This window comes from Accipiter gentilis, chromosome 22 (assembly GCF_929443795.1).
Source record: "Accipiter gentilis chromosome 22, bAccGen1.1, whole genome shotgun sequence".
NCBI classification, from domain to species: domain Eukaryota; kingdom Metazoa; phylum Chordata; class Aves; order Accipitriformes; family Accipitridae; genus Astur; species Astur gentilis.
This window is the reverse complement of record NC_064901.1, coordinates 22,722,870-22,992,458: the sequence shown is the minus strand read 5'-3', so window position 1 is coordinate 22,992,458 and position 269,589 is coordinate 22,722,870. Positions and strand designations below refer to the sequence as shown.

General features: G+C 46.3%; 2 protein-coding genes across 8 annotated transcripts; one reads left to right on the top strand and one right to left on the bottom strand.

Annotated features, from left to right (window-relative positions):
* The first annotated feature begins 76,863 nt into the window (after positions 1-76,863).
* TSPAN18 (tetraspanin 18) lies at positions 76,864-197,115 on the top strand. 2 transcript variants are annotated; one of them, XM_049825670.1, is made up of 10 exons: positions 76,864-76,962; positions 137,069-137,199; positions 170,576-170,665; positions 176,299-176,390; positions 177,168-177,362; positions 182,945-183,019; positions 188,686-188,784; positions 190,077-190,256; positions 192,767-192,850; positions 193,790-197,115. In XM_049825670.1, exons 4-10 carry the CDS (start codon positions 176,328-176,330, stop codon positions 193,835-193,837), a joined length of 744 nt encoding a protein of 247 aa, XP_049681627.1. In that variant the 5' UTR covers positions 76,864-76,962; positions 137,069-137,199; positions 170,576-170,665; positions 176,299-176,327; the 3' UTR covers positions 193,838-197,115. The 2 variants fall into 2 exon arrangements, with proteins under 2 accessions (XP_049681627.1, XP_049681628.1); XM_049825671.1 differs by lacking the exon at positions 76,864-76,962 and adding an exon at positions 78,495-78,584.
* Positions 197,116-201,173: 4,058 nt separating this feature from the next.
* Positions 201,174-226,335, bottom strand: TP53I11 (tumor protein p53 inducible protein 11). 6 transcript variants are annotated; one of them, XM_049825672.1, is made up of 8 exons: positions 226,192-226,335; positions 224,157-224,372; positions 205,921-206,293; positions 204,701-204,759; positions 204,088-204,136; positions 203,564-203,660; positions 202,531-202,632; positions 201,174-201,322 (listed from the first exon to the last, which is right to left on the bottom strand). In XM_049825672.1, exons 3-8 carry the CDS (start codon positions 206,047-206,049, stop codon positions 201,189-201,191), a joined length of 570 nt encoding a protein of 189 aa, XP_049681629.1. In that variant the 5' UTR covers positions 206,050-206,293; positions 224,157-224,372; positions 226,192-226,335; the 3' UTR covers positions 201,174-201,188. The 6 variants fall into 6 exon arrangements, with proteins under 6 accessions (XP_049681629.1, XP_049681631.1, XP_049681630.1 ...); XM_049825674.1 differs by lacking the exon at positions 226,192-226,335 and adding an exon at positions 225,025-225,326; XM_049825673.1 differs by lacking the exons at positions 224,157-224,372; positions 226,192-226,335 and adding an exon at positions 223,243-223,353.
* Between the last annotated feature and the right edge of the window lie 43,254 nt (positions 226,336-269,589).

Genomic DNA, 269,589 nt, shown 5'->3' with positions numbered 1-269,589 from the left:
TTCTAAAGTAAACTTTGCCTTGTTTTATAAAGTATGTCTGTCCTAGGGTTAGCTGACTGAGTGGCAGTTCCTTTGAATTACCTGCTATCTCCTAAGCTAAGTGATCTCTGTATTTGAAGATGTTGTTCCAAGTCTGTACAGTCTGCACTGTATGAAGTCATAAGCCTTGGGGACTAACTGACAAAATATAAGCTTGCTGCTATGCCCACAGTGCGTGCAGCTCTTGCTAGCTTAGCTTTATCATTTTTTCCTCTTCCTACTCACCTTCAGTAGGCTCCTGCTCCTAGGCTGCTACTTTAAAAAAAGACTTCTCAGCCCCTGCCCTGCCACTGTGAGGAGGAAGAAAGCCGAGGCAGCCATTTTTGTAAGTTACGCCACCACACACTGGGCTTGACTGCTTGAAAAGCTCCTGAGAAGTAGATAGAGCAACTGTATGAATCTTCTTGCTTCCCTCAGGTAAGCAGTTGAGAAGTGGATACGAGCTGGATCTCCAAATTCCTTCAGATCCTGCTCCGTGGTGGTGTTTCTGGCCATTTAGAATGGCTGTCCTTAGAAGGACCTACGCTAGTGTGCTAATGGAGTCTGGAGCTGTTGCTTTAGGAAGTAATAAGCATGACCTAAGCCCTCATACATGTTTGAAGAAATGGAGTGAAGTGCGTAGAGAAGAAGGTGCTGGGGTGCTACCAGAAAACACTGGTGGCAACTGGTCTAAAGTCAAGACTTTAGTCAAGACCAGTGGAGCAAGAGGTGCTTAAATGGATCCTGGACCCACAGTAGCGTGCAATGGTCTGTCCGATCTGTGAGTACAGTTTGTTCCTTTAGGCTGTCCTGGGCTGTGCTTGAGGAGAGCTTGGTTCTTGGTCATACGTGATCTCCCCACTTTCTGGTTGGTTTCCCAGAGCACCCTGGTTTAATCGGGTGCTAGGGCCTCTCGATTTAGAGAGCTATACTTCATGGCAGACCTGACCAGATGTCTGCTAGGTGGGGAAGGGTGCTGCTGGTTCTCCTTCAGCCTGATGTGGAGCTGGAAGGAGAAAAGAGGGAAGGTGAGGACTGCTGCTTGTCCCCCACTTGGGTGTCCCCCGCAGCTGCCCGAGCTCTGTGGAAACCACTTGCCTTTGGCCACTGGAGGGAGTTGTTCCACCAAGAAAAGTCAGGCCGGGTGCTGCAGCATCAGCAGCATGGGCTGGTCCCTGGGGGACGAGATGATGACACTGATCGCTTCCTTCTGCTCCTAGTTACTGCTGGCAGCAGGGTTGCTAAAATAACTTGTAATTACAAATGTATTCTCCTCGTAAACGATTTGTGCTGCATGCTTGGCATTTTTAGGGATGATTTTCCGTTCCATTTGTTGGAGCAGCACACAGTTGGATATTTTGTTGCATGTCTTCCACTACTGTATATGGGTTGTGCTTGCTTCTTGAGTTTCTGCCCTATGTAGCTCTGGAAGTTGAAGGTATCATGAAAAGCTTCTCCTGCTGCTTCTTTCCCTGTCCCCATCTTTTTCCCATTTCCCTCTATCCTCAGTTCCTTTGCGTGGTCGGTCGGGGCTGGGGGGGGGGGGCGGGGAGGAGGGGGCATTTGATGCTTATAAACCTGGCTTAAAAAAGGATTCCAAGAAGAAAGTCGTCAGACCTTCAGAGAGCAAGAAACCTGCTGTTGCTCCTTGGGCCAGGCTCCCAGCTTGTCTCCAGAGGTAAAGGTTTGCTTCTGGAACTGGAAATCAGAATAGCAGACTTCTTGGGAGCTGCAGTGTTTGTCTAGCAAAACCCGCAGCTCCAGCCACTGCAGTAGCTCAGCACATGGAAGCATTTTGCGCATAACCAATAAGCTGCTATATTGCTGTTCCAAGCCAATAATTAATATTGCAAGAGTATAGTTGTGACCTCCCTGTGGCCTTAAGCAAGGCCCCTAGTAATGAACTGGTGACGTTCCTCATTCTGTGTGATCATGAGGAACTCAGAAGCTCCTATAATTCTTCCCATGAGGCGTTTTTTTTGTTCTGGAAAGGGAAGAGGGATTGCATTAGTTAGAGTGGGTATGGGTAAGCCTATACGTTGCAAAGCATCTTGTTTTCTGTGATGGTTTTTGCATGGCGTGTACTTGAATGCAATGTGTGGCAGTTGTTCTTTCCTCTATAACTCTCCCATGTGTGGTGGTGTGGCTGGTCCCTGCTGGCTTTTCTCAGGAATTGAGGCTGAATTGGGTAGGCTTCAGAAAAGGTCTGATTTCTGGCTGCTGAAGGACAGGCTGCAAGTGGTGGTGTCAGACTCCGACTTGGTTGCGGAAGGTGAGAAACAGCAGCCACAGGGGCTCATTGCTGAAAAGCCTGAGGACCCTGGGATTCCCACAAATGCATTTTCACAGCCAGTTGCTGCCACTCAATGCCATAAATGGAGAACATACCCTCAATTATTCATGGTCTGGCTCTAACCCATTAGTCTCTGAGACTCTTGGCTCTAGCCTTGGCCTTTTATTACAAAGAATAAACCTCAGTTAGCAGCCAGGATTTCTGAATCTTAAGCCAGGTTGATACTAAAAATGTGTCAGTGTAAAATCTACTAACATGGAAATCTTCAAATACTTGTAGGACAGCAAAAGGTTCTTAACAGAAACTATGCTATTAGTGAACCAAAGCTATTAGTAAAATATTGCTAGTAAAGCTACTAAGTGTGCTTCAGCCATTACAAACAGTTTCTAGCAGGCGAGTGCTTGTAGAGTGCATGCAATTTCTTGCCTCGTGGCATGAATCTCTTCTGCCAAACATGGGGAACTGCCTTCTCCTAAGTAGATTGTGTAACCCTAGCCATACATTCTTACTTCTCATAGGTATGAATTTTCTGGTTTTTCCCTTCTAAGCTCCTAATAATATAATTGGCTGGGGGCTGTGTGTGCTCTTTGGCTTTTGTGGGGAGGAATTAGGGGAGTATTGGATGCTCTGTGTCTGGAGAAAAGGTATGCTCTGTTTTCCAGGCAAAAACATTACCCCCATTTAAAATAGGGGTTTAAGAGAAAGATAAAGCTCCAAGTAATATGTGGATGCTCTAAGAGGTGTGGAATCTGAGAGGGAAAATCCTGCTTTAGTCCCTAAGGATGGTATTTGCACATACTTGAATTTAAATTTCTCTCTGGTGTCTTCTTTCCTATACTTCTTTCACTAATGAATGGCATCATGAGGTGACTTGTCTGTCCGCAACAATCCAGAGTTATGCAGAAAATACAGAAATCTGCTTTTGTAACCACAACAGGCCCCACCTCTAAGAAACTAGAGAGCATTTCCCTTCCCTCCTATAGGGTCCAGATGTTAGTAACTCCCATTCCTTCACAATGTTGCTTTGAGCAATGGTAGCAGCTCAGGGGTTATCTTGATATTGCTCTTTGTTCTGTGAGCCTTCACCAGGTTAGGAACTATTGGGTTACGCCTATGTGAGGCCATCATGCTGCTGCTCCAGACCTGTTTCAGATCTAGACTTCCCTCATGACCCCAGATTCTCATCATGCCACCGTAGTGGCAGACCTTGTCCATCGTGTGACTCTTGCCAGCACTACCTGCTGTTCGTAACCTTAAGCCTTCTCCATGTTCTCTCTTCTTGTCCAAGCAATTTCCCCAGAAGTTCTCGGCCTGCAGTTCTTTCCAGATCTGGTTGCCCTGGCATCAGGTAACTAACTCCAAAACAACAGTTGTGACAGTGCTGGAGATCAGAGGAATGTACATCAGACTAAATTTTTCATCTTTTTGCCCTGCTTAGAGTTACAGACTGGACATATGGAAGTTCTTCAGAGACAGCAAGAATCCCAGAGCATGTGAATCATCTGAATTGCTTACCCAGCATGCTTCCTGGGTATTTTCTACATAGTGCTTCTGGAAACTATTTAGGATTTACTAGGGTGGAAATGTGAGGTCCTGTCAAGACCATGTTATAGTACAGGCATGTGCTTTGGGCATTGAACTTGCAAAATGATGTCAGAATAGTATAACTCATGCAGTGATGTCTGCAGACAGCCTGGAACAATAACCCAGCAGAGAGTAGACCTTTAATTTTGGCAGAAGTTGTTTCATGATGCTCTTAAGTATTTGAAAATAAGTTGTCCTTTTAATACCATGTTGTAATTAACTCTGGTTAGCACTGGTTGGGAATTCTTTTGGCAAAAGTTTTTCCCTAGAGGGTGTAGGTTCCTATAAAACAAAGTGTGTTTTGTTTATGGGCTTTTTCTTCTGTTTAAACAGGACTGAAAATAGTTGGATAACTTCTGATGGAGGGGTTTCTTCTGCTTTCTTATTGGTTGCCTCATAGTAAACATTATGTAAAAGACCTGGAATTGGACAAAATAGGATTATAAAACCATTTGCTAAATGTGTGACCTAGAGACAGGGTGTGTTGGTCTTTTAAGGTAGATAGACTAGGGAGCTGGGTACTTTTTCTTTTTCTTTTTTTTTTTTTTTTTCTTTTTTTTTTTTTTTTTTTCCATGTGAGTATTCAAGAGCATTGGCTGCATCTGAGAAAAAAAAAAAAAAAAAGTAATTTTTTTGCCTTTAAATCTGCATTTCGTAAGATCTGGGCCTTGAAGAAAAAAAAAAAAAGGGGGGTGTCCAAAACCAACCAAAAAGAATAAACTATCCAAGATAACACTGTTGCTTCTAGGCTGGGTGGAATTAGACTAGGGGCTGCCTGCTACTTCCCCTTAAGCAAAGATGTCTGTAACAAATGTGCAAACCAGGTCCACTTTGACAAACCATTGGAATCGTAGAATCCTTTAGGTTGGAGAATACCTTTAAGATCATGGAGTCCAACCATAAACTTAACACTGCCAAGTCCACCACTGAATCATGTCATCATAGAATCATAGAACGGTTTGGATTAGAAGGGACCTTAAAGATTACCTAGTTCTAAGCCCCTGCCATGGGCAGGGACACCTTCCACTAGACCAGGGTGCTCAAAGCCCCATCCAACCTGGAACTGAACACCACCAGGGATGGGGCAGCCACAACTTCTCTGGATGACCTGTTGCAGTGTCTCACCACCCCCACATTGAAGAACTTCTTCCTTACATCTAATCTAAATCTACCCTCTTTCAGTTTAACGCCATTACCCCTTATCCTATCACTACATACCCTTGTAAAAAGCTTTTTTGTAGGCCTCCTTTAGGTACTGGAAGGCTGCTATAAGGTCTCCCCAGAGCCTTCTCTCCTCCAGGCTGAACAACCCCAACTCTCTCAGCCTGTCTTCATAGGACAGGGGCTCCAGCCCCCTGATCATCTTCCTGGCCCTCCTCTGGACTTGATTCAACAGGTCCATCTCCTTCTTAGGTTCGGGGCCCCAGAGCTGAACACAGTTCTCCAGGTGGGGTCTCACGAGAGCAGAGTAGAGGGGGAGAATTCCCTCCCTTGACCTGCTGGTCACGCTTCTTTTGATGCAGCCCAGGATACGGTTGGCTTTCTGGGCTGCAAGCACACATTGCTGGGCCATGTTGAGCTTCTCGTCAACCGACACCCCCAAGTCTTTCTCCTCAGGGCTGCTCTCAATCCATTCTCCACCCAGCCTGTATTTGTGCTTGAGATTGCCCTGACCCACGTGCAGGACCTCGCACTTGGCCTTGTTGAACTTCATGAGGTTTGCACGGGGCCACCTCTCGAGCCTGTCCAGGTCCCTCTGGATGCATCCCTTCCCTCCAGCGTGTCGACCGCACCACACAGCTTGGTGTCGTCGGCAAACTTGCTGAGAGTGCACTCAATCCCGCTGTCCATGTCACCGACAAAGATGTTAAACAGCGTCGGTCCCAGTACCGACCCCTGAGGAACACCACCCGTCACTGCTCTCCACTTGGACATCCACCCATTGACTGCAGCTCTTTGAGTGTGACCATCCAGCCAATTACTTATCCACCGAGTGGTCCATCCATCAAATCCATGTCTCTCCAATTTAGAGACAAGGATGTCACGTGGGACAGTGTCAAATGCTTTGCAGAAGTCTAGTTAGGTATCCTGAAATGCCACATCTACGCATCTTTTAAATACCTCTAGTGATGGTGACTCAACCACTTCCCTGGGCAGCCTGTTCCAGTGCTTGATAACCCTTTCAGTGAAGAAATGTTTCCTAACATCGAATCTAAACATCCTGTGGCGCAACTTGAGGCTGTTTCCTCTTGTCCTGTTACTTGCGAAAAGAGACCGACACCTGAGCAGTTTGTATTTTGGAGCAGCTCCTCTAGACCCCGGCGGGCAATTCTTCAGAGCTGCAGAACTCAGCCAGGCTTGCTTGAGCAGGGCAGAGCAGCAGTGAGGTGGGTTCCACATTTCTCCAGATGCTGCCTGGAGAAATCAGTGGGCACCCTTTTCCTCAAAACTAATACAGTCGACGTAGTCACTCAGGAGCAGAGTCCAGTTTTTCAGGACTTTCATCTTCAGTGCCTGCATGTTAGCAGGTCCGTCACCCATTTCTTCTTGCTGCCCAGTGGAAAGCTAATGTGCCTCTGCGTGCTGTGAGGCTGGGGAGAAGAGACTGGTGGAGATGCTGTGGAATGCTGCTGCGACTGCTAACGTTGTGTATGTTCAAAGAAGGATCGGACAAGATCATGGGGGAAAAAAGTCCATCGAAGGCTATTAAATAGAGGCAGATGCAACTTCTGCTTGGGGGAGTTATTTTTAAAACTGTATGCTGTGTAGCTGGTGCGTGGAGTTTGGAAGAAAGCAGGGTTAAGGTTTTAAAACCTTGGAAATAGCTGGGAAGTCCCAGCCTGAAGTGAAATCCCACCTCAGGGAATCCCAGCTGCCTGTGGCACTGTTTATCGCAGTGCCACACGTTATTCCCACTGCAAATGTTTAACTGGATGTTTGCTTGGCTGGGGAGGGGGAGTGGAAAGGGAATTCTGCGGTGAAATCAAACCTAAAAGAGGTGATGCTTCAATATTATGGTGGAAATTTAAATGCACAAAAATCATGGCCTGCTGCTGGTTTTGGTTTGTTGGTTTTTTTTAACTCCCCTAGAAGTAACCTCTCCAAGCAGTGTGTAAGATTAGTAAACAGTACGACTGTATTGTAAGCCAACAACGCAACTGTACTTCAGTGATTCTGGAAAGCAACATCCCAGCAACTTGTATGTCTGACATGCTGATGACTATTTCATCGATCGATATAGCTTCATAGGGTTTGGTTTTTTGTTGTTTGGGAGGGTTTTGGTTTTGTTTTTAAGTGGAAACACACCAGTGCCAGGTCTGTGTGAGCCTGTGGAAGCCTCCAGAAGGTTCTGGAAGGTGGGGGCAGCCCTTGGCACAGGGCTAGCAGCAGCCATTTGCCCTAGCAAATCTTTCTAACTATTTAGAAAGGGGCTTAGCTGTAACTTGTATTCTTATTGGAAACCTAGTTTATGCCCCGGGGTGGTGCATAAAGCAACCGTCTCCCGCTGTAAGCCAAGCAGGAATCGTCTGGCGGTGGAGCCAGCGGGTCTGGGAGACGCTCGCCTCCTCCAGGCAGCGAAGGATGACGTGGCAGCTCCGAAGCCTCGCTTCCCTCTCCTGCAACGTGCTGTGGACTGGGCTGTGAGGAAGATGTGCCCGGAGGACCCCCAGGAATGGACCCCCGTGGGGCAGCCACTGCCCTGAGGAGCCAGCCGGCACGGCCGGGTAGGTTGGTTTGCTGAAGAAATGTCAAACTGCGGGCTGGCCGGCAAGAGCAGCGGGATGAGCCGCAGTCAGCCCTGGAGGGGACATAGGAGGTGGATTTTTCTGGAAGAGTTGCTCTCGGGGAAGTTGGGGCTACGAGACAGGCAGGGCGGCAGGCGGCTGTATTTTAGCTGTCAAGGTTTGCCACGTCAGTTCTCACTGGCAGCGTGAGAGGAGAGGACGTGACTACGCTCTGGTGTAGGGCTGCTGCTGTGTGAGTAGTCAGCAGGGAATACAGAAACCACAGCACCTTTATCCTTAAGCAACTCTGCTGCCTTTCCCATTAATTTCAGGATCAGTTTGAAAGCCGTTGTTTATAAAACAACCCACTAGGTTGCCAGAGTTGCCTTTTGAGTACTTCCAAGTATTGGTAGTCTGTCTGTTGCTTTATACAGTCTCACCACAGATGTTATGAAAACAATCTTCTGCCTCCTGTAACACCTCGGGTTGAATGTTCTTTCTCATGCTTGCTGGGTCTTCCCGAAGTCCCCAACAACTCCTGCTTTGGCTGGTAAAGTATGAAAACTTCATGAGAAAGTTTGGCTGCACAATGCTGTGGGTTGCAGGCTTTTGGGTGGAAAGAATCACCCCACATTGGTGAGCTGTGAGCAGAAGTAGGAAGATGTCCTAACAGGGACCAAGGCTTCAGAGCAGAGGTGTGTCTGGGATTTGGGAACCTCGGTATCCCAGTGGTCATTAGTGAGGAGCTTGCACTTTGTTAGAGTAGCGAAGAAGCTGGTTACACCAGCTTTTATGTGAGAAGATGCAGAAAGCACATTGCTGATCAGATGGCTATCATAAAGTTGGCAATTTCATGCCTAGCTGTAGTGGAAGCTAATTAGCTCAAGGCCGTCTTTCATCTGAGCAAGGCAACAGCAGGGTTACATTGTCTTCCTATTAGGCAATAGTCTTCCCTGACAAAATGAGATGTCTGGCGATTCTCATAATTGCATACAGCTATTTATTTTTCACCACAGCTAGATCGTCTCACTCTTTAATAGGCAGCAGAATGGTAATGAGATCTTCTTTTCTCTTGAATTCATCACAAGCCATGCTGAGGACTCCTATGCTGCAAAAGCAAAGAGGAGGGCAAAGCAGAAGTAGAGGAGGAAGCAGCTTCTTTGTCTCTACCCTGAAATCAGCTTAGTAGGAAAGAGTAGTCCGCTATAGCTCCTGCCTTAATGGTGAAATCTCTAGCATAACTGCTTCCCGCTCAACCCTTTATTCTCCCAAACTAAGAGAACTTCTGTTCACGCTCTCCTGTTAGTGCCATCAGGACCTTGTAAGAACTTCTCAGTACTGCACCATGTAAACGTAATCCCAGCTCTGTCCTTAATGCACCAACCTCTACCTGTCGGTCCTCCTGTGTGTGAGGTTGTGCTAGAATTCAGCATTGAAACTAGCTAACCGTTGTTTGCAGGGAGAGGACTACAGTTGAGGATATAATTGGTTTATAATATGCAGAGATGTTTCACATAAGAATAAGAGCCCAGGACCAGAAGGGTTGAGAGTATGGCTCAGTAAAGTGAAAGCCTGCCTCGCTGGAGATAAAAGATTACGGTTAGGATCCATGCAAGGACAAATAAAAGCTTGTTAAAACTGTGAAGATCACCTGTTTATAATGGACTAACTGGTGACAGAAGCAGAGAATGTCTTGATAATCTGGTTAGGGAGTGATAGAAGAATCATAGAATAGTTTGGGTGGGAAGGGACCTTTAAGGGTGATCTAGTCCAACCCCCCTGCAATATGCAGGGACATCTTCAACTAGACCGGGTTGCTCAGAGCCCCGTCCGACCTGACCTTGAGTGTTTCCAGGGATGGGGCATCCACCGCCTCCCTGGTCAACCTGTGCCAGTGTTTCACCACTCTCATTGCAAACAATTTCTTCCTTGTATCTAGTCTGAATCAACCCTCTTTTAGTTTAAAGCTATTACACCTTGTCCTATTGCAAGAGGCCCTACTGAAAAGTCTGTCCCCATCTTTCTTATAAGCCCCCTTGTTTGTGTCATTGAGTCTAAGCCTGCCCAGATAACACTGCTGCTGTGAGACTTGCTGAGGGGAGCAGCCTGGCATGCTCTGTCAAGTTTAGGGTTATCCAGAACTTAGGCAGGGAGTGTTTGAAGAGCACAGTGTACAGTAATGAATGAAAAGTGTGGATGCAAAGTCTAACAGCCTTTTTTTTTCCTTCCCCCCCCCCCCCCCTTTTTCCCCTTTTTTTCTTTTTTTCCCCATAGAGTTACAAGTACAGTGAGAGTTGGGGCAAGAAACACTGACGCTGGAGTTTGCCCAGTCCTCAGGAATGCATGAAGACTGGTATCGGTAGGATCCTTTGGCTTCAGTAAATCTTGTTCATTAGAATGAAAAGACATGAGTTAAGAATGAAGGATAAGTAGCTGTGCGAGGAGGTTCTAGTTTAGGAATACTGGCTCTGGAAATTCTTATTAATATATGGCTAAACTTAGGGTTAGCTTTGGGATGGGGTAGATTTAAGAACACCTCTTACTGCTGAATTCTAAAAAACTGTAACAATGGAAAAAGATACAATATTTTAATTTGGGGTGAAATGGGTTGAGAAGGTCAAGCTATTGATTGGCTCGGGTTTAGACAGTAAATATAAAACATTCTGGTGCCAGCTGGGTACAAGATCCTGGAACAGCCTTTGACGGTTGCCTCAGCACCCATGGTATAGCAACGCTTCAGGACTGTGCCCAGAATAACCAACAGCACTGGTCAACCCACTACCAGTGCTTTGTTACTTGGTCGGGGGAGACAAAAGCTCAGTCTGATTCCTTCCTAGGCCTAGGCTTTGTCACAGCACGGTGTCCATGAAGTAACTGCAAGCTATAAGATCCTACTGAGCGTAGTTCTTTATCCACAGAAGTCTTTTAGTATGTAAAACCAACTCATGTTCTCCTCATTTTTCTTGCAAACCCTGACACTACATCATAACTGCTGAGGTCCTGTCTTCTAAATAACACTGTCGAATGCTGCTGTTTTCTTGTTCTACTTCTGCAGGCCTTGAGGGCATAATAAGAACTGGTCATGGCCCATACTTCTCTTCCAAAAGCAAAGCCTAACTCCAGCTATACCTCCAGCATTCAAGGTAGGTAATTTGATGTTATAGGCTCAGCCACAAATAAAGCACAAGCCCAGGAGCCCTAGGTGTGACAGTTCTTGCCCACTTGTGCAAACTTCTGGGATTCATCAACGGAAGGATCTCCCAGTTATTTCCTATCCATCATCCTAACTTTAATCGAAGGCTGCTGAGGCACCGTGTCCCTGAAAGTAATCGTGGCTTGGAGGAGCCTTCTGACGTGCAGTCACAGCTTACTTTTGGAAACCTACATGTAGGAGACAGACTGAAACTCTTTGATGCTTGTATTTTGGAAAAAGAAGTATAAATCCAATCTGAACCCTGGAGTTCACTTAGCACTGAAATAGGCCTCCCTGCAAGCTCAGCAGGAGCCACTGGGTGTTTGCCACAACAGCCTCATTATGTCTGTAAGCCTTCTGCTATTGCAGTAAAAGTTGTTTATTGCTACCTCCTAATGCTAGTCTAAACTGTGGTCTGCTAAAGCCCAATGGTCTCAAAGCAGTGGTAGTTCCTAGGATGTTACTGATGTCTACGCTTTGGGATTTGTCTGTGAATGCAACTTAGTGTTGAGTAATTTTATTCCAAGCTCTATCTTTTAGTGAGAGCCCAGTTATAAGGCTGTTTTGAAGTTTGGCACAGGTGATGGGACCCTAAACAGGACTGCTTGGTGTCTTGCCACCAGAGCCAAGGCCAGGATTTGGGCTGGGATTAAGATTTGTTGTTCTGTTCTGCCTTGCCTTGCCTACAGGACAAGAATAAGGGCTGGTTCCAAGAAGGGCCATGGATATTGAAGTTCCAGTCAGGACAGCTTGAAGTGAAGCTAGGGTTGGGCAGCAATCAGGAGACCTGGAGACTATAAGGGGTTTTGGTGATCTATTCGGCGTTTGTAGTATTAAGAGAAAGGCTGGTGAATGTTTTGGCAAATGCATGAGGCTTAATGTGGGAAGTGGTTGCTGGACTAGGTTTAAAACCAAGATCCAGAAAGAATTATTAGGGATGGACTTATCAGTGAGCTCTGTAGGATATGCAGTGTTCAAACAAAGACCTGGACCAGTAGCTACCCTTGAAAGAAGAGACAGCAAGCAATCTAGACTCCTCATGAGACCTTCAGTATACTCTTTGTGTCGGCATGAGTTTGAATGTCTGGAAAATTCTCTTTCAATAAACTTCACAGTATTCAATTCCAGAAGGACCAAGATCTCAACTGAGTACTGCACTCTTAGCACCTTGTCCTAGAATCCCACACATTTCTCATCTTATGTTTAACCACTAAAGAGCCCTTCCTGCCTGCTCCTACATGATTCCCATGAAATACTCACCAGAGCAAAGCTTGTCGTGATCTAAGGTTTCACCTCCGCCACAAGCTGATCTGATCTTTGTGTGGAAATTGCACCAGAACAGCTTAGATGAGATGCTGCAGAGTCATCAGCTGCTGATCTTGCTGTCACCATTCTCCTACAGTTGGGACCTGAAACTGTTCTTTTATGAGTCACAAAACATATCAAAGCATTGATTCTACTCCTTGGAAAGCAAGAGTCATGCTACGTAATAACTCACAGATATATTTGATCTTGCCTCATTCCAATGACACAATGATATTTGGGGATAAATCAGTTTTCTGGTTTTTAAAATGTCATTGCATTGTCTTTTAGCAGTTTTTCTCCCTTCAGAATTTTTTCTCCCTTCCTCACCTCCCCCTGCCCTAACCCTTCTCAAACTAAGGACTTGAAGAAAAAGGAGTGTGAAGGCAATGTTGTTGTATGGGATAAAACATCCCATTTTATCCCATATTTAGTGGCAGAACTAGCAGCTTGAAATGTTCTAATCTCTTAAAAATCCAGGGAGTGGGGTGCTTTGACAGGAATCTATCTTTTCTCACCCCTTGAAGGTCTCTGACTTTATTAGGCCTTGGAAAGGAGAATGAATTTTGAAGGCCTTTGAGGAAGTTGCTTTGACACGAAAAGGTGCTCAAGTTCCTGTGATCTGTGTGTATGAGGATTTCTTTCTTGGAACTGGTTCCTCAGACCCATGTGGCAGACCGCCTTGTCATCTTAGTGCACTAATACTCCTTTCCAAAATACTCTAAGGGGGATTGTTTTGGTTTAAGGGAAAGAGGAGGAGGAGGGATTTTCTCTTATCCTTGCCAAGGGAAGAGGCAAGCCTCTTCTGAAGCTACTGCCAGCCCCTACTACCCTTGAGAGCTTCTTGTCGTCACCTGCTATTACCAGAGAGTTTATGAACTTTCTCAATGGCTCATTTCAAACTAAAGTGTCCATGTTCCTTCTAGAGCCTGCTGCTTACCGGCTCCATCCCAAATGCAAGGGCATGGGAGAGATTCTTGGAGCTTCAAACTTTAGCCATAAACTCTCCACATACTACGTTAAATGCTGCCACCAGCTTCAATCAGGGAATGCAGGATGCCTCTAAGCAAGAGACGATGAGGAGCTGGTTTAATTGGGAAATCCAAAGACATGGACTTAATTAGGCAATTTCGTTCATCTCACCCAGGAATAGGAGGAATCACTGCAAATAGCCAACAGAAAGTTTTATGAGAACAGTTAATATCTGCTGACACTTCTTGTGCTTTCCCACGCAGGTTGGAGCTCTTCAGTTTACTTTCAACTGATGCCAGGCTTTTTTATCGTTTACAGGTGCTGCTCCCATCACCCCTTCAGTAGCCTTGTGGCACGTACTATTCTACTTGGCTGTTTCCCCGTGGGGACTGTGCATTTCCCACGTGTGATCCATAGTGGAGAGTGGCAAACAACTGTTTGGGTCAGATACCTCATCTAAAGGTGAGGTGATTCCCAAAGCCTTCTCATCCCAGAAAAGCTCAATGGTTATATCATCTTCCAAAGAGATAAACAGGGTTGCTTTCTTTTGTCACCTTTTTTTTTCTGGCAATAATCTGCAATCACTTTTTTTGTTTAAAAGAAACAATGTTTTTGTTTCTCGTTGAAATGCCTACAACTTTTTTGTGAAAATGAATGAACTCTGGAATTAAAAGAGTGAAGGGGATGTGCCCTGCAGATTTTTTCTATTTTTCAGTAACTGAAAATCTTCAAAAGAAATCTGTCACATGTTGCCATTTGTCTCTAAAAAACCCAATTTCTTGTCTAGCCCCTGTGTGTATGTAAAACACCTTACCCTTTCCTCTCTCTAATGTTAAGATTTATAAGCTTACTTCCTGACTGCTAGCCTTTCCTCCATTGAAGAAAAATAAAACCAGCAATAAATAGATTTACAGTACTAAGGCTATAAATTTCTAAATTCAGTTGCCAAATCTAATTCATCATTTGAACATAGGCACAAACTAAGTTAAGATATGGATCTGCAACATTCAGCCCATTCCACACATTTTTATTTAGTTAATGCACTTACTCCATTGGGAAAAAATTCTACTTAAGCCAAAAATTGGTGGGTCATTTCCCAACCAGCATTTCCATAGTGATATCAGAGGTGTTACCTACCAGGCCCCCATGTGCCAAAGCTGTGGCTGTTTGGGAGCATTGTTCTGTTGCTCTGTATTTAGTTTGAGTCTCAGTGCTGGGTATATAAATTTGAATTGTATTTCTCCTATCTTTCTGCTCCCTTTTCATTTACAGCACTATAAAAATCCTCAGCCTATATCCCAGGTCCCCAGTAAATGTTTAGCTGTCTTTTAAATCTAGTACACAAACATTTGTGATAAATAAAACAACATATTTATATAAACTATCTCATTCTTGTAATAGGTGTTCCCTAAATGAACTTAAATTACTAGAGTAATGTGTTAGTACATGTATTTGTATTCCTGCTTTTCTATAATATCTTTTCAGGAATTTTAAAGAAATTATAAATCTTGAAGTCTATCAAACTTAAACAATTATTTTTCAAAAATCTCTCCATTAAACAAATACATACAAGTTCAATTATTAGAAGAATTGTATGAGATACAGTATGAACTCTCTGTGGCCCACAGTAAGCCTCTTGCTGTATTTAATTTCTTTTTTGCTAATAACATTTAGCTTCATTACTTCTGATCTGACCTAACCTGTGATATTCACTCTTCAGCAACCATTTATCCTGGCATACTTTGGATTTAGCTAAATGAGGAGGCGTTTTCTTTTATGCTCAGGGAGTTTCTGTGAGAATTGGTAAACCAAAGTGGCTTCCTTGGGGTCTGACTTCAGTGGTGGTGGGGAGAGAGGTGGAGGTAGGGGCAGGAAAGGAAGGAGCCATAAAATTCGAAGAACCATTTAAGAACCTTCTTTCAAAAGCCAAGAGTTCCCCAAAGTAAGCTTCATTTCTCTAACTTTGGGAACATCCCTGAGGTGCCTAAATTGATAGCCTAGTCACAGTTGAAAACCTGATGTAAACTGGGAGCTGAGCCCTTCAGCAGCTGCTGAAGAGAGACTCAGATTGTAGATTAGAGGCACTGCTACAGGGCCATTCGTATCTCTCCATCCATTGCCTGTGGAATCTGAACGCTGGCAACTCCGTTGCACTTAGCACGCACGGTTACCCTGCCCTTTGATTAATCTCAAACTTAGCTGATTCTTTCAAGTTTCAACTCTTGAGTAAGATCTGGAACGTGTCTTGGGCTACACTCATTGCAAACATATGTTGGGGTGTAGACCACATCTGTGGTGGTGATGGGGGAGAGAAAATGGTATGTGGAAACTTCTCTCTCTGCTCCACCCTCTTTGTCACCAATCCATCTCCATGGTTTAACATTTGTGATCTGAAGAATCTGTTCCCCAGGCCCTATTTCTGGCTCGCTCTGCAAGTTATTCCATTTAACAGGCCTTGCCAAAAGTGGTTGATGCTAGCATGAGGGAAAAGCCTAATGGCTTTCAGCTACAGCATTCACGTTCAACCCCTGCTATAGAGCTGACATTAAGTGAAATGACTGCTGAACTGGAATGTTCTCATCTCATTCAGTAGAACCTGCTTTTACTGAGGTGTTACATCCTCCCCACAGTGGCAATGCATGCCATGAAACTGTTGAAGATCTGCAGATCTTCCCTATTTACGGGATTATCTGGCAAATGTTTTTGCTTTGCTGTCTATACTAGATAGGTGCTGGTTCCAATTCACTGAAACTAACAGATCACAGACTACTAATTTTATTTTTTTGTCATTTTATTTTGTATTATAGTTGGCTTGGATCTAGGAACCTTAGGTAAATATCAATCATGTTGTCCGTGATGCCTGACACCGGGCAGGAAAGGTTATTTCAAGCACTAACAAGTAACGATTGTGAGGAGACTCCAGAATTCCTTGCTGAAACCAGGCTGTTGGCCGTGTTGCCTAAAACTGGAGAAATCTGTTAGAAAGCCATGAGAATTTGTTAGTGGGAAGCAGAAGGATAGGGGTGGGGACAAGGTCCCGTAAGCACTGCTAATGTCTCAGTTCCATAACTCCTGAAAGCTTAGGCGCTCATAGTGGAAATCCAAGGGGCAGTTTCAGTGATATTGGGTAAGGTGGGACTGGTGGGTGGCTCTGCCGTGCCGCTGCTCTCCCCATCACTAAGGTGAGCACAGGGTCAGCATGTGATGGTGAAAGGGGGATGAATGTTACAGCTTTTGTAGGTTCTATAAATGTAACTAGTTCACCAGGACTTCATAAACACATGGTTAGTTCCCACCTAAATCAACAACTAATCACATTTGCTCAGCTCCTTCCCCACTGTGCGTTACAGCAGCTTTCTGAGCATCTGAGTTCTGGAAACGGCACTTTTCCTGGTAACCTCATGACCAAGAAGAACAATTCTGCTGCTCTGGTAGGGTCTACATCTATTCTCTTAGCTGCTGGCCCATGAAAGAGCAGAAAAGTCAAGCTTTCCTTCTGAGATCCCCAGCAGACCACAATTCTGATTAGCTGTGGCTGGACAAGGATGCCAGACTTCATTAGAAATGTCATCCTTTCAAAATTCCCCGGGAGCCGAGCAAGGATAAAAAGAGCATCTACCAAACAGGGACAATAATCAACGTGTAGGCTGCTGGCAACAACATGCAGAATGAGGTACATCCTGGTGCTGCTCCCTAATATTCTCCATTAGCAGCCCACAGGCATCCTGGGGAAGGAAATACAGCAGACCAAAGGCCAGGGAACAGACAAAACAGGAAAGGGACAAGCACTCAAGACCCCTTGCGAATGAATCTGATTTATTAAAACGCATCCCACCTTCAGTCAGAAGCTTTATCAAGTGCCCTCCTGACCCTTTGTCCCTCTACCTCTGTGCTTTAAGCCCGTTTGCCCCGTACATTGCCTAGCTGTGAGTGCTGCCTCAGCATTTGTAACCGTCCCGTTTTATCGAAATTGCTTGTTCTTTGACCAAGTCTTTTTCTCATGCCCCTTCAATTCAGCCAGCTGAATTTTGCTCGGTCTCCTGTAACTGTTTCTTTTTTCTGCTCTCAGGGAGTTCGGGAATGGAGGAGTTTGCCGCCTTTTTGTCATTTCTCTAACTCCTTCCAAGCAGCTGGAATTTATTTTAATAAAGTTCATTTCAATAGAGCCTGGAGCCATAATACATGAGGCTGTGATCTCAGAAGAGCTCATAAATTACGTAGGGTCAGCTCTGGTCGATGCATGCATAGGAGACCTCCAAGGGCAGACACCCTGTGTGCTGATCAGCCCGTGCCAAGGACAGAGCAAATGCCAGACTGTGCCTGCCCAGTAGGCTGTCTCTTTTGGTATGCTATCTGTAGCCACTGCCAAATGCTTCAGAGGAAGATACATGATCCCTGCGGTGGGCAAGTTATTCTTAACTGATCCGAATGTCCCTCTAGACCTTCGTGGCACGAAGCTGTTTGTCTGCTGGCTCACGTGCGCAAGGGTAGTTGGGGGGCGCTGGACCCTGGCTGCTTACACGATGCCTGGATCACTCTCCGAGACTCCTACCAACACCGCTCTTCTAGGCTGCTCTGCGACCAGACCCGTTTCAATCTTCACTGCCCGTCCTGAAGGATGAACACACCACAGAGCTATCTTGACTTCACGAGGGAAGTAGCCAGCTTGAACATACCCGTTGCAATTTTTCCCCTAAAGCTAGATGGTAAGTGTGTTTTTAAAAGATATACGGTCTTGTCATAAAGACTCCAAAAGGCGGTGACCTTCACAGCTATGCTGTTGTAGTTCTAGCCACCCAGAAATTACATCTTATTTAAATAAGACAGAATTTGTCTTGTGGAACTTCCAACTATCGGCTCACATTACATCTTTGTCAGAAAGACTGAAAAGCCTGCCTGCTTGCCTCCTCCTCCTATTAAATGTTTTTCTATGCGCAAATCCCTATATTCAGCAATTATGTCACCTCTAAAATTTCCTTTCTGTAAGCCGAAATAATTAAATCGAGTAAGCCTTACATTCGAAGTCTTGTTTTCTAGTTCCTGTGGTCCTTACTTCAGATAGCCCCACTCAGCGATAAAGCCTGTGTGCTTTGAAATCCAGCAGTGTGGTTTTAATTCAGATTACAATAAAATCCACTGATTAACAGTAAAATAATCCTTTAGGCTATGTTTGACAGTAGTTTTTCTTCATCATCGAACCTACTAATTTAACCTTTCCCCTCCCAAGTCAAGGAGGCTTCTGAAAATACTAAGCATTTTTTTTCTAGTAAACGTTAACTGCTTTCCTACTACCTTGACCTTGACTTGGTGGTTGAAGTCAACTAGGAGAGATGGTCTCTGTTTTCTGGAATAACATGATGTGGAAAGAGTGACCCTCAAAGAGCAGGAAGGCCTCCAGGTCAGCAACTTTCAAAAGCTGTCCTGTGACCTTCCCACTGTAGAGGGATGTACCAAGCTCAGGAGAACCCTCTTCCCTTCTTTTATAGTCTCTGTTGGTGTTGAGTGAGATAAGACTATTTGTTTTCCTTCTCTTGTTTTTCTAGTCCCTTTTCCTCTTGCCATAATATGTTACTTCACCAGCCATGGAATCGGAGCCTTCACAGAGCTATTATTCACCAAAAAGATTAAATTCTTAGCACTGCTCTGCTTCCCACTTCTCTTTCTTGATGATGCCTTTTTTTTTTTTTTTTTTTTTCAGGATTATCTCAACACTTCTAAAGCAGAAGCAGCAAGATAGAGCCAAACACTGTTAGAGCAGGCATTAGGTGGGCTTTTTCCACTGACCAAACTGCTAACATTTCCCGTTTCTGACCAGGGGTTCTTTTTGTGACTCCCTTAGGGGTCTTTTTTTCAGTCTAGGGTGAAAAATCTGCTATCTGGCCACACTGCTAAGCATTTCAGTTTTTATTGTTTTGAACGTGAAACACATCAACAACAGCTTCTAGATAACAGACAGGCAGGTACTAATCTCCAAGTCTCACTTGACTTTGAGTTTGTTGGGTAGCTGAATCTGAGTCTCTAAAGGGGCTGTGACAAAACACAGCGTTAATTGGTGTCGCCAGTTAGCTTCATCGTCTTCTGAGTGTCTGTGCCATCACCTGAGTAATGTTGCTTGTATGGCAGAATGGGAGTGGCAAATATTCTGGGTCTGGATACCAGTGCTGGTGCATGTCCTGAAGTTTCGGCTGAGCAATGACAAGGATTCAGCCAGGTGGTTTTGCTTGTAGCCGACTGGATTTACTCTGTAAGGGCTGTGTCTTATTTTCTTCCTGCAGCAAGGAAGATACTCTTCACCACATAGCCTGTGTTTCAGTTACAATTCTTCCCAGGTTCAGTTTCCAGGACCTAAGGCACATATATCTAGTCTCTGTGTATCCAATATCTCTTGGTTCTTTGTGCTGTTGGGAACAGGAGGCTGTCCCTTAGGTTTCCAAGGCAGCCTTATCCAATTTCAGGTATGCTACAGGAGCCTTCTTAGTAGCTATTAGGTGCCATGGATGACATATTAGGTGCCATTAGGTGACATGGTAGACTGGGCAGAGGCTGTTATGCTACTTAAATGGTTGATGTAGGAGAAAGGTATACTTAGTCAAGTCAAACTGAATGGAGAGTGGGAGGAAATTGAATCAGAGTTCTAAACATGCAGTGAGAAGGAAACTTCAGACATCTTTTCTTTCTCTTTTTCAGAAACAAATATAATTCTATAATAACCTGTGATGTGTTGTGTGAACGGGTGTGGACGTGGGTGCCTCTGTTTCAGAGCGTGTCTCCATAACATGCTACAGACCTTTTTCTGTTTGCTCCGGACATTTCATTCAGTTCTCCTGTTGAGCCAGTAAATAGTGATCTGTGTACTATTTTTCCAGACCATGATAAAATAGCTTATCCTCGATCACTGGGCACTGCTTGATGGAGGTGTAGCACCCACTGATTTGAGATTTACTACCTCCTGAGATTAGGGAGAGCTGGAAAAGAAAGAGAGACTGTGGTATCAATGCTAATACATGCATGATAGCTTTGGGGTGATCCAGAAGATCTAGGGACCTCCTCTATGCCAGAACCAGAGTGCACCAATAATCCCTGCAACCTTTCCTCACCTCCCTGGCAAGGGCTTTGGCTGCCTGTGCCCTTGGCCAGCTCTGATATGTGCAGCTGTAACCTGGGGTTAGGCTGCTGTGAAACAAGCTGTGTGAGATCTGTGTGGAGCCTTGTCAGGGGTCTCCCCCCAAGAGAGACCTGGAAGAGTGCTTGGGAGCCACTTTTAATCTCAGACCCTTTGTCCTTACTTGAGCTACGTTGCAGATATGCCTGTGCCTGACCACGTACCGCACGGTTCCTGACCCTGTGGCTTGACTTTGTAGCTTGACTTCAGACCTGACTTGCCTTTGTGGACTTGTCTGGCAACTGCTGGAGTGAGGTCGACCCTGGTTAGACCACCGGACCTGCTCCATCTCCTTGCTCACGTACACTCTTGTGGGCGAGAGCACTGCCCTGCCTGCCCTGCTGTCACCCTCAGCCCCTTGCAGAGCAGCCCTCTCCTGCTGACCTGACACCCTGCATCTGGCAAAGCTACGAGTGAGGTATGCAGGGCATCCCTAGCTCGTACTAATAAAACCTTTACAATGTCACATGCCACAATGCATTTTTTGAATGCATCAGAGAGGTTAGATGCTTGATTTGGAATACTAATCACCTCCTTTCTATAAAGCCAAGATCTTTTGGTACTATCAGTTTAGCTGTTCAAGGGGAAGGAAAAGCCTACATAATGGATGTGAGGAGACTTTCAGAAGACAAGATAGGGTATTCACATGTAATATCACAACTTCAAAGTTCACTAGCTAGCACTAGTAGCACATGATTTATTCCAAAGTAGTTCCATGTGCTAATATATTTTGAGAGGTCATCTGTGCCTTTTGTGGGGTTGTTTAAATATATTAGCTTTATGGAAAGGTAGTTAACCACAGTCTCAGCCTCTGCGGACTAATGAACTATAGAGTGCATTTATACAGATCCAAACCATACAATCTGAGCGAGTGTCTCGCATCGCTTTGGACATGTATCACGGGGTTCTGCACCGCACAGAATGTTTTCAAATAGGACATCTTTATAGTTTTTATTTCCAGTCTAATCAACGACACTGACGCTTCAGAGATCTTGCAGTTCATCTGAAAGAAGCCTTTACCACACTTCCAGCAAGCAATAGGAATTACTCTGGTCATCTTCCATGTGTGCTGGGCTGAGCTTATTTTACCACAGCCTTTAGGAGAGTGTTTTCCAGCTGCTCCTTTATCATCTGACCATAGAGACTGAAAAAGGAAGCCAGAATAAAAGCCTCTTACAGGCCACTGGAGGAGATACAGGGAGGCTGTGTGAGGAGGGATTTTCTGGCTGTGATTCCCTTTCTTGCTTCCAAAGCCCTTGCCCCATTCTGCATTCCACCTAATCCCCCAGATTCGGATGCTAGCACCACTGGGGCAATCTGTGGATCCTTTTCCAATCAGCAAATGGAGCAGCTTGCTGGCTGGGGATGACTGACAACTCATTGCCCAGAGATTCTCTTGACTGCAGAGTTCCCACCACACTGGCTGAATGGACTTTGCTTACAGTAACAGGTCCTGACTTCTAAGATGAAACCAGTAAGGAAGGAAGAGTACACCAACCAAACTGACCACAGACTTCCCAACATGTAAGTATCCTAAACTGTGCTTTTAGGCATAGATGGAATCTGCTGCGTATGACATCCATATCATAGATATTAGAAATAAAGGGGGGAAAAGGGTCTCCTGTTTCTGTACACACTCTCATCCATTCCCCTTTGGTCATTGGGGGATTGTCCTCTACAGTCAAAACAGGACTGGGGAAAAGTAGTGATGGGATCTCAAAGGCACGCCCTAATAAATCTTGCTAAAATAACTACTTGGGGAAAGGCACAGGATTTCCTCTGCCTCTGTAGCACCTCTGGGCAGCAGAAACTGGGTGAGTTGTTCCAGGTGAGTGCAACTAGAAGATCCATGCTTCTGTCTACAAGGAAGGTCTAAATACCAGGAACATGAGCTTGGAAGCTGTAGGACTAGCAACTCAGCAAGCAGTTAGAAGTGCATCACTGAAGAAGAAAATCTATTATGTAGCAAGCGTGCACTTGTGTCACACTGCCAACAGAGCCATAACAAGACATTCAGGCACTTGAGATACCTCCCAGTTTACCAAAGCCACTTGTCTTACTGCATCTGCACTGCTACAGACCCTGAGCTGTTCCCTTGGGCAGCAGTAGAAGTCAGCAGAGCATGAACATTTATGTTCCCTCCTTGCCCTGACCTTGTAATACAGGCTTGCACATCAAAAGCCTTTGGGATTTCCTTGCTTTTTCCCTGTTCCTCTTGGAAAGATGGCACCCACTGAACTTTGCCCAATGCCTGGAGTAAGTACACAGCTATATTCTAACTTGTTTTCTGATGATCTCCCTCCTAGCCGTTGGGACCACACAAGAGTGGGCCACTATTCTACATATCTTAAGAGTGAGCTTGTATCATTAAAATAATTCTACCATGCCGCATTCTGGTCCCCATCTGCAGGACAATCACACCAGGCTTTGTCATCTTCAAGTCTAGTGATCTGGGATCAAAGCAGCTCAGATCCATCCTGCTCCTATAAATTAGCTCCACTCGGTCAATGCTCATCAGAGTCTAGTTAATTCAGTCAAACTGCATTTGGACATGGAGGGTAGCACAGCAGCTCCTGACTGAAATGTAACTGTACTCCAATGTGGTCTACATATTCACTTATTACTATCAGCAATGGCTAATCCTACAACATGGTGTAAATTGCTCCACCACTTTTCTTATCTAGTTCCTTTGTTCCTAGCCACATTTCAAAAAGATGTTTTCTTAAAGTCGGATCCCACTTCTCAACTACTGTCATTTCTGTTTCAGAGAGTAACCTGCATTGTCATAAGGAGTTGTCAAAAACTCAAGGGGAAGCCTAATACAAACTTTCGTTTAGAAACCAGTAAAATATGAGTGATAATTTTGCTTCCCCTGGGGATGAGGAAGAGTTGACAATTTCAAGACAGTAGAACATCAATTCTAAATGGGGCTGCAGCCCTTTCAGATTGAATGTTCTTTCTTGATAGGTATTTGGATGTGGGAGGACTTAAAGAGGCTTCTAAGTACCAGTTTGGAAGGTAAGTATTAACCACTGGTTAATACTTTATTACAGTGCTAGAGGGCACTGTACTGTTGAAGGTACTGTTTATGGATCAAATATAATAGCTAGCAGCTAGACAGTTTAATGGCTTGAGATTCCTTTGCACTTTTTGTTAGAAAGACATGTTAATCCTGACAGTGTTGTAACTCATAATAATTGCACTCTTCCTGCCTCAGACATGCTGTGTTTAATTCTTTGTTGTCCTGACCCCGTGGACTCCTTTCTTCTGAAGATGTGCGAGAAAATGTAAACTGCTGCCATTCTGGATTGAAAAACATTCCACATGCAGTTTGCAATAGTACAAATGCCTACGTGTTGTTCAGGCAACATAAAGTCTGTAATGTCTGGAAGACCATTAGCATTTACTTGTGTAAGTATAACTATGGGCAGCAGCACTACATAAAAATGGTCTCCTATCCAGTTAGATCAGCTTTACACTTGATAGATAAGGATGAAATGTATTTCTAACTGCTGTCAGTTCAGATAAACAGAACTTAAAACCTTTTTACAGAATGCCACCAGTTGTCTTCTAACACTATCACAAAGCTGGTGTCCATCTCTATGACTTTAAACAGTTCTCACCTTGTGCACTTCATTCAGTGTTACATGTTTCTCAGAGGAAAATTGCTTGTTTCATCTCTGCTGCTGGACTTTGAAATTGAAAATAAGAAATAGTGTCACTATCTGAAAAACTCATACCTTGTCTACAAAGTTCTTAGTTTTTGCATGTTTTGTTCATACTGGTTTTTCATTAAAATGTTGTTTTGTAAACAAAACTTTCACATGGTTGTCTAAAACATTACGATAGTTTTGGTTTTTTATCAGAATTCAATTTCAAAGTTAAACATGAATTTTCACTTTTGAAAATTTGTTTTGATTTTTTTTGTTCTCGCTTCCACTTTTTCTTACTAGAAAGGAAAAAAAGGAAGCTGGGAATTGTACCTGCTTTTTGAAAATATTTGTAATTACTAGATTTCCTACAAGTATTTCTTTTCTTCTTAAAGTTTTGAAACCCCATGTTTTCACTTAGAAATATCTCTTAAAGTAACTCGAATAGTTCTCTTTTTGAACTTCAGTCAGTGTTTATAATGTAAGTTCTTCCTGTATATACAAAACGTGAGGAAAACCAAGTTATTGCTGTTTCTGGCTGATTCCATTACCCGAAATATCAGTCCCAGACTGTGATATCATGACAGCAAGCAAGTCTCGAATGATGAATAGTGTGTGTTTTTACATGGCCCCAATTAGAAATCCACGTGGTTAGCAGATCCATGAAATCTAACGTCCAGAAGATCTGTTGCAATGGGAGAAAGTGCCCTGGGAAAGTGCTTTCTGGCAGCAAGTAGGCTGTGGGTGTCGTCGTGGGTCACTACCCAAGTGCAGAGAAGGGACAGCATGCAACCGATGGTCGGGGAGGCTCAAACTGGGAGGATAGGCACCGATGGAGTAGATGCTGCTATAATAACAGCAGTTAATTTTATTGCAATTTTTTTTTTTTTCCTCCAAACTGTGGGAATTAACTCTGAAGAAAGGAGATCACGCTGGACACCTGAGCTCTCTTCAGTGGCCTTTCCTGCCCTACAGAATATGGCTTCTTTCTCCACCTTGCATAGCTGTGCCTGCAAATCCCATCTTGCGTGTTCCCAGGCGCCTATTTCCAGTGCAATTTCTGCTTGGCAGTGAACGGCTATTTTTCCTGCTTGCCCTCCCATCCCCCAGCTCATGTTCTGAGCAGCTGTGAGGTGGGCTGATCCTTCTCGGAAAAAAAATCTAGCTGTTGGCCTGTCCTAGGAAGAGAATTAGCTATCCGTGCTGCTCTGCATCCCATGCTTCTTTCTTCTTCCTTCCCTTTCCTTTCTCATCTCAGCTTCCCTTTTTACTCCCCTGCTGCTACCTTATAAACTATAGTTCTCTCTCATTTTAATCTCTTCCCCCCCCTGCCAGCTTAATGGCTTGAAGATGCCAGAATCATGTAGCAAATTATTCCAAGTCCTAAGAATTTTTTTGAGAAGTGGCTCGGAATTTTTGACATATTGGGGTTTTCTGGGGAGATATTTTATGAGTGTGCCGAGTTTGATTAAAATGGCAGCTCACATCAGAAAAGTGAGAAAGACACCAGCACTGTCTGACAGTCACCTGGAAGAGGTAGAAAAGGAACTTGAAGCTGGATTTATAACATTTCAGGAAGTTTCTTCCAGGTTGTATGCATCTCCCTCTCCAAAAGATGAGAAATTTCAAAGATGTCCACATACTAGAAAATGTTTTCCTTACTAGCTGTTGCACATCTGTGATTAGTTTATATGGGTTTAATTCTGACCTTAGCTCCTTATCCTACAGTACACTGAATTATTTGAGTTGGGGTTTTTTTGTTTTGTTTTGTGACACTGCCAGTGGCTAAAATCTTTATGCACAAAATATTTCTTGTAGGAGATCTCATCGTTCTGTATTGCAGTGGATGGCACAGTCTTGGGTGCTACAAGATCTTGCAAAGCTGCAGAACTACTGGACTAAGATAACGAAGTTTGCTGCTCATAAGAACACCTCAGGTAATAGCGACTGCAAATGCTCCTCATTAATGGATACGTGCTCCTGCTTTTCTGGCTTATTCAGTCCCTTTATAGCACACTTGCATGCTCCTGGGTGCCATTTCTGGTCCACGCTTTTACCCTTTTTTCGAAATGTAGATTAAGCACGGGATGGTGGCCAGCACACAGGGAAGCAGCGTAATGGCTGAAAGCGGGAAATAGCCAATTAAAGGATCAAAGTCAGGGAAATTAAGCCTTGAGAGGAAAGGGCACAAATAAGGTGGGGTTGGGAAGAGCAGGATAATAACGGCCCTCAGGGGAGACACCAGAGTAGGAAATGGGACTAGAATCAAAGAAGCGGAGGGCAAAACGCAACTGCTATCTCTTGCCGGGGTTGTCTCAGAAGGGAGAGAAGCCGCATAGGAAGAGAGAAACAGAAAAAACTGTGCACTATATACCCTGGTTTTGAAAGTTGTTCAGCTACTGCACTCTCTGGGGGGCTTACCTGTAAGTAGGGCTGGGCAAGCAGACCTTCCAGTTGGGTTCGGTAGCTGAATTTGCTGCTGGTGATAATTCTGATTTTGCTTTTCAGCGGTCTCCTGGCACCGCTGCACCGCCGCTCTCCCTTCCTCCCTCCTCGCTGCCAGCGCCTCCGTCCCTCCTTCCCCTGGTTCTTCAACAGCCCCTATCGTCTGCCCTGTACTTTTGAAGTAATGCTTACTGATATCCTTACTAATATGCCCCTGCTCTTGGCAAGCTAGATCCTTGTTTTTAATGCCTTGACTATATGTGGTTTGTGACCCTGTTTAAACCAGGTATTTTTAACTTGGTGCAGCATGGCAGTAAGAATATTCATACTTAGGAGCAGCGGGGGAGCTTACGCTTACTCTGCTTAAGTCAACATGAGATGACTTGAACAGCACTGAAATAGGACATTCCAAAGATAAAATAAGAGTGTTCTTCCTGCTTGGCCTTTACTGAGCCTTTTTTTTTTTTTTTAGGAATGAGCTCATATTGTGCCTAGACTAAAGTTGCCCAAGAGACACTTTTGTTGTAAAAGGTTTTTAATGGAAAATGAGGTGTTTACAAAACAGGGAAAATACTGAAATGTTTGTTTGGGTTGATTTCCCCCCCTGAATCATTTTAAATGGCAATATGCAAAGCAAAGTAATTTTTCTTGTATGTCACACTGTTTCATTAAGGCACTAACAGAAGACACTTGATCTAGAAATTAAGATAAGTTGCTTCAATCAGTACTAAGTAGCAGGTGCCCTTAGTGATTAAATGTAATAGAGTATTGCCATTATTCTATTAAGCTTTATGTCAGCAGTTGTCATAGTTCCTCTCATATCCTTAAATACTGTGAAAACATGTTCAGAACAACATTTCAGAATCTTGGAATGAATGCTTTCTGAAAGTGAGGACTATAAGGATCTTCACAGAAAATTTATAAAATTTGCGTTTGGTCTATAGCAGATTAAAAAAATATTTTCTTTTCCTTCAAAGGATAAAGTATTAGGTTTGATAGTAAAACGTATTGCTGACACAGCATAGGTGCTATTCTGCTTCTTTATTTACTATATTATTCGTGAAGAGCACAAAAGCACCTTTCTGCTGAGTAGTGTGCTCTTTCCCTGCCCTTTGGTGCTTCTCACATGTATTGAGGGTGTTGGGGAAAAAGAGTAACACCCTAAATCCATTACAGAGCAAGCTAATTTATTATAGCAGCAGATACAGAAGAGGAAAAGCAATGGAAAAAATACTTGAATGACGATTAGGTCAGTACCCTTGGCTTTTAGCTGCCATTTAAATTTAAATATGCACTGCAACATGAGGTAAATAAGCCAAAAGAGCCTTGGTAAGATGCAGTCTGAGACACTCACAGCAACATACCTTTGCAAATGACTGTGGCCTGGCTTCTTGTGGTCAGCTACTGGGAGTGACTAGCCTGTATCACACACTCCTGCATAAAGCACTTGTGTGGAACAGAATAAAACTGTAAAAACTGATAAAACTGTAAACAATGCCATGAGGTAGGTTATTGAGGCAACAGCAAAGGGGCCTATGCTTGGTGCATTGAGCTCTCTCAGTCCTCTCATTCACATCACGTCTACGTTTAGGTTTGACAATATCTTTTCTGGGTGTATATTACATTACAGAATTTGACAACTGTAGAATTCCAAGTCTGACAATCTTGTAAGTTAATAATGGACTTTTTTCTCAAAGTAACCAGGAGGGAGGCATAGACAATGACTTACCTACTTAATTGAAATCTGAGGAGTTAAGTTCTGTTTTTATTTCTGTCAGCACAATCCCAGGGAAGTCAATCATATGGAACCAAGTGTGCAATTTAATTCTAAATTGTTTGTTATATTCAAGATGCCTGTTTCCACACAGGGTAGGATCCTACCAATCCAAACTGAAATAATTTAAATTCTTTCTCAGCCAAGCTTTCTCTGGTTTTAAAAAAACCCACATCTTTTTCCTGACAACTGGTACAAGACGGCCGAGGTAGCAATTGTGTAGGAGACAGGGATGGAGTATGTACCCTGTCCCACAGCCTAGCCTCTTGCAAAGTGGGAGAGAAGTGGGGAAGGCTTGTGATAAGACATGGAACTCCTTTGGATTCATCTGCTGCCAAAATAGTAATGCGATTCTGTTAATATTTAGATCAATATCTAAGGGCCTGGTTCTACTTTGGCTTACATCGACTTTGTGACACTAATGTGTAATATGTATGTTGCCAATTCTGAGATAACAGCTCTAGTTCAGTGTCCATTCTGGCTGCGTTACTGTTTTGAGAGGCATGCTATTTGCCCAGCAACGTTAGTGAAAGAAACCCACTGGCTGTGGTCAAGAAAAATGGCATTCTTTGAAAAGGTTTCTCAAATCTCCTGCTAGGCCCATGCTGACTGAGAACAGACAGATATACGGGTGGGATCCTGGCTGCTGTTCCACATATTCAAAACAAAAAGGCAAATTCAGTGGTCATCTGATGGCAGGAATAATCTCCAGCTCCTTCCATACTGCCTGGCCCCATCTGAGGATGCCGGCCCACACGTAGACTTGCCTGCAGTACTGAGAAGTCCTCGGGATACGTTCTGACCGCATCAAGTGTCACCATTCATCTGCAGCACTGATTTTTGATTTTTGCAGCTTGTGGCGGAAAAAAACTCCGTAAGCAAACCAAAGGTATACCTGTCCTTCCTGAGTTTGATAAAAGCTTCATGGATGAGTGAGCCTCTCGGTCCACAAAGCAGGGAAAGAAACTTAAGCCAGGTTTCCCATATTCTCAGGAGGTGGTTTTCCTGGTGGACCATTAGGAGGAAGATAGTACTGTAGGAAGTCTAGTCTCAAAACACAGGTATGCTTCTGGCCTGAAGGCAGAATGATGAAGACTGTGTTTTTTGGAAAAAGTCATAGACCAGCTGAGGTCAAAAGGGACCTCTGGAGGTCATCCAGTCCAGCCCCCTCCACTCGAAGCAGGGTCAACTTCAATTAGGTTACTCGGGGCTTTGTATCGACTCAAGTTTTGAATATCTCTGAGAATGGAGATTCCTCCATTTCCTGGGAAACCTATTCCAGTGTCTAACTACCCCCTCTATGAATTTTTCTCCCCTGATATCTAGCTGGAATTTCTCATGTTGCAACTTGTGTCCATTGTCTCTCAGACTAATCACTGTGTAGCTCAGGGAAGTCTAGCTCTAGATCTAGTTTCCTCTATAGATTCCCAATATATAATCGAAGATAGTAGTTATCTCCCCCTATCCTTCTTCTGTTATGGTGAAGAAACCCAGCTCTCTCAGCCCTTTCTTGGTTGTCAAGGGCTCTGGCTCTCCTCTTAATTCACGTGGCCTCTGTTGGACTTGCTGCAGTATGTCAGTGTCCCTCCTGTGCCGGGGTCCCAAAACTGACACAGTATTCCAAATATAGTCTCGCCAGTGCCAAACAGAGGAGAAAAATCACACCTAACTAGCTGGCTCCACTCTTGCTAGTACAGCTCAGTATGCCGTTGGATGCCTTTGACGCAAAGGTACGTTGCTGGCTCATGTTAGATTTGTCTTCCATTAGTATCCCCAGGCTCTTTTTGCAAAGTTGCTTTCTATCTAGCTGCTGCCCACTGGGTGGACGAATTCCCTGGCTGTGGTCAGGACAAATGGCATTGACCGAAATATAGATTCTTAAACAGCTTCTCTCACGTGGGATTATCCTGTACCAGCTGCAGGACTTTGAATTTGTCTTTCTTGAACCCCCATCAGGTTCCTCTCAATGCATTTTTCCAGCCTGTCAGTGTCCCTTTGAATAACAGCCCTGTCCTGTAGCATCCAAATTCGGTACCACCCATGCACTTGCTGAGGTGCACTCTGTCCTGTAGTCCAGTTTATTAACATACACAACACTTGACATTAAAAAGTATTGTCCCCAATATTGATCCCTAGGGACCACTGGTCACCAGGCACAACCCTCTGAGCCCGGAGGTTCCTCCTGTTTTCCACTTACTTCATAGTCTGCCTATTCAAACCAAATCTCACCAGTTTGACTACGGGGATACTATGGGAGACTGTGTCAAAGACATTTCTGTACTCAAGGTAAAACAATATTCACTACTGTCCTCTCATCCACAACTAGAGCATACAATTTGCTGAAAAATGGTCACTTCGTGATGAAACACAGAGACCAGTCCTCAGGGAGAGGCAGTGCTGAGCATGTTCTTAGTTTTCCCTGGCTTCTGCCTTCCCTCCAGAGGTCTTCCATGTATGAGATCAGTTCCAGCACATAACTTCATTCTTCCAGGCCCCAAAGCTATACACTAGTTTCCCATGCAAAGCTCAGCTTCCACATGCTTTCCTTCTCATGTTAATAAGAAAGGAAAGATGCCAAGTACTTGGGAAAGTGTGTCCCAAACCACAGTCGCACGTAGGAATTCTCCTTTTGGAGATACACTTGATAGTGTTTTGTTTCTGTCCAGTCTCTGCACATAATGTGAAGATGATAATGTCCTTCAGTGGGGAAAGCATAAATGCTCTGTGTCAACCTGGTAATCCCAGTTTATCTTGCACACGCTACTAGAGGTGTTTCTCTCTCTCTTTCTCTCCCCCCTAGCATCCTGGTAAGTCTCTCTCCCATTTGTCTCTAATGTACTAATCAGTGTGATCTTTAGAAAACACATTCAATTATCATTATTACCAAGGTGCGTGGTGGTGCTGATGAAGTTCATGATGCTGCTATAGCAGGTGGTATCCAAACATACTTTACCCAGACATTTTTTAGCTAAATAAGACAAAGTAAAGGCAAGATGAAAACAGAATAGTGAAGCAACTTGCATAATATTGTTCAAATCGGGAGCAGAACTAGGATCCAGGGATTTAAAAATCTATTTGATCCCCTGTTAGACCACAGTTTCTGTAAATAAAACTGTGGTGGTTATCCACATGCCTGGGTTGCTAGTCCAGGCCATAGAATACCTTTTGTATTCCTTTAATCCCTTGTCAGTGCCCCAAAGTTACCCAGCTCTTCCTAACAGCTACCAAACCTAAGGTCACATAATTGACCTCACAGGAACACAGGAGTTGTATAAATGAATCTTAATCCTTGCTCTTGCAGGCATTTCTAGAACGCAGGTCCTATGCATACCAAGCTTTATCTCCAAGTCCTTTTGTTTGCCTCTAATGACTTCTGCATTAGGATTCAATGCCATGTGTCTCCATGCCATATACACCATAATTGTCCACTGGTTTCAGGAGAAGGTGTTTCTGAAAATATATGGAGTCTCTGGCCTTTGGCAGGCCAAATCTTCCTCCATTACCTGCAGAAGAATGACTTCTCTTGCTGGTCCTGCAAGTACATTTTTCTTCCCTTCCAAAATTCAAACTACCATACTCTGCCGAAATTTCCCTCAAGAAAGCAAAAAAAAATACTCCTGGCATAGTGTGATTAATCCCAGGAGGTTTTGCTAAGGTGTGCCCTCCAGATACCTTTCTGTTCCCCTGCAAAATCACCCTGGACGTGGCAATAAACCGGGGGTAAGGGAAGCTGGAGTGCGGGTGCTCTATGTTTACTATGAGTTGTAGGTTTGGATTCTGCAGGACCTGGAGGTGGACACTGATGGGAGAAAAAAAAAAACCAACCAAACCAAGAACACGCTTCTGCTGCTGCCACAACCTTAACGGACAGGAAAACAAAAGCAAGGAGCCCATGGCTGGCCTTGAAATGCTGAGTGGGCCTTTCGGAAGGAAAGGAGAGGATGAGGTGATGGGGTTGTTTAAACAGCTGCAATGAATCAGCAGCTCTCTTCCCCTGCCCTCCCCTTGCTGCACGGCAGCCCCCTCTGTGCCAAGTAAAACAAAGTAATCCCAATTAGTGTAATCTACCACAGTGCAGCCGAATCACACTGCAGGACAGGACCAGCCCACAAACTAGAAAGAAAGGAAAGAGGTGTTTTCACATGAGATACGAAGCTGATGTGATAGTGGATTCCTTAACAGGAACCGCAATGAAGATGTGTACCAGCAGCAAAGGAGAAAAAATAGAGAGGGAAACGCAGAAAAGAGAAAGGGCCAAACGTAGCTTTGATCTCTAACTTGTGGTTCCTACTTGAGCTGGTTTGCCCGACCAGCTAATAAGGCACTACCAGCTAATGTGGCAGCTTCTTTACCCTGAGCCGGTAGAGCTTGCTGGGAGCTTACAGCCTCCGGAGCCATACTCAAGCCACAGCCAAAAAATTTGGAAGCTTGTAAGAATCCCATAGATCAAAGAGGGAGCTTGGGGGCTGCTGTCCCATGTAGATCAAAGCAGTGTTTTGAGGAGAACCCCAAATATGAGGATCCGTAGGAAATCCGTACAAGAAACAGGTGAGTGAACGTTGCTAATACTCAATGTACAGTAGCACTCGGCTAATTTCTACAAGGCATCTTGTCTTCACCCTGCCCCCATTCCCAGCCGCTCAGCTCAGCTTTTTGTCTGGCTGCTGCACAATCTGTTAGGCCAGTGCCCACTTAAAAATAGTTATTGCAGGGAGTGCAGTTAGAGTCTTTGTAATTGCTCAGCTGATGGTGTAATGGTCTCTCTGAGGATTCAGCCCAGCAACACTAACGATACAGCTGGCCTGTCTTGCCTGATGGGATCATTTCCACTTTATTATAACTGTGATTTTCAGCTCAATAATTCCAGAGTATTTTTAGACCCTTTGAGATGAAAAAAAAATGTGCCGAATTTGCAATGTTGGCTTTCTTTTTTTGTTTTTGTTCCCTCTTAACTGGTGACCAGAAGAAAAATAAATTTCCAAGCAAAGTCAGGCAGGGATCCCCCACTTCACCTTTCTTCCTCTTCTTTCTGGAAGAGAAGGGAACTCTCAGCAAGCTGCTGAAAGAGGTCAGTATGTTTCTGGGGATGAACTGGGAGTCCAGGCATAAAATAAAGTGAAGAGGAATTTCAGCTGAGACCACCTTCCATTTTGTCATCTTATGGAAAAAATCTCCCACAGAGAGGTGAGGGGTGAACTTCACTTCTTCATTTAAAACCAGACCGTAAGAATCTCTGACCAGAAAACTGTAGGAAACAAGATAGTCCTAATCGTCACCAGCAGCAGCCATTCTTTTCAGCCTCCAATTGCTAGAATCGCTTCAATAGCCCTGTCCTTCCTCCAGGTCATTTGTTTCCCATGAGTCCCCAAAAGAAAAAGCAGGCGGTTGCCCCTTGGCAGCTCCCAGAAGACACTTTCTCCTTCTTCTGGCACGTGATACAGCTCTACCTTGTTTCTCTTGCACCTGTTTGACATGGGATAAACCCATGCCCTGCTACATCCAGCGGGGAGGAATTACAGCCGTGAAAGCTACTTCTCCTTTGTCATGTAGAGATCAGCAAGGGATACCCTGTCAATTGTCATTTCTGTGTATGTCTCCTTCATGTTCTGGTATTAAAGCCCAGAGCCTCAGGCATCTATTGGATTTTGTTTAAATGCTTTATTGGATTTTATGAACCTCATATACACCAGACAGGCCATAGGAGACATGTCCTGGTGATATCCACAATAACCAATTAAAATCCCAGCCATGTTTTAACTCCATTTTCAATGAACTATGGAGACACAACCCTCTTCTCTATAGGGTGAACAGAGATCTCATTAACTACATTTAATTGAGAGTGGCAGCTAGTGGATTTTATACATTAGGGAGCACTTCTGTAGACATCGCATCTTTCAAATGCATACACTGAAAAATTATAATGAATCCCATGATCGATACAGAATCATCTTTCTTGTTTCCAGTGTTGCTTCAGTTCCAAGGTTACTTGAATAGATGAGCTCCAGTTAATAGAATTCACATTTTCTTCTCCCTACAATATTTTTTCCAAACTGACTCTTATTCTTTTCTTTTCTCTTTCTTTCAGCCTATCTTTATCAATTGGCCCTTCAAAATAACCTAAAAAAAGTCTTTGTTTCCCCTGCTTCAGTTTGAGGATTTCAAAAGCTCTCAGGAGCTGCAGACAATACTCTTTTTAAGTGTGAGATATTGTTTCTATTTTAGAGAAGGAAATTAAGGGAAAGCGCAGTTAGGTGTTTCTCACACCGTGTGGCACACAAGGAAGGCAGTAGTCCTGAAGCCTCAGGACACAGAGCATAGCACTAATAATAAAACGTCTTTCCTCCATAATTCCTTAGGGACCCCAGAGAAGGTGTGTGACCTCCTTCACGTTATTGAGTGAGAGAACCCACCAAGAATGTCATTTGAGGTCAATAATCCACTGAATGCAATGAAAAAGTAGTGGGAAGAGCAGCCATATGGCATGCACGCTCATATGCGTACACGTACGCGCACCCACATACGCACACAGCTTTCCCATACCTTACGGTGACCGAGTTACAGTAATTCCGTACATCGCCTTCCCTTGAAAACTGTATGAATGGGAAAGTATATGAGAAGACAGTATATTAGAGACTATTTAAGATGGTGACAGCCTTTCTTCAATGAATTGTGCTAACCCAGTTAATTCTACCAGAGTCAATCATTGTTGCAGTCATTTGGTACATAGTCTTTAGGGAATCATATTCATCGTTGTAGGTCAGCTTCACCCTGTGGATTATCTCTCATGGATGTTAATTCCCTTTTGAGCGTGATAGCTTTGTAAAGGTAGTTACATACTTCCTTCAGGACTTTCTAAGCCCCAGTTTGATATATGTTCAGAGCTTTGAAAACATCTGCTTTCTGACTGAAATGCTTCAGGCTTGGTCTCTGTTTGAAGTTTAATTGTTTTGGAAAGTTTGAACAAATTCTTTTCTTCTGTTCTTATTTTTGGGTCAGGAGAAAATGAATGTCTGCTTGAGAGCCTAGCAATAGTAATAACAGTATCCCGCTGGGGATGTGCAGGTAGCAGATTCCCCCTAACAGGATCGGGAGCAGGAGGGCCAAGTTGCCCCTTCTGCCTCTCGTCCTGGTCCTCCGTGTCCTCGCTGTCGTGCCACCTTGGAGAGTTGACAGGAGGTGCAGCTTATGGAGGCAGGGTGACTCCCTGGCAGGGGAGAGGTGTGAGGGAGCTGGCAGCCTTTCATGCCAACAGCTCAGCGCCTTAATTGTTTGCACAGCTTTGCCTTTCCCGGTGATCTTCCCCCGTGTCCTGTGTTCCTCATGTGGTTTCCATTAAGGTCAGGGTGGAGGAAGGGAAGCATGTGAATTACCGCGGTATTTACTCTCGCTTATCATGCCAAAGCTTGGAGTCCTCTGCGGTGCAGAGGCTGCAGGGAGTTGCAAGCAATGCACAAAGGCGCTGTTTGAGTGTTAACGGCACTGATTGAAAGGCAGAAATCTCCCTCTGCCCTCCCTTCACGAGACCCTGACCATCTCCTTTACTTACTGCATGCTGCATGATAAGGAACACAAAGTTGATCTCTTCCTGAGAGACTTCTCTGGCAATTGCCGACCCTCTCAGAGTATCTCAGTTGTCATTTGGCCCCTTCTTTTCCATAAAATTGACAAGGTCTTTCAACCCTTCACATGTAAAATTACTTTCAGGTAGTCCAAGTAGGTTTTATTTCCCCTCCTTTTCCTTTTCTCCTTTCTGTGGGTAGGCATTCCTTGCCTTTAACGCCAGTGGTATGGGTAAGTGGCAAAGCAAGTTGAAGTCTGGCACTACCTGCCTGCTGATCGATCACTGCCTTGTACTGGAGATGCTGGAGTCGGGAGGACAGTCCTCTCTTAGGATGGGGTTTGATGATCCTTTTCTTATACGTGGCTCCAAAGTGTGCACCTCTCCTGGTGTTTTGAATACCCTCGTGCTAAGCAAATTCCAAATTAGAAAAGGTACTGGATATACGGCAGAGACCCAGAGCAGCTTGATACTGATAGATGTTAAGAACAGAAAAGCTTGAAAGGGAGATGGCTACAGCCTGACTGCTCCTGGCTGGGTTTCCCTAGACAAACTCCCCACCCTCCTCATGCTTAGCCTTTCCTTTGATGGATGAAAGGGCAACATTACATGGATGGAGTAATTTTCTTTTTGTCACATGGATAAGTTTCTGTTGGGGGTTCAACAACTTGCACAAAATAAAAAGCTGCCCAGAATAAAGATGATAACAAGAAGGAAAAAGCAGATCAAGTGAAAGCTCACCCCTTTGATAGAGCCACCTGAAAAAGTGGTCCTACACGGTCTTTTTGTATATTACAAACCTCTGCAATGCAGGGGTTGCCCCTAAAGAGGAGGTTTTGTGTCTCCCTCCGGCTTCCTCGGGGGTTGGTTTACAATGGGGCAGTTCATAAACTGGCCTATCTCTGCATGGGCCAAGAAGAAGAGAGAAGGCAAATCAAGGAGTGGAAGGCAGCAAAGTTCAGCTTCTAGTATCTCTGCACAGACTAGAAATGGAGTCCAAACTGTTATGCAAGTCTTCACGCTCTAAAGCTAGAGCGATGCAGTGCTCTTTGTACCAAGATTAACCTAGAAGCTATTCACAAAAATGGCAGCAAGCCCAGAGCGAATTGGTGCTATGGGTCTGGAGTACATCGGGGACTGGGCACAGCAGTGCTTGTACATTGTGCGACAAGTTTTGTGGCCGGGTACGAGTCCAGGTGTGGTCACAAGCAGGTCCATTGGTGGGACTAGCTTGTACCTGTAGGTGTCAAAGCCAGCTGGAAGCTGAAACCACGTATCAGCATTTTCAGCCTCTTCATGGTGTTGGTTTCCAACTGGACTGATTTCATGTTCTTAACTTTTTCAGCAGAACTATGATCCTCAGTACAATAGCACCCACGTGCCCTGTTATGCTCGATGAAAATAAGTATGTGTGTAAAAAGCAACCTGCTGTAAACAGCTTTAGCTGTGAAGGAGAGCAGGTGGGTCTCCAACAGGCAGAAGGGATAGTGAATAGTACTGGAGGGGTAGAAGCCAGGATGCCTAGGTCCCAGTCTCAGTTCCGATTGTGTGAAACTGCTTGGGTTTTGCAAATGAAGATGCCTACGTGCTTCCCTAATAGCCGAAGAACATCAGTCATACAACATTAAAAAAATTGCTAAAAATATATAGGTTTGTGAAAATCTGGTTTTGGTTAACATTACAGCTCTCTCTGAAAAGCAATGCAATGAAAAAAACTAATAGCCACATTGGACTAGTGACGCCTGGCTTTCTGCCGTTCTCTCAAGATTGACAGGGTTCTCTGATGTGTGATAAGATGTCAATAGCTTTCAAAGATTTTCTCACAGTGGGAGCATTTATAACAATATTCTCTCCCATGGAGTCTCTGGTATCTGCTAAGTCTCAAGCTCACGCTGCAGTTTTACTTCAGCACAGGATGGGTTCACTTAGCAGGGTTTTTCTCCTATACCCAGCCACCGATTTTTTCCAAACTTGTACAAGCAGCATAGCTTGGGGCCAAAACCCCTCTTCAATTTGGTTTAAACTGGCCAGCTGAATCAAAGTTTTGCTGGGATGGTAAAGGGACAAAAGGAGAACTGGTTTTCTTATGCCTTGTTTCCTTAGTAAACCAGGCTAAAAACAACTTTGAATGAAAAATTCCAGCCAGCTCCAGTCACTACTTGGCGTACCATCAAAACCTGCTCCCTTGCTGTAGAGGAACAGGGCTTCATGGCTTCATGAAGCTTAAAGAATGGGCTGCAGCCTGTACTATGACATAGACTATATTGTCTCAGATTTCTATTTGTCAGGGTCACCAACAGTAGGATAAAAAGACAATAGCTGGTTAGAGGATTTTCTGGGAATATTTCTGAGTCTGTATTAGTGTGCTGGGGTGGAAGTGGGAGGGGATGAAAGGGGCAATTTTATGGATTTTAATCTTACATAGAAAAACACCTGCAATTTGTTAGCAAGTCAGTAAAGGTGGACTAGCGGTTCTGACATTTCCAGGAAGATTAGGAATGCAACCCATAACTAATCACAGTTTGTGGGGAGGACCTGGTGATGGTTTGTCATGGACTGGGCCTGTGCCTTTCAGGATGAGATTCTGCAGCAACCTCAAATTCCAGCAGCAAAGCCTTGCATCTGTCTCACACATGATGCATTTTCCTCCCACATCTCCTGATGAAGATTTGCTTGGTAAAGGAGAATCTGAGAGATGAGACTTTTGCTTGCAGGTCCAAGCTTTCGTAGGAAAGAACTCTCTGCACATTATTAGTTTGCGGTGAGCTGAGTGAGCTAACCCTAATGGTATCCCAGTCCTTTTCCAGTAACCACTTGATACATAGTTGGGATCATTTTGCCATTCACAGAAGTTTCTTGTATATCTTCTTGCAAGTAGAAGCAGACTCAGTGCATTTTAAGGGACAGTCTAGCATTATCCCAAGACCAGGCTCCCTGACTAAATACGGTTTCTGCCAGGAGGGGCCCTGGTGCAGAGGCAGCTGGTCCAGACAGCACGTTGCAGCTTCTTCCCAGTACCCTCAAACAGCACCCGACAGGCAGACTGCAGGCTGCTGGGGGGCTCTAATAGGGATGGAAGATCACTGACTTGCTGCAAATCAATTACGTGCAGATACAGCAACCGTATCTAGATGCTACGCATGCTTGAAGAGATCCTACAACAGGCTCTTAAGAAGAATAAAAAAGTTTTATACTTTAGGTGAGGAGATTTGATTGAGTGATAGACCATTCATTTCTGAGGGAAACACTCCAGTTGTTCCTCACCAAATCTTTTGCCTTTCACGGGTGCTGGAATTTTCAAGGATAGTGAACCTTCCAATGAATTTAGAGATCATCATTATAAGATGATACAGCATATTTTGCCCAAGCAGACGTAAGGCAAATTTCTCACATCCCAACCTTCACCACTACATGTTACATAGGATTTTAAGTGACTCTTGCTGGATGTTGAAAGTTGGATCAACTTCTCTGGGTCACTCAAAGTTTGTGAGATTGTCAGTATGGCAGTAAGTTTCAGTGGTAGTTTTTTAAACTGTTCTTTCTGTTTTCTAGAATTAGGAAATCTATCCACGTTTTTTGTTAAGGGGACTCCTCCCTGTGTTTTTTAGCCAGTGGGACTCAAACTCACATTATCCTCAGGAAAGGCTAACCATTCTATTCCTTCCTTTTGGAGCAATGCACTCTCACTGGAATTCAGTCTATATGCAATTTCTGGGAATTATAATTTGGGATTTTTCTTGAGCAAGGTTCCTGTTTTACAAGTTTGCTTCAAAAGGAAATGTTGCGGGTTAAAGCAAAAATAACTTAAGAATGTATATCCAAGGAGAATTAAAAGAGTTTGGACAGAGAAAAATATGATTTTTCTGTGAATCTCTAAAGCTTTCCTGAAAGCATTTCAAGCCATTCAAATGCCACTTTAATCTGTCAGTCCTGGAGGAATACAGTACTTTGGTGCAACAAGCTGCCTTATGAGTTGTTCAAAGCAAGGGAGACTGTGTCTTTCTCGGTGCTTCAAAGACACTCGGGTCGGCTCTCTCCCCTCTTCTTGTTACAACTGCGTATGGGCTGAAGCAGGGTCTGTGTACTCACCAGCCATCAGAAACAGAAGTTTTAAGCCTCCTGTTGCCAAAGCCGAGATGTCGTGAAACATTCAGCAGCCAGGGAGGCAGTGGAAGTGTGAAACAGCATTTCACCTGTGGGGCTTTGGGATTAGGTTTTGACAAGGTCATGTCAAGAGAGTGTGTTTATCTGATCCTCTCAAAATGTCCTGCTGGTGCAGACTCCTCCACAGACTTACTCACACTATTTTGCTACAGTCATTAGCTTTTGCTCCACTGAGGTTTTGGACTGGAACAGCAAAACGAGAGTTCAGGACTGAAGCTCAAACAAGACGAGACAGGACTGGAATAGCGGGAGGGTCAGTCCCACAACAGGGTCGGTCTGTGCGCGTTGGCTGAGCTGAGGTGCTGGGCACAGGGGGTCGTGGGGCTCTGAACTAGAGTAACGAAAGTTGTAAGGACCTGAAATACCTAAGCAGAGCTGCAGGATGGAACCAGGAGTCATCAGTCCCTGATGCAGCTAGGCACCACGTTGAAACCATCCTTCACTTTCATTCATTTGCAATAATGCAAGGTTTTAAATGAGAGTCCAGGGTGTCCCAGCTCCTGGATGGACTTGCAGCAGATGCTGGCTCAACTCCGCATGCAATTTACAGTATTCTGGCCCAGCAAACAAAGCTGTTTTGCTCTTTCGATGCAAATCTGAGGTCTTAGCCATCGAAGTGCTTCATGGGCAGTCGCCTGCAAGGCTCACAGTCTCTCACGTATGAGCACAGCCCGTGCAGCCGCTGCCATCTTCCCTTCGTTCAGTTCCCTGCTGCTTCTTCCGAGCCTCCCTCAGCAATCCTGCTGCGGCTCCCACAGGCAATCTCATTGCTCCCGACCTGTTTCGCTGCAGCTCCCGTTGGAATAAATATCTTCTAAAGGCACTTCCTTCGGAGGAGCCTTCTCCTCTGCAGTTGCCCTCAGCACTTGCAAAGTGTCCCCCCCTCATGTGTACTCACAGGACTTCCTTTTCATTCGTTTCCTTTATTTGGGGGAACAGCTGGACAACTCCAGCTGTTTCCCTCCGCAAGCAGTTTCGGAAATGAGGTGATAACCTCAGCCCTTCTTGAGCCTTGAGGTTAGCTAGCGGGAGGGTTGCAGATTAAATTAACAGTCTGCAAAATATTTGAGGTTAAGGGCAGAGAGGTTGCGAACCAGTGGAATTTTCCATCTCGCTTGGGCTGTATCCCTTTCACCCCGTGCTGCTTGTCAAGCCTCAAGGGCGCACAGCTTGCCTACTTTTTTCCAATTATTTTAATCCTTTGGTAGTGTCAAAATGGGAAGCCTTCTAATTAAATCTGGAGCTTTGCACATGAATTATCCCTTAAGGGCCAGCAGGATGCACTGTCAGAGGAGCAGCACATTCTGGGGAGGGGAGGGTTACCGAGAGATGATTTTACTCAAGCGCAACCCCTTCAGACTTCTCTCAGAGCACTGGTGCTGAGGAAAGGATTTGCAGGGCTTCTTGCATTGGAGGATATGAAGGTTAAAAGAAATTTCCTTCCCTGTGTATGTCCAAACAGGAAATACAATTCACAGCCATGGAAATGGCCAACCGTGCATCTGATCTACACTTAGAAAAGACAAAAAGCAGTCAACAACCCATATTAAAGCTTTGGGCCTTCTGCTTTGACTCTTCTTTTGTATGCTAAGAGGCGGTCATTAGCAAGGTTCAAAGAAAACAAGGATAAGGATGAAATAAGTACTTTTGGAAGACACCTTTACGTTTATCTAAGATGTCACCAAAAATAGAGGAAGAAGTTGATTTACTGTGTGTTTTGTAGTTTCTGGCAGCTGTCACAAATGTATTTAATCTTCTAGAGGTGTAAGGGCTGGCATCATCTGTCAGGTGATATCCTGCAGCTCTTCAATATATACTGTCATTTCTGGAGCGGCGTGAGGTCTGGAAGTTGTTTGGTACAATCTAATGCTCTGCCCCCTTTTAAAGCCATGATCACTACAGTGTCAGATACTGCGGTAGTATTTTATCATCCTTGATGCCTTGAGCAGCAGCCACCCCATCCATCCAGGCTGTTCTGCTTTTGGGAGCCAGCCTCCAGATGACTAGCAATGGCAAGAATTTGCCACGCTGAAAGTTAGCCTGCTTTTTTCCACGACTGTGGAGCTGCGTGAGGGAGGTCTGCTCTGGTTACCTGCCAAAAAAAAGTATAACGGGTGGCAGCATCAACTGTCCTTCATGAGGGCAGTGAATGACTAGACAGTGGTTTTCTTGTGGTCCATCCATCATTGGATTGTTTCTTTTAAGTGGTCAATGAAAGGTAATTGAGAAAGCAACCCATCTGACTGACTGACTTTTGTTATGTAGGGAAATTAGAAAGGGGGCTGCAAAATAGAATATAATTTTCTTTGGCTTTCTGGAACGCTCCTCTAGAAACATTAAGTGGAGAACAGGTCTGTCTGTCATTTCATCCCTCTTACCCCATTTTTTGATAATCCAGGGTAAGTGTTTGTGTTCATACAGCAGAAGAGTGCGGGGTTTAAGAGTGGTGCCAACCGTGCTCATGTGGAAGAGCAACACACTTCTGTTGAATGCCCCCCAAAGGGCTCTGAGGCAGTTTATTGAGAGTATGAGTTGTTGATGGTCCTATGACTAGGGACCTGACTTTGATCTCAAGCACCAATTGTTTATTTGCAACTGGAAATTCCCAAGGTGTTGGCTGCCACAGACATGGGAGAAGAAAGACACGGGCTGGTGAATGCAGGCCCACAAGGAAAGCAAGCAGAGGGGGTTTTTTTCTGAATCATTGAGAAAAATCCTGCATTAATTGAGGGCAATGCTTCTTTCAGGCCAGTATTGTCATTACATGAGTTCAGTCTGATTCAAATTTTTGCCACTAATATAAGAATTTATTAATGAGGGTAATCAGCAGGAGGTAGGACAGCAGAGGAGACTGGGAAATTTTTAGCTGTAACTTGCCATTCCAAATCCAGTTCAGCTCAGCAGTGATTGGTAGTTATTAGTATCTGATATTTCTTGGTAGGCCCTGCATGAAATAAATTAGCAAATCTTTCATTCAGTTTCCCCTCAGAAAAACATCAACCGTAACTGACATTAATTAGATGCCTCATTGGCAGTCTTGCAGGGAGAGCAAAAATTGATAGAGACCATGCTCTCATTTTTCCCTTGAGTTATCAACACACTCAGAGAAAGGGTCCTTGCAGGTCAGGTTGGGTATATAATGGTTACCTGAGCAGCAGACTGGAAAAGCTCATCCTGATGTAGATTAAAATGAGATTTTGATAGCTTGTGCTCCAGGGAGACTAGCATTGCTCGTAATACACCAAAGGTTTTGTTGGGCTAGAGAGCTGGCAAGATATCCCACCGCAGCCGCCTACTACTGGTGCCAGCTCTCTGGGAGTCTGAACTGATATTCCAAGAGTGAGTCTGTAGATGGTGAGCATCTCTTTCTTCTCCAGAAACCCAGCCGGCTCAGTCTCAGCCAGACCAAGGGACCACTGAGTATTTGTTCCATGGGCGAGAGTCAGGCAGTTTCCAAAGGAGAAAAGGATTTCCTATCAGGGACCATGAGTACAGCCTCACAGGCTGATAAGAATGTTGTTGGTTTTTTGTTCTTGAAGCGATTATTGGATGAAGCATGGAAGAGTTCTTCACCTCATAACAAGAAAAGGTGGAAGTTTGGAATTAGCTACCAGCAAGTGAAGACCGCTTTTTTTTTTCCTTCCACATTCCTCCTTCTACTCTAGCATGGTGGTTTGCTTATTTCTTTGGCACCTTTTTGGTGCAGTTGTAGGACCCCTGGGGAAGTCTCCCACTTACACACCTTTTCCCTAGGATATGAGTCCCTTGGGGGAGGCTTCCTGCAGACTGTTTGCTTAGACACCTGTGCACTATAATGTATGTCTAATTGAAGTTGCATTAATGGTACGATTCCATTACAGGCAAGCAAGATGCTTGCTGCAAGAACACTCCCAGCGGGCCCTGAATCAGCTGCAATAGATAATTTATAAAGTGCTGTGGATCTGCTCAAAGCTCCAGTGTTAAGTACAGGAGACACAGGGCTATTCATTATTAACAAGACATTATGCTTTTTGCTCAGCAAAAAGTGTGGGTCTGGGATGAGCTAAGCTCTATCAAAGGTGAGATTTGAGACTGCCAGTTGGACTGAGCCATTCTTCAGACGCTGCCTCTAAGTCCGTGCCAGCTTTTGAACTCTCTTTGAAAGGTGAAGTTCACATCTCTGTTCTGACCTGGTATTCCAAGAGTTTTGTAGGTTCTCTTTGGATTTTCTTGCTTTGCATTGTAAGTTTTATGAAAAGACTGGGAGTGAAAAGAACTAACGGCTGCTTTGAGGTAGGCCTGTTGTAAAGCCGCGAGTCAAGCATCTCTAAGTGCAGTCTTCTGTCGTCGCAAACCTGGGTTTCTCTCCTCACTTCCACATTTCTGCGTGTATTCCCTAGTCTGCGTCTTCAGCAAGCTTTTGCTATCTCAAGCATAGGCTACCACTGTTCTGACAGGAAAAAAGGTGTGGAGAGAGGAATGGTTTTCTGATGTGATGGTAGGGTAGTGAAAGGGTATTCGTCTTAGGAACGGATATCCAGACTAAACTATAGTCCCACACTGTAGAAGTGCCCAGGTGGGAGGAGGGGAGAAAGAAGATGTGAAAGAAAGAGGGTACCATCTGCTTCTGAATCATCTTTCTACTTCTGAATCGTCATTCTGAATTATCCCCTGTTCCTCTCACTGTCATTCTCCCTCCCCAGAGCCTGCTGCCGTACCTGCCTGGGCACCGCTGCTCACTTCGGCAGCTCCCCTCTCTGAAGCAAAGCCCCAGCTTCTACCTTTGGGGCAAGTTCAAAAACAGAGACATGGACGGCACTTACTGAAGAATGTCTGTTGGCAGAGAGCACGAAAGGAAGACATATATGCAAGGAAAATCTAGACGCGGATTTGCCTTCTCTGAGTCTTGCCTCCCCTCTCTCCAGAACTCTGCAAGTGTACCCGTTCCACTGCATTTTCTGGTATTATTTGTGGTGGTGTCCAGTCTTCCCACAACAGAGCACCGGCAGGGTGACTTATCCTTCTGCTCTCAGCTCTGCCTCACGTGGCTGTATTTTACAGAAGTGTATAAAAGTATATTAGCAACCTGAGCTGCTTCAATTTGGAAATTAAAGCAAAAATCAGTGAAAGCTGAAGACTTTCCAGAAAAGCTTTGCATGATTTTGTGAGGATGCTCCAGGTTATTTATCCTCTTCTCAATAGACTGTAGGAAACATTAGATGTTTTAATTTCCTGAAAAGAGAGACCATTCTTTGCAAAATTTTCACCCTTTTGGCCTCTTTGCAATTAGCTGTACTAGCAAGTCATTAGCAATTGTTATTACAACAAAATTTGAAGTCAGAGGTGGAGAATCAGTATGACCGTCTTATTCTTTGCTCTTCTCCCTCCGCTCCACTACACATATGTGGTCAGAGCTGCCACCAATGTTTTTAGTAATATTTTAATTTTAACTCTGCATTTGAGAAGAAAGAAGGGGAAGTTCTTTTGGCACTGAGTCTTCCAAGTCTACGCAGAGCTTTGGGTCTCTTGGCAGGAAGATGTGCATTTTTAAGGGGTCACACATTGAAATTGTCACTAGAAAGTTTGGCCTCTAGAAGAGAAACTTACAAAAAGTGAGGGTTTTAAAATTCTTTTTTTCTTTAAAAATAGAAGGAAAGTGCAGGCGTCAGAGCTTGGGAACCAAGCTCAGACACACACCAGGAAGTGTGGCCTTTTCAGTTATTTATTGGGTTGCATTTTTCACTTGTAGAGCTTGATGGTTGATCTTTATGAACTCCTTCCTCTCCACCCACTGTCTGTTCTTCATTTGTCCTTTACACAGCTTGAATACTTGCGGGAGCAGCTCAGTTAACAGCTCTAGAGACTTGCAGGGAGAAATGGGCATATGCATTTGATGGGTCTAGCAACTGAGAGTCTGACATAGACTCTAACAAAAGTCATGGAAGAAAAGAAAGAATGAAAGCAGGGACATAGGAACTGCAGTGGTGTATAGTGCCTATCGGGTCTATCTGGACATACAGCTGCACCCAACAGAAACCCATCTGTTGGCCTCCCGACTCCCTAGAGAGACCACTAGAGTGTGGCTCTGTTATATTGGCTGTCTAATGTTGTATGCTGCTTAGCTTGCCAGTCTGCTGCTTATCGCTTTGTCAATTATTTTAAGTAACTGGTGGCTTTTGACCTTCTGCTTTGGTTCTTCACGTAACGCATCAACACCAGTGGACTGAGCAATCAAAAATGGCTAGTAAGGTCAATGCGTCCCTCCCTTACCACCTGTCCTTGAGAAAAGCCCAGGCGGGCTGCTATCAGCACAAACATCTTCAGAGGTGCTTTTTCTCCTTCTGCTGAACTGTTCTTGTTTCCTCCCTCACCTCCAGGTATGAACGTGAATCAACAGGGAAATCAAGATAGTAGGCTTGACTGTGGGTCTGCCTGCAGCCCACAACCCCACCCTGGGAAAAACTCTGACAGCAAAACTGTTTGTCTTCCACGCGACCAAAAGCTGTAAATTCTAGTGGTTCAATTTGAAAAACGTAGTCCAAATGCCTTTCTTTGAGGGTTTTTTAAATGAAGCAGCCTTGTCCAAATGGCTCAACGTTGCCGTCGCTTTCCTTTCAGGCTTGCTGCCACACAGCTGGGATCCTAGCAGTCCTGGTTGCCCTGGCTCAAACAGGGCTCCTTGGCTTCCAGGCTTCCTGCCAGGAAAATCTTTAGTATCCCAGCTGGAGCTAGGTTTGCAAGGCTCTCAATTCTGCTCACTGATCAGGTACACAGGAGAACCTGTGAGGAAATGGGCAGATTTCTGCCAGAAAATTCAATTAAGCAAGTACATTCCCATGAAATAGTTTGATTCTGTTAAACTGGCATTTTTCAAATGGAAAACTGCTCTATTAGAAAGCTTACATCCAGCTCTGCTCATTAGTGCATCCATCCATGAACAAAAGGTAGGTAGTGCTGCAGACCAATAATCGAAATGCCTAAATCCCTTCCATCAAGAGCAGAGCACAGAATAACACTTTGGTGTCTGGCTCCATTTTAGCACTTTAATGTTCTTTGCAGATATTAAACTCTTACAAGACCCCTGTTAGATTGGGATTACTATCCCCATTAACAGATAGATACAGGGCTGAGATAGGGCAGGGAATAACTTGGTCCTACAGTGAGTCAGTGGAAACTTTGCAAGAGCTTCCAGTCCTGACAAGCTTTCTGCATCACCTATGCCACCTTCTAGAAATTCTTGCCAAAGCCAGAAGGATCAGTATTGTACAGGGTTCGTGTTACAGGATACAGACCAGGTTCAATCATAACACTTTAAGAACAAATTCGTGCCTAATTTTAACCTCGAAATAACAGCATCAGAGGACCAAAGGGTAGCAGACAGCCCTACAAAACTGCATTGACACCACCAACTTGAGCCATGCGACATCGTTCTGCATTCCAGCTGGCAAAAACTGCTAGGAAGTTGCCTGCAAAGTTCTCAGCACCGTATGTATTGGGTAGAAGTACCTGTAAGTCTGTGCTGAACAGACAGTAACACGTGTTAACCATTTAACCATTGCTTTCCACTTGCAGCCTGCTTTCCTATGGCAAAAAAAAAAAAGAAAAAAGTTTCTATAATCATTTGTTCTGATACCATTTGAACCAATTTCAGTGAAACTTTTCAGAAACAGCAGTATCAGAGATTGTTTAGGTACTACAGATTTTTTTTGGAAGTGGGAGTTAGGGAGAGGTAAGCACCCTTTCAAGGAGAATGGCAATATTGGTTCACCTGCTATTAGACATCAGAAAATCCATATGAAGGGAGAGAGGTAGAGAAATAAAAAGCATTAAGTAAAACTATAACCACAGGACAAGCTTCAACTGCATTTTGAACCTTAGACATTAAAGCCAACCAACCCCAAGTCACCATAGGTAGCCAAGCTTCCTCATTTCTGGTGCCTGTGAGGAAGCCTTCAGCAAGGTGAAAGTGCTGGCATGAACTGGTGGATACAAATCTCCTGAAAATCACAGGAGCTTTTATTAATAACAAGCATTTCTAGAACAAGAGCCCCTTTTCTTTGACGGTTCTTCAGGAAGACTTCTCGTGGTGCTAACTAAGATGGGTTTTTTTGACAGTGGTATTCAGAAACGGTCTCGCCTCATCCCCTTTACCGAGGGCTGAAATTGTTTGTCACACACTTTCCATCCGAATCACGTTTCCGTACTGACTCGCCTGCCTGATTCTCTCAGCTGCCTCTGTCATTGTGCGCTGCCTTTACACCCTCCAGTGGAACTGCATCACACACGCTCTTGTGATGGGTCCAGGGCAAGAATTTGAATAGGAAACAGGAAAGACTGAGCACGTAGCTCCTGCTGACATCCCACTCAGCACTTCTTCTATCACTGGCTGATTTAAGTGCTTCTTGCTGGCAACCACTGCCTTCCAGATTACAACTTTGAGAGATTTCTTATTCTCCCATTTCACCCTGACTGATGGAGCCTTGCAGCTGAAGCGGATGCAAGCCATGGGAGAAGGGGTTTATGAAAAAGCCCGCAAACTAAACTGCATGTGTGTAATGAAACTGTTTTTATTCTTTTACTCAGATTTTGTGCTGTACCAGCTAACAGTGGCATATGAATTCCTCACTGGTGCAGAGAACAGAGAGACTTTAGTGTTAAAAGCACCGAGACCCAACAACATCAAAGACATAATTTAACAGGCTCAAAGTTAAAAGGCAAATTCTTAGCTGGGATTGCAATCACCTTGTGATTTTTACATTGATGCAAACTGCTACCATTTTTATTTAGTATCATCTTACAGTCACTTTGCAACTGATGTGACTGTTGGCAACTGATAGTTACAACAGCCATCTAAGTATGAGGAGGTTACTAAGAGTGTGCAGACAAGTAACAAAGGATTCCCTTCATTTCCTCCTATCTGGAGGAGAGGAGAATAAGGATAAAGACCCCTGAGCTGAGAAAAAAATGTCAGTGCCACTGTATGTTAAGTATTGCTCTTTGAGGACAAAAATGAAAATGGGTTTCGGTTAGCGTGAGGTTGATAATTTCTAATTAAGATTTATTGGCTGGTTACCAACCCGCTGCTAGAAATCAAGACATTTAGTTTGGTACAATTGCGTTTTAATTGAGCCTTGTTGCATTTTTAAGTGGGCTTTAAGTGGCGTATAAGCCTTGAGTTAGGTTAAATTTCCTAAGTCGGATATCAGCTCAGTGCTTTTTAGCAACAAAGCAAAGTTCCTTTTTAGGGAACAAGGCTCAGCAACATGTTCATAAAGCTTTGTTATCCCTTCTACAGAGAAGGGCTAACTTTCCTTCCCGCTTGCTGGTGTTCCTGTACCAAAAGTTGGACAGAAATATTTTGCCATTTTTTTTCTGCTTTTGCCTTTTCCTGCTTATCTTCTAGGGAACTTGCTTTATAAACAATAACAGAATAGGGCTGGGAGGCCTTCTACGCACAGAGAAGTGGTCCCAGTGAAGACCGTCTCCTCCATATGGCAGCATATGTTTCTATGCGTTTCCTGACAGAGCAGCCATCTCCCTGTGGCATTTGGGCATGGTATAATTAGCTGTGTACAGAAGCAGAGTATTGATAACATTTTGCTGGCAGAGTGCCATCAGCATGACTGTTGTTGGTATTGGTTGCCGTAAGTAACGCTGTCTTTAGAGAACAGTCATTGGAAATCTGTGGGTTGCTCTTGCACACCCTGAGCTCTTTCATGATTTTATCATTAGTGTTGCCTAGAGAGTAGTCCTTTGAGTTTTGAATGTTTAACATGAGAGAGGTTCTGGCCTGTTTGTTTAGCTATGTATCTTCTTGATTGCAGTTTGACAGGATTAAGCCCAACTGCAGATTGGCATCGTGACTGGATATACAGACCACTCCCTGTTCTGACATACTTGCTCCCTGTTTTCTCCCAGTTTCTGTTGTCAGTACAGAACATGACAAAAAAACACGGGGGAAAAAAAATCCAGGGGTATTTCTCCTAAAAAAGCTCAGTCCCTTGCCTTCCCTATAATCAAATCTTCCTGTTTGTTTTGCCGTTGCATGCAGACAGAATCCAGTGATTACAGTGGACCGTGCAAGAACTATCCAGAGTGATATATGAAAATATGACATACGATGACATACGTATGTGAAAATAAGTCTATCTCAGTACCTGATAGCAGAGCTTCAGAGAAGAATGCAGAAAATGTAGGGTCACCACTGATGAGGAGGACAGGGCAAGTTCCATTTTCCTGTAGGCAATTAGAGATTGGTCTATGGGCTTATAACTTTTTTAGCCTTTTTACACTGTCTACGGTAACCTTGCATGTCCCATTATCCATGCAAGCCTCATGTAATGATCTAAGTACTTTTAATCTGTTGACTTCTGTGATAATTGTAGAAGTGAGTCCAAACAGTTAGTAATATGATGGTCAAAATATTTTATGATCGTAAATGTACTGCTTTTGGCTTCCTCTTCTCCGCATTTATATCCTGCTGGTGGCTGCTCTGTGGCCACGATGGATGGCCAAAGAGCACCAGCTCCTCTAGCTGGATATTCTTTAGCAACAGAAGTAATATCAGTTATTTTATTCTGCAGATAGTAGGGCTGCATGATCTCACAAGCAGTCAGAGCAGGCACCCTGTGCCCTGCAGGCACAGACGTTTTTGTGTACTATGTTGTCATTTAATAATGCAAATGGATTTTCAAAAGGAACAAAAGGAGCCAAAACTCCGGACTGGGAAAGGAGTTCTCTGTATTTCCCTGGCTTCGCCTGGGATACGTTAGGGTGCCCAGAAGAAAGCTGAAGACTCAGACTGGCTGTTTCAACTCAAAAGGACTGACTGAGGCTGGAGAAAGGAAGGCTGAGTCCTTGAGGCATGCTAAAGTGATACAGCCAAGAAGATTTTAGAGCACAGAGTCCTCAAATGTATTTTGCTGAGGTACTACTGGCGAAGACAACAGCAGCTCTTGCTTCTACGTGTGTACTGGAAGAGGCTTTTTTTAATGCTCAGTAGGTGTTTTTATGCCAGTTTAAAACAACCTGCGTATCACACCAGAGCTTGAAAGTCCAGATATTTTAGGTTGTGTATGGAAAGAGGGAGTGGCAGGGAGCATATGCCTGCTTCTCTGCATTTATCTGATTTGGGTCTGAAGTCCAATCCTTGGGGCAGCATTTATTTTGACACCTTAATAGGTATGAATTCGGAGAAGCCATCAGGTCAAAGTAATGGATGCGTTTTTAAAGTTTGTTCTCCGTTGCTTAACACCTTCAGACTGGGTCAGCACCCCAGAAGAGCAAAGCTTACCAAATATTTTGTCCATAGCTGCAGGTAGATGCAGAGAAATTTGTCCCGACCTTTTGTGTATCTGCAATATTAATAATGGTTTCTTCTTTGCTGTGTGTGCAAATCTGAGTTTGGCTGCCTCTGTGTTCTACGTGGTAGGTACATTTGCTGGTATTGTGCGATAATCCTAGAGTTTGTGTAATTTTTTTTACTTTATTCCCCAGCTCTCTTGTAACTCTAGAAGCTGAGCAAATTGACCTTTGGGGAAAGTATGGCTGCAATCTCAGTAACAACAGAACAAAAAAAAAGTTGGAAAGTATAAAATACTTCATTTTCTCAGAGGTTGTCAGTTCCTCAAAAAAAAAAAAAATAAAAAATGAGGGGCACATAAAATCCTGCCTTTTCCTAGCAAAATAACTAAAGAGATGCCTAGGATTTGTAAAGCCAGAACAGAGAAAAACAATGTTTTGGAGTGGTCTGCTGGGACGTTGACTGGAAGGCTCAGGAAAAGCAAGGTCAAGTCCTCCATGTGTCCTGTGGCTGTGAAGCAGGAATGCTGGTTTGTTTGAAGTAAGTGGAAAAGCAGTCTGTACCCCAGCTCCCACCCTCACATGTGTTAGTCTGAACTACTGGTGAAAAACAGCCCTGCGTGCCCAGCCACGCTGACAGTATATTCTCTCCCCCACATGGTCCCACACCGGAGTGCAGGGGCTGTTGTGCTCCACCTGGGGAACGTTTCTTGGTCAGAATTTGGCAGTCTCGGAGGTACAAAGAGATTTCCGGCTTTTCTGACCTGCAATCTTGACGGGAAATACAGTGGATGGAAAGATAAAAACAAGAAGGGAGCAAATGAGGTTTTCTTAAGCCAGGGCTTCTCTGCCTTGAATTGGTGCAGATAGAAGAATGGGAGGAAGCAGCCTTTGAGGGCTGAGAGGCAAGCTTCTATTAATAACCTTGTTTATGTGATCCCCAGGCATTGTTAGAGGAATTTCTGCAGGCTGCAGGTTTCTTCTCTTGTTGCTTGGGATTTACCCACCTCAAGTTTTTATTTTACTCAGACAATTTTTAGAGAACACTCTTTTTGGAGGGCACTGCCTTTATACTCCCTTTATCCCCCAACTTTGGTGTCCTCTAAAGAGGCATGAAAATCCTCACCTTGCCTCACGCTTAGACTTAAAAGAGCCTCCCTTTTTAGCCACAGTCCCAGCTGAGGAGAAATTTCCCTCCTTTCCGCTGCAGAGCAAAGAATGTTCACTTGTAATTGCAAAAGCCTTTCCGTGCCAGTTCTCCTCTCACCTGCGCTATTCTCAACTAGTGTTTCCTTTAAGCTCTCCCCAAGCTATGTTCCCACCATAGCAAACATTCAGAAAGGAATCGTGGTTGTTTGTTCCACATCCTCATGGACTGCCATTGTTTGAAGCAGCAGTGGACAAAGGCTTGGAGAGTTAAAAAAAGAACATTTGACAGTCATCTTTGGCAGTACAGTAGAGTTGGAAAGCGTGCTTTTTGGCAGTGATGCATACTGTTTATTGGGATATATGGCACTGTTTAACATCTTTGTCGGTGACATGGACAGCGGGATTGAGTGCACTCTCAGCAAGTTTGCCGACGACACCAAGCTGTGTGGTGCGGTCGACACGCTGGAGGGAAGGGATGCATCCAGAGGGACCTGGACAGGCTCGAGAGGTGGCCCCGTGCAAACCTCATGAAGTTCAACAAGGCCAAGTGCGAGGTCCTGCACGTGGGTCAGGGCAATCTCAAGCACAAATACAGGCTGGGTGGAGAATGGATTGAGAGCAGCCCTGAGGAGAAAGACTTGGGGGTGTCGGTTGACGAGAAGCTCAACATGGCCCAGCAATGTGTGCTTGCAGCCCAGAAAGCCAACCGTATCCTGGGCTGCATCAAAAGAAGCGTGACCAGCAGGTCGAGGGAGGGAATTCTCCCCCTCTACTCTGCTCTCGTGAGACCCCACCTGGAGAACTGTGTTCAGCTCTGGGGCCCCGAACCTAAGAAGGAGATGGACCTGTTGAATCAAGTCCAGAGGAGGGCCAGGAAGATGATCAGGGGGCTGGAGCCCCTGTCCTATGAAGACAGGCTGAGAGAGTTGGGGTTGTTCAGCCTGGAGGAGAGAAGGCTCTGGGGAGACCTTACAGCAGCCTGCCAGTACCTAAAGGGGGCCTACAAAAAAGCTTTTTACAAGGGTATGTAGTGATAAGACAAGGGATAATGGCTTTAAACTGAAAGAGGGTAGATTTAGATTAGATATTAGGAAAAAATTCTGTACTGTGAGGGTGGTGAACCACTGGCACAGGTTGCCCAGAGAGGCTCTGGATGCCCCGTCCCTGGCGGTGTTCAAGGCCAGGTTGAATGGGGCTTTGAGCAACCTGGTCTAGTGGAAGGTGTCCCTGCCCATGGCAGCGGGGTGGGAACTAGATGATCTTTAAGGTCCTTTCCAACCCAAACCACTCTATGATTCTATGATATTTTCTAAAGTAATGAGTTAGGGCCCTCTTTAGCCCTCTCAAAACAAGGCATCTGTGATAAACTGTCCTGCTGTCCCTTTATATCCCTTTTTCTGCTCTTCCCCCTTCGCAGAATAGTGCTAGCTTCTGATATTTTCTGGTGATGATTACTCTTATCTGAAAAAAACCTTTCAGTGATACAACAAGGGGATGTTCTACGCAAGTAACAAGCTGTCTCCAGATCACAGTTCCTGAGGAACCTGGGAGTATCCTTTATATCTGCTGCTCTCAGACCAATGCTTCCACACTGAAACAAAAGGAGTTTTAACCCTTCCCAGGGAGAGCCTGAGGGCACATGGAGGTGCACAGTAGTTCTTGAAATTGAGCATCTGAGCTTGTAATAGGACTGCAATATTCAAGCTGTTGCTGAAGAACTTTGAACACAGCTGGAGCAGATGGAAAAGACATTTACCTTGGTGTTGTTAGGATGGGAGAGCTTTTCTGCTGGGCTTGGGTTTTTTAATCTTTGCTTTATATTTTATTGAGATACTTTCTATATTAAATTAAATTGGCAACTACGTTAATTCAGGCATGCAGCTTCCAGCAGCAGTCCCATAGTCACAGGGGTTTCTCTCTGCATTAACATATCTATGTTTAAAGCCAGGCCGTCTCAGAAACTTATAGAGCAATGTACTATATAATTTAACAGAGAACAGAAATGGCACAAAACAAAGAACTACGGTATGTGAGAGAAGGGAAGGAAAGCTTATCAAGAAAAACCTTTAAAATATTACCTTTTCCCCAAAGTCTACCAGAAGAAAAACCCACAAGCCCTACAATCTGCTCATAGCCCCCAACACCCAGCAACTATGTAAATCTGTGTCACTGGGGTCCACTGGCAGCAGCTTCCCTTCAGTTTTGAAAAATTCAGAAATCCAAAAGCTGACACAGCTGTCTGAGAACTGAGGCAGGAGCACGCTTATAAGGACAAACATGCTATATAAAGTACATCCGAATGGTCTGGTGACCAGGCTCGTTATCTGTGGTTTGGTATAGTGTGAAAGGTGAAGTCCCTGCGATGTGAACTGAAGCCAGACCTACAAAGTTAAAGTCATCTCGTAAAGCAAACTTTCTGGCCAGCTGCCTCCAGCTGCAGCCAATACAAAAGATTTTCGAAGGAAGACAAATACGTCTGAACGCTGCCCTTGACTCAGTGTAGTGGGTGGGTGGCAGATATCTCAGGCATTCTTCCGTGGTGATATTTAAGATTATTTTAGAGTGCATCTGTAAAGATCTGGCATATCAGAAGTCTCAGGTGTGTCCTCCCATGTGCCTCCTAGGAATCCCCCACATCCTAAAGGACTTGGCTGGCTGAAAGATTCACAGAAGACCCCGTTCTGTACCACCTCTGCTGTCCTCAGCCAGAGCAACTATTCTGCTGGTATTCTCTGTGCCTGGACCCACTGGGAACCTATAGGAAAATCCTGCCTACCCCCAGCTAGTAATGGGTAAGTGCTGGAGGCATTTTCCTGTATGTATTGACGCTATGTCTTTTGAAGCTGAAGTTCCCACAGTGTATAAAGGCTGTATCCCTCCCTTTGATGCCAAATGAAGGCTAGGGTCACTGTATTTGACCTCAGTAATTCAAGGTTTGAAATGGAACAAAAAGAGTCAGTAACCACTAGAAGTGGCCCATGAGGTCTGATCTTGTGTAATACAATACTCCATGACAAGAGCTTCCACTGTTGCCAGAGCAAAAAGAGGGTGACATACAGCATGGGCAATCTCAGTTCTTCACAACAGAGAATTGGGGTGAGCGTTATCTGTAGAGACACTCGGAGATAAACATCTCCTCTTATCCTCACAACAGAGAATTGGGGTGAGTGTATCTGTAGAGAGACTCAGAGATAAACATCTCCTCTTATCCTATCTGTAAATCCCTCCAGTGTGACGAAATTGCCACTACTGGTCTAGTAACAGAATGTCTAAAGCCATCTGGCAAAATTAAAACGAGTGGGATTTGCTCCTTTTCGCAAAGAAAATGTCCATGCACTAAACTCCACAGTGCTTCTAAAGTATTTTACATGGGAGAGGTCTATAAAGGTCTCCCGTCTCCAGCTTCTGGTATAGTAACTAGCAGTGCTGACTTTCATTTCTCAAATCAATCATTTTCATCTGGGTGATGATGCTTCCCTGGGCTGTGGCATTATGCCATCCCATTTTCCATAAGCCAGTGTGCAGACACAAAGAGTCTGGATTGCTGGCCAAGCGTTGAACAAGGAGCAAATCAGCAGGTCTAATGTTGAAATTATTGATATTGTTTTAAAGTGGTCTAGTAAATACAGAGGAATCAGCCCTGTCATCTCAGTTAGAGCAATCAAAACAGTCATTAAAGCTTAATAAAGTTGAGTGATTAATCTTGTGCTGTAATATTTTCAAATAATTATCCTACTTAAGATTTAAGCTCTTTGAGAGTATAAAGGCTAGGCAGAAGTGAAAAGAAGGGCTGAATCTGAATCCAGTGCTACCTCCTGCCCCTACTGGCTCCTAAACTTCGGACCTTCTATTCCTGCTAATACTGCTTTGCTGTACTGAGAGTTTCAAGCTCATTCTTGGTGAACACTGCGGATGTTCAAGCAGTTGCAAAACCCAAATGGATGTTTGGCCTAGATAGTCCAGGATCTCATCTCCAACAAACCCTCATCAAACCATGCATCCTCATACCCTGCCAATGGCAAATGCCCAAAATCCAGTGCTTCTGGGGAACGTGACAGTCCCGTCACGCACACAGGGATGCAAGGCACAATGCTGCCCAGAGACATGCAGATGTGGAAGCTAGCCAAGTGCCACCTACAGTGTGGACTACTGCAGATCTTCTCATTTATTCTGTCTGGCAGGTGTTTACTTCCAAATGTTGATTAAAACTTGGAACAGCTTTCTGCCCAGAAGAGGATATAGCTGTGCACCTTGACTCTCTGGTACAGCAGATGGTAACAGCGACAGTTGTGGTGTGTTCAATGGTTAGATGTTTCCAGAGCCTCAGGTTGCTGCTTTGCTTGGCTGAATCCCTCTTCATGAATATTCACTTTTGAGAGATTTATTTAGAAGGGGGAAAATATGGCACAGATAATTGTGGTCACCAGAAGAAAGGAGCTTAAAGGCAAGTCCTTATTTCTATCTGCAAGGGCAACATTAAAAAGACTCAGCAGGTTACCTATTATATCTGTGTATTAAATAAAAGGCATTCACTGTGAGCAGAGAGTGTACACGGTTACTTTAGTTCGGCTGACATACAGTCATTACGCTGTAGTAACTAATTTACTTGCAATTGTTTTCTCCAAGTCCTACATCGAGCCTTTCAAACTGTGTTATGCCATGCCTTCCTTTCCCTGGCATAGAAGGAAGGGCTAAGACACTGATTTATCAGAGGCAGGAAAAACAATCTTGGCTAAAACCTGAACAGTTGAAAAATACACCTTAGATCCCAGCTAGCCATTTCAGCTTTTTCTCAGCCCAAACAGGAATTGAGTTCATAAGAAATTTTGGTCATGGGGTCAAAATATACTTTCCAAGTTTTTCTTGCTGTGTTATGTGTTATCCTTGGTGATGGCTCACTGGACAATGTCTCTATATCTGTCTCACTCTCATGGAGACTTCCACCAGAAGGAATCATATGTGCTTTCTCTGTGCCCAGGCTGAAACTATATTTCTTGTAAGGGATCTGTTGGTAGGATGAGCTTTTTAACAGTGAAAGTCTGCACAGTGTTTACAAAGCAGTAGGACCAGGCGTCTTGATAAAGACCAGCCAGTTTATCTGCTCCACAGCACCCAAGAGTGGGCAAGACTCAGGCAAATGCCCAGACCCTGGAGTATGAATCAGCAGACCAGCTACTTTGATAATACATGTAATGCAAAGAAGTGACTGAAGAGCACATGGAGTGGCTCATTCAGACCAAGTCTCAGCCATTCTGCTGTCTGCTGTCACTGAGGCACCAGCCTGACTGGGTATTATTAAACACTTAAAGCTCTTTCCTCGCGCTGATGGGGAGTGATTCAGAATTGCGTTGCTCTCCTCTGAGCGCAACGGAGAAAGTATGTGGAGAAAACAGGCACCGCCTTGTTTTATTTCCTGACGGCTCCACGAGAATTGAACTGCCTGTGAAAAATGTTCTCCTAAGAATGAGAGAGGATTTGGCTTTAAATCACCCTGGTAAGGTGCTTTAAATCCCTAAACTAGACAGTCAAACGTATCTCTTTTACCCTAGGGCAATCAGAGACTCAAATATGAGGCATCTTTCTTTGAGAGCTGTGCATCCATTCTGCCATTCCATGATTATCTCATGTTTGTGGTATTGGACTGATAATGCAGAATAACCACTCTTCTCTCACAAGGAGCTTGTACTCCTTGACCCTTAGCCAGAGAACCTTGCTTTTCACTAGGGAGACAGCATCTTTACGGGTAGGATGGAAAAATGCCTTTCTGGGGGAAACTGGTGCCTGAAAGTTCAGACAAAGTTAAGACAGAACTAAAATGCATCCATTTAGTTCATACAGGAAATCAAGCAACACTTAAATGAATTGTAGTTATCTAGCTTTCCAGTGATGAGTTATGTTCGTTTTTGGAAAGCACTGCGTTCAGAGTGAAAGTCTTTTAAGCCAGCCTCTGAATGCATGCATTTCTACATTTTCAGTGCCTAAATATTTGCCATTTCCCACACAGGGATGCTGACATGGCATTAACTTTCTACAAACATTCCCTGAAATGGCAGTCTGGGGACATTCAGCAAAAGGCTTAGTCTGGGTTATAGAACTGAGCATGCCTGTGCTCTGATGCTTGGATCAGCAAGAGAAAGGTTTAGGTCCATTGTCCCCACACAATTATTTTTTTTTTTTACTTTGTACGGCATGTGACTCTGCCAACTAGTTGCAGAGAAAAAGCTGTCCTAGAGCACTTTTTGGGTTTGCTCTTCATTTTCAGATGTAGGGAAAGGCAGCAAAAATCAGCTGAAGGTGGTAGTCCAAGATTAGAATTTAGGATCAGCTTCTCAGTTCATGTTCAGTGAGGGGATTTGCTGAGTAGCTTCTATCCTTGTAGCTTGATTTTCTCCATATGATGGAGAAATACCCAGCAGCTCCCATAGTTCTGACTTTGACGCTGTCCCAGCACATTTTGCTTTCTTTTCTCTCATGAGGAGACAGAACATCTTGTCAAATGGAGATAGCGATTCGGTTTGTTTACCTCCATTGGGAAGTGGGTAGAAAATGCAGAGTTGGGAGATGCAGCAGGAACAGCAGACACCAACCTCGTTCCTCCTTGATAACCACCGTGGAAGGGAAATAATCTTGACCCCGTAGATGGGTGACTGCATCATGCAAAGTGCCTGGAAATCCTTGGCTAAGCAACAGCAGAAAAGTAGCATAGAAGCATTCCTGCTGTTCACTCAGAACTGCGCACCATGAGTTCTCCTGTTTTTTCAAGAAGCAGAGGCAGCTCTGTGTGATGCCAGAGAATTTACGTAGACAATTCCACAAGAACAGAGACAATTGTACCAGGAATTGCATGCCCAATATTTATATTCCAGGCAGAGATGAGAAGAGAGAGACCTTAGCAGTGCTCCCCATCCCTGCCTTTTCCTGTATCCTGAGCTTCTATATTGTGGTGACTGTTTATTTGACACAATCCAGAAAATGTAAACAGTTAGTTTAAAATTAGATAGAAAACCTCTAGGGGAATGATGAAATAGAAACATTGTAGTTAGCTGTGCTTATGATGTATGTTCACTTAGTGAGGAAGGCACAAAGATGAATTCAGTGGCTTATTTATCACTCACTAAGTGTATGTGAACAACTTGACGAAATGACATGAGCATGATGTGCCACTTGCCAGCAGTCTGCAGAGACCGCATGCTCCAGTATGCCATGAAACCAGTTATGTTCCTGTAAGTGGCATGTTGCACCCTGGATCATGCGGTCTATGAAAGTTATACTTTTGTATTGTGGTGACTCGGCCTCAGCTAACAGCCAAACTCCCACCCAGCCGCCTGCTCGCTCCCTCCCCCAGCAGGACAAGGGGAGAAAATGGGAAGAACAGGAATGGGAAAGCTCATGGGTTGAGATACAGACAGGGAAATCACTTACCAATTACTGTCGCGGGCAACACAGGCTTGACGTGAGACCCCACCTACCGTACTGTGTTCGGCTCTGGGGCCCTAAACCTAAGAAGGACATGGACCTGTTGGAGCATGAAGATGATCAGAGGGCTGGAGCACCTCTCCTATGAGGACAGGCTGAGAATGTTGGGGTTGTTCAGCCTGGAGGAGAGAAGTCTCCAGGGAGACCTTAGAGCAGCCTGCCAGTACCTAAAGGGGGTCTACAAGAAAGCTGGAGAGGGATTTTCCGCAAGGGCGTGTAGTGATAGGACAAGGGATAGTGGCTTTAAACTAAGTGGGAAACAAAACCCCCCAACCATTAAAACAACACCTTTCGTCCCCTCTTGTCCAGGCTTAACTTCACTCCTTCATTCCAGAGTCCTCCACCCTCCCCAGGGAGCGCAGCGGCGATAGGGGTCGGTGGTCAGTACGTAGCGGTTTCTCTCTGCTGCTCATTTCTCTCTCACACTTTGCCTCTGCTCTGGTGCGGGTTCTCCATGGGCTGCAATTCCCGTCAGGAAAATCTGCTCCTGTGTGGCTCCTGTGTGGGCTCTCCTGTGGGCTGCAGGGAATATCTGCTTTGGTGCCATGGACCACCTCCTCCTCATCCTCATCCTCTGACCTTGGTGTTCCCCCCTGCTGTTTCTCACTCCTTTCGCTCCCTCCTCTCTCTGTGGCATTCTTAAATACACTTTCACAAAGAAGCCACCGATTTGGCTGATGGCCCCAGCTGTGTCCTGTGGTGGGTCTGGTGTGGAGCTGGCTGCAACTGGCTGTGTCTGGCATGGGGCAGCCCCGACCTCTTCCCACAGGGACCACCCCTGTAGACTCCTCCTGCCCCGCTACCAGGATCTTGCTACATATACCCAGTACATGTATGCTGGATATTTTAGATCTCAAGCCACTAGAAGTACCTTGATGGCTGTATAATCCCCAGGAAAGATAAGCTGCATTTGCCCTGGCCCTCCCCTGTTTGCTGGGGAAAAACTCCTTCCTGCTCCTGAGTCCTGTCGCAAAATATTGCGCGGGAAAGAAGGACTCTGGAGCTGAAAACCTGGCCCTTAGGTGAAGTCCTGGTTACAAGGTTTCTGTGGGTTTTTTTCCTCTGTATATTAACATTGCCAGAGCCATCCTCACTGGTTGCTAGGTGATATTTTCATTATGTGGAGTCATAATTTTGTGTGAGGAGTGGCCTAAGCAGTGAACCTTTGAGAGAAAAAGCCCAGAAAACTGCGTGCAAGAGATGATGAATCCAGTGGGGCAAAGTAGGGTGGGGACAAGAGGAATATGCCAGTATCGTGAAGGGAATGATGACTGGCAAACTTTTTCCAAGTTACCTGGTAGCCAATGTGGTGGGATGACCATGGATGGTTGGATCTACTGAGAAGACTTACTGGCACCTGAACCTTGGATCCCTGGTGGGTACATTTATCCTCTTACCCTTCTTCTTCAACCCCACTTTCTTTTAGCCAGGTTTCAGCCCACCCCTCCAAAGCTATCACATCCCTCCAACCACCATGATTTCCTTGTCAGACTGTATCACGCTCATCTCTTGGCTGGTCCTTCAGCTGTAAGGATCTCTGGGGTAAGGGGAAGTTGTCCTGATCAGTGTAATGCAGAGAAAGGGGTTGCAGTCCACAACTTAAGACTTCTAGAGGATTGCAACGTTATAAGGAAGAGATGAATCCAAACTCCCTGTCACTCTGCATCCCCTTATCCACACACTGGGATTTACCACATTGGTCCCAAAGACCTTGTCACCTTTGACTGCAAATTCGTAGGAAGAGCAACCCACATGTAATTTCTGAACTGAATGCACGTGGAAGAGCAACTCTGGCAAAAGAAAGCAGGCTGCTAGGTTGTGGCTGTGCAGGTAATGAGGGAAGTGAATCTGGCCCCTTTGGAACTCCCCTATGCTCTTCTCTCCACCCAAACCCCGCACATGCAATGGCATGTTAGTGACAAGGAAACAGTAAATCACTTTTTTTCCACCCTGAGCTACAAGCTGCGGTAATCAGACCCCTGGGAACTCAGACTTCTTCTCCAGCTCAGCTGGAAGGATTAATGCGGCAGACTTGAGGGGGTTCTGCTTCAAATCCCAGCTCCCTTGCCTCCCTAATTACTTCCATGTGTATTTGTGCAAGGCTGCATGTTGTCTGGGGTCTGCAGGTGGCATAGTGACCTTTGGGCTATAGGTGGGTTTTCCATGCTTCACCATATGTTACACGAATGAGCCAAGCAGTTAGAAGGCAATTGTAAGCATCCACGGCCAAGCAATCTCTCTCTGCACAGTGACTGATGGATTCTGTTTCTTTGCCCTCACTTCTCCCTTTATGCTTTCTCCAGCTGTGAAAGAAGAAGGAATTTCTGGCCTTAGTTTATAATGTTTAATTAAAAAGAAAAACCTTCATGCAAAGATAGCTTGTTTCCACGGCTTTGATGTTGGTGCCTGTGGGAAACAGAGGAGTTTGAAGTGCATTCTGGGTGACAAAATGTAAATGAGCAACTTTAAGCATTCTTGTGAGTTTCTCAAATCTCAAAATCAGTAGAGCCAGATCAATATATTTTCCCAGTGAATTCTGTTGTGCCTGGTGCACTTGTACTTCTGATGGTACTGCTTTCTCCAGCTCCCTTAGAAGGCCTTTCCAGAAGTCTCCTCAGATATATTTTAGCTTGTTCTCAGTTAGGCAGCTGTGTTGTTGTGTGAGTGGGCTGCAGGGAGTGGTGTTTGCAGGGAAAAAGAAGCAGCAGTGGGTGCAAAAATCTGCCCATCAGTGCTCCTAGGGAGAACCCTGCCACTGGGGTAGAGTCTTGCTTTGCAACAACTTCTAATGGTTCTTTACTTTGAATGTAATTGGGTACTGCAACATAAATTCCTCGTTGGTTTTTGCCCTTTATCTTCTTGGGATTTTTTTGACGGGGGGGAAAAAAAAAGATACCATGTCCAATATTTTAGAGAATATGGAAAACCTGTCAAGGGCTTTTGGGGCAAAGGAAGCGGCTCAAGAGAGTGGCTCATCTCAGAAGTTTGGAGTGCTAGCTACTGGTTCCAGTGGGACAATTCACATCCACCACTCAGGGATACGTATGTACTGCCTTATATTCCAGGCAGCCTGGAATAGAAAACTTGGTAACTTCTAATGTATGTTTTCCAGCAGTTTCTTCAAGTATGTTCTGCTGAGATCTCTGGTCTAGGTTCACAGGATTTCTTTTTTCACAGTTTTGTTAAACTCACCTAAGACACATGTTATACACTGAAACCAGATGTGTAAAGGGAATAGATTCACTGGCTTTGAATCTTCCTGGAATGAACGCTTGCCCCTGGCTCTTGCCTCCTTCCTTGCGGTTAGCTTGCCGCCAAGAGGGAGAAGACTGAACGAGAAGCCACTGTGCACCGTGGCAGGGAAGACCAGCCTCGGCGGGCATTGCCACAGGAGACTCGGCTCAAATGATGTCTGAATGATCACTGGGAGGAAGCCTTTTGGGATGGGCTGTGCTAGGGAGGACTAATCTCGTTTATTAGCGTCTTTGCAGCCCTGGCAGCCACCCAGTTGCATAGCTCTGGCTTGAAATGCCTGTGTGTGTCACTGGCCCTTCAGTGTAGCATCTCTGGAACATGTCCTCGGCGTGCTACACAAGTGCTGTCTGCCATCCCTCCGGATCTTGTGGCAGCGTTATTCAAGCCCTCTCACGCTTGCCCTTGAGCCTTTTTTACCAGGCTTTTCTTGCGAACCACCAGAAAGTCTACCTAAGCTGTGCTGCCTGACTTAATGCTATTCTCCATCTGTGCCCCAAAGCAAAAGGGAGATGGGATCTCTGAGGGTTTGGCCGTTGCCATCGCCCCTCCCCAGCACATCTCTGCTGGGACCTGTTGGGCAGGGGCCCCCCCTCTGGCCTTTACTCTGTGTTCTGTGTGCTGGCAGGGGTCGTGCCTAGTCCCCACTGGTTGAGAGAAGATGGGGCACGGCAGACACGTCTGAATAGATGTCAGGAGCGTCCGGTGATTTCTGACAACCTCCGCTGGCTGCTTGGTGGGCAGCGTTAGAGGAGGGTCCCCAAACAAGTCTGTGCTGTCTAGGATGGCAACCGTAGGTGCGGCACGTGTGGCCGTGCCGCTCTGCCAGCAAAATGGGTCCCTCCTCATCGTAGCTGTGTTAGTCCTTTGGGCAAGTCAGGTAGGGAATCCCCCTTTGATGTGGGATTTCTTCTTGCTGGCATGCATCCTAGGACAGATGTAGCTGATCAGTGGGCCACATAAATGGGAGCGCTGACAACTTTCCTGGGGTATAAAGGACAAATCTTCATGTATGGAGTGGCTGAAGTGATTCTGAGCCCTCTGGGCAAGGTGCTGTGGCTTCTGCTGTGGTGGCTTACAGAAGTGCTTTAGCTAGTGTGGTTTGTCCAGACTGCACGTGATGGTACTGTGCATCACGGTGTGCGGGGAAAACGGTACGAGTCAAGGTCACACAAGCTTTCTTCCCTAGGACTCCAACTGAGACACTCTCCTCCCGCTTTCCCTAAGGGCTCAACGGTGGGGTCAGAGTCAGAAAACTGGCCCAAAAAGCACTGTCAAGGCACTGCAATGGTCTGTTTGATACAAGCCCCAATCACTGGCAATCTCTGCTCTGCAGGGTGTCAGACTCCTCTCTCCTGTCACAGACCATATGGGGTCCTGATGATTCCCTGATTGTATTTGTGGGTAGGCTGAATGGGAGGGAACATACGCAGAGGACAGTGTCTGAGTAGATTAGGGCCGTTTCAATCCATTTGTTTTCAAATACACCATGTTTGGTTTGGGCCATGTGGGGTTTGTTTGATAAAGGAAGAACCATACTAATTGAATTCACTGGGTCAACGGCAGTTCACCCGGGGAGCGGGGGGAAGGCAAGGACTGCCGGAGGGATCCGCTGTTAGGCAGGAGACTGCAAGAGCTCGGCTTTTCATCCTGGCAAAACTCATGGGTCCCGATCCCCCAGGGAGCCTCACGTGACAGTGGGAAGCCCACTCCCCAAGAAACTCAGCTTTTGCCTGATGCAGGAGGATAAAACGAGCTCAGGCTGTGTCTCTGAGGTGCTAGTCCAGTTTGTTGGTGGTGAGGGAAGGACCAAAGGTAGCTGAAGAAGACTTGCTTAACCCTGTCAGAGCAGTCTTTTCTCTTTGCAAACCTTAACAAAAGGAGTCTGGTGAAAGTAGCAGCTCCCCTTCCAGACTCCCTTAGCACAAAGGCTCTGTACCCCCACGCTAGTTGTGGAGAGAGTGAGCCAGTGAATGGAAAAAAATCAGGCAAATAGGGAAGATAAAAAATGAATTAGCGTCTCTACCATAGACTGGAGATGGGATCACTATGACTAGAAGCAAGAGGTGATGCAAATAATTATAAAAAAAAATAAAAATCAATGAGAATAGCAGCCTTCATTTATCTGCTGGAAATTGCCGCAGGCTATGTTCAAGGGCAAAATCTATAGCTCTGTGTGTGTGTCCTAGTGGGGAATATTCCATCTGCCCCAGTAACCTCTCTTAATAGTCCCCACTGGCTTCAGGGGAGGTTGGCAGTGTTGACTGAGCACGACTCTAGTCTGATGTGATTGCCCTACAAATGGGAGGCGAGTGGAGGAGCAACGGGGAGTCCCTAATTACTTCCACAGAATATAAATCCATGATGGCTTTGACAGCTTCTGGAGCGGAGAGCAGTATCCCACTGCCTGGCACACCTCAGAGAGCAGCTGGCTGTAGTCCCACCTCCATCAATACCACCACCAGTGCTCTGGGAGGAAAGGGAGAAGCAGGAACACGTGAACAGTGTGACACTTGATGGAGAAATTGCCTATTATTAGCTACAGCTGGCCTTAAGGATCCTGAGGCTCTGACACTACCTGAATTTCAGTGGATAGCTATGCCTTTCCTCCTTGGCCTGTGATTTGTGCTCGGTACCTAATGCTTCTGTGAAAGATATGGCCTTACTTGTGCAGAGAGGATGTCTTGTTATTGTAAAGTCACACTAGAATGTGAAGATGTTGGTCACCCTGTTCAGTGGGGACTCAGCCTCATTAAAGTGATGGATTCAATTAATCTTCAGGACAAATCCTGGAAGACGGCAAGTCATAAGTCTGTACTCCTTTTCCTCCTCCATAATTGCCCTTTACAGTGATCCTGCTAAAGGAAGTAAGCTTTAATGAACGTGCCTGATTGATGAGGAAACCCATTGTGAACAAAATAACAACAGTTCCTCTTGCCTACTTTGGGAGCTGTTCCATCTTCCTCAGGTACACCGGCTTATTCCAGTGCAAATATGCAGGTAGGGATAAATTGCTTTGGAGTAGTTTTACCTTGGGCTCGAGCGGCACGTTATGACAAAGCGTTTGTATCACCTGACGGTGTCTGCAAGGCATTGCTGGGGCAGAACTGCAATATGTGCAGCAAGTGGTGGTGTAGATATGGCCAGTAGCTATCATAATGAAAGACGGTGGAAACTGGATGGTACCTGCTGTTTGGAGAGCACTTCAGCGCAGTCTCGAGGAGCAGCGGTTGTTTCCAGGTGATAGGATTAGTGGCTGCTGGAATCTGAGATCAGGGTGCTAGAGGAAGAGGGTCTTGCTATTGTTCTGAAGAAATGATTTTAGTAACTTCTGCTCTCCGGATACAGACAGGAATGCTCGCGTCATCCATGTATTTAACTGGCTTGTTGGTTTTTCCTACAATAAAGGATTATCGCTAATTTCACTGACCGAAATTAAACTAAACCACTGAACTATGCAGCCTCTTGAATATGTACATAAGTCTCATTCTGAATCTCACAGTTTGGACGCATCTCTAATGTAGAGGAGTTACTTTAGTCTTTACTGAAATGCAGCTTCCTTTGAGTGAATCACGTTAGACTGGCAAAGCAGTGTTAAATGACACTCTGGCAGGAAGTAAAGGGGATAATATTTCACTGAAGGAAAATTGCAGGAAGTCAGTAGAATGTCTGTTATCTTAGCTGGAGCTGGCATTTGGCCTGGTTACTAAAGATAACACCTTTTTTTTTCCTCCAAGACTTGTCACTAGCTGCTTTATGACCATGTATCTTGATTTACATCTCACTCAGAACACCTCCAGCTGCAGAGCATCACCAGTGCCTGGGGGTGACTTCTTCTTACGCTTCCCAACAGCGTAGACAAAGTTGAGTTTTTCAGCCCCCAGGATGAGGGACTGGCACGAGACTGCTTTTTCCACAGGCGAGAGAAGAGTAGCGGGAAGGGGTGCAACTGTAATCGCAGGCTGAAGAGAAGAGCACTGGGGAACTGGGTTTGCTGCGACTACTGCTGCCAGACACCTGAGAGAGATCAGGTAAGCAACTGCTGCATCTGTTCCGAATAACCCTGGCTTCTGTCTGAGCAGCCACAGCCAGCGTGCCTTTCCAGAGCTCCTGCAGAGACTAAGTAGGCAGCACGTTGCCCCTGAGCACGCTGCAACTCTCTGTTTTGCTTATTTCTGTGACTGGCATCGCACCGAAGTTGTGAATTCTCATCTGGCGTAAAAGAAGAAAATCACATCTGACTCATTGCAGTTGTTGAGATCTGGACTTATTTTCCAAGGCCTAGTCAGTGCTAGAAGCTGCTTAATTTCCAGGACCAAACAGGGCTGCTGCCCCAAAAAGAAAAGTGCAAAATGTGCACAATGATCAGTTGGGTGTTTCCGACAATTTTATCAGGAATAGGAAACAGTTAACTTTAGGAATTGGTCATTATGGATGGAGGTGTATTTTGTGAATTGCACGCTGCCTTGTTACGCTGAGCGCTAAGGAAATACCACCCTTGCTTCATAAAGGGTTGACGGGGTTACCAGGGAAAGTTACTTGTCAAGGGACATGCATTTACTATACAGCTTGAAAAGCAAAAAGGTTATATCTCCAGCTGATATTCTTGTAAATCAATTTATGGCCAAGCCCCTGCTGACTTTGACAGCCTGCAATGTGAGCTCACAGCTTCTCTTGGTGGCGGAGGGAAGTTGCCTCGTTTCTACCACAAAGACCTCTTGTGACCTTGATAGCAGCTCATCTTGGATGTCCGATTACCAAGAGTTTAGAACTAGATGTTTTGCTGCTTTGGTATTTTCATTCACACTCGTCTTCTGAACTCTCTTCCTAGGTTCCTTCCCCTTCTCTCTCTCTCTGTTGCCGAAATGTCATGTGTGCATCTGGGAGGCATTCCAGCTTCCAATTGCAGAAGTGGGTCACTCCTCACGCACGCACATTTACAGCCTTTTGCAGATGCCCAGGTTCTAAGCATAGCACTAGGAGAACCTAAGAAGTGCTGTCATAGCCTGTTGCTTTCAAAGATTCACAGGATTGCCAGCCGGCATTAACTCTTACATCTGTTCTCTCTGACTGTCTGTCTACAAAAAAAGAGATCTTTTAATGATCGCCCAGCTAAGGATGAATTATTAATTTGAGATGCTGAAGGAGATTTGTGTCAGAGCCCAGCTTTGGATGGGTGACTTGCACAGAGCTTAAAAGCATCTCTAGCCCATTTCCCTGCCTCATTCTGCATTCTGTGCCACTTCTCTCACTGCCTCAGGGCAGAATGTTTCAGAAAGTTGGAGTGGGAATATTTTTATTCATCCTGTTACATGAAGTTAATCTCGTGTAGCAAAGCAGCTGTGTAATGTTTTGTATTAAATCTCATGTCTTCCCCTGGGTGTGATTAAAATTCAGGTGAAGGGTTTTTTTAATTTTATTTTATTTCCCCACTCCCGATGCTCTCAAGGGGCCATTAGGCTTCATTCTTAATAGCTTGTCATCCCCTTGCCTCTGCCGGTCCTGCTGTACACGCAACTGCACTTCTCTGACTGATGAAGGGTGAAGGCTCTTTAGCGACTCGTGCACATGCCGCACATTAGTGAAGCCATTTCTAGCTCAGGTGAAGGGACGGCTGCTCCCTGGCACACTGAATAAAGCCTTGGTTGGCCAATTCTCTATTTGCCTGATTATAGCCCTGGAACACAGCGAATCCCAGTTGGAAGGAGACCAGCTGCTCTATCAATACCCTGGGCTGCCCAAAACGATTGCTTCATTTCAGTGGCTGGTTCCAAGAAGCCAGAGTTTCCCTTCTTATCCTTTCTAACGTGCCTTTGCTTCTGCTTGCGACAGAGGTATTTGCCCCCGTTCTGTCAGGTTGAAGTGAAAAGCCCCTTCTGTCTGTCTCCGACCTTCCTCTCCCCACTCACCCTCTGCTTTGTGTCTTTATCTGTGGAGCCGAAGGGAGATCACCTGGAAGACAACCCAGGAGCCGATAGTGAGGGAGTGAGGGCTTGTCACAGGGATGCATGGGGGAAAGTAAAGAATTAGAGTAAATCGTCCGCAATTTGTTATCACAGGCAGGATCACGAGTGCCAAAACACGGCATGAAAGGCTGCGCGAAGGGGCTGCTTGCAAGAGGGAGAAGCAAGAAGCTTCAGAGCCTTTGCCAGGCTTTCCGTACTTACCAGGTTTCAAGGGTTTGCTGGATTCTCCTAGTAGACTGGAAGAGTGTTTTGGGGATCTTTCAAACAGAACCTAGATTCTGGATCCTTCTCTCAGGGTAGCTCAGAAAAACAGGAAACAAAGAGGTGCTTTTTTTCTTTTGCTTTGTAAGCTTTTGCGATGTATGTACAGTAAATTAATCTCAGTAGGTGGCTAAGGGCTACTTAGCGAAGAGAATGTGTCCTTGGCGTTATTTCATTGAAATCAGTCTAGTAAAACTAGGGGTGAAGCTGGCTCCAACATTTAATAAATCAACAGTTTATCTCTTCCTGATAGGAAACAGCAGCTAGTAACTCACAATGTTGTTTAAAACATTCACAGCAGGAATCAGCCTGATAAGGGACTCGCATAGTTCCAACCTATGTTCCACAGTGGCCTACAGAATCCATATTTTTAAGCTGTAAAATAACCATATTTGTAAGCTGTAAAATAGCCATATTTCTACACCAGTCATTCCAGCTAATGAGTGTCCAGCCAGTGAAAGGGTTTTCATCTTCAGGTAAAGAAACCTTATGTCTGAAGTAGCTGATAGAGGTGCAATCATGTGATTCAATCACAGGTTAGGAGCCCTCAGTTCTAATTCTGATGCCCACTCAGGCAAATATTCCTGCCATTCATTTGCTCCCACTTGTAAAAATGGGAGGGTGAGTAATTAGTGCCTGGTGAAGGGTTCACAAGGACCGTTCTATTTATTACTACATTTTTTAAAATAACCGATCTTAACCTAGCACCAAGTCTGCCTCAATCCCACTGTGCAGCATTCAGCAATTTCACAGCTCCTGTACCAAGCACGGATGCTTTATTCACTTACAAGTTCCCTTTTTGTTGACAGAAGAGCAGGGCTGCCTTACGCACACATGCACAGAAGGACTCTTGAGACTGCAGAAAAAGAAGCAAAACTTGTGCAGTTTTGTTTCTGCCCTGGCGGTGTGCATGCTTGGAAGGGGGGTGAATGACAAGTGAAAAGAGGTCTGCAGAGAAGTACTATCTTTTATTAAAGAACGTAGCATATCTGAGAAAAAGCAGAGAAGCTTCTGGGAACAAGAGCAAGCTGTGTACTTTTCGATAGCTATCCCAATGAGGTTATAGTAGCATCACCCCCCAATTGTTGCTTCATGGACTTGTTAGGATATGACTTCTCCATCTGTCGCTGGAGATCGGTCCCAGGTCTTAAAAGCTACACCCCGCTTAGGGCACTGAATCTGACCGTGAAAAATTCTGGGATCACGTGTGATGTCCAGCAACCTTTACACCGTGCAAACCGAGTGCCAGTAATAACGCTCCAGGTCATTGACGCTGCGGTTGCATTTTACAGCCTTCTTGCGGTCATTTTACACAACCATGAGTGTTTATCCCAGTGGACAGTCCAACTTTCTGGATTTAATAAAATTCTAGTTTATGCGATACCAGGAAAAACTTTAGCTCCTTCCATGCCAAAGGTCATAATTTCAGCAATCTCCCAGCTAACCTGGTAGTGCCCATGTAAACCAACTTCTGCAGAATGGGGAATAGTTTTGCTGTAGGACACCGTGCTACCTCCTTTCACCTAAGGGCCCAGTGGGATGACTGATTTGGAGTTCTGATGGCGTGCTGTTTTGTTTTTCTCCTTAACCACGTTACGTGTGCTTCAGAGGAATTTGCTTGGATAGGATCTTGTCCCGGGTTCAAGGGGAGCAATCACCACTTTTCTGACTAGGGATCCCTTTCTACAAATAGACATCGGAATCCTTTGCTTCAGTTGGCTCACTGGAGGGAGTCATTTGGGGAGAAGGGAAGCAGTGAAATAGTTTGATGAATGGCATCAACTTACATCCCCCAGGAGGATTCCATATGTTTTTAGCAGATGTTTAACAAGTTATGGCAACACAACTGGCTGTGTTGAAACAAATTGCAGGGTGACCATCTAACTGTTGTCAGAAGTGAAGTTTTCAACACTTCCATCCTCCCCCTGGCAGTTACTGCTTTTCTCTGTAGATATCTGTGAACTACGTACCGTATCTTTGTCGGAAAAATCATGAAGAACTCTAACGAGCCAATAAAGTGCTATTTAATTAGAACATCTCAAGGAACAATAACCCCTGAAGCTATGTTTGCTAGCTTTCTTTTTTTTTTTAAATGGAGAAAGGTGCTTTGTAAAATCTTATGAGAATAAAAATAACTCCAGGATTTTAGTGTCAGCTGGAGCTTTAAAAGCGCATTTGAGCCTCCTCCCTTTGTGTTATAAGAGAAATGCAAATGCCAAGAAGCTCAAAAACATTTGAGGATAGATGTTTGGATGAGTAAGGCACTTGTCTGGGATCCAGGATCTCCTAGCTCGTGTCCTGGAGCTGCCACAGACCTCTAGCACTTCTTCAGCGTTCATTCTTCGTGCCTCGATTTCCTATTTGCAAATGGGGATAACTGTTCCTCTGTATTTGTCTCTCTTGTTATATTTAACCGTGTAGGGGAAAGGGACTGCAGGGTTTCTGGTACAATGGGGGCCTCCATTTTGCTTGCCCTTAGTGAGAATTACTAAAAAAATTGTGGGAAACGAGGTTTGTTTCTGTGTAGGGTTCAAGAAGCACAGAAAAAGCTCAGCTGCAAATTTCAAAGGAAATACAAAGGTTGAGAACTGTCTCAAAAGATGTGCAGTTGGAAAACTTGGGGTTCTGGCATAAGCTCCATTTTAGGAAACTGAAGGAAAAAAAGCAAACAGCGGACAGGGTATTTTCTAGCTTTTTCTCAGTTCAGTAATATATAGTTTTACCTGTTGTTAGCAGTGGAGATGGCTATCATCTTAAATATGTCTATTTTGCTTTAAAAGTATCCCTTCAATGCTGAATATTAAAATTATTACACCAAATTCTCTTTGTTGAGATTTTTCTGGGCAGCGTCCAAGGGTTCATTCAATTGTTGCTTCTGCAGTTTTGGTTTTAGGCACCACTGCCAGTTCTTTTGTGTAACCTTGCAACTTCAAAGACAAGGAAGGAGGGAGGTGGGCAGGAAAGCATTTAGGAAAATTATGTCTACCTACTCGAGTATCTCAATGAGCGGGAAGTGTTGTTCATGGATTGGATAATCTTAAGAAGAGCATGTCTTTTGCCCTAGAAACCTGCTTCCCACCTTGTGGTCCGTAGGTCTGAGAGATGTGAGAAGGTCGTACGTGAAACGATGACAACATGCTTTTTCACTTCAGAAAAAACATACATGTATGTTACCATGTGATCAAGTAAACACAAAGACGAAGCTGGGAAAAATAAATGTGTAAATAAATATTAAAAACGCAGCTTAGTTCTTGATTAAAAAAAATATAATAAATTACCATGGCAAAGCTACATGAGGGCCTGTGATATTTTTTTCTCCAAAATGTTAGTTGTTGCTTGGATGAAAATGATTGGGAAATGCTGCTATTGACAAAGAACCCAACTCATAAACAATTTAGCTTCAGTTTTCCCAGCTGAGCCTGGGAAAGCAAAACTGGGTTGAAAAATACACTGGCAAGGTTTTAATTATGATTTTAATAACAAAGCTTGAACAAACCTCTCGCTACCAGTACATCAACTGCCCCCTCATGCTGTTTTCCCAAGCCTGCTGGAGGGGCCCTGGGAAAGCAGTCTGATAGCAGATGAGAGAGCATACTGATCAGGGTAACTTCAGTCGGCACTACAAGTGCTTGACATTTCGGAAAAACAAGATCGCTGACTTTGCTGTCTTTATCCGGGAGCAGGTGATCCGGTTTAGACAGTCAGTTTGTCATCTTAAGCTCTCGGCGGCTAAGACCTTGTTTGTTTTGCGCTCTCAGAAGTGCCATTCAGTCTCACGGCAGAGTTAATAACGCTGCGCGATTTCTACGGAGCACAGATTGCTCCTGGAATTTGCCATGGTTATCTGGAAATAGACTGGCGCTCAGGTTCCAGCATGCAGATGCCAGAGAGTTTCCTTCTGCCCATCTGCCTCGGCAATGAGCCGGGCTGTGTGTCAGTCCGGTTCTAGGAATCACAGCCAAGAGGGATCGGGGTTGGGTTCCTGCTTTATCTGCCTTCAGAGCAAATTGGGAAAGAGGCTAGCAGGACTACTGAGGGAAAATAGGAGGAAAAGAAAGGGAGCAGGCTGGAGGCAAAGGAAGCGGGAGGAAAGGCGGGGAGGCCGGGGAAGGAAGCGAGAGGGAAACTGTGAAGTTGAGAACTAAGATGTGAAGCGCAGACAGGAAAGGGCTCATAAGCAACGGCTTAGCTGTACGGAGCGAAATTCAATTCTCTCAAAATCCACCCAGTTAACACCAGCGAGGAACCTGCCCCGATTTGCTCATGGCTCCCCACCGTTGCAGTTTCTGCTTCTGAGAACTCAAGCCTATCAGAAGTGTTAACAGAGAGACTCTTCGGATTATGAGACATATGATATAATATTCAAGGGACAGACCCTTCAGACAGTGGGAGGGCTGACGCTCTAGGCAATTCTGAAACAGGAGAAAGTGACTTTAGTGTTTTGGGCTAAACCATGGAACTATTTCCTCGCTCGGATTTCAATTCAGTGACATATTTATCAGAAAACAAGTAAAACAGCCACTCGCAAGTTTATCTGTGATAGAATTACCCAAGGTTGCTATTATGCTTTAAGCTCCCAGAGGATATACTATATCCTTTGCACATCACAAAGAAAGTAAACCCCGGCTTTAAATGCAAAACTCAATTCGGCGCTGGCTGGGATTCACAAAGCAGTTCCTTCATGACAGTGAAAGCACTATAAACTCGGGAAGCTGATTTTCAATAGTGGCCCCTTAAACCGCACAGTTGACCATGTAAGAGCACTATTGTGTCTATGCGAGCATGTGGAAGGTTTGAAAGCTGGGGTCACATATAGTTGACTTTTGTTCATTTACAAAACAGTTTCATAGCATCAGGATGGAAAACAGAAAACACATACAAGTCTTAGGATACATTGCCCTGTACTTTTTTCCAAAATATCAGAATGATGATGTCACTGGGGGGGGGGGGGGGGAGAAGTTGTTGGAAAAATGCCAAGATTGTCCCTGATGAGGAAGGGATCTTGTCTATTTGAATCTGGAGTTGTTTAAAACCGGTGTTTTGGGCAGGCCTAAGCCCACTCGGTTTCCTAGAAACCCTCTGCATGAGATCTGTGCGTTGGGCCACAAAACAGGGGTAGGAGTCGGGTGGCGAGACTGACACGCACGCATTTTTGTGGTTTATTCATGAGGTACGTGGCAAAATTGCCTGGCATGTGGGGTCCTGAAACGGTCCCGTGACGGTGCAAGGGTAAATGTGTGAGCCTGTTAGGGGGGAGTGCAGAGGGAGGGCCAACGGAGCCCGGTTTGACAGGTCTGCAGAGCGCAAATGTAATCTCTGCCTGAAAGAACCATGATCTGCTGCTCGAGGGGTATGACAAGCCAGCCTCCTGGAAAATAGCACTCCGAGTCCTTTGCAAAGGAATCAAATGAGGAACAAGGCTATTACCTCGTGTCAAACTGTGTCTAATAAAGAAATGGAAATCCCCTACTCTGCCACAAAGACCAAGGAGAGGTAGGATCATGCTGTGACACAAATAAATGAATAGCGAAACAGAAATGGAAAAACATGGGCCCAAACATTACAAGAAAATATCAGACCTTGAAATGATTGCCTGTCTTAAGCAATAGACTATAACAAAACAAACGTTACAAATGCTATCTGGTTGTGTAATCTAGTTTTGCTATTACACAGAAATGGATTTGGGACCATAGCTGTTCAATTCTGTGTGTATCTCGCTCTTTTTATACCGCATCAGGAAAAAAAGAAGGCCGATGCCAACAAATACCTGCACCTGGGGAGCTTTGTAATTGTTCATTACCAGATATATGAGGCATTAGCAGGGATATTTATACCGAGACGCTGGCGCGTCTTTTTTCCTTTGCACCGTAGTGTTAGACATTCCTGTTGTCTCTTGTTCTTCTAAGAGGCTTTGAGGGTCCAGATCCGCATCCGCCATCTTGTAGAGAGAGCATCACAAAATAAACAGGACTTCTTATCAGCACAAGGATGTGTCTGCATAGGACCACTTGCAGGATCTGGCCCTCGCAGGGTCGCTGTCACCTCTGTTGTTATAGGTGAGCGCAATATCCAATTTACTAACGCCCTTGCTCCTGAGCTAGGGATTGTTACTCAGTAATCGTGTTACTTCTGCACGCTTCTTCCTCCCTCAATTTCTTTCCCTCCAACCCAGCGAGGACTTTTGTGAGCATCAGGAGCAGTGAAGTGGGGTTTCCCTCGGGAATAGTTGAGTTGAACCTCCCCTGTGGATTCCCTGGTGTCAGTTGGATGCTGTTGGACTTGGGATACAGTCATCCTACGTGCAAGAGCAGTGAAAGAGATGACCTCTTCTCCACGGTTACCTATTTTCCTGAAACCTGTAGTTGTCAAACTTAATCGAAATTGTTTACCTGGCTCAGAAGTTATTGGCACGCACACAGAGCGCAACTGCACAAGCCGTATTTCCTTAGGAAACCAGTCTTAGGAGGGTTGGCTTTTCCCGCGTCACAAACCCGGGCTCTCCATTTGGTTTAGTGTGTGTTTTTGAAAGGCTTTCCAATCCTGTGGTGACGTTCTTTGTTCGAAAGTTTCTCTGATGGCTCTTCGAACGCGTTTAGGCATCCCGGTCAACAAGTGACCTCCCACCTCCCCAGTCTCCTGCATCCCAGGGATCAGAAACCCATCATCAGGTGTTATGGGGTGGGGCCGGGGGGGTGTCCTGGTTTCAGCTGGGATAGAGTTAAGTGTCTTCCTAGTAGCTGGTACAGTGCTATGTTTTGAGTTCAGTATGAGAAGAACGTTGATAACACGGATGTTTTCAGTTGTTGCTCAGTAGTGTTTAGACAATAATCAAGGATTTTTCAGCTTTTCATGCCCAGCCAGCGAGAAAGCTGGAGGAGGGGCACAAGAAGTTGGCACAGGACACAGCCAGGGCACCTGACCCAAACTGGCCAAAGGGATATTCCAGACCATGGGATGTCATGCCCAGTATATAAACTGGGGGGGAGTGGGAGTGGGGGGAGCACTGCTCGGGGACTAACCGGGCATCAGTCAGCAGGTGGTGAGCAATTGCCCTGCGCATCATTTGTACATTGCAATCCTTTTATTACTACTGTTGTCATTTTATTAGCGTTGTCATTATCATTATTAGTTTCTTCTTTTCTGTTCTGTTAAACCGTTCTGATCTCGACCCACGAGTTTTACTTCTTTTCCCGATTTTCTCCCCCATCCCACTGGATGGGGGGGGGAGTGAGTGAGCGGCTGCGTGGTGCTTAGTTGCTGGCTGGGGTTAAACCACGACAGGGTGGGCACCCTGGAGACAGGGACTAGGCACCTCTCCTTCCTCCGGCGGGCTCAGAATTTGCCCCTTTCCCAGCGGGGAGGGTTCCCAGGCTCGGCCGCCTCTCCCAAACCACCTCCGGGGATACGTTAGCAAAAGGGGGGACGAGTCCTGCTCCCCGACAGCCTTCGGCGATTTTGGCCGAGGGTTCCCCGGGGAAGTTTTCGGACGGGGAGGGAGGAGAAGGTGGAGCACGGCCAGAGACCGGAGCCGAGCCGAGCCGAGCCGGGCGGGGGCGGAGAAGGGGGCACGGCCGGGAGGTGGAGCCGGCTGCCGGGCACGGGAGTTGGGAGCCCGACGCAGCCGGGAGCCGCCCGATCGTTCCTTCTTCCTTCGTTCCTTCGTCCTTCGTTCTCCCGCCGGCAGCTCGGTGCGTCCCCGGGGAACCGCCGCGGAGAGCCGGGCTGCGGCCGCCGGCAGGTAACGGACCGGCACCGGCGTTCGCTTCTCAGTAGCTTTTCCTCGGTCAGCCCTGGGGGGGGGGGGGGAGCTGGGCGTGCAAGTTTTTGGGGGCTGAAATGCCAGCCCGGCTGGTAGTAACGCCGAGGGAGAGGTTCCCTGGCCAGCCCGAGCCAGCTGAGCTCGCCCCGCCGGTAACTCCTTTACGGGGGGGAACCTCTTGTGGTCGGTAACGGGGGCGGGGGGGGGGGGGGTGTCTCAGAGCCTGCTCTTAATATTTCTGTATTTTATTGCTTCCCCTCCACCTCGCTCCGGGAGCCCTTTTACTGTAAAAGCGAGCGGAGGAACCGCAGGGTGTCTGCCCGCCCGTTTGTAGCGTTTTCGGGTGAGCCCCCCCCCCCCGAAGTTTGGATGATGAGGAGGAGGCGGTGGGGAGAGTTACCCGTGTTTCTGACTTCGGTCCGGTAGGAATTTTCTCTTTCCCACTTTTGCCGGTCGGCAAACTGCAACCCTGCCACGCTGGGTCAAGTCCCCGCGCTCTCATCGAGATTTATTGCCGCCCCAACGCGCTAGTGAGGTACCACCCCACTGAGACGTGTGGGGTTCATAAACTGTACAGACGAGCATTTAAAGTTTCATCGGAACTTCTGCGTTTAAACGTTGTAGCGAGCGAGCGAGCAGACAGCGTTTTCCGACGCGTTGTACTTGGGTGGTTTTCTGTGAAGTCTGTGTGGTAATTGTAACTTCTTTTTTTTCTCTAGCACTTCTCTCGGCAATTAGTAAGCTCAGCCTGATTACTGCTTGTGTTTCTGTAATAAGAGAAAATTTGAACACAATTAATAGACTCTAGGCACGTATTCCGCTGAATAGCCAGTGGCTACCGAAGCTGCTTGGGCAGAAGCGTGCTGGAGATGGCTGTGTGCCTGGCTGGGTATATGCAAATTGTGAGCGCAGGCTCGCCCTGGATTTTTACTAGTGGGTAAAAAAGCGTGTGGAGTTGTTAAAGAGATGTCTTAATTCAAGAGGATGTATCCAAGCGTTTGATGGATTCCACTGGTAAAATGCTCATTTCAGTATTTAGTGCTTTTGTAAGGAGCAGCAGTTGTTCTGTCTCAAAAGTATGCAAACTGAGAGCTAACGATAGGGATGTCGTTGGGAGAAATAGGTACGTTCTTCATCTTTTTTCATAATTTGGGGGGAATCTTTCAAATTCGACTGTGTAGCATAACGTACAGATGTGCTTCTTTATCCTCTGCTTTCACTGAAGTATTTGTATTGTATGTTAAAATGATTCAAATGTTTGACCCTCCCTGGAAGGCAGTTAATGTTTCTGTATTTGTCGTGGCTGAGGTACAGCTTTTGTTGGCGTCAGCTAAAATACCATGCGATACAGTTGCCATGAATTTAAGCGTAGCGGGCTGAGAGGGAGAAAGGAAGAGCTTTTAACTTTTCTGAGATATCGCAGACGGAGGAGGGCTCGGGTGGGTGATGCTGACAGTTTCCACGAGAGGGCTTTTCTTGCTGTGCCGTGTCAGAGTGGCTCTTCGGCAGAGCCTTTGGAGCGTCGGTCCCCCCCTCCCGCTCTTCTTGCCTTCTAGATTCGGAGGAGCCAAATGAACTTGGGGGTGGCTTTTGCTCCTGGGGTAGGTATTTCAGATTTCCTTTGTAAATTATGGGGAAATCCCTTTATCCCCCCTGGGGAGGAAGGATAAGGCATCCTGGGAAGAACACCAGTCTTCTGTTTCCAGGCTCGCTTAAAACTCAGAAAGGGTCCCAGCAACTTAGTTTACCCACAGTGGAAACCGAGAAGGGGCCGAGTGCGTTTTCCACCAAAGAGGAGTGGGGTCTGAGCGTCTGCATCCTCGCCTCGGCTGACGGCAACGAAGGACTCTAGCCTGGCGTGATCTCATTTTTGGCTGCTTTCGCATGTATTATACTTCTCAGGGTGGGGCTGGGCGAAAGGGAAACGGGAATCATTGTGTGCGTATGAAAATGCTGAGCTATCCTTAAGTCCTTTGCCAAGTTGCCTGTGTGGTGTTTAATTCAAATAATTTCATACACGCAGCGTTGCAGGTCTGTTTTTAAAAGGCAGAAACTATCTGTAACCAGGAATAATATTGCAGTTCATAAAACATGAGAAACATCTGTTACTGTGACTTCAATTTGTTTCTCTCTCCTTGGAATAACCAAGTTGACAGCTCAGACAGGTTTAATGTCCTGTGCTAAACCTTTGGTCCTGCGTCCCGTGGCTAATTGTGACTCACAGAATCAATAAACCCAGCTCCTGCTCCGCTGCAGCGGCTCGACGGGGAAGCGGGAAGGGCTTCGAACCACCTCACTGCGTGGAGCTCGTCCCCGACAGCAGATGACGGTGGACAAATTTGGATTTCCAAAACTAGGTCTATCACGCGCGCTTGCCGCTTTCGGTGCGGCAGAGCTGGCTGGGGTCTTGGCGTTCTCTCAGCATTAGGGCTGAGCAAGCGAGGGAGAGGGTCTGCACTGCTGTAGGGGTAGTATTTTCCCTCCTAGCACCTTTTATCTTGCCTTAATCTATCCCAGGTTGAATACTGGAGGCAGCTGAAGCAGAGCCATCTCATGCTTTGATGTGTGTTTACTGGCTCTAGCATCTCATTCTCTTGCCTTTTTTTTCTTTTCAAGTTAGGTTGCTCTCTTCCCACCCCATCTCCCCAGACAAAAAGAATAACAGAGGAGGGAAAAAGTGAATTAAGTGACTTAGTATTTTTGTGAATGGGTTTTCTTGCTTTGCCCCTGCCTTCCTTGCTGCCTTCTGTAAGATCCCTTCATAATTAAAATATTATGACTATCCTTATGGTAGCCCTTCACTTGTGGCAAGGATCCTAATTTGACGTCAGTGCAAAAATACTAGTTTCTGGCATAAGGGCAGATGACATTTCATCAGTTAGTGCATGCCCATTTTTATTTTTTTATTTTTTGTAAACCACAGTGCTAAGACCATATGGGCAGATAATGAGTTTAAGCTGATAAACAGCTTACAGATTTGCCCAAATAAAGGACTTTCTTCCTAGAAAACACGTTTTCCTTTAAAATAAATAATGGAGTTCCTGTGTTTTTATTTAATTATCTTGAGTCCTGTCTGTTCTCACCAGGCTGCAGGAAAACAGACACAACTGCTCCGGGAACAGAAGCTACTGGATTTATGGGACCATGGGTCTTAGATGAGGAAGGACTTGAAAAGAGAAGTTCAGACGTTACAAAATTGAGGCTTAAGGTATCTAAGTAAGCAGATGGTGGTCCAAGTTGTATTCGGAGAGTTTTGTGAGGTAGCGCACAGTTCTCGACATCTTGAAGATGAGTCATTGCATGAGGTGGTAGTAGGTCTGAGGTCTGTTTGGGAGCTATAATTAAAACAGATGAATATCTATACTCCTCACTAATCCTGTGAGGCTGCTGAAGCAGTCCTTGTTTGGCGGTGTTGTTGCAGGATAACCCCTACTTTTGCTTTTTCAAGAGTTTTTGACTAATGTTAGCATCATTTTTTTGTTTGTTTAACTTAATCTGACGTCAATGAAATGTGAGGGAAAGGTTTTGGATTAATTTTTCTTGGTTTTTGAGAACCGCCCCCCCCAAGTATTACGGTGAGGGTTGGAAAGTAACTTGCTTTGAGGAATGGTGGTCTTTAGGTTTCACTTTAAAATAGTGACTCAAAACCAAGTAGTGTATTTGCATGATAGGGCAAAGGCTGTGTATTTTTCCCCCAAGATGCCTAGGAAGGAGCTGTTTGGGACCTGAAATTGCTCATTCCCTTTTAAGCTATTTCCTAGGAGTTGTCTCTTTTTTATTTATTTTTTTTTCTTGGAAATGATTGTTAATCTTAACTGGAAGTAGCAAATGAAGGGAGAAAAAGGTTGTACAGAAAACTTTATTAAATGTTTTTTTGTTGTCCGTTCCCTCCCTTTCCACCACTTCTCAGCACTGGGAAGACTACTGGTCTTTAATTGTATTTTGTATGAGGGTATGTTCCAGGTGCCCAGAGCTTTGCTTTCTGATGGTCACTGCTATCTCATTTGTAATTGATACGACAGCCGAGTTGCATTTGGTGCTACCATTGCTCGTGACTGCACAGTTCAGCATTCCTCTTGTGCCCGTTCTTTCCCCTACACCATCATTTCTTATTTTCTTTTCACTGCCCTTGCAGTCTTGAGTTTCCAAAATGGTGAGTTATCCTGTCCCTTAGTTCCAGAGGATTTGGGCGAATTCAATGGCCACCAAATAGTTGATGGGACTTATGTTTTGGTGGTTTGTTTTTTCTTTTTTATTGCAGCTCCCCCCACCCTCTTGTCTTGGAGCCCTTAGCAGCTGCTTTGCTATCTATCATTTCTGCATTGGTAAAGATCTGTCATGGGCTAATTTAGTATAAATTGCCTGAGACTGAAAGAAGTGGCTAAAGGAAGGCAGTGCAGTGATCTTTTTTTGTTAACCACACCAGCTGCTAAACCAGTTTGTCAGCATGTTTTTATTTATTTTTGCACAGATAAGATTTAAAGAAACAAATGATAAAGATGTTTTACTCTTACAAATTGACCCCAAAGGGGATTTGCTGCTGCACCTCTGCCACCTTCTGTTCTCTAGCAATGGTCTTGAAGGATTTCTGTTTTCCCAAACTTTATAAGCAGCAGCATGTACCCTAGGGCAGTGGAGCTGTGCTGGACGTGCTGTCCTTCATTGGTGGTCTTCAGAGCTAGAGGCAGAGAGGCTCAGAAGACTGGTGAGTTGTATACATGTGATTTTTTTTTTTTTTTTTTGGGGGGGGGGGGGGCAGGGGGATCTGAATTGCCTCTGCAGGTGTCTTGATACCATGCCTAATGTGAATGCTTTGTGTTTGGTGGAGTAATATGCAGCAGATACTACATGACAATTGAGAGTATTCACGTGGTGTCAACTTACCCTCACCAAATTCAGTTAAAAGAAAACCAAACCCCGTATCTTGTCATTGTCCCCAGAGATGATTGTAGTGGGTTTTTGGCTATCACAGGTTTTTAGTACAGGTCTTGTTTCAGCCCAGGATCCCTCCTGTCTGTGTAGTCCCTCCAACAAAGATTCCAACGAGTGGTAAGTCTCTGGGGGTTCTTATCCTTTGTGGGTTACAAAAAGGCCATCAGGATGTTCCCTTTGCTATATATTTACTAAATAAACCTGGTCAGAAATGGAAGTTTACAGCTACTTGAGAAATTAATTGAAAGGTCACTGTAGAAGAGTCAATTCTTAAACCCAAGTGAAGTTCAGATTTTTTTAGACCAGTGTATCACTTCAGGAAGAGAGAGAGGATGTTTTTGATGAAATAAACAGTGCTGAAACTGAATCTCATCCATGTGTTTGATATTACTTGGTTCTGTGATTATTAAAGGGGCTGCATGATTTCATGAATTAGGATTTATGTTTGAGTTTGCTCAGCTCAGCTGTTGATCGACTGTGTTTAGTTCATCTCCATTCCTGCCCTTCTGTCTCCCTCATGTAATTGGCGCAGAGCCGTGTTAGAGAAGGACTTTCTTGGGGTGTCTGTGGTGCCCAGTGTGATCTGGCGTCTGCCCCAGCTAGTCTTCTGGAAGCAGTATAACCAGTGTCCTCTTTGCTCCTGATGTCTGTGACGTTAGTGTCAGGACAAAAATCTTACAGCGGTTGTTGATCCTGGGGAAGTGGAACTGAACCAAGCTGCTAATGTGAAAAGTCATGTACTATAGCAGAGACAGTAATAGCTCTTATATTCTTACAGAACTTCTCGCTTGAGTCGTAAACAGCTTTAAACACATTTTATGCCATCCCAGATGTCTGGAAAGCCAACAGGCCAGATGAGCGGAATGGGGTATGGGACCATATGGTGACTTGTTGACTGTGGGTCAATGGCACAGCCTGGCAGAGGCTCAGGAGCTTAGAGACCCTGGCTGCAGCTTGGCTTGTATATATATCGTGCACAATTACAGTACTGACTGTTTCTGCAGCTCTGCGCTTCTCATAAGGCTCAGCACTGAAATTGTAACGCTAGCAGCTTTTTTTCTGTGGCCCGATGCCCAGTTTGAAGAAGGGTGATTTTGGTCATGTTGCTAGACATACGTATTTATGGCCCTGTTTCATCTGTTGAATTTAATCTGTTGGGGTATTTCTAACGTTATTATGGAAACAGTTACTATATTTACTCCGTATAAAAAGCTCAGTGTATGACAGTCTATGAGGAGGGAGTTTTACAGTGATAAAGATTGCACTAAATGATGGTGTCTACACTTCTTCAGGAAAAATGGTCTAAATGAGCTGACTGGCAGTTTGCCTGTTCTTGAGTCACGGACCTCACAGGGCACTGAACTGGAACACGCTATGCTGGGAAAGCATCGGCAGGGTTTGTTCTTGGCTCACTTGATGGCACATCTCATTTTGGGGGGAAGCAAAGAGAACCAGATCTTCTTGTACAGAGAGAGTTTATGCCTATACTGGGCTGGTTGCTCAGACTTGCTGAGAACCTGTTTCTCATGGAAGTCTCAGGGACCTGTGGGTACCTTTCAGACAAACTTCTAAAAACCTGCTGGTGGGGTAGATGCGATAGCAATGTGGGAATTCAGTGTATTTCAGAATGGGAGTCACTGTTGTTGATGTACTTATTTCTGTAATTATTTGAAAACAGAACGCTTTTTTATGTCAGTCTTGCTGATAATAATTGATGGGGCTTAATAGTGATAATAATGTGATGGGTCCACAGTGGACATGTGTGAGAAATAATTGAGGTAAAGGATTGAATGTCTCAAAAAACCCCTTCTTAAGAGGGGTGGACTTTGGATCGGATGTATTTCTGAAGCTCTGGCCACCCTTTGTTCCTGATAATGTCAGAGGGGATTCTCGGAGCTGCTTAGAATGAGGCGCTTTTGTGTTGATCCACCAAGCTTTTGCTTCAGATGGGAATAGGGCTGAAGCACAGACATGTAACAATGATCTTCTAGAGTTGCACCAAGCTGTTTTTCCGAATAAGGTACAGGAAGAGCTGAGGGCTAGTTCTGCAAATGCTGGAGGCACAATGCTGGAAGCACCTATAGATCTCTTTGACCTACGTTTTGCTTTGGCAGCCTGAGAATTGACAATGTAATACCTTGCTGATGTGATGAATGACTCTGGGTTCGTAGTCTTGAAAAAAGACCTTCCAAACTGATAAGGACTTCAGCTTACAGTGATGCTCTCCCAATTAAAAAATTATTCTCTTCTTTTAAATATTAAGAGAAGCATCATTCGGGAGCAACAGTCTGATGAGACTAAGACAGAACAGGGCTTCCCAGAGACTGGTTGGATTAAGAGCGTTTTTTGTTTTGTTTTGTGTCTTTATTTCTTTCTTTTTCTTTTTCCCTTCCCTCCTCACTGTGCTGAAAGGAGCAAAAGGTTTCATGCTTTGCATTTTGCGCGTTCATATTTTGATACTGCAGTGGGGAGGGCTTGGCAGGAGAAGAGTCAGAGTTTAGTTTAAAAACGTTAATTTTCTTAATGCTGCTGCAGATAGTTCCAAGTTTCAGTCGGTGGTGGATTTCTTGTAGTATTTCTGTAACGTGACGCTCTTTGGCAACAGCTTCGAAGCTCTGCACTAGCCTTGGGGAGCAGAGGGCATTGGGAGGGGGGTTGGACTCTCACTCCCAAGTCCCATCACCGATTTTACTGCTCAGAGCTGAGAGGTGCAAATGCCAGCGTCACTAACGTTGGCCCGCTGTAGAGCCTCTTTGGCTCTGGGAGAGTTGCACTGCTTTTTCTGAGCATCTGTTTCACCAGCTGTGAAGATGGAGACAGTACCCTCAGCACGTGGGTATGATGAACGTTCTTGTTAGCTAATCTCGGTAAAGTGCGCTGGAACTGTGAAGCGTGAGGGGTTGTTGTTTGAAAGCGTGAAGGTGTAAAATGGTGTAAGCCACGAGCTTGCATCTTTGTTAGGGAAGAGAAGTACCAACTGGGAGTCCTTCTGGGGCAACAGGGGCAAAGGGTTTGTGGGAAGGAAGAGGAGTTTGCTTGTGGCGGAGGACCCGAGTGAGAATTGTGCCACGTTCTAGCCTTTTACACAAGGTCTAAATGGATTTACTTGGAGCTTTGTAAAGTGTCTGTCCAGGGCTGGATTTTGCCCTCATACCACAGGGTGATGCAGTTGCGTTTCCTTTTGTTGTTTTTCCAGTCCTGCCCTCCACATGCTTGCTTTTTATGATCAAAGCTCCATTCTTTAAAGATATGCCAATGCCTTGTAATAATGCTCAGAAGATCCCCTATGGGGAACAGTTCTGATTAGACTCTGAGGAATTCTTTAATTCTCTTCATACTTCTTACTATTAGGAACATCTTGTTGATAAGAGGTGTGGCTTTTTTTCCCCTTGCTGTTAGTACTTCTTCTTTGGCTCCCCTCCTCCCCAGACGCTATGCTGATTCTTTATGCTCTCTCGGTGTCTCGTCTTATATAAACTTGGTTACTTGGTTCTTGCTTTCAGTTCAGTCTTTTATCTTCTAGAGCACTCAATGAATGCTTAAAAATAATAAATATTAATAATAGGGCTCTTTGAACCAGCAGGTTCTTTGCTGCTTAAGCTCACCTCTTCCTGCTGCTTATCCCCTATTAAAAGTTGCTATAATCTGCAGATTGTAGCTGTAATAACTTCTGCAGCAGTGGCTGGGTTTGTGACAAGCGTAGGATTATAGCTCCAGGTGGGGAAGCGGCAGCAGGAGCAGAGATCCTCAAAGGCACAAAGATGTTGTTTCAATTGAAATATTCTTAGCAATAAAGGAAGAGAAGCCAAAAAATTTAGTGTGCGAATAGAGCTATTTATCTAAATAGTCCTTCTTACACAGGTTTCCACGGAGTGTCAGTGACCTATATAGGATAATCCTGTATTGCACATAAAATCCTGTGTTTAGAAGGGGGAAAGCGTTCTTTGTGGAGAACATAGCGTAAGAAGGCTGTGCTTTTGGAGACGCTTTCAAGCTAATTCATAGAAAGTGTTTTAAATCAGCAAGACAAACTCTGAGATACATCTGTGGCATTACTGTATGTTTTCTTTTAATTCTGCCTGCAGACAGGTTTACTTCTCCTTAGAGCTACGGAAGAAAAAGATGCTGTCTGCCCCAGTGCGTAAAGTTGTCCACATAACGTACAGGCCAGGCTCCAAAGCTTTCACCACACACGTACGTACACGTGCGTGCTCTTTTGGACATCGGCAGCATTTTTACTCTCTCGGATCACACACACAGACTGAGGAATGAATAAAGTAAATAGGAATGGAGTGTGTGAGGTTTTCCCACCACACCTCCTTTCCTCTGTTTAACAATACAAGCTGCTGGTTTAGGAGAAGAGGAGAGAATCCTGAGGTGTCAGGGCAAACTTCAGGAAACCTTATTTGTTTCTTCTACACGGTGTTGGCTTGGCCCTACTTAGGGGAGGTGAGCTGTTCCTAAGCAGAACCTCTGTCGGGTGGGTTGCTTCCAGGCTCATGTCTTCGGCAGAAACCACACTAGTTACTACTCGGGGCTAAGACTGGCTGGGAGTTTTTCAAGGAAACAATTTGCCTGTAGAAAATGCTGATTTATTGAAACCAGTACTGCTTTGTGGGAAAGGGTTGGTCTCCGCTCAGTTCTCCTTGGGTGAATTTCTTGCGTTTGGGATAGAATTTCTTAGTCAAAACAGAGATGCTGGTTAGGAGCCAAGTGGTTTGGGTTTTTCACCTATGCTGTCACAAATCCAAAACAGGGTCCTGAAAGCAGGTTTCCTACGTGCCAGAAGTGCAGGTCCTAACCGCAGCACTGCTGTTCTAGAGCACAAGGGTTTATGCATGAAGCATTCCAAGCTGGATTCCAAACTTTCATCCCTGTGCGAAATGAAAAAATATTTTAAGTCTCAAACAATGTGGTGGGATGAGACACTAAGTTCCCGTCCAGGTGTCCTTGGGTCTCCCTCAGTGGCCTTGCTGTCTTTCCTCACTGGTTCTGCAGGTTTGGGTCTTCCCGGGGCAGAGCGAAGCAAAGAATCTCTGGAGACCTTGGCAAAATAGTCAGCGTGTCAGTCACGGGAGGGGGGCGGCTGACCCTGAAGCACTGCCGGTGTATTTTGGCAGGGTCAAGGCTATACAAGGCTATACAGCTCCTAAACCCCTGCTTTCTCTGAGGAATATTATTAGAAAAGCACCTTAAGCAGCCAAGGAAAATATAGCTGAATACTGCTGATATGTCTGTGCCTGGGCCATTATTGTTGGGCAGGGTAGGAAAAAATAATGCTTAGGGCAAGAGAGGAGCTTCTTGGAACAGGATGAAACGTTCTCCTGCTGGTTTGATTGCAGCGAGCTCAGCAAAGGCAGGGGTAACACATGGTTTCAGAAATAGGCTTGCTTCTTCCAATTTTTTCTCTCCCCCCGTTTTATGGAGGGGAGAGGAAAGTGGTCCTCTCTTCATCCTTTCTTAGTTCTCCTTGGAGAGTGAGGAGATAAGAAGAAAGCCAGGAGGGGATCTCAGATAACCTACGTGTGTGCTTAGCTGGGGCATTTGTTCTTTGTGGTCGCTCTCGGCATCATGAAAGACCCTGGATCCGGTTATTCCAGGGCAGCTCAGCCACCTGAATCCTGATGTGCTGCTTGGCTGCCGAGGGGAGCTTTCAGGAGCTCCCTCTGTTCTAAAAGGTGCGATTGCAAAATTGAAGTGCACACTCCAGTTCTGATTGCACGAGAATGTTACTCTGCCTTTACTTTGCATTTTGTCCCTCCTGCTTTTAAAAAAGGCGGGGGGTGGGGGGGGGGGAGGACGGGGGTTGAAGCTTCATCAGTGCACAGACAAAGAAAAAAAGCCCCTCTTAAAGGCAAAACATTCTGGGCTCTTGCTGTGTGTTTGGGGTTTAAATAATGGGAGTTTTCTGTTTCCGAGAAGCCAAGTGCATCCTCAGATGGTCTCTGCTAACCTGTTTTAAGACGACCTTTGTTCATCTTGTGGGAGGTGAGGAGTCTGAGCTTGCCTTTTTGGTTTCACCCCTCCTTCAAGTTAAGGTAGGAGGCGCGAGGTGTGTTTATAGCACACACAAGCACGGGGCACCAGAAAGCCTGAGCTAGTGGAAACTAGACCCGGGATCTCCATACAGCTCTGTTGGGTGCAGCACAGGGGAATCCACAACACACCGTCAGCTCTGGAAATCGTATCGTGTCAAAGCACTCCTGGATGTGAGATGAGCTCCGATGTGTCTGCCCCCTGGGCAGAGATGCAGACCCCAGATACGGAGTGTTTGAAAGAGCAAAGAAAAACACCCTAAGCCTTGCTTCTATGGTTTTTTTGGTGATAAAAAGGCAATACTTATTTTCAAATATTAGATGACTGTAATATTTTAATATGTTTTCACAAAAAAATTGATCTGCATGCCCATGCTGTTCCCCAAGATTGACTTGCAAAATCCTTTCTGTGGCTGGAGCTGTATTGTGTGCTTCAACGTTGCAGGCTAGGATGGGTCATTTAAAGCTGAAGGAGCCCCAAAGAAGCCATGTACTGGATCTGTTTCTCTTAGCATCCTACAAGATTACACCTGTAGACTGTCCTTTGACATGAAGCTGCAATCTTCAGCTGTAATCTTCGATTCTTTATGAAGTGCAACGGTATGGAGTGGGACCAAACATTGATTTTTGAATGGACTATGATTAAATGTAAGGACACCTGAGTCTGGCTATCTTGCAGCTTTGTAGGTAACTCTGCATGGACAAGATTTTTCGCTTCCTTCCCTTTCCTGTTCTACTGTCCCTGAGCTTTTTTCCTAGTGATGAATTCCTCAAGGATTTGTCCAGATACACTATTGTTTAGCAAGGAGGTGGTGAAACAGATGCAGTTGGTGAAACTGATGATAAAGTAATTTTCTCACCCTTCCAATATCTGTAAATCCGTTCAAAAGAGAATTCGCATTGCTAGTAGCATTTGGTTTTGTGTATATACTGTTGACGTAAATCAGAGATTGACTGGTGGATAACAAAACAGGGCAGTGCCTGAGTGAACAGATTGGGCAGGCATCTGAACTATCCATGTACTAGCCCACCAGAATGAGTCTGTTGCTCAGAATTTTTCTGGCAGATGTAGCCTCTCTATGTTGTGTGTCAGTGATTATCTACCACTTGTTTATTGCGTTTGTGTGGTCCACATTATCTGAACATCTCACAGTTGCAAATGGATTGTATCTTTGTAGCACCTTTTTGAGGCAGAGAATCCTGTTTACCGATTCCCATTTTACTGATGGAAGTGAAATCTAAATGACTTGCCAAGGGTGTCGTGGGAAACTTAGAATGGACTAGAAAATAAGAGATCTTGCTTTTAAGGAAAAGCCAGAGTTACTCTTTCTTCCTTCACAGTACCCACCCAAATTTTCCTCCCAGAAAAGGCGTATCAGGTTTAAAAAACAGGGAGGGAATATTTCCTGTATTATAGGAAGATTTTTCCCAGCTAAATAAATGGCTTTCCTTTCTGTTCTTTTGGAGCCAAATGTCCCATATAGCTCAATGATAGGTTGTTAAGGCCTTCTCTTCTTTTGACTGTGTTAACTGTGCATTTCCTAAATTTGAATATAACGGCTTTTTCTCTGTAGATGAAGCTCGGTTTGGGTTTTTCTTTTTTGGGGGGCAAGGTGGAAAGCGTGGGTTGGCTGGTTGTTTCTCATAGGGAAACAAAGGTCTTCTGCAGTTTTGGAAGGACTGGGGGGAGGAGGGGAATTTCTACCTCAGCCAAAATAGTCAGTATTTTGTGGTTTGGGATATTCATTAGAGTGTGGGAAACGACAGGTCACGGCCCTGGGATCTGAACCTCCTTTTTCCACATGCTACTGCAATGCACTCACGGCTACTCTTGCCTTCTTTTGAATGCCAACTTTTGACCTGTTAAACTTTCTTAGAAGTGTGCGCAGGTTTATAACAAGCATTTTCCTTTCAACAGACTGGCTTTTTCAGAATGTTTGCCCCCCCAAAAAAGTGTTCGCAGAGAGGATCTAATCAGACCTAATAGTCCTTAACAAGTTAGTGACTCCTCGAGTCCTGCCATTTAGTGGTATCTGAGGAGTGATGTGGTCCTGAAGCATTTGCCTGTTTTCACTGCAGCAATCCTAATCAAAGCCACGAAATGAGATGGCTGCTTTCTCCTCCCTGAGGCACTCCTGGGTGCTTCCTTGAGAAAGCGATTTGCTTTGGAGTTGTTAAAAAGGCACACGCTGTAAAAAAAAAAAAAAAAACCAAAACAAAAAAAAAAAACCAAGAAAAAATAAAACCCAAAAAACTTCCCAGATGCAGGTGTGGAGCTGCTGAGTATTAATGCCAATTGTGCAGTTCAAAATCACGGCTTTGTTCTTGAGATTGTAATAGTGTTAAAAAAAAATCAGCCTTGATCTTGATGAGAGCTCAAGTCCCTGAGCTTGTGTTGAATCAGGGTCAAGGTTTTTAATGTGTTCGTTCTTCGGAGATGCTGAGTACCTTCTGTGGCAGCTGAAATTAGCGGGGGTTGTGTGTGTTCAGCGTTTTGGAAGGAAAACAGTGCGTGCATGTGTTGTGAGCTGCGATGCACAGAAGCCAGGATCTCTAGGGGGGCTGCAGTATCTAAGATGATGCCCCTATAGTTGTTTCTTAATTAAACCCCAGACACTTTACATGGCTTCTCTTGAACTTCAGGACTGCTTTTCTTGAGCATATTTGAGACTTCTAGCCTGGCAACTCCTTGGAGCTTTCTGTTAAGGTATTAAGGGGAGGAAAACCAGTTGGTTGCCTCAAGCTGAGGAGGATATGCTAGACTTGAAGGATTATCTCAGTGCAATGAATTTTAAAGACTTTTTGCTATACATGTGTGGAAAGCTATCAAAATGCTAATGGTTCTGCTGTCTTTTTTAACCCTTTCAACATAAGGAGCTGTTGGAGGGGAGGTGACAATGATGTTATTCAACTGCAAAAGGACAGTCCAGCCAGAAATTAAGTTTTAAGTAGCTTTTCATCTGTTAGCCACAACTTCTCCCAGCCATAAGGAAGAATGATGCACCCGTCACTTGGACAGACCAATTCTGTACGCTCAGTTGAGCTCATCTGAAGGTGTGTTATAGGTCAGGTACTCCCTGCAACCGGCATCCTACAGGAAAGGCTGGCATGGGGCTGAGGAGCTCCCGGCCCTTCCCCCAGAAAAAGTGCAGTCGGAACCAGGTTGCTGTAGCTGGGTGAACTTCTGTTCCATTTATTTAGGTTTTTGGCTGAGATTTTTGACGTGTTAAGAGTATCTCTTTCAACCCTACAGAGATTCTGTTTATCTTCTGCTTTGGAGCCAGGTAAATACTTGGATAACTGGCGATATAAATAACAGAAACTGTGAGTGTTATTAAACCCATGAGGCTCAGTCATTCCTTTAGCTGTCTCTGAACTATCTTAGAGCAATGGGTCTGTCTGCGCTTATCTTTTTAATCAGGACTAGCCAGGCAATTTCAGCCCCCAGGAGAGCCCAAATCACTCAGCTGCAGGGTTATCTTTGCCATTAAGGTTGTGGCTTTCAGGTTTCAATCAACTTTCAATGTTTTGGGTTTTTTTGTGTTTTTTTTTCTTTTTAAGGCATATTTACCGTTAAATATTAGCTGCTAGCTTATTTAATATCTTCAAAGCATCAGTGTTTCCCATTTTGCAGCTGAAGAGTATGGTTGCCAACACGTACAACCTGGGGGCAGGAGCAAGGGCAGGCGGCATAGAAAGGGTTGCTGCAGGGATCAGTTTGGGGTTGGTATGAGAAGGACACCAGATGAAGCAAGGTAAAGGGACTGGATAGCAGTGAGGTACTGTGGAATAAGCTTTTCCTTTCTCATTCAGCATGAGTATGATGAGGTATTGCTTTGCTTGGGGCATCCCAAGCTAGATTGGATAGGACTGGGGAAATTGGATAAGCTGGGGAAATCAGCTTTAGGGAAAATTGTTTCAACTTGGATTGGTCTAAATGGCATGAAGATACGGCTTGGTTCATAGTGCACTAAGCATTGGGGTACTTGGGACATATAGTATGTGTGTGGACCATGATTTCCTGTGTGGCTTTTGGCAAATGTATTATTTTGAGAGAGTGTGTGTGTGTATTTATATATTTGGCAGAAGGAATAGATATTCTCCACCGCCCCGCCTTGTTTTTTTCCCAGCACAGACAGTTACAGTCGGCTTGTCAAGCCCATGTGTACTTAAAGGCTGTTTTTGGTGGACTCTTCTCTCTCTGACTCTTATATTTCTCAATGGGTGGCTTTAGGTATTACAAACAATGCCTTTTAATAAGAAATGATTCCCCCTGAAATGTCTGTGATCATTGGAAAAAAAATCTTGTTACTTTTTTCTAACTTAGAGTTACTTGTTTTCTTGCACACAGTATATTTTGCTTAATCTTGAAAATTTCAGATTGCGTGCATATAGATAGCTCTGACTGTGTCTGTCCATAGTTGTTTTGAAGACAAAAATCTTAAACTGTGCAACTGCTTTGCAGTTTATGTTTGGGTTTTTTGTGTGTGTAGAGAGAAGGGAGCCTGAGCCGCATCCTTCCATGACAACCCCTTCTTCCATACTAGAAGATGAAGGTATTGGCAGTGGGAAAAGTAGGATTTACAGAGGAGCGTATGTACACGACATATCAACCTCACTTCTGCGATTAAGCACGCAGTTAGTCTCTGCAGATTAAACACAAACGCGAAACAAAATCCTTTACTATTTATGAAGAAACATGCCATTTAGAGTTGGGCTTTTGAATGAGCCTGTGAAGCAAGTTGCTGGGCTGGCCAAAGGTGTAGTGGGATACGTGGTGTGGTCTGTGAAGGGTGTTTGTTGGAAGGGAATGGGTCACCCTGTTCGATAGAAAGCAGTGCAGGTGTTCATTTTATTTAAGGTTGCCTTGAGAGAGTAATTCTTGTGCAGAACAGAATAGGAATCTCCAGCTACAACCTCTTATATTTTTAATTGCTTTCATAATTTAAAAGCCCTAATTCTCCTTTCTGTTGACTGAATGAGGAAAGAAGGGGTGCTGAAATGCTAATTGTCAGAAATCGTAGCCTAAACCAAGTTGCCATCCCACAGCTGTTGGCCTCGTTTGTGCGTACCAGTCTGTGAGAAGGGTTGTAGGAGATCCAGCCCATGACAGTAAACAGGGAACGTTTCCTCTTTGCTCAGACTGGACATATTTGTACTCTCCTATCAGAGAAATAGAGGTTTGGTGTATTGGAGTTGTCATGCTCTGAGAGATTTCAGTCTTCATTGCAGCAGTCATTATTTCCACCAGGAAGCTTTGTAGTTCCAGATTCCCAAGACTGAAGACACCTTGCCCCAGGATATGTACCAGCATGATGGGTAGGACACCTTCTGGGAAAGGGTTCAAATACTGGCTCGAAGTGAGGCAAAAAGAGTACATGAACCAGTCTGCAGTATTCCAGAAGCCAGGCACTCAGTCAAATTACCAGCTGTTGGATGAGCTGTGGTTGTTGTCCATGTGTGTGGTCTTAGCCCATGGCAAATGAAAGGTAATGCAATTTAGCTGAGCTGTATCATTGCTAAATTAAATTATCTCACATCAGCTGCAGGGAATGAACGTGCACATGGAGAGCTACCACAGCTCAGTTGGTGTACAGCCTACGGTGACTCCAGCGCACCGTAACTTTATTGGGGCCTCCACTTGAGTGTCCTGGTGACCGAGCAATAGGTAGTAGCCAGTTGCAAGGAGAAGGAAGATCTAGTTGTGCCTCCAATTAGAGAATATTGTCCCTAAATCTCATAAGGTTTTTAGTTTGGGAGTTCAGGCTGCTTGTTGAGTTTGGGGCTGATGGAAACAGAGGTTTTCAGCAATTAGTGTACCTACTTATAAAAAAAAAAAAAGTTGCGTTTTCCAGCAGATGTTGACTGCCTTGCCAGTAGGGAGGTCCTCTTGCCTGTAACAGGCACCGGTGCCAAACACATTTTTGTTCTCTTGGGAATGTATTTCCTGGAAGGTTCCTTTCATCTGCGGTGAATTCTTGTGCTTTAAACACAGGAAACGTTACTGGAGTTTTTCCAAATATCTGTGAGAACTTTTTAAACTGAATTAAAATTGTCCCATTTGATAGTAGGCCAAGCAGCAGTCTATCCTCATCTTCAGTTGCTTTGTCTCCAGGATCAGTACCTTGCCTAGGAATGCACGGAGGTACTGAATGACCTGGTCTTGCCCATGGATGATTCAGCAAGCCTTGGTAGCCTGGAGCCATTCCCAATTTGGCTGCCATAATGGGATTTGAAAGGGAATTGGTGTAAAATGAAGTTGGAAAGGACATAGAATGGCACTTTGGCTCCCCTGCCTTTACAATAGGAAGAGCTAGCTGTTAGCAAAAGCTTTTGTAGCGAGCCGGTGTCAGACTTGCGGAGACCAAGAATTGCAGGAGGTGCCTTTGCTCTGGTGGGCAGTGGGAAGACCTCGTCTTGGTCTAACCCGATCCCCAGGAATTCAGTGGCCAAGGATGGCGAGGTGGGCCATGCTGGCTTCAGAACCTCTCTTCGTAGAGGGGAACGAGGGCTTGCCCAGAGGAAGTGTTGAATCTTTTGCCCCCCAAAACTTATCTTGGCAGAGTGAACGTGACCATGGTGATGGGCAGTGCTTTCTACAGTCTCAGCGGTTATCATCGGAGCGGTTCGGTACCGGTGATGTGACACTGGCAGCACCACTGCAGCATTATGGGGTCAGGGTCACAGATGTTTCTATGTCCTTGTGATTTGGCTACGCATCCTGTTTTCTTCTAAGCCAAGGCTGAAATCTCCTCTTATTGGCTGCTAAAAGCTTTTAGGCTGGAAGTTGTCCCGTTCCCATCATCTCCCGGAAATCATTCCAGCTTGGCCCACTCTTTTCCCCAGCTCCAGTCTTTCTCCTTTATTGGGATTTTCTGGAAACCAAGGTCAGAATGTATTTCTTAAACATACATGAGGTTTAGCATCTGTTGTTTGTGATACAGATCATTGCACATGGAAGAATGCATGTGCAAGTTCATGCACAGCCAGCTTTCACTGCACAATGAAGATGTGGTTAAATGGGAATTAGGATTAATACTGGATTTAAGATTCTCGTAGTTGGCTGGTAATAACCTAATCTCCTCAAAGGCTGCAGGCAGGCTGGCAGCATTTGGCTCAAGGCCGTTGTTGTTTGCAAAACCTGAAAGAAATTGAATTTTGATACTAAGAGCACTTTAATCAGAGCCTTTCAAGATACTATATGCTCTTCCCATCTCTATCTCAAATGCAGCCTTTTAATTTGTTTAATGTATGACAGCCACCTAGGCTTCTAGGTCTGACGGGCGTTTGACAGTAATATTTTTCATTTCTTTTTGTAAGAGCTTAGGGATTCTGACTGATTTTAGAAATGTATAAATTGCATTCTGAAAGTTGATATACCAAAGCCTCTGTATAGGCAGAGTGAGGTATGTCCATGCAGGGCAGCAAGCACTCCCCAGTTTAAAGTGTTCAGAGTGCTAAATGTCCTTCAGGTAAGGAGGCTCAAGAGGCCACAGGAGCGTGGAGCTCCTTGGTCTGATGTGGTCAGTTCAGTTCAGTCTGGTCCGATTGTTGCTGTGGTAGAGATGACGGGTGAGAAATGCGTTGGTGAGTCTGTGCAGGTCATAAAATGAATCACTGTGTTTCACATCAAGGCCCGTGTTGGGAGACAACATGTTTTAAGACGAATTGTTCTTGCTTCTCCTGTTTACTGTGGCTGCAATGCAGTTTTCTCTGTACCTGTGTCTACTAAAGCCAGACATTTAGTTCTCCAAACAACTTGTATCTTCAATTAGTTCTTGATTAAGGTAGAGCTTATGCAGGCTTAGACCTGCATTCTCAAGCAGGACAGAGGTCTAAAGTTTACCTATATATCTACTTTTGTTTCCTTGTTTCCAGCCTTCTCTTGGACAGCAGTTTTGAATAGTTCTGCCCAAACTTTGAGAGCTGTCCTTTGCAAAACGCTTTTCTATCTGCCTCACTGCTAGCGATAGTCTGGCAAAGTGACCGTGCTTACTCTGCTTTTCCTTTGTTTTAAACCAACAGCCCATCCTGTGGATGGGTCTCCTTTGGAGAGGGTATCAGAGGTCTCTATAGTATGACGACGTATGCCACTGTCAGTCAAAGTCTCCATCTGAGCCACTGAGGCTGGAAAGAGCAGAGACTTACCGACTAGATTCGAGAGGAAAGCTTGTCCCGATGCTGCTGATACAATTCGATATCCATGTTGCCAAAAAGAAAATGACTTGTCTGAAGAGGGGATGATGAAGTGCCTTTATCTAGACCTGAATCCACTCTATCAATCTGTTTTTTTCTTAAGCCTACTTCTTCAGCCCTCCCCTTGATGGATTTCTTTTGATTGTTTTTCTGCTGCTTTTGTGTTGGTCCTCCTTGCTAAGGTTGCCTTTCCTCTCACTGTCGCCTTGTGTAGAACCTGTTATCAAATAATCCTGTTAATCTTCTTAGATAATCTTTAAAACACTTACCATCAAGCAGGACATTTTTTCTGTGGTATGAAGTCTCCTTGCGTGCCTTAAGTCACCTGGCTTTCAGGATGTGAAATTGAGAGATGCGCTGAAGTTTTGCCTTCCCAAGGCTCAGAGACCACGTGATGACTTGATTAAGATTTGAGAGACAGTGATTTTATTTAATTTATTATTGCAAATGTCTATGCCCCCATTGTTCTCAGAGAATAAGAGGGCGTCAGAAACATTAGGTCAATTGGAATTCAGATCTCTGCAGGGGCTCACAAGTCCCTTAATGCACAAGTTTGTTGAAGGCAGGTTAAATGGGAAAGTTTCTGTTTTCGTTCGGGTTCTGTTTTCAGAAGCCATAAGCCAGGCAAATCTGTGGTCCTTCAGCTCAATTTCTTCTCTTCCACAGACATTAATGGTAAGGAAAAGTGGATAGAGAGGGAACCCAGATGAGTCCAGCACCCAGCAGAAAAGGTTAGCGGAGAGACGCGTGAACTGTACCAGCACAAGAAGGTTTGTTTTGGTTAGTGAAAAGCATCCAACTTTCACTGACTCTAAGAGACCTTAGCTGTCTGCAGGAGCCAAAGAGCTCAGTTTAAGGCACGCAACAATTCATGGAAGTGCCTCGTAAGCGTCGTACAAGTGTTGCTTTGTTCGGTGTTACGACTGGTTGGAGATTTTGGTCTGTGGCTCTTCTGGTGTGTGGTGGGAGGTGGCAAAGACTGCTTAGAACAACACTGTAATGAGACGGTGCCGTGCTGGGTGAGGCCTGGCAGGGATGAAGCTCAGTGATTTCTAAGCCTGTAAAAATCCAGGAAAGCATGCATTAATGCTATTGCTCGCTGTTCTAGCCTCTAGCAAGCAGATAGGGAGCTATTAAACCCCTCTGAACAGCATTAGGGATGAGAGGGACTATCTGTGTAACTTCAGCTTGTGTCAGAACAAGCACAGTGATAGTGTTTAAATGAAGAAACGACCACCAAACAGAACAAAAAACCAAACCAACAGCAACAACAACAAAACCCTCTCGCACATCAGCAGAATGCATCTACCCCCAAGACGAGACTTCAAGAGGACTCGGGTTGTCACGCTGGCTGGTTTGAACTGTGCAACTATTAGTGGGGAAAAAAGTGGCATGCTGACCTGGGCATTAGCCAGTAGGTGCCTCCTGCCACTTAGGTTAAGCGGTCCTTGGAGTTGAGGAATTTTTGATGGCTGGTTTGGCCAAAGCCTTGGTATTACAAAAAAGAAATTGTGCTGCGTCTGTTTTGTAATAGCTGGTAGAGATGTATGGGTGAGTAAGCTGCTGTCACGCGTATAGCACCGTAGAGAGCCCGGAGTGATGGAAAATGTATCTTACAAATGCTCAGTGGCAATTTCTTATTTTTCCTTCAACTGAGTCAACTCTGTGCTCAGCAGAGGGGCTGACAGGGGCCCTTCACCAGCACTTGAAGCTGTACCTCAAAGTTATAACTCTGCTCAGAGCAGGTTTAACCGATGATGCTGTGCTTTTCCAAGCATTTGCAGCCTTGCCTGTGGAAGGCCAGCCAACGCCAACGCAGCTAGTCCAGCTCCACCAACACTTTTTCTTTCAAGATTTCCCAACCGCCTCCGGGAACGCACAGCCCCTGCTCTCCGCATCGCCCCGGCCAGCTCCGTGTTTTGATGCGGACGACCGCGGTGGGATGATCTGTAAACATTGCCGCGTCTTCTGATGGCGAACGCATGCAAGCTGCTTGCGCAGCGTTGCTCGTTCATCCCCCCCCCCCCCCCGCGTCCCCCCTGCGAGCTCAGCTGCTGCTTTATCGCTCCTGATAAGCGGGTGTGTGATCCGAGGCAGAGCCATCAGCCAGAACCGAAGGCAGGCAGGAGTCCCACGTGCATAGTTTGGGGGCAGCTTGGTTTCTTTTCTGATAAGCCCGTGCCTCTTGCGGCAGTACGGTGCACACTCCTTTTAAACCGCAATCATAATCCTCTTTGCAGCCAGCGCTGCTATCCCCACAGGAAGCATTAGCAATATCACAAAGTGCGGAGACTTCATTGTTTTCCCTTAATCTGCAAAGGGAGCTAGACAAGACAGAGGAAACTTTAACCTATTCCGTGCCTCAGTGGTAAATAATTAGTTTTTTACTGAGGGGGAGAATGGGGGAAGCCTCTTAGTTAAGATAAAGTAAACGCAAGGCTCACAGGCTTATCTTGCTCTGTGGAATTCAGGAAAGGACGTGTCCTTGAATTCGCCTGTCTGGCGTGCCCTGTTTTTGTGTTTGGGAGAAATGAGTCTATTAGAGCTGCCCTAAGTGATTGCTGGGTATGAGGCACCTCTTGCCAGGAAATGCGGTAGCTATGCTTTTGTTTAAGGACCTTGAACAAAAGGCTCTGGATGCTTAATAATGTGCAAATTTGGGTGGGTGGGATATGGAGAAGGTTAATAGGGCAGGCTAACAGAGGAGGAGCTGCGCTTGGGGAGAGGAGGAGAGGAACGCCGAGGACACGGCAGCAGACGGAGGGAAGTCAAAGAGGAAAAGCAGCTCCTTTTTGCCGTGTTAAAGTTAACCTAGTCGCCACTGACAATTTTGGGGGTAAGTGCAAGCTGTGTCCGCTGAAATAGCGGTATTTCCAGCCACGGCAGCGTGAGAGGGCAACTCCAAGAGGTTTTGGTGCGCAAGCCTGCGTGCCGTGTAAGTGCTGTCTAGACCCCAACCCATCACAAGGGGGGACTTGCTGTGGGAGCGCTCGTGGGTCAGAATTCACTTTGGGTCAACGCTTTTACGATCGCAAAACTTCTCTTCGCGAGCTGCCTGCTGTAAAATCTTTCTTGTCACACATGGTTCCGCGGCCGTGCCGCCCTTTCCCGGGGCAGGTCTGGGACCGAAGCGGGGCGAGGGGGCTGCCCTGGAACAAATCCTGTCCCGTGAACGGTCCGCTCGCGCGTGTGCCGTGTCTGTGGAAGTCCTTTAATCCAAACATGACAAGAGCAAAGAAGCAAAACAAAAGCCTCTCAAAAATAGCATGAGATAAGGATCTGGAGAATTTGCTTTTTATTTCTTTCAAGAGTCCCTGGAGACTTCTTCTTTTAAGGGAAGAAATGTAGCTTTCAAGGTCGAGCCTTTTTTTTTTTTTCTTTTTTTTTTTTCTCCCCCCCCCCCCCCCCCCTCCTTTTTCTTCAGACTTCAAAGGCAGTCAGCTGAGAGCTTCTTCGGAATGTTACATCTGTTCAGAGTAAACGTGGATCAGAGGGAAGGCACTTTTTACTCTTCCAAAGTGTCTGAAATTTGTACACAAATTTTCTTGGGAGTGCGGTAAACAAGACACAACCTCAGGAGTGATGGATGGTGCACAGTAGTGGAGGGTGGAAAGCCAGCAAGTGGGAGTAGTTTTCTGCAGAGGCATTTAGTTGAAACACAAGTTTTATTTTCTTAATAGAAAACGTTTTAATGTTTGTGCCTTTAAACAAAATTGATTTGGAAATTGAAACCGAACAAATGGACTGAAATGTGAACTCCTAATTCCTGCCTGCTCCTCCTAGCTTTGTACCTGCTGACGCATAGTCTTTTCTTTTTATTAAATAGCTAGTCCTTTTGCTTTCAGTCTTAATCTACATGTATCAAACAGTGAAATCAAACCGGTTTGCTTTCTGACTCCTAACGCTTAACTACCGTTCCTTTACCAGCCGATCCAAAGCCTACTGGCAGTGGAGGGGTTCTGGATCAGGCTCTTGACACGCCACAGAAAATTGTCATTGCGAGCTTGGGGGGTACAGCAGGTGGGCTCAGGAATTGGACCTAGTTTAACACTGCTCTGTCTATCATGGGTGGGAATTTATTGCTGATTTTGATGAAAGGTGATGCGTGGCATTGCTGAGACTGTTTGGAAATCCTCTCCACAGTAGGACTTACGGACAGGGTCAGGTCTCAGGCGGCCCTGTACATAACTGCCTTTTCACATCTGAAAAGTGTAACTGAACTGCAAATGGTTTTCACACCAATTATTTCCCTCTTGCTTTTGAATAGAGCCAGGAGGGGGGTTGTTTATCCCATTTCCCTGGTGCAGCTGAAACTCAGAGCAGCAAGCTTGTTGCCGAAGCTGTTGTTTCTTCTGCACGTCTCCCATAAGGAGGCCAAGGAGTGCGAGATTTGTGATTCACTGTGTGGCTTTGTCACATGCATGCCCAGGCTGAAGATGATAGAAATCTTGGTGCTGTCTCACTTCGGGGTGGGTAAGTATATTTCGTTTGTTGCTTTTGTGGGTTTTTCTTTTAAACTAAGCTTCTTAAATGAAGAAGAGCAATATTTAAGCTTCTGAGTAAATAAGCAGAGAACCCTGGCTTCATCTTGACTAATCTGTTTAACCTTCATCAGCCCAAATATTTACTCCAGGCATCGAATATCCAGGCAGTGTAATTCTGATGCTAAAATTCGTGCCCTGAGAAAGCTGTAGATTGACTAATCCTGCAGAATTCCAGAAATCCCTGTCTGTATAAATAAACTTCCTATACGAAGGATTATAACTAAATAAATGCTGTGAATTCAGATCAGCAGAGCAGAAGTATAGCAGTTGGCCCTCTTCTTGTGCTACTTACTTACGTATTTTTGTAAGGATTTTCATCTTAGTCTAACTAGATGTGTAAAGAGAACTGCAAAATATTGAAGCACGATGCCATCATGTACTGCAGGAAGAAAGTTTACCTCTCTGCCTTTTTGCTAGCAACTTTTCTTTTATCAGTTTTCAAACTGCCATCAGCTTGATTTACCGAGGCTGTTGAAATTGTTGTTATTGTGGGGCATGGCATTTCTGGTGAATCTGTGTTTTGTAGGTCTTTGTCCCCTTCCTGTAACTGGGCAATGTAAGGAGTTCACGAAACTGCTGTATTGGAGATAAGAAATTTGCAGCTCAGTTGCTGAAGATCCCCCCCACTCCCCTACACATGCACATTCCCCCAGCTGCAGAGCAAAGCCTACAGCATCCCGATTTACCAGCAACAAAGTTGGCATCTCAAGTCTAGTCCGTCGTGTCCATTGCAGGCAATGCTTATAAGCCCCCAATGTAAACCTGTCGGTATAGGTACGGTGTGAGCAACTTTCTGAGCAGTTTGGCTTCTGTCCTGTTACTATATTAATTATCTTGTCTTTGTGAGACTTAAATGCAGACTTCTCTGGGATCCTTATCTCAGAGAAGTTTTGTTATTATCCCTTAATGTTGCCCTATGTGTTACTGGACATGGTTCCAGAGATGTGAAGGCTGTAAACACCTGGGGGAAAGGCGTTAGTTTGGCTATTGTAAAGGGAGTAACTAAAAAGAATGAGATCAAGTTAGAGAAGTAAAATCAAAACTGTTTGAGGAGGACTTCCCAACCGCATCGTTGATTAGGTTCGTGGAAAGCTAACGGGTGCTCTGCCATCTGAGAATTTTGAGAGTAGACTGCAAAAATGAAATAGTAGGAAGGACAGTGGGATGGAGTTGTTCCCTCTCGGCAGGGAATGGTCCCAGCCAATCCTACAGCTTTTTTGCTTATAAGATTCTGTGTAACAGTGGAAAACTAGAAGGAAGAAATTGCCCAGCTGCCACGTGGTCAGGAAGACGTCTAGCCTGGAACCTGTGCTGTTCGTGGCCATTTGGTCCTAACAGATAATTCTCCGAATTGCACCTCGCTTTACTTGCCAACGTGCTCTGTGGGGAAATTCCTTCCCTGTCCCGTGCTGGGTTAGTCAGTCCTTTTAATGCTATATTTGAGGAAGAATCACTGCAGCCAGGCTGCTAATCTCATTTCTGTCCTCAGATAAGATTGTTATCAGAGTAATTGTCTGTTTGCTCCCCCTCCTGAGTCTAATCAGAGTGGATTGTGCCAGTACCTCCTGGGGCAGAGGAACTCGGATGTTGATTGCCCTCAAAAGAAAGAGAAAATCCTCAGTGTATATTTAAGGTAAACTTCAGTTTTGTTAGCTGTTTGCAGGAAAATCGGCTGGAAATAACTTGCTCAGACATGTCTTGCGCATTTCGCAGTAATATATTTGTTCTGGTTTAAAATCTAAGTTCAGGCAGGCAATTTCATGTAGTGCATGCCGTGGTGAGGCTTTCAAAAGATAGTGCTGTGCACCAGTGGAACTGGTATTTTCCCAAGCCCTGGGATAGAGCAAGTTCACGTCTGCAGAGAATGCATACTCTTAGATGTTGGTGTTCCAGCCAGCAAATAATTCTGAACAATTAGTGGCTTCTCCCTTATTTCAAAGCAAATTACAGGGATGGGTGGATTTTGCTGATGGGTATAAAGGAGGCTCAAAGATATTAATTTTTCATATACCCTTCAAGTTGGGACTAGAGCTTGTCTCTTGATGTGTTTACCTGAGGAAGTGTACTGTTTGGTATCTTTCTAGTGCTGAGCAAACCACAGGTGATGCGGCGCTCCAGTGAGATACAGAAATGCTGCGTACTCCCCCTGTTACAGGGATGAGAAAGTTGAGACGCAGAGGTACTACCGTGGCCTGCCGTGAGAGTTGCCAAAGCAGAATTGCGTAGATAAGGCGGTCTGTGCCAGTGCCAGCATTGCTCGTGGCTGCTCCCGATTCCTGGTCTGGGTTACTGGCTCCAACAGCCAGCCCAGTATAAAAAGCAAAATGTGACCCTGCCCTTAGTGATGTTGCTGCCGGAGAGATGTTGTCTGGCTCGATCAGACCTGTATCCCTGGATAGCTTAATGAAGCCCTATAGCTTCTGAGTGTGATACCTAAAGCAAGCTTAAAGGGCAAGGGCATACCAGTGAAGAGAGTGCTCATAGCTGCTGAACTTGCATGCCTTGTATGTGAGAACTGCTGAGACTGTCTGATTCAATCAGGCTTAAAAGGTGTTGAATGAAGCGGGTTCTTTCAGGCACATGTAAAAGTCATCTTGGGGACCTTGAAATTGGTATGGCCACAGCTGCTTCTAGCCTAATGTGTGCTTGGCGTGCCTAGTGTAGATATTCTCTAAGACTTTTATTGCATAGTTTGCTGCTTCCTGCTCCGTTAGACTTCAAATCACTAATTGCAGTGGTAGCTTCGTGGCTGTAGTGTCCCTTCTAGCAGTAACCCTAACCACTTTACATTTGCTGGATGACTTCACTGATGTCGCTTTCCTCTTTGCAAGGAGAGAAACAGAACTGCAGAAAGAGGGGAAGAGAAATATAAAGAGGTGCAAAAGTTATTTTTATCCTTGACTGTGCTGCACTGAGGAGATGCCAGAAGTGCTTCTAGAACCGCGAGTCATACAAATACATCAGTGCAACTAGAAACAGAGCCTTAAATAGGTAGGATGCAGTATCCGCAGGGCTGCTGGAACTTGAGGTTGCACCTTCATGCAGCGCTACGATGTCACCTTACCCAGACCTAGCTGTGGTGTCTTTGATTTGGCCCTGCTGCACGTGCCACTGATGTGAACGTCCAGCAGTAGAACCTGTGGTTCTGGAGGCCCCTTGGTGTTTTTTGGGTTTGGTTTTTTTTTAACCCCTTCTCTATTGCATGTGTGGCTTGATGTGGTTTTTGTTGTGGTTATGTTTTGGTTTTTCGCTTGAAGTGTACTTTTGGCAACCTTTGGTCCTTTAACGGGCTCTCATGCTATCAGGCATCACAGTTATACATACGTTAAATGTGCTTTGTTACCTGGATAACAGTATGGTGTTCACTTTCTTTGAGAGCAATTCATATTCCGGAATCTTGTCTCCAGCTGTTCTTTTTCCGTAATGGCACCGAGGACAGTATTGTAATTTACTTTCCTACCTCTGCTGCCTTAGCACTTCGGAGCCATCCCTGATTAGATGCATCACTCCCCACGTTGCGGTGTTCATGGTGAGGTTGTACATTACGGAGCTGTTGGCCGATTTACGAAAAGCCTGCTTTTGGAGGCTGGGAGTAGATTTTTCTGGAGGGGCTAATGAGCTGTAGTCCCTGCCTGCTCCCCTTCCCCAGCATTAGCCCCGTGCAGTGCCTGCAGCACACGATACAACCATGTGTCTTTTCTCTTAACTCATTCAACTTATGGCTGTGCCTGCCCTTTTTAATGCTAGCCTCCAGTCTGTCACCCCTGGTACTGCTCAGTCAGTGCATAATAACTATTTTGAAGCCATAACTTAAATATCTGTCTAGTAGTCCCTTCATGTTGTACCTTGGACTGACCCACTAGTGTGCAGAGTGGTGACTCACAGTTACTCCTTAGCAAAATTACCACATAGGTCTTTGAATCCTTAAACGTAGCTTTCCTGGTCTAATCTGAGCGTTCCGGGCTGAGGGGAGTCTACCTTGAAAATTTATGAAAGTACTCCATTAAACCAAACACTAGCAAAGTAAGCGTGGCATGAACATATCTCAAGTTACTATTACTGCTTCTGCCAGCTACCCTAAAAAGCTTTTCTAGACTCGAGTGAACAGAAGGGATGTCACAGAGCTGTCAGGCCCTGACTGTCAGCCTGGTCTTGCCACACTCGGGAGTACATGACATGACCGAGGCATTCCTGGATCAGAGGCGATCTAAGGACAGGTCTCTCCCTTGCTGCCTCCGACTGCAACACCTTCTTTCAGTACCAGTAGGAGATGTTGGGATAATTGAGTATTTTCCATAAAGGAGTTCTACTCGGCCATAAGGATGGCTGTGCATAGTGCGAACAGAGGTAACCAGCCTTGCTAAATACAGTTGAGGCCAACGACCAGTTCATGTGGGAAGCATGGTGTTGAATAGCAGAAAATCAAAGAAGCAGCAGTATTTTACTTGTAACCTCTTAGGCATGTTGCAAGGAGATTCCCCCCATTTTTATGGGTCTTCACTTCTCTATGATGATGATCTTGATTTGACTGGATTAATCCACAGAGGTTCTGTGCAAACTATGGACAAACTACATATATACACCGTTTCAGTTAAGATGGCTCCAGCTTGAAACTTGGTAGAAGAAATCCAACTGATGTCAGTGACAGCTGAGCAAGGCATTAGCCTGCTTGTGAAAGAAAATTTAAACAGAAATGATTTTGTGTAGGTAGGCACTCGAGTCCTGCAAAGATGCTTCCATCACAGAAGTTGCCCCTTTGCTATAAGGCATAAAAGTCAGGAGAGAGGGAACAACTTTTTAACTAATTGCAAGGAGGCATTGACAGTAGATGGGAAAGTACAGGGACCAGAAAACTGTCCAGGTGGTCTGGGGAGTCAGGATCTCTTTGAAGTGAAACCAAATGTGATCAGTGTGGCTTTCTGGTCACAACGTGCCATGGCCTCTCTAGGGTAGAGGGCTTGCTTGTAGCCTTGCTTTCTATTAAGCACATCATACTGTGTATATTTAAGGCTGGCTTGTGCCTTTGGGTGTTTCTCAGATGATGGATCCTGAAGAACCCTCCTTTTTTCTGTTGAATAGTAGGAAGGGGCCCAGCTTCTCTTGTTTTTCCAGATTTATTTCTCTTCCATTGCTTCCAGTGGTCCAGGGCTGTCAGTAGTATCTCACTGGTAGTGAATCACAGCAATGGCAGTATTTCAAGCACCGTTGTTCCCAGCTTCTTCGTAGTGCAAGTCCTGTCCGGTTGCACTCTGTTCCAAGAAACCTGTGGTAGAGAAAGTCTAGACAGAGGCCTGTCCTCCTATCCATATCCTTTTGGAAGTGGAGGCATGATGACTGCCATTATAGTTAGTACCGGGGTCTCCACGGTTAAAACTCTAAACGTCTCGGGTTAAGCTCCGGCTAGGGCTGGCCCAGATCCCAAATTGCTGAAAGTGCTTTCGTGTCCCTGGGGGGGTCACGGGAGATGGGGAGATGTCTCCTGAGTTAGGGAGTGCTGCTTGTGCTGTAGCTGTGTACCTTCCTGGAGATAGCAGTGCCAGATTAATGTGGCTGTGGCCCCCAAAAGCATTCAGCCTTGCCTTGGACACGGCTTCTAGCAGAACTCTTCAGTAGGGGGGAGGAAAGGAGAAGATCGATGCTCTCCTAGCCCTGTGAATGAGACACGCTGGACTAGAAGTTCCCTGAGAACCTTTCAGTAAGGACGCTGGTCGGTAGATCATTCCTCCAGTTTTGTTGTGGTCTGTCTTCAGCTCTTGCTGCCTCTGAGATTTGTACCTGAACAAGGACTTTGGTCACCCCATTCAATAACAAAAATTGAAAGCTAGTTTCCTGATGGCTTTTTGCTTCATATTTGCTGCTGCTTCCCATCATTAGCAGCAGTAAAGTGGCATGGGGGAAAAATCAGCACTAATTTGGGAGCTTGATTGCCTGTGTAATAAGCTTCTCTGTTATTCTTTGGCAGGAGCCACAGCTAATATAAATTTTTTTGCTGTCACTTCTGCATGGGCCATGTACCAGCGTCAAAGTTAATCCCTCAAAATTATGTTCTGTTATAAATCTTTCTTCACAGATGAAGTGGGTGCAATTAGGCAGAGAGGTCCAGAACTGTTTAAAAAAACCAAAAAAACCACCAACCCAAAAAACAACAGCTCTGAAGGACAAAAGCAGCTGCCTGTGCATCACAAAGTGATGTAGCATCTTGCCAGTCACCTCCAGAAAACAGAAGCTCCTTGGCCACAGTGTTCTTAAGGCTTGTTTGGCAGTGACAATGTGTTCCAAGTTGACCAAGTTGAAGTTCCACCTTTTTGTAAGTACAAGATGTAGGATTTTAGGAGTAATTTGAAGCTATTTGTGTCAGTTCTCCCTCATTTCTTTTCTTCCAAGTACACACAGAATATTTAATGTCGTTATTCCTGCCTGAGCCCTGGGAAATCAGAAAAGATCATCAAGACCCTGGTAATAGGCTGACAAAATCCCCAGCATATTTAATAAGAGATTATTCTTTTGATGTTTGGTTTGATTTTGATGCTTGTTTTTTATCAGGTTACTCTTGGGTAACCTTCTGTATACTGAACAACTTCCCTGCTTTCATGAATGTCAAAGACCCTCAAGGTTTAAATGTACTAGTGTGGTTAAATTACTTTCATTTTTGAAGTTCAGTATTAAATTCTTTTTGGCTAGGGAAAATGGAAATACTACCTCTGCTGTAACATTCTGACTATTCTGGGCAGGGCTGTACAATGACTTACTTTTTACACCCAGTTTAGAAACCCAGCTTATAACTGGTGCCTGCTGAAAGTTCATTCTTGCCTTTTTCTAGAAGAGGATGATAGCAAGTGACTTAGTTCCTAGGTGTGGGGTTTGGTGTGTCACCACCCTCCCCTTTTTATTTTCCTTTTCTGGAATAAACATTAAATATATGTAACTGAGGTGCATTTCTATTCTAACAGAACACAAGCTCTGTTTTCATCTCTGCCTTTTTCTTTGGGATGCTGAGCAAATGCTATCAAGTCTACATTGAGAATGGCATGGGCAGTGCAGAGAAGTGAAAAGTTTGTTCTAACCTAATGAACAGTAGGGAGATTCTCCTGTTAAAAGTCCCATTAAAGATATGATGTGTGTGGCTGTGTATATTGTTTTATCTACCTGTTTCTGGGCATGAAGCTTTAGAAACGTTGGAAATCCATTCTAAAGTCATCATTCAACTAAACTTTACTCAGGTGAGAGTTTATTGATCAAAGATGGTGATAAGATTTTTCTTTACTTTCTGTTTGCTGTCTGCTGGTTTTAGTTTTAGAAATATTTAGTATTCAGTATTTTAGTTTGAGTTCGATAGAATTCAGTTAAGAAAATCTGCAAAAATTTCACGTTAAATGTCTCTGCTTACATGGCAGTCAAACATGAGTTACAATCACAAGGACAGCGATGGGGTGAACATGAGAAGCTACATCCAGTTTTTATCATAAGAACACTCACATAGCAATATGGTTTGCCGTAGAAGGCCACTTTATTTTGTTCAGATCTGGCCTGTTGAGCAAAGGAGAAAATAAAATTAAAATGAGAGCTGTCCACACACAAACTACTACTATTCTGCACATCTATCATTTGTCGCCTTGTTAAATTCAACTGTCCTAAAGGTAAATGGCTACCTGGCGTGCTGTCGGCTCTATTCTGTTCTCTTCCATGATGAGAAGATACGTGTGTTCTCCTCTAACTTACACAACCTTCAGTGGGCTTGGGTCTCTGTCAGGCCGCCGTGTTCTCCGAACTGTGCAAGCAATCGTCGCTTATTGCTGGCAGACCCAACGTACTGATTCTTCTTGAGATTTGTCTGGTGACTCCAAAGGAGCCCCCTAGAGCCTCTTGCAGTGTTTTGCCAAGAACCAGGGGGAGCTTACAGCACTTGATTACAGGCTGCGTGTGTTGTTCCTCTCTAGTTTTCCTATGTGTTTTCTCAAAGTGTACTCTCCAAGCATGCTAAGATGTCTAAGGAAGGGGTCAAAGTGCTTTATAAGTTAGAGTAAAACAGAGCTGAGGTCACCACCCAGTTCTTACTATTGTCAATAATGAGTTATTGCATCATTTGTCAGCTACATGTGAGAAAAGTGCAGGGAAACAAACAGGTTTTTGTAGATGATAGAATCTCCAACTGTGGCACTGAACCACAGAGTAAAACGCAGACTAACAATGCACTGACGTCAGGCTGTCGTGGTGTGACCGAGAGAGTTTTTTGTCTGTGAATACAAATACTGGAATAAATCACTAACTGGGTTGTAACAACCATGGCGGTTTTGGCCTGGTTTCTGAACTTGGAGATAGACAAAGAACTCAACACAGCATCTCGTTGTCAAACGTGTGACCAACCAGCAACAGGGTCCTACAATGTGCTGGAGTCTACTGAGGTAGAATTCTTGACAAGCTCCATGAATTACAGTTGATAGCTGATGCTGGAATATGGGTCACATTAACCACAGGAATGGTTTCTTCCTCCTGCTGTACCAGAATGACTTCAGGCTGCTCTTCGGGGTGGCAGAGAGAATTCGGCTGCTTTGCACACCGGATGGCTTGAGCGGTGAATACCTATCATACGCGGAATCCATCGCCTCTCGCGAGGGATGTGACTGTGAAGTAGCTGACTTCTGAAAACAAGCTTTCTGCAGATACTTTTTCCCACCCAACAACAAAGGTCTTGTTTGGGAATGCTTTTTGGCTGCAGTCCTCGTGACCCCCCTGGGAAATGCACTGTGCATTTGACTTGCACTCGCCAAAGGAAAAGCAAAAGTAACACAGCTGTAATGATTTACTACAAAGTTTTGAGGCTAATTGCCTCATATGTTTAATTAATAACTGACACATTCTGTCCCTCAAAGAGCTTGGAGAACTTCCATCTGGACCCCTAGTGATTAGGGACTGGAAGCCATCCCTGTAATTAAGGAGCAGGCTATAGGAGGCCTGTTCCCATTATGGGCAATTATTGCGCTTGCTACTTTTTCCCTCCTTTCTTACGAAAGGACTGAGAAAATAGGGCTCGAAGACTAATCTGACATAAAACCCTGACTAAAGAGGTGCTTTGTGCTAGCCCATGGTAGAATGATGGGGTTATGTTTTGGTGCCAGCGCTCTTTCTTTCATCAGGCTGTCGGGAGGCAGGTTCTCCAAACAGCAAAATGTGTCTTACACCAAGTCAAAGTATTTGTTGGTCAATATTAATTGCCGATGCAAGAAGCAGATTTTTTGCAAAGAACGGGCAACTGAATATTTCTACTGTTACTTCTCTATCTCTCCCTCCCAACTTCAGACTTTCACTAGGTTTGACAGCTGCTCATCTGCGAAGACTCTGGCTGGCTCAGAAGCCCTCAGAGCAGAGGATGCTGTGTCTTTAAGCCTTCCATACAGCGCTGAAATGTTATGACAGAGCATCTCACAGGGGGATGCGGTTTCCATGGCAACCCCACACTGTAAGATAAGCAAACTGGATTTTTTTTTTCTTTTTTTTTTTTCCTTTTTTTTTTTTCTGAGAGGTTCAAGAGCAAGGAAGGAATGAGGCGATCTGTCAGCAGGCGAGACTTGAAAAGAGGAAACCATGTCCATTAATCCTGCAGCCCTGGCTGCTTTGTGTTTTAATTAGCGAATGTTATTATGGCAGAGAGCACGGGCGCCTCACCCTGTTGTGGATTTTGAGGGCTTTTTTGTTTGTTTCTTTTTTTACATCTCCAATTAAAAAAAAAAAGGGGGGGGGGAGGGATGGGGGAGGGGAAAGAAGCTTTAGTAGGGCATTAAATGAAGGTCTGAAAGAAAGAGCCTCAGGATCTCTGTTCCAGAGCCTGTATCCCCAGCCAGGGATGGGAAGCATAGCTTGCCTGGTGGGAACGAATCTGCCGTTCTCAAATTGAAATTACATCTTAAATTTATTTAGTCTGTCTTGCCCCTGATGTTTAGCAAAAATGGAAGCCATATCCTTTCGTCCTACATATGTATCCATGGCAATGGGAAGCAAAGCAGGGGAGTTGTGACTTGCTTTCGTCCTCCCCAGAGGCATTACGTGTTAGAGCTATACTGCCTTCCCCTGCCGTTGTTTCGGAGGAGTTGATACCGTTGGGTTCAGTAGTTACCCTTAACGTGAGAAATCCTCCACTACCCAAATGCTACCAGTTGTGAGAATGCGGGACACGGTGCGTGCTAAGAGAGTCGACAACGTAACGACAAGGAGGGGGAATGCTTCAGCGAGAAGGCAAGCTCCCACCCCAGCTGGGATGGCATCTCAGGAATCAGAGAATCTCTTGGTAGCAGCTAGTGCACCAGCTGGGTAGGAAACTGTGCTGGTCTTGTAAATGTGCTGTGTGTAGGAGTTTATTACGGAAAATATTTTGACAACCTTTATTATATTCAAACACTTGTATGTCTCACCAGCAAATTAGAGTTAAAGTAAATGTTATCCCAACAGCAGTCTTGTCTGCATAGTTTCCATGTCCATCCTTTATGGAGTACTGCCTGCTCCTTTACAGGGAATTAAAGCCCACTGTAAATCTTCATGTGGAATGAAAAGAAAATGGTTCTAATCCTTTGAGAAAGGAATACACCAAAGGCATTCTTTACTGCTTTCCTATAAGCAGCAGTATCTCAGCCTATTTTTCAGGGGCTGGTGCTTACAAGGAATTCTCGTAAATGTAGATCCTCTTACTTTCCTGCCAATGTCTTCTTCAATGCGCTTCCACCATGATTTGTCTCTTTTTTCTTTTTTCTTATTTTTCCCCCCCCCTTTCCCAATTAGGGTGCAAAGTCAAAATGCAATAGTGGATGCGTGCTCCTCTGCTAGTTTGAAGTTTTTCCCCAGTGCATAGGATGGAGAATAAACTTTGTTCCTGTACTAGGTATGAGGGGTTTTTAAGGGGGAAGGGAGTTATCTGTGTCTGTTTCACCCTCTAGCCTCTCACCCCTCAAATACTATATTTGTTTGGTCTTATCTCTTTGTTTGCTCATGCCCTGCTCTACCATTAGCTCTTCTGGGGATTTCACAATTCACTAGCGCAGCAGATAGCATGGAGTTGCTATTCTTTATCAGGTAAGTAGAAAGGTTTGGGGATTTGCTTTTCCCTGCAGTTTTTGCCCCTGTTGTTCTCTCCTGTTTCTCTCCTCTTCTGGTCAGGACAAAGCAAGTGCTGGTAAACTGCATGAGCCAGGTGAGAAACTTCATGGCTAAATACGGATGTTCCGTGAAGAGCGTTTTTAATCATCACTTGAGTATTTTAGAAATAGCAGCTCATCAGTAGAAAGGTTTGAAAGTCACCAGCATCAGCTGGAGCAAGACAGTGCTTGTGCTTCATACCTTACAGTCAAGAAGTCTGGGGCTCGCCCTCTCTCTGTAGAAGTTGTGCTTTCACATGCCTTTACTACCAGTGACTGGTATTCTGGAAAAAATCTGACCAACCGAGGCGTAAATGATGGAAGACACTGCTGGTAACACATATTCATGCGTGTGGGAGCTCTTCCATCAGGTTCAGTTTGGACAGCCTCCATCTTTTTCCACCCTCCTTCAGCCACCCTGGTTTTCAGTTTAGCCATGCAACACTTGCTGGGATTTGCAAGCCTGCTTGTAGCAGGGCAGGGAATTTATCCCCAGATGGGAAGCCCAGAGAGGTGACTTATCCAAATAACTCAGGAAATCTGTGGTAAAGCAGGGCTTGAAACAGAGTGTCTCACAGGACCCACTCTTTTCCAAAAACCACTGGACTCTTCCTCTGCGCTAACATAAACATCATGGAATAATACGGATCGGTGAGAACTAAGATTGCAGGAAAGGAAAACCCTCTGGTACGGAGGAACTGCATGGTACTGCAAATTGACTCTTGCAGAGCTCAGATCTCTCCCTTTCTGTTTGAGACTGCTGTAGTAAGAATTTCTTTCGAATGAGCCCAAGCTCCTGAAGACGAGTTCAGCAAAACAAGTTGCAGATTGAAGAGGGGCCAACAGCCTCAGAACCACTGTTCTGGTTTTGAGTACTTCCTCCCGAAAATTATTTTCTCCTATGGGTGCAATCCATGTAGCGGGAATAGCTTTTAGCAAACTTTGAAGTCAGGCGCCAAACCAATGTTGTACCTTATGTGGGAATTCAGGGCTAGGGCAGAGTGGCATTTAGCCCCTTGTTGAGTAAACGATCAAATGCTGTAATTGACAATAAGCAGGGTTAGAGGCAGCTTAATTTCTTTGGAGACTGTTCGCTTTATTCCTTTTTCTGGCCGTATGGATGAATTCAACACTTTGGTGGAGATCAGCTTTATTTAACGTTTTGAGTTAAGCTGCCTCCGTGCTCAAAGATGATTTTCGCCTGTATTAATGAAGAAACTCTTTCTGACAGATCAGCTGTACTTCTCTGCCAGCCAGTGCTGGCTGGACGTGTGGCAGGCAGGATTTGTGATCCTGATGGCTGGGACAGAGCAGGGCAGCCCAGCGTTCGCTGCCCCTCGCTCCCGGAGCAGGACCTGTGTCCTAGCAGGAAAGCCCTTGGCACGACTGCTTCCTACAGTGGATTTCTCAACGCACGCCATTCTGGGGTCTTCGTAATTTCCCTCGGACTGAGCGTCGTTCAACTCTTGCACGTTGCTTGGATTTGTTGTCCCTCGAGGTCCTGCCAGCTCGGAGTCCTTGCCAAGCAAAATTAGTCACCTGCTTCTCAGCTCTAAGCATCTAGTCACCCAAGCCCAGCAGAACTTTGTTTAAAGAACCGAAATAATTGTGGTGCCGCACCGATTCCCAGCAGGAAAACTCTCCAGTGTCTGCCCTGGCCTTTTTGGTTAAAGTTGGTGCCCCTGAGCTCAGGGTGGAAGGGAGCAGCTGGACAGTATTAGGCTCTGTTCCAATTACGATTTCCAGAGGGCCAGTGCTCCACAGCTAAAACTAGATGTTTAACTGATTACTTGCTGACTCATCACTTCACGTGGTTTCTTTCCCACACCATTTTTAACTCTCACCCCCCTTCCTGGAGATAACGAATTGCTTGTGCATCTGAGTAGTTTATTCTTAGATCATTCTTTTAGCCATTGCTGTTTCACGCTTCTTTTCCCAGCCTGTCCGTTGTGCCCAGCACCCAGGTAATAGGCAAATTTCTGGCCACGAAGCCATTGAGATAGAAATGCCTAAATCAACGACTGTCACCCATCCAAAATTCTCCTTCCCTCACCTGCTTGCCAGCCAAACTTCCTTAAGAAACCCTTTAAGAAAAAACACAGGTCATTAGGTTCTTAAGCTCTCCTTACCTTGCGTTGGTGATCCCGAATTGAGTCTGCGTATCCACGCACGCTAAGGAGTCACAGCTGATTTGGAGGAATTTTCCTTGCTACTACAGTTGCGTGCTAGCTTAGCCTGGAAGTCATTTAGCCTTAAAAACACAGAGCTGCGCTGCTACTAATAAAGAGCTGCCTCCGAGGGGCTCATTAGCGGGGCTGCCGGCAGGCAGTACGCCGGTTACGCCGGGACGGAGCGCGTGGATCTTGGTTGCACCCCACGGAGTGGGAGCGCGTGGATTTGTGGGCAGCCGGCTGCCTCGGCGAGCTCCGGCTCTCTGCGGCGTCTAGACTTTCTCTGGTTCATAAAAGCATCGCAAGGAGAAAGTACGCATAAGCCACCACGATCCTGGAGTTGTAAGTGAGAGCACACAAATTCTCTTTCGTTTTTCTTTGTGTTTAATTTGCTGGTTCAGCGCAGACCATGCTGGTATATCCTGTTTACATTCAGCTCTGTTTTAGACATCCAGCATAATTCAAGACCACTGTAACTGTGAATGCTTGCAATGAAAAATATTTTCATACTCTCTTCTACAAAATAATCCTTGGGTCTGGAGTTTGCCAGTTTGCAGGAACTTCAAGGCTTTTTCTAGTGTACAGAATTATTTTGAAAAAGAAAAAATCACTGGGAGCTGTATCTGTTCTCCAAATCCTAATAATAAAATAGCATTAATGTCTTTTAAACCTCTCCAAGCAATTTCTCCCCAAACTTCCCTGTCCAAAATGGTTTGTTGAAGCACATGTGAATGTATGTATGCTCTTTAACAAAATACTGAAGAAATATTTTGGTGCTATTACAAGCCGGGACCACAAACTCAATTAGATTAAAAAAAACCCTAGGTTGATATGTTTCATGACATAAATGAAAGATGCTTTGGAAAAAAAAACAGAAAGAGGAGCCAGTATTCCTTCTGGATAAGGCCTCAGCAGGAAAACATGAACAGCAAATGAGTTTATTATTGAAGCCACGTACATCAAAGCCAAGTTGACTGAGAAACTCTCTGGTCTAACCTATGGTTGTTGTCTTTGCTATTATTAAATGTCATGTGGTGGTATGCAGCTAAGAGACCGGGATATTTTTCCTATCTAGAGTTTTATAAATCTGATGAAAATGGTCTTGGCTTCACAAACCCCTTGATCTTTGCGTTAAGCCTGTATGACTTAAGTGAGCCACAGACCTCAGGCTGGCCTCTGTCTGGTGTGACTTTCAGTCTTACAGAGCGATGGTGCAGAGCCACAGAAAGTGGGGAGGTACCAGCTTGAGCAGAAAATGACCTCGGGGTCTTTGGCTTGTAGGTTAGAAAAAAAGGAATGGAGCGTTTCTCTAAGACAAATATTTTCTTTTGACTATTCCAGTTGATGTTATTTGTCAGGGGAAAAGGTTTTCTTCAGAAAGACCGGAGACCAAGCGTATGTCTCCGTTGCCTTCTAACTTGCGTAAGAGCATGAAAGTCTTTGAGGAAAGCTAATTTGCTGAACTAGGGGGGAAAAAAATAGTTTTGGGAACTGATCTTGATTTCACTGCTGCTAAGTCCTGGCTAGAGCCAGGAAGATATTTTTACATTTAGAAGAATTCAGAGACCTTTCTTTTCCAAAATCTTGGAATGGTCAACTTGAATTTCTGTTTCTTTGGGCAGTTTCCTGCACGGTCACTGATTACAACGCTGTAGTGCTCAGCTCTTCCCAGATCTCTAAAATCACTGTAAGTAATTGGGTTAAAGTCAGCATTTATCATACTTGGTTAGCGTAGATCTAATAGTTCTTTCCAGAATTGTTTGCTGAATTGCTTGGCATGTCTAACCTTATCGGCCCCGTTAACTTATCCTCATTTGACAAATCTAATCTCGATCTTTCCTTCTGCAAGGAGAGAGACAGGCATCCTTAGAGGCTTCTGTTACTTGCCATGCAGCTAGCCAACAGGCATCCCAGAAACTTTCAGAAGGATGCTTGCAGCTGCTAGAGAAGATTCGAAAAGGTTTCAGGTTTAATGGGCAGGGAATCATTTACTCAGTTTCATTTGTTGTAAGGACTTGAATTTTGCCGTTTTCAAAAGAGAATTAGAAAGTCTGCTAAAGTTAACAGATGTCAGCAGTCGGAGATTGCTACAACGAGCCTAGGGCAAAGGGTATATACAGTGTTTTGTGCCTTTTGCAACCCATGCTGTGGTGTCTTGCTTGAGACACTTTCCTCTAAGCTTATAAAATCACTCTTGGCTCTAGTTATTTTCTGAGAGCATGACTGAACCACTTTACAGGAAAACACTTACAGCGTGGTGCCTGAGTTGCACACTGGGGACCTGAGTTTTTCCCTCCCTCATAAACCAGGAGTGACACCACCAAAGCAAATGGAGCCACAGGGTTGTGAAACTGAAGTCGGCAAGCAGAAAATCCAGCCCGTATTCTGTATGGTATGCTCATGTAAGGCTATCTTTGCTGGGAGAAGTTTTCATGAAAAGGAGGGTGGGGGGAGAGAGATTCTCTCTGGCCTTGTGTGTCCCTTCCCTTGGGGATTTCAGGGAGTTTGCAGGCATACACTGAAGAGCTAATGTCTGTCACGACTGGGAGAAGTTGTCTGCATGCATAATTTTACATAATTCATGTTCTGCTGCATAATGCTGTCATTTGCTACCCTGACTTCCAGCGTGCTTGGCAGAGCTGGGTGAGTTGGAGGATTTTTTTTGTTACCCCCAGATGGAAAGGAGTCTCATCCCCTTGGTGCGGGGACCTTTAGAGGGTAGCCTCCCTTGCGTTGGGCACAACGATCAACCAGCGATTAATCCGCTGTGCTGGCAGTTGGGGCTTTAATTTGTTGTGTGCTTCAGCTCCTCTTTGGCAGCTGACTGCACCAGGGCTGGGCTATGTCTCTTTTTTTACCTTTTTTAAATTGGCAAGCCTTGCTGGCTGGAGGCCAGACGCGTTGATAGGGCTGCCCAGAGGCTCCCAAGGGTTGACTCCTCTTCCAGAAGATGCTGATGGGGATAACAGCCGCTCTCCCCAGCCTCTCTAAAGTGCATGACAGCACCCACGACGCTTGTGCTAGAAGGGGAGGCACCAAACTCAACACAGTTCTGCTGAAGCCGGCTAGGGTGAAGTGGCATAAAACTACAGGAGGGTTCGGGCAGTCTTTCAAACCCAGTGGCAATCTATGGGATGAAAGAGATGAGAGAAAGGAGGAACTGCCCATTGAGTAAATCCAGTGTTTTGCAAGAGAGTAAAAACTCCGGACTTTCCAGTGGACTTCATTCAGACCTATGCCTCTCCCTTTTCTTGGATCTGGACTCTCCTTCGTACTAGGTATCCAAAGAAAGACCGAAAGAAATCTCCTTGCATTGCAGGATGCTCTCCTTTTAGTTACCCTGATAGCCCTTTCTGCTCTCTTATCTATGAAATAAAGGCATTAGATGTCATGCCTTAGAAATGAAGAATTAAAATACATGGAGTTTACAGGCATGTTGATTCAGCATAGTTGTTAGCTCCACCTGAATGATTCCCAGAGGACGGGAGAAAGAGCTGGAGAAAAGAGACTTTGTGTTCAGGGGCAACAGGAGGTTGTTTGCATTCTACCAGCACCAATATTGATGGATGTTTGTAGCTGTGGCCTGGGCATCCGAAAAAAAAGTTACATGCACAAAGGGCAGATCTGACTGTTAGACGCAGGGAGGCTTCGAAGAATGCTGTAGCAGTATAGTTAGCTGCTGTGGCTGCATATAAGGATGGATCTCTGCATCCTCCAGCTCCCTTCAGTGGGAATTGAGACAGTTTTCTTTCCAGTAATGCTTAGAGGACTTCCCTGGGGGTAGATTCCCCCCCACTTTCATTCTGGTGTGCAATGGGAGTGGCATATTATTACAGATCTAACAGCTTGGAAAAAAAACCCCAGGTCCGTTCATTCCAATCTGCTGTATCAGACGAAGGCTTTAGCTCATCCTCATCTGTGGCCAAGAAGCGTGAAGTTTGTTTTTGCAGGATGGCTTGGCACTAGCGTGGCCAACAGAGTGGAGCAAATCACGGCAATTGCGAGCTACCACACCGCACTGATCTAGCGGGTGGGTATCAGTTGGATACGAGGCTGCTGTATTCCATGACAAAAGCTGGGCAAATAAAAGTCACTACCCTGTCTATGTCAGTGCAAAGTTTCTTTTTGTTTACCTGACCCCACCCTAGCAAATTAAGGTACGGTTGCAACTAGATGTCCCAAGTTTGGAGCGCAGAGGGGTTCCTGTCTCTGCTTTTGGGGAAATCGCATTAAAACCAGCACCTCCTTACCAAGGGAGAATTGGAATGCTTCAGGCTCTGCTGGTTCCTCATAAGCTGTGCTCTGTTAGCTCCAAATATTCTTTGAATACTATCTTCTTCAAAGCTGCTTTTCAAGTAGAGTCATTTGAAAACCAGAAGAGATTACCATGGAATGTTTTTTTTTTCTCTCTCTCATTTTGATTGGGCAAGTTCGAATTCAAAATGTTCTGACCAGCTTTGTTTTCAGGAAGGAGTCACCAAATGTAGCTGTGTTCTCTTTAGTACAAGAAAGGTAAAAAAGGACACAGTGCTTTGACAGTGATCCATCTGCTGATTGCCACGTGTACCAAGTGTCAGGATGAGATCGATGGCCTTAGAATATAAATCCACTGAGGCAGGAAGAGTGCCTTCCTTTGCTTTTTTACAGTGCAAAGCGTGTATATTGTCTGTGCTGAGCCAGTGCGGAATAATAATGAGCAACTATAGTTAGTGTCTGAGCTGGGGGAAGCTAGGGCCTCGCCAGCCAGCCTGGGGTTAGGAGCACTCGTGATTATTCAGCTCAGTTTGAGCCAGCGACACATGTTTTGCCTAAATGCCTCAGTCTTTTCTTCCCAATTATTTTGAGGTCTAGGAAGATACGCTCTTTTCTGTGGAATTTCTATGAAATGGATATTTTTAAATCAAAAACCTGTAAGATTTGAGTGTTAATGTTTAGGGTTTTGGTTTTTTAATCTGAGAAGAAATTTTGGCTAGAAAATATCAGTTAGGCTTGTGTTTGGGGAAAAAAAAAAGGTCACTAAAACAAGCAAATAACCTCTCCTTCTCCTTCCAACTTGCTTTGTTTTGTGGAGGATGAAGTGTGACGGGATTTCGACTCTGTTCAACATCTGAAAATCAGAAAATGAAGGGTTCTTGCAAAGCCTTGTTCCCCACCTAAGTACGTCTGGGTTTTTCCCGGCCCATCTGAGTCCTGCTGTTGTGCCTGTGTCAGACAACAGTGCTTGCCTGCTCCGTCTCAGACGGAATTTGCAGCCTGTCCCCTGAGGAGGTGACCAGGGTAAGGAACTTCTAATTCCACCCCTCAGTTAGCTCTTACTTCAGACTTCCTTGAAAACGTATTTGCGGCAGTCCAGGACCTGGCTGGAGTGGATGGTGGAAGAGGATTAGGGATTCTGCCTAATCCAGCTCAAAACTCTTGACAGCACCCAACAGAAATGAGTCTCTGGCTGCTTTTGCAGTCTCTTCCCTACTCGAAGCAAGGATTTGTCCTTGGCTGCTACTAGCAAGTAGAGAGCTGGAAATCTGACTGAACAGCTCTGTGTTTCATGGGTATTTGGGGTTTTGTTTATTATCAGCTGCGTTTCATTTTGGAAACGCGATCGAATCCCTGAAATAGAAGGCTCCTGTTTCCTTTGGGGAGGAGAGATTTGTAACTGTACATGTGGTGGCAGGTGGTTTCTGGCAGCCTGTTTTCCTTTCACATGTTTATGATTTTGACCAGGTTCAGAGCTGCTATTTGTAAAATCCTCTTCTCATTAAGCTAAAGCACTTCAGAATTTCAGGACCTGCTGCCTTTTTCTGTTGTCTCATATTTCTTTTTCCTCCCCAGCCACCTCCCCTCGTCTCTTGCTCTGCTCTGAACAAGCCCGGTTGCTCTTGCCTGGTTCTTGAACATTACCAGCACAAAAGCCTCTCTGCAGAACAGCCCTGAGGAGAACAAGCTGTACGAAGAGGCGACGGGGTGGTTTTGCCCCATTGCCGACCCAAGTGGCTTAGCCTTGCTTGGGGGGAGCAAGGCGGTGGTTTCTACTCCCTGCCTTGCTGTGACCTAAAGAGAATTTTTGCTGCTTTGGTTCATGGGGGAGGCTGCCGCTCTGAGGGTTTCCTGACTTGGGCAAAACAAACTGTGCTTGCAGATCTGTTGAGTGCTGTTTTCAGGAAGGAAACGCGCGAGAAAAACAACACCTACCTTTTGTTAAGAATACAAAGTCATATTTAGAGCTTACTCTTCCATCCTGTGTTGAGGATTTTATGAGTTTGGAGGAGTTTGGGTGCCTGTTGAAGTTTGAAGATACGGTATTTTGGTCTGCAAATATGGTGGGTTTTTTCTAAAGGCAATGCGGGTAAAATGCAGTACTTGGAAATAAATTTCTGAGAGCTGAATTTCTTAAGGGAAATTAATGATTCTTTCTGCTTGCTTGCTTGCTACTGTTTCTGCTGGACTAGGAAGACAAATTAAAGTGGGACTAGACCACTAGAGTTGCCAGGTGAGGAAACGAGAAGACTCTTTGATCCCAAATGCTCAATCAAGAAGCATTTGCCAGCAATGCCAAATGGGATTTATTTGTCAAGTCCTGCATAGAGACCAGCAGGGCTTGGAACCAAACAAAGGGAGGAGGTACCATACTATAAACTTGGATTCAACATATTCACTGTTAATCTTCTTTTACCTACATAATGTGAAGGTTATTAACCTGACTGCAAAAGGACCTACTGGGGAGTTAAATGTCACGTGGAGGGGATTATTACATTTTGAAAAGAGTTTGTGCTGGTGACTGTAACATACTAAATGTATTAGGTGCCTCCTTAGATCTTCTCTAAGTGGTAAAGAAGCATTGATCACCCGGTGTGATGGGGGTTGGGGAGCTTGTTTTTGATGTTTTAATACCAAGTCAGAAATGAGAGCTCAGAATCGTTAATGAAAGGAGCACACACATTTATTATTATTATTCGTTTTTCCCTCTTAAAGAGACCAAGAGGGAGCTGGTGCAGCGGGGTGGGAAATAAATCATTAGCATCTTCACATTTGCACTGCAGATTAATCTGGGGAAATGAGGCTGGTAGTTTTTAAGCCTCTTGCATATTTGCCAGGTGAACTTTTTAACTTGATCCCTCCTTTTACTTTTTTCTAACCTCAAAGCTTTCCACTTATGGATTTAAAAGGTCACAAGGTTAAGCAGAAATCAGAAGCTGTTTTATTGTGTAAGTGCCCTTAGCAGGCATTTTGGCTAATGCTGTATGAAAGTTATTTTAAAGTTACTCTATTTTTTTCCTTCCATTGAGCTTCTGAAGAGATGTGATTTTTTGTTTCTTCTTCTTCTTTTTGTTTTAATATGCTGGCTCCACTTGCCTCGTGCTGGCTTTGCTGAACCTCACAAGGTTCTCAGTACAGGAATGATTTTCTGATTGTTTCCAAGTAAATGTCCAGCTCGGGGGGCTGGAGGTGGCAATTTTGATATTATTTTATGCTGACCTCAACAGTCACGTTTTGTTTCTCCTGCTGGTCAGTACATAACGGGGAGATCTTACGGCTGCCAGGAGCGGATGGCAGATCTGAGCAAGGCTGTGTTGTGCGAGGGAAATGAAAACGCCGTTGCAGTACAGCACGGAACGAAGGCGCTGGCTGAGGGAGCTGTGTTAGGTATTTAGAAATGCATCTTTAGTGGAGACACAAAACAGAGATCCTGACTGCTTACGAACACTAGAGAGCCCCTAACACTTGTTGCAACAGCAAGCGCCTTAAGCCAGAGCATCTGAGGTAATTAGTCTGCCTGCATTCCTCCTGTAGCCTCAATTAATTATGAGGCTCTCTTTAACTTCTGGTCAAAATCGTTCTGTAGTGGTGTTACAGGATGTTAACCAGCTGCCACCTACTACTTCCATCGATACTTCATAAATACTGTACGAAGGACTTGAAAGCAAGGTCTCTGGCTTGTGAGCGCAAGCTCTGCTTCTGCTGATCTCTTCTTCCCTGAGCGCTTGGTCTAAGAAAAGGACGACACGATCCTGCTTGTGCTGGTAGCAAATACAAATGCTACAGCAAGCAAATGCCTTGGTATGCTTCAAGGGGAAAGCTGTTGCTTTTTGTGTTTCATCCTTTATCAACTGAAATATGAACACAGGTCGGCGAAGAGACATAGAAGCAGATTCGCTGGAAAGAGCTGTACTGAAATACATCTAGCGGTGGCAATTTCTTGGGCAAGGTTGACAGGGAAAGTAGGTTGTATCTTCTATCAGGCCCATTGATATTGCCGGGGGAGGTAACCTTTTAAACATGCAAATGTGTTTTCATGTGTCTGAAATAGAAGCACCAGCCTTCAAAACTAAATAAATACATGTTGAGAACACTTACCCTGAGTTTAGCAAAGTTATGTTAATCACTTAGACCATCTGTTGGAGAAAATGTAGTTGTGAAGCTGAGATAGGTTAGGGGTACGTTAGTGAGAGAAGAGGTAATAAAGTTGTTTGCCTCTTTAGGACGGAGTCAAGTGACCATTGTAAAACTCTTTGGGAACCCAGTTTTAATTGCTTGTTTTTCCTGGTGATGTTACAGTTCCTTTTTAAAAGTGAGCTTTCTTCTTCTTCTTTTTTAAAGATATATTTTCTGTGAGACCCAAAACCCATGACGTGTTGGCTCGGTACCCTCATGACAGCAAAGGTCCTCGGTGTGTCAGGAGGAGGAGGAGGGTGGGAGCTGCTTTGCTGGTCCCACTGCCTGAGCTGGGAGAGCTCTGAGGGGTCGGGGCAAACTCTGCCTGGCCTAATTCTGCCCTAATTCAGCCTCTGCGGCTGGGGGATGTGAGACAGTTACACTGCAACTTCACCCTGAGAGGAAGCAGGGTGAGAAATAGGAAGAGTTCAAGTCAGTCACCTCAAGAAATATGGCTAGTTCCTAATGGCCAGCTGGCTGAGCTTTTCAGCCTGACAGCATCTCTCCCCCTTAAACACGTCGTGAAATGTTGAAAAAAGGTTTGGATGTCATTACGACACTGGCGTTTCTTCAGGAGGAGCTCTCTGTCTGTTTAAATAAAGCCCCAAATGAGGTGCTGCTTGTCCTAGGATTTCCTTTGACTGGTGACCCAAACAGGAGAAAAGAGCGTCCAGGGAAGAGACATCACAGAAGCGTGGCCGAGTGCTGGCAGAAATGGGATTAATCTCGACTAGACAACTGTGCCAGAGCCAATTCCAAATTGTTGGACTCCGCACTTAACGCGTAGTATATTTGTGACCACTCTCCTGTCCTTTTCAATTACCTTCTCTCTCTCAATTCCAGAGACATTAGCCTTGTTTGAACGCTTCGTTATACCACACTGATGTGCTAATGCAAGTTCTAATCTGCCCTTGTTACTGCCAGATGAATCTCATGCAGGCCAGGAGAGGTACAATTACAGGGAAAAGCTGTATTTAGCAAAAAGTAAGCATCTGCTTAGGTTGCCCTGCTGCTTTTTGGAAGATATCAAGTTACACCTGAGAGTAAGTTCTTCATCTGGTCTTGTACCTGACCTGAAGGGAAAGTACAAGTGTTCGAGACCACTTGTAAAATGCACAGGAAATATGTTAAGTCTCATGATTGTTAACATTTCCCCAAGTGTGTAATTTATGGAAGGCTGTGGAGATGTTGCACCGCTGAGATGCAACAAGCAGGGAGCTGTAAACCTTTTAGAAGGGGCAGGTGGTAGAACCCCAAATGAATGCATGTACATGACCCAATGAAGAGTAACAAAACCCTCAAATTGTTTGGGAGGGAGGTTGTTCCCCCCTTCTGCTCCTCTGCTTTCTGTGATTTAGCAAACTTGGTTTAGTCAATGTGATTAGTGCCTCCTGGACCATCTACTGCAGTGCTCTAATTCCAGGTCAAGAGGAAGGGAATAACGGCTTCTGCTTGCCGCAAAGGGTGTCACTTACTGTTCTCCGTTGTTATGCCAACAGAAGAACCCATAAAGCAAATGAAACTCAAAATTGATGAGAGAAGTAGAACCATGGAATTGTTCTTAAATGTTGCAAAATCTCTGCAGCAATGTTGGCTCCTGCCATTTTATCGCTGAGGTCAAGGAAACCTAATGCTTTTACAAGATCCGTGGCTCTGGGAATTCTCTCCTTCAGAATAAGACCCTTCTAAAAATGTGTTTCCTGTTGCTCCCGAAGTAGATCTCGTCACAGTTGAACAGGGCCAACTTTCCTTGTGTCCCATAACCTGCTCTTTTCCTCATGAACTGGAGGGCTCATGAAGTTTCCATCAGGAACTGCTGCTGTGAACCTGGGGGACTGAGGCTCCTTGGTGGCCGCTTGCTCCCTCTCCATGCAGTACTGTGGTAAATCCAACAAATAATTGACTTAATTAATTGGTGTAGAGAAGTTACCGATCTTCTTTTTCCAACTGTCATGTCTAGCTTGGGATCCCTGTCCCGCAGCTCTTAGAGAGCTCTTAGGGATTCTTGGAAAATCTAGCTCTAGGAAGGTTTGTTGGGGTTTTTTTTTGCAATTGGACTGTAGTAGCAAATCAGGTGCTTTAAATTTTTAAAGAATTAAAGAGGGTTGCACTGCACTGAAAAGGTGTCACTGCTCTTCCGCAAATCAAGAGAATAAAATTATTATCTGGTATGACCATCTGCGAGAATGAGATTGAATAATGACATTAGTACCTACAAGTACAGATTCATTGACGTCAGATTTTGCTCAAACTTGGTGGGAGTGAATCAGACTACTTAGCCATCAAGTTTCATCATCTTGCCTCCATCACTCACTAATGGCTTATGCCTTGGGGATCAGCAGAATTATAATTAAAAATATTATCCTAATACACCTGATCAGTTAGAGAATATAATAGAAGAGAGAAAATGCCTTTCCAACCCCTGGTATAATTACTTATGTCTCTTCGTGATGAATCATAAATGTTCTTGTGATAGCTACATGATAATTTGCAGCAATTTTAAAATATAATTTTCTGTGTAAGTTCTTCTATTGACAAATTGTCTACAAATAGTTTATAGACTTCTCAATTGCATGAGTTATTTGAAATTATTCATAGATTGTTTCTTGGTTTGCTGGTTGTTTACGAGCAATTACTTTTTAGTATTCAGTGGCTGGTATTCAAGTGTTCAGCTTCCAGCTGCACAATTCAGTTTGTATTTTGACATATAGGTCACACAATAGTATTTCCGCTCCTTGACTAAATGCGTATAATTCATAGGATCTAGCTTCTTGCACGAATATTTGCATTGAATTACAAAATTCTTATTCTGCAGCCATTCTTTAACATTTGTTTAAAACCGATTGTTTCAGTTTCTGCTGATAATCCCACTTACGAGAGTATTTATGGAAATACTAATACACAGTGGACGTTACCGTAAATGAACAAATTTGCCATAAAGCTTCAGCTATGCACTCAGCTGCATTTCTATTACTTTAAGAGTGTTTGCCCATCTTCTTTCTATGATATTAAAATATTAATCTTTATAATACTTATTTTTTCCCCTATGTGAAATTAAGCAATTATATGAAAAAGATCCACATACGTATAGTTAACAGTTACAAGCATTCCCTGTGGAAACGGCATATAGTGACCTCCATCCTCAGGGCTGGCTGCCACCTGCCTTACATGTGTCCTTCCATCTGATTTTAGAAGATTTTTCCTGTTTTATGTTCCTAGAGCCCCACAGATCTGTTTAAAACCGTGGTGCCATGAATATAAAATCAATAGATAAATAAAATTTGGTGCTCTAACTGGACAAGCCAAAGCCATTAAATGACCAATAGCCGGCCACTCTCCCAAATCCCAATCTTTGTTCTGTGGCCTCACAGATCCCTTTCTCCCTCGCCCTCCCCAACTGCCCCCACTGCTCTGGCGAGAGAAAATGAAAAGATTGCAAGTGTGGAGATATTTCAGTCCAAGGACTGCATTGCAAAGCCACGTAGAGAGCATGTTTGAAATTCTTTTATGTGTTTCTAAAATAACAGTGAGAAGCCTGCTCTCTTTTGTTCAGAGATAAGGGAAAACTGCCCTTGAAGAACTAGAGTGAACAAAATATAAAATTTCCTTCCTGTTTCTTAGCACTCGGACCATTTTGAAAACAGCCCTATTTTTTTCCCCTTCGCATATTCAGATAACCGCCGGGCAAGACGTGAGTCTGGCCTCTCTGGATTCTGTTTGCTGTGTTTCCTTACACCTCTCGCTGGTCCCTGGGGCTCGGGAGGGTGTTTATTACAAATGAATGTTTAATGTCTGCCTTGAAGAGCTACTTGTCTGGCTTGGATTTTCTGGTTACGGTGCTCTGGAAACAGCCGCACACGGAGAAGGACCCCGTTGAGCGTTATCTGGGCGCCGAGAGCCGTTCTTGCGTCTTGCGGCTGTTTTTAGTGAGGGCTTTCTCGTCTTACTGCTGGGCAGCTCGTTTGGCAGAGGAGAGCTCGGCGAGGGGGTCATGCCGATGATTTTGGTTGACCTTCTTCGTCGCTGGTTAAATCCCGTGACGGGAGTCTGCGGGCTGAGCGCGAGCGGGAGGGATGGGACGATGGCAAGACATGCCCGGGTAAGAGCGGGTCGGTGCGGGAGCCGTTCAAAGGAGGTGCCGAGCAAGAAAAGCTCATGGTGAGCCAAATGCTTCCTCCGCCTGTCTTCCTCCTGAGGCTAGGTCCGAGGGGGAAGGAAGCCTCTGGTTCTAGACACTTGTGCCGTAAGGTTGCTCCGCTCCGACCGCTTTCATCTGGGCTGGCAGCTGGTGCCTGAACTTCAGTTGTCCTTCTCACCTGCCTTTCGTTTAAACGCAGCTGGTTTGTGTTGTAGCTAGGAGATAGGGTGGGCTGGACACTTTAGCAACACGTGTCTTTGAAGCTCTGGCAAACTCACTTGGAGGTGTTCTTAGGTGAGGGGATATGCATGCTATTCAAAAAGAGAGTGGACGGGGTACTTCAGGACATGGTTTAGTGGGCAGGGTTGATGGTTGGACTCGATGATCTTGAAGGTCTTTTCCAACCTAAATGATTCTGTGATTCTATATCTCTCTTTCCTCGCTGTCTTGAGACTGACTTGCTTGTGCCTCGGAAGAGGTGTCTGATGCTTTGCCGGGATGGACTGGAGCTCCGTGAGTGTGGAGAAACCTCTAAAGGCTGAAACCAATCAGTACCGCTTGATTGCACCATCACTGCAAAATAACAAGATTTCACATCCTCCTAAGGCTTTGTCCTTTCTTCCAGTTGCTGGGCTCACTTCCCCTGTGCCAGAAAACATTTCTCAGCTGGTGGAAATTATTTATTCATGGTCCTAGCTTGGGCTGTCTGCAGACTGCTGTATCTTGCCAACTGGTAGCCAGACATTAGAGCCGACTTAAGTAATCGTGGATTATAAGCAGCAACTTTCACCAGGTGAGTCAAAAGGAACAAAGGTTTCCCCTTGGAGGAGATCTCTTCAGCTTATCGCAGCTAGGAGCTGCTTTCTGAGGGACTTTAAACACCTAACTCCATCCAAAATTAAATACAGCTGTCCAGAGCAAGTAATGCTCTCTTAGTGGCTACACCATAACTGTGCTGGGAGCCTTTTTGTGTGCTTGTGTGCCCAAGAGTCCAAAACAAATAATGCAGCAGGGGGTTTCTGTGCAGTTGATGGTTTCCTCGGCATGGTTTCCTGATTGCAATCCCTGCCTAATTAGCTGGGATGCTGCCTCCTCTAGACTCTTGTGGAATGGTGCAGTCAAAAGCTAAGTGCTAGTAAAAGCTCCTGTGGTTGACTGTAAGGCCAATAGGCTGGTTTTAGTTCGTGCCCTGTTTTAGTCAAACTCTTTTACAAATGGTGTTGGTCTTTTCTTTTTCCCTGTCTCTCAATCTCACTTTTTCTAGTCTGGTGCAAAATGCTGAAGTGCAGATGTGTCATTTATTGAAATGCTGAAAAAAAGTTGAAGCTGAAATAATAAAAAAAAAATCGTGGGGGAAGGTCAGGCAAAAGGTAAGGCCACGTTCATTTTCAAGACATTATTTTGCAGGCAGCTCTGTAATGGAAAAGCAGAATGCACGGTCTTGGTTGGAAGCAATAGCCCCCACGATGGCAAAGAGTATTTGCAGTCCCATCGTCAGGAGGAAACTGAGAGTTAGAAGCCCTCTTTATTGCTCAGGCTGATAAGAAGTTGCACTTTGGTTCCTACAGCCTATTACAAGACCAGGCTCCAAAAGCAACAGACAGTAACATCAGCATGTGCAGTATTTTGGAAACACTTTTAAGATTGTGGGGTAACGAGCAAGGCAGAAGTCCCACCATTTATTTCAATGGCATCTAAAAGTTTTGAGAATGGGTCAGATTTTTTTTGCTTCACTTGAAACACTTCCAAAGGGCCAGGTTTTCAGAAGAAGCATTTCTTGCCTGAGGAGTTTTGGATACCCAGCTTGAGACATTTGTATAGAAGCATCCCCAAACCACTGACCACTTCTGAAGATGTTGTCCTTCTCAGTGAAGCTTCTGCCTATCAGTCTGTGTGTGATCTGGTTGTGGTCTGGTTGCAGACATGGAGTTTTGCCCTCAGTTTCAATGGAATTGTTGTTTCTCCTCCGCTTGTGTTCAGCGGGCTCAGAAGTGCGCTTTCAGTAATTGCCTAACAGTCCTCCAAAAGAGTATTCTCTGACAATATGGTGTTTTTAGAACAGAAGACATTGTCTCAGATTTTAATAACTGTATTAATAAGTGGGAAAGCGAGGAGCAATATTCTTTTGCTGCTGCACTGTGACAATGAGCCAAAGAGCTTGCTTTCTGCAGCTCTCAGAGGGGTGGCATCCCATTTCTCCGGTTGTAGGAGATCCTTTGGGAACTGGGTTCATTCAGCATTGCTGCAGAACCTGCAGAGTATTTTGTTCTGCCTGTGTCCTGTAATAACAACAGTAGTCCTTGAACTAAACCGCGTGACCAGCTCCATACTTGCAACTTGCATTATGCTGCCCTGCTTTTGATTACTAGTTGTTTAAAGCTGTTGAATGAGACGGCAGAAGAGAATACCAGTGGGATGGATCGGGGGGAAAAGCAGCTGATGAAAAACATGTGCAAACAGGGGACATGCCCTAGTAATGAAAGCTGGTATGAGTCCTCAAAAGCATCATCATGAGAAAATACCAGCAAGAAATAAGTAGCCGCCATCTCCCTAGTCAGTCCATTCTGATGTACTATAATTTTCCTGACTGCCACGCAGTACAAAATGGCTTTAAGGTGCTTGTACAACTGAGCCTTACCTAAGGAAAAAATTACTTCATCTCTATATTTCTACCACGTGCTGGAATTGCCAATACATTTACTGGTAGTCATGTTTCTTTCAGACCAATGAAAAGTTTTGACCATTTTTATACTGCATTCCAGAAAAAAGTCTGTTAGATTTGCTCTTTCCTGAAGGATTGGTGATCAGAAGTTATTTCTTTTTTCTTTTTTTTCTCTTTTGTTTTGAACATACAGGGAGTAGAAGGTAAAAAGAAAAACATAGCTCTTAAAATATCACAATTTTCTGTTTTTATTTTCTGGGAGAAGAAGAAAAGAATGGAAGTATCCCTTTGGTGCTAACTTGGAGTTCTTCTCTATCTTCTGCTGCTGTTTGTTTGGCTGACTCTGTACGTCCTTCATCCCTTCCAGTTACTGGCTTTCTGCGATGAATAGGTGCCTTTCTATTGTGCAGACAGAGTAAACTCCTTTGAGGCCTTTATATTGTTGATAGTGTTTACATTCTGGCATCTGATACTTGGTACTTGAAAGTCTAGTAGCTATTTCTGTAGGGTTCAGCTCTTCATTTACTACAGTTTGCTCTCATGAACAGCCCTACTGCACAGTGACAATATAATTTCCAACCAAGTCACTCAAACTGTACTTCCATGTGTGTGTGGTATGTGTCTTTGCTGGCTTGCGTGTTCCAATAAAGTTTTCTCACTGATAATCTTTAAAGCTCTAATTTGACTGACTTAGACAGGAGTTGTATTTGGACTGCACCCTTCTATGGTAGCCTTTATTGAGAGGTTAAGTTTGGTAACTTGCAAAAATAAAAAATGTTACTGTGGTTTATTTGCACCTAGGCACACCTAGAGCCACCTCAAATTCTATGGAGGCAGTTAAGGACAGCAGAAGGTTAGGCACTGAGTGACAGAGGTTAGGGCGATGCGGCGTGTGGGCAAGAAGACCTGACCTGCTCAGTGGGGAAAATAAAGAGGGATATGAGGGGAGAGGGTGGTTTCTTCCACATCTTAGAAAATCATCTTCCTTTTCTCTTTGTGCTTGGCAATCTGATTCCATGTGCTGATCACAAGGTTCATTAGTCTGAAGGGCCGAAACCTTTGAGCCATGTGCTAGAAGTTTGGAACATGATGAAAATGCCAAGATGCGTGGTATGTAATAGCTTTGTTACTGTGGTCAGGAGGATTTAGGCGGAGTTGCAGGCACTGGAATGGAATTTTGCAAGCTTTTACTCTTCATTTCAAGAGGATAATGGAATAGCATTGCATGTCCTTTTCCATAACTGGCTGTGGCTTTCTCCTTGGCCTTTACCATTTGATTATTGGTTTTTGTGTGCTCTTTCCTCTTGAAATACTACTGCTAAGTCCTTTAAAATTATTGTGTCTTTCAAGAAAAACAATCAGGTCTTAAGAGGCATTTTTTCAGCAGTGGGGGGAATCTGGAGTTTGTTTAAAGAAAGGGGATCTGAAGAAGATAAAGCAGAGATATCAGCTATGCAGAACTAATGATGCATTCCAAAAGAGAATTGAAGAGCTATATAACTCCATGAAGTGCTCCAGTCTATATTAGCTTTTTCACTGAGAAAGCTTTTGAAGCACCAGAATCACACACACATGTATTATACATAAAAACTCTGTAATGCAGAAGAGTATCTTTGGATCTAGCACTGCATGAGGAAGCCCATGGCACTCTCACGGAGCAAGCAAATGACACTAAATTCCCTCGGCGGGAATCAAAGCCTTTCCAAACTAACCTCGCTACCGGCAGATGTTTGAATTGCTAGTAATAGACACCCACCCTTGCTGCACATACAGCGTGCGCTGCCTCGAATGTGTGTTTTCCTTCCACCCTTGGATGCTCCTGTAATTCTGGGAAGATCCTGCCCCAAGGTGTCAGCGTGTCTGCTCAGGTGAATCTGAGGGAAGAGATACGAGAGGTAGATGAGAGCCTTGGAAAAGTATGATACACACCAGCCAGGTTGTCAGAGCTAATAGAGTGACCTCTTGGGTGTGAAAAACCGAGTGCCGTGCCACAGTGGCCCAGGGATCAGCCAGCCCTTTATTCGAGGGAAGGGGAGTGAGCAGCAGCAGCAAACCTAAATCAACAGTTCAAGCTGACAGAAAGTATTATTTCTGAGTCAGACGAGAAAGAATAACTTGAAAAACAGTTAGACTAACCGTTGTTTATACACTACAGATATTTCAAACCCAAGAGAAACTAAGGAAGTAGTGGCGCTTGTTAAAAGGCGGTGTAAAATGATTTGAAATAGCTATTAATAATGTAAATGCTTCTGTTAGGCAACCTGCTTCCTCAGGGTATGTGATCTAATCCTATTGCTCAGGAAGTGCCGTTGGTTTCTTTTTCCAATAAGCTTAGGGCATGGAGGGCATCTGGATTAATGAGAGGCTGAGATGGTGGGAAAATAATCCATTATCCTTAGCCTTTGGTAAGCCTGGGTAATTAGTGAAACCTTTGCAAGAAGTATTTTTCATTTCACTGTGATTGCAAAATAATTGTCTCATCTGGTAGGGATATCATCTGTATTGCCTTATAACACACAGGTAGTACATGAAAAATCTACTTCATAAGTACATGCACTAGCATGGTTCTAACCGAGTTGGTCAGCTGAAGGCCCCGTGACTAGGTATATTAAAAACCTGTACGAAACAGCACATACCGGTATTTGCTCTTCATTTAAAGGGGGAAAATTGGCCTCTTTGGGGCAGTTTTTGGGTGCCAGCTGAAAATTTCTTGTGCTCATTTACATCAGAACCCCTAAGCTTTCTCCTCCTGAAAATGAGAAGCACATCAGTAGGCTCTGGACTTTGCTTTTAAGGATGAACTTTGCAAGCGGTAAAAGAAACAACCTTAAGGGAAAGACAGGAGAGCAAGAAAAGAAGAAACAGGCATCTCCGTACCAAAGGAATAGGCTTGAGACTGAAGATGTTCTCTTCCCAGTTCAGTCACTGGCTTCTTGTCTGATCTTTTACCACCAGTAAAAGAGATACCACCAGTATCTCTTTGGATTTCTACTTCCCATCTCTAACAAGAGAAATATTAGTATTTCCTTTTTTCCTGCTTTTTGTCTGTTTAGGCAGCAAGCTTTTTGGACAGGGGGGATCTTTCCTGCTGTTCACCGTAAAAAGCTCGGTTCTGTGGAGCCTCGTGGGACTCTTGGGTTACGAATAGTAACAAAGAGGCAGGAAGATGTCCAAAGGCCTGTTTTTTGAAAGGTGGCCAGTAGTTTACTTTTTTTTTGGGGGGGGAGGGTGGGGGGTGGGAGGCAGGGTGCAGGGGGCAGATTCCTTTGCCTTGGTAGCCAGGGAAGTTCATGCATTTCTGCAATGTAGCTTTTAGTAGCTTGGCACAGTTCAGCGTCAGGCTCAGTAGGCTCCGTGGCTTCTTCGTGGTAGCGCTCGCCTGTTGCAGTGGTTACTGTGAATGCATCACTGCTTGCCATTCTTGTCATTGACCCCAAATCAGGTAGTTTTCCCGTTGCAGGGAATAGGAAATAATCTACATTATTTTGTTAGAATTGAATAGTACTTGTGAGTGTTGATGGTTAAGCAGCCAGCAGTGTTGGTGGGGAAATTAGTGGGGTAAAGGAGGTGGATTTGCTCAGTGTCATTTGATGGCCATGTCGTTTGATGTGCACCTAGACGTGTGCTAGCTGTTTGTTCATGTTCCCCACAGCATGTTGAATAAATCTCTCTTTCTTTCTCTAGCACACACGCTTACCTCTGAAACCTGTGTTTAGATAGGTATGTCAGGTCAACCTGGGGCATTGGATGTTGTGACCTACAGTCTCCCTGGGTGTAATTTCTGTGGGAAGAAGTTTATTCTGCTAGATAGGTGCGTACCGTTCATTTTCAGCCATCGTGGTGATACTGTTTTCAGCAGGGCAAACTGTGGTTTGCCCTGAGTCTGGTCTGTAACTGGAGCTGCATCTGCTGCTCCTGGGAACGCCAAGCCTTGCGTCTGATCTGGAATGCCAATGAGCCCATATAAAGCTGTTAGTGTCTGTGTGAGGTTTTTCTAGTCCTCATTACCAACCTGATAGAAAGATAATTCCTCAGCTGCTGTTCCAACCTGTGGGATTTTACCCACTTAATTAATTTTCTTTCTTGTTAAGGAAGATCTCTTTTTATGCACGAGAAGCTGTGCTCGACTTGCTTTTGAGGGACTCTTCTCATGTCTATATCAAAGGCACAGAGGCCCCAGAAGTTGGGGGGTAAGGCCTGGGGGCAACGTGCCCGCGGAGGCTGAACGTGGAAGCGCTGCCTTGCGTGCCGAGGGGAGCCACGTCTACACGGCGGAGGGGACTCCCCTTCCCCGCTCCCCCCTTTTGCCACCGCCCGGCGATAAAATGGAAGCTTGTGACACGGCCAAAGGGTGACAAACCGCGTGCGGAATGCCTGCTGAGAGTTAAAAATGCCAGCCTACACCACCCTCCCCAACCTTTCAGCGTGTCAGCAAGCTGTCTGTGTAAATAAATACATATATCAAACAGTAAGCAGATGCCTTTTTAACATGCACTGTTTCAGGCTGAGATATTCCTTTCTGGTGCAGCTCATCTCAGCATCTGTCAAGCTAATGCCAACTCCACAGCTCCCTTTCAGCTGTATTTAATGCACAAAGATTTGTGTTGTGGTAAATGTAAAATATAATGAGGATTTGGCTTGTTTTACATCTGTTTTGGTGTTACTTGTGATGTATAAAATGTTAAAAGGGAACGCTTTGTGTTCCTCCTGATCTCTGTGTCAGTATATATAGTGCAAACTCTTGTTCCTTATGCTTGATTAAGTGGCTTTATACAAGCATGTGTGTGATTGTAGAAGTATACGAGGAGGAAAAAAAAAAAAAAAGTAATTTGAAAAATATACCACCACTGGGGCCCCGAAGCAAACAAACATTGAAGTGGGGAGGGAACTGTGATGAGGGTTGGATTTAAAATAAAAATTAAACAAAAAGCTTAATTCCGCAGAGTATCTTGTACTCCTTACATCAAGCCAAACTCAGGAGCCACAGAGTCTAAAGCCCCAAGGGTGTTTTTTAGTGCAGTGTTGTGGAAGGGGCACTCGTGAGCTGCTAGGCTGGGTCAGATCTTGTCTAATCCAGGGTCGTGTCTCTCATAGCAGCCAGCAGTGATTAGAGAGAATGTAAGACCAGGGCAACAAACCAGGAGAAATTCCATGTTAAGCTTTTGTTTATTTTTATTTTCATATTAAAAATGTATTGAGCCCAGATGACCCATAGTCTACTGGCTCTACTCCTCCTTTAAAAATTCACGTACGGGGCTAAAGGAGTGTTGGATCCTGTGGTGCGGCTGTCCCTCTCTGTCCCCTCTGCATCAGCCGCGGAGAAGGTGCCTGGTTTTTATTGTCCTTTTTCACGTTTCACACACTCTACTGCTTTTGCTCTAGTGAGATACAAAGGAATCACATTGGAAAAAAAAAAAAAAATCAGACTGTTTATGCAGGCAACAAGTCTTGAAGACAGCTCCCTGTCAGACTTTTCTGAGGTCTGCTGAGAGAAAGGAGAGTATTCCTGCTGCTTGAGACACTCTCAATTAGATTAGATATAAACAAAGCAGGGGGGAGGGGAGAGGCATGATCCTCCACCGGAGAGGAGTATTTAGATGACCTGAGATATCTTCTGTCTCTTAATGTTCCTTGAATAGAGATGATTGAAATCTCTCATCTGCGCAAATACGCACAGAAGACAAAATACAATATCAGTGACCCTAAATATATTAGAGCGCTCTGCTTCTGATCACAGCGGTACATCAGCTGGAATAGTAATAGGGAATGAATGGATTTTGCCTACATGGACAGCACTGTTCTTCCATAATGGAAGGGGAAAATTGGTACTAAAAGTGGCATTGGATCAAATTTTTGATGACTCTCAGTACACCTGCCTGTGACGCTTTCCATCTTGTGGTTTCAGAACACTTTGCAAACCTGAATAAGTTAATTATTTTTTTTTTGTCACTGTCTCCAGAGGCTGGAAGTTACTGTCCAATACTGCACGTCTGAAAGGACTAGGACCATGTTCAATAGGTTTCGATCAGGCAGCAGACATTTTGTCCTGCACAGGAGTATGCGGACGTACGCATTTTCTCCATGCAAGCACTCGCACCTCTCAAATACTTGCCCTTCCCCTTCAAAGGAACGAGGATGTGGTCGGTACGCGTGTATTTAAAATGCCAGGTCGTGCAGAGCAGGGAATAGGCTTGTAAACACACGCCCACAGGAGGACGAAGCTCACCTGAACGTGTGCGAGTCCACTCGAGCCGTGGGCAAGGAGAACATCTGCCCGAATACCCGTTTGGTGGGACCTGGCTCTGCTTGCTAGACCATGCCGCTCCTCTAGTGCACATAAGATGAATGATCAGGGTGCATGCAGCGCGTCAGGCTAGAGACAGCGTGAAGTGCTCCTGTGTCCCTTTTCCTGGGGAAAAGTGAAATAGTGCCTCTGTGGAGGGGAGCAGGGGGATGCTGGCAGAGGGCTGGTACCCCTACGCGTGGCAGGAATTTTCTTTCGTGTGGTCTGGTGTGACGTTAGCGCTTCCCAGCTGCCTCGTCAGTGGCTTTGTAATCTACTGGATCGACAAATAAACGCTAGTTCAGCTCAGCGTGGCTGTCTTCTCCAGAAAGTGTGTCAGAGAAAGGGGAGTTTGAGACGTCTGGCTGCAGCCCTGTCTCGGTGCCTTACAGCGCTGGTGGATGGAGTTGCTGCGAAGAAACTTTTCGTCTTGTCCCTGGAGGAGTTATTAAACCCTGGGACGCGGAGGCGGGCGGCACTGATGCTCCCTGGTGCTGCGTGTGGACCGCTGGCATTGGTTTTGGGATGCTGGAGGGGCTGGGCAGGGCGGAGGGGTTTGGTTTCGAAAGAGGGCAAAGCAGCAAGGTAGACTGGGGAGGAGAGAAGTAATACTGTGAAATGGATTTGCGTGGCGCCAGCTTCCTATCTGAATTGGAGCTGTCAGGGAGAATGAGATCCAGACTCGGTGCTGTTCTCCAGAGAGAAGCGGTTATGGAGCGATTGCTCTGTTAAGTGCTGGCTCCACCTCTACGCCCCAGGTCTGGCTGACTTCTGCAAGGAGAAAACCGACAAGATCTGGCATGATCCCTCCTCCTTTCCCACTGGCTTTTTCTGCCTTTCTCCAGGCACTGATTTACCTTCCTTCACTTGCTTATTGCTTTCACCACCTGAGCGTCTCCCACCGAACCCTTCTTCTCCTGGCTGTGCTGGTTATCTTCATCCCACCCTTACCCGCCTCTTGGGTCCATCACCTTGCCCTCTGTTTCATCCTCAAGTCTTTCCTGGCTCCCACCATTCAGCACACAGTTGTACTCTGATATTCTATTCAGTAAGTGAACACGTGTGTGTGTGTATTTGTCACATGCAGCGCAGGAGGGGGCGCGTGTGCGTCTTCGACATTTAACTCCCCGTGTTTTTTCACGCACTACTCCGTCCTCTGTTCTGGGACTTGTCTTTGGGGGACTCACAGCATCTCCTCCTGCCGTTCCCGTCCTCTCCTCTTTTCCCGGTGACTCTCGCCTGCTTCACAGGGGAGCAGGAGGGGAAGATGTAGAGCAACTCAGTTGCTCCTTTCTTATCCTGATGGAAATAATCCTGTCCTCCTGGTCAAAGCCCTTTTTTGGCCAGTCTGATCGGTCTGGAAAGTACGGAGGAAGATTTTTGCCTTTGGTCCAGGCCTTGCCAAGGTCTTCAGGGTCACTGCCAGATGCTTCCCCTCACCTCCTTCAGGCAAGAAAGAGTTGATCTTTACCTTAGCAGGAAGAAGTGAGGAAAAGCAAGGTCACGGTCCTCTCCTCGGGTCCAGTATGGAGGTATGCGTCTTACCTATTTTTCATCGCTGTTTCCGACAGGTTGACCAGCCTGGATCACGGCGCTAGGGACCTGAAGCAAGGATCCTGACTGATGCGTGTTTAGTACGACCTGACTTCTTGAGGAGAACAAGTATTTCTCTGAAGGCCTGTCCTCTCAAAGCAGCACGCAGGTAAGGCAGACGGAGCTCCCAACGCTCAGGCTCTGCTGGGCTCTGCGCATCCCGCGGTGGCCTCAGGAGAGGATTTTTTTCCCTTCATTTGGCTCAAGAGCGGCTTTGTCACCTCTGCCTGCCATGCCTGTAGGGGTGAAACCTTACATTGTATTTACAGCATGGGGAACGTTTTTTAGCAGAAATGTGCTTTCAGAGGATCGAGACTGCTCGTGTCGTTGAGATGAATGCAGGCTAAAAGTGTGGGAGGAGTATGCTGAAAAAAGAAAAAGGTTACATGTGCGGTATTAAAGAAACAATACTTAGACCTCTTGTTCTAAGATAACTTTATATTGAAAATTACCTTAATTTAAACAGAAAACTTTTAAAGAAAAGGAATAAAGAATTGTATGTTGGGGGGAAGGGGTTAAGTAAGAAATTAATTTAATCATTTAATTTCCAACTGGGCAAGATGTTTCAGGTCATCTAAAAGTGAAAAAAACAAACAGAAAAGCCTTGCAGTTCTAATCGCTATGACTCATGGAAACCAGATCTAGAAAAGATGAGGCCCTTTAGTGCAAACCCTTAATCCCCTACTAGTATGTAACATCGTTCCCAGCAGCGTCTACCAGTCCTGTTTTAAATGATGGGATTTTCCCTTGTCCCCTTGGGATACTATTGCACAGTCTAATAGAATTAATCTGCTTACTTCTCTTTCAACCCCTGACCACTGCAGATGCAATTAGTAGTAGGCAATGGGAGGATTCTGTTTCCTATGCTGTATTATGAAGGCTTAGGGCTGTATTGTGCTAAACCAGACATCAGTTGTGAGCGTGTACGCATGAGTGTGGCTTATCTGTCAGTACTCATTACAGCCCCATAAACGTCTCTGAACTATGGAGTTCTCAGACTCGCAGGAGCTTTTCTACAATCGTAATTCAGGATCTGATAAGGCACAGACTAATGTATCTGAACGCCTGTGAGAAAGATAGTACGATTGGAAACTAAAGCGAAATGCAAAGTCATATGCTGCTTGTGCTAGAGACTCTCGGAGGCAATTTACTTCTCTGTTTCTGGAGCATTCTCTGGCCTCATTTTTTAATTCTTTCTCAGGCAGCTTGGTAGGAACTACGTGAAATCGCTTTTTGCTGTGTGTGGTGCTGCTGTGGAGGTACTGCTGCACCCTTCCACCTGTGAATTTCTTTCTTGTTTTAGAAGAATGCTGTGGGCTTCTGCTGACGTTTACTGAAAGGCTCCAGTCAAATAACCAGATGAATATAAAGTGAAATAAATTGGAGCTGGAAAATCGTATCTGGTCTTATTTAGTCTTGTCTCCACTTTACACAAAGTGGAGCTTCCTTCTGTGACATTTCACCTGTTTTGCTCCTCAAATTTGGAAGAGTTTTAGTAGTGAGAACTGTTACTCGGTTTCTAAAGCACATGGATGACGTTTTGACCTGTTTACACCCGGAGACTACAGCAACAGCTGATCTGTACAAACTCCGTGTGTGGACACTCGGATTCATCCGCTTCCAAAGTGAATTAAAAAACACATCCTAGGACAGAAAGCGACTGCAGTATAAGTGCTAGTCGATGTTTGAATGAGGCTGCAACGTGAAGCAGGGGCACAAGTCCTCAAAACTGGGCACGTGCCAGCCTTCCACGTGGGCCGTGTCCACTGGCACTAAAGGAGAAGGTTACAATCCTGTTCCTCCTCTCTCCCAATAAATCCCTGGCTCTAATGTGCCATAGCTTTTCTGGAGTATTTCCTCAAATAGAAAGCCTCAACGTAAACTTAGCCACTGGTCCAGTGTTTCATTATCAAGATAAGTTAATTAAGCCTATTAAAATTTGACTAGATTGCCTGTGTTTGTCGGATCAGAATTTCTTTAAACGCTGAAGATTGAGTTGCAAAGCTTTGATGTGTTCAATGAGTCCAGTGCTAATTTGCCCATTGTTTTTAATCAGTTGAAATTCTTCTCCAGCTTGGTGCTTGGCTGCTTCATGTGGTTTCGTAGCATGCTTTAAAGGATGGGGAGGTGGTGACTGAAGCAAGGTGTAATGATCCGTAGCGCTTTACATCATCTGCAGTTTATGTTCCCTGTCCCTGCTTTGCTAGTCAAGCTTTTTGCCAGTCAAAGTGTCAGTAAACCCAAGGCAGATAGATAGGTACAGCTTCTCCTCCACTCTTCCCTTTTTTTTTTTTTTTTTTTCCTTGAAAGTTTATCTTGCTGCTTGCTTTTTAAAAGCTCTGCATTAGCTGGGGGGGCTGTGAAGTAAAAGGCATGCTTTAAATACAGATGCTGGTGATAGCCCTTTCAAAAGCTGCATTTCTCAAGCTGGGAGCTATTGACCCCTTTCAGTGCAGTCACAAAGAAATCCAAGAGGAAATGGAGGGTGAGGGCCAGCAGGGAATATATATATAATTTTTTCCCCCCAAGTCGTCGTCTTACTCCACCCCCTGCCAGGCTGGCTATTGTTTGAGACTCCACATGGGATACCAGTTGCCATATAAGGAAAATGGCATCATGCTACATTCTTTCTAAAAATTGATTTTTTACAGTTGCCTCTTTTTTTTTTTTTTTTTTTTTTTTTTCCTTGCTGAAAGTTGTTCTGTTTTTGTGGAAGATCTGGGCAAAAGGAAAGCGGTAGGCTACAACATGCATGTATACAGTCTTGGTCTGCGCAAAAGATTTTGCTTTGGTTCTGTTATCGCCATTTAGGCGATTAGGCAAAGCAGAAATAGCAAGTGAGGTTCAGCTATTATGACAGGAGCAGAGGATGTGGCTGTGCATTTTCCTGCATCCCGAACTCAGTAATAATCCTCATCACCTCTTGCTTTTCTTGCCTAAGAGGATGCTCAGGCAGTGGGACAGAGGCATGGAGTGCCCTTCCGTGTCCCTCTTCATTCACAGTCTACCATTTATTCAGTCTGTGTTTGCTGTCCTGATGAAAGCACACCTGGACTCTTACAAGGAGATCCTGCCTTTTGCTTCCAGGGTGTTCCCTGCGAAATTGTCCCCATTTCAGTGCTTGAAATTTTAAGGGGAGAAAATCTCTTTCCACCAGAACTTTATGATTTGTGATCGAGAGCTGGGACAAAACCAGTGCTGCTGAACTGGAGCTTCCCTTCCGACACCTGTGTTATGCTGAGGTGTGATTACAGAAGTGGAGAAAAGGAAAATACTTTCTATAAACACTTTTTTGGCAGAAATTAATTGATATTAGTATTGTTATCTGTGTATGCATTGGCAATATACACTTTTTAAAATGTTGAACAATTTGACAACTTTTAAAGAAACTGCAGTTTTGTGAAATGGAGTAGTAGGTTCAGTGGTTTTTTATAAAATCCTGGAAATGGAGGCCACACTGAACAAAGGAAGCAGATATCATATTGAGAAAGTTCTAATTTTCTTTGATTTTTTCTTCAGGCTGTGAGTTAAATTGTTTGGAGAAGCTGTGCTACTCTCATATCGCTGCAAAATGAGTCTCCAAGAGACTCTTCCCATATGATAAATTGTGCTTATACCAGAGATACAAATGTGGAACCCTCCTGGGCTTTGCTAAAGTGCTTGAGTTTGCGCCAGTATGGCAGGGGAATGTCCTCACGTAGCTTTTTTCTGCGAAAAAAGATAGTTTGGTGCCTCCCAAACGCTGTCCGCTGTGGTATCAAGAGGAGCTCTCACTCACAGCGAGCGGTGCGGAATGATGCGATGCCCCATGTGCTCGGTTCTCAGATTGCCAATGAAGCGGCTAATGACTTTTGACACGTACGTGGCCGTCGCTGGACATCTTGAGTTGACATTGCGCAGATAAATGGGACGCTCCTCACCCGACAGCTATTGTTCCAAGCTCTCTGCAAACTCCCAGGCTTTGTGTTTTGGCTACAATCTGCTCACATTTATAACTGTCCTAATAACTGTCATGGCCAACGGTGATACGTTTGTCCTGGGCACGTTTATAAGCGACGGATGAGCGTACGGGGTCGGCGATGGATCCAGAGGGCAGGCACAGAACCTGCTGCCAGCGCCGTTTCTCCAAGAGTCTTGCTCCCAGATTGCCCAGTAACGACCAGCAGCCAACCTGCAGGCTCCTGGAGCTGAGAAGCCCCACTCAGGATCTTGGCTGGAGGTTTCAGCTCTTTAATTTCTGTTGTAAGCTAATTCGCCAGGCTGTGAAGTGGCTGCTGACGGTGCGGTGGGTGTCTCTGACGGGTCTAGAGGTGACACAAATGGCCAGAGGGCTCAAACGTTGCTGCAGCTGCCTCTGCCAGAGGTGGATGGACCTTCGAGAAGTCTTGCCCCAGCGGCTTGGAGTCGGTGCTTCTGGCGTCAACTGTGGCACGTGCGGCGGCTGATTTTGGCTGTGCCTGTTTTCCTGTGGAGTCAGGGGCTTGTGACACATGTAAATGATAACGAAGGAGGAGGAAATACATTGTCATTAGAAATACATCTCTATCGGTTCCTGTCCCTTAGTTCTAATTCTACAGTAGTAATTTAAAGCTTTTTTTTTTTTTTGCCTGACTATATCACGGGTAAAGTGCTTTGTCAAGGGAAAATGGGGTTTACCCAATGTGACAGGGCAGGAAAGCAAAGCTGCCTTTCGTTGCCGCGCTGAGTCCTGGGTGGAGCGGCTGAGGTACGGTGTCGCTCAGGACGGCAGCGAAGGCTTTGCATCGCTTATTTTGAGACCTACAAAAGTACATTTGCTTTTGATTTGTGAATTTTGAGAAATACGGAGTGAAGCTGGGGACTTAGTTTAAGAGCTGCTAGAATTATTCTCTTACTGTAGAGATTTCTCAGGAAGCAGATACTTAAGAGGGGTATATGTGCGTGTATTTGAAGCTTTTTTCGTTGGGCTTATGAGTAACAGCTGGGATCAGTGAAAGGTGATAACTATGAAAATCACTAATAAGGACAGTATTATCCTGTAAGTACTGAAGTAGGTTTGGGGAGTTTTGCATTCAATTATTAGCTCTGTGCCTAGCCTGCATTCTGACAGTGGGCGTAGCTTGATACCCGTCTGCCTTTTTTCCCTGTCTGTATAAGGACGGTGATACCGCTGGTAAGTTTTGTCCTGTAGAAAGAGGTGATAGAAGTATTTTACTTTGTGCAGAAGCTGGCTTCGTGAAACTTTGCATTCCTTTTCAGAGAGACCTGAAGATGAAAAAGTTTTCATTCTGGAAGGTTTATCTTTTTTTTTTTTTTTTTTTCGGTTGCTTCTCCTTTCTGTGACAAAGCAGGAATGGGGAAGGGAAGAAAAAAAAGGAAAGAGGTAATCCAGGAATTCCCTCTCCTTACAAGAAAAACTGCCCATCAAAAAATGTCTATACATCTCACGTGAAAAAAAAAATGGGAAAACAGTTGATTTTTAAACTTTCAGAATATGAAAAAGGTTATTATTACTCTTGAATGCCCTGACCGGTTTTAAAGCTGAGGTTACTTGCTTGCATTGCTGTGGCTACTTAGTGAAAAATCTTGAGAGCTCTTTTGTGAGAGGAGCCTTACACGTAGGTCAGCTGCTGGCCAGGCTTGCGCAGAGTAAAGATAATGATAATCTAATGGCTGATTTGTCCTTTGTAAAATGACTCATTCTCCGGTTAGCTTCTAATGGCTGTGAGCTGCATCCTTGGCAGACATCACATTTGTTGGCAGTACGGGCAGATAAGAAACTAGGGACTGAGCAGCCTTTGACGTGCTTGTGCTGGACCTTCGGGGCTCTTCTCCGCGGTCGCGTGTGGTAGGAGCTGTAAGGTAAAGATGACATGCGGGCGTTTTTTTGGCCAGATGACATGGGGGGATGTAGTGGCAGTGCCCTGCCTGCGTTTTAGCTTCAGTTCCCAGCGTAGGGAGGTCTTCAGCTGAACAGGGGACTGTCTGCAGCTATTACTGTTGGGAAAAAGTGGAGCACAGCACCTCTGTGAGTGGACCAGCCCCCCCAGCAGCATATGGAAAAATAAATAAATTCCAAAGAAGTACGTTTAAGCAGCGTAAACTTCCTTTTTTAATCACTTGTGGAAGGTTTATTTTCAAATCCCCCAACACTCAACCAGGTGCTAATTTTCAGTTGGGCTGCAGCACTGGCTTGAAATTTTGAAGTAGATAAAAGTTTTAACAGGCTCAGTCCCTCCCTGCGGCATGGCATGAGCCAGCGCCTGAGCCCGGGAGGGTAGAAGGAAGCTTTTCCTGGGAACTGGCTGTTCCGTAATTGCCATCTTGAACTGTTTCTGGCACCCTTCCCTGGCGACTGTCGATGACAGGATATTAGAGTATATATCAACTACCTGACCTGCTGGTTTCCCCATGTTCTGCGTCAGGAGTGGTTATCAGGCTGGGGCATTCCTGCATCCTGTCTGGGTAGCGCTTGTTGATGCTAGAGACAGACAGACGGACACCCAGTGCGATACAGATGACGTGTACGTTGAGGCAGAATTTGTCACTGACTCCTCAAACTGACCCGGACCATTTATAACCTTTGTGGCTGCAAAGTACATCCAAGAGTACATTTCAAGGAGGCTAAAAATAATATGCTTAATTTTAATTTATTTCTCCCACAAGTATTCAGTCAACAAGAAGAAAAGGAATCAGTTTGTCCTTTTTTTTTTTTTTTTTTCTCCCAATGCTTAAGTGTTCAGCTCTCAGAATGGAGCTGTAAGTTTATCACAAGTTATTGGCCTGTTAGTTGAGTTGGCTTGGTGTATGGATCACGTTACTGGAAAGTGGAATGACTTGCCAGAACTGCCTTTGCTTTTCCATTTCCCTTTCCATCTCCCCATTTTGCATGTTATCTGGTAGCCGTGTTGAAGGCCAAACTCTCACTGAACTGATTGGAACCAGGAGTTGGCATTCCTCTATTCCGTCTCCTTCTGCCAAAAGCCAGTGTTTAAAATAAAGACTATACGTTCAGACTACTTACACAAATACAATTTATGGTCATTTAAAATACCTGAAGATCAGTACAGCAAAGCTCTGATCTCCTAGTGACTTAGTACGACCACATGGTGGATAAAGTTGAGTATATTCAACAGGTCTTCATCCCAGGAAAAGGGGATAAGTGATGGTGGCTTTTCAAAAGGAGTAATGAAATATGGTGGGGTTTTTTTTTGGGGGGGGGGGGGAGAGGGGGGTTGGTTTTGTGGGTTTTTTGTTTGTTTGTTTGTTTTGTAAGATGTACTTGGAAATTACTCATTTGGAAAACTTAAAACTAGCTAGACGTAAGTGTAGACCTGAATCCAGATGTTTAGGACTGTTGATATAAATCAATATTTAGGGATATTCAATAGTCTTGAGTATTAGGTGTGCAAAGCTAAAAGTGCTGCCTTAGCTGCTTGAGATCTTGGTCTTTTGCTATGTGTTTTTTCTGTTGATCAAGAAGAATGATGATGAAAAGTGTAGCAATCTGATATTTCTTCTCCTGTGAACAGAAAATCAGCTGTGTGTATCGAGTCTGTGAATCACATGTCTGTACTAGATTATGTTTATGAAAGAAATTACACAAACCTTTTTTCCAAAATCTTCACAAAGACCATAAAACTTCATAAAATCAAGTTGAAATTAAGCAAATAGTTTCAGTAAAGAGAAGGGTTACATATATTTTTGTAAACATCAAAATATTTACTTCCAGATTTTTTAATGCAACATATTTTTGTTTTAGAAAAGCCAAAGCTGATCCTTTCAACGTTTAAAAATGAAAACCACATTTTCCTATTAAAATTTGATCCAAACTTTTTATAAAAAGAGGTTTTGGTCTGTTTGGTGTGGTGTCTTGCGGGGGCGGTGTGTGTGTTTTTGTTTGGTTTTTAAGTTAGGAAATGTAAAAAAAAAATGTTTTATCTTAGATTGAACAAAACTTTGGGGAATTGATGTGAAGAAATACCTTTGTATCGTTTTGTCTCAGAAGAAAAATCTTCCAGTTCAAACTGAAGCAATTCTACCCCTCTGGGGTTTTTTTGGTTTTGTCACCCAAACAAAAAAAATCTGTCGAACATCTTGCTATGTTCTTTCTGATGATACTGACGCAGAGTAATTTTCCTGGGTTTTGCTAATATAAAATTTGCTCATGCTCTATTGCTAGAAGAGTTTGGGGTTTGTCTGGCAGGAGAACGACCACTAGGGAGTTACTCTTGGTTCTGCGGGTGAGTTGCTTTTGTTGCTGGTCGTTGCAGGCAGCCTGTTTGCTGTAGCTTTTCTTGTTCCTATTTTCTTATCCGCCTCTGAGTTACTGAATACTCTCAGCTGCAAGTCAAGGAATAAAGCATGAGTGCTCATAGTTATCATTAAATGTTTTCTTTGCTAATTTTCTTTTATCGTGTCCCAGCGACGTGCAGCTGAGGATTAAAATAACTGCCCTCAGCACCAGCAGTGGGCTCTGTTTGAAATCTCCAAAGGATATTGTTTATATTTTGCCTGTCTTGCCTGTATCCCTCGTATGATGCTTTCCCCAATGAGCAGCTCTCTCCTCCCCATCCCAAGTGATGCTATTACTGAGGAATGTTGGACAGATACCATTATACACATACTGGAGGTGCCCCCAGATTTGGGGTTTGAGCTTGATTTAAAGGGGAGGAGATGTGGGAAGGGAATGTTGTTTTTAGTAGGGACCCTGGCTGTAGCGCTTTGCAGAACTGTTTTAAATATGCTCATCAGGCAGGGAGGTCTGTGGGTGCAGGGGAGGGCTCGGCGAACTTTTCAAATGTTTCCATGCGCTGCTCAAGGCTGCTGTCCCAGGCACGTTCTTCATTAGTGCTTCTGGGAAAGGCATTCTGGGAATAATCAATCAGCATCGCTCTGGGTTTCTTCTCCATCAGAACTGCTCTGCCGTGTCTCTCAGTGCTGCTCATTTTGGTTTTAATCTCTGAACGAGGGATCGATTTGCACGGACTAGCACCAGGCAGGAGAGTTTGGTCTTGCAATGGGCTAAGCCATCTGGCCTGTTTCCTCTAAAAGTGCTTAAATTGTGTGTTTAAAGTTGTAGGTCCTGAAGAAGCCAGTGGTGGTAGGGCTTTGCTGAAGGGTGCTCTGAATGTCTCAGTGGTTTCCTAGGTCGAGATTAAGTTGTCCCTTTGGGTCTTTGCTGTCACCTCTGATCTGGAGCACTCTTTATCTCAGGAAGGACGTCCGTGCTTCAGCTTTGCGGCGGTGCCGTATCGCTGACCTGCGCCTTTCCCTGTCTTTCTTCTGTCTTTCCTCTGCCTCCAGAGTCTCTGATGCAACTCAGCTCTGCTGCAGTCAACTGCTTGTTGTCTCCTTGCTTTTGCTGAGGCAGCGCTGCAAAGGGCTTTTTGCAAAAAAGGGCACGTTGGGGGAGGGAAAGGCTGTAAAGAAGATTTATGTGATTCAAGACAGTCTTTATATGTGTAAGAATTTGGGGGGTGGGAAAGCTGGTCTGATGGTAGAGAGAACTTTGCCTTCCCTCTGAGTGAATCAGTGGGCAAACTGGGATTGAAATCCAGAAGCACCTGATACCCAGGTCTCAGCTCACACTTCTGACTTAAGCACGTTGTAAAATCGGTGTAGTTGGCTGGGGAGGACACACCTTGTGTTGCAAAGGATCTGGCTTACTGGCGCTAGAGCTGCCCTTCACAGGAGTAGTGGGGATTGCATGCTATGAATTAATCACCTTGAGGACACCTGTATAATGTGCACTTTTGCCAGTCCCTTTTGGTGCGTGTCATTGCTCACAAAGGAACAAAGACAGACTGTACTTATTTTTCCCCAGAGTTCAACTGGAGGTGACGCTATATACCAGGGAGGTAGTTCTTTACCTCTCTTAATGAGTAACTTTATACTGTCCTGTCTCCTACAATAACAGCTGTCACTACTAGAAGGAAAAGAAGCTATCTGCCAAGGCAGTGAGGCTGTATAAACTGTTAAGAGAGGAGGGAAGGCACGGACAGGGAGCTGAGATTAGAGCAGGAGCCATGCAAATTCCCAAACTCCGAAGAGTGATCTTAGCATTTCATGCACCCCTAAGCAGTGTTTGTTGAACGTTTCTAGTCATGGTGAATGAAAGCAAAAATCCTGACTGGATAGTACATCAGTACTGTGACGATGAGGAAGGTTAGACTATCTGTTGTGTTTGCTGTACAGTGTTGTATCACGAATGATGCTTACGGCCGAGATCCTCAAATGTTGACACGGCGTCGAGTAAGGTGGGAAGGGGCCATCGTGACCTCTTTTTCATACTAGACACGGTTTCTTTGAATCAAGTCTGGTTTGAATCAGAGCATCTTGATGCAGCAATTTGTCATACTTTTCTTTCTTCTATTCATGATCGTTCTTCCCTGTATATCTGCAATTATGTAATGTCCATATGGCAGCTCCAGCAATTGTTTGGGAGGCAGCCGAACGCTGCAGAAGCTCTATGAGTATACTTCCAGTTCTCTGTCAAATAACTTCATCCTCTTCAGTTTGGGTTTTGCGTATCAGTGGCCTGGAGATCATCTGTGAACCGAAAATTCTCCGGGACCAGGTTTGTGTGGTTTTTAGCTCTTGTCCGTAACTTTCTTAGTTCCTGGTGTTCTTTGGTCTTTCCTCAAATACTGTACCTCTGCCAAAGTAAGACCAACCCAATCTCTGTTAACATCAGCTGTACAGGGAGGGGGGAGAGTGGCACAGGGCGTCATGAGTAAACCTGCCCAAAGCACCGTGAATGAAATCTGGATGTCACTGAAGTCAGTTGTAATGCTCCCACTCACCTCCCTGGCACTAGAAGTTTATCCCCTTACCGATGAAGAACTTTTTCCCCTTGCGAATGTAAGGATTGATGGATCGTTTGTTCTCAGCTGACCTTTTCTCCCACAGACCATCTTTGAAGCCCGGTGGTTGTGTGCGTGTGTCCGTTAATCCTGACATTGGTAGGTTTTGCCCGGCCAAAACACAGCTCCAGGAATTGAGACTGCTACCTATAGGTGGCTAGTAAATTTGGAAAGTTCCTGCAGGAGGAGGAGGTGGGCCTAGGTGAGAGCGTCCACAGTACGGAGAAATAAAAGCAAAAGTCACAATAAGTTTTGCGGACTGTCCCTGGCACCTTCCCAGCGAGCAGTGCTGGGAAAGCAGGCAGCCCCAGGGAGACCTGGGGACGTGCTTTCGTTGTCGGAAGGTAGTTAGAGGTCTTGCTTTACTCTCTGCCTGTATTCTTTAAAATTGGGAAAGCTCCTTCTCTCCCGCACTCTGTGGAGTCGTGGGGGGGTACCTGCCCCAGCTGGTCCTCCTGTGCCTTGCAGAGGTTTGCAGAGCCGCAGCGATGCTGTTGCCTGGGTACAGGGCAGTTCTGCATCTCAGCCCCCCAGCCAGGACAGGTGGGGGAATTAAGCCCTGTGCGCTTGGAGGCAGGAGCATTAAGTCCACCTGGTGCAGCTTGTAAGCTCAGAGTTTCCTTTTACTTTGCTATCGTTATTATTATTTATCATTATTATTGATAAGAGAAAAGTGCAACCCAGCTGCTCGGTGCAGAGATCTGAGGGCTCCCGCAGGGTGAAGCGCTTCATGCTGCTTAGAAAACCAGCCATTGTGCTGTCTCTTGAATAAGCATTTTATTTCACATGCTTGTTCTGAGCCTCCTGCTGTTGCTCACACTACAACTGCTGACAAGTAGCCTTCCTGGCAACATGGCATCAGAGCCCGTGAGCTGCCTTCCCTCTGGCTGAGACCCTGGGAGAACAATATGAAGAAGACAGTGACTGTTGAATATTTAAAATGAAGTATTTCCTCTTAAACATGAAAATGCTCTTTGCGCTTCATACACATCACTGCTTGGTGACAGCGATTGGCCAAGTCATGCATTATTCCTGTGTTCAGATAGGACTGTGCTAACTGCACTGCAAGAATTTTCTCCTCTCTCCTTGGCCGAGCACATGAAAGCTCACCGTTAGCAGGGCACCCACTTGTATAGCACATGTGTAAAACATCCGTGAACTTTACTAATTAGGATCAGTCAAATTTTAAGCTCAGTTGCTTTGAATTCGAGCTAGTTCATATTGTAACGCAATGGTTCTTGCTGTGTACGTCTGTAGAGCACTGCGCTGTTTCAAGCAGCGCTTGGGAACTGTGTCAGTGAGCATTAGTAAAATAACGGTAATTAACCTTTAGGTTGAGGTAGCACGCAAGATCTCTAATAATGAGCCAGGGTCCCCTGGTTCGAAGCACTGTAAATTTGCATGACAGAAATACTATCTGGTCTAAGAACACGTACTTTAATATGAGAAAATTTAATGTAAGATGAGAAAACAAATGAGTATAATGCAGCGGCGGGGGAAATGAACGCCTGAGCAAGGCCACACTGAAGTCGATGACCTTTCTACTGACCATACTAGGCACTGGGTTTGGTCTTAAATAGGTTCCATGTTGGGCTTCTAAAACCACATTATCATAATCTCCGTGGCATGGAGCTTAGCAATGGACAAAGTTTGTCCTACATGAAGATTGGCTCATCTTCACTGCTGAAGGAGCACAGCACCTAACTTTGAGCTAATATTAGAAACAAAATTGTTGGAAGACTGAAAACCTGGAGGGTTTCAAGACAGATAGTAGAAGGCTGGGAAACTTCGAGCACTTTTTCCGAGGTCTTTAGAAAGTATTATTTATGAAGGTATTTGCATCTCTGCAAAATGAGTGCAAAGCGATCGCTGACACAAGCGTATTGTTCTGATGTTGTAGTTTGCACTTTTTGTATTTCTATTTACACATGTATGAAGAATGGCAGAGGATGAAAGATGTGGCTCACTGAGACTCCTTGTGAGGCGACTATTGAAAGGCCAGGCTGGAAGGTTGGAATCTGCTTTCTCTTGGCTCTGTGTGTGTGTGTGTAAATATACATATATACAGACATATATATGTATGAAAATACGCACACAAAGCCACTGATTGTCAGCAAATACCACTATGCACAGGAGCTTAGTATCTGCTGTAAGCAGAAAGGACAAGCCCTTCTCTCCCCTACTGAAGGCAATGTTAGACATGAAATTCCTATAGATTGGTACAGGGGTTTTGTCATATAAATTGTTTATTCCTCTCTCCTTCCTGTCTTCATAAATAAATTTGTTAGGTGTTTTACCAGCTCATTTGTTTAGGTAAACCAACTACATGCAAACTAAGGGTATCAATAAAATGCTGTATCTTAATCAGATGTCAGTATTAATATCCCTCTGGCCTGCTGGATTAAGCACTTTAGACCACATAAATTTTCCTGTTTAGAAGTAAAACCACACCCCATTCTCCTCCCTGATGGTTGGGTGGGTTTTTTCCTAACGTATACAGTAGGCAAAAGGGCTGCGTAATTTCTGGAGTGAAGGAATAGATGCGAGGAGCGGGTGTGCACTCTGGTTCCTGCTGAAATGAAGAGTAGAGTAACATTTTTGGGAACTGTATTAGCACGAAGGAGCTTTAAAAGACAGTGACCTGAATGGAGATTTAGATTCTTACCTCTGTAGACAGGCCTGTGTGAATGGCAGTGGTGGGCTGAACATCAGTTTTATTGAGAGAGTAAGGCATCATCATTACTTAACTACCTCTTTACTGGGGGAAAAAAACCCCATAGCTCACAACATAGAGGAGGACAAATAGTTGTGGAGCTGTAACAAATTCTGACTGAAAAAAATGTTTGAAAGAATTCCAAACCAGAGTTAGCTGTGCCACACCACCTCCTCCTCTAGCCAACTTATAGTAATAAGTGGTGCGATAGGAATTGAATTGAACATGTGCAGTATTGAAACATTGAAAAAAACCTGAACCTGATTTCAAGTTTTCCTTCAAAGAAATGTTGGGAGGGTTTTTTTCCACAGCACGTAAAATGGGTAGATCCAAAGTCTATAAAAACCCTGAAGTCTAGGCTCAGATTTTTATTTAGTGAATCCACAGGTACAGTATTCACTAAAGAGTTCAGCAGTGGGTTGAGCTTCAAATCCTTTGAGAAACTAAAAATATGAAACAGGCCAAAAGGCAGCGCCAGAAGAAGCATAGTTATTTTTGTAAGGTTAAACAATTAACGCCTCTTTCTAGATTCAGCGCCATCCCGAATTCAGAACTTAAACTAATGAAAGGGAAATGGTACAAGATTAGTGGACTTTTAACTGCTGTCTTCCCTCCAGCTGTGGGACATCAAAAATGTATAAGCCTTCATTTTCTGTGGCTTCACTGAAAATGCTCTCTTATCCTTCTGAGTGATGTGGAAGGGATGGGATGTTACAGCTGTGTTTGGGCATGGCCTCAGTGCATTTTGCTGGTCTTTCATGACATTGCAGAAGCTTCTTTTGTCCATTATTGGGGGGTTTTTTTGTTCTTTGGAGACAGTTTGCCTGGAAAACAGTAGGTCTTGGTTGCCTTCAGAGTGATTTATGTGATGATGATGACTTAATGTAGTGGAGAAGTCATATGAATACATTTGGAGTTGGGTTAACTGAATTACATTTTTTTTAAATGAGTATGAAAGTGTATCATCCTATCTGAACCAAACCCACCCTCAAATCACTAATTAGAGGAAAATAATTAGGTTTGAATGCTAAATTTAGATTCAACTGTAATTTACAGAAGTGTTTTTTTAAAGAAGAGCCAACAAAAGGAATCTTGCCTCTGAGGAGCACCAGGAAAAAAGCCTCTTATCTATTATGGCTCTGTAGCAACCAACTCCAGAGATGAGTTGCTGGAAGTGACATGCCTGATTTATTGCCCACGGCAGCTTTGAGAGTGTTTGCAAGCTGAAGTATCTGTTATGGTTAGGATGATTATAACGGAGTTTTATTATATTTTAGAGAGAGAAAGAAAATAAACACTTTTTTGTGGCTTCCGGACGTGGGTGACTTCTGTGGTTACTTTTGGGTTTTAAGCAATGTCAGCCTGGGCTCCTCGGTGTCGCTTGCAGTTTCCCTGCAAAGGGAGCTGAGGCTGGTCGGTGGGAGGAGAGCTCGAGTGCAATGCCCCAGCGCTTACCCCATTGCAGTGGAGCAGCAGACAGGTCCATCTGGCAGGGCAAAAAATTAGGCTGTGACCCTCATGGGAATTTCTGAGCAGGTAGTTAGGATCCATGCTCCCTGTAGAAGTTTCCTGCTGTTTCTGGTCGCAGCTGGAGAGTATCTCTCAATGTGCAGTGGGAGTGTTCTCTGGAAGATGCTAAGAGCTAGCTAGTTAGTTGTTTTATATACTATTCACTCCAGTACTATCTTTCATCCTAAGTTCCCAAAACACTTTCTAGCCTCTATACAGTGGAATTGCAAGTGGCCTTTGGAGTAGGGACATAAGCGAAACACCGATGCCGTTTGCTGAAGAACATCGCTTTCCAGACTCGAAAGACTAGGAACTTTAATCTGTGTAAAACATTGCATCATCTTTAAGTCAGGGTTGCACAGAAAAGGTGTGTTCTGTTTCATCTATCTCATGGAGCAGATGACAGGTTTTGAAATTTTAGGGAGATTCTCTTCTCGTCTGTTGTGGTCCAAAAATATAAAACCTGCTATAGTTTTAAGAAAAGCAACAAATTAAAAAAAAAAAAGATACAGATCTCTCTCACTACAAGATGACTTCTCCCAAGAACCACTTTGGTTTGGCCTGGTGAAATTTTTAGCTCAGCAGCCTAGCAATTCGGTTGCTTGTGTTCCCTGGTAAGAACTGGGAAGACCAAGAATGTCAGCCTGAATCTTCTGTGTCCCAGGTTAATGCCCCATCATCTACACCTCTGGCTTGTTAAAAATTTCTCTCTTCTTTTGATAAAAAGTTCCATCCTGGAGTCACAGAAACACCACAAAATGCCTGGTTTTGAGCCTTAAAATGAAGCAACAATTCTCTGTCCCCAAAGTGCAAGAAATTCTCAGCTGACAGATTCAGGCTTCATCTGGAAGCAGCAACAAACTCTCGTGAAGTCCATGACATTCCATCATGCAGAATGATAGGAAATAGATGAGTAGTCCCCCCCAAACTCAGCACCAGTAGAAATGCTGTCCAGGTAGCTGCATTTGCAGAAGGTTAGAGTTCTGTGGTATCAGAAACTAAGCAGCTTTTCATATAGCAGTAGCTCATGTATCGACAGCCCTAGATAAGCGTAAGACTTCACTGTGCAAAATCCCACTTGCACACAGTTTGTACTGGAAGGTGGTCTCTTTTTAACTAAGTAGAATGGTAAAGCTGTAAAGGTGAGTTGGGCAGCAGAATACAAAAAGACAAAGAGATTTCAAGAAGTTACAGAATACATCTCAGAGTTCGTGTTTTCAGCTTCTGGCTATGCTGTCTGACAAAGAATTTGCAGTTCAAACCTTTTTCTATCGTTTCTGTTTGTGCTGAGGAAAAAGAAAAAAAGCTAGTGAAAGCAAATTCCTTCAGATAAGATCCATCTCTTTATGCTACCTATATTGCCAATACAGATTTGTGTTTTGCATAGCCCTGGGTAGAATTAACTGGATATCCAGCATAACCAGAGAACATCCTCACTAGGCTGACTAATAATGAAGAAAAGATGAACTATTCTCCTATAAACTGTCTGTGCACTGTTCTTGGCTGATCCCCTCCTGCTTTCTATTTTAAGATCCTTGTCAGCCTGCTGGCAAGATGCTGAAGCAGCACCAGCCATCCAGTTAAAATATAGAGTAGCCAGAAGTTTCAATCAACTCAGATTTCCTCAAACACTTACCGGACATTCATTCCAATTCCTATAAAAATGTCTAGGCAACTCATTGCTTAGTGTTTCACCTCATTTTGTAGCTGCTACTTTACAACACTGATTTTAAAATGTAATTTTACAAGTGTTACTTTTACTGACTATATTTTCTTTTTCATTGTGCGTTTTTAAACACCAAGAATGTGAGCAAGGTGGAGAGGGGACCAGTGTTGGAACAGGTAGTACAGTGTTCTGGTCATTCTTGGTTCTGCTGCTGTTAAATATATTTCCACTGCTTCAGGTGATTTGCTGCTGTTAAATGTATTATTTCCACTGCTTCAGGTGATTGTAAAAAATAGTATATCATGAATATTCATAATATATTCAAAACCCAAGTCATTATTTGGGAAGAAGTGTTCTGTGTTTGGTCAGATTGACTAGAGCTAAAATCTTTGCTGGTCCTATAGCTCTGGGAAAGAACATTCTATTTTCCTTCTCTGAGGAAAGCTGTGTGGATACAAGAAAGTACCTCTGGTAGATCAAACCAGACCAAGAAAGAGGAGGGGTTTTCCCCTACAGGCACTTCTGTCTTTCACGAAGTTGTAGGCTCCCAGGATCCAGCAGCGAGGTTGATGCTTCAACGCAAGACATAGATGTCTCTTCGGAAGAGCCTGAGCGGAACGTGGAACCAGAAAAGGAGGGATCTGGTGTGGGGACCGAGTGCCGCAAAAAAAAGCAGTGCCCGTCCTGGGAGCTGCGCGTGATCCTCCCCTTTGATAAAAGGGGCTGAGAAGGGAATGACAAAGGGGTTTGTGCTTTAGAAGGATGGCTGGCTCTGTCCCCTTGGCAAACAGCCAGCACGCCTCAGGTCCGTGTCTTCTGTGCTTCCTACTGCTGGCTTTCCGGATCAGTAACCTCCCCACGCTCCCCCCATAAACTTACGAGGAAAAATTGGGGGGGTCGGGGGGGGGCTGCAAAATGGTTTATTGAAAATCTTATTCTGAGTGGAGCTGCATTAATAAGCCTGATAAAAAAACCCCACCCTCAACATGATGAAAAATAAATCCCACTGAGCCTTCAGCATCCTGACTGAGTCACTGATTCCCCAAGGCAGAAAACAAAGCAAGTAAAAAAAGTTTTTCACATAGCAAAGCCCAAACACGTCCAGTTCTGATTTGAGATGAGTCCTGGGAGACATCACGAGGCCAGTGTAGGTGAGTTGATAAATATACAAATTGATTTTTTATTTTTTTTCATCCTTTAGAGAAAGCATCTGTTAATTTCAGTGGGACTCATGCTCGCGTGTGTTTTGTGACTGGAGCTGCCCCAAAGTGTGTGAGGACCAGCGACAGCTAGGACTAGGGCGCGGGGAGGGTTTAGATGCGTGAGTCAGATTTTCCACAAGCGCAGCTCCTCGTCTGGCTCCAAGGGCCAGCACCAGCGGGACTTTGTCCTGCTCCTTCGTCCCAGCCCGGCTGCCTACACGGGCTCTCCCCGTCACTCCTCTTCTGGTGCTTTTTGCCCCTTTGCAAAGTCCCTGGCAAAGGCTTCGGCATCATAAGGTTTCTACAAATAATATCTGCAACTCATGAGGGAAACAGCAGAGTACTCTTCTGGTTCCCTGAGGCTTTATAAATACTTTCCCAGCTAAAGGCAGTTTATAAATCTCCTCAGCTCCAGAATTGCACAAGTTTGATGGAAATTCTCCACTTAGGATGGGATAAGAGAGCAGAGAGCGAGACTTTGTGCTAGCAAATGACCCCTGGCTGGAAGCAGTCTGTTAATGCTTTTAAATGAACTACTGCTGCAGAACCCAGGGCTCGAGCCAGAAGCACAATGGAAGGTGCATTTTTATTACTGTTCTGATTGTGGCAGATAATTTTGCTGTCCTCATTTACAAATTTAATGGTTTGTTAACAGTGTCTGATTTGGGAATATAATATAGTCTATCAACTAAGGGTGGCATAATGGCATTAATAAGGGTAATTGAGGTTGTTGCTATAATCTTGTTTGCTTTTTGGTTTGTTAATTGAAAATGACTTATCTTAATATATGATAGAAACAATGTTCCTCTATGAAGCCTGGGCACCTTGAAAGAAAAAGGGACGCGTCAGTCTGCGCTGTTGAGACGTTGTTGGGGTATCTGTACAGCAGCGAGCATACAGAAGTGAGGCAGCCTAATATCTGTCAGGTATTGTGTGTCTGGGTTTCTATTTTGTATAAATAACAGCATGTGCTGTTACTTACGGCTGCGTGTGTCTCTTGTTGCAAGACTTGGTGTGTAAGACTGTCTGGGATATGTGCTATTGATTAGAGAGCCCTTACGGGAGGGAATGGAAATGAGACAGACAGGCTGCTGAGTGTTTAACCCTGGAGAAGAAACTTGGCATTTCATCTTCTATCAACGTTTGCCTGTAACTACTATTAACATTAATTATGGAGATACTTACGTGAACACCCTGTTAGCCCTAATTAGTGTTAATGGAAGATACGTGTGGATGTTAACAGGACAAGAGACAACCAAGCTTCTATTTCTAAGGTTAAATATTCAGCAGCTCCCTCTTAGACATCTCCAACATCCTATAATCATGCAGTCAGACTTATGCAAAAGCAGAACAGTTTCTCCTGCCTTTTTTTTCTTTTTCTCCCCTCCTGCCCCCCCTCTTATGGCCTTCTTACACTATTTTTGCTTAAATTAAAGAGCAAACCACAACGTGGCAGGGACCTCACTTACCTTTACTAATGTAATTATGGTACCTCTCCTCTATTCATAGTGCACCTCAGAATCAGACTTTATTAGCAAACCATTTGCTGTCCCTTTTACTGTCCTTTTAATGAATGCTAGTAGAGTCACTTAGAGGAGCTGGAAGGACTTGGCTTTGTTTTGAACAGAGACCTTATGATAAAGAGCTCGGGGCCTGAGCTCTTTCGTAGGTCATGTAATATCCGAGGTCTGTAAAGTTCCTATCGCTGTGCTATAGTTTGAAGCTGTAAAGACAAAAAAGACCTTCCTCTTGCTTGCACTCATTAGCTATCTTCAGTATTTCAAAACCCAACGTCACTGAAGAATTGAGGCTGCAAAATTTACAGGTTGTCTCATTATCCTGCTGGTGTGTGTGATAGCACATCCCCGCCACTAACCTCTGCCCAGCAGGTCAGTGTCCTTGTGAAAAGTGGCTTTTCAGGACTGACTTGGAAACTTGTAACCCTCCCTGAGATTCCTGAGCCTGCCTTAGGCGCTCTCACACACTCCTCGGGGCAGGGTGTGCTTCCTTGTGGTCCATTTCTTTTGCCACGGACATACGTGATGCTCTTGGATGGTGTATTTTGCAAAAAGTGCCTTCCCCCCCCCCCCTCCCCCAGATGATCCGCTATATAGTTATGGGGCTGCCTGTTCATCTGATCATCTCTTATTCCTATGCAAGCACAGTGCAGGCTCCCTTTGAATACTGCTTCATTGCAACCTTATGACTTACAACCTGTAGCTCCTGGGTGCTTGTTGGCTGGAGCCACAGGAGCAGCGTTACCCCAGCTTTCCAGCTGCGGTGGCTTTCTCCTTTTTCCTGAAGCAATGCCAAGCCTGAGAACATCTGCGCTTGGCTCAGGTCTCGTTTGCAGAAACTGCCTGACAGCCCGTTGCTGGCTGAGGTGTCTTAAAATTCACGCGTGCGGAGCAGCAGGCTGGCGATGGGACTCTGGGCATGGGAGAAAGAATTCGTGGGTGGGAAGTCGGTCTCTGCTCGGGTTTACCTGGAGGATGAGCTGGAGGAAGGTTGGTAGATTTTGGTTTAGCCATTTGCTAGTTTATTCTCTTGGTGTTTCTATCTGTTTTTCCAATTGTGTCATAACAAGTGCCTGGTTTATTTTGTGGTGGTCACAGAACCTGTTCAGCTTTGTAATTAATACTACTTTCATGATTTAATATGCAAAGTAATGCTTTCACAGGTCAGATCTACAAGGACTTCCCCCCCCCCCCCCCCTTTTTTTTTTTTTGTTTGGTTTGGTTTGGTTTGGTTCGGTTCACAGGTGTGTATTTTTTAATGGCTGTGTAAAGTTTAAAGCGCCCTTATTTAAACTGGTGGTACAAAAAGGCTTTTGATGGTATTTTGTTCTGGGATTTGGAGTAAGCTGTATTGGTTTGAGAGCTCTTGCTGGACATTGTTTGAAGTGGACAGATGCTAAGAAACCTTGTTCTATGCTATGCAGCGTTGCTGATTTAGCTCTTACCTGCATAGTGAAAGTGGCAAAATCCCCTGCTGCAATACAGCTTACTCCAGTTTATGGGAAAGAACAAATTTTTCTGGTGTATCTACATTTAGATCTGTCAACAAAAAGGATAGATACAGCATTTTTAAAAAAGGAAAAACCCCTGCATTATGAAGTTTCTATTAAATTGCTTGCTAAGCCTTCAGGTACAGTAGGAAAGAAACTGATGCTGTAAAGGGAACATAGTCATGACATATCATTTTATTTCAGCTGGAAAAATGTGGCCTCGCTTGGAGCAGAAGCTGCCTCTCTGATGAGGCCATGGTCTAGTTGTGTGGTTGGGAAAATGAAACGCTGTCTGAGCGAAGATATTGTCAAACCCACCAAGGTTAAACACCCTTTGCCCCAGGCGAATTCCCTTGTTTTTATAAGCTGCTACAGCTAGGCTGTAAAATGGAGGTCTCCAAGCAAAGCTAAGGTAATAACCACAGGTGGTAACTTAAGGCTGCCTTCATGAACTAAATTCTGAATTTTCTGCCCTTACAATAAACAGAGGATGTGTGAAGTAGATTCCTCCCTATCTTGCTTATGACTCATATAAATGTGTCATATTTCTTGAAGCAGATAATCAAAATCTTCAGCCAAACCCTTGCACATCGATGCCTTAATTAAAATCAGGTTGTTTTGTAGGTTAATTGCTGATACTTTATCCACCAGTGTAGTACTCATTTTTTCCTGTTAAATGGCCGAATGAGATCTGACACTAAAAAAATACTCCCTCTTAAGATGGATTTCTTTTTTTTTAATCTTTAGACCAAACAGTAGTCCCGTTGAAGGGACTAATTTCAGAATCACTGAGCCAATAGTAAAGATTTAAGTAGCGAGAAAGTAGTTATTCTGGGTGTTTGGTATAGGCTTAGTAGTATTACATGGATTTACAGAAATGAATCCCCCTGGTCGGTACTGATAGATTCTATAGTTATCTGGTCACCTCTGACGTGCCTTCTTTACCAGAAGGATATCCTGGCTATTACCCCAAAATGCTTTGGAGTCACCTAATTCATCTGTAATCTTCCCAGGATAACAGGGAAAGCAGCGGGTAAGTATTAGCTGAGAAACCTGAGCTGTTTCGCCCTGGGATAATGGAAAGATAATATATTATATGAGAAGATGTCATCTCACCAAAAAAATGAATTTTGGGAGCTGGTACTTCATACAGGATATGTAAAGTGCTTAAATGGGGGCTTGCTTGGTGTTCAATTTTATTCTTTCATTTATTCTTTTTGACTCACAGATTGGATGCTTCTGAGCAAAATCAGATTTGCTAAATGACAACTCGCATGCAAGAATCGGATGACAAAAAAGATGAATACGGTATACGATGTATGGTGCAGATAACAGTGTCAAGACAGTGCGTTGCAGAAGAGAGGGGAAGTTAGGAAATAAAAGATAAAAATGCAGCCTCTCAATCAAAATTCAAAGCAGTGGAATTGGTGAGGAAGAGAAATACCAGCAAGCCCCTTCTTGGGGGTGGCGGTGGTTCGGTCAGTTAGGGCAAGGTGAGCTTGTGCTCATTTCCCCAAATTCTGGGGGAAGCCTGCACGTCTCGGTGCACTCTCCTTTCTGGGGCTGAAGGGGCTGGAAGAGGGAAACTTGGCTTTTTTGATTAGATGTGCCCAGCTCCACCGAGGAGCAGCATTTAAATGGCAAAACTGGCAAAGGACAAACCGAATCCAAGCTGTTCTGTGGGGTTTTTACAGGGTGGGCCAGCATCGTCACCTGCTTTCTGCTTGGCCCATAGGGCGCGTGCAGGTTCAGAAAAGGAGCGCAGCCTATGGAAACAACAGATCCCTAAGCACATCTCCTGCCTCTCTTATTTCTCTGTGCATCTCCTGTGCCTTGTCTTCCATCTCGTCAGAGTCAAGCTGTACTCACCTCTAGGGCACCTGGGTGCAGAGCTTGAAAGGATGGAGGCTAAACACGGGCCCTGAGCAGAAGGAGGCTGGTGTCAATAAATAGAAACAGAAATATCGGAAGGCCAATTTACACGAGTGCACCCTGTGTCCAGATTAATACGCCTCATCCAAAAGAGGCAAGAACAAACCTGTTCTCCAAGGGCTGCAAATAGGCGGTCCCTTCTTGAGGGAAGTTTTGCGCTGCAGCTTTTCCATTTTGTATATCAACTAAGTGGAGGTGCCTGCCTCAAACTCCTGATCAAGTCTGGCCTGGCTGGAAAACTTCTGTTCCTGAGCTACTTGTGAGGGAGCTGCTGTAAACCCCGCATTTTCTAAAAGCATTCCTACGTCCACCCCCCCAGAATTTATTAGCAGCCAGGATACTGATCCTTGATCCCGAATGCCCTGAAGACTCTTGTGCCTCTGCTGACCTCCTGGAAGAGCTAGTTCTCACTGTTAGCAGTGGGCAGGGGGGTATGGGGGCTGCTGTGGTGCTCGCCCTTGCTGCTGGCATGGGATGAAGTGTAACAGGTCCATGACATCTGGTGTACGTATGGCCCTGTGTACCCACGAGGGTTACGTGAAGCAACCAACAGCCACCTCCCCTTGATGTCGCTGGGAAGTTTGTATGTCCCTCCAGTGTGCACTGAGGCTAAAGGGAAGATTGAAGCCATAAGCGAGGGCAAGGTGTGTTTTCAGGTCTTCCAGCAATCACCAGGTTGCTTTTGCCCTTCACCTCTGAAAATCCTGTGCTGGACCTTTCCTTAGCCTTTCCTTTCCTTAGGTGCTGGGAACAGACGTGGTGCAAGAGTAAGACGACAGTGGTTCCAAAGAGAAGGTGAAGTTTCAAAATATGTTGGGTTGGCAATAGCTCTCGGCTCCTAAGGAGAACGTCCTTTCCCTCCAACACACAAATGCCTGTCGTGCAACCTCCGTGTTGCCTGGGAGCCCTGGGGCACTGGCAACGTCCGCTTTCAAGATGAAATTCTTTGCTGTGTCTCTCTTCCTATCAATAGATCGCTGACTTGGGATTCTGCTAGGGAAGAAGAGGTGGCAGTGTGAACCCACAGGGGAAACTTGGAGGCAGTGTCTGTGTGAGGGGGGCAGGAGAGCGGTTTTGGAGACTTCAGCTCTAGATGGATAGTTTGCAGTTTTGAGCACACCCTTGTGGGGAACGTGGCAAAGGTGGAGTATAAGCCATCTGATATTTTTCTGTCCGGTTGTCATGAGCTTGGAGCTGTGCGGTTTGTATGAAGGATCCCATCTGGGGTTTTGTACCTGAACGTTTTTAAGTAATGCTAGCGTTCACTCAAAATGCTTGTTTTGATCTAAAAATGACTGTATTTTGAATACTGTCTTTCTGGGCGCTTCTTTTCTCTACTGCTTTCAGTACAGGCAGCCTGGCAGTCTTGTAGGACACTGAATTAAGTCACTCAGACTCCATGGGTGGCAGATAAGTGTTGTTGTTAATTATATTTAATACCGCGGAGGGAGGGAGCACCAACTTGAAATGACTTGCCAGAGCCTGTGAGTTTCTGTGGGAGATGTTAGCAGAACCGGAGCTGTAAAGTGTGGTGTGAGCGCTAGACAGGGGACCACAGAAGCTGCCCAGGACACTTGCTGGGTATCCAGGAGCAAAGCCACATCAGCTTTATAAAGGACACTGAGCTTCTTAAAAGGGCTTTCAGACTGTAATGTGGAAAGCAATCTAAGGCCTAAGTGGTGTTAATGTTCTGACGCAAGGTGCTTTGTGTATCATCAGACATGCAGAACGGTGACCACAAAGCTTATTTTGAAATTTGCCATATAATTTATCGTCAAATGTGTTTGCACAGCTAGATTCCACGATATTTTCAGAAAGATTCTTCTCCCCATGCTTACAGCAGTGATGGGAGAAGAGGCTGTGAAGTGCTGTATCACTCAGGACAACTTTTCTTGTCTTTGATGCAGAGCTCAGAGCAACTCTGCAGCCTAACTGGGAGAATGCTGGGAATTGCTTGAACATCCTGTTGTTCCTTACGTGTCTCAGCCTAAACCTGGGCTGCTTTGGCTATTTGCGCTGCAAACTTGGTTTTGATACTTTAAAATATGTGGGTTTTTTTTAGTTGAAAGGCAACGTTGCTTTCAAATTTCATGCTGATCAAGAAAAGAGACTTAGCAAAGGTGGGGGGTCTAGTGAACCTGAGCCACTGAAAACTGGCGTGATTTTGCAGTCAGAATTCAGCCCGGTCCTGACTGATGTGGAGGTTAGCCTGTGGAATCCCGTCCCTTGCAGGAGATCTGGTTTTATCAATAAGTTGTTTGTTGTCCTCTCCAAAAAGGTTGCCTAGACTTTCTAAGAATAGGAATTGCCGGATCGGGTCAGACTGTGTTCTTGCTTCTTTCGTGTGTGAAGAGCAAGACATTCAGCAGCCCAGCTCCAAATTGGTTTTTGTACCATTTTAAGGCCATGCGAGCTGCCTTGCGGTTGGTGTTTTGGATCATGCCTTTGTCATTCACTGGTACATTTGGAATTATTCAGCTCCCCTGAGTTGAATTAGGAGAAGTTTTATGTCATCAGTTTCTAACTCCTGACTTCTAGCAGGTATAATATCAGTGAAGACTGATGAGTAAAAGAGAATTCACTAGCACCAGGAGTATTTCCATGGTTAAATTTGCTGTTTCAATTTTGAAAAAGTTCTTAAGATACTCTGTCAGTGCATGCCAATTCTTATATATATGTATGATTGATGGTGCTTCAGGTTTTGCCCCAGGCTATTCCCAGTCTGCTTGCAAGTGATGCTGGTAGTGAAGTTTCCACTGCTGCCCTTATGTGTGATTTAGATTACAATAGAGCTAAAAACATGCTGGCCCTGAACCACTTCACAACAAGAGATACCATCCCTCCCCCCCCCCCCCCCCCGCCCCAAACTCACAAACCTTGAAACAAAGCCTGCCTGGGGAGACTTTGGCACTGTATTAAATAACCTTGCTGAGAAATGGTTTCTCATAATTATGGCCTTCCTAATAGGCACCATGGGTAGTATCGACACAAAGCTATCTGTATTACATGGTTTGACCTGCTTTAACCCCAGCCAGTCTCCTGGAGATATAGAAAATATCTGTTCCATACAAAGGTCTTGTCTTTCAGGCAAAGTAGGAGCGGTTTGTTTAGAGTGCTAGCTTTCGAAGAGGAGATGTTATACTTTTTGTGGGTAAAAGTCACCCCACGGAGGCTATCTGAAAGCCTGTGCATCCATGTCAACAGCACGTAAGCGGCTGTTTTTGTATGCCAAAACGAATTGCTCCCAAGTGTCTCCACTTAAGACCGCTGTAGCTGCACTGTGCTTAGGCAATAAGGATATTTTGGGAAAGCGTATATATTGCTCACGATGTCAAGGGAAAAAAAGGTATGCTCTTTTAACTTTTCGCTGACATGAAATATTTGACCCAGATTCAAACCTTAATGAAGACTAGATTTTGCTAGGTTTTTATGTCCTTAAAAATTCCATTTTGTTTTGTTTTGGTTTTTTTTTTTTTTTTCCTTTCTCTTCTGAAGAGGTTTTAAGTCTGTCAGGCTAATCCCTAAGTGGGATCAACCTCTGAGCAGTTAAGTGGTAAGGAGATTTCCATAGGGTTACTTGGTTCCCCCTCCCCACCTGTGGAAGGATAAGGTTATTGTACAGGCAACGTTACAGGTGGCGAAGGAAACGAGTTTCCCGATATTCTCCCCTCAGAAGAGTAAAGCTACGGCCTCCTCAAGACTCTCCAATGTACGTACCCCTTAATGCCTCGTTTTCCTGCAGTGGGAAAATGGATGTCTCCAACCCCAAAAGCCTCCTGAGCAGGCACGCAGAGGTGCCTGGAGGCTGCGTGAGCCCACGCCGTGCTCAGAGCAGGACCTGGAATTAATTCCTGGAAGGGCTGAAGCGTGCTCGCCCGGTCCTGATGCTGGGAGAGATGGATGTGTTGCCATGGCGCTGGGAGGTTTCCCCAAATCCCACCGCTCCGGCAGCTGAGTCGGCTCCCAGCAGCAGCGTTGTCCTAATTGTGACTGTGCAGCAGCAAAACAAATACTCGGAGATTTCCATAAAGGCTATAATCAGAGGAGCATCCCTTGCTTTTTAATATGTGCTGAATGGGTTCATTTGTAAGCTTATTACGACTTCAGAGAGAAGCTATTAGGGTGATCATTAGCTGCCTGTGCGAATAGCAAGGAAAAACGTGGCACGTTCCAGAATAAGCCCCTTTTTAATGTCTGCACTTTGAGATGCGTTAACAATAACCAGCCATGCTGTCTTTCGTGTTTCCTTTGCCCTGAGTAAGGACAAAAGAGAAAGGAGATGGGGAACAGCGAACTGTGTGCTTTCAAAATAAGTTCAGATGGAGAGAAAAACGAGGTGTTAAGAAAGCAGCAAATTCGCTAGTATGACATTGTGTGTCTTGATGCAGTATCTGTTATCCATTGGGAAAGCAAAAGCAGCTGGGAGCCAGCTTGTGAGTCTTGGCTCGTATCTCGCTTAGTCCCTCTACTCCTGTCATCTACGTATGAATTGTGCTGAGGGTCTTTTGTCTGCCTGGAACCTGATCGTTGCTGGAGCGCTTAGATTATACATCTTTTGAAGGAAGAGAGAACATTTAGAAACACGTATGCCAAGATTATGGGATTTATTAACTCTCGTTTATTTTCTTGCAGAACATCTGAAGCTGTATTGCGGGCTCTAGCCGTGGTTCTCTCTCTGCTCCTTCACCTTCTTACTCTTTCTTAATCGGAAATCAGAAATATCTGTAGCAAAAGACGTTGGATGGTTGGTGTTCATACCTTAATTGGGACAGGTGTGGTTGAGATCAGTCACATTTACCTTTCGCACCACATTAGCTGAACTTTTAAGTCTTAGAGTAAGTTAAAGGTGCTGGTTTCACTGAAACTCAGTTAAGTTTTGCACATGGAATATTTGGCATATGTACCAGTTTGGCTGTAAGCAGGGTAACTTGGACGTCATGTCTGCCTCTCTTCCCTAGGTCGTTTCTCATGGCCTCTGTTGCATTCACGTTTTCCTGGACATACCACACCTATAGCTTGTGAAATGTATTTGTTTTCTAGGTAAATAAATCACTCTGAATTGTGAGCTCTGCGGGATAAAGAATTTCCTATTGTGTTTAGAATCCAGGGCACTTCAGGATGCATTATTCTTCTTGTTAATAACATTTAAAAGATGGCCAGAATCAGATAAATAATGCCACTTCTCAGATTTCTAGCAATACTATTTTCTGGTTTATTTAGTATTATTGAGATCCCTCATTTAAGATCTGCTTTTCTTACAGGGTGTTTTTCCTAATCTTTGCTTTTCTAAACTGATTAAACCTGACTGAACTGACTGTTTTGTTTTTGCATTTGTGTAGGCAGTTACCTTGATCAAAGAGAATTTATTTTTCATTTTGTAAAATACTTAATGCATTCAAAGTTCTGTTTGGGATTCCTTAAAAGCAATTAAGATTATTAGTCCCCCAACTAATGGTGTTAAAGAGTGGGTTTCTTTCCCCCCCACCTCCTCCTTATGAAAAAGCACCGAGAACAACAACAACAACAAAGAAGTTAACCTACTGATCTGGAGTTCCCTTCTGCATTAAAACAGAAAATAAAAGCAGGTTTCAAATTCCCTTGCCCATGGGCCCTTGCCCGTGCCCCTGCCTGTCTGGGGCTGCTTTTTCCTGCTAAGGAGCGATCATCATCATCTTTTTGATAGGACAAGGCCCTGCGGGTCATAGTAATCCATTTTGATTGCTTCCTTGCTTTAAAATCAATCACTTTCCTCCTCTGCATTGTTTCCCCGAAGCCTGCAAAGTATCAGGAAACTTCTTAAAATATTGGAAATCGTGGTCTGAGGAGGATAAGGTTGCCACAGCAACTGCCCAGCATTTCTGAGATTTATTCCTGCCTCTTTCAAAATAATCATGAATGCCACAAACTCCTGAGGCATTTGCTGCAAACAAAGCAAGGCTGTAGCCAAAGAGAATGGAAAAGAGCACGGAGGAGTTGGTTGTTCTAAAGGTGAGATGTGTCAGGCTAAGGGAAAAAGTGTCAGGCATTTACACTTTATGTTAAGCGCCCTAAGCGTCTGGAATGCTGCGCAGGCATATGGAGTGTTTCAACACTCGGCAGTATCTGACATGGCAGTGGGTAATGTCACTTGGCTCACGATGCAACTCCATGATCCACTCGAGAGGGTGACATCGATTCCATCCTGAAGGGAAGTATTTTCAGACATAGGAGGCCAAAGTTAGCTGCCTCCCTGTTGGTATTCTAAATAGGCTTCTCTCTGGGACAGAGATGCCTGTCAAAGAGTGTAACTTGCCAGCCAGAAGTAATCAACTTTTTCATGGCTTTGGGACCGGTCTCAGCACAGACTGGTAAACAGAGGGCTGCACCGAGGGTCAGGAGATCTAAAACATCCATTTCCCCTTTAGCCTTGGTTTTCTTAATTGCTAAACAGAATTAATAGTGTTATATTATCAGTGCATATAATCTTTGGGTCATCTGTTTAGAAAGACAGACAATCAATACCCGTATGGTTTCATGGTACTGTGGTTAATACAAGGGGAAATACACCTGTGAGCTATCTGAGGACTTTTTTTTAAGGAACAGAACTTAAAAGAGTTGCAGGCTATCAGATGCGTTGGTTCTGTATGCAGTATCTTCTTTCCCGAGATGGCTGATGGCTGTGTGTGAAAAGCTGTATGAAAGAACCGGACATGATTACCTATTGAACTTTGCTTGGGAAGGGGCCAAAGTGAGCTGTTTGTGTTTCCAACAGCGCTGTATGCGCATTTGTACTAGTTGAAATGGAGTGGTTTGTGGCCTGATGCTATATTGGCACTTCAAACACGTACCGTAGCACTTTTCCAAACGTTACAACATTTAGGAGGCTAGGTTCTGCTCTGGGACGTCTGAATTTCAATTTTGAATGTCTGTGTATGGGTGGGAGATTTTACCTCTGTATGATTTCACGTATTCTGTGCGCACATTGTGCAAAGTTGCAAATATAATATATAGACGGTAAGTGTTGTTGTATTGGTTCTGTTGCAAAGCCAGTGTTATTTATGTGAAGCTTTAAGAGATTCAGTCCAGCCCTCTTTTCCCTCCTGTGTGTGACCGATGTGCTCTTACGCAGTCTTTTTGTGGCAGAAGTGTGTCTTCATTAAAAGCAGAGAGGCAAGAGTCGGGTTGGGATGTGGCCCAGTTGTCCTGAACGCTCTGCTTGGGTAGGAAACAGGACAGTTTTAGCAGCAGCTCAGATTCATTTGAACACCATCCCAAGCCTCATATGATTTTAGTGTTATAAAAGCCAATCGGGTTATTGTTTTAAGGTACAAGATGCCCCTAAGGGCTTTGCTCACTCGACTGTACTGAGGAATTAAATGCTCTCGGGCAGTGTAACGACCTCATTCGCTCCAGTGTTGCAAGGCAAGGCAGGCATCGCTGGTAAATGGGCCCATATTACAGTGACATTAGCATTTTAATGCAACTAAAGAGGAGGTAGATTGACTGTAATTTAGTATCTAGTTGCATGGCCTTGTGCAGGTCCCCTCATCGCTGCTCCACGGGGGCCGATTATAGTTACACAGTGCACTTTGGAATCTAATTGGATTTACATGCAGTAATGTAGTCGTGTCACAGCAATGACTCCGCTATGCAAGCACTATGAAATTCCAATGCAATTAGTTATTTATGTAGGAGCAATAGTTACAGGATAACGCATGGGGCTGATAGCTTGTGCCAAGCTCCAGTTCAGGAGCAGCAAACGTTTTCCTTTTTTCTGAAGCCGTTGCAAGGGAATGATACTATTCTGATCCTGCTTCCACAAAGATGTTTCTCCTCACGCTTCACCATGCAAGCACTGACCCGTTGCAGAGATCCAGCAGGACATGACTTCTGTCTTCTTCAGCTTCTCCTTTGGCTGTGAACGTATGGGCTGGCGTGTGTTTGGGTTTCTCTCGATCCTGCAAATGTGGTGACCAGAGGGGACTGGAAGGAGCTCGAGGCACTTGTGAAGCAGGACACCTGTAAGCCGTTCACCTGGTGCCCTTCCTGCACTAGTTAACGTGCAGGAGGCTGGATTTCTCCCCGAAACAGTCCTTGCTTCTCCATCTTGCGCCCTCCATTCATTTCTTGTTTCACTTGCTACCTGTTGAATATATCGGCCCCTTTTTGCCCCCTTTGCTCTGGCCCTCCATCTGTCTTTCTTGCTGCACGAGACCAGCAGGCGTCATGAAGTTTAGCCGCTTTTCCTTCGTCAAAGCTCGCTCCTGACCGAGAGCCACTCGAAAAGCAGTGAAAGCGAAGAGAAGGCAGTGCTCGGCAAGACTCGGTCCGGTGGCTGGAGATGAGCGAGGAGGACGTGCCAAATCCAGCTGCTGAGGCAGCGCAGCCCCGAGGAAGGAGCCTTGGCCACGGCCGTGACTCCGGCTTCCATTGTTTCCCCAGCGACTGTAATTAAAGGCATCAGCTTGCTCGAGTCACAATTAGGCACGGCGGTTTTGCACTTTCTGCAATTCTCCCTAATGACAAAATCGTAGCTATTAACCAAAGAGAGTCTGTTTGGCAGGGACTTCCTCCCCTTTAGGGCCGTGGAGTAAGATGGAGCATTGCTGTTGTTTGGCACCAAACACGCTCTTTCATCCCTTCTGATGCAGCACCTGCTGGTACCTACTGAAGCATTTAAGCTCTTTCTCTCTGTGGTGCCGTAATTTCTTTAAAATGTTATGACTTAAGAGGAATAATAAAAAAAAAAATCCTCTCCCACGCAGACCTTTGAGGGCTCGTGGGGATGTAATTATATGCACACGCAGTAGGAGCAGGAATCCTATCATTCTGGTTACTTTCCTAATGATAGGTTTATATAGCACACTGTCATCTCTGCTTTAAAGTTAGAGCCGTCTTCTCCTGGCAACAGCTATCCCAGGATAGCGGCATCACAGGACAGGCCAGCTCAAGAAATTGTCTCAATTGCATGTGCGAAACGCAGGGTGAAGCGTCCCCGTAGACAAAAGAAAAAGAGAAAAAGGTAAGAGTGCGCACTGGGCTCTGTCCGGAAGGGTCTCTCTACTATGGGGCAGTCTACGCTGGCTCGTAGACCCTCCGAGCTCCTCTCCGGTGGTCCTTGCGCTTTCTGCGGCCACTTGCAAGCTCGTCACGTTGCATCCTCCGAACTTCCACACGGGTGGTAAAGCTGCGGTGATCTGGGGCAGCCTTCTTACGCCGTGTTGTAAAGTGGGGCAGTTCAGCCGCGGCTCGGCAGATGCCTTCAGAACTGCGCAGCGGAGGTGGATCGATTGGTTTATAGATGTTTGTACCCTCCAGATTTCAAAAGGGAAGCCGTCCTTGCTTATCATTCAGAGATGTAGGTCCACAGTGACAGAGGAAGGACATTAAATGTGAGGGATTAATGCAAAACAAAAAGTCTATGAATATTCATTATATGTTTTATATTATAATAGTTTCAGCCACCTTGAAACTCTTTGTTCGCTTCCTGCCAACAACAAATGATAGACTTTTACTCACAGAACTCTTAATGGGAGGCAATTTTCAAAGGCACGTTCACAAATGTTTGTGGGAAACAGATGTTAAGTGCACCCCCTCCAGAAATCACGATGAAATGCTGGCAGTGAGAGAGCAGGGACAGACCCAGGTGACTTCTCTGATCCTTCCTAGGGAAGCGGTGGCTTCAGCAGAGCTGTGAATATTCCCAAACGATTTGCAAAGGACGAGCGAGTTAGTGCCAAGCAACCCTATGGGAATACTGCACCCTTATGGCACGGGGCACTGTTCGAATAGTTGGAGGCTGCCCCTTCCCGACAGACCCTGCAGTGTCAGATGGGTGGAAAAAAACCAACCTGGGAGAGGTTGGCAAGAGTCAAACAAGCACGCTTTGCACGTTCGTTTGTAGTCTCACCTCGCCTTTGCCTAGCCAAAGACTGTCATTAGCGTTGCGCAGGCAGAAATCGACATTTACGGAGAAAATTGTAGCCGTTAGCTGGTGGGCAGTGGCGGTCTGCACCTGGGTCCATCTGCCTGCACCGGTTTATCTAACGCCTTTGGTCAGGCAGTGCGGTGTCTCCGCCGTTCCTCTCTGTTGCTGCTTCCCAGGCAGTGACAGCGAGGCGAAGGGAGAGGAAAATAGTTTGCTCAAGCTGGCGTGAGAGCTGGCTGGAAGAACGAAGGATAGCGCCCGGTGTTTCAGGCTGTTGCTCCTAATGGCTGGGCTGGGCTTCCCAAAGATGCATTCCATCTCCCTTCCTCTGCCTTTTCCATTTTCCCGGTAAATGGGCTGGAAAGTCACAGCAGATTAAAGTTTGTCTAAACCTCCTATAAAATATCGAAGGTGCAGCTGATATTAATCTAGTCCTGTTGTGGTATGAGGTGCATGTGTAATGGGACTATAGATTTACATGTGGTCTGTGGGCATTTAAAACACCCCAAAGGTTGTTAAAGAGATTCTGAGGAACTGGATCCCTCGCTGGGTATTAAAAGCTCTTCATTAGTGCTAATGTACACTAAATTAAGGTGGCAATTAGGCTGAGCATATTCATCAGGATGGTGTGTTTTAATAAATTGTGTATTTAACATGATCGCATTTTATTGACTTCAGCAGTAATTGCATATTTTTCTCTTACAGGACAAGCTTGACTGGAAAGAGATATATGGGACACACAGACAATTAAAGACTAGAATAGACACCGTGCTTCAAGTCCCAAGATTTGAGAAGGTGAGCCTTGTTTACAGCTCTTTCTTCCCGCATGCCAGATGCTCTCTCTGTATCTCTGTCAAGGCTGGTGAGGTGTAGTTATTGTGTGCAGAAGGGGGGTAAGAAATACACAGCTCATCTGCCCTCATATCACCTGCGAGGTGTACTGCAGCGAGTCGTCGCCCTTCGGTCTCCTAATTACAAACTGCCCCCACCTCTGTTCTACCTAGAGGAGCAGACTGTGTGGAAATAATACTCTAAGAGGGTTTTCTGGAAGGCACCACCTGTTTAGATATGTTCTTAGCAGACCCCTCCGCTTTGGTTTAAAGGAGTTGGATACTGCTTGCAGAGAGTGAAGACAGAAATCCTCTTGGGAGAGGGGTACTCCGTGGAGGAAGGCGAGCACGCTGAGCCAAGTCTCCTTACCTGCAAGCCAAAGGGTGGGCTGCTGTGTTGCTGGGGTGGGGATGTAATGGAGACATGCCAGGCTGTGGTGGCCCAGCTTAGAGCTTCAGGGACATTTCTAGTGACATCTCAGCTGGGACAGCCTCTAGAAATTGATGCATTGATTTGGAAGAGAATGTGGTCCACGTTTGCCAGTTCCTTTAAAGGCTGTCTTGGCAGAGGTTCTGGAGAGCTTCAAATATGTCTTCTGCTTTTACTTGGTTGCGTTGTGCATGAATATGAAAGTAGGTGTGAGTTAGCACCGTTTGCTCCTCAAGCTGTCGGCTAATATTTTGTAGGAGGTACTGCAGAACCGGTTCTTAGGTTTAAAGGAAGCAATGGATCAGTTCGGTGGACAAGGTCTTCACGCACGTTGGCGGCAAAGATGTTTATGTGAAAAGATACACGGACAATGTGATAGAAGAGAAGGGACTGAAAAAGTGGTTTGCATGAGAGTTGGACAAGGTGACCTCTAGATGTCTCTTCCGATCTTGGTTATTCTGTGGTTTCTTTCAGTTATTCAAGATGGGGAAACTGTGATGAGCCATCAGGCAAGTGCACGATGTTTGAATTTTATGTAGTGAAATAGGAATAGTCTGCAGAGGGATGTAAGGGATGGGGATTACACGGCTGGAACGGTAGGCAAGGAAGATGGTTCGCACACTTGTTTGCAGTAAAGGGTCGGAGTGGTGTGACATGGAAGGTGCAAGGACTGAGACTGGTGAAGATAAGGTGCTCCTGAGAGTTTTGATAGACTGGGGAATCTCAGTCCTTGGAGATATTCAAAACTTAACTAATATGATCCTGAGCAACCTTCTCTAACTTCGAAGTCAGATCAAACTTTGGAATTGGCCCAGGTTGGAGGCAGTGGGTGTTTGTACTCAATGACATCCAGAGGTTCTGTCTGACCTAAATTTTTTGGTGATTCCATCTCCAAGGCAAAGGTAAAGGAGCAACTGAAGCGAAACCGTGGTTTTCAATCCAGCGTGAAAGGGGTATGGGGGTAGAAAGAAATGTCAGTGGTAGCAAGGAGAAACTTGGAAGCAGTTTTTGGGGGTGTGGTTCAGCAGCTGCCTTTAGATATGTGAAGTTCAAGGTAGCTGCAAAAGCAAATGTCAGAGGGAAGGAAATAAATGGTGGCTGGAGAACAAAAAAATGCATTGCCTTGAAAAACTAGACTTTATTCCTAACTGATTACAGCAGCTGGGGTATGTTTCCTGGCTACACTGCTGGGGATTTTTAGCCTCCCCATCACTTAGCAAGATAAAATTCATATTGGGGGGGGGGGGGGGGGGGGGAGGGAGAAATGTAGAATAATCTGCCTAAGAAAAAGCTGAACATTTATAGCTACATTTTAGACAAAAACAAATGCATCTCATATGTCTCACAGGTCTGAGATGGGACAAGCCAGGGAAAGCATCTGTCAGCCGCTGTCTTCTGCAGTTCTGACTGTTAATGTTTGCTTAGCATTAAATGTCTCCTGCAGAGGAGAACTTAATCTGTCACAGATTTGGGGCCTGGAGGAGGGGAGAGAAGATATTTTTAAAAGGTAGATTAAGACATATGCGTTCGGTTTTTATTGCACTTGCATCAGCGTGTAGTCGGAGTAACTTACAAGATTTGCCTTTGGTGTGTACGGCTTAAAAATAAAAGCGGAAGGGAAAAGCAGCTCTGTGGGTCAGGATTGTCCTTTCATGTCAATTATTTTCTCCACGCAGCCTGTCATCAGGGACTTCAGGTACTTTCAGCTAATTAGTAAGGCAGCAGTTGGCACAAATGGTCTCATAATTACGTTATTTGTAAGTAACATTATTTGCATTTTGCTTGCATTGTTTGTAAATAGCATTAGTTATATACTCTTCGAAGTCTAGAGCACTACTGCGTATATGAACTAGACAGTAATATGTTTCATACATGCTGGAGTGCTTGAGCTCTGACATGAAACAGTTTTAAGTGCTACGTAAGAGGTCAGATCATGCTTGTGGTTGATTTGCCCTGTTTTAATCAGTGCAATCACAGGATCCAAATGGTGACCTTGTGTGTGCTGTTTGGGAATCTGGGTACCCAGCAGAAACTGGAAAGGGTGTGTTACGCTGGTATGTGTGGGGCTCTCCAGGCTCTAAGTTCCAGCACTGAAACAGTTGTTCAGAGCTCCTGTTTCTCGGATCAGATCAGCGCGTTGGCACTTTTTTGGAAGTTTGCGTTGAGCTCTTTTGATGCGGAAGCTCTGACGTGCTCTGTTCTTGGCATTGCCAGCCCAAACCTCGCACTGTTGCTACCGACTTCCATTTGCACATCCTGAGTTGAAGGACTTCGGGATTTGTAAACCCCACTGGGTGTGTTCCTGGCTTGAAGCACAGCACAATTAGTAGGGTTGCGCTTCGTTGTTGCTTCGCTGTGTGAAGCGTGGTGGGTTTAGAAATCGCAAATCTGAGCCCAGCACCACCACTGGGGACAATTTCTTGCCCAGGCAAACAAGGGAGCCCTCGTTTGTCGGAGCTGAACGTGCCCGTGTTCGTGCTGCTCCCGGGTTACTGTGGCTGCGTGGCCCTGCCAGTGAAGTTTTCAGGACCCGATTGCTCAACGGATTCAGAGTCTCCCTTCCCTGCTCGTGCCTAGAAAATATTTTAACATACTGAGTGGATGCACAGGCAGGAGCAGTGCAAGGGATTGTAGCTTAGGTTTGTCTTTGAAAAGAAGAGGAGGCCTGTACTCAGCTCGTGTAAATCAGAGCAGACTGATTGCAGAGGAAGCAGACCCAGACATGGAAAGTCAAGTAAGGCAGGAATGTGATTTATCAACTCTACAAGGCAGCAAGACAGCATTAGACTCAGGAGCTGCTGCTTCTTGGACCACAGGCAATGTTTTTTCCTGTGGGTGCCTCTGCAGTGAGATGAGTGTGAATGATGTGAAGTGGCACAATACGGCTAAACTGGTTTGCTTTTTATTTCTTTTTTTGGCTAAGGCTACTATGATATGGATCATGTGGGTGAGTGCTCAAGGCATCAGGACTTAAAAGGTTCTCAGATAACTTTCAGACTTTGGCTAATGTACTGAGATTTAGCCATCCTTTGTTTCATTGGAGCATAACTTTTTGTGTGGTGATGGGAACACCTGGGTGCCACTGATTGTGGGGCTCTTGAAGTTCCAGTATCCTATCGATTTGTCTGTATATTCGTATCCCTCCCTACTATAGTGTTCAAGCTCATGGGTTAGTGGAGCTGAAGGTCCACCTTTCCCATGGAACTGAAGAATTCCCTGCCCAGCTCCTTACCTTTCTGGACTTCAAGGTCTCCTTTCTCTGTGAGATTTGCAGACGTGGCTTTAAACACCATCAGAAACCCATGGGCATCTCCTTCAGGCCCATGTCAGAGCTCTGCGCCCCACTCCATCTCCTGCGCTCGTGGTCTTGGCTTTGAGTCTCTCTGGGCCAGAACAGTTGTGTATCAGATGTATGAGAAAAGAAACTGTGAGAAGAAAAATACTGCCCTTGGTCTCAGGTTCAGATTCAGGTTTGTGTTTCTCCAGAAGCGAGGTGGACTGTAACGACGGGTTTGTGGATCTTCTCAGGATTCCTCTAGCAAAGGGGATTCCCTGGGCAGTACCCCACCAGCAAGTCAGGCTGCTCTCCTGCCCCACGTGCGTGAAGATGCGGAGGGAGAGCGGCCACACGAGCTTCTGCATCGCACCGTTTGTGTCTCTGCCTGTTTTGCCACTAGGAAGGAACTGATCCGATTTTTAAACCAAGTCAAAGAAGTGCAGCGAACACACGCTGTATAGTAAAAATCTGGCTCTTACCTCAGGCAGCCTCTTGCTGGGAGCTCTGCCTGCCGTGGGTTTTCTCAGCTCTTTGGCTAAAGCAGAGCCGTTCCCGCGGTCACAGAGGGAAGCACCCCGTGAGGCTCTGCAGCGCTCCCGAGTTTTTTTGGATTAACAAAAACAATGAAGGAGTGAAACAAAGAGTTTTATTTCTGGCCTGGTGAAAACCTTGGATAATTTCTGTTTTTTTCTTTTAAGTGAATTGAACGTACTTTGCTAACATAGGATATCATTGGATGCAGGTCTATTTAGGGAATGGCATTCACAGTGGAGAAAGGGAAAGAGATGGGTTAAGAAGCTTGTGGGCTTCAGGAAGGCTTCTCTTGGGAGCTAAGCAAACTCGTGCCTCTGTGTTTGCATATGTATGTATCCATCTGTGCACGGTGCCATAGCTGCATTATCTTCTGTTTCAGTGAAAGTTTTGCTATTTTATGTATCTGATTGTCTGTCCCTCTAGGGTACTTGGTGATATAATTGCATATTGGGAGACACCGTCACATCATTAAACAGCAAGCAGAAACTTTCTTCCAACGTAGCCTCACCTGGTCAGGATTTATAGCTGCTCTTCCAATAGAATTAGACTCCTAAGCAGTTTGTTTCTCAACTCAGACATGGAGTTTCAAAACTGGTTAAGATTCCGTAGCGGTTTTTCCTGGTCTTAAAAGCTTATCAACGTTGATCCATGGGCTCTGCCTGCAAAGGACCTGTGCAGGATGGGGTGTAGAGCTCCAGGACTCCCCTGGCACAGTAACATCTCACACTGTGTGACAAGTAGGTATTGTGCCCCAGGGTCAGTAACCGTGAGGACAGCCTCCCCATGTCCACACGCTGCAGTCATTCCCAGCCCAGCTCCTCCAAATGTCTACAAGTTTCCCTGAAAACGTTGTCTGTGTTTATGTGGCATCCATTCTGTCGAGGAAGCTTGTATGGAGCTAACTCTCCCAAATGCTTACTTGTGAGTCTTTCAAATGGGTGCAGCTTATTTTGGCTCCTGTGTTAATACGATCTTTTTTGGCATGAAGTACGTGTGTACTTTCAGTGCTTCTTGGGCTTGAGAGACTTTACGGACTGGGAAAAAAAACAATCTTCATGTGCAGAGGGATATTTTTTCCCCCCAACATCTCACTCTGCAAGGAAAGCTAGGCTTTTCCTCTCCTGCAGCCTTCACCTTCACATCTGCATTTGCCTTTAGACCTGGCAGAATGCAAAGGGACTTAGCAGCAATCATTATCTCTTAGTAGCCTGTGCTATGTTGCCTTTTTCAGGTGAGAAATGAGCTCTTCTGTGTAATGAACTCCATGGGATCTTGGAGAAAATAGAAATGGAGGTAGGATTGTGTCACTGCAATAAAAAAAGAATGAGCGTGCTAAGGAAATGCTGGTCTTTTGCAGGAAGAATTGGATCAAGGAGCCTGAAGATCATGGAGGGAGACTGTCTGAGCTGCATGAAGTACCTGATGTTTCTTTTCAATTTCTTTATATTTGTAAGTACTTAGAATCCACTTTCTCTCCTGAATCCTCCTGTTTCCAGCAGCCTGCTGCTCCCCAGCGGGGTAGGCTGTAATTTGGTAAAGTTGCCACAGTTCAGAATATCCCCTCAGCTCTGCACTAGCAATCACTGAGGGTTTTGCAGCATCCAAAGACGCTCAGACATTGAGCAAGCCAGCACAGTGGTCACTGCTGCCCGAGTTATTCTTGTCCTTGGCAAGGGAGACCAGAGGGAAAACTCTAACTAGCGGTGTACGTGGTCTATCCTTGAATAGCAGAAGAAACTGCTTTCTAGTCCCGGGTGCCCCGCTGAGGTTTTCACTAGGAAACACAGTCATTTTCCTACCACACGTAGAGTCATTCTCGGTGATGCTGTTGCTCTCGTCTTTGATGGGAAGGGTGGGAGCACCCAGACGCCCTGGCCTCTGTGTTGGGGATGGTTCACGTGTGCCTCTTTACTGGGCTGACCTCTACAGACGTGGCAGCACCTCAAGACGGAGTCTTTCAGCATTAGGGAGGGAGTAAACAGTTGGTAGAGTGACTTGTCAAGGAAGAAAGGTGGTTTTGCTGCAAATGGCTCGTTTAGTGAGCAAGAGATACGAAGAGTAGCGTGTCAGCAGTCGCCTGCTCCGTGGAGAATATGTGCCGTGGAGAAACACAAATTCTCCAAGTGAACGCCTTTGATCGAAAGATGGCAATGAATCCAGTTTTTCTGCAGCATTTTTTTTATGTCGACCTATCTCCCTCTCTCTCCTCTCCTTGTGCCGTGACAGCTGGGAGGAGCATGTCTGCTGGGAGTCGGGATCTGGGTCATTGTGGATCCCACAGGTTTTCGAGAGATAGTGGCTGCCAACCCCCTGCTCTTCACGGGAGCGTACATCATGCTGGCTATGGGAGCAATGCTCTTTCTGCTGGGTTTCCTCGGCTGCTGCGGTGCCATCCGTGAGAACAAATGCCTGCTGCTTTTTGTAAGTGTCCTTGCAGTTTCTGTTGGCTTCCCAAGGATGGGGGTGACTGGGTGGATGATGCTGTGGGAAGTGCATGGATGGGTGTCTGTTAGCGTAGCCATTATTCCCCTAGACCATAAATAGGCTTTGGGTACTTTTATGCACAGCTAGAAGTACAGGGAGTTTGCTTGTTCCCTATGCCAGATTTGAGCCCAAGTGGATAAGGAGTCTGGGAGTGTATTTTGACCTTGTTAAGCTTTGTTTCAAAATGGTCCTATTTGGTTGTTTGGGTTTGGTTTTTTTTTACTTTTATAAAGTGACCAAAAATGGTTCTCTCTTGGCCACCCAAACCCCACTGCTCCACTTAGGGATTCACTCCTCAGTGGTTTACAACAGAGGGAACGTGTACAGCAAAGCATGTGTGTAACGGAGCCCTCATGTCAGCAGAAATGGCCAGCTCGGAACAGTGTGCTGGCCTGTCATCGCAGCCCTCAATAGCTGGTCGCTCCCTAAAGCAGGCTACTCTGCTCCTAAAATGAACCGGATTTGATATCTTTGGGCAAATTTTCCCCAGAATGACAGGGTTAAATTTCAGACTGTGTGGTCATCAAGTAGTATTTACAAAGAGCTAGCCTCTAAAATAAATCACTTTTGACTGATGCCATGAGTTCTGATACTGCGGGCTTTCCAGCCATTATCTCTTACTGGAAGGCATTACCAGTTATGTATTAAAAGACAAAAAGATCATTAGTTGTATTTTTCATTTTTGTCAAAAGTGACCTTTTGTTTCTCCCTCTGGGTCTGTTGGGGCTTTGGGTTTGTTTTTTGTTTTGTTTTGTTTTTTTAAAATCTCGATCTTACGGTGTTTTGTTACGATTGTAATCTTGCACAGCTGCTTCATGGTGCAGAAGAGGCTTGTCTAACTTTAAACAGAACAGGAAAGTCCTCTTTCTTGAAGGCAAAACCATTTTCTAGAGATGAGTGTGGCTTCTCTGAGATAAATTCTCTCTGGCCCTTGGCTCCCCCACCCCTTTTATTCATAATCTGCAAATGAGAGCCCCTTTTCTGGAAGCCTTTCTGGGTTTGATTTCTAGTGACTCACCTCAGAAGTAAATCAGAAAACCAAACGTATCAGTTTGTGGAGTTGTGGAGATCTGCCCGGAGGAACCTAATAAAAGGCAAAGGATGAGGCCCAATGAGCCTGAGGTTACTTCAAAGCCTGTCCCTGTCAGATTAAGAAACTAAAAGTTATGTCTGATGAGAAGTATTGATTGTAAGTGAATGGGAGAGCTGCATACAGATTGGGGACCTGGCTGGAGGAAGGAAGCTCTGGGCCATGCTCTCTCCTAATTTAACATTGCAGAGTTTCATCACTGTTTGAATGTTCCTCCTGGTGTTTTAGTTAATGCTCCAGTGCACTCAATTTTGTGGTTATTACTTTTCTAACTCTAGATATAGTTCTGAGCCCTGCTGCTTTATTTATTTACATTTATTATTATTTTATTTTATTTTATACTTGGAATGTGAGAAATACATGGGCTGGAAGTAATGCCCTAGACTAGGAGAAACTCTAAAAGTAATTACTGGATGAGGAATTAGTCTTCTGCTTTGCTCAGGTCTTCCAGGGCTTCTAGTATCAAAGTCAACTCTGTTAAACAACCTGCTGTCTCATGTCCAACAGCAGTGAAGCACTTGGACAAGGATCTGTGCTGGTACCAAGTGAGAAGAGATATGTGGCTATTTCTGCTTTTTGGGGGGCCACACCAGCCGATGTTAAAATACGTAAAACACCTGTGAAACCAGAAATCTGATGGGAGTAAGTTTTAGGCGCTGAAAAGGCAAACCATTCATGAGTATGTGCCAGAGAGACTGGGAACACCTTGCAAAATGGAGAGTGTTAGGCTTCAGGGGGTGGTACTTAGGAAGAAGTTGCTAGATCAAGTCCACTTATAAATCGTTAAAGAATTGATGAGCCGGAAAGCAGCTTGAGTGAGATTTCATAGTGATGCATAATGTATATCTGAAGCTTTTAGTCCAAATGTAAACAGAAGATAGAAGGGACAAGACAGATACACAAACCCATGTTGTCTAGGTTCTGGCTTCTGTGATTGCAAGGACTTTTATTTTTCATTAAGCTGCTTGTCTTTTGGTAAAAAAATCACCACTGTGGAACCTAACATGTTGCATTAAGCACAAGGCTGTGAACTGTTTCTAGATTTCCCAGCCTTTGGCTCACAAAAAGCAGCAAACACTGGCTTGCAAATGAGACACCAAATAACTTCTGGATTGTCCTAAAGACTCTGACTGCAAAAGAGCGCCATGAAAATCAGAATCCAAAGTGCTGATGAGCATACAATGTTGCACCACGGGACTGAATTCAGCTTTGCAACGAGAACAGTCCGCATTAGCTTCATTTGGCTTAGTTTTGAGTGCAGACGTCCTGTTTTGCACTGTTGTAAAATGGATGCAGTAGCCCCTGCAACTTTGCAGCATGAAAATGTGAGTCCTTCAGGTTAAAGACAGTTGCTGCTTTTTTTGGAACAGCATTGCTGAAACTGGAACGGTAAATGAGTTGTGGCAAAAGCAAAGCAAAGCATTGATTTGTGGAAACTTCTGATAAACCTGTAACCATCACCAGGAGCTGAGGCAGGATTTTTGACCAACATGCAAGACCCCACTCCTCAGGATGTTCACCTTGGATGCAGGGAGTACCCGTGTTCAAGTGTTGGGTCTCAAGCATGAGGCTGCTGTGTCCCATGCATTAACCAGTTGGCTGTTTAGTGCTCTCAGTAATCAATCTAATTTGGGGAAGCAAAACATAATAAGCAGATTTTGACTCTCCTTAAAATGCAGAATGAGAGCAAGTTCTGAAACACTGATGATCCATCTTCTTTTTCTCATCAGTCCTAATGGCTGCTCCTGTTTTTTTCTACAGTGACTGTTAAAAATCTGTAATGCAGACTGCACAATGTAAGTGTAAATCAGTTTGGGAATGATAATGAAGCTTATCAGAGATAATCTGGGAATGGCTGCTTCCTCCTACTTCTGCACAGACCTGTGCTGGAGCTTGGGTGAACATGTGTCTCCCAGTAATCAGTAAATGAAATGCAATTAGCAGGGCGATGGGATTAATCACTTGATCACCACCTTAGACCTCTTAGTGACTATGCTGAGATCCCTTGATGGATGATGATGTGAATTTGCAAAGCATCGTTCATTCTCATCACTTGTTCTTTGCCCTCCTGTGGTGAAATTAAAACAATCTCTGAGCAGCAAAAAAAGAAGCCACGCAGAAAACTCCAGCAGTAAGAATAAATTATAGAGTTAACTAGTTCAGCAAAATCGAGCAACAGCATTCTGTTAGCAACCGAAGTCCCTGCTCATCTGACTCTTCTTGTTCCCTCATTTGAGCCCAGGCTCCTTTTCTTTTGTTTCCACTGCAGAAGCAGGAAGAGAAATGGGACAGGGTGGTGCACGCACTTTTCCCGTGGGGAAAAGTCACTTATAGCTCTGATAATTGACAACAAAACATTTTGCCCATTCCAAGCAGGTAGCTTGAATTCTCTCTCCATTACCGAAATGCATGGTGCACAGCGTTTCAGACACTGTTTATAAATCATTGCTTTGGGGATCACAATAGTACTTCTGGCCCCATCTGCCTGCCTTCTGTTTCAGAAAGACTTTCAATAACCTTCTCACACGAAAAAACCCATCCAAACTTCTCTTGTGTTTATTTCTACTTGTTGCTTCAACCACCTTCACTGGTAACATGTACCACATGTTTATTACCCTCCATGCGATGTGGTCTTACAGAGTTCTCCGTTCACTCCTGTTTTTCTCACATGGTGCCAAAATCTGAGTTCATTTCTAAATGTTGACTCAGTTTTGTAAAATCATCTTTGAGTCTGTGGGCTAATTCTTGGGATCCTTGAATTTTAGAAGGGCTCACGCTCAAATGGTGATTTCTCTTTGTGGCTATAAGAACATAAAAAAATGTCCATCTAGTTCAGACTGTGGTTCCTCAAGCCCGCTATTTTGTCTCCAAGAATGGAAATAAATGCCATTTCAGGAGAGGGTGTGAGCCTAGCCACTTTCTGCTGTTCCCATAGTTGTTCGTCAGCACCAAAATTTGTTGGTTTAAGGATGTTAAAGGGCACACCACTCCCTGTTCCTTTTACTATTTGTTATGGACTGAAGCAGCATCAGACTAGCATGAGGCATCAACGTAACTGAGAATCGGTCCCAAAGACAGGTTGAGTCCTGAGTTCTTCGATGTCAGTCAGTGCTTTCCCACCCTGGGAGATTCGTTCCCTTCAACACTCTTTTCCCCTCTACTTGAGTTTTACCTCCAGCTGTGTACCAGTTTTCTGTGCCACCTCCGAGCAGAAGGATCTGAGGTGGGAGCCCACAGGAGTCCCGGCGCTCATCCAGGGTGGGAAACGCTCCACAGTACCTGAGTGCTCTGGGTAGAGGAGGTCCCAGGGTCAGCACCCTCACAGCAAGGCGTCAGCCTCTCTGGGGATGAGACCTCTTAAGTGCATCTGATTTACTTCTGTGGGGTGGGTGGCGAAGGCACGGAAAATCGCTCGGGCTTGGTAACATCACAGAAACAAGAAGTCTTTAGTACTAAAGACTGAAGACCGGGCTTGTAGAGCGAAGCAGCAGAAGGTTGCAAGGGCAACAGGATGAAAATACAGTTCCAGTTTAAACTGAACAACCATGTGCCTCTGTTTGCTTTCATTTCTCTTCCCTAGAATTATGACGACGCAAGTGTAATGGTTTTACTTCAAACTGGATGCCTGTTTCTCTTTTGCTACCACTCATTCTGCTGGCTATTGCTTTCAGTCAAGGCTGCAGCGTGCCCTTAATTTGAGGATATGAATATGCACACCTTGGATGCTACACAGGAGATACTGCACTTGCATAATCAAATTAAAACTATGATAGTGTGTTATCAACTCTCTGTAGACGTTCTGCATGGTTAATACTTGACTCAGTGCAACCCTCTTCTGTGGAAGAGGATATTAACCAAGGCTAATTTTGTCCTGAAATGCAGAATACTCTGAAAAGAGTCCATTTTTGGTCATAGGTGTAAATATTTGAGTATATGTCCCACTACCTCCTTCCATACAAAATGAGCTATGATCATAGTACAGTAAAATTGTTCATGTTGTGATGAGGAGTGTGTATGCATATGTAGGTGTATGCATGTGATGCGTGCACCTGTGTCAGGACAGTTTAACCCTGTACAAGCATCTGCTTTTTCCATCAAAGTAGGCTTTACTGTTTTAACCTGGTGCAGATTTATCAGGGGATGCTGTGGGTCCTGTAGTCTTATTCCCTTTTACCCATTAGAATAAGGCAAAAGTGTCACAAGCTCCCGCGTCCTGTGACATGGTCAGAGAGGGGCTGTGTCTGCTCCAGGTTACTGTCTCATAGGGTTTTTTTAATTGTCAGGGGGAAAAAAAGTTTCCTCAGTTATTTTTTCCATCTCTTTGGTGACTAGCAAAACCCTGTGTTCCTACTACCTATTGCACACACCTAATGGTATGTCTGTGGTTTGTTGTATTTGTTTGGTTTTTTTTTCATCTTCTCTCTTCCAGTTCTTCATGTTTATTTTGTTAATCTTCCTGGCGGAGCTTTCAGCTGCAATCCTGGCTTTTATCTTCAGAGAAAATGTAAGTATTCGATGGTGGGCAAACTCCGAACCCCAGTGGGATCGTGCCCAGCTGGAATGGTGGTAGCTGATTCGTTTGTAGAGCAACTGTTCATTTCAAATACCAACAAACCCGCTTCATTACTACCCTCAGTCTGCAGAACCGCCAGCAAGCCAGTGAATGCTAACTAACCTGGCGTGTGCAGGGTGCATGGTTTATGTACACAGGAGATATACACTGCGGGACTACTTAAATCCTGACGTTTTTAGAGTCTTCCCGATTCTTTTGCAGCCAAACCAGCTGCACATTCCATCAGAGAGAAGTTTTATAATAAAGTCACACTAAGGTTAAAAGCAAATCTTTCCTTTTTTCAATATAGCATGTGTTTAATGTTAATATTAATAGTGAAACCTCCTGTTTCCCCACAGAGCCAATGCTTGCTCTGCAGTGCAGAAAGTCTTTTGTGCATCTTCTAATCATATTCCTTCTTGAATTTTCATGTTGTGATGCTCACCAGATTCCTCTCAATGCTGCTTGGAAAATATCTCTCCTGACCTGCCCTGGCCAAGTCTCCCCATGTCCCATTTTGAGTCCCATCAATGGATCCATTGCATATTGCCCTGCTTACAAGTTTGTGGTCCTGCTCACCGCAGCTTCATGTGATGTAGCCTTTCTCTACTCTGCTGCTATGCATATTATTATATGGCCATCATCCCTCCCTTACGCTAGTCGTAAGCTTTTACTACACTAGTACTAAGCACAGTCTCATTTGTTTCTCTAACCAGCAAAGGTTTGTGCTTTTTTTTTTCATGTTCCCACATGTGCAAAGGAGAGCCTGACTGAACTAGGGCCATCCTTCTCAAGTCAGCCCATCTTTGAAATATGACTCTGAGTGATGGCTGTGAAAAAACATTGGCCAGTAAAGGTGGTCAGTAGTGACCGTTAGGATTTATTTTATTTGGCCTCTGCCAGGAGTAAGAGAACATACAGCACATTCCCTCTGCTGAACGTGACAGAAATGTGGCATGAGCATGGAAGGGCCATGTAAAATGATGATTTTCTTGAGGCAGGGTATACATTTAATTTTATTCATATAAAAAGATGTTGATAAGCAGAGAGTCAAGACTTAGGAAGCTCACAGCAAGACAGTGTGGTGTTTGTGCAGCAGAATGGTCCTGGGGGGAGGTAGTGAGAGGATTTATTTTTTTCCCCCTTTATAAGCTGGTGGTCTTTTGTCTTTGCCTCAGATCTGAAGGCCATGGGGAAGGGGGGGCACAGAATGGGTGCCCCATTCCAGCTTAGTCTTTGAGAAGTGCCCCCATGGGAACAGCTGCTGCTCCGTAAATCGGTTGCAGCCTGGGGGGGTCTGGTGCGTTACAGTTATTACAGCTCTGCTGTTAGGAGTTTTTAGAGAATTCCTTTGGTTCAGCAAAAGCAGCAGACCGCAAATACGTTACCTTGCAGGATAAGGTCGCAGTGGTTATTCTAGACTTCTGTGGCATCTGGCGGTGTTTTGTGAGATAAAACTTGAAGGGGAGCAACTTCTATCTTTCTTGAGCTTGTCTCCTTGTTTGTGTCACCAGCTTCCCACTCTGTCAGGATGACTGACAAGAAGGGCTTAAATGGGAAGGAACGAAGAACGTCAGATCCCAACATAGCTGGAGATAGCTTACGCAGAAGTTAAATTCAGTCTGAAAATTCTTGTGGTTTGTTCTTGCTTCAGGTTTCTTCTGGGAAAAAACCAACAACAACAAAAAAACCAAACCATCCAAACCCCACCCTTGTTTTGCTGTTGCTGTGTATTTTAGTGGTAGCTCCTCTGGCTTGGTAACTACCTGTGGCTTATTTTGCTGTCATCTTTGGGTTAGGGTGAGGCTGGATGGCTGGGCAGGTTGTCCGTGGGTACAAAGGTGGTCTTTCAGTGACCCCGTGTCGGGAAGAATTCTTCACAGTAGCAATTTAAGGTCAGGTTCAGATGTGCTTTTCTCTTCCCCGTGAAACGAGTTACTTTCAAGGCGTGTGGTGGTAAATGCACATTTAGGCAACCTAAATTTCTTGGAAGCTTTCCAAGTGGGTTCCTGTGATGGTCATTGCACCAGTCCATATGGCTGTGGCCTCACTGGGTGCATAAAATGAGACAAAAGAGAAAGATACGCTCTATCTGTTCACTTTCCAGATAATGTTCAGTACAGCTTTCTCTTGTATAGTGTTTTACATCCAAACTAGCTCCCAAACACTCAACAGAGTTAAATTATTAATAGCGGAAGAAATGAAGAGACAAAAATAAGGGAGAAAAGAGATGTTTTCGGCTGAGATTTGACATGAGAGGAAGAGTCAGTGAAGCAGAGTGTGGTGGTGGGGTGAGTGAAAGTGTTTGCGATGGTGAGCTACGGTGATCTTCAAGTCCAGGTGCACTCCCAAAGAACTGTTTAAAAGCAGCCTCTGAAGAGGAGAACTGTTAATCAGCTATGGGAGTACCAGAGTTTCTCTTCCTTTTTAAAGGAGGTTTTGGAGGGTGGAGACCCTTTTGCATCTAGAAGACACACACACACACACACCCCTAAAATAACGTCTTCCACGAACAATAGAGAGAGGCTGTGAAAGAGCTACTTGACTTATATGCAGGAATTGCTCTTCACCTGCCCTTTGGAGGTCTGGGTGGGAGAAACCCTGAAGGGATATTTGACTCTTAGTGAATTGTCTTAGCAGGCAAGAAAGCAGGATGGTAGGAACAAATGAGTCCAGTGGCAGGGCTCTGGATGGAGTCATGATGTTTGGATTTTTAGCCCCAGTTCTGACACTTAATAGACAAGTCGCTTTGGTTCCTGATACTTCTGTTTCCTCAGACATAAGGCAAAAACTAAAGAACATGAACCATCCATCCCTCAGTTGAGCAGCTGGGGGTCTCTTGGATGGAAGGCACCATGGAAGTGGTGAGTGTACCTACCCTGCAAGCACTGTACCGTGTCAGAAAACGTTAGGAAGCTCCAGGCAGATGCAGACGGACAGGAGTGTGTCCTCTTTTCCAAGCAGGCACCACAAAGCCAGCTTCTTGCACAGCGTTCAGTATTCTTGAACACAACAGTGAGAAGGCTGCGTGACCCTCCTGGCCAGTGCTGGCACACTTGTGTTGTGTTGCAGAAATGCCCTCTTTTCGTCAATCCCCTTCATCCGGCTGCAGTAATCCCAGCCAAGCTATATTTTGAACCAGTGTGACAAAACAGCCCCACTTCTTTCACCAGCACGTAAATGTGTGCATGCATGTGCTTCTTCTGTATGGGAGATGTTCCCCCCAGAAGAGCTAGAAAAACCACAGCTGAATGGGTCTTTATCGTTCGTGACTGTGGCTGATGTAACCGTGCTGTCAGAAGTGTGTGCGAAGATCTAGTTTTATTAGTAGGTCCTTTGCTCCCTTCTGAATAGTTCTTGCCGTAGTGCTCCACTGTGCACAGACTTCATCAGTGCCGTTACTAGCTTCAGCAAAAGGGGGGCTGTGGGCATGTGAGCAGGACTGTCTTACTGTTTTATCCTCCTTTGTCAGCAATTTTTTAAAAGAAGAAAGATGCTTCTGCTGATGGATTTTTTTTTTTTTTTTTTTTTTTTTTTACATTTTTCTGAACTTCAGATGCTCAGGACAAACAGTTTAAGAGCAACAAAATGGAATCAGTTATTTTGCTGGCAAACTTACCCTTGCAGCACTAGGCTTTGTTTTACGCCAAGTCTCGTAAAAATCGCACACAAACTCTGAACAATTTCCTCTGGGGTTGCTGCTGTCAAAATAAAGGTTTCACTTTATATTTAAATGACTCTTTTGTTTTAGGCCCCGCCAAAGGCAGTCGGCTGGGATTATTACCAACGGTAATATCAGTTTCAAAGTCCGCGCTTTAGCAACAGACAAGCATTAAAAAAATGTGCTGCTGTCTCTGCAGGGTAGGAAGCTACGTGGATAAAGTATGCAGAGAAAGGGAAGGAAAGGAGATCACTGAGGATGTATTTCAGCATCTTCTAACCTGACCTTCCCTCAGTGCGCCAAATTCCCAAAGGCAAATGCCATGTCCTCTGGTATTTTAATATTCAAAAGCAAAAAATGAGTTAATATGTCCCATAAAAGTGATTTAGGAATTTAGTGACATACCTAATTAAAAGGTACTGAGATTGAGCTGCCTGCATAATTCAAGTCTTTGTGACAAAGTTTTACCCGTGTTGATGTAGTCATTAAATTTGGCCTTAGTTCGTATTTGTAAAAGAGAAGTCAATATTAAGTGGTATTTGGAGGTCTTTTAAAGAGTCACTACAGCTTTCTCTTTTTTTCCTTAAATTTTGTGATACAGTTACAAAGGAGACAAGCAATTTTGTGTTTGTGCTTTTGTGCCCACGTATACATCTCATACATTTGTATGCGTATGTGCGATATTTCACGTTGCATATCAAGAACCTGAAACCAACTTGTAGCAGTATACATTACTGCAGGTGCAGTGCTGTATACGTTACTGCATGTGCAGTGCTGTATGAACAACGGGGGGGGTGGAAAAAAAAGGGTCTTTTTCAGGCAGCTTAATTCCTGATCCTGCAAGTATGCAACTAGAGCAGTGCTGTACCCAGCCGAGTCCAACCCCCTTCACTGAGGCTTTGCAGTGGCAGAGAGATTGTGCCTGTGTGGATCACAAATCACAAGGTATTTTGGAGAAGGGACCACACAGGTCAAGACAAACCTGAAAAGGGGATTCCTTGAAGTTTTCATCCTGAAGTGACAGAAAGGAAGCAAGGTTGAATTGGGGTGTTCGGTTTAACAAGGCTATTAAGTTTGTACATTTACTAGTCCTCCAGAGAGTCATCCTAAGTAAATGTAATTTCAAGGTGTCTAACTTCTTAAGAAGACTGTGAGCCAAAATGTTCGTTCAGTTTTTCTTTTTTACTGTAAATGTAAACAGGAGTAAATGAAATTCCATTTGTTTATATTGTTGACCTTAGGAAAAATGTTTAAATTATCTAAACATTGGAAATATAGAGAGGATTTTTCTTCTTCGTGTGTGTGGGTTAGTTTAGATAATCTAAAGCATTGTCAGGGAGATGGTCTTTTTCCAATTCATGAATCGAACATTTCATATTCATTGTTTTTTACTTCCTTTTCATTCCCAGAAAGTTTCATATTAGGGCTTCATTCTGCTTTCTAACACATGGAAGTAAATTCAGAGCAGTTCCCTTGTCATTAGTAGGAAGTTAACTGGTTTAAAATGAAAAGTGAGGGGAAAATTGTGCTTTGACTGCAGACCTCATGAAGCACAGTAAACTAAAACTACTATTGGGGTGTGGATTTGAAGATATTTCTAAAATCTGTTTTAGTCCTGTTTCAACTTAGGAAACACTTTCAAATAGCATTGAAAATTAAAAAAAAAACAAACGACCAACCTTTAAGTGTAAACATTATCTTACTTGTATAGATATAATTCAATCCCTGATTTTTAATAAGCAACAGTTTTATTCAACAGGTACCATTGACCGTGGATATAGTTATGGTTCAGCCAGTGGCTTTTCCCATGTTTCCCCTCTGAGGTTTGCAAAACAAAGAAAGAAACAAAACCAAACCAACCAAACAGCCCCCACCATTCGCAGAAGGGAACTTTGGGAAGCGCTTGGGAAAGGCGTTGGTGGTAATCTTTACATTTCCACCTGTCTGTGCTTTCCAGCTGACCAGAGAGTTTTTCACCAAGGAGCTGAAGAAACATTACCTGAGGAACAACGACACGGACGTCTTCTCTTCCACCTGGAACTCCGTTATGATCACAGTAAGTCCGGCCGTGCCCCGGTCCCATGCTGCCCGTGGCCAGCAGCCATCGACACGGTGCTCAGCCCTCACCCTCAGCTCGCTGAGGGTCAGCCTGCTTCAACCATCCTGTCGCATCAAGCGTAGCGCCGGGGTTTGTGGCGGTGGTGGGATGGAGACGAAAGAATTCGGCTGGCAGCCGGTCTTTCTCAAAGCCGTCAGTCCTGAGAGAGACGCTCCCAGCGACTGCATCAGCCTTTGTGGTTTTCCCAAAACCCGAGGCGTTTGACCTGTGGGTACCCCCGGCTTTCAAAGAGCGGGCACAGAAAGCTGCGGAGCTGTCTCCAACTGAGCGTCGCTGCGTTTACCCTGGACCTTTCACCTTGCAGACTACTTCAGAACTATCCCGAGCTAACGGCAGCCCAAAACTGGTGCTAACTCATGGCTTTTTGTTAGCTCTTGTGAAATGACTTGGTAGGTGTCAGATTAAGCAAGAGCGTGCCTAACGGTGTATTTTCAATATACAAATATTAGCCATCAGAATTGACTTTGTTGTTACAGTCCTAATCAGGCAGGTTACGGATGGACTGTCATTGGAATTGGAGTTGCTATTTTCTACTGCAAGAAGGGGTGAGTGTGTCTGTGTGTGCGTACACGTGTGAACCTAGTGCTCAGTACAGCCCGTGGTGTATCTCTTCAGGAGAGAAGAGCAGGATGTCAGGCTCTGCAGATGAAAAGTCAATTTTAATCTTAAAAGAAAAAGATGATTGCTGCCCTTCATGCTGATTCAGGACTTTAATAAAGACATTTCCTTTTGCTGACTGAAAGGAGACAGAGTCAGAGTATGACTTGAATCCTTAAAAAGGACCTGACTTGAATCGTAAAAAGGGACTTTACTTGAATCACCTAGCAGTGCCTTTGAGCAGCAACAATTCTGGCCATGCGCTATGGGGAGGGCGGGCAGCTGGGAGCCTGGATTGTACCGCTGGCTCCCTTACAGACTTACTGGGTGATCTCAAGCAAGTCATTCTGGATGTGCTCCAAAGCCCTGCGTAGTTCATGGCAATATTCCCAGTGGTACCTTAGAGTCTACAGTATGACACGGGAACAGTGGGACTTTATAAAAAGGCTTTGATGAAACAGAAGCTCCAAGGTACAAGCACAACCCACTTCTTTGGAAACAACAGTTGTTTTGTCTCTGCTTTGACTAAAGCTTTGATCGCTGCAAGAATAGGTCTTTGGTAGATTTCTTATATCTGCTTTCAGGGCAAAGCGTCAACTCTGTCTTCCTTTCTTCTCTGTGTCGCTCCCTAGTTTGCCTGCTGTGGAGTGAACGGACCAGAAGATTTTGAAGCTGTCCCTCATCTTCCATACTCCTCTTTGGAAAAGGCGACACCAGAGGCTTGTTGCCAGCGAGAACTCCAGAGCCGGGAAGGGATGTTTGTCAACAGGGAAGCCTGCCTCACAGGCGTCGAGAGGTTCCAGAACCGACAGGTAAGGGAAGCTGAACAGCGGGAAAAGGAGTTTCACAGTGGGCAGCCAGATGGCTGCAGTGGTCGTGGGTAGCTAGCGAAACCGGCACGTCGTGCCGTTCTGCCTGCAGCTCGCATCCTGATTACACTTCTGCTGCTAGCTTTTGAAGTCATGGTACATGTCTGATTTTGAAAATCCCCTTTCGTTGTGTGCACTGCTAAGTCTGTGTTGTGCTGTATCGGCAGAAATAGGAAGATATTCCCAAGGGATTGAGAGGTGGAGTGGAAATTTTATTGTGTTTCGGAAGGTTAGTACTATCTCTGAGAAGTTAATTAGCAAGCCGGCACAGGTCAGGGAGGATGGGATGGAGTTGGCTCTTACTGGCTGCGCTAGCGGCTCCAGTTTCGTTCACAAAGATTCCTCATCAACGACATATGCAACCAAGAGATCGAGGGTTAAACAGCCACAGAAAGCCATGTCTGTTTTCCAAGGCCGAGAAGTGTTGGAAAGCTGCATTTCTCTGCAATTTTACTCTTTGTAGTAGAGAAAGGGCATTGCTTTTGCCAGGCCTCTCGACTTGGCAATTTTTCCCAATACTGGACTGGAACAAGACAGTTCAGCGTAACGTCATTGACACTGATACCGCAGTCATGTTTCCTTACAATGTCACCGAGATATGAAATTGAAGAAACTTTCTAGCAAAGTTCCCGACTGTGTTCACCTCAGCCTTAATAAGCCAGCTGAGCTCCGTACTGGCCCTATGTACAAGCCTCCTTTTCTCTCCAGACTAAGCAGCGGTCCTCTTCTCAGCACTTGATAACAGATTGTGAAAGAGAGTAAAGGAGTTTGGAAGCAGCGTGTGAGCTCTTCCTTGCCTGGCAGCTGGAAATGATTGGCGAAGGCACTTTGGGTGAGAGATCATAGCAGACAGCACCGTGCTGCTTCTGCCAGGTCTGATTGCTGTGAATAGATGGGGAAGGGAGAGGGAGATGACAAACAGCAGGGAAGGAAGGAGAAACGCATTTTGAGAACGGGCGTTAAAGCAGATAACAGATTTAGCTTTCCCTGAGTGGTGATGCTGAGGTTTACCACTTCTATGGAGAAGGAAGGTTTCCCGTGAGCCCGTGTCACCGTGATATTGGTGGGAGAAGCTGGGTGCACAGCGAGTGTCACCAAGCACGCAGTGAGGCACTTCTGTAAAATGGGGTAGACGCTCCCAAACAACTGATGGCTGAATTTAGACTTTCTGGGAGGACAGTCAGGCTCTTGGGACCCCGTGCTGGTAAGACAGTGCTGGCCACACTTGTGCTCACCCGTTCGTAGCCAGCTGAGCTGGAAGTTGGGTTAAGGTTGGAGTTCTGGCAAGCACCCGAACATTTTGTTGCTAGGCTAGATGCTTTTCCTTGAAAATTGGGCTGAAACGTGACCAGAACAGAGCTGCTGCTGAGCTGTCCCATGTTGACAAGAGCGTGGTTTTAACAGCTCGGTTACTGCCCCAGCGGTGTGGGCTGCCTGGGTCTGCCTCATTGAGGGGGTCCTCTCTGTGCTCTCCCTCGCTCTCGTCTGGTTGTGTCTTGCTCACAGTGAGCAGGGTCTGGCACAGACACCGGTACGTAACTGTTGTGCTGTCTTTGCGGTTCAGACACTTTCTTTATGGGTGGAAGGAAAAAAAAAAAAATCAGGTGATTGAAACATCCCAGCAGTATGGATGGGATTAAATGTGTGTGTGTGAAGTATATGCTCAGTGGGGAGGAGAGCTACCTTTTACATTAGACAAACTCCAGTCTACTTTTCTCTTTACGTGTGACCTATTTGCAGAAAATTGCTGGTGGGTTGGAAATTTAGGCTGGGAGAACTGAGCCCAGGATAAGCTGGTGATTTCCAAAACCATCCAGAAACCATTGTGGAAGATCCAGCTGCTGTTAATTTTATGAGCTATAATAAAGGACATTAAAGATGATGGTCGCTATGCTGCATCAGTGGAAGGATAGCTGTAGTGCATGGCCCCGAGTTTGTAATGAAATTAATTCTCCTACAGCCAGAAGATCAGCAGGTGTTCATCCGTGCTCCTTTGGGGGAAGGCATGGAGAAAAGGTCCTGGGGTGTGAAAGAGCTGCTGGCTATGAGAAAGGATTCAAGAATCTCCTGCCTCGGCTTTAAAGAAACCATCCTTTTCCCTCACCAACCCGGGCTGCCTGTCATCTGCCCTGAGGGTCCTGTCCTCTGTGCTTAGTCCTTTGCAGAGGTGGTGCCTCTCCCCTGCTGCTCCTCTCCGCCCTGCAAGAAGTCGCAGTTCCTCGTGGTCAGCGAGGGGTTGTGGATGTGAACCCTTCCTATCCCGCTACAGCAAACCCTTCCCCTCCCCGGCTCTGTCCCGGGGGTCTCTGCCTCCCGTGCCGTGGGGCTGGGCGAGGGAGCCGTGCTCGTGGCTCCTGGATCCGAGAGCACCTCTCGAACTAACGAGGGCTACGCTGTGAGAACAACGCAATGTGCTGCTCGGGCACGTCTCACCACTATTTTATCCTTCCTAGGGCTGCTACACTGTGATCCTGAACTCCTTCGAGACCTACGTGTACCTCGCAGGAGCCCTTGCCATTGGAGTGTTGGCTATCGAGGTACTTACGATTGCGTGACTAGGAGAAAAGCGGTGTCGGTAGATGTCCAGCAGCGAGGCAAACGGGCAGGTTTTTCCCTTGCTGGAGGAAAAACCGCTCCTGCAAAGCGCGAGCAGGTTATCGACTTGTGATTTTAATTGCCCGGGTAGTAGTAGTGCCGGCTCGAGTTGGGCTCGCCGCAGAGCTCGCGCTCTGCCACGCTGGCCACGGGGGCTTTGGGGACCCACCGCCTGCCCCGGGACCCCACGTAGTCGCTGCTCTCATTGCAGTAGCACCCCAGCGAGCTGACTAATCTGTCATTTGGTTAACGTGTTCAAACTCTGCCTCTGCTTTCAAAAGTTCTGTTTAGAGGCTAAAGCCGTATTGGCTCCAGAGCATCTTCGTTATCCTGCATCAGTACCTGCTCTTTGGTGATGTTTCCGAGGAACAGGCTTCCAGCAGACGTGACATTAGCCCAGAACAGATGTCCCAGCAGCATCGCTGGGGCAAGGCTGGGTGCTTTCCCCTGTCCTTGTGCAAAGGAGAGGGATCTGGGCAGGGAGCCCCAGCAGCCCCCACAAATGCCAGGCTGTTCCCGTCCCAGGCGGTGGCAATGATGTGCAGAGCAGGGACCGCGGGTCCCGCTCCCTTGCGACACCGAGGATGGTTTGAGAATGAAGCCAGGCTGGCTGCTGTAACCACAAATGGTTTAGGGGTGGGCAGGGGAAGGAGGGGAGGGATTGCCTTCAGGGGGAAAAAAAAAAAAAAAGTTTTGCCACAGCTTGCTCCCCTGGGTGGTGAGGAGGGTCCCCTTCGCTGTGTCACTGACTGCTGGGCAGGAGGGAGTGACAGGAGTGGTCCCAGGGCCAGGGAGCGCTTTGCCGATCTTCTGGAAGATGCAGCTGACTCCTGTGGTTCTCTGTTTTGTTTTTGCCCTTTTCTCCCCCCACCCTTTCCCAGCTGTTTGCCATGATCTTTGCTATGTGTCTCTTTCGAGGGATCCAGTAAGAGGCGGCCCATGAATCACCGCGTTCCCCACGTGCTCAGAAGAAAGAAGGAAAATCAGAAGAAACAAAACCTGAAAACACCCAAAAAATTTTATTTTTTTTAACAAAATGGGGTAGGGGGGGAAAAAAAAAAAGAAAAGAAAAAAAAAAAAAGAGGGTTGTAATATATGAATGACCAAAAGGATTGTACTTCAGGGGCTGGAACTTTGAGGTGATGTGCACTACACTGTACACCAGACCCTTGCCCAGAGCCACCCGCAGCAGCCGTGGAGCAGGAGCCCAGCGCAGCCGATTGCACTAGAGACTGATGGAGCCGGTGGGGGGGAGCGGGAGGACGAGTAGAGCTGCCTCTCCCGCAAGGCCGTGCCTACCGTTTGCGACTTTTATTGTGCTTTAGACAGCAAAGGACTAAAGAACAGGCACGCGGGGGCTGGATAAGGCAACAGGTTGCCCGAAGTCTGTGACTGTCCAGGTGGGTTTGAAACAAGCGGCGGTGGCTCATCTAAGAAGTAGGTAGTCATCGTTTGCACGGTTCTGGCTTTAATTCCCAGCCACAAAATGAAAACACGCGTTCTTCAGTGGAAGCTTTGCCCCTGTCACCTGAAACTTGTCAGAGAAGTCAAACGCTTCAGTGAGGCTGGCTTTTCTCTGGAGCCCCAAGCAGGGGCAACGTGGTCTCACTTAGCGATGGGACTCAGCTAAGGCTGGCTGATGGTCAAGAGTTTGGTGCCTACCTTTCTGTCTTTACTAAGATTTACTGTTCATTGTTGTGAGGAAAAAAACAAAAAACAAACAAAAAACCAAAACCCAAATGGTTCCCTGCTGTGTTCCCATCTCCTGGGAAAAATAATGGCTCTGGTCAAGAATCATTGATACTGCTACCTTCCTGAGAAGGGGAGGAAATAGTCTTTAAATCTTGTCAGACTTCGCCTTTCCCTTCATACTTGCAAAAATGGTTTGTGGTGCTGTTAGCATAAATATTTGCAGTGGTTCTTACATGCTTTCCAGCCCTAAGGGGAAGTCCAGGCACGGCGCTGGATGGAGAAGGCTGAGGTTTGTCAGCCGCTCCCATGCTGTTTGCCTCAACCAGTCTCGTGGCGTCATTTCTGCTCAGAGGATTTCCCCCGAGATTCTCCCCACGGGCTCGTGACGAGAGCATCAAGTCAGAATTGTTGTAGTCTGCCTGTTAGTTGCGAGTGTTTCCTCCCTCGAGATAGTTTGCCATTTCACTAACGTGTCACCTACTTAACCGTTTGGAAGTGAACTTGAGAAAGACGCCTGGGACTGGACCTCGGTCAGAGATTACGATGGAACTGCCGAGGCCCCCGGCAGGCTCTAAGAGCACCCAACGTGCAGCCAAACTGGTCCAGCCGCTGCTCCCAGTGGTCGTGGTTATCGACCTGGACAGGTCACTGGTTTCTCTCCTCTGGAAGCATTAACCCCTGTTGCCTTAATTGTTCATCGGGTCACACCCTCACCCCAAACTCATTCGACTTGGGGGGGAGGACAGAAGGGGCTGTGGTTTCTCGTTTAGCTTAGGTCTTTTTACGGATTTTATAGGCTCAGATTACAGAGCACTTTTATATAGCCAGCCCCTCTGAAAGCTGTAACCGCTGGCAAGGAAGGAGAGAGGGCAGAAGGCAGCGGCGAGGAGCCGAACAGTAACCTCGTGCCCGTGCCCTGGCTTTGCAGCAGCAGGTACGTTTTTCTGGCTGTTCCCTTACACCCCTGTGTCCCTTGAGCTCTCCCAGCGACACTGCACGGGCTCCAGGGAAGGAAGGAAAGCAGCAGAAAGCCCGGTCCGTAATAGACAAAGAACCTGGCTAAATATCCAGGATGGGGGAATGGGGATGCTACGGACTAGGAAGGAGGCATTAGAGCTTTTTCAAGCTTCATTTGAGACCAGCAATTTGCTCATCAGCAGGAGAGGAGCTGGGCAGGTAGAGCTGCAGCCCCCCCATGCCGCAGTCAGCGTCCCCCAGCAACAAAATAGGCGGCCGGGGCTGCCGAGTGGCCTCAGATGTTGCATTAAACCTTGTGGAAAGCGTTTCTGAACTATTTCCCTCTGGACCTTCTTTTAATGAGGCATTTTAGCATTAAATTCTGGTCTGTTGTTTAATGAAGGAAAATAGTTTTGCTAGCCAAAAACCAGCAGTGTTTGTACCCAGCAGCAGGTGCTGTGCTCAAGATAGGAAAAATCTGTTGCATCTACTACTTGCAGGGAATGGGCTGAGCAGAAACGGAGCTTATCTGTTCTGCTTCTGCCTCAGGAGCTGGTGTCAGCGACTGTTCTGGGAGAGCAATTCCCAGGGGAGGAACAAAACCATCAGCAGAGATGGTAATTTGGCTGGAGGTGAGTGAGAGAAGCAGAACTGCCCTCCCCCAGCCTCCCAGATTTTTTCCTTTTCCTTCAGTTTATTATGCAAAGGCCTGGCTGTCTCAGGTCAGAGCCTGGAAGGCGAATACCCTGATTTGTGCATGGTGGGTGGCTGAAGGAAGGGGGGGAAAAAAAAAAAAAAAAAAAGCCTTAAAGCCTTTTTCTGCCACCAGTGGCATGGGGGAAAAAACCTGTCAGAGCTGGGGGAACCAGACCAAAGCAGCCAGAGTGCAAAGTGATAAATAGACACACCTGAAGTAGGATTGCTGCTGGGTCGTTTCTCTTTGCCTTTCCTAATTCTGTACTCATTCCTTGGTCTGTTTTTAGCTCGCTTTCTCTCTCCCTAATGGTAGTCCCTGTATGTTTTGGGTTTTTTTTAAAGAAGGATCTCTTATTCATCTGTTACTCTGGCCTTTGCACAGCTGTTTTTCCTCTCTTACCTTCACTGATCCCCTATTGCTCTTTTCTGGATGAAGACTTCAAATTCTCTCTGCAGCTGGCTAGCGTGCCACTGGGAACGCAGCTTGAAACCCCAGCAAAGGCCAGGCAGCACGTTTTAAATAAGAACTGGAGATAGCTGTAAAGAGACGTGCAAATCTGAGAGGACCTGTGGAAGTTGGTAACAGGCAGAATGAATTTCCCCTGGGGGAATTTAATGAACAAGCAAGCCCAGAAAGCAGACTCCTGCTGTATGGCAAAGCATGTAAATTTGTTGGGTTTTGTCCCTTGGTTACGTGGCTGCCCCCTCTGTTGTACAGTAGTTTTCAGAACAGTAGGCAGGAGAAGCGACTGTATTTTTATATTTGGTTTTTTTAACAGCTCTGCTGAATATTTTGGGGTCGGGGGCTCAAGTTGGATTCATTGCTTGCTGGAGAGCTCTGGGCAGGCTGGGGACCGGAGGGAGCTGTAGCACTGGGACCGTGGCCCGGGCACCTTGGTGGGAAATAGGAGAGAGCAGCCTGTGCCTGCAAACCCACAGCCCCTCTCAGCACCCCTGCCTCCTGGCTGTTATTTAATGCTCAACTGACTGTCACAAATGCCTGGGAAAAGGGCTGCGTGTGAAATAATGTTTGAAATCTATTTTAAAAAAAAATTGTAAATGTTCTTTTTATTAGATAGTGGAGCTAATTTATCCTGTATTCCCTACTGTAATGCTTTTTTATATTGAAAGGAATTTTTTTTTTTTTTTTTTTTTTGGTAATATAAACCAGAACACAAGCCTGAAGCACTCTCTGCACGGTTTTTGTGTGCGTTTCTTAAAAAAAAATAAATAAAAAAATAAAAAAAATAAAAGAAAGATATTGTGACAGTGAAGTGAAACGGCTTTAATTTTCACTATTTGCTTGGTGTTCAGTACAGTCACTTTCTTACCAGAGGAGAAAGAATAAAGTCAGGTACAGCAGCTAAAATGAGGTATAAACTGAAGTGTCCCCTTCTCCCCTGCCCCCCCACCCCAAGTAAAAACCCTTGACCAGAAAGGAGAGGCCAGATTAGAACAGACAGAGCCTCTCCTTTGTCACCAGCTCCAGCTTGCCAGATCTTGGTTAGGCGTAAATAAGGCGATGTAGGGAGTTATGTGAATTATGAGCTTTCTTCACCCTCAAAAGCGAGGGCTCGACGAATGCAAGGGTTTGGGTCCATCCTCTGGCAGAGAAAGGGGAACTCGCCTCCCAACCCTGCACAACCTTACACAAATGCAGGTAATTCATTGCGGTCTCCCTTGGGAGATGACGTCAGTCCAAGGCCTTTTCTCACAATTTAGCAGATAAGGAAACTGAGGCCGGTGGAGATGGATGTTTCTTCTCAGCAGATCAGTAGCAGAGCCTGAGGCATTGCCTCAGGCTTTTGATCCCAAATTATGTGCTCAGCTGCCACCTGCAGCTGCCACACCAACCCTTCCGTCCTTCGGGACGCGGTTCCGTACAAACCTTTCAGCATCCTCCTCCCCCAGTTCACAAGACTGAAGACAACCCGGCACAGTTGGTTTCTGGCAGCACTGCAGATCCTCTGCCTGGGCTCCATCCTCAAGCCACCCTGAGAAACTCCCTCCTTGACCTCACCTGCTCCAAATTCACCTCCTCGAGTGCACCTGGCCGTGTTTCTCCTGCAGCACCTTGCTGGTGAGAAGGGACCATGCCAGGGGACCACAGCCTTTTTGTAGCCATTGCCAGGCAGGGGCATCCATTTGCCCCTTTTCACACAGTTGGAGAAGAGGTGTAGAGCCCCAGTCCGCTTCCATGCTTTCTACATGACCCATTTATAGAAAGATGGAGCAAGAAGCATGAAAATAAAACAATTTCTTCGTCTCTCTCCCCTTCCAGGACTAGGTACCAAGTAGCATGAAACCTCTTAACATCACCTCTCCCCCAGGCTTTGCTCTGTGTTGGAGCAGAAGACATTGACTGGCAAAACTAGAAGCAGCTCACTGTTTTAAGTTTTGCAGAGGCAGCTGCTAAGCAGGGAACCAGAGGAATCTGACCTCACCCAATGTAGGAAAGCCGTAACCGCTTCCCCTACCCTCCTACCCAATCTAACCATCAAGAAGTCCTTGGAGAACTGCTCTTACATAATGCAGTAACTCATTTCTCCGACCTGCTGGATGACGTTTTAAGGTACGCTAACCAGCCATCTACAGACCAAGAGTCATAACGACCTTCCTAGGACCTGCGGCCAACACAGATGGGAGGCCAGTGTTAAGACGACCCTCCATCTCCTTCTTCTGCAAGATTGCTTTTGCTGTGGTCAGTTTTACCTGTCTTTCCTAGAAACATCATTTCCCACCCCATCCCCAAAACCAAAGACCAGTCTGTGTATACATTCATGTGACCCCCCCAAAACACAAAGAATCAAGCTTTACGTACCTATACCAACAACTACAGCCAAAGTGCTGCACTGAAGCCACCGCAGCTGCCCATGCAGGTGGTGCGCAGGGGGAGAGCAACAGCCGCGGCATGCCACGCTCCAGCTCCCCCATGCAGCATTGCTCAGTCAAATTTGTGATACTCTCCAGGCTGCGCTCGGTCATTTATTTCCTCCCTCATGGGGAAAAGGTTTCCCTCTTACAGCCCAACTCTTCCCCCTGAACAGGAAGGCTCCTCTTAAATCTAAGTTTTAGTTGCTCAGTATCATATTTTGGACATGTTGAAAGCAGCTTGGCAGGCATGGGTTGTTGGGAGGCTCCAGAATTTAGCCTGCTGTTGGATGTTGCCTCTCCCTTTGATTTACTTCTTAGGGAAAAAAAAAAAAAAAAAAATTACAGTTGTGATGTTTCCTGGTTCAACTATTATCTCCAACATTCTTACCTGACAGACATTTTGCATGGCCAGTAGGTACAATGCACACGGTGTCCCAAGTTTATGCATCTGCTTCTAAATGCCAAAAGCACTAACACAACATACAGTAACTACCCACTACCTTCTTCTAACTCTACTAAGATATTAAACAGCAATAGCCATAGATCCCAGCCTCAGCAGTGGCTTGAGGGCTGTTGTTCACACCAGCACTTCTGTTTGCGTAGGCATCTTTCTACTGGGATTTTTGGGACATCAGCTCTATTCCAGGGCATGCTTTGATCCAGTCAACAGTAGCACATGAGTAAGGAGTCCATATCCTGTACACAGACCTTCTGGCTTTAGTCCCACGGAGAACAAAAAAATGCCACCTCCAGCTGTGGACAGGGATAATCTGCAAGGAAAGCGCTAGGAAGTTGGGCAGCCAATGCTGTTAAGCCCAGGAGGTGTTGGCGAAACTGGCCAGTGAGTACTAAAGCACATTTAGTCCGTCCTTGAATGAGCTAGAGAAGGCAACGATGCCTCCATACGCCTTGCTCCTTGCTGTTCTTCATCCCAGTTAAGTATCTTAATGCTACAAACTTTGGTCCTCTCTTCTCAAAGTCAGAAGAGCTGTGATGCCTGCACATCAGCAGGGCTGGAACACCATCTCCCACAGCTGGGGCTCATCTCTAGAGGCTGCTCACTGCCCCAGGCAGCTGTACCGATGCTCGCTCTGCTCTTACTAGTGCTAACCACATCAGCATTCCAGCCCCTGCTTAACTAAAGCATCAGACACCACCCAACAAACATCCACCACCGCTACTACCATCAGTAAAGCTGCAAGTGTAGGAAGCGGTCCGGGGTGAAGGGAGCAGCACCCCAGCCTGGAAACGGCACGAAACATCGCAAGCAAGGGGATGTCTTTGTGCTCAACGGGCTATTGCCAATCGCCTCCTTCACTTCTCACATGGTGTGGTTCAAGCTGGTCCCAGTGCTGTCCCTGTGAAGGGAACAAGCAAGGGCTCTCCCTCTTCTTTCGCTCTATCTCCTGCCAAGCTTTGCACAGCACCCGGTGCAAAACCACGAACGGTGGGGTTTTTTTTTCCTGGCAGCGAGGAAAGAAGAGCTGTTCGCAAAGCGCTGAACTCCACCTAGCCCCCGTCCAGCTCCCAGGACAGTCAGTACTTGCTGTAAAGGGAACGGGCTGTACACGAGGGCGTACTCCAGCAGGCAGGGGCAAGGCTTACCGAGGGTAGCCACCGAGTCCTTTTTGTCAGTTGTCCTACCGCCCTGTCTCCTCAGGGATTTGGTTTCAATGTGCTGGTCTTATTTTGTGCTTTCTTCCAGCGGGTTCAGAGCCTGTGCTCCCATCGGCCAGTTCCCCAACCCTGGAAACCAGCTCCTTTTCCTTGAGCCTGCCAGGCCCACGCGCCTCCCTGAGCCTTCCTCCCACTGCTCCTCGCCTCCTGCAGAGGGGCTGGGGGGTCCCACCAAACGCTGCTCCCCCCCAAACCCCCGCCCCATTTCACCTGGCAATGCCACCAGCACCGGGTTACACACTGATTCATGCCGGTAAGTGGAAAAGAAGGAAACCACTTTAGAACCAAAAGGGACTAACAAAAAAAAAAAAAAAAAAGTTATAATGCAAAATTACCGACACAAACCCCCCCCTCCCACCCTTCCCATGACAAAAAGCCCAGGAATTAGACTTTCTTGGGACGGCGTCCAACTTGGTAATAGTAATAAATGCTGATGAGGATGAAGAGGGCTCGGCTGACCAGGAGAAGTACGGCACCTGTAGCTATCCGGCTACTCTCAACCAGGGAGACAGTGGTAACTGGAGAAGAAGGAGGGAGACAAGGCAGAGGTTGGTGATGAAAAAACAAAACGGAGAGAAATAGCACAAAACTGTTTTCTGCTGCCCTCTAACGCGGTGTCTTAGCAAGACCTGCTGAGCCTCGCAAACGCAGCAGCTTTCGGCACAGGCTCACACGCACCGTGAACCCACGGCAGAGGCTTGATTTCACAGCCTTGACATTAGCCACAGCCCCCAGAGCTCTCACTTACAGAAACCTTGCTTTAAAAGGCAGCCCCACATTCAGGCAGCTACAGCCCGAAACGGTCACGCAGGCAAATGCGAGTTTCTGTTGCGCTCAGATGCTAATTGTGGAAGCTGCAGGCTCCTGAGTTTGCTTTGTGGCTTGACCGCTTCAGCGGCGATAAACATTTTTCAACTTTAGAAGCACCTACAAAATATGCTTAGTCCATACACACTACCTCTTTTCCGACCATCTCGTTCCTTTTTGGCTACCCACACATAGCTACCTTATAACACAGTTAGTGCGCTACCAACATACGCATACAAGAACCCCCTTCATTGTTAAATATAGATAAGCTCCCTAGAAACAAGCTGAACTGTTATTCTCTGTTTTGGTAAGACTGAACATGCCCCTTTTCAGTGTAGGTTGCTACAGTCTGTTCTTGTTAGCCCCAGCAGCTAGGCAGCCCACTCCAGATGACCTGTGCTGGCAATGGAGGCCAGATGTTTTTAGGGAGAAAAATAAATGAATCGGAGGAAGATGTTTCCTCTGCACCTGGGCACCCTCGAGTGAGCAGTCCCGGGCAAGGAAAAGGGAAGGAAAAGGGAGAGCAGCTGGCAGGGAAGGTGCTCCGGGAGCCAGGTTATCTATCTTTGCCAGTCCTGCAGAGCAAAGGAGCCATCTCCAGCACAAGCCAGGCACAGCATGGGGACAGCCGGGTGTCCCTGTGCCCGGGCAGGCAGCGGAGACAGCACCTTCCCACCGGCCGAATCCGCCGCGGCTCCCAGACCCTCACCCCACACCTCCTTCAGCCTGGCATTCCCCCCGCCATCAGACCCAAAGGCGCTGCTCCGGTTTCGCATTCGATCCCACCGCTCACGCCGGTTGTCCTGCCCGCCTCCGCTTCTCCTTCCTCCCTGCCTGGTGGGGGTACACAGCACGTACCCCCCCTCTCCATCCTTTGCATCCTCCTCCTCCTCCCTCTTGGGTGGCTGCAGCTACTCACCCAGGAACTGCACGGCAAAATAGCACGCCTCCGTCAGCAGGGTCCAGCGGATAATCACTTTTTCGGCCGTGTAGAGAGCGTTCCACATGATGAGCGAGATACCTGGGGAGGGACAGCAGATCACCGGGAAGGAGCAGCCCACCCATCTGCTCCCATTTCGGCCATGGTGAATGGAAACGGGAAGGGTTGGTGAATGGAAATGGAAATGGGAAGGGTTGGTGAATGGAAATGGAAAGGGTTGGTGAATGGAAATGGAAATGGCAGGTGAATGGTGGGAAGCAGTTCTGCTCTCCCCGGCCGCTGTGGCCGCTGCATTTCCAGCCCACCCCACGAGGTGCTGCTGCAGGCTGCGGGAAGGAGCCGGCAGCCCACTCAGCCACCTGCCCTCAGCCCCAGCAGCCCCCTCCACCCCCCAAAAAACACCCCCCCACACACCTTGCCAGCACCTGCCTGCCCTTTGCGGCGTGCCAGCCCCAAAAAGGAACCTGGATGGGCACCCAGAAGGTGCAGTCCCCGCAGGTGGGAGCACTAGCAGCTGCAGCGCAGGATGCAAAGCGATGCAAACCCTGTGGGTTTAACTCCTTTGCTCATTTTCTCTTCTACACCATCTCTCTGGGCTCCCCTCACCTTCTTGTCCTTTGCCCCCCACCTCTTGGGACCCTGCCGGGATGCCCCTTCTCTCCTCCCACTCCCACTCGGGGGGTCTGGCCCCAGCTTCAGCCCAGCACCCCATCATCTCCCACCCAGCCCACCTACAATCTCCCTTTGCTGGGGCACTTGGGATACTCCCCGAAGTATTTAGAGCACGCACAGCACCTCCTTACCCTACCTGCAGCGAGCCTCAGCCCCTACTAGGAAAAAAAAGCAGCAGCAGCTGAGCTTTTCAAAATAACCCCGAAACAATTTCTTTGCTAACAGCAGCTGTTCTGCTCTCCAGCTGCAGTTCTCCGGCTGGGCACAGACTTTGCCCCCTCCTGCCATTTTTGGCCTCTCGTCCCCTTATTCGACGGGGCAGCAGCGGCACGGCACTCACTGAGGAGGGCTCCTCCGTAGAGCCGGATGGGAATCTTGCTGCTCACCGATTCCTCGTCGAAAACGGCGTCGTAGAGCTGGTCGGGGAAAGCGAGGGCCTGGCAGAGGCAAGGGAGAGACTCAGCACCCTGCACTGGCCAGGGCCGTCAAAACGTGCCCTCTTGGGCAGCAGCGCTTCGACGTTGAGACTTTATGAGATCGGAGCCGCCGGCGAGGAAATTGGAAATTAAGGAGGCGCAAGAAGCATCGGCGTGTCAGCTACTGGTTTCTACGGCCGAAGCTGCCGTGCCGTGTGTGGTTTATGACCCTGCTAATGAAAACAGACTCCGGTGATGGGAACAAACCGCCAAGGACGCCGCTAGCAAAGCCCATTACTGAGACACGGCGAAGGCGAGAGAAAGCGGCAGCAGCATCTGCTGGAGGCAGAGGAGGGGGGATAAATGCCGGGGGGACCGAGGAGCCACTCTGGGACACCCCTTTGGCAACTGGGAGCTGCTGGTGCCCAGGACCACGTCCCTCACTTACCATGATGGCGACCCCGGAAAACATGACGGCGGAAACCAGCTGCCAGACCCTGCGTGAGAAGGAAAACGGAGGGCACGGCGTGAGCACGGGGGCGATGCCATCGCTCAGACATCGTAAAGCATTCCTGGCCGCCCGCTCGGTCGTCAGCCTTCATCCTCTCCCCTCGCGCAACCGAGGGCAGCCACGAGGCTCCCGTGGGATGACTCGGCTCCCCGCATCCCGGTAGCTCCAGCCTCGCTGGCGAGACAAAGCCAAAATCCTCCTCACCCAAGCAGAGGGGGGAAGCGACCCTGCCGAGAGGATGGCGTCCCCGTGGGACGTGACCACCCCGTCACACGTGAGACCAGGAGCTTCTCCAGCCCCACGTAAATCCCTCTGGTTCCCAGCACCTGCTGTGGGACAAGAGCTCAAGGGCCTCAGGATGATTTACGGGGGAAGAAAGCAGAGCTGCTCTGGTCCCCTGGCCCCCAAAAAGCCCCTGCTGGGAGCAGCGATGCTGGCGCAGCAGCAGAGCCGGTGTCGGCAGCCAGAGCTGTCAGGGATGCTGTGGCCGAGATGATCCAGCTCCCTCGTGTCTCTTAGCCGAGTAGTATCTTACCTCCCAGTGTCTTACCTGAGCCCCAAAGGTTCCCGGACAGCAAACTTGATTTCGTTTCCCAGTACTTGGCTAATCTGAAATTCAAATAAAAGACACAAGGTGACTAAGCAGACCCTTCCCCAGCCTTTAGGCAGTATTTGCCAGCCCCCAAATGCATACCTAAGCCCATGTGGGAGTTTATCCCTAAAGAGGGCTGGAAGGAGGACGAGGACAAGGGATTCATCTGTGACCCCCTTGGTCCCAAAACCCACTGATGGCTGCCTTGATTTCCATCAGGAGCTGCAGCCTCTACTGCTCCCTTACTGGGATCAGCAGCCTGGGGCAGGGACAACATTAACTCATCTCCTCTTACGTAGGTAATTAGGGAACTGTCTCCTCTCACACACACCGCCTGCACGTCACATCCCGATGGAGCACAGGCTCCAGCAGAGCCCTCGGGGTGTCACAGCATCCGTCCCGCTCTCGCATTCGTGCTGCCCAGGGTGATGCCCATCCACGACTTCCCCAAACCACGACTTCCCCAAACCACAATTTCCCCAAAGCACGTGGATGGGAAGGCTACACAGACCAGCAACAGGGAAAGGTACTGGGGCAGCTTTTGGTTGCAGAGAGCTCTCGGAGAGCTCTGTGCTGCTCCCTACGTGCAGGCTGGGCAATGCCCTGCCAGCAAGTTCTCCAGAGAGAATCTGGGACAGGACTCCTGTGGGACTCACTCTTGTCCTCCAGCTCTGGTATTTTGCTGAAACAGGTTGGTGGTTTGCAATTCATGCCTCTTCTGAGAGGCACCACTTAAATCACTGCTCTAGCATCCAGGCCTGATGGGCATTGGTGATGCCGTGGTCCTACGGCACCAGCTCTGAGCTAGCTCATGGGTGTCTTGGCGATGTAATTTCAGGAATGGATTAAAGCAGCTTGAGGGCCCCATTACCCTGAAAAGCTGTTTTGGGCAGCTCCCGTGTACCCAGCAGGCTGCGTGACCCATCGCTGCTCAACAGCAGCAGCGCTGCTTGCGCCACCACAGCCTTGACCCTCCCTTTAACAGGAGCCCCACGGAGCTGGGAGCCCTGTTTTTTGCCAAAGAGGCTGCAGAAGTTAGATGCTAAAAAAAACCCAAAACAAACAAAAAAAAAACCCAAAACCACCAAACCAAAACCCACACCACCTCAAGTTGTCCAGGCAGAAATTCTATTTTCCATCATTACCGCACGCGGGCTTCCCTCTCCCCTTGCCCTCACCTTTGAGCGATGGACCTCACCGTCGTCATCCTCCCCGCCGACCCCCAGGATCTTGCGTGTCTTCAGCCTGCTCACCAGGTCGGTCTGGCTGTGCTTCTTCATCAGCGGCGGGGGCTGCTTCGCCGCCATGGCGGTGGCCCTCCACCACCCAGCCCTCAGCTGCGAGGCGGCGCAAGGAGGGCACGGGAAGCGGCTCTGCCGTCACATGAAATTTCACGAGGTGTGGGGAAAAACCAGCCACCGCTACGAAATTTTTCCCTGTTAAGCCAGCAGACGGCTCCTCATTGTCCCGGGGTAGGGAGCCCTGGCAGCGAGGCCGGCGCTGGCTATGGGTGGCTCATCTCAGGGTGATCCCACCGTCACCGGGATCTGCCTAGGAGGGCAAGAAAAAAAAAAAAATTGAAAAAAAAAAATCAGAGCAGAGTGGTTTTAGCATGGGCATTTAGCTATAAATGCCTTTGACCTACACACAATAGTCTGGCCTATCCCAGCATGAAGCAATGCCCCACGGTACCTCTTTGCTGTTTCCCAGATTAAAGGAATTAAATGCTTTCCACACTAGGGGAATTACAGTCATTAAGGGATGCTTTGCCTTTTGTCTTTCCTCGTGCCATACATCACACCCTTCAGTTGCCATTTCAGGCCAAATACCAAACAAGTCTCCGGTGTTTATTTGTGTGTCCCCGCAGATGCTGCATCCCCCACGCTGTGCCAGAACACTCCAGCCCCTGAACAACAAGCCAGAGGCAAGACTTTCCTTGAGGATATGTTGCTTTCTAGGATACGGAAGATGATGGCAACTAAAAACTACAAATACTATCTGGGATAAGAACAAGACAAAGATAACTGACGGAAGTTACGGTGGAAGAGATAACTTCTGCTTTGGCATGGTGGTATAAAGGTAGAGGTGGCAAGAGTCCCACAGAATCACTCTATGCCATCCTGCAATCATAAACCCCTGGAAAACCCTCAGTTCAGAGAGTCTTTTCTTCCAATTTGGCCTCATTTCATCTTGGCTCAGCTGAACACAAACACGTTTTTTCCATTTCCCACTTCACCCTCCCAGAGACCCCCAGACGAATCCCCAGAGGCACCAGGCACAGCTAATCCGTCCCAAGCAAGCGCAGGGCTCAAGTGCCGCCCCAGCCCAGCCTTCCCAGGAGGAGAGGATTTATGCCCACATCTAAAGATTTCACGAGTCTTTGGGGACTAATAAAACGAGGTGCCGGTTATTTTGGCATCGTGCATGCAAGCATTGTCCCGTTGCCTCGTGAGGGATTTCCCTCTCGCAGGAAAACCCTTCCCTGTGGTTGTCCAGACAAGAGCGGACAGAGACCTCCGCAAGCGCCCAACAGAACTCTTTCTGTAAGGCACAGCTAAGAGGTCTCGCTGGGACAGTCCAAAGACTGAATGCCGTGATCAAGGGGTTAACAAGACCCTTTCAAGCAGACCACAGGCAAAATGCTTTTCAGCAAGCCAGTTCAGCTACTCAGGGCTTTGCAGGTGCTTCTTTTGGATTGTAGGGAGTTTTGTTGTGGTTTTTTTGCTCTTATTCCCCTGAATAACTAAGCCCAGGTTCCTGGAAAGGCAGCAGAGTCATATGCAGCAGCCAGGGTCTAGAAATATTTCAGAAGTGGGACAGGGGAAAACGACTGCTCAGGAGGAAGGTGGAAGCTGTATACTCATCCCTACACTCAACCACAAGGCAAGAAGCTCAAAAGATAGGTGCTAGTAGAAAAGTTTGGAAGATTTATCATGTCTGGAGTTTGCTGACCCGAATTGTCATAATAACTGTTATGTACTCAAATAGAGATAATCTGCACACAAAATCCACCCCAAAGCCAGAGTGATGCGTCCAAAAGAAAACCTTGACTTCTTTTTAATTTTTCTTACTACAGTTTCTGCAGTCCTGGCAGACCCAGACTCACAAGGTTGGATGCCGACTGGTTTCCCTGCCAGAACCTCACTGCTGCCGAAACCAGAGACGACCTGTTGCTGCGGTATTTCTAGCCCAGCATTTTCTTATCAAAGCTATCCAGCCCAACCCTGAAGCAACACCCCTCTGCTGAATGCTCCTCTCTCACGCTGAGCCTCAGGACCGCTCTGAGGCCATCCCACATCCCTCGTCTGGCCCAACGCGGCTCCTGGGACCTGGGGAGGACAGCCCCAAGCTGCCTGAGGTGTTCCATGCTGTCAGGAGGACCCTCACACCCCCATAAAGGTGCTGGGTACCTATTTGACCACTTTCCTTTGGTGGGGAGCAAAGCAAAGTCCTTCTGTGAAGGCTTGCTAGCTGAGGGAAAAGTCTGGCAGAGGACCTGAGCAGCAGCATCCTACTGGCCCCAGGTCACCAAAGCCCTCCCCAGGGATGAGAGACCTGAGGGCTTGCTGGTCTTGATAGGATTTGGGGTGCTGAGTGTGCTGGCCACACCAGCCTGGCACCTCTGGATCCCTCTGGGTTTCTTGCCAGGGAAAGTCTGCTGCCCACACCTCCTCCTCTGTCCTCTTCATGGCCAGAAGTGGCAGAGGAAGGGAAGACAGGATTGGGGGAAAAAAAAAAAAAAGAGAAAAGAAGAAAAAAAAAATTAGACTTCTTCATACCTAGAGAATTTCTCCCAAGGGCAAGAAGCAAAGGAAGGTGACGGGGGTTGAAGGGGGGACTCCATGACTCACCGATGAAGACGGTGATGAACAGCTCTGTGATTACAGAAGCAGTTTTGCAACTCTGACCACAGGCTAGAAGATCAAAATACGCCTTCATCAGTTGTCTCGCCAGTTGCTTTCAGGGCAGGAGTTGGTGGAAATTTATCCACATCATCATTAGCACTGCTCTCCCATTAAGAATTTCCACTAATTTGTGGTAAACCACTGGCCAAGAGCCGGGACAACGTAGGCCAGATACAAGTGCCAATAAAACAATCACCGAAGGCCATTCTGGTACATAAAACCGCACTCCCACCACACTAAGCACAGCTACGGCATGGCCCCGCAGCCAGTCCCATGTCTCATTATCCCCATCTTCCAGAGAAAAAGCCAGGCTAACGGATACTGAATATTAATGAGTAATGAGCTAATGAATGCATTAGTGCTCATTCAGTGACATTCAGATAGAAGATGCCAAGGATTTGAAAACGTTATACTTACATTAATGTAACTTGACACACTGACAATTTAGAGGATGTTTTCTATTAGCCTCTGCGTTTTCAAAGGAGAACCTCCACCTCCTCCTTCTCCCGCGATTCTTTTCTCCTTAATCCGTCTTCTGAGCATCCCAGGGGCTGCGCAGATCAATCACCATACGCAGGCAATTCCCACTCCCTGACACAGCTCTCGGTGACGGGCAGTGCCTACGTGCAGTCAAAAGAAGGTTTTTTCCTCCAAAAAAATCCTTTTTTCTTCGCAGGCTCCTTTCAGTATCTATTCCCTCGCTCAGCCCTTCAGCATACTGCACTCAATTTTGATACCTACTGCTTCGTGGTGCAAAGAAACCTCACCGGTGCCACGCTAATGATAGCTCAATCTCTCCCCACCTCCACAAGCTCTTTCCCCAGCATCTCCGCTTCCCTCCCAGCGCCTGGAGAGAAGCGGAGCGCTGCAGCACAGAGCGGAGGGGAGACAACCACACGCACGACGATGCTGCAGCAGCCAGAGCTCCGCACCCACCCAGGGAGGTCCACAGGGCTGCAAAGAGGGCAAGCAGACCCCGTTCCCTACAGCCACCTGAAGTTGACTTGCCCGCAGTTTTCGGCAAGCGGCTGCCAAGCGGCTGAGGGGTCCTATCCTGCCTGTCTGCGAGGACGCGGCTGCCCAGGTCCCATTGCTTAGCCGGACATTTTTTCGGTGGCATCGCCATCCACGGTGCAGCCTTTTCCCTGACAAAGCAGCGCTGCTCGAATTAAAGAGGTGGTACTACGCTACCTCTTACTCCAAGGGTTTGAGGGCAATTCCGATCTGCGAGCAGAGGAAGAGAAAACGAACCAGAAGCAAGCCAGGAGAACGGGTGAAAGGTTCATACGTTTAAGCTGGGCGCAAGTTTTATTCAGCTCTATCACGTTCCTAGTATGCCTGAGACAACTCAACATCTCGAGCCCGCTTTGATTTGTCACGCCAAAGAGTTAACCAAAGGTGCAGTGGATGTATGTCCTTTCTAACAGCCTAAGAGGGCACTTGCCGTGCCTAAGCATCTTTCACAGACCACAGGCTGAGAACCACTAGTAAATACGAAGCAGCAGCAGCAGCAGCACTGTCCCTTTACAATACTGGATTCCCCCGGGATGGAAGGTCTCCAGCACTGCAGCAGCACAGAGGGGTCCACGCATGGAAGGGGCACCCAGCACGGCAGTACCTGGCTCTCAGCACCCCACAGCATTTCTCTTGCAAGGCCCCGACAGCCGTAATGTGTTTGTCCAGCTCTTCTGCTGTTTCTTCAGGCTCTGGTGGTCCTGGCGCTTTGCTGGTGAGGACGGTGCCAGGTCCATAGCACTGCTCTGGACCCCATACCTGCTCAGCCGCAGAGACAGCGAGGAAGGCTGGGCTCAAACAGATGGGCAGGGCAGAGAAGAGGCGATGGATGCACGGGTCAGAGCAGTCATACAAAGAGCAAGACCAGCCAGAAAGGGAAAGATAACTTTCCACATACAACTTCCAACCAGCCAGCCATCTCTTCCCTTTTCTTGTCCGCAAGGCTCATCAACAAAGTATCTCAGTGTCTCACAATCTTACCTTACTGCAGCCCTGCACCTTCAGGATAGACGATATCGCTGCTTTGGAAACACCCATAGATTAAGGACAGGAGCCACAGAGATACTAAGTACCTTGGCTCTTGCAAACATTAGGCTGTTGCCTAACTGAGTGGGACCGAAGACTCCTTTCCCCCCCACATACATGAAGGCTCAGTCTGCCCACTTTTACATGCATAAAATCTCTTGGTAAACAACTTCAGATACTTCAGGACTCCGAAATCCTAAGAGATGAGGCAAATCCCCTGCGTCTAACCCAACCACACACCCGACAGCCACAAAGCATCTTTGTGCATCCTATCAAACAGCCTAATAAGCTTCCCCAAGAAGCCCATGGTGGAACAAACAGACCCTGAGCCCGAACTCCTCATGTCCCAGGTAACTACCAAGGTACAGCGACATTCCAGTGACGTGTGCTCGCAGCCCACAAAGCCAACCGTATCCTGGGCTGCATCAGAAGCAGTGTGACCACCAGGTCGAGGGAGGGGATTCTGCCCCTCTACTCCGCTCTGGTGGGACCCCCCCTGCAGTACTGTGTCCTGCAGCTCTGGGGTCCTCAGCACAGGAAAGACATGGACCTGCTGGAGTGGGTCCAGAGTAGGGTCACAAAGGCGGTCAGAGGGATGGAACACCTCTCCTGTGAGGACAGGCTGAGAGAGTTGGGGTTGTTCAGCCTGGAGAAGAGAAGGCTCCAGGGAGACCTTACTGCGGTTTTTTAGTACGTCAAGGGGGCTTGTAAGAAAGATGGGGACAGACTTTTTAGTAGGACCTGTAGCGATAGGACAAGGGGTGACAGTTTTAAGCTACAAGAGGGTAGATTCAGACTAGATATAAGGAAGAAATTTTTTACAATGAAGGTGGTAAAACACTGGCACAGGTTGCCCAGGGAGGTGGTGGATGCCCCATCCCTGGAAACACTCAAGGTCAGGCTGGACGGGGCTCTGAGCAACCTGGTCTGGTTGAAGATGTCCCTGCTCATTGCAGGGCGGTTGGACTAGATCACCTTTAAAGGTCCCTTCCGACCCAAACTATTCTATGATTCTACTCTATGATTCTATGATTCATGCTGTATTTCTGCAAATGCACATCCCAAACCCCTGGTGACTGAATCAGCTCCCTGACTACATTTCTATCAAGAACAGACAATCTAGATGATTAGGACCTTTCTGCCACCAGCCAGCTGCAGCAGTCCATCACCATCCCCAACTCCCAGTGGATTTCTTCCACACCAGCTGCAGCACACAGCTTTGCATGCTTTGGGCTAACAAAACATCTGAAAACAACAGAATAATTCGCATTTTTCTGCTGGGAGGAATATACTGCAACCTATGCCTTGGATGAGGGGTGTAAGTTCTCCACCCTACAGAAGATAAACTCTCCCAAAGCAGTTTCTGCAGGTCGGGAAGCCTCAGAGACCTGCAGGGAATGAAATCTGATCAAGCCAAAAATAACCTGATGCTCAGGCAGTAAAAGCAATTAGCACTCAGCCACCACAGCAGCATAATGTGGCTGCTGCTCCCTCTCAGTCTGGCACAATCTGTACACCTAAGCTATGGGGATGTTACAGGTGAGAAATCTGAAGTAAGTCGGGTACGCAGGACTCCCTTCCCACGTAAACACCAGCCCTGTCTGTACAGAAGGCTCTTTGCAACACCAGTAGGAAATATCTCTTGGCAGAGGTTCATTCCCAACTTTGCCACAGCCCTGATGCTTCCTTAGCAACTCCAACAGGCACAGGGACACTGCGTCCTCCTTAGGGAAAACCCACCAACCTAGATGGTAGATCTTCTGCCCCTACACACAATGAAAATGCGAAGCAAAATCTAACTAGAATCTAAAGCCTAATGACCTCCAGCGACCGCCAACACAATGGATGCGGCCAGCATCACCAAGCAGCAGGGGACAACCTACTGGGGAGGTAAGAGTTAATTTGCATTACTTGCCCTGTCGCCACTGCAGGAGGACAAGGACATCCAAACCCTGCTCAGCCTTTCCCATGCACCCTGAATTCTCCCTTCCGCCTGCTTTAGGGCTGCATCCCCTCCTTGATGCAGCCCTTCTCCCTGTGGCCATAAAAACATCCCAACCCCAAGCAGCACCATGATCGGGAGCCAAGCCACACCATCTGGGAGGTATTGCCCAGCTCAAGGATTTTATTGCCCATGGGTTTCAAATTTCCTTTTGCAGGGAGCACGGCAAAGTTTCTTTCCGTGTTACACAGCAATCAAAAGCCGTGCAGCTGATTCCCCCGAACAAGATAAAAAGGCCCTGTTGCTCTACTAGTTTCTCAAACAGGAGCTATAATTAAACACAGCAACCACGCTCCTGCCAGCCTGCTAACCACCACCACCTGCAGCAACGTGCCAACCCCTCTCCACGGCGAGCCAGGGCACCCAAGCATCACATCGGGGGGAGAAATCCTTGTTTACCCCCCTTGCAGGAGCTGGCAGGACGGTCTGCGACACACCAAACACGCTCGGTCAGGCACCCAGCATGGCTACGGCGACCGGCACGCACGACACCCCACTGGCGCTCGGTCGGCCCCACGGCCCCACGGCGAGCGGCTGGGTGGGCTTGCAACACGGGGGACAAACAGACTTGATGTTTCGTCCACCACACGTATGCACACACCCCGCCTCCCCAAAATACAAGCTTGGCCACACCATCCAGCTTTCTCAAGCAGCCCATCCCTTGCTCCCGAGGAGTGTTTTGGCTGCAAATACAAAGGACGCAAGAGCCACAGCCAGCACCCAGCCCCTCGCCTTCACCCTGGATGACCACCAGCCAGCATTCAAGTTTGCCAGGGAGCTGGGAGGATAGAGAGAGAAGGAAATGAGACTTATTGGGATCAGGTGCTGTTTTTCTTTAAGGGCTTTAAAAGAGAAGGATTCCTCTTTGATTTCCCAGCTGCCTTAGACAGGTGTTTGTGGGAGACAGTCCCAGAAGCTTAGCGGGCCATCTGTCCTGCAGATGATTTCTACGGGGAAACATTAGAAGGAAAAATAAAACCCATATGCACACACACACAAATAAAATCCCCACCAAACCCCAAGTAAATCAATCCTTGCTACTGGAAAAGAGCAGCTTTAAAACGCCAGGAAAGCCCTGCAACCGAACAGGGTCATAAAGGTCGGTTTTACAGAAACTCTGATGCAACTCAGTATTTCATCTCCTCTGCCTCGCACCTGAGGAATGACACAGGCTCAAAGAAACTCGATGGGAAGGAAACCTGGGACAAGGGAGAAACCCAGACACACGCTGCTTATCCGCGACACCACTGAAAACTGGATTATCACAGTAAAGCAGGGCTTCTTGGCACTTCTTCCCCCAACAACCTCAAACCTCCCCAGATTTTCTTTTCACTGTGCCCCCAAGCACTTGACAATTTCCACTCACAAGCCCTCCAGGAAGCCGATGCTCTTTATTCCCAACAATTCTCCAGCTCTGTCCCTTTCCAGAACTCAAAAGGAGATGGCAAGAAATTTGGGAGATTCGGTCCCCTCAGCCGAATATACATGAACACAACGTCCCCCTTTATACTGTCACTGAGATGGTGATTTCAAAGCCATTCTTGATGGATTCTCCCCTAGAAGAAGATGAACTACATCTCCAGCAACATTATTTCCTTATCTGCAGTCCAGTAACTTGCCCAGAAAAACGCAACTGCAATTTATGAGCTACCAACATGTCTACAGCCATGAAATGGAAGATGAAACGAATAAGGCTGTGCCGCTCTGGCGATCCAAAAGCAGGTTCCTGACCTGTTTCATGGGTGGATTTGCAGCCCCAGCACCATCCCATTTTTTTTCTTCCATTTTTGTAGAAAACAAAGGGTTCCTCTTCTCCCATAGTCTGTCATGATATGACCAGATGTGCAGTCTAGGCACACACAAAGGGGAGGAAAAAGGGCAGACGAATAAATTTGCATTAAGCAGGGAGATTGCCTTTTGGTCTAGCCAGGACATTTCCCGAGTCCCAGGCACAATGGCACTCACAGGACTCGTGCCTCTCATTCTGCATGCAACAAAATTTGTTTCTACGACAGCGAAGTCATGTAAATCAGGCCTGATACGGAACAGCCCGAGTGACCATCAGTCAGCAGCTGAGTTGTCACCAACCCTATGTTATAGAGCATTTCCCATATTACACGGTCATATCCACCTCCTGTAAGAGCAAGTTATTTATATAAATATACATATAAGTTATAACTAATAATAACTTATATATTAATAAATCAAGTAGATATCATTTTTTCTATAAATATACAATTGAAAACTACGGTTTGATTTGTGTGGTCTTACTTTGGGTCCGGCTGGACAGTGACGGTCTCTTGAGCCTGGTTAGTGAAGACAATTCAGGTTGCCAGACCAGACGAGTATTTTGGCATTCACCTATATTTTTAGTCTCAGGGGAGAGAGAAGCCACAGGGAGCAGTTTGTCCCCTACTCCCTGCTGGGAGATGTCAGTAAGAGCCTTGACTCCTGCTTCTAGGTTAACCATTTACTGTGCTAGAGACTGACCTTTCATCTCTCGGCCCTGGACTACCACCCTACAGACCGCTAGTACCCACCACCTGCAGCTCGGGAACACGTTCTCACTTCCTCCCGAAATAATTTGCCAATATTAAGCCCTGCTTATTTGCATGCAATTACAGCTCCAGGTTTATCACTCCCTCGTGGCTCCTTAGCCTCGAAATAAGCACAGACATGCAGACGGGCTCGGGGAGCTGCTCAGCAGAAGGCCTCCCAGCAAAACACATACTTTGACTACTTGGTAGCCTATCCCCAAGTGGCAAAAATCTCCCTCTGACGCCTAGCGGTTTCTATAGCAACAGGTTAATGCTAAAAATGGTAGACGCAAAATTCCCCATGTTGGGCAAACAGGAGCTAGGAGGACAGATTTAGAAGAGTGAAACTTCTGAAGTGCTGCTGACAGAGCTAGTACAGGCTTTGCTAATTCATGAGTCAGTGGCAAAGCGTCTTAAAAGAAATTCCTAGCAATCCGCTAGCGGGGCAGCGGGTGGTGCGTGGGGACGTGTCTCTGGAGCACCAGCCTGCAGCATCCCCAGGTATCCCTCTCTCCTGGCACGAAGCGCTTGGAAGCGAAAACAGCTATTTTCAGGAACAGAACTACAGTCCAGCATCCAGAATAGCAAGCCTGAAAGTCAAAATACTAGATCATAGGTTTGGCAGCGTTGCTGCCCCCCCTCCATGCAACCAAGGCGGGGTTACTGAACCTCTCACACCTCAGTTTTCCAAGCTGTCTATGAAAAGTAAACCTACCGTCCAAGCTCACACGGCTTACGCTCAGCAGGTACAGCATTTCGAAGGTGACTGCCCAGCACCGTACCCCACCAGTGCCGGCTTGCGATACCCCGTGCCGCGGGGGACGGCTACGGACCCCCGTGCAGCACTGGGCTCATTACGCACGACGTGTCAGAGGCAGAAACGTCCCTCCCGGGCTGAGTAACAACCAGCTTAGCACGACGTCAATTTTTTTTTTCTGCCCGTCTCCATTCCCCGCTGGCAGGAGAACACACTGTGGCAACCTTGGGGTGAACCTCACGTCGCTACCGCCTTCGCACACGCCAAAAAGCTCTCGGAAGATCCTCCCGGTCAGATTAAAGCCGTATGTGTAAAACCAAAGCAGCCACAGCTCCGTGCGGTGCTGTGCAGGGGAGGAAGGCAGGGCGATGGCTTTGGCCAGCGCGGTTCTCGGGTCGAACAGCCCTGAAGAACCCACAGGTTTCACCGCAAACGCTGCACTCACCCGTGGCCCCCCCCCCCAGGAGCTGATACAAACCTGACTTTGCTTTTATTTCCTGCTAAGTCAGGGGAAAAGACTCTGTGCGTGCACGCGTGTACGTGTGTGTGCACGTTTGTTTATGCATGAGCTGTCAACCCCCAAATTATGCACAGATCAACAAGGCTCTCTGAATTCCCCGACTGTGAAGTGCGTGACATTTAATCTCAACCTTCCTTTTGGATTTCATAATGTGCATTATCAGCAATGGGTATTCAGCGCACAAGTACCCTTCAGAAAGATTTCATCAGAAAAAGGAAATAATACAAAGGAGATTGAAAAAGACAATGCCTCTGATGGGCGAGAGGTTCTCCGGCTTCCACAAAAGGCCAGTGTATGTGTACTGTGAGGATCACACACAGAGACGGTCTGTCCCCAGCGCAGAATAAAAGCCTTTCACAGGTGGAGAGAGGTGGGGCTTGGAAGTGTCAAGTATAACATGAACCTATAGCTCTCGTCACCTCCCTCTTTTTGGCTCCCTGGGAAACAGGCAGGGTGAGCCACAGCCGAGAAGTGCCTATTTGAGGACAGGATGCCTCATCTCCTGCAACGGCTTACCTCTTTCCACAGACCACAGGATGAGCCCAGAAGATGAGCGAGACTAGGTTTTTGATTGCTTTTATATGGCTAGGCAAGACAAATTCTTGATCCTTGCAGTTGACTTTTTACTACCCAATCCTAGGCAAACACTGAATCGCTTTTGCCCATTTTGCAGCGTGGATTTACACTTTGAGATTATAAAAAAACTAGACAACAACCTGCAAAGAAAGAGGCTCCCTTCTCTACTGTCGTGCACAGAGAAGCTGTGTCCTAAGTAGACCTGCTCTTACTAGTCACAGCTGCAGAGGACGCACATCAGCCTACGGAACAAAAGCAAGATTTCTGTTTTTATAGCAGAGAGGAGACAAAGTGGCGGACAGCAGAGTGTGGCATCAATAGGCTTGGTGATGGGGGATATCTGAGAAAAACAGAGGTCCCACAGCCAAGGAGCTCTCTCCCCACCTCACCTGGTGCATGCGAGAGAAGCCTTAGGAAAGAAAGGATAAAGGCACACTACCGACTAGTCCTTCTCCTTGCCAAATTACATGCTGCCTCCCCACCTTTGGTTGACTCCTGTACCCAGGGAAGAAGAGGCAACAGGGATACCCAAGAAGCCAAGTGCTAGTGGCATCGGCATTGCCAAATCAGGTTGTCCAGTGACCATGAAACACGCAGAGTTGCCCGATGTCTCATCTCTGCTATCAAGGGTTGTTTAAGGACCCTCCCTTACTTTGACAATTTTAAGTCTCAGACACTCAAATGCAACAAGCTCCAGGAATATCAGCATCATGCAACACCAGCATGCGTATGTATACACACGCGTAGTGCTTTACTCGTGTGCAGGTGTGTATATATACATCTCTATCAGCGAGCATACAGCGCAGCCTCCTGCTTAGAAGCGCTCATGACGCAGAAGTGTCAGGTTTTAGTCAACACTTTCCCCATTACCTTACCTGTAACGTCATTCCCATGCAGCTGTGGCTCTGGGGATTGCAGGCTGGTCTCTTCTCCCCCACGTTTTTTGCAAGCACCAACGAAAGGCACTTGATTTGCACGGTGACGTGGAGCAGGGACTAAATTGGCTGGAGGAGATAGGCTCAAGTGCTTTATTATTCCTCCATCCATCAACCCTCAATCCATCCTACTTGTCCAGAGATTTAAACAGTGGACGTTGGCACGGCTCACGGAAGGGACTTGTTGAACTCGTGATGTACAGCACCTGGGTTTTTGCCAGCAGACAAGGCGAGAACACATTCATACGCCCCAATGAGCAAACGGGTGCACTGGGCAGGGCAACGGGGGAGGAGGGTGAGAGGATGCTCTATAGGCGCCTGCTGTTCAGAAGCACACCAGATCGGTGGCCAGCACTTACAGAGACTCCACCGGCAATGCTGGTATTAAAGGCAACTAAATTTTATTCTCACTTACCATGAAAACAACCTGGGAATGCGCAGACAGATGGTCTAAATTCTTCAATCCTGTTCAGTGTAGCCTTTGACTCCTGGCAGATTTCCACTTTCTGTGAAGCAATGTTTGGGCGCTCTTTATTGCTATCAAGCAGTTTCTACAGTAACTTTCTTTCCTAGGCCACAAAGAAAACGTTGGTGAAAAGCCAATACCACCCAGCTCCTCCGGACTCAGTATTGCAGTTTTTGAGTCTCCCTCTCCCCTCTACGAGGAGGCAGCTCGCACTTCTACCTCCTTGGGATACACCTAGCACCTATCACGAATGACGTGCCAGGCAGCCAAAATTAAATGTCCAACAGAAGGGTGCGTGTCGTGCACAGCAAGACAGGGCGAGACAGGCTGAATTAAAGGCACCTTTTTGGCCGTAAGGAAGATGAGTTAGGAAGCACGGCATGCACAGGCTGACCTCGGGAAACTGCCTTGCTCTTTGTCACAGCCATCTGCATCTTCAGCAGACCCAGCTGTGAGCCCAGAAAGAGACTGCGGCATCCAACAAGGGCTGGAGTGATTTTAGGGCTCAGCAGTGGCATTCCCGAAATAACCTCTGTCAGCTGGGAAAGCTTCTCAAGCCTTTCCGTGACCGCAAACAACCGGAGACCAGAGGTTTGTATTTCGCTCGTGAGATGGCACCGCGACAAAAGAGCACTTCTGCTGCCATCCCGGGTTACTGAATGAACGGGTACTCGGACAAAAACACCGGCTGAGTCACCCACAGAGTTTCCTGAAGACTTGCGGGTTTTCTCTGTAGGTCTCTTGTTCAGCTGCTGACACGGCCTCAAACTGTTTACTTTCTCAACCCAGGCAGGATACACTAAAACCGAGACGGCTGCAAGCCTTTGTGTGCGGCTCTGCCTGCACCTGCCTTCCTCCTGCCCCTCCGGGCCGAGCAGTAGAAGTGCTGCCTGTTTTTAATAAGAAAAGGAGGGATTTCTCTCCTGGACGTGGCAGCAGGCAGCTGCAAAGGGGACTACGCGCTAATCTCCCTATAAAACACGGGGTCCCTTCAAACAAAGAATGAGGTTGCCGGTGGTCAGTATTATCTGACACTCCTGCGTGCGCATCTCCTGCTCCATCATCTCCTCCTGCTAATGCCACTCCCCAGGAGACCGGACTACCGAATCACTGATTTATTTCTAACTGGTTTTCTCCCCGTGCTCTCCTCAGCACCTTTGACTTAAATTATCTTAATCCAAATCCCTAACAAAAACTTCTAGGAAGCCCGGCAGCAGCGGAGCCAGCTACCACTCCCTATGCTCAAGCTTCTGATTTTGGCCCCATAGGTTCGGAAAGTGAGCACACGGTTTGCGACCGCCAGCATCCACAAAAGACTCTCACCTTTAGCACTAAACCCAGCTACAATCATTTTCACCATCTCCCTGTTTTGGCGACAGATCTCTCCTCCCTCCTCCCCACAACCACAGTGGCGGTCAGTATAAATCTAGATTACTGCCTTCTTACAGACTCTCTTTGTGGCTTTGGACGTCCCTTTGGGTCCTTGGCTTTGCCCTGTAAGATGAGCTGGGTAAAGCAGAATAGACGGGTTCAGCCAAGGTCTGGTATAGATGAGTCAGGTACAGCCTAGGCGGGGATTTCCCCATCAAAACCAACGCACAAATGCGCTCAATAAATTCCTATTTTGCATACAGAGAGATAGAAAGACAACTGAAACACGCCCCCCTCACAGGATGAGGGCAAGAAATATACCCACGTTGGGAAACCCAGAGGGGAAGTTTGCCGCTGGGGTTCTGTCAGAGCCCTGGGAGCCCGAGCCGGGGGGCTAGCGTGGGCTCCTGCATGGTGGGTCGTCCAGCAAGAACCCTGCACATCTCCGAGCCTCATTTTCTCCATCTGTCATCTGGGGCAGCCACACTAACCAGCACCACAGATGGGCACTGAAGCACGCTGAAATCCATTAACCCTTGCAGATGACAAAGGGCTTCACAAACAGAAGAAACCCAAGACGACCAGAGAGTCATTTATGTTTTCCTTTCATGTCTGAACCTTCAAACTGTCTTTGGTTATAGCTGCATTTGTCTTTGTGAACATCTTTTAGCATCTTGAGCAAGAACTCTTCAAACACGGCGTGAACTTGTACTAGCCTGCAATCTCCAGGACAGAATCAAACCCGTATTTTCCAAGGGAAAAGAGGAAGCAATGTGACGAGGGAACACCTGGTCACCTCTTAAGTGTTGCTTTTCCTGGTCTGGAGAAAGTCCCAATGTATTCGGGAGGCCAGCATTGGGTCTTTTCCTCCCAAGACTTGTTTTCATGTTCTTACGTCAAAAAAACCCACAAAACCCAGAAGATCTACTTTCTATAAATAATGTCCCAACAGTGCCAAGGTCATCGAGCCGTTCCCCCTGGCGCCAGGCCAGGAGCAGAACGTAAACAATCTCAACATCTTTCTGGTGCACGTGTGCTTCCCCCCCCCGCCACCCGCCGCCCCGTGCCAGGGGAAGGCTCGAAACCAAAACCGTAGCACTAGGAAGACATGCCTCCACTTTGTCATCCCGTTGGTTTCTTCTCCCTTTTTGCCAGCCCAGAAGAACCCCCAGCTGCACCCAGGTCGACCCACAGCCTCCTGGGCAGCCCGGTGGCATGGCAGCCTGTCCCGCCTGCAGCAGAGGGAGATACTCTCCGTGTCGTGACAGCATTTAGCAGTTCTCCTTAGAAATTTGGGTACTGATTGGATGACGTTATTACCTAACACAGAGCAAGGAACAGACCACGATCTCGACAGCTCCAAGGGATGTTTGTAACCAGCACGTGGAATGATCCCTCCCAGTCCCATCCCCTACTGTTAAACTCTTTGACCTTCAAGAGCTGTGGGACAAGCGAACGCCAGCTGCAGCTGTACTCTGGGCATATTCTGCACACTTCGGCACTCGATGCTCACCGAGAACAAAAGAAAAACATTTCTCTCTGGATCAGGCCCCAGCCTCCGAGCAGCTCCAAATGGACAGCAAATCTCAGGGCTGAGCATCTCTGCGGTTTATGCTCCCACCGATGGATGGCCACGCCGACCTCCCCGCCCCACCCCGATGCAAGTCTCTGGAGATGCTCTTCTGCCCATATCTCTCTACAATAAATCCTCGCTACAAGCTTGCAAGCAGAAAGGATAAATTTCCCTCGAGACTATACGGCAGACATCATCTCTTCAGCCTCCTGGTTGGGACAAAGCACCAGAGAAGAGCTCCCTTGACCTTGCTCTGCACAGCAGACAAAGAACAAGAACACACAGACACATTCAAAAGCAACCAAATCCCACTTTTCCCAGCCACCACCAGTACCTATCCCGTTTCTGGTGAGGGCACCAGGACACCGCAGGTTCACAGCGTCCCTCGCAAACCGCTGTGCGTGCATCAGGTGTATTTATGCAACCCAGCTGAGATACGGTTAGAGCTAGTCGAGACAACTTCATTCCGAGTCTTAGGATCTTGTTTATTTTTTTGGTTTTCGCCAAAACCTTTTCTAAGAAAACTTCCTCCCGGGGGGGGGGGGACGACTCCCGTGCCTGAAGTGTAACTACTGTTTATTTGTTTAAAAACCACTTTCCTCACCCACAGGCCCTGAACGTCATTATTCAGCAGGCTCTGCTTTAGCACAGATAGAGTTACTAAGCAAGTTATTTATGCCAAGTCCAGAATAGCCAGTGCTCTTGCATACTCTGTAGTTTCTCATGGCTCAGCTGTACTGTTGGTAGCCCTAATGTCAACATGGCTTTGGTCGTTGCTGGCATTTATAACTCCCAGCCTCTGCAGACAGAGGGGGTGGATTAAACGGTACCCGTTTAGTCACTCGCAGCTCCGGCTTTGCTGGCCCTGTCTCTCGGCCAGCTGCAAGAGGGACAGGGACATTGCTCAGGTAAGGGAAAGGCTCGGTGGACTCCAGCTGGGGCAGGGCAAGGAGCAGGTACGGAATGAGGTGCCGCTTCTTCCTCAGCCTCGTTTGCTCACTTGGAGCTGTACTCACCTGGAAAACCTAAGAGCTGCCGCTGCTGCTCTAGACGGAGCAGCGTACCCGCTCGGCTGGGACAGCCGGGCCCCGCAAAGCGGCACAGCGGACATCTCGGCGTTTGCGGGGATGCGCCAGTGCCCAGGCAGGGATGCAGAGCCCGCTGCCAGCTGGCTCGCCTCACCTTCCCCTTCTGTGGTGGCAGGGGGTCTGTCCCATCTCCTCTGCCCACGTCTCCCACCCCGCTCAGCTATCGAGGTCCCGCGATGCTCAGCGATATAAGCAGGGGGAGGAGGTAAGGATGTGTTAGGACGGCACGGCGTAAAACCCAAGCGCCGGTGGCAAAGCATCCGTTTGGGGACCGTGGTCCTCCTGTCACTCTTCCCGAGTGGAAAAGAATGGGCGCTTCCAGGAAAGAAGCGACACGGGAGCCCAGCCTTTGAGTGGAGCCACAGCCAGGAGAAAGCCCCTCGCCACAAAGCTCCCAACCGTGCGACCCACCTCGCGGGGTGGTGTGGCCATTGGGTGTCCGTCCGTCCGTCCCCCCGGATAACCCCCCACTTTTCCCACCGGGATGCGGGGCTCCACCACCCCTTCCCACCCGGACCACGCACGACCGGGACAGAGACGGTCTCACCGTGTCCGTCCATCCATCCTTCCACCCGCGCTGATCCCGGGGAGATCTCTCCGAGGGGGACACACACACACACACACCCCCCCCCCGGCAGTGGGGACCGGACGGCGACTGCCACCAGCCACCCACCCCCCCCCCCCCCCCACGCCACCCGTGTCCCTCCGGAGGGACGCGCACGGTACTCACCGCCCTAAAGCAGATCCCACCGCCACGGGGGGGGCCCCAGGGCTCGGTGCGGCTGCCCCATAGACAAAACAATCCGGGAAAGGGGGTTGTTTGGAGGGGGGGTGGGGGGGGGGCGGCCGGCGCCGCGCAACCCTCCAGACTGAAGCCGGCCCCTCCGCTGCACCGCCTTTACCGCGCCCGCCCGCACCGCCTTTTTTTTTTTTTTTTTTTTTAACCACGCCCGCCCGCGCCGCCTTTAGCGCGCCCGCCCGCACCGCCCTGCCCCGCCCGGGCCGGCCCCCAGCGGGCGGGACGTGGCCGTTCCCCGACGGGGCGGTCGGGTCGGTACAGCGGCGTGGGTGCGTGGGTTACCTGGGGGTGCCGTGGGGCTTAGAGGCGTGGGTTAGGCGTGGGGACGAAGGGTAGGCTGGGAGGGGCCTGGGAGGGAAGGAGGGGCTGGGGAGGGGACACACACACGCACGACACCCGTGAAAATAAGTGGGGAATTGGGGGGGAACGAAAGGTTCCCACGCCTTAAGGAAGGTGCCGGAGGGGTGTTTCGTCTCGGCGTGTTCTGAGGGTGAGGGCGAGCGCAGGGTTTGGAGGACTGTTACGCAATTCCCTGTTAAAAGGCAAAAGAGAATAAACGTGGGCGTGGGGGGAAACACGCCTGTTTTTTCCAAGTTGAGTTCGGCGGGATGCTCGGGGAGGAAAACAGGCGTGCTGGTGTTTTAATGTTGCAGCTCTTTGTCTCTGCCGCTGGGTTTTCCGAGGGAGGTTTCTGGTGCGGTTGTTTGACCCGGGTCATTTCACCGATCCCGTTGTAGAGGTGTAGGGGAGGACCGGGCGACCGGGAGAAGGGCGACGCGCCCGGATGAGGGACGAGGAGAGGGAAGCAAAGAGAGGAGGGATGGGCTGGGAACATTTGAACTCACTTTAACCCCGTTGACAAACCCTCGTGGGGAACTGTGTCCTGGAGCGTCCAGCGTGGTGAGGTCATTGCAAACACAAGGGTGTCCTTTTAGAAACTGAAGGCTCATCCACTGGTAGCGGGGCTGAAATCTCTCCTTTCACAGAGGCCAAGTAATGAATCTTGGGGAAACAGAACATTTCTTCGGAGGGAATATCTGACATCTCAATAGCCGGTTTTGCTGCATAACAAGGGGGGGGAAAAAAGCTGAAGATTTTATATTTAAAAAAAACAAATTCAATATTCCAAAAGAAATCCAGTCCTGACTTGGAGCTAGTGAAACATTTTACTGTGATAAAGTTCAAAATTGTCAGTGTGATTGTGCCAGAACATGTACAAGAGATGAAATATTATATGTACTCCATCTGGGCTTTGTGGCATTGAAATATGATAATGTAATACAAAAGCACACAGAGCAAAATGGGAAGGCAAAGCTGAAACAATCATGTTTTACATTATTGAGATGAAATGACTGATATTGTCAAACAAGGAAAGTCAAAATATGTCATGCTGGCTTTTTCAAAGAGAAATTTGCATTCAAGGAGATCTCTCGAAATTGTTTCAAAGAAGTAATGAGAAGACAGTTTGCCAAGGAGAGCTCAGGCTGCTGCATCGGAGTGAGAGTTTCAGAAGTAGTAAACGTCATTTTTCAAAAGCGATTCAAACATTCGTGTCATCTGATGTCACGAGGAGCTCCAGGGTTATTTCTGGCACATACAAACACGCTTTTGAAAGTATTACCCTCAGACAAGATTTGAATTCATAAACGAGAGCCAGAGGCCTTCTGCAGCAACTGCTTTATTCGAGACGGCCCAGATTTCCCACCCACCCACCTTTTCCTCTTTCAGAGGCCTGGCAAGAGCCTTTCTCCGCCCTGCCGAGTATTTCGGTGGCAGGACGACCACCACAAAGCTCTCTGCCCCCTCTTCCCTCTCCTTTTGATGCTGTATCATCAGGGCGGATCGTCACAGCGTTAGTCCTGCTCCGTGCGGTTTGATAAGTAACCTCAGGCTTTCATGCGCGTTTCTTTCCGGATCCCCGAGCAACGTGCGGCAGGAGGCACTTGCGAGAAGACTTCCAAAAGGTCTGCGGGAGGTTTTCACCTGCACAAAGCAACCTTACACGGGTCCAAACGATCTCTAGTTTCCTTCGCGGCAGCTTTAGTACGTGCGCGATCGAACCTTCGCTGCAGCATCTCTAGCAGGCACCGGTGGCTTGGGGCTGACGTTGTCGTGCAGCGTTGTACCGCAGGACCGAGGAGATCAAGCGGTTCGGAGTCACCGGCTCGCTGTCCCCCCCCCGGGAGCTTCATCCGAGGCACTTAATCAGGCGGTGGAGAAGGAAGGATGAAAAGCAAACCCTGATCCGCGGGCCTGGGGGAAGAGCAGGACGGAGGTGTTGCGAACGAGGGCAGGGAGGAGGGGAGCGGGGAGAGGGCTGCGCGTGCACGAGCCGGCCGGAGCCTGGAGCTTGGATGAGAGGGAAAGGCAAAAATTCTGGACATGTCCCTAAGGGATGTCCTGCTCTTGGGGGACAGTCCGTGGAGAGAGGCGGTGACTCACAGAGAGCGGGGGACGGGGGCTCTGAGGTCCCCGGGCAGCAGTGGGGAAGGGGAAGGGTGGCCCAGGATTCCTCCCGAGCTGCATCAATATCTGGTGGAGGGATCTGCTCATGAATATCTGGTGATATTCATGGTGATATAGGAGCATCTGCAGAGGAGAAGGGTCTCGCAGCCTCCCCCCTCGAGGGGGAGAAAGCCTTTTGTGTAACGTGCGGAGCCCTAGATCAAAGGCACAGCAGAGCGTTGTTTGGGCAGTCCCGGGCTGCAGAAACACCAGCCGGCCCTTACGGCATCTCCAGATAGGACAGCCCGTTAGACGTGATGCCTCCGGAAAGTGCTAAGGCAGATACATCGGTAGGATTCGTTATATGCGGCGTTGAACCCATTAAAATACATGCCGAGAGGAAGCAGCGCGGGAACCTGGCGCGCAGATACTCACATCTGTGGGATTGTGTGTGGAGCAAGCCCCCGCGATGCTGACAGGGAGGATTTGGCTGTTTCCCCAGGGAATGCTGACTCTTTGTTTTTCTCCAAGGCCGGTTGGAAACATGGAGGGGGCAGGTAAAGCCCACGGGTGGCACTGCCTCCTCCCCTGCCCTGGGCGGGGGGGACACGACTGGCCCCTTGTATCATCTTCTCATCAAAAGCCACATCTGGTAATACCCTGGAGGGGTATGAGTGGGTGCACCCCACCTGTGAGAAACCGGGGGCGACGTATGGCGAGGCGACAGAGAGAGGGAAGGGTGCTGCGAGGATAAAATTGTTTTGTGGAAGGGGCTCGGGGAGGGCAGCGCGTCCTTCTCAGCCCGGGGAAGCGAGGCAGCTAGGTTGCACGCCGCAGGCAGCTGCTTGCACCAGTGAAGCGGCAGAAATAATCAATACTCTGTAGGTGAGTCTGGGTTTTTATTAGCACCTCTCGCAGCTCTAGCCAGCTGTCCCCTCGTGTCCCCAGGGTGTGACCCCAGCCCCGCGGGTCCTGCGAGAAAACGTGTACCGTTTGGGGTGGGATTGCTTCTCACGGTGGGACCTCATTCTGCCCCCGAGGTGGGGCTGGAAGGTGATGATGATGACGGGGACAACGTCTTCGCTGGGAGCAAGACCCAAGCTGCTTTAAGGCAAGGTAGACTTTTTGTCTGGGAAGGGAAGCGCAGCGATCCGGTGTGGGGTCTGTGTCCCCAGGCTGCTCTCTTTTGAGGGTGCTGCGTAGTCAGATGGATGAACGCTGTAGGGAAACAAGCTGTTGAGAAAATTGTGTTTTCCGATCTGTGAAAAGCGGTGAGGCCTAGAAAGAGGAAAAAGTAGGTTCCAGATTGGCACCAACTTTTTGTTCTTCTTTCAAGGAAATCTCAAAAACTGTTGTTTCAGGTCAAGGCATTTCGATTCAGGGCATGCAAAGTGTTGCATTTGAAGCTCTGTCTTTTAAATAATTTTGCATATACCCAAATAAGCAGAAAAATTAAGTGCCGTTGGAATAAAACCTTTAAAAACAACCTCTTCAAATTTTACATGAAGCAGCATAAGACATACATGCTGAAATGGCAGTTTTAGGAGAAAGAAGAAAACCACAGAAAATGAAAATCAACGAGCTATTCCCAGAGTGGCATCCGAAGGAATCGGAAGAAGCCTGGGAACACCTGGGTATCACTGAAAGGGGCTCCAGCACCCGCACGAGGCTCCTGCAGGTGCTTTGTTGTCTCAGCAGGACGGGCACAAACTCCAACCACTATAAAAGAAGGTCACATCAGGACAGAGCAATAATTTTTTCCCTCTTTTTCTTGCCCTTCAGCAGCCTCCCATGCCCTTCTGGATTGCCACCCTTGTTTTCAAAATTCTGCAATACTTTTTTGCTGTTAGCCTACAGCTGCTTTTCCCTCTGCCTACTCACCCCACCAGCTCTGAGCCTCTCTGAGCATCCACGAGTGTCCTCTTTTCAGTCCTTTTATACTCTGTATCTGACATTATCTTGTTGTCTCTGCAGCATGTTGAGATAGTTGCTGACTTCAATTTTCACCCTTTAGATTGTCATTTTCTCACACTAGGAAATATTTCCTTTGAAAGATGCTACAGAAAACGTGCTGAGTGGTACATCCGTAAGGTGTAAGATCGGAGGAGATGATTAGACTACATAGTCCAAACTCCCCTATCCATCACAGCTTCTTGAATTTCATCAAGTTAGAGCTGTATGGCTGTAGCATGCTTGCCAGAAAGGCAGTCAGGACTAGCTCTTACCGTGAAGTTGCTTTGCAGAAGTTACCTTCCTGAATGCTGAAGGCCTCCGGTCAACACATAGTGACAAACCAAAAGGGTTTGACCCTGCGTCTCAACCCACAGGTCACCTTACCTTCCCCCACAACAGCCTTCCACAAGGCACGTGGGGGGCAGCGGCAAAAGCCGTCCCGTTGCGCACGTCCTATAGGCGGATTCCTATAGGAAACCAATGGCAAGCCTACGGCGTGGGCACAGCACAGCCTCCCTCTGCATACAAAAACCTGGTGGGATGGACCTCTCCCATTCCAGAAACTTCTTGTGATGTTTAATCAGCCTCGTGGAAAAAAAGTGTCTGATTTCTCATTGGAATTTGCTTGACATCCATCTCTGGCTGCTAGCGGTTGCTGTGTCCCGTACTGCTGGTTTAAAGGACACGACACGTCTGGAAGTAAGGGGTGACATGCTCTTCTCAACAGTGCTGGGCTGGCGGTGATGGAGCGAATGTGCAGAGCAATTGTGTTGCTTTGTATAATTTGAAGCTGTGGCACCTCAAAGTTTCTCCACATGTGTTTTCTTCCTCCAGGACATGCGGGTTTTAGTACGAGATAAGTCTCTTCCTTAGCTCCAGGAGTAGCAGCTTTGTGGCTTCTCTGTCTGAAGGTCCTACATTCAGTCTTCATAGGGGGCCGCTCTAGAAGCATATGTATAATAACATTATATCTCTGGTTAATAAATGAGACATGCCAGGGCCACCTCCTGGATTAACACTTTGCCTTCCTCTCGAACCTTCCACCTAGGGTAAGTTATCTCCCAAGCTCTCCTTGGTGCTCGGCAAACACGGAGCAACCTGATTCCCTGCAAGGAAAACGAACGAGCCGTGTGTGGGACATCAGAGAAGCGCAAATCTGAACCAAAAGGTGTTTTCTGAGAGTCGCCTGTCAAAGTGTGGCAATGTTAAGAGGTAGCAGATACCATCCCAGCAGGGTCTGTTGCCTGCCAGCGTTCCCAGGCGCTGTGCCGGTGACAGCAGCGTGGTGATTATACCTGGGATTAGATTTCCACGCGACTCTCATTTATAAATGGTCCACGAATATACCTTGTGCTGCGTTTCTGCTTCCCTGTGGTTGCGGGCAGGGCAGGCAGGTGGGCAGGGGGCTGCGTGGGCAGGGGGGGGCTTCAGCTCCTGCCCCCACGGTTTTGGCAGCTCCTCAGCCCCCGGCTCCTCACCCGTGGCTGAAAACCACGATGGGATTGTGGTTGGTGCAAAACAGGAGAGAAGGCAGCGGTCAACCTCTCTTCCCAGCAGGAAAAAAAGGCAGCGGGAAAGGTGGGATGGGAGCAGTGCCCAGGGGACCCCACCAAAGCCCCTCCGGCAGCTTCGGCACCTCCTGCGGCATTTCCTTGGGGAAAGCAAAGCCGATGGAGAGCTGCCGGCAGGAAAAGAGCTGCCCGCGCTTTGACTTGCGGGTACGGGCAGAGGGAAGCGACGCCGGCAGGCTGCCCGTCCTCGGGTACCCGAGAGGAGCGCGTCTTACACCCTAGTGAGGGAGTCTGCCAGCCAAAACCAGGAGGGCCAGAGGACTGGGAAAGGGGAAAAGGGCTGTGGAGAGCAGTGTTGCAAAGGTCTCGGAGCTAATAGGGTGAGGAGGGATTTCCCCTAAACCCAGGCACCATGCTGAGGGCTGGTAATGCTCTCGCCCATCTGGAAGGCTGTGAATGACGCTGAGGGGCTGCAACAATAGGAGCTATAGAAGCAAATGAATAACGTATAGAAACAGGGACAGAGCTCCCTGTCCTCTTTGAGTTGAGCTGGAAAATTAATGAATAAGCCTAGCTCAGAGCCCTCACTCCCAAGGGCGGCTGTGCTGGGCATTCCGATTGCAGCCGACGAGTCCTCCCGCTGCAGAGCGGCCGTGCTGCCGCCCGCCCCCCCCCAAAACTGGGAATAAGGGGATTCCCTTCCTGCCCTGACCCCCCCCCCCCAGCCACCTCCCAGCCTTTTGCTGCTGGGGGTTACTGAGGGGGAAGGAAAGCTCAGGTGCCAGCCCAGCGAAGGCGTTTTCAAATCGCACCGGTAGGAAGGTGCTGCCAGGCTGCCGGGAGCCACGTGCCGGAGCTGAACCCCGTGGCAGCCCCGGTGCTCCCCATACCCGTACCCTGTGCACCCCAGCAGCCTGTGCCCTTGCTGCTCAGACAATCGCCCTCCCTTTTCTGTGTTAAAATAAGCCGATTTAGCTAATGATTACAAAGTGCTTTGAGAAGGACGGGTAGGTGAGCGATGCCAGGCGTTGGGGTGGGCACCGCAGTGGGTTTACATTGACAAATAGGAGGCTGCGTGAGCTTTTCCCTTCTAAACTGCTTGATTCTGGTTGTTCGTTGCTTTTCTTTTCTCACCTTGTGGGCTGAGATTTCCTCGGCTTAATCTCCGATGGAAAGTGAGATGCTTCTCCTTTGTGTTAACGGATTCTGTCTGCCAGTTGCAGGTCAGAAGGATGGGAGGAAAGGGGAGAAAGAAAGGAGATGACTTCTCCCTTCTGAAAAGGATGCTGGCAGGGAGTTTCACAAAGCAGGGAGGCGAGTTGCTGTTGGGGCCCCTCTTGAGCCAGGATTTGGGGCTGGCGCGTACCTGGTGCGTACGCATGGTCCAGCTGGAACACGTGTTCCCCCACAGACTGCCAACTGTTAAGCAGCAATTTACTTTTTGAGCTGCAAGGTAAAGACTTCAGAGCTTGTCGGTACGAGGCTGAGAATGAAAGGTCACGAGAAAACCAAACCACGTGCCGCTGCAGACCACAGGCATCTTTCTTGACACCAAGGTGTCTCATTTTCTCAGGGTACTTTGTAAAATGCACACAGCATGTTCCAGCCTGGGTCCTGATGGCCCACTCTCCATCGGGTAAGCCCATTACAGCCTCCCTATAATTCTGGATAACCCCTTTCTGGATCAGCCCCTAAATATGCTAGTTTTCTTTTCATCCTTTCGTTAAAGAGTAAGTGCATCCCCAGCATCCAGATCAAGTGCGTGTTTTATCTCCGAATCGCCCCGGGGTGCTGGTGACTGAGGAGGGGGCTCTGTGCTTCTTGCTGGGGCTTGACAAGGATGGATGAGAAACCCACGTGCGCGGGAGGGGGATCTGCTCGAACCGCTGCTCGCCGGTCAGAGAAGCTGTGATCCCCAGGGTGCCCTCTGAAAGAGGAGGGAGGCAAGCCACCGTGGCAGAGCCTCGCAGCAGGATTTCCCCCTGCGACCTTAAATGACTGCGCGCAGCGTTTATAGTGCTGCCCACTGTTCTCTGCATGCATGACGAGGTCTTTGTAATTCATTTATACGAGAATGCACAGCCAACCGTACATACACAGCATACTACAGATTAAATTTAACATCAAAGAGCAATTGTGAACGTTTCTTGGCATATATAGGCCACCTAGTTTAACATTTCAGCTATCTCCGCGGTTAACTGCTTCAGCCCCTGGACGAAGCTGGGCAGCTGCCAACAGCTGGAAGGCTCCAGCAAAGCGAGAAGAGCATCCCCCGCAGATTTCTTCGCCTATGCGATGCTTTCAGAGCCACGGCCGTGCAGGCCAACCCCCGACAACATTCAAAGCATGACCGTGAAGGTGAATATTCGAAGCCGGACCCTCGCTAGAGCTGGGGCTGGTGGTTTGGTGCAGGTGTAGCTTCCCTGGTCGACAGCTGGGCCCTTCTCAGAAGCATTTGTTTCACCGGCTGCAATCTCCGACACAGGTTCCTGTGCTCTGGTGAGTTTTTGGTTGGTCACGCCAAGCGGAGCATGGCTGCCTGCTTCTCCTTGCTGCCAGCCTGCGTGTCAGTGGGGCTGAAGCGGGGCTTAGACCTTGCCCGTCTCGTCTCCTGGGCTTGAAAGCTCAAGGTCAGGGCTTTCCGCTGGTGACACTGAAGGTTTTGGTGGGGTGGTCCCCTTCCAGTCCTCCCTGCAGCCTCCAGTGCGGTCTCTACCCCATCACTGCTACTGCAGCAGCATCTCAGAGGAGCAGCCCCTGCCAGGAGCGGGTGTCCCCTCCTCAGCCGGCACCAGCGGTGTGGACCCCCCTGGAAAAACGCAGCCCACGAGTGGAGCTGCTCCTTGCCCATGGCCATTTGCCCCGGGCTGCCTAGTTCCCCTCTCCCAGGCCCCCACTGCCACCCCCCACCTCTCCAAAAGCAATCGGTTGCACTCCTGGATGAAACCGGGATGCGCGCATACACCAGCAACAGATTTCCTCCTGACGGTAACGGTTTATTTGACAGAAACGTAGAAAAAATTCAGATCCCAGAGATCAGAAGCAGTGAACCAAACTCACGGCTTCTTCAGCAACTGCACAGTGGGAAAGGGACCAATTTTGCTCACTGGGAGCCAAGATTTAAATCAGAAAATAAATTCCCCATCGGTGTGCCTCAGTGGCTGAGGTGCACCGCAGCACCTCCCTGCAAGCAAAACAAGCGAGGAAGAGGTTGCGACAGGCAACCTGTGGTATCGGCAGGAAAGATGCTTTCAGGGAAAATGTGACAAGTTACCGGGAAATACCCCGGCCCTGCTCTCCTGCCTCTGCCCCTGCAGCCCGCCGTGCCCTGCTGGGTCGATGCGAGTTGAGCAGTGAGGAGCGGCAGATGCCTGCGGTACCCTGCCCGGGAGGAATCGCTGATGCTGGAGAGACCAGAAGAGGGGAAAAGCACTTTATAAGGAAACTGGGAATTATCGGGTGGCTGCTCAGGGTCAAGGGCTGATCTTATGCAGCACCGACCTGACAGCCTGCTGCATGCGGGGTATGCGATGGGGACACAGCGTGACGGTGCTCGACCAGCCCCTTGCGAGGGAGAGCTGTAACCTGCTGCCCGCAGCCAGATGTTGGGATTTGCAGGGTCCCACGCCTCTGCTTTGCATCAGGCTGAGGTCAGGCAGCGCCCGGCTAAGGCTTGCCAGCTCCCTCTTTCCCTGCTGACTGGGAGTGTCTGACACTACGGCAGATCGGATTGTGGCTGTAGCGTTTGCTTAGCACATGGTGTTCACCGGAGTAAGGGTGGGTAAATGGTATGAGCTCAGTTAGTGTAAACAAGGGAAAGCGGAAAAGGGAGGCAGAATGTTTGTGCAAGTTTGCTCTGGTGACAGAGCAAGGAAAAAGCCCAATTCCTCAGCCCTTGGTTGATGGGGTTGGCGTCGTAAGAGAGGTCAGAGCTGATCTCCCCACCAAAAGGGTGCTCGGTCACTTGCTCCTTTGGTCATTTCTGCCTCTTTCATCACCAGCCTGGAGGGCTGCTTGGTTTTTTTGGTCACCGGGAGGTAGCTGCTGTCCTGCCATCTGCCCTGGCCATGGGGCATCCTGCCTGACCTCTTCGACATCGGTGCATTTAGCCGAGAGCACTTGGCAGCTGATGGTTGGATCCTGAGGACACCTTTCCCTTGGAGAGCAGGTCCTCAGTGACCATCTAGCGGGATGGAAACGTTCCACTGCTGCTAGCTATATAAATATAACGCTTGGCACCTTTACATATATACTTTTAATGCCATGAATGCCTTTGCCAACTCCTGTATTTTCCAGCGCGCTGAGTTCTGCTCTCAGTATATTTTGCCAATCTACTAAACATGTTTTCAGTCCCGTTAGGATAAATAGAAAGCTTCCTGCATCTGGCCTCTTCACATCTCTGGGCACGCAGACAGCCACCCTTGTGCCGAAAGTGGGGCCGATTCCCAGGACAGCCGTTCCCAGGGACCAGCCTCCTCCCCGGGATGAAGAAGAAAGAGCAGCACTTGAAGCACGGCTGAAGGGAAATGGGATTAAAAAAAGTGGGATTCAAAGTCAGGGCTAAGTCTGGGGAGAAGCAGCTCGGGAGGAAGAAACAAGAGTTAATGCCAACAGGAAGCATCTGGCAGGTTCTTAATTTCTAAGTGACGCAGACTTTGTCGTGTCCCTGTGTCCCCAGCTGCAGGGATGCGTAGGCACCTCTGAAGCAGCAGGTGTAAACAGTAAGAACCATCCGTTGTAGCTCTGGACCAAAACCGCGGTTCCTCTCTGTGGCCAGAGCCAGTCCAACACCTACGAACCGCTTCCATTTTAAGCAGGGCTGCGGTAGGATGCTGTGCGGAGTGCTTCAGCCTAATATGTTTTACGCCTAAATGATACAAGAAGTAAATAAGCAGCACAAATGGTGACAAGTTGCCTTCCTTTTTAATCGTCAGAATTAAGCTTTAAATACAAAGTAATAATAACAAGAGGCTTGAAATAGGGCTTTAGACCTGGCTATATTTCCCATCACCTTCTTCCTGAAATTTCTGTCTGTAGCCAGAAAGGGCCAGTTATATCACTGGAGGAACCTCACCACAAGAGACCAAGTCTCTGGAGGTGTCTGTCGTTCAGGATGAGATCCAGCCCCCACTCCTAGCCCTGACCTAGTGCAGACCCGGCCTGAGTTTTAAACGCCGTACCTCTATTCCCCAAATAAAGAGCCGGGAGAAGTCAAATCCCGGATCAGCTGGCAGTGGGACTGCAGAAAACAGCTTTTTTTTTTTTTTTTTTCAGATCCGTGAGTCGGCCCCTAGGCCAGGCATGGCTTGGACAAAGCCATGGGGTGGTCAGGTCTGCAGGGGTCTGGGCAGACCCGGCCCCGGCTTTGCACACTTTTCCAGTGTATCCTTGTGGTCAGAGGTGTCTTCAACTCTTCTCCAACGTCCAGCTTGCTGAGAGGCAAACTGACCTCTGCCCACGCTTTCTAGTAAAATTACAATGAGATTTTTCCAAAGAAGAGTAAAATGTATTTTTTCTGGGGCACTGGGAGGTGAGTAGGGCCACGTAGCTGAGGAGACAAATGGCATAAAATGTTAAAAAAAAGCACTATCAGGGAGATAAGAGCATACTTTATGGGAAATACTGGGAACTATTTTGAGGGAGCGCAATTAGAAGTCTGGAGATCTACCTTTGTGCGAAGGACATATAGGAAAGAATGAGATGTTCATCGTTTCAACCCAAACTTGCAAAACACCACATCTGCATCATTCTTACTAATCAACAGAGATTTCCGTTGCCCTTTTTGGCTAACGGCATGTCAACATACATCCAACCCAGGCCTGGACTGTGGTGACACTGAGTCTGCAACGAGTTGGCCACGGGGCCACGGGCACGTGCCCTCTTCCAACATTATTGATGCTGTACAGCCAGACCCACAGCCACACACCTCCCTTGCTGGGTGTAGGGGTGAGGGCTGCAGAGCATCCCCCTCCGCACGGAAAGCCTGTCATAGGCGTACTCGGTGCCAGCAAGGTAATGTTAAAAAAAAAAACCAAAACAATAAAAGCCCCTGTCTGAAGGTCTCAGCCATTTCCAGCCAATCCTGAGCAGGACAGGGTTAGGGATAATTGTATGAACTGTTCATCCACTTGGTGAATTCACATGAAGGAGTAGAGATTCGGAGGCAGGAGTCCAGCAACAGCACTAACATTGAGGCTGCTGCTCAGGGCAACTCCTGGGAGACGTTCCTGCTCTCGCCGAAGGATGATTTGAGGAGAGTCCAAGTGCATCCAGGGGGTATGGAAAGACACGTGCCACTCCCAGGACTCTACATTCAATTTTGTAATTTTGTTTTCCCCTCTTCTTTTAGCGGGTTTTAACGTTACCTGCAAATGTGCCATTAGGTGAACTTGTACCAGTGAAATGACCCCTCTGATTGTAAAAGATCTTCGTTTAATTGGCCAAAAAAGCCTCTAGGTGCTCAAGAGAGCCTATGTCTGGTTTATAACAAACAGCAGTCACCATGGCATTTTAAGCCGTCTAAGGCAATGTGTACCTTAAGGTAAAAGATGAGTGTTTTGAACTGGCTTTGTGAGCATTCGTTAAGTCTCACGTACTTATACCCAATGTGCCTAGCATGAAGAGTAGATACAGATTTTACAGACATGTGAGCTCATCAGGGCTGACCTAAACCTCCTGGTGCAAGCAACTGCCAAGTTCCCCAGGGGGACAGCCAGGAGAATGACAATGAATTAGTTAAAGCTTACCTGCCTTAATCCCATAAAAGGAGTTTTGGGGGAGTTTTAATGAGACCTAAGCTCACGCACATTGCTTTTCCAGGGTCTGTTGCTTTTGGTGGTGTGGTTCCCCACGCTTTCTCAACCCGGCATGACAGGTCCCGCTGCTGCCACATTGGTAGGACAGGCTGTGGGGTTGTCCATAGACCACGTCACCGAAAAGAGCCTTTTGCTCAAACTAACTTGAGGATAAAGTGCCATCGGATGGGCTGGATGGCTTCAGCACCCCAGCAGCTGGGCCCACTGCTTGGGGTCAAACCAAGCAAGATTGGGCACGGCCACGTCTCTGGGACCAGGGCAGAAAGGAGGGGAACAGGGACGTGGCAGGGTAGGGAGCAGGGATTTTCTTCTCAGGCTGGTGAACAGCTAGATTTGCTCTGTTGTGCCTGAAACTGTCTCCTGAAGAAACCAGCGCTTGTGGGAAAACCCAGCAAACGGTGGCATAGCTGGGCTTGGGCACACTCCAGGGTGTTTGCTGTGGAGGAAAAGAAGCAGCAGCCTGGTTTTCCCCAAAAAAACAGAGAGTGGGAGACAGGAAAAACAATAAAAAACCAGCTTGAATTCCAATGGGTCCTTGACTTTTAGAAATAATGTAGGTTGCATGTTTTTTTCCAGTAATACAAGAGAGAAACCAATTTAATTCCACTCGTAGTGAAGCATAAGATTAGATGGGACTAAATATGTGTGTAGGCTGTTTATTAGCAAATGGAAGTGAGCAGTGAAGGAAAACAAACAAGCTTGTTTTAGGGAGACTTTGTCACTGTATCACCGGTCACAGGCTCCCCAAGGAAAAGCGGGCGAGCTTCTAATTGGACTCATACAGCAATGAGCAGCTGGCGAAGATCCCTGCTCGAGAGTAGGAGAATTGCGAAATTTGGCTTCATTGAAAAAACACGCCATTTCCCCTAGTAGTGGCAACATCTAAGTGGTTTGCAAGCATTAGTCATTTTGAGACTTGGTTACCCAGTGGTCGGTGGGACTGCTAGCACAGCAGGGTGGGTGGGTGGGTAGGGAGGGTTCGGAGAGCTGAGCTGGTCAAAATACTACCTCTGTAAAGTGAAAAAAAAAAGGGTGGGTTCATTTCCAGCCAGTTCAGCTGCTGGCGAGAGACTGCAAAGGAAACACGCATTTTTGCAGGTACTTTGGCCATCACCATCACCCAAGCGTGCGGCATGAGGGGGCTGCACCATTGGCTGGGGGTGTGAAGGGTGGAGGAAGGCAGCCTGAGATTTTTCTCAGTTTAGGCTGCTGGGGAGGTTTACCCTTGGGATGTTTTCAGGCATTTAGCAGTTGATTAAATTGCTCTGACTGGGAGAATTACTGCCCCTAGCCATCTCCCCGTCCCCTCTTCTCTGGTGACAGGGATGGCTGTGTGGCTCGTGAGACTGCTCTGAGCAGCAGTGCCTTGCTCCAGCAAAGTAGACCCACTTCATTTGTCTTACAAATTCTATTCATACATCCCAATGTGATTTCAATTTTTCCATCAAAATGTAACTATGGTCTAAAGTCTGCATATGTGAGGCTTTATAAGCCCTTTTCTTCCAGCAGACCTGCTACCCATCCTGCCATCTCCATCTTCTATTTAAGAATTTGGTTATTTCTTCCTAAGTATACTACTTTGTACTGGTCTTTACTGAAGTGCCTCCTGTTATTTTCAGACTACTTCTTCAATTTACCAAGACCATTTTGAATTCTAATCTTATCAAATCTGCCTGCAGTCCCTCCCAGATTAATGCCACCTGCAAATGTAATAAGTGTGTTCTCATTCCATCATCTAAGCCATTAATGAAAACATTGAATAACATCTGCTACAGGAATGATCACTGCAAAATCTCAGCTGATGAATCATTCCAACTTGACAATTAAATGTGAGCAGTTTTAAGCTACCCTTATAGTCAGTCTATAGAAGCTGCCTTTGGGCCATGCTTCCCTAACCTGTTTATAAGTATGTCATATGAGACCGGTGTCATAAACCTTACTGAAGTGAAGACACATGACATTGACTGCTCCTGCCTCATCCACAAACCCTATTACCCTGTCAAGAAGGAAATTGGATTGTGTTGATGTGATTTATTCTCGACATATTCCTATTAACTTCAACTTTTCTCAGCCTTATCATCTAGGTGCTTGCAAAAAATTTGTTCGATTACTTGTTTCAGGATTTTTCCCAGAAATAGAAGTTCAGCTCATGGCTCCATAATTTCCTGACTCCCACCACTCCCTCCCTTTATTCAAATGAAAGACTTTTCTCTGCCTAGGGGCAGAATTTGCAAAAGCTCTCCACGGTGGCCATTACCTTCAGAGAGTGGCCTTAGGTCAATGTTTCCTTTGGGCTTTTGAAAAAATCTCTTCTCCATCTGTGCAAAAGACTATGAAAACCAGGGAAGATGCTGTTCCTGCACTGTCTTCCTTTAATGCTACTCATTTTTGTGGTATGCAGAACAGGAGGACTTTTCCTCCCCGCTCTGAGCACCAGGTAATGCCTACTGCTATAACAGGAATAGAGATGCTCTGCCGAAAACGTACTGAGCCCACTCATTCACCCACCGCTGTGTTACGAATGTGTGCCACGCATCGGCAGGCTCACCAGCTGCGCTCAGGTTCAGCAGAAGCCCATTAGGCTCATTTTAGAATAACTTGCTTATCGGTTAGCTTCTTCTAAAGAGAACTCTGATGATGAGAATTAGTAATGGGTGATGCCATTTGCATCTTTCAGGAGGACAATGAGGAAGGAATTAACAGCACCGAGATACGGCCAAGTATTATGATGCTAATTTTTCATATAAAGGGGTCAGAGGGCTTCAGGCGGTTGTGAAAGGGAGTCTCTCTGCTCTCCCTCTCCCTCCCACTCCCCACTGCATTTTAATCGGCAGTGGAAGCAGAGTACGTGTCGGTGCTGGGAACACTGGGAAGAAGCCACAATCCCTTCGCAGCCTCTCTCTGCCTTCCCTACCTGTTCTGGGCACGAGATTTACTATGTGGCCAGCAAACCGTACTCACACCTATTCATTTTGGTGGTGCCAGATATGGTTAGAGCTACTGGATCGTGGTGATGCCTGTGGCCAGTCTGGGTGCCCAGAAGCAGCCTCCCAGGAGCAGAGCGCTGAGCCTGGCACCTCTCCTCCCTGGGACAGATGCCCACAGCGACCGTGACCTTCTGGAGCAAACTCCAGCACGGTGCTAGTAACCCTACAATAAGGATTTAACCTTTAGTGGTGGCTACTGGTAAGCGGCAGCCTTCAAACACAGCTTGACGTGAGCAAGCTGGCATGGCAGTGGGGCAGAGAGTAACCGAATCACAAGAAATCTACCCATCAGGCATAACACGCATCAGGCCTCTAAAATAAATATATTATGGGAAGAGAGGAGCAGCAGGGAAGGAAGGAAGATGCGCAGAGCGGAGAGGTCAGCCTGCTGTGTGCATGCGTCCGTCCGGAACCCTTTCGTACTCGATGTGCCTTGAGGAAAACCAGTTTATGTGAGGAGCTTCAGCTGGCTCAGTCAATGGCATATGTGAACAATGCTCCAGACGCTATGACTGAATTGAAAGCCTTTATCAGTCAGCACCGTTAAGACACACGCATCTGAGCAGCTCTGGGGTTAGAGACTGAAAAGCCCCTGACATATGGGGAGGCCAGCTTCTTCTTTTAACCCTTCCCCAGCCTGACAGATTGGGGCATGAAAGGGAGTCGCTGCTGCGGACCGAATTGCCAGAGCAGGCTGTGATTGCAGGCAGCCACGGGGAGGGATAATCCCCCAGGAACAAGGAGGAAAAAGTCTCCTGGTTCCCTGGCACCGGTGGCACGGCAGGCGGTACGGTGGGATGAAGGTGCCAGCAAGGGTTTACTGCTGAGCATCCCTGCCGCTGCGCCCACCCGCACGACCAACCGTGCTGCTGCCTAGGGAGGGCGGCTCGGGGCTTTTCCACCCAACAGCCACGGAAAAGGAAGCATCTATCAAAGCCGTGGACCAGGGGACTGAAAACACGGAGCTGGGCACTTCTCCACTTCTTCTCCAGCCGGGCCTCTTTGGCTTGGCATCAATGATTTGCAAGTGGTTAAGAGAAGGAGTCATCTTGTTCAAAAGCACTTGGTAGCAGAGTTCTCCCACTCTTCCTCCACATGCTGGGAGGGAGCAGGGGCAGCAGTGGGCACGGGGGGTGTAGTGTGTGGGGGGGGCATCTATTTTGTGTTATAGGGCTTGGTACCTGCTCTTCACTGGGTACCTCCTCCCTGCTGCGATATGTGAAACTGGTCCTGTTTGGGGAAGCTGGATACAGGATGGGAAAGGGCTATGCAGGCAGCGAAGCTGGAAAGGAAAACTGGTTTTGGAGAGGCAGGATGGGTGCAGGGAAAGGTCTGACAAGGTGCAAGAGTGGGCAAGGCTGGGGGGGTCAATCTGATGCGGAGAAGCTGTGGAGCTGGAGGAGAAGCTGTGGGCAAGAGGCCAGCATGATGTGGGGTGGGGGGGAAGGTGGGGGGAGAGGAATTGTGCCATTTGGAATTAAACCCTTGGGATAGCTTTGAGTTATCCCACCCAGCTTCCAGCAATGCCTGTGAAAGCATTACCCTTGGGGGCCAGCGTCGCTGAGCCCCCTTGGTGCGTGCGCTGGAAGCGGTCACCCCCTAACCGCGCTTGTAATTACTGCTGGTGAGAAATGGATTTTCTGCACTCAACTAAGGCCTTATTAAGTTGATATGAATCAGATCCAATAAATGATTCCAAATTAAGTTGGGCAACAGCCTCTGTATGAAAAGTCCACTTAATGAGAGAGTGTTGTATCCAGAGGGTGATGGGTGGGTGGAGGAGGGGGCTGTGCCATGCACAATGGTCTCTCAGTGTCATATTCTGCACAGAGGGGATTTTTATTTATTTTTCTCCTTTTTCATTCTGGGATGACACAAAGGAGGAGAAAATAACTCCTTTTCTACCCCCGAACTAGAAATGAATGTTGCAGCTGTGCAAGCAGCACCCGCCCTCATTTGCCGGAGAGAGAGGCCCCCAGTTAAATGAAGGGAGGCTCCCAGCAGCCAACAAATTATATTACAGGGGAAGAAAGACCCAAGCCTCTCTTGTTTGATGCTGGTTCGTTTGTCGAGCAGTGTTAACCCTTCTGTCTGCTGCTTTGTTTGCTGGCTTGAAGATAGCCCCGAACGGGCTCCTCGGATGGGCTCGTAGTGAACTCACCCCGGCGCAGCTTCCCCGCCGGGGTCGGAGGGGCACCTATAACCGCCGAATAACCCCGGCATCTGCCGTGCCGCCTCATTAGGGGACCGAGAGTTAATGCTGTATGGCCAGCCCCCACGTGCCCTACATCGGTAATTAGCTTTCCAACGGGAGGGCTGGGACCGGCTGAAAGGGAAGGAAGATTCATTACCAGCAGTGGGGAGGGAAGGGGGTTTCTTTCCATTGCTAAACCAGGCTGGCTTCCCGTAGGATCTGCCTTTGAGGTCTTCCTTTTGATTTTCTTTTCCTAAGTGGTAAGCTGAGCTACGGAGATAATTTGTCTCCTGACGCTTTCAGCTCTGGCTTTGCCATACAATGGGATAGGAGATGCGATGCTTAAGGATTCATTGGATGAATCAGTGGACCCTAGTATTTCTGCAGGGGAAAGTGTTAAGCGAGGGGAATGCTTCTGACAGGTAGATAGCAGCTCCAAGCCGAGGATACAGAGAGATGTGGGATCCTGGGCTGGAGAAGAACCTCCCAACCTCCTGCATCCCAGAAAAAACAAGAACCCAGACAAGAAGAAAAGAAAAAGAGTTAAAAACCGAACTAGAAATAGAAACGACATTAAGTGCTTATAAATGAAAATAAATGAGGATATTCTGTCGCTTAAAAAAATGAATGCGGATATTGAGAAGCAAAATGCAGAGGCTTGCATTATAGAAATAAACAGAATGAGTCAGGGTTAAAAATAGGTAAATATTGAGAGCATGCAATGTTTAACATTCACTAATTATAAGAGCAGGGAGGGATTCAGGCCCAAGCAGCAGTGAAAAAAGAGCATTTTAGAGAACAGCAACCCTAGTTTTAGGGAACACCCCCGATTAAGCAGCTTTAGCTGCAGAATGGGGCAGTCAATGACTGGGAAACATGCAAGAGAGAGGAGAGGGAAGCGACCAAATGAGATGAAGGATCAGGCGTATTTGGACTTGGACTTAATTGTTACTTGAATTAAGATACATCCAAATTTAGGTCAGACTTTAGTGCTTTTGTTTTCCATTTGATTCTCCGTGGAGAGTAGTTATGCAAGTTAGTGTAAGGGTAATGGCTTACAAGTCTGAAGGAGGCACCCACAGTCCTCCAGCGGCTGAGATGCTCTGTCCCTGCCACCTTCTCCCCAGCCTGCGTCTAATCTGGTTGCTGCCCGAGAGGTTCTTCTGGACTACAAGTTGTTCAGAGCTCTTCCTATTTGTCTGTGCAGCCTCTGAGCTGCAACTGGAACAGCAAATCGTAAGAATGAGTGGTTTGAGACAGCAAACTTGTCCTCCGTGAGAGTTAACATGTCCTCTTGGATTTGGGGAATGCAATTACATAGCTGTGTACAATGAGGAGGATCGGTGCTCATACTGGAAATAGAGAAAACCGCAATAACAGGACTGAATTCAAGAAAATTGCTCTGATTTTTGATTTATGAAAGGGAGAACAGCATTCCTCATCTGTCACTCACTTCAGGGATCCTGAGCCTTCTACCCTATTCCGTACCGTTTGTGAGGGATTAAAGAGCTTTTCCACTACATTGAAGATTATTCTCCTTCTTTAAATAGAATTGAAAGAGAAATAAAATCCAGCTGCACCTTCCTTTACAAGAATTGAGTGGGACATGTTGAGATAGTCTCTGCTGTGATTTATATGCACCAATCATACCCGAGGGGGAGTATGAATAACATTTGCCGTGAAGAGACTGTGGCACATCCGCCTCTCTCCTCATTATTGATCCCACAGGCAAAGAGGTTTTGTCATTAACCTCTTTAGCTTCATAGCCTCCAGTTCAGGGACTGGCTTCAGGTGGGGATGGTGCGAGGCAGGGGCACGATCCCCCAAGGAGGGACCTCCATGGTCACTCCAGGCCACTCATCCAGCTGGGTCCAGAGGAAACCTCTCAGCGCATCACAAGCCCCAAAACACCCTATGGGAGAATAAGACCTTCATTGCATGGGACCAGCCTCCTTGGTTTGTGTGTGATAGAACAGAATATTTTATTGACAGGAAGCATCTAGATGACCCCCGAAAAGGAGCCCTTTATCACCAGTAGGCCATTATAACACACCAGAGGAGATTGCTTGCTCCTTCTTATTACCACCAGTTTAAGCAGTTTGTTAAACAGTGAACTAAAGAAAAACTTTATGTCTGTGGCCTAAACCTTCTAAGGACACCGAAGCAATAGCTCAGATGAAAATCAGAGTTTGTTCCTGGCTGTCATGGTTAGAGATCCAACAGCCCAGCAAGGATTGAAGGATCGTGGCTGCACCAGCTCCATTACAAGCCTACAGTACGCAGCACCTTACAGCAATTGCCCAGTATGCTGCTAGACCTGGCCTATGATCCCAAAATAATGCTAACATCACAAGCAGGAGCATTGAGTGGTCTAGAAACACCACAAGAAATACATCTAGAGCACCACTGCCTCTTATTTCTACTCATCGAACCCTTTATACCAATGCTTTCCCCACAAAACTAGGGTGAGGGGAATTCAGTGTTCAGGGAAGGCTCCTGTTATTTTCCCCCATCCTCCTTCACTGAAGTAGGACACATTTTAAGAGGTCTGGATTATTCTGACTGTGACAGGAGTGTCTCGGAGGAGTACTGGGGAAGGTCAGACCTTTTTTAGGCTCCATGTTATGACAATCATCATGGAGGGACTTGGTCGTTCTCCAGCACAAAAAGATGAGATGGATCATCTGACAGGAATACTATGGGAGTTTTCTTAGAGCAACAGAAGAATCGCCATTTTTAACTCATTTAGTCACAGGCTATTGAATATTTTCACCTGAGTCCAGGCCATGGTGCCAGGCCAGGTGTCAACTGTCCTTGCTGCATCTGCCAAAGTGATTGCTGAGAAACGCCCTGAGCTGCCTAGTCCTGCTCAAGGTAATAAGCCCCCAGTGGTACGGAATATCTTGATAGGTACAACCCTTCAAGGCCAATTAGTGCTTCTAAACTATGTGTTAAAAAGGTGAAATTCCTGCAAATCTTATGGTGCGGTTCCCTTCCCAGGAAACTTTTGATGGCACAAAGGCATCATTCTCATTGCATGTCATGTCATTGCTCTTTTTTTAATATTAAGGGAATTTACACGGCAAAGTACCTGTGGTCCCAATCCCATGTTTGTAGCATCACAGCTGGAAGCCATAGGGATGGGTGTTTTGTCACAAAACAGAGATATGTAACACCAAGGTGGAGAGTAAACAATAAGACGAGCTGAATGCTAGAGAAACATGGGTCCTGTTTTGAGATAAATGCTGCTGTACATAAAAGCAACACATTGTGATCTGTACTGGGGTGACATGTTTTCCACAAATTTCTGTACTTGCTCTGACTTACGCTTTTGGGGTCATCCAACAGATCCTGCTGGAGACAACAAACCAAAAGGCCCAAAGGAGGAGAAAAAAAAAAAGGTTAGGCAAAACTCTGTGTCGCCTCATTAAGAAGAAGTGTTGTTCCCCTCTTCCCAGACTCTAGATCACCCTAACTCAGTTCTTGCGCAGTGTGAGAAGGTGGCTTGTCCCCAGGTCTCCAGAGAATATGGGGTTGGAAGGAAAACAAAATGTAAGTAAGGCTGCCTTTGCATGGGCTGGTTGGGATTCGAAAGCTGAGGTCAGCGTTTGTCTTGAATTTGGCTCCATCTCCAAGACTGCTAGTGAGTTGTCCTGCACAGTTTCTCCCTCAGCCGTTAGAGAGGAGAGTGTTTAGAGGGAAGGAGATAACGTGTTATTTTTTCCACAGAGATACGGTCTGGCCTGCCTGGCTCAGCCACTCTGAGACTCTTTTGCACCTGGTATTAAATGTGCAGAGACCATCGCAGGGCAAGCACGCAGCTCCACCAGCCAGCCCCAACACTGCTGCTGCAAACCCTGCCAGGCTTACAACTCTGGGGATGCAGCCCCCCTGTATCTGAGGGGAGCGAACATCGGGACCCTTCTCGTGGTTTCTACCACTCCGTTAATCAGGCAATGCCAGTCTGAAACCAACGCTTCTGTTAGGAGAAAGAATAGAGAGAACGTGGTGAGCTACTTGGATAAGGCAGAGGATACAGACCCAGTAGATTTGGGTTCCCATATCACCTTAGCCAAAAATCCACAATGCAACAGGTCGGCATTTGTATAACTTGTAGGCAGGAGGTTCAAAGAGTATCTTTGCTGTTTCCCATCTTGGCCAAAGGCCCTCACCAGCACCATCCCCTGAGCTGACCATCTCCTTCTGTGCTGGCAACTCACTCCCATCGGGGCGTGATGTGTTTTCAGGGCTGCGGAAGAGGTCCTTTGCCCATCTTCCCTCCCAACCCGAGGGACACCCTATGCAGTTGGCTTGTGCACGGTTGCTTGAGTCAGTTCAATAACTCAGCTCCCTTCAGCTCCCAACCCTAATATCATGTTGTTGCTGTGCCTTTATATTTCCTGGAGCCACTCGCTCTGTCGGCTGCCAGATCCTGTTTTGATCCCCACATAAACTCTAGGAAACAACTCTGTGCAGCTGCTATCTACATGGATTCACCTACCACCCCCTGGAGGCGTGGACACACGTGGCAATTAATGTGGCCACCCAGGCATCGCACCCGCCACACACACCGGGAAACCCCATTCCCCGTCCTCCCTTCATCCATCAACACCTGCCCGAGAGCTTACAACAAACCAGGCAGACTCAGAGCCAGAGAGAAAGATGATTCAGCCCTTTGCAGACATCTAAAGTGGGAAGTCAGGATGATCTTACATCATACATGAAGCAATGAGCAAGAGCGTTTGTGGAGGGAGAGGTAGTACCTGTCATGAGCATCACTCCTACCGTTGGGAAAAAACAACAAGCCTTTTCAGGGAGTTCTACATTTTGAACCCAGATCTCAAAGGCGTGTTCATGTGTATCTATTTCTATTATTAATAAAGATGTCAGGGGATGTCAATTAATTTCAGTGGGTTGGGCTTTTTTCTTGGGGGGAGGTAAAGACTGGGAAGTTATTATAACCCACCCTTTCTGGTGTCATTCAGTGTGCTGAACCGCATTATGTCTGGGTAGCTCCACATAAACACCACTGAGTCAAACCAGAGATTATATTTGGTCTCTAAGAAGTCTGCCTCATTTTCTAATTTTGTGACATGAGCTACACTGGTGCATAAGTGGGAAGCAAATATGATAAGTATATAAACAAAATAGGGAGTATGAGTCAGATCCAGCATTCAAGTCGCTGGAAACAAGCCACGTACTCTCAGGACTGTGATTGTGGGGATCAGCAAGTTTTGGTGGGCCCTGTGCTGGGATATGGCTGGTAGAGAAGAAGACCTGGGGTCCTGCATGTTGGTCAAAAGAGCAGAAGTCTTGGGCCAGTGTGATCACTAGAAGAAGGCTTTGCCCTGCGGCAGTTTGTGCCTACTGTATGGAAAGAAGGACAAGAAATATATCACCTTCCCCAAACCTAACACTGGCTTTTTTTTTTCTCCTCCCACAAAATGCCCTTTGTGGAACATGCAGTCACGAGCCTCGCTAATTGGCTTCATCTCGAGGATAAAGATTTCCTTTTTGGAATCAGTCAGCAAATATACTCCCGGATTTGCCTCTCTAATTTGGACAAGCGACCCTTCCCTTTTTTCCAGTTATTGGGGACGTAAGTTCTCCTACTTAGCCTTGAGGTTCAACAGCTTTTAGAGGCTCTTTCTTCTGAAGGAGAAGTAATGTTATAGGGCATTTTAATTAAAAGGACATAATAACCCAGTAAGAACTAAAGCCGGATCCCACTCTTGTCCTCAGTCCAGCTAATGACCAACCACCCCCTTTAGTCATGCCCAGAGGAAGGAAGTCCCAGTGGAAACTGGCAGACCAGAAGCCCGGAGTTCACAGTAGTGACAGCGTCTTTGGCAAATTAATCTCATTTTCTTGGCTTCCTACTGAAAATTGCAACTGAAACTTTTGAATGTTGTTACTACTTGGCTGGTTCTTCTCCCTGACACTTCCTTTTCCTTTTTTTTTTTTTTTTTAAGAAATCTTTGGGTTTTTGCAGGGAAAAATCCTTTCTTGGCAGCTGTTGCTATTGCAAGAACTACTGAGTAACAATTTTTTATCTAGAGAACTGATCAGGGCAGGTTAATTGGTGCTATTTCTGTAGGCCTGCACACAAAATGTTTACCATGCCTTTGCCTTTCGAATGAATACAACTAGAGATGAGTATGTTTTTCTTTAACAACTGCACTTGAATTCAAATTAGGTTAGCTGAAGCTGATTTCAGGCTTTTTTTCCCTTGTTCAGACATTGGTGTCAGTCCTGCTCATCCAGCTGTAATTTTTTCATGAGCTTTACCTCAGGCATCTCTTCAATAAATGTGATCATTTTCTATTAATTTGTTTGTTCTTAAATGGTATAAAGCCAAAGTCTGCTATCAGACATAGACCACCAAGCTGAGTGGGTCAAAAGCATAAGCCTGCTGACTGTGCAGGGAAACAGCATATTTAAAGGGTTGTAGATGAGTAACTAGAACATCCAAACCCCAACGCGGTTATCAAACATGACCCCTGCAATACAGGAGCATTTTGTCCCCTGTTTGGCTTCAGGAATGTGATAAATGGTAAAAAGGCATTTAAATGAGACTTGTATTGGGTTTGTATATGGCAAGGTTTTGGTGGTGGTGGGTTTACAGGGGTGGCTTCTGTGAGAAGCTGCTAGAAGCTTCCCCCATGTCAGACAAAGCCAATGTTAGCCGGCTCCAAGAGGGACCCACCGCTGGCCAAGGCCGAGCCCATCAGCGATGGTGGTAGTGCCTCTGGGAGAACAGATTTAAGAAGGGAAGAAAGTTGCAGCAGGCACAGAAATGGCAGCTGGAGACAGACGTGAGATCATGTGAGAGAAAGAACCTGCAGCCCCCCAGGTCAGTGCAGAAGGAGGGGAGGAGATGCTCCAGGCGCCGGAGCAGAGATTCCCCTGCAGCCCGTGGTGATGAAGACCCCGGTGAGGCAGGCTGTCCCCCTGCAGCTCAGGGAGCTCCACGGGGGAGCAGATCTCCACCTGCAGCCCGGGGAGGACCCCACGCCAGAGCAGGGGGATGCCCGAAGGAGGCTGGGACCCCATGGGAAGCCCGCGCTGGAGCAGGCTCCTGGCAGGACCTGCAGATCTGTGGAGAGAGGAGCCCACGCTGGAGCAGGTTTTCTGGCAGGACTTGTGACCCCGCGGGGGACCCATGCTGGAGCAGACTGTGCCTGGAGGACTGCAGCCCGGGGAAGGGACCCACGCTGGAGCAGTTCGTGAAGAACTGCAGCCCGTGGGAAGGACCCACGTTGGAGAAGTTCATGGAGGACTGTCTCCTGTGGGAGGGACCCCACGCTGGAGCAGGGGAAGTCTGTGATGCCCCTGCCCCTGAGGAGGATGAAGCGGCAGAGACAATATGTGATGAACTGACCATAACTCCCATTCCCTGTCCCCCTGCGCCGCTGGGGGCGGGTGGGGGGGTGGGGGGGTAGAAAATCCAGGAGTGAATCTGTGCCCGGGAAGAAGGGAGGGGTGGAGGGAAGGTGTTCTGAGATTTGGGTTTATTTCTCATTACCCTACTCTGGTTGATTGGCAATAAATTAAATTAATTTTCTCCAAGTTGAGTCTGTTTTGGCTGTGAGGGTAATTGGTGAGTGATCTCTCCCTGTCCTTATCTCGACCCGTGAGCCCTTTGTTATATTTTCTCTCCCCTGTCCAGCCCGGGGGGGTGGGGTTGGGGGAGGGCATGACAGAATGGCTTTGGTGGGCACTTGGTGTCCAGCTAGGTTTAACCCACCACAATCCAGCCCATCCCTAAACCAAGAGCTGCCTCTGGTTTTCTGGGTTCAGGACAGCAAATCTCATTCAGTTGCAGGAGTTGAGAAAGCAAAGCTGAATATTGCCTATAATTTCGTTGCCTTTGTGCTTTGTGGCCAGAATCTCACAAAGCCTGTTTCAAGGAGCACATTGGGATCCCTTGCCCATCACTGCCACTCTTGAGACATCGTGGAACTTTATTGCAGAAGAGTCTAAGCAGACATTGAGCTCATCAGCTGCTTCCACTGGCTCAGTGTACAGTCCTTTCATAATGTTCTTTTATTAGTTTATGGCTGTTCCTATCTCTCCAGTGAACAGTGCTTCTTTGGTATGCAAGTTATATTAGCAGTGACAATTATGATTATTGTCCTTGCTTCTTTCGATTATTAGTATTACTCCACTATTTATTTACCTGTCATGGCTTACTGATAGAGTATTCACCTCTGGTTTGGGTCAAGTCTACCTGTCTTCAGTCCTTCTCCACGATCGTCACAATGTATCTCAAACGAGACTTGAAATGTATAATGCAAGTTGAAATACTTCTTTGAAATCACTTTTGTTGTGTTGGTCTTATTCCACAGAATAAATTAGAAGAAAAAAAATCACCAAAACCCAGACCTAACTCAGTTCCTCTGGTAGTTAGAATTTGAAAGCTAAGCATTTAGAATAACTAACATAGATGTCCCTGACAAAAGTCAGATTTACTTGGTCTATCTTAGCCGTAGAGTGCAAAGAGTTAAAAATAGATGTTCTTGAGTTCAGTGCAAGAAGGTCTAGTTAGAGAGACTAGCGGGTCCTCTGTATACGCCGCACAGCCCATGCTGTTATGTTACAACAGGAATATGGAGACTATATAAGAGCTGCTCAAGGATGAAGGTGATGAGCAACAGGGTGGGACTGTTGCAGACAAGGATGCTCCATGATCCTGCTCTTCTGTTTGTCTCTCTTCACAAAAATGTGCAAAAAATTAGATAAGAAATGCTAAGAAGGGAAAAGAAGTGCTAAGAAGGGCAAAGAGAGAACCACCTAGGCAGCAAGGAACAAAGAGAAATATGAGAAGGAGAAGAGGAAGCTAGACTTGCAAAATCTGAATTGTGTATCATAGAGTGATTGCACGGGGTGAGGAGAGAGACTTGATGGGAGATTATAAGCACTTCAAACAGCAGCAGTGAAGGAGGGAATTAGTCACACCGACAGAAGACAGTAAAACAAAAAAAAAGAACTGATGCTAAGGAAGGATTGGTGTTGCAGCTCTCTACCACCAGACGCGGAGTCCCCAGGAGCAGGACAGCATGCTGGAGTCCTCTCGCCAGCCTGTCAGATGTGCAAAGTGCGAACGGCCGGCACAGCCCAGCGATGCTGCTGGCAGCTCTTCTCGCTGTAGTGGCACTGGCAGTGTGTGTGGCTCCGTTACTGAGTGGGAGCCTTCGGAGGCACAGAGACAATCTAGCTGTAATTGCATTCTGCGTCGTGGGGAAAGCTGCTTCCTTCCCAATAAACCTGTTTGCAGCTGAGGGTAAACAGAGATAAAGGAGATTATCTGCCACCAATGTAGGGAATACAGAGTTAACGGACTTCTCATATGTACTCAGCAGGTAGGTTTATCCACTTTACTACTATACCATCTAAAACAGCGCAGCGGTTCTCCCCAGGACATGCCCTGGCGCTCTGCCCAGGGAAGACCACTCCATCCATCATTTATCTGCAACACTACATGGGGATTTTGCCTTGACCTGAGTAGGCGTATCAGCCATAAACAAATCCAGCAGTAACCTGAGCAATTCTTCTTTTCTCTTTCCCTTTGTGAAATGAATACGCCGCAAAACCCACGCTGCAAATAAACTCCAAAGATTGTATCAGCACCATCTTCTGCACCAGAAAGCCGCCTCATTTGTAAATCAGTTTGGCACTTCTATTAAAACTCTTTTTTTTGCAGCCAGAGATGTTTCCTAGAAGAGCACAGCAGCATCCGTAACCAACCATTTGATTGTACCCGGGTAACACGGTATGCTGGCCAGCACTGTGTGATCTGATCTTAGGGTGGCTGGAGTTCAGACGCAATAAAACCAGAGCACAAAGTAGCAGTTGACACTTGCCATGATGAACAGAGGGAAGGTGAGGGGTGAAGCTCCCCGAGCCACACTCATTCCGCCGGTGGAGAGCTCCTGGCTGAGCCGGGTGCTGTAAGTCACGGCGTGGCTGATACCACCCTGTGCCTGCCGGTGCAAAACAACGGCAAAGTGCTTCAATAATGTCTTAGCATCTTCTTCAAATAAGTCAGTGTCAATACATGAGGTAAGGCACTCTCAATCCCCCTATAGCATGGTTTTATTAACATTTATTGCATATATACAAAAGATGCCATTGAATTCATCTGAGAAAAAAGGATACTGTTGCTGCAATGCGTTTATGATTGGAATTAGTCGGCTGCTTACTTGTAGGCACAAATGTTTTAATGTTTAAGAATGAATATTAGTGCTTTGGGGTTGATTTTGTTTGGAGGGGAGAAAAAAGTCACTCTATGTTTTCCAATAAGCACAAAAATCACTTAAGTGCTTCTGAAAATGGATCCCCTCTCTCTACACCTTTGACATTTAAAAAATATATACCAAATTCTGTATGTCAAACATTGCCTACATCTGTATCCACTGAACAAGGTACCTTTGCCCCTGGAAAATGTGGAAGCCTTTCCATTCGACTGATGGGGGACTGGCTCAGCCCCACAGCAGTTCGCAAACACAGGCCTGCAAGCAAGACTTTTTCAGCACATCCATTAATGGCAAGGCAGACGTGCTCTTGGTAGTAACAAAAATTTTTGAAACTTCAGAGCAAAAGTTTATATCATATAATAAGTCCCAAGTGGTCTTAAGGGGCGATTTTGAGACATTGCTGCATCAGACACATCCTATTGCCGCCCAAGCACACAGGTAAGGAAAAACATTTTTCGTGCTTTTCCTTGCTCTTTCTTCATCATTTCTAAGTGGTCGGTGGCAAACATGTGCTCAAGCTCTATTTAATGAGACTGGTCTTTGACTCGTCTTGCTTCACTTGAAGGTCCCTATCCCACGCCTGAAGCTCTAGGTGCGAGAGGTAATGAACCGTCTACCGACCTGCTACTAAAAGGTGTATTGATTCCCTCTAGACAGTCCTATTCATACCCCTGATTGTATGTGTTTTTTCTCCTTTGAATTAGTCTGGCCTGAAGCCATATGACAACAAGCAATGGAAAACAGTCCAAGAATAGATAGCTTACTGCTTCCCCTTTGTCAGACATTGCCACATGGGGAACAGAGAAGTTGAAAGTAGCAGCAAATTATGCAAAATGCTTGAACAAGAATTACAAGATGTGCCCAGATAATGATATATTTTTTGTTTGCAGTCTTATTCAACTACAGAACATTAAAATGAGCCTTCTATGGTGCTTTCCATCTTAGGGCGGGGGCTCTTTCAGCATGCTAATGAGTCCAGCTCTGCTGTGCTCCACCACAGGGGCCATGATCATCCTCGCCCTGATCTAAACATCTCAGCTCTGCTGAGGCCACAGAGCATAGTGAAGGAGGTTGAGGACTATTTTGGTTGGACCAAAGACAATGTGCAATATGTTATCTCACTATATTAATTATTATTATTATTATTATTCTCAGTCACATGTTAGAGATCTGTCAGCCTGGTCTGATGTTATTTAGTCTGAACCACTTGCACAAAGCACAGATTTCTTTCCTATCCCAGTATGAATGAGGGATTTGGGAACTGGGTCTACTGACATAAAAAAATAGGAGCATTCTTGGGACAGGTGCCATTACGATTAAGTAGATGAATCTTCAGAGGGATAGAGGAAGATTATCCACTCCTACAGATAGGGAATGGGACAAGGAAACCTTCATATATGTTTATGGCAGCTAGGGAACGTAAGCCTACAGCTTCTAATCCCATGCTGTTGCTTTAAATACAGATTCAGCCCGCTCCTCCTCTGTAAATGTACGGTATAAAATGGAATTCATGCGAAAATAAATGTGCATGTGTGTCTGTGCATGCGTGTGTGTACACAGGTGTGTGTGTGTGTACATAGAAAAGAGTTTCAGCTCCGTTCACCTCCACATCAGCCGCTTGATGCCTAAACCGTATCCTCTCCCTGTGCTTCAAGAGCGCCTTGAAAAGCCTGTGATAAATCGTGAAGAGCCACACAAGTGCTCAGGGTTCGTTTCTCTAAGGCTGAAGCATTCATCTCCCAATGAATCAGCTGGCAATTACTGTTCCTCTGCTGCTCTACAAAGCACCAGGTGTCGACACACCAGAGTCGAGTGCACTACCTTGCAAAAAAAAAAAAAAGAGACCCTCTCCCACCAGCTTGCATGACCACCTGTACTGGGAAGGCAGCAAGCTTGCGGGGGTTCCCAGGATGCACAAAGTGGGTTTTCGCTGCCCCTTATCTCCAGGAGCTGTTGGACCCCGAGGGAGCAGTAGTACTGCTTTCCATCTGGTGTGGCCCTTTTTGGTGGCTCTTCTGAGCAGAGACCACACTCCTGATCCCTCCAAAGACAGAGAGACCTCATATTGTCATTAATAACATCCATTTCCTTCTTCGTTTTCTTTTCTCTTCCCTCACTGTGCATTGCGCCTGTCAGGACCAGGCTCTGAACTACCAGCTCTCTCCAAATCCTGCTTGTCCTTGAGCTGATGTTGCTTTCTGACTGCATTTTGGTCAGGAAAGAGTAGTTATCTCCTGCGGAGGAGGCCCTAGTGGCAGCTCAGTAGTTCTGTATACTTCCCTTTTTTTATTATCTCTGAATTTCTGAGCTGTATCTTCCAAGGTTGGGATTTCAATACAAATATAGCTAAAAGAATCTGCTGTCACAGCTAGACTAACTGTACCATTTAATCTAATCCAAGGCATCACCCTCCCTTACAGTCCTCGCCTTGTTCTATTGATGACCCCCTTTTTGCGAGTGGTGGGAGAAAATGAGGGTACAGATGGTGCCAGGACAGAGCAACCATTTTGCATTTTACATATATCACACAGCTTTATTTTTCTCTCACTTTTCAGCTGTTATCACAGCATTTATGGAGGAAAGGAAATGTGTGGATGATTTGTGGAGGAACAGAATGTGCCTTGAATAGATATGTGGGTTTCAAATGACTTGGGAGATGAATATTAAATGCTGCACATGAAGTTGTGCTGGGCAACCAGGTTCAACTCTTCCCACTTGGGTAGGGGCTAGGAGGCCTTTGTACACTGCCAAGGTGTATTGGGTTTGCGTGGCAAAGTTTTGATAGCAGAGTGGGCTGCAGGGGTGGCTGTTATGAGAAGCTACTAGAAGCTTCCCCCATGTCTGATAGAGCCAATGCCAGCCAGCTCCAAGAGGGACCCACCTCTGGCCAGGACCGAGCCCATCAGCGACGGTGATAGTGCCTCTGGAAGAACAGATTTAAGAAGGGAAAAAAGTTCCAGCGGGCACAGAAACAGCAGCTGGAGACAGACGTGAGAACATGTAAGAGAAAGAACCCTGCAGACCCCCAGGTCGGTGCAGAAGGAGGGGGAGGAGATGCTCCAGGCACCGGAGCAGAGATTCCCCTGCAGCCCCTGGTGATGAAGACCACGGTGAGGCAGGCTGTCCCCCTGTAGCCCAGGGAGCTCCACGGGGGAGCAGATCTCCACCTGCAGCCCGGGGAGGACCCCACACCGGAGCAGGGGGATGTGCCCGAAGGAGGCTGGGACTCCGTGGGAAGCCCACGCTGGAGCAGGTTTTCTGGCAGGACTTGTGACCCCGCGGGGGACCCACGCTGGAGCAGGCTGTGCCTGGAGGACTGCAGCCCGGGGAAGGGACCCACGCTGGAGCAGTTTGTGAAGAACTGCAGCCCGTGAGAAGGACCCACACTGGAGAAGTTCATGGAGAACTGTCTCCTGTGGGAGGGACCCCACACTGGAGCAGGGGAAGAGTGAGAAGTCCTCCTCCCTCTGAGGAGGAAGGAGCGGCAGAGACAAGGTGTGATGAACTGACCCCAGCCCCCATTCCCTGTCCCCCTGCATTGCTGGAGGAAGTAGAGAATCTGGGAGTGAATCTGTGCCCGGGAAGAAGGAAGGGGTGGAGGGAAGGTGTTTTAAGATTTGGGGTTTATTTCTCATTATCCTACTCTGATTTGATTAATAATAAATTAAACTAATTTCCCTAAGTCAAGTCTGTTTTGCCCATGAGGGTATTTGGTGAGTGATCTCTCCACGTCCTCAACCCACGAGCCTTTTGTTATATTTTCTCCCCCCTGTCCAGCTGAGGAGGGCAGTGATGGAGCGGCTTTGGTGGGCACCTGGAGTCCAGGCAGGGTCAATCCACCACACAAGGCTCTATGAGCTTTGCCTTTTAAGAGAAGATATATGGGTCCTTATGGCTCTAGTTTCTTTGGAATGAAGCAGCCTGACACTATAGGCAGAATGGTGCAGGGAAGGAAAAATGTCAAGTCTGAGCATTTAAAGCACAGCGTTTCCAATGCCATGCAGTTAATTTGAGTGTCTCAGCTCTGGGGACCTATCCCTCCACGTCAGTCAGCATTTCTGACCCACATGAGCTAACTCATGGTCTTTCTGCAGGGATATTCAAGAAGATGATGAAGAAGTGGATGCATGAACTTGAAAAGTGTGAGACACCACATTTTGGCTGCTACACAGCCTCTTGCTTTCCAAAATGTTTGATGGATTATGAAGAAAGCATAGTTCAACCCAGTGGGAAAAAAATGCGAAAATTATTTGAAATGAATGAGGACTTACTTGAGTTGTTTAGTCTCTTCTCCCTTGTCTGTGTATTTTCATTTATTCTTTAATTTGGTTTGGTTTTAGTCATCAAACAATATTCACGGCTTCCTTCTTTAAATTCCTTTTGGACCACTAGCAACTCCCTGCAGGTCAAGTTCTCTTACTGAGACTGTTCAAAAAAGCCCCCACTGCACCAGTGTGGTGCTTCTGACATAAAGACTGTGTGAATAAATCCAAACTTTTTTGTTCACAGACAGTTGGGCACACAGCTCTGACAGTCCCATTCACAGCCCTCCATGCCAGAGTAACTATCCTGTGCGAGCCTTCAGAGGAAACAAACCCCAGCGAGACAAAACCAGGCCAAGGCAAGTTAATTTAAATGAATATTCAAGAGGCATTTTTGGCAGTAACAGTCTGTCTTTAATCAAAGGTGAAAGGCTAATTGAAGATAATTAGCTTCACAAAGCATCGCTTCACACTGGTCTTGCGGCTGCCTTGCTTCCTCCCCCCTGCACCCCTGCATGCACCATTCACTTTCTTTCATCCCTTTTGTACATAAGAGCAGCTACACTAGTTGGAATAAAAGTCCACTTAATGCGTAACCCTTCCAGCAACTTACAGTGGGAGTTCAGAGAAAGTGCATGGCAAACAGGATAAGCACAAGCTTACAAGAGGGACCTTTTTGAGGTATCAACTTTTAGCTTCCCATAATTTAAACTGCAGGGACTTCCAGTGGTAGAGGTTGAACCCAAATCATTGCATTTATTTGCCATGGGTATTCCCACGGTTAATACGGCTTGTATCTGTAAAACCATTTCAGCTTTTGATCAGAATGGTGTCCTGTGGCAATTAATTTTGAAGTTTAATTATTGTGCAGCATTCGGGCATTTGTCTCATAATTATTAATATAGAATCAAAATCCTATTTACGTCTGAAGGAACGTGTGGAGGTTGCCTAGTCCAATTCCCCACTGAAAGCAGGGCCAGCTTGGACTGGGATGCTTGGGGCTGGCTGGGATTGCTTCCAGGAGTTCCCACAGGTGGGTGAGGTATGGCTTTCCTCTGTGAAAACCGCGGTAGTTCCTCCCTTCTCTACTATTTGTATCTAACAGCATGGGCAACAGAAATGCTGGTTTGTGGTTTCTCAGATCACCCCTTGAGTTCTGGTTTTGAAGATGGTGCCATGGTTCCCATGCTCAGTTCTAGCATCAAGACCAGTTTGAGCAGCAGGGAATAACCCAAAATTGGTAGTTCAACAGTATCATATTGACACTCTTCTTAAGGTGTGGGTGAAGGCTGGTCCCGGTGATCTGTCTGTTCATTGCATTAATTTGTTTCAAAAGTTCCCTTACATTTGAATCTGAGAGGGTTTGACCCAGCCCCTGTATAAAATAACTCTGCTGTAGAAACCTCCCTGTGCTCCTCTGCAATAAACACTGATGCAAATCATTCCCTTTTTTTTCTTGAATTGTTTCTCCCCCGAAGTGCTCCTTTGACACCTTTGTCATCTCTTGGACCCAGCAGCACTCTAGCAGGCTGGCAAGCTCTGGCAGGCAAAGTCCATGAGTGCTCTGGAGACAGAACTATTTTTTCACCACGGATCTGATCGGTATCTATCACAAGGGATCTCAGCTCTGATTTAGGCTCCTGATGGTTACTGCTGTTAGCCAGGCGCTATTATTTGCATCTAGATTTTGGAGTTGTTTAAAAAAAACCAGTAAAGCATCCCAGGTCTGATCTCCTGCAGATGTCATATTCATACACAGCAGGACAGCCTGCTTTTTGGGGCTGTGTCCCTCTGAAAAATGTTTCTCAGTGTTAAACACCACAGGGAAACGGCTGTGGTTTGTCCCACACCGGTATCATTTTCTTTTGTGTGAAAACAATTGGAAGCAAGAGCTGTGCAAACACAAAGAGCTTTTTGCGTACCTCTTTGAACGAGCGCATGCATTTAGAGGAATGCGATGACAATAAACTTAGCGTTATCTGCCTGCGCCAGTCCCAGCCCTGCTCTCCGTGCGGCACAGCTCAAATCCAAGTCCCTTTGGCAGACGTGACAACTGATACGGTGCCAGATCCAGCAACGGCGCGGCGTGTTTCGGGCAAAACGATGGCATCTGCAGACCGTGCCCGGCGAGCAGCGGGGTGCTGGCTGTGTCGGGAAGAGCTCTTCTTGCTGCGAGTGCTGCAGAAAGGGTTTCGGGGTCACGGGCTCAGCCGTACCTGTCAAAAAAAATCACCACGGACTGCACTGGAAGTGACACCATCATATTCACAACTTCAGAGGCAACCTCATAAATTAGCGGTGGGTGCTACTACACAGACTTGCAGTGAGGGATCTTCTGGAAATACATCAGTGAGCGAACTGGGCGGAGAAACAGAGCAGTCCGTCACGAACAGAAATTGCTGCCCTCCTTCACCTAAGAAACAACAAACACACAACAGTTCGGATTCATGGATGAATCAATTTTAAACTTATTTCGAGAAAGGAAGTTGTATTTGACAGCTTAAGAGCTAATCCGACCTTGTGCATGACCACCTAGCAACAAAGGTTAAAAAAAGGCAGGAAATACTTGATAACATAGGCAAAGGAATTCAGAAATCTCACGGATTTTGCAAGAGCAGAGAGGAATCAAAGCAATAATTCTTCAGTAATCTGACAGGAAAATAAACAGCCTTTTTCCACATCTTGACAAGAAAGTAAATAGATAATTTATGAAATAAATTGTTTGGAAAAGCAGATCTAGACCTCTGTCACACCATAATCGAGGTGTTTATCACAGTATTAAAGCATACCTGCACAGTAAACTCATTATCACTAGGTTACACTGGGTAAAGCAACGTGTACATCTATAGCATAAAGAATGAGCAGAGGCACTGCCAGGTTTCCGAGCAGTGAATTCCATGTGGTGCCACCAGAAGACCTCCGTCAACATCAGATGTGTTATAGGGATGCACACGAGCACCAGAGGACTGGGAAAGAATCAGAAAATGGGGATAATTGCTGCCTTTTTTGTGAGGCAGATTGCATTTCAGAAAGAGTACAGAGAAAAAGGAGACCTATTTAGATAAGATGAATAATACTTTTCCTGGATTTTGGGCAGGCATGCAAGTATGCACCATGTCCCATAGATCATAACCATTTTTGTTATTAATAATGCATTCCAAATTTTTTTTTGTAAGGACTTTACTGAGCTTGTGTATACATAACAGAGAAACTAGATACCAGGAATAGGTTGTCCTAGGGATGACAAGTCCAACTGTGCAAAAGTAATTAGTCTAGGGCATGAAACCTGGTTTCTGTCAGCTTGATGGCCATCACATGACCAGGGTGTTGGAGCTGCTCCACACTATTCATCAGTGCTGGGCAACGTAGCGCGTTTTTGCAATTCAGCTTTTGGATTATTTCCTCACGTGCAGCGACACTGGGCGAGTACAGAAAGACCCATTTGGGTTATCCTGTAACTGATCCGAACACCAGAAGAAATGAAATATGCTGTACTAGAATGGCATCACCAAAGTGCACCCGTTAACTGGACGCACTGCCTTCAAAAGATAGTCATTCCTGTGTGCCTTTCTTTTTCATAAGGACTCTCTAATTTAAGTACAGGTCTTGGACGATTGTCCCTAAGTGCTGGAGAGAAACCTACCTCACATTTTCATGCATGAAATGTACTTTGGCAGGGCAGAAAAAATCAGCAGGAGTATTAATTTCCCTGCCTGTAAAGGCAGAGTGGCTGAGCTGGGTAGGAAGCCGAGATCATTGCTATGGGTAAGAAGAGGCAAGGCAACCTGTCCCAGCTGATGGCCATCTCTGGCCCACTCCCTCCAAGTCACGCAGCACCTACCTTTCCTTCCCCTACTTCCACGTCACCGGCACTTTGGATCGCAGTCCAGAAATGACGGGTTGGTAACACGGAGGCAGGTGTGGATGCTCTGAAAGCTGTAGCTGCAAAACTGTGTTGAGATGGCTCAGGGCCCAGAGATGTTTCCTCCTGAGCTGAAGTGCAGAGAAACCTGACAGCCCTCCCAGCGACTGAGAACTTCAGTATGAGAAAGAATTTGGAAAATCTGCCCTAAAAAAAATCTTTCCTAGAGCTGAGAGGAACCTCATATAAATGGGGTGAGTCAAACTTCACAGCGAGGTATAGCATGAGCACCCCTGAGGACAGCGGCTTATTCAGGAGGTGGGTGACGAGTGTCCTCCTCTCTGAGGTCTTGCTGCTGGTCTCACCGAGGCCATGATGTCCTCGGAGCCGGTGGAGTGCACAGGGGGGTCTACAAAGCCATCGATGGTCCTGGAAGCCTTCGGGTGAAGCTGGGTGAGAAAAGAGGGACTGAACTTGCAGCAAAACTCAGGGTAACTCAGGAGGCCACAGCTATAATCAGCTCCGCCGTACGCTTGTGATTGCAAGGTCACTTGCAGTTACCACGTTAAGGAATTCATTTTTTTTCCTCCTACACGTTTCAGAGAAATTACAAGAATTGGATGAGAGTATGAGGTATCAGGCACAGAGATCTGCAAATGAGCATGGTGCCAGGTAGAGCAGAGGTCGGGCAGAGGGGGGCACCTGACCTCTGTAAGTCCGATGTGAGATTATCAGTATTAAGTAGTGACAGCTCTTGTAGAGACCTGCCTGAGAAAGTTCAACCCCCAAAATCCCAAATTTCCACTGCCCCGCTGGGACCTGTTGCAAAACTGATGAAAGGCAAAGTATGATGATGTGATTGCATTAAAAATTATTCCTATCTAGCCCCCCCAAAACCAAGAAAAAAAGGCCAGCCTGGTTCCCCTGGTTCTGTGTGAGCGAAAACATTCATCACCATGGCTGGACTTTGTATTAGAAGTCACCATTAAAATTAACATGGAGAAGCAATTGCTGGTTGTCATCACTGGCAAAGATGGACAACCGCTAAAGCTATTACTTGTATCAAACACCATCAGTGGTTAATAATGTGGGTCTTTTCTGTCTGAGATGATGAGTAGCAGACTGCAATATTTAACTAGGGCTCAGCTAATTGAATGGCACACATTGTGCATAGCCTGTATGAAGCTTAAAAGCTTTCAGACACAAAAATGAAATTATATTGGCATCTAAATTTGGATTAATTACCTTATTGTTAGTTAATATTAGCCACGGTGCTTCTAATACATAAAATCCTATATTAGTACCAAGAAATAGCATCATCTTGTGACTGAGTCTGTACTGCAACGTACGCATGTTTTCACTGAGGTGCAGAGTAGATGTTGGACCAGATTTATTGCTGGCATCAAGATATATTAATGAGAGTTTTGTTCACTTACAGCAAAGTGTATTCTGGCTCACAGAAATACATATATGAAACAGAAACACCATGGGCAATTAACCATGAGCAGACAGTCAAGGGAGAAAAATATTTTTTATTCAGTTATTCAGAAGAAATCTGGTTGCTTTTCTAAAACTTATCTTTTACTTAAGCAGGAGTTATTACACTCACTACTGTCATAAATGAATGAAAGTCTGTGACCTCTTATGGTTTAAGAAGTCAACCTAGGCAATGGCATGAATTTAGAGATCCTAAAATCACCTTCATTTTAATACCGCTGGATCAGAGGTTGTGTCTGTGATTTTGCAGCCTCTCTTGGTTTTGCACATTCCACGTGTCTCCGACTTGCCCGACGGGATGGGTGTCTACGGGGAGCTGCTGAAATTCGGCTGGTTCCCTTGCTTTCAGCGCTCCATGCCCATGGCGGAGACCCCGGAGCCATGGGGAAGGAGGCAGGACTGTCCCTCTATCAAAAGTTTAGCCCCCTCATGCTGGCAGCAGGGCTGCTGGCACCACCGCTTCGATGCTGCGTGCACGGGATGATGCTCCACAGACACGTTACCGTGCCAAAAAATGAGTGTATGGAGTCCACAGGGGACCACAGGCCGTGGGAGATGACGGCTCTGGCTGCCTCTGGCCCTCAGCAACGCTTCAGAGGGCAATGCAACCAACCTACAGCAAGCTATTGCAAAATAACTGGCCCCAGATGAATATTTTGCCCTTACTATCAACGTGTAGCTTATGTCCTGGAACATGACAGCTTACGCCCCTCCCAAATTCTTGTAGTTTTCCAGCTGCGATTTGAACCTTCGCCGTAGTACTTGAGAGTATCCTCCTCTGTACAACATGCAATCCCTCCTTGGGTTCTGCTGAGCTCCTGACTTAAACACCAGTGAGTCTCACAGGCTGACTGTGTACTGTTTGAAAACAACATTTTTTTGCCTAGATTTTGCATTTACTGAATATCAGCTTCACTGAATGTCTTGTTTTTCTACTAGGAGAAAGTGGTATCTACTCTTTCTAGCCTGTTCATATTTCTTGCGGTGGCAGCATGTCCTTCATACTCATTTTCTTTGTAAACAAGACAGTTTCTGGTTTTTCAGTCTGTCTTCCTGTGAAAGTTTTCCTATGCCTCTAACCAAATTTTTCATCCTGCTCTTATATTACTCTACATCATGGCAGAAAACAGCTTTATCCTAATTAAGGCTGAAAGTGCTTTTCTGTTTTGTAGCTGAATTTTTCAAGGGCTCAGAAACAAACTTATTTACTTATGCAGCCCACAAATTTATCGTGAATCACAGAGATACAGGACAGTGCTGGAGGTCTACATGTACGGTCATTAGAGACAGGGGTCATAAGATCTAGCCCCTCTCTGAAAAAAATTGTTTCTGCTTTCCTAGTCAAAGAGTCTTATCTCTTGTCCTCCAAAAATGTCAGGAATTCAACATATACTCGAGGTAATCTTCCCCTGGGAGCGTGGCCCTGGAAGGATGCGCCCTGCGTTTCCGAGGCTGGCGAGGACCTGGATGCTGCTGTGTGGGAGCGAAAGGACACCACTGAGATGTGGGGCCATGTGCCAGGGAAAGGACCGTGTTTTCCTGGTGCAGACTTCTCCGTCCTCTCCTGCTTCCCAGAGAAAATCAAGCACTGGGGTGGCACAGGCTGGTTTCTGCTGGGACAAAAGAGAGCGACAGACCGCGGTGATGTGCCGCAGGGTCCTGGCCGGGGCACCCCGCAGCCTCCTTCTTCTCCTCTGGGAATGCCGGACCATGGTCTGAAAGAGGAGGAGATCTGCTCCCACCCTCAACTTTCCCAGCATTAGGGTTTTTAGACAGGGCTGGGCGGGGTGGCAACTGTGCAAGTCAACGAAGCAGCTTGTGAGAAGGATTTGGGGGTCATTGGACTGCGGGAACTTGATTTTTAAAAAAAAACCAAAACAGACTGGTGTGCACCTCAGCCCCCTCAGCTCTGCAGGGGGCTGCGAGGTGATGCTCATTTGTGCCATGAAGTCATTCACACCAGCACAGACCTGATATCGGGTGTTAGCAAAGCCAGCGGTAGCAGGTTGGTTTGGGGGGGCCGCATCCACCTCCGCCTGCAGAGAGCAGGAGAGGGTACGCTGGCACTGCCACCGAGGTGCCGGTCTGTCTTTGTAGACTTTTTGAGGCTTTTTACTCCTCTGCTAGCCAAACCATTACAAAAAAACCATTTTGCACTAGCTTTGTTGGAAGTGCAGAAGTGGAAATCAGAGCTGCCTTCAGCAGATGCCGGTGTGAAAATGCGGAGTTTACAAGATGTCAGAGTAGGAGTGAGGGGATGCTGGGAATCTCTGTGATTTATACTAATCTCCATAAAAATGAAGTCTGTAAGTCAGAAAAGAAGGTGTCGAAGTCCTTGCCTTTTTTTTTCTTTGTTAGAACAGAAAATTTCTCCTCACTCCAGTTTGAGATTATTTATTTCCTGCAATGTGAGGTTTCTGCTCAAGTTTTAACAAAGGACAATCCTTGATAACTAGTCTTTCTTGCTTATGATACATACCGCTTGCAGGGGAACTATTCATTGATTTATTTTTTTTCTCTGAACAGCAGGAGGAAGAATGGTGAATTCTCCCTCTCCCTGTTTTCAGCCACGGTAATGACAAACCCTGAGGTACTAGGACACTCATCAAGACCTACTCTACTAACATTTGTGTTTGTTTTCCCGCTTAGAGTGAAAGGCTTTCGTTTAGAAATAATTTCATATAATGGCACTGAATAAAGAGGACTTCTCACATCTGCCCTTTGCAGGAATGGTTTCTTTGTGCTAGGATGCTTCAGTGTGTACTTTCTTGGAAAATGTGGGGGGTTTCCAGAGCAAAAGTTTAACTCAGATCATTTGGTGGGGTGAGAGAGTGTCTGGGGGACAATCACAGGCAGTAGCAGCTCTAGCACTTTTTAGGTGATGGGGAATTTAACAGAAAAAAATTGTACTATATGTACATGCGTGTGCATGTGCACAGGTGCGTGTAATGCAGTGGAGATCTAAGAGAACAACGGTGTACAAAACACGGCCATGTCAGGTTACTTATTAACGAGGCAATACTAAGAAGGTGAGGATACTTTCTTCTACATGTCCCTTGTCACACTCGACCCAGGTTGCTACATGCTTGTCTCTGCAAGCTTGGAGATTGCCACAAAACCCCCACGGAGGGCTACTGTGCAGGAGCACAAATGCATGAGATCTCAGTAATACGAACTCATTATCTGTTATTACAAGTTTGAAGGAGTTTTTGTAGTTACCTTAGTTGCGTAAGACAAGCAGACCTCCACTGAGTTCTGCCACTTCTGTCACTCTTAAGAAAGAACTACAAAGAAAAATTTTAGCAAAGTTTATAAATTCCTGCTGGGTTTCCCCCACCACCCCAAGGCAGGTGCTCTCTGACCATAGGTGTTTTTTCCAATGAAGCGGGGATTTTTGCTGTTGTTTGTTGTGGCTGGTGTGGTGGTTGGGTTTTTTTTTTTACAACCTTGTATAAGCTGGTGTTCTTCTGGGGACAAGAAGATGTTCTCTGTCACGGGAGCTGTACTTCAGGAAGCCTGAAGTAGGGTGAACTATTTTGGGGTGTATGGATTTACACTCAGATTCCAGAGACCTGGCTTCTGTGCCTAGTTGCAGTACTGCCTGGCTATGTGATGTTCACCAAATTATTCCATGTCCTGTCTTCTGTTTTACGCAGTTAGACTGCAAACCATTTAGGTCAAGACCTGCCATTTCCTACCCTTGCACAGAGTATCTTGAATGCCTGCAGGAAAAATTATAATCAAGAAGAATATATTCTAAAGTAGAGAGAGAATACCTCCCCAGTCATACATAAGTTGGATGGTGTAATTGTAAGAAGGGGTCCTGGTTATCATCAGTTCTCTTATAGGGAGTAGCTGGCTTCACTTTCGTGTCGATCCCTTTCATCCCTGGGGCTTAGCAACTATTTTTCCCTTCCTGTGAGAGTTATTTGTAACCTGTCCCCCTCCACATGAAAAGCTGATGTGGCTCCAGGCTCAGCCAGAAAGGCTGTGGACCCATGGCCCTTTCCAGCTGTGCCCACGCACGACAAACTTTTCTCCCCCCTTTGCTCCAGATGACAACCTTTCCTATTCTTCTCCTCCAGCATCTGCTGCCTATTTTGATCAAACCAAGCCTGCCTCTTCCTTTTCCTTTAATTGTGTTGAAGAAATGAAAAGCATTTGGCTGGGAAATGTTTCCTCAGAAAGGCAAAAATATGTTCCATAAGCAATACTGAGCTTTCAGCTTCCTGCACAAAGCAGGACAAGATTCTTTCCTCTTCTCCTGTCTTCCCCTTTAGAGGTGATCTGAGGGTGAGATGCTGCAAATGATTAATCAAAAAGGGAACCCCTTAACTATTCTCTTGCCTAGGTACTGATTTGCAACAAGAATTTGAGAAAGGATCATTTTATACAGCACATATGTCTAGTGTCATGGGTCATCACCGGATTTGACAAATTCTCCTCTCCTCCATGCTTCACACCTTCAAATCAATTTTATTTTAAGATTTTCCACAAACAGCCGACTAATGCCTGGGAAGGTAATTAAAGTTGTCTCTTTCAGACATTTGCAGGTTTCTTCACTGTCACTGGAACTGTGACCGCATGAAGATCAAGAAAGGATGTCCTGATGTTTAGTGTTAGTGTCTCCCGAGGGGGTTTTTTAACTTGTTTGGTTTTGAGATTATTTTGCTGGTGAACTTAGATGATAATATTGCTATTGTAGGCCTGGATGACTAATTAGACTAGAATTAGAAGATGGGTTTTTTGCCATGGAAGTCATTGGCTTCACTCCAGTCCAGGTTCTACATTGTCTTTCTTTGCCTCAGTGGATCTCACAGGATGGTTTTCGTTGGTGGGGACCTTGGAAGGTTGTCTGAGCTGACGTCGCCTTGAAGGTACCGCTGTCTTCACAGTTAGATCAGGCCGCTCTGGGCTGTGTCCACGTGAGCTTTGAGTATCTCCAACAGCGGAGGTACGGCAGCCTGCCTGGCCACCCTTTCCAGTGCACGACCACTTTTACGGAGTGATCAAAAGAGGCTGCTGGGCCTTGGGATGGTTGGTAAAGCGAATCTGGAGCACAGGTTATTTTTCCCTCTCTCCTTCCACTTGCAGGCAATGACATTGGAAAAAAGATGCACCCAGTCTATTCATACATGGCTCCGTGGCTGGTGTCACTGCCACAGTTTGGGGGTTTTTGATAATGGGATGGCCTACATGGCACCAGATTTGCTGGCGTCAGGTGGAATTTGCCCTTCTCAAAGGGGGAAGAGGGTCTTTGCTCACGAGCTAGAGGGACTCATTGACAGAGCTTTAACCTAGGCTTGAAGGGTGTGGGGGGATAATATCAGGCTTGCCCGGGACAAGCTGTGGGATGACATGCCAAGGTTGGAGGGACAGGGTGCTAGCGAGGACCCTCAGCCTGTTGCTCTGAGACGTGCTGACTACACTGGAGCACACTTGAAGTCTTACGGAGATAAGCCAGGGGCTCTTGAGGTAATAGGACCCAACAGGGAAACACCAGTGAAATACCTCAAAGGAATTAAGGGGTGTTCCTCTAAGAAGGTGACACGGCCGACAGACCAGCTGAAGTGCCTCTACACCAATGTACGCAGCGTGGGCAACAAACAGGAGCAGCTGGAAGCCACCGTGCTGCTAGAAAACTATGACCTGGTTACCATTACTGAAACTTGGTGGGACGAATCCCACGACTGGAATGTGGCCAGGTATGGCTGCAAGCTGTTCAGAAGGGACAGGCGAGGAAGGAGGGAAGGTGGTGTTGCCCTCTACATCAAGAAATGGATAAGAGTGTGAAGAGCTGTCCCTGAAGAATAGCCGTGAGCAGGTTGAAAGCTTATGGGTAAGAATTAGAGACCGAGGCAACAAAGGGAACCTTGCGGTTGGTGTCTACTACAGGCCACCTGATCAAGGGGAGCCTATTGACAAAGCCTTCTTACTCCAGCTACGGGAGGCATCGTGCTTGCAGGTTCTCGTCCTGCTGGAGGACTTCAACGACCCCAACATCTGCTGGAAAAGTAGCACGGCGAGCTGTAGGTAATCCAAGAGACTCCTGGCATACATTGAAGATAACTTCTTCAGCCCTACCAGAGGGGATGCAATACTGGACCTGATGGTCACCAATGCAAGTGAGCTAATTGGTGATGGCAAGATAGGAGGCGGCCTGGGCTGCAGTGATCATGCACTGGGGGAGTTCACAGTCCTGAGGGATATGGGTCAGACTAAGGGTAAAGTCAGGACCCTGAATTTTAGGAAAAGCAAAATTCCAGCTGCCCAAGGAATTAGTCAGTAGGACCCCCTGGGAAACTGCCCTCAGGGACAAGGGAGCAGAACAGAGCTGGCAGATCTTTAAGGATGCTTTCCATAGAGCACAAGAGCTCTCAATCCCCAGGTATAAGAAATCAGGCAAGTAAGGCAAAAGACTGGCATGGGTGAGTAAAGAACTGCTGGTCAAACCAAGGAGCAAGAAGAAAATGCACAGGCAGTGGAAGTAGGGACAGATATCCTGGGAAGAGTATAGGGACACTGCCCGGTTGTGTAGGGATGGGTTCAGGAAGGCCAAGGTGCGGATGAAGCTGAACTTGGCAAGGGATGCAAAAAATAGTAAGAAGGGCTTCTACAGGTATGTCAGCCAGGAAAGGAAGGTCAGAGAACATGTACCCCCCTGATGAGCAAGACTGGCAAACTGGTAACAACGGACGAGGACAAGGCTGAGGTACTCAACTACTTTTTTGCCTCAGTCTTCACTGGCAACCTTTCTTCCCACACCTCTCGAGTGGATGGACCGCAGGATGGGAACTGCAGGAGGACAGCCCCTCCCACTGTAAAAGAAGATTAGGTTCATGACCACCTGAGGAACTTCAACATACATTAATAAGTCTATGGGACCAGAAAAGATGCATCCCAGAGTCCTGTGAGAATTGGCTGATCTAGTTGCCAAGCCACTCACCATGATATTTGAAAAAGTCGTGGCAGTCAGGTGAAGTCCCTGGTGACTGGAAAAAGGGAAACATTGCACTCAGTTTTAAAAAGGGTAGAAAGGAGGACCCTGGGAACTAGTGACCTGTCAGCCTCATCTCTGTGCCTGGGAAAATCATGGAACAGATCCTCCTAGAAGCTATGCTAAGGCACATGGAAGACAGGGAGGTGATTCAAGACAGCCAGCATGGCTTCACCAAGGGCAGGTCTTGCCTGATGAACCTGGTGACCTTCCATGATGGAATGACTACATCAGTGGACAAGGGAAGAGCTATGGATGCCGTCTATCTGGACTTCTGTAAGGCCTTTGACACAGTCCCCCACAACATCCTTCTCTCTAAAATGGAGATATACAAGTTTGATGGGTGGACTGTTAGGTTGATGAGGAATTGGCTGGATGGTTTCATCCAGAGGGTAGTGGTCAATGGCTCAATGTCCAGATGGAGATCGGTGACAAGTGGTGTCTCTCAGGGGTCCATACTAGGACCAGTACTGTTCAATATCTTCATCAATGACATAGTGGGATCGAGTGCACCCTTAGCAAGTCTGAAGATGACACCAAGCTGAGCGGTGCGGTTGACACACCTGAGGGACAGGATGCCATCCAGAGGGACCTGGACAAGCTCAAGAAGTGTGCCCATGTGAACCTCGAGAGGTTCAAGAAGACCAAGTGCAAGGTGCTGCACCTGGGTCAGGGCAACCCCCAGTATCAATACAGGCTGGGGGATGAAGGGATTGAGAGCAGCCCTGTGGAGGAGGACTTGGGGGTACTGGCGGATGAAAAGGCAAACATGAGCCTGCAATGTGTGTTCACAGCCCACAAAGCCAACCGTATCCTGGGCTGCATCAGAAGTGTGACCAGCAGGTCGAGGGAGGGGATTCTGCCCCTCTACTCCGCTCTGGTGGGACCCCCCCTGCAGTACTGCGTCCAGCTCTGGGGTCCTCAGCACAGGAAAGACATGGACCTGCTGGATTGGGTCCAGAGGAGGGCCACGAAGAAGATCAGGGGGCTGGAGCACCTCTCCTATGAAGACAGGCTGAGAGAGTTGGGGTTGTTCAGCCTGGAGAAGAGAAGGCTCCAGGGAGACCTTATTGCGCTTTTTTAGTACGTCAAAGGGGCTTGTAAGAAAGATGGGGACAGACTTTTTAGTAGGGCCTGTAGCGATAGGACAAGGAGAAATTATTTTAAACTAAAAGAGGGTAGGTTCAGACTAGATATAAGGAAGAAATTTTTTACAACGAGGGTGGTGAAACACTGGCACAGGTTGCCCAGGGAGGTGGTGGATGCCCCATCCCTGGAAACACTCACGGTCAGGTCGGACGGGGCTCTGAGCAACCTGGTCTAGCTGAAGATGTCCCTGCTCATTGCAGGGGAATTGGACTAGATCACCTTTAAAGGTCCCTTCCCACCCAAACTATTCTATGCTTCTGTGATTCTATGATCCTATGATTATATAATTCCATGATTCTATGATATAGGGAAGAGCGTTTTTCCTTACATGCAGCCAAAATTTCCCTTTT

Excerpts from the sequence above, each read along its gene's own strand:
- TSPAN18 (XM_049825670.1), top strand. The coding sequence starts at position 176,328 with ATGGAGGGAGACTGTCTGAGCTGCATGAAGTACCTGATGTTTCTTTTC. Across the intron at positions 176,391-177,167 it reads TTTTCAATTTCTTTATATTT|CTGGGAGGAGCATGTCTGCT; the intron begins GTAAGTACTTAG and ends GTGCCGTGACAG. Across the intron at positions 190,257-192,766 it reads AGAGGTTCCAGAACCGACAG|GGCTGCTACACTGTGATCCT; the intron begins GTAAGGGAAGCT and ends TATCCTTCCTAG.
- TP53I11 (XM_049825672.1), bottom strand. The coding sequence starts at position 206,049 with ATGGCGGCGAAGCAGCCCCCGCCGCTGATGAAGAAGCACAGCCAGACC. Across the intron at positions 204,137-204,700 it reads CGGGAACCTTTGGGGCTCAG|GGTCTGGCAGCTGGTTTCCG; the intron begins GTAAGACACTGG and ends CTTCTCACGCAG. Across the intron at positions 202,633-203,563 it reads CTACGGAGGAGCCCTCCTCA|GTATCTCGCTCATCATGTGG; the intron begins GTGAGTGCCGTG and ends GTCCCTCCCCAG.